At 37.5% G+C, this 251096-nt stretch overlaps 2 long non-coding RNA genes, 1 other non-coding gene and 2 pseudogenes across 3 annotated transcripts; 4 read left to right on the forward strand and 1 right to left on the reverse strand.

The window, feature by feature from the left end:
- Window positions 1–21897: 21897 nt before the first annotated feature.
- Window positions 21898–28924, forward strand: LOC100683429 (annotated as a pseudogene).
- LOC111095653 lies at window positions 27012–155706 on the reverse strand. Its single transcript, XR_005358621.1, has 3 exons — window positions 155480–155706; window positions 54168–54248; window positions 27012–27297 (listed from the first exon to the last, which is right to left on the reverse strand). It is a non-coding gene; the product is annotated as an uncharacterized LOC111095653 (long non-coding RNA).
- On the forward strand, window positions 81252–82471 carry LOC100855961 (annotated as a pseudogene).
- Window positions 140337–140475, forward strand: LOC119871725. The gene has a single exon (XR_005358709.1). It is a non-coding gene; the product is annotated as a U4 spliceosomal RNA (small nuclear RNA).
- Window positions 155707–157658: 1952 nt separating the features above from the next.
- LOC111095652 lies at window positions 157659–158881 on the forward strand. Its single transcript, XR_005358620.1, has 2 exons — window positions 157659–157844; window positions 158491–158881. It is a non-coding gene; the product is annotated as an uncharacterized LOC111095652 (long non-coding RNA).
- Window positions 158882–251096: the final 92215 nt, after the last annotated feature.

Here is a 251096-nt window from a genome sequence, read left to right on the forward strand (position 1 = left end):
CTGAGTGGCTTGTTTCCTTATTTCCTTCAGCTCTCTGCTGAAATGTTACCTTACAGGTGAAGTTGTCCTATATTACCCCATGTAAAATAGTAATTCCTACTCTCCACACTCACTGTCCTGTCTTATGTTTCTCTATGCTATTTAACACTATCAGACATATACATTTTTTGTTTGCTTATCATCTGTCTCCCCATCTTGTAATATGTACTTCATAAAGGCTGGGATCTCTGTCTATTTTGTTCATTGGTATATTCTCAGTGCTTAAAACTGTGCCTGACACACAATAGGCACTTGGTAAATACTTGTTGAATGAATGAATAAGTTAGCAGAGATATAAGAAAGCCAAAACTCTTCATAGCTCAAAAATTCCTATATATAGCTATCTTCATCTCATCTGTGGGATGATGGCAGTGGGGCCTCTTTGTGGGTCACCTTTCATACCATGGTATGAAGATATGTATAGAAGTAATTTATGAAGGTACTTCTCTAGAGATAGTCCTGGAGAAGAGAGAAATAATTAGGCAGGAGATAGCCCTGAATCTAACTCCAGTGTTTTTGCCTGTAAAGCACCTTACAAGTAAAAAAAAAAAAAAAAATATCAGTTTTATAACACTCTTAAGTTCAGATGAATTAATTACTTTGTATCATCAACAATTTGAATCATATCAATATGGCCAAACACAGTTTATTGAGAAAACCAGTAAGGTATGGAAGCTGAGTAAGATTTTAAAATTTCATGATCTTGGCATGTCATTTTTATCAATAACCAAATGATATGCCACTAAAAATCACAAAGGTTCTTACTCTGAATTTTCATTATATTCATATTGGACTCTTCTAAGACCAGCGTATGGTCTCCCCATTATTTTTATGTCCATAGGCCCACAAATCCCATTAAATAAAAAATGTCTTCATAAAAACATTCTGTCAAAAGGCTTTCTGTTAACAAAACTAAGTTTTTTATACTCCTGAAAATTTGTCGTAAAACTCAGAATTCTCTGAAGTCTGGTTAATTCACAGAACATTAGCTTGCTTTCAAGAAAGCAAATATCACAGCAAGTTCAAAGTAAAATGTTCGGGCACAAGACTATATAGCCATGTCAGAAAAGGCTTTATTTTAAAATACTTCCTTTGAGGAACATTTGTCTAGACATGTCTTCTTGCCTCATGTGAAATTAATAGCTTAAAAAGAACTCTGTGAATGGTTCCAAATGCAAACTTTAAAATTGTTGAATAACTTAATAAGGATGCATTTCATTCCTGGTTTACCAAATATGGTTTTGACAATGCTTCCAACAGTCAAGATGGTTTTTATAATGGAGACTGCTGCATTATTTAATAATAATGGCACCCTAAAAGGAGAACTGTAAATGCTCAAGACATTACCTGCACAAACCATCTATTTTAGTATTGGAAAAATAAGTTGATGAAAGTGTCCTTTGAGATTATTAATGGAGTAGTAAAAGATTCTCTAGATTAGAAAAAGTCCTAAGTCAAAGAAACAGTCTGAGCCTCTCTTCTATTAGCAAATTCAACTGTTCATCTGTGCAAGAATTGGATGAAATAGCATTGGTCTTTTTAAAGTGGATGGAGAAAGTAGATGAAGAAAATAGACTCACTGAGGCTCTACACACATTATGCGTATCTCACATACTCTTGCATATCTTGTCTTATTCAGTCTTCAAAATCAATTGTATCAAATATGGATAATTACGTGCATTTATTACTGATAAAATAATCTTATAAGAGATTCAGAGACTTGTGACCAATCTGAAATATGAACCCAGGTCTTGTGACTCCATAGCCAGTGTTCTTTCCCCTGAATCACACTATCCCATGGCTCTATCCAGTTACCTGAGGTATAAGTAGTATTCACAATCCCTTGGTCAAAAAATATCATTAGCACTATCACAGATTTTAGTACTCCACCCATAGTCCTTAAGAAACTTTTCACAGTTTATATTCTCTCTACCTATTCCAGATCCTATGGCTGTGTAACAAATTACCCCACAATTCAGTGGCAGAAGACCAACTACTTATTATGTTCATGTATTTAGTTCAGGAGTTTGAACCAGGCATAGCAGGAAGAGAATGGCCTCCGCTGATGATGTCTGGGGCATCAGCCAGAAGGGTGAGGGATGGAATCATTGAAAATCAACCTTATTCACATGTCTATGGTTGATGTTGGCTACAGGCTTAAATCTTAATTAGAGCTGTCAGCCAGACATCTCCATGTAGCCTGGGATTTCTTATTACATGGTACTTCAGTTCTAAGGGAAAGACTAGCCCAAGAGGAGTCAGAATCAGTTGGGTATAATACCTTTTTTGAAGCTAGCCTTGGAATTCACACAGTGAATACTGCTGCATTCTGTTCATTAGAAGTGAGTCATTAGGGCAAGCCCATATTTAAGAGAAGAAGAATTTGGCTCCCTTTCGTGGGAAGAGCATTGGAGACTTTGTGAAGATTTAAAAATTTTAAATTACCACACTGCTCTTTCCCCTGGCTTTGGAGTGCTTTTGCTTGCAAGAGCCTGCCCTGTGACTCTCCCCTGGAGGACTGGCCACAAGTTGAGCCACTTTGTTCTCAAGCCAGAAGTACCTGAAAGTTAACATGAGGAAAACCCTTTCCAACTAAGTGGAACATAACTCAGATTCTGATCCTATAGATTAAAAAAAAAAAGCTACCTTCTACAGAGCTTTGCTTAAAAACACTCCTTTGTTTGTTTTTCTTTAATAAATTTGTGTACACAAATTTTCATCTCATTGTCCTTTCCCTGGGAACTCAAGGGATGACTAGCAGTCTGCAAAATGATTCTGACTCAGAAAGGCAAATTCTGATGGTACCATCTTTGCTGTCCCTAGTCTGCCCTCAACATGTAATATGCAGTCGTTTATTCTAAAGGATTTTGTCAAGATTTATTAATTCATAGATTCTGACCATCACAAAATATTTGGAAATGCTTTATATTTTAAAGATATGAGCCTCTTGTGATTGTTGAGAGGTTCAACATGTATTTTTATTGAGCTTTCTTCTCTAGTTTCTTAATGACATACTCTCTTTGTAGTAGAAATTTAGATTTCTCTGGGCGATTAACTGGGCATTTTTCCCAGTAATTGTATTCACATACATTATTTATGCATCAGAGCAGACAAAAATAGATTCAATAGAATTTGCCTTGAAAGGCAATGTATACGACAATGTGGATTATAGGTACCATCACAAAGGCAGAGATATAGTCATATATAGCGAGTAAGTACTTATGGAAGAAACAGCATGAAGAAGGGAGAGAGAACAGAAGGAAAAGGGGAAGTGAAAGAGCAGGAGAGCAAATGGAAAGGAGAGACAAGGAAAGAGGGATATCAAAGGTGGCAGTATATTTTTTTAGTGTGATTTCTTTTTTTTTTTTAAGATTTTATTTATTTATTCAGAGAGACACAGAGAGAGAATGAGAGGCAGAGACACAGGCAGAGGGAGAAGCAGGCTCCATGCAGAGAGCCCGACGTGGGACTCGATCCAGGGTCTCCAGGATCATGCCCTGGGCTGCAGGCAGCGCTAAACCGCTGCGCCACCGGGGCTGCCCAGTGTGATTTCTTCATGGTAATCTCAGCACGTTTCATTAAATCTACAAATCATAAAGTGGTTCATGTGTTAAGTTTCCTACACAAGCAGGAATGAAGAAAAATTTTGTGTTAAGTTTATGCAAGATGCTAAATCTAACTGATGCTGGAATGAAAACAAAAGATCCACTAAATGTTTGTCAGATACTTGCAGAGGTCATTGGGAGGCTACTGGACATTCCAGGTTCTGGAATTGGGAGTTTGGCACACTCTGTGAGGGTTAGGGCAGTCCCAAATGACATCTGGGTTACATTTGTTTTTTTCCAACCAAAGGGATGAGAGCAAAATGCCTTGTCATCATTGGAACAACCACAGAGAAGTCTGGCATAATGGTAAACTTTTTAGTCTACTTTATGAAGATGGTTCAGTCTGGATGTCTCTCAGGATTGTTGCCTTCAATTTTTAATTTAGTGAAAATCTAGAGCAACTCATAATTTCTACTTAACGTAGCACTTGTAGCTCGATGAATGGGAAGTTAAGCAATTTAATTGTTTAAATATAGAAGAACTATTGATTTTTGGATCAATTTTATGAATAACAACTTTACTTGAATTATAGCTATTAAACTCTGCCACAGCACAACAGATGGGCTCAAGAATTTCAACTGTATACAATGTGAGATACTATTGTGAGGTTAATGAGGCAGGGCCAAATAGGTAGCCAGCTGAAAGTTCTCATGTCCACTTATGAAATCTAAATCCACCCCAAGTCCTGATGGCAGTTGCCATTCTTACTTAAATACCAATGAAGAAAATTCTGAATCTGGTAGCTGGCTGGAATTTACAGCATAGTGGCAGTGATTCCAAATTTCTTAGTTGTTTGGTACGTCTTTTGTTAAATCTGGGAGTTTGGCCCACAAAAATTATGAGGACGTAGGGACTCACATTGTGCTTCCTGTGTCTTTAGATACAGAGTTTCCTGCCATATACCTGCCTGCCCCTCCACTCTATGCTCCCACACCCCCATAAGATAAGAACTTTCATTTACCTCCACATGTGAATGAGAATTAGAGCCAGTTGCCAACCACATGATATCTGAATTTGGATGATTCTGGGTTAGCTAATGACACAATTTTCTTTGCTACAACTGGAGTCATTATCTGTTTAAATTTATGATAATTATAAGTGTCTGTCATTCTCAAGATCCACCTGTGTTCTGCACAGGCCAACTACTCAAGTTGAAGAGAGATATAATCTCTACAATCCTCTAGGAATGCAGCATTGCTTTGGATTAACTATTTTCAAACTAACTTTTTAAGATTTATTTGAGGGAGAAGAAGCAGAGGGAGAGGGAGAAGCAACTCCCCACTGAGCATGGAGCCCAGTGTGGGGCTCAATCCTAAGGCCCTGAGATCATGACCTGAGCTGAAGTCAGATGCTTAACCAACTGAGCCACTTAGATGCCCCAGGTGTTTTCTATTTTCATATATAGAAGCAGTCCTAATGGCTTACATTTGACTTTTTCTATCTTAATAACTCCATTCCATGCATGCATCAAAGAATCGCTGTGGCACCTCTATCAATGGCTGAGTAATGTTCTTCCATTATGCATTCCAAAACTTAGGAAATAACCACAAAGTGAGTCCAGGGACCCACTGGGCTCACTCACCATACAGTAGACCTGAGCCAAAATTCCCATGGGTCATCTGATAGGAACACAATGATGTTCCGGGTCTCCAGGAATAATGTCAATTTGAGTCAGTGTGGCCAGAGTGATAGGGCTGCTTCTACTGCCAAAAATAGTTTGGGGATGTCTGAATGGCTCAGTGTTTGAGCACCTGCCTTTGGCTCAGGTCTCAATCCCGGGTCCTAGGATCGAGTTCCACATCAGGCTCCCCATAGGGAGCCTACTTCTCCCTCTGCCTATGTCTCTGCCTCTCTGTATGTGTCTCTCATGAATTTAAATAAATAAAAATCTTTAAAAAATAGTTTGAAGTAATTTAGGTGTTCAGAGTCCCCAGCTTTATTAGAATCTGCCCAACTATCCCATAATAATTTTCAGAATCCCATTTCTTCCCAGTCAGCATCTTAACTCTAACAAATGAGACTCCATGAGTTTGAGAATTCAATTTGTCTTGTAATTCAGCTATACATAGGATTGGACTTTGGGTTTGGTTTTCAGAAATATCAGCCTTGCAACTATAGGAGATAGGAGTTTCTTTCAGAGTAGTCATAGAAGCAGTACCTTAAGCTGGGAACTTAAAGCCTTGCTTTCATAATTTTCTTTCCCTAAATTCTCCAGCACACTTAGAAGCAATCAATAAACTCCATCATACTTATTTTCACTAACGTTTTCTGTGCAGAAAATATTTTGTAACCCAAAGCCTTGCCTTCTCTATGGGCACATTATTACAGACATCTACAGGTAATAATTTGAGTAATTTTTTGCCACTGCATGCCATCAACTACCAGTGTTGCCTTTACCACTGGAAATAGTCACTAATGCCTTTAAATCCAACCGTATCGGAGAACTGAAAACCCCAGAATGAATTTAGGAATCTATGTTTAAGATTATGTTCTTTAGGGATCCCTGGGTGGCGCAGCAGTTTGGCGCCTGCCTTTGGCCCAGGGCGCGATCCTGGAGACCCGGGATTGAATCCCACGTCGGGCTCCCGGTGCATGGAGCCTGCTTCTCTCTCTGCCTGTGTCTCTGCCTCTCTCTCTATGTCTATAATGAATAAATAAAACCTTAAAAAAAAAAAAAAGATTATGTTCTTTAGGAACTGCTTTTCATACTAAATTCTGTAACATTCGGGGTTTAATCAGAGAAGGAGAATCACTAGGACTCTGTATGTGTTTAGGTGTGTGTGTTAAGAGAGGTAATGCAGTTACTCCAATTTTAGGTTTTCTTGAGACTTCTTCATTGATCCAAATGTTACTTAAAAGTTTGTTGTTGAATCCTCAAATATTTGGGGAGTTTATAGCTATCTTATTTTGATGTCTGGTTAATTCCACTGTGGTCTGAAAACACTTTATGTAATTTATGTTTTTTAAGATTTCTTTTATGTCCCAGAATATGGTCTATCTTGGTGAATGTTCCATGTGAGCTTAGAATATGTATTCTGTTGTTGATGGAAGGTTCTATAAATGTCAGTTAAATCCAGTTGATTGATGGTGTTCTAACAGTCAACTCTTTCCTTACTGATTTCCTTCCTTCTAAATGTATCAATCACTGAAAGAGGGTTGTTTGAGTTTCCAACTAAAATAGTTTGTCCATTTCTCCTAGAGGTCTATCAGTTTTTGCCTTGTGTATTTGTATGCTCTGTTGTTATGTACCCACAGGTTAAATATTATGTCTTCTTGGAGAATTTACTCCTTGCTTGCCTATTAGCATAAGTCGGGATTTTTGTTGTTGTTAAAAGCTGGACATGATGTACCAGGTGATAGAAACCAGTAAATATGCCTTTAGTGTGAGGTTTCATATTAATCTGCTTAGGAATTGAGTTATGTCTAATGTTTGTTCTAGCTGTAGATGCCAGAGCTTTCAGTTTCCTCTAGTGTCCTTGCTTTTGTCTCTCCTGTTACCTTTGGGTTTCCCTAAGAATCCTTTTTATGAATAAAGTCTGCTACTTGCAGCTCTTTTATCTATAATCCATTGTTATCATACTGTGCCCTGTCAATGTGGCAATTATCTGGAGGTAAAGTTCTATAATATTGTGATTAAATCTGGCTTTTTGTAGGTTTATATCCCTGGGCTTTAACCTTCACAAGGGTTTCTTGGCTTTTTCCTCTCTTTGGTGAGTCTGGAAGTGTAGAGTGGGCTTGAAATGGGCAATTGTCCTTCCTCTATGTGAAATAAAGCTATGGTAATCTTTTCTTTTGAAGAATAGGCCTTTGTTAAGTCGAACTCCCCGAACTCTCCGAGTATGTTTCAAATGGCTACTTTTCCCCTCCCACTGCCAGAAACCCTAAGAGATTTTTATTGTTTTTCACCTGAGAACTTGGTGGGATTCCTAGAGGTAAAAGCCATGAACATGAAGGTTTTCCCTTAGACTGTGCCCAGGAATTTTTCAGTCATGGGAGTACACACTCAGGAGCCAGCAGTTCATCAGACTTGCCTCTTAAATATTCCTACCAGTTTGTGACTTTAGCAATCTCTTTTCCAGGTAAACTGATCTCAGCTGTGGTCCTCTGTATTTATTTGCCTGTCACTGCAGAGGGTGTGGTTGGTAGTTTGCCCTGTGACCTCCTTCTCTAGTTGGCCCAAGGAGAGTCATAGATTTGTAGTTTGCTCAACTGTTTCTTGTTGTAACGACAGGAGTGATGACTTTTAAGCTCTTTACCTGTGGAGTATTTTGTTTAATACTTTAAGTCCAATCTTTTCAGTAGACTATGTCTCAATAGTGATCATTTTCCTGTGAAATTATTCTAGAACAGTATACTGCATTGGCAAATGGCAAATTCAATTCTTTCATTTTTATCTTTGAAAATTTTTTTCTGTTCCATTGTTTTTGTATCCTCTACCTCAAGGACACCAATTTATCTATACATGATTAGTCTCTGCTGTCTATGGCCATAGCTCCTCTTTACTTCCTTTTATAATTTTGTCTATTTTAACTACATTTTGTAATATATTCTAGAGCTCTTCATCAGCTTTAGTCTTTTTTGTGCTCATTTATTAATTGCTGCTTATAAATAATTAATTGGTTTTAATATAATTTTGCCTCCAGTTCATTCTCCAGTCTCATTTTTACCTTATTTTGTTGTCATTATTTCAATATGGGCCTTTTCTTTCAAAAATGTCATCTTTTCTTTAATTTTATTTAATTCATAAAGTTTTTTTTGATTACTGGTATCTTCAGAGTGAATTATTTTTCTGGGTTGCAAAATATTTGCTTACATTTTTATTTTTTTTAAATTTTGTTTTGTTTCTCTATATTGTTTTGGTAAAGTGGCTGCTTTTCACTTTTCCATCTCTTTTCTAAGTATGTGGATAATTTTTCCTTGCCAATTTTTTACTTTATCTGGTCTTTCTTTGTAATCTCCCTCAACTTTTGACTCAATCTATATTTGGCATTTTATTTACCTAGAGGAGGGCAGTGGTAGGGTGGAGGTGAGAGAGAAGAGCTGGAGGTGTGCCCTGATTCCATTCACACATTTTGTCTTTAATATCTTTCTTTGGAAGTTTGTTAAACATCTTTTGCCATATTTTATTCTTGTTTCTCTGGGGTGCATGTCCAGATCCATGACGATATTGGACTATTACTCCATTTTTAGAATAATTCCTTCAGTTTAGCTTTATTAAGTCTTTGGCTATCTGAAAACACCACTACTTAACTCACTATTCTCCAGCCATCTTTTGTTCCCAGCCCACAGTTGTGGTTATGTTGGGGAAATACTCAAAATTCAGAAGTTCTTCCAACAATCAATGTGATGCTTTTTAGCTACTATGGAAAAGTATCCAGTGGTTTGAGGAGTGGTATTTTCCTTTTATTCTCATCTTTTATTTTGCCAAACTTTTATTTATTATAGACAATTAGTTCTGGGTAATTCTTCCTGAGGTATTTCTCTTATGTTGCTCCTAGCCAGAAAAAACAAAATTCTGACTTTTTTAGTTATTTCAGCTTCTCATTTACCTACCTTTTAGTCCTTTCCCCTGGGCCATCAAGAGACTTTTCAGGAATTTGTCCACTCACTTTCTTCTCCGTGATACAGCTCCTGCTTGTTCTCTTCCTCTCTCTCTCTCTCTCTCAATCTCTCTCTCAATGTCTGTGTGTGAGTGTATGCGTGTGTGTATGCGTGTATGTGTGTGTGTGTGTTGTATTTGGAGAGGGAGGTAGTAGGTAGGAAAATCATTCATTCTTCTCAAAGTCTTCATTATTCAAAGATACTCTATAAAATTTAGAATTCATAGCTGCATACATTTTCTTGTTAGAGTACTATTTCTGTCTTCTTTGTTCATGTTACTTATATTCATTAATGGTTTAGAGTGGAAAATTCCATTATCCTACATTAACTCTGTTGTCTTTCTAATAAGTCATTTAATATAATTCAATATCTCGTATCGATCAAGCAACCTGGGTTTCCTAGAGGGGAACTGCTATGAAGATGAACATAATGAACATACACCTTAATGTGAGTTGTCTTCCAATGTGGGAATTTGAATAATTGGAAAAAGAGGCTCAGTAATTGAAATCTGCTCATGACTGAGGGTACTGAATGGATTTTAGTCATTACTATCAATTTCTTCCCTAAATTTCTAATTTCTTCCCTAAATTTCTAATTGATTGTGCTGAATTAATTGAGACACAAATGAGACATATGAGGTTAAATAGGGAATAAAGGGAGGACTATGTAATTCACATATCGGATAGGCACCATTCTCCTGCCATTTCCTAACCCCGTGTCCAGATAAATGAAAACTGACCTGGGTCTCTGAAATGACAGCTTACCCAAAAAGACATTTCATCTTGGAGATGAAGAATCTTTAAACTAGATGTAGTGATGCTGAATCCAGGCAAAACTATGAGATAGGTGAAGTTTGTTGTCTGAGTCTCTTAATCCTTTGTTTCCTAATCACAGGCTTCTTAAGATCCTTGTATCCTACCACTGTTCCCTTTGGCAAAACCTATCTCAAATTCTTTTTTTACTCTGAGGAATAAATAACTGGTGAGGGATCTTACCCAGAGGGTAGTTGTGTTTAATCAGGATTAAATCCTTAAGTAAAAGAGTTAGATTGTGGAATATAGGACTTTAGGAATCAGCAAGCTTATAGAAAGGATTTCTTTTCTTGAGCACCTGAAATTATATTACTTGGCTAATGTCTAATTCTGTTCTTTGCATAAGAGAACCCCCAATGTTAATTAATTTCTAGGTTTTCTATTCTGCTGAAATTGAGTGAAGCTTTTTGTGTTTATTCAGCAAATATCAGCTTACTGATATTTCTTTAACACAGTAGTGGAGAAAAAGTCAGAACTATTTTTCAACAATTTTATCATTTTATTGGTTTTGGTCTTCAGATTACCTGAGGCTTTATATACTCTCTACCACTTTTTAAGATCTTATACATTCAAATCTTTAAAATGAGACATAAAATATATCTTGGGAGTGTTTTTGTGTAAACATTTGCCAAGATGAGAGAGAATACACTGAATCCTCCATGGCTTCTGCTATGAAACCTATCTTTTCTCACAGTTCTTGAACTCTAACCTGAGACATTGGCTCAGATTTCAGCATTGCTGTAGTGTATAATTTGTTCTTGGGATAACCTCTGGCCCTGAGTGATTTCAAGTAATCTACTGACAATATTTTTACGAAAGAAGCCTCTCTGTTGTTCTCCCAGCTTCCAAGCAAATCTCTAGAATCCCTGTAACAGAAAGGGCTCAAATGTTGCCTTGATTTCAAATTTAAATTCCTTGTCACTAGGCTACACTGAATATATTTAAAATTCTCTGGTTCAAGCTAGGGAGCATTTATATATCCCTGTGCCAGCTACTATCAAGTCAAGTACTGTGAAGAAGACAAAAGAGTAGACTTCTTTCTACCTTTGACAATTGCTCATATCTCTTCATAGTCCTGTGAGCTTGACAGATCTTTTATTACAATGGGGATGGTGGTATAAACAGCAGAAGACTAAACTAAATATAAAATGTCTGATGGTCATAAGTGCAATGGAAAAAAGTGAAATAGAGAAGTGGGTTGGCTGAGAATTCTGGGGGGGGGGGATGCATTTTATTTTTATTTATTTATTTTTTAAAGATTTTATTTATTTATTCATGAGAGACACGGGGTTGGGGGGCAGAGACACAGGCAGAGGGAGAAGCAGGCCCGACATGGGACTCGATCCCTGGGTCTCCAGGATCAGGCCCTGGACTGAAGGCAGCACTAAACTGTTGAGCCACATGGACTGTGGGGGGTGGGGCGGGGGCACATTTTAATATAAGGTAGACAGAGAAGGTCTTACTGAGAAGGTGACATTTGAACAAAATGTGAAGATTTGGGACTAAGCCATGTAGATATTTGGAGGAAGAGTGTACCAGGAAGGGTAAATAGCAAGTATAAACACTGTTTAGAGGTGAAAGTGTACCCAGTTTGTTTTAGGCATGGTACAGAGTTTGGTGTTAGCAGAATGGATAAAAGAGCAGGGAGTAATAGGAAATGCTGTCAGAGAATTAAGAGAGTGGATGGGCAGATCTTGTTTGTAAGCCATTTTAAGAATTTAACTCAAAAAAAAAAAAAAAGAATTTGACTCTCTCTGGTTTGAGTGAAGGGAGGCTATTAGACATTCTGAATAGAAATCTGGCATGATCTAATTCATGTTTTTCAAACTTTCACTTTAGTTGCTACACAGAATCTAAAAAGGGTAAAAGTGGAAGCAGTGTGTCCAGCATAATATTCCAGGCAAAAGGTGGTTAAGACTCAGACTGTGGTGGTATTAAAACAGTGAGAAGTGGTAGGATTCCAGATAGATGCTGAAGGAGGGTCTTACATGTTGCTGAAGGTCTTTTTGCTGGTCAGAAAGAAGGGAGTTAGGGATATTTCCTAAATTTTTGAACTGCAACTGGTAGGAAACAAGTAACAGCTGAGATAAGGAAGACTGTAGGGGGACTAAAGATGGGAGGGAGGGGCAGAGCTCAGTGTTCAGTTAGGAGATACCTAGTAGAAACTTGAAATTCAATTCATTGAACTTAAATTAAAAAAAAATAACAAATAAAAACCTGGCAGTCTTCAGCATATAAATAGTATATAAAAGAGAAGAGATCCAAGCACTCCAGACAGCATCACCCATGCTTCTTGTTGGTTTTGTCCAATGGGAGTCACTTGCAGGAGAACATAGATGAGAAAAGCAAGGTCATGGGTTTCTGGAGGTCCCCCCACTCATGTCCGTGTCAGGCAGCCCCTCTGCTATTCTAAAAGGTTTCACCAGGCTCTGGTCACACTGCTCCTACCCTTGGTCCTCTAGGCCTAGGAATGATGAACTGAAAACTTCTTTTCACTGTTACCAGTCCTGGGTGCTTTACCACCTCTCATTGGTTGCTTTGACCCTGTCCACTCCATTTAACTCTCTTCTATTTCTGTTTCAGAATATGCAATCTGTTTTCTGCCAGGACCCTAATGATATAATGGTACCTCTAGTAAAAATAGATTAAAGTAGTAGCACTTAAACCCTGAGGTCTAATCTATTGTTAATTAGTGTTACTGATAATTACAGTTTTTATATAGTTATTAAAATTATTTTTATTATAATTTTATTTGCTATATTTTATTCTATCTTGCAACCAAATGGATTAGGAGCATATTATAAAGAAAAAAAGCAGTTTTGACATGTCCTTAGAAAAGTCATGTTACTTTTCTGAACTTCAGTTTCTAGATGAGTTAAGTAAATGTAACTACTGCCTCTGCTTCTAGAAGTCCTTAAATAATGAGTTTGTACCTCCTTCAGGGTGGTGGAATAAAGTGTTAGAGGAGAGCAAAGGCTTATTGCTTACTCTTCAATAATTCTACTGGTACCTAAAACCTAAAACTGCTAGCTAGAATTAGAAGAGATGGATAGGGACAGAGGAAGGCTGTCAGTACCTGCAAGGACAAAACGCATGTCATTTCAAGATGTGTTCAGTAATTTTTTGTTTATCAGAACAGATTCTTTTGGTAAAGCCACATGACTAAAGCAGAAAACAATCTAAAGACTTTGGAATGACAGTCTAAATATTGATGGTTACCAGCATGTTTCCTCTAGGTCTCCTTGCTGAAAGCTACATCCAGGAATGACACACAGTCACGCAGCCCTGGAGTTTGGCAGCTAAGCACCCTTGGATCTTTGGCCTTCGGCACCCAGAGTATAATTCTTAAATCTACAAACTGTCTCGTGCAGCATTTTTCCTCTCCTCCTCAAATAATATCCAATTACTGAGTGCTGTGCTGGGAGAACCTGGGGAAATGCTAGAAGGAAACACAGCTGAGAGCCACTGTGGTTTGACAACTCTCCAGCTACTTTGAAAGTATTTTGGCAAAAACAAGATTTTAAGTAAAACTGTTTCCTTTGGTAACATACCCAAAACTGCAGGTTTTACATTTTCAGTACTATGATTTGAGCCAAAAGGGGGAAAAGAAAAGAAAAAAGGGGGGGGGAGTTTTTCTAGAGGGTGGAAGATAGAATGTAAGGGAAAGAGGGAACACTTTCCATGAGATGAGAGAATGAGGGCAAAGAGGAAACATATGGAGACATATTAACATTCTCTCCTTACTTCTTTTCTCTATAGAGGAGTTTTCTCTGTCAAAACACAGTGTTCTCTTTTGCCCTCAGATGACCTGGAAAGGATTCTCTAGGGATGACCAGGCTAGGATTTGTGTTACTGCTTATTATAGGATGATGGATAGTCAATTAGGGAAGATAAAACCACGTGTGGCCATCCCACACTACAGCAGACATGGAAGGGGATGAAATGGAATGATTTTCATTTGCACCCACTAGTTGGTTTTTAGAGGATATGCTTATCTTTTCTTACTTCATTTTCTCCCTGGTCACAACCACACATGAAATCCCTCAGTATTTGAAAATACCAGGCTCTCTCCTATCTCACAGATTTTATTTTGTAAAGGCTATTTTATCTACCCAGAATGCTCTCCCCCCAACCTCCAGCACTATTTTTCAGAGAACCCCCCTTACTGTCCAGGTGATGTTAGCTTCTGGTATTCTCCTTGTGGCTGTTTACATAGTCCGCAATCATCTGTACATTCTATGAGGGCTTGTCCATAATCATATCTCCAGGCTAGCACACTGTGGAAAAAATCTTAAAGCACCAATAATCCCTAATCAACAACAGCAACAACAAAGAAAAGAACATTCAATAGCTCTCCCACACACTGTGTTTCAGTAATAGTATTTCCTAATATACTTGACAAGGTAAATTATTTATTGATTAAAAGTGGACAAATAAGATTATAGAACATCAGCCAAAAATAAATTTGGTGAAAATGTAATTAATGTAAGGAATTCTATCTGGTTAATAGGATCAATTGTTTTTCCTTTTCACTGAATGCTATGGTCTGAATGTCTATGTCCCTCCCAAATTTGTTTGTTGAAATGCTAATTTCTAAAGATGATGATGATATCAGGAGGTAGGGATTCAGGAGATGCTTAGGTCATGAGTGTGGAGCCCTCACAAATAAGATTAGTGCCTTAGAAAAGAGGTTCTAGAGAGATCGTTTGCTCCTTCCACCATGTTAGGACACAGCAAAAAGATGCCAGCTATGAACCAGGAAGAGGACCTTCACCCAACCATGCCAATACTTGATCTTGGACTTACAAGCCCCTAGAACCATGAAAAAATAAATTTCTTGTTTATAAACCACTCAGTAAGTGGTATTTTGTTATAGCAGCCCAAATAGGCTAAGACACTGAAAAAGGAGAAATGTACCCGGGTCTTTAAGAGACGTATCAAATAATTGAGAAACAAGATGAGAAACAGGAATAGAAATGGGGATGAGGAAGAGCATTTCCTTTTTAACCTAATACCAAGTTTAATCTGGAGGTCATTTCTATTAATCCTGAGTGTCATGGAACAATCAAAGTCTAAGCATCAGTGTTAGGGAGCATACATCCAGCTTGGGCCAATGAGGCAACTATCGATTTCTGTCCTGCAGTCAAAGGCCACAAATAATGTAGTGTGTGGTTGCATTTTCCTTGAAGTAGTGAAATTTTTAGTGATGATTTTTCATGAGATAGCTTTATCTAAATTCCACCTGTTCCTCATGTAAACCTTGTTCTACAAAACTCAGAATTGCTGTTTGTCAGGCAAGTATTTGTTATACATTTCAGAAAGTAAGTTAATACAGCTATCACTTTTAGGCAGCAAAAAGTATATTAAACTATTAAGTATTTGTACTTTTAAATGTGGAATAAAATATACATTAGATTTATTCAAAGAGGGCCTTGCTGACAGTTAACAAATTTAGAAAGATTTGAAATTTAGATTTCAGGACAGTCATTAATCAACCTGAGACTATATTCTGCCCCAGACACTGTATTCAGATTGACTTTTTCAATTAGCTTCACAGTGTGAGAGGCTTTTCTAAGATCCAATCACAAAGCAGCCTGGATATATAGAAACCAGCTCAGGTGATCTTGGTTTATGGCAGGGAGGGTTTCTCAACTTCAGCACCACTAAATTTGGGGGGGGGGGGGTGATAATTTATTGTGGGGGACTCTCCGGTGCATTGTTGAATGTTTAAAAACATCTCTGGCCTCTACCCATCAGATGCCAAAGGCACCCCCTTTCCCAGTTGTGACAAACAAAAACTTTTCCAGACATTGCCAAATGTTCCCTGGGGGAAAATTTGCCCCCTGTTTATAGAGTAAGCAAAGAAGCCTTCTAAGTATCCAGGATTTAGAGCCACAACCTTGTTCACCAGATGCAAACCTCAGAAAACTGTACCTAAGAATCTGATCTCTTTACTACTCTAAAAACAGATGCATGTCCACTGACTTGGTTTGTTGAAGCTCAGCAGTGGTAAATATATAATATACATATATATACTATATAAGGTTTAATTTGTGTCAGGTCTTTGTAAAGCATACATTTCCTAATTTTGGCTCCACTTGGTGCTTTGTTATTTTTGTTTATTTCATTCTAAACTTGTCAAAGGGTTTCTAGAAGGATGAGAACTTTTTACTATCACATTTTGCAGTTAAAACTGCTTTAAAGGCATTGTAATTCTTCGACATTAGAGATCTCACCATCTAGATACCTAAGGCATATATTTTTAAGGCTCAATAAAATTGAAGTCCTTTAGTCAATTATTGTTTTCAGTTGTTTCCACCCTTCCAACCCAACTGTGTGTTCAGAACATCCAAGGACAAAAGATAGTTAAATGATCATTTTCTAAGCAATTCACATTACCCAATATTTATTCATGTTTAAAATGGTTGGAAACACAATAATGCTAATCTCAAAATATAGTGATAATCCCAGAATAAATTTATTGATTTATCATGAGATATCATGAGGCTCTGTTCACTTATGAGTGTGTCAAAAATTTCTTCTTTACATTTATATATTTATCTTTGAAAGTACGTTCCACAGGCTATCAATCCTCTCATTCCTTAGGGATTCCAAACATGGCCCCATCAGACCATCTGCCAATCTTGGTCACCACAAATAATTAACCCCACCATGAAGTATTTAAAATATGTAAAGGTTAAAAGATCGTAAAAATGAGACCATATGTTCAAACATACCACGTGTGCTTTGGCAAGGAAAATGTACGTGTTAAGACAAAACTTAACAAGCCTGCCAGGGAAATAGATCAAAACCAGGACAAAAAGATTCTTTTAATATAAGCTAGGTATTTCCCTAGTGCTTACCCTGAGGTTAGAGAAGATGAGGAAACCAATATCCCTATATATCTGCCTGGCAAAGCTATCTTCCTTAATGGCTGAGAAGATAAAAGGCCTTGAACCCTGCATTTGGGGAGATGAACTGCCCTGGTCCAAATCCCGACTCCGCAACTAATTCTATCAACATCTTAATTTGGCAAAATACTTAATAACTTTGAGCCTCAATTTCCTCATCTATAAAATGGAAATGATTATCTTTTTCCTGAAATGTTTTGAGGATTAACAAGATAAACTGAAAAGTATTTAAAATTTTTCCTGTCACATAATGAAGGTTGCTGTTCTTTATTAAGAAAACAAATGTATATCCATTCTCCTCAGGATTGCTAATATTCTGGTGTCCATTCTTACTTATTTTAGATAATGGTCCAAGAAAACACTGGATATGTGAAGATGCATCCAGTTTTGGGCTGGGTGGCTCAGTTGTTAAGCATCCCAACCCTTGATTCTGGCTCAGGTCATGATTTTGGGATTGTAGGATCAAGCCTCGATGGACTCACACGCTGGGCATGGAGCCTGTTTGGGATTCTTTTTCTCCCCTGCCCCTTCCCACCTTTCTCTCTAAAAAGAAGAAAATATACGGATCAAGTTTTGCTAGGTGGCTCTACCACCAAAGCCAGATTGAGGAAGAACATATGTTGTCTTAATCTAGTAGTGCACAAGACTTTGTGTTCTGAGAGTGGGCCATCTGCACAGGTATGGGATTTATCCCACGAATGGGAAATAGCCAAAGGAGTCTTCTTGAAGATCACCAGAAAGACAGTAAAAAGTGGGGGATGTTGGATAGATTTCAACCATGCATTATACATATTCAATTAGTGACACCTGCTTATGCTGGTTGAATGAGTGGATTGTGAAACTGTCATAACCTAGGAAGAAATTACTTTTAGATAGCCAGTAGTTGGACTTATCCACGTCACACTTGCTATCCTTTAGAACTGATTATTTAATGTTGATTACACCACTATGTGTCAAATTGTTAAACTAAAAATTGTTAAAATAAAAACAATTAATTTTAATTTAATTTTAATTTTAAAATAAAAATTCACTCATTAAATAGCTAAGTAAGTGAGAATTAGTTCATATAATCCTCAAGGGGAAAAATGTAGTTTCCCATGCTTTTCGAGCCTTTTAGAACTTAAAGAAAATAATGAAATATTCCAGACATACAAAAATATATAAATAGTAATAAAGCAAACTTTTACTGAGGCTATAAGGGCTTCAGGAGTCCCAGCATTAATCTGAGGTCTGGGTTCTTACTTACTAGCTCTTCTCCTCACTTTTAGTACCCAAGCCTCTGGGTATACAAATTGTCAAATGCCTAGAGCAGCTAAACATTTGGTTATCAGTTTCCCACTCCGCTTTCTCTGTGAGTTTCAATAAGCCATAAATTTAAAGAGACATGTAAAATATTTCATTCAGCAATCTGTGTGTTTTTAGTGAGAAATTTTTTCAGGATATCTAGCCTCTTCAGTATTTTTTATCTGAATGTATTCACTATTATGAGTTTGAATTTTAAAATTTCATTTTATTTATATATTTCTGTCTGTAAGGTATGAATTATTAAGATTATTAAGATGGTGTCAAGATATGAATGACAATAAAGACAAAATTACCATGAACATAATTGGTATGCTATGAAAATTACTGTAAGGACAGTTTTCCATGGTGGAAATTTTTATACTTGAATTTCTTTTCAATAGTTCCAAAATAATAACTAAAAGAAAATCAGTCATCTTGTTACTCAGTGAATGTGAACTCTAAACCCAAACTATCCTACCCTTTCCAAACATCTTCTAGGATATTTTCCCAACTTATAAATTCCCCATTCTAGTGTAGATTGTCCTAAAAGAATGGAATGTGAGTGCTAGCAAATCCTCTTAGCTGTCTCCTCACCTAAAGTCTGTTATTAATGAGGAAATTCAATCTCTGTCTCTATCTGTGTGTGTGTGTGTGTGTGTGTGTTATCAAGTCTCAGAATCCCAACAATTTTCTTACCCTAGTGTAATGATTGTGCAGTAAACAAGTGCTGAATTGGTTATTTTAGCTACCCAGGGTTCTGATGAGCCCTGGGGTATCATCAAGTGGTAAATCTTGCATTGGTAACTATCTTCCATAAGAACTCCTCTGAGTGTGCTTCTGGCCAACTAAAGCTGATACTTTCTGCCAAATTTCTCCCTGGAGGGTCTGATCCCCACTTCTAACACCATTGGTGGTCCCATTCAGATCTGTCTTGGCCCCTCTGTGTGGGAAGAAGAAGGAAAGTGTTCCATCCAGTCTTAAGATAAGGAAACTGAGCCTCATATAGGTTAATTTTTATGAATTTAAATAATAAACAATGGAACCAAACTGACTCCAGAGCTCATAATATTTCACTATACTGCATTGCAAATATAAAAATACAGTTTTGTAAAATGCTGGCAGCCAGTAGTGCAGTAACTGATTTTAGGGATATTTTAAGTGGTTGGGGTTACGCTGGCTGCTTGTGGGAAGCCTAATTTCTTTGGAACAGGGCCTGGCACATAGTGACTGTTATATAAGTGCTTACTATTTGCCATTGCCACAAGCACAGACTCTGAGCAGCTTAGGTGTCACAAATACGTCATAACTTCCATGTGTATACTGCTATTTTCTGGATCCAGATTTAAGAAGAGGACAATTCCTTAAAGTATAAGCAATTTTAAGCCAGTAAAAGTTTCTGCAAACTGGAGTAGTGCTTCTGTGATGCTCGGTAAATCCACAATAATGTGAAGAAAGGAAACTATTTATGTAAATCCATCTGTGTAAAGCAAGATTAGATTTTTGTAGTACTCATTAACTTTGTTGTTGATCTTTTAGCCCTTAATACAAGCTTCTTTATCTCTCCATACATAAAGATACCAAGTTATGAGAAGTTTGTGAATTCGGACTAAAACCTATTGATTGATTGAATCTACGTTTGGATAACGGCTTAACAAAAGTGTCTCTCTAGAATGTCTGTTAAGAAGGAATATTCTTAGGAAAATAATAATATAAACAATGTTAAAGGAAAATTATTTAAATTATCTGAGGCAACACACATTTTTAAGTATCTTAAACTTTTCCAGTAACAACACAATGATAATATATAATCATGAGATCTGTTTCTTAAACCAGATCCACAATAATTTCTACTGGGAAATTCTTCCATTAGCCTGATGATCTTCTCACAGTTTTTACGTTATTAAGATCCCAAAGGCTACTATCTCCCAAATATTTTTTTTCAAACCAAACCTAAGAGTTTTTTTAAATAGAATTTAAATTCTCTCTCTTACTAAGCCACAGGTCAAGCCACGTTCTTAAATCCAACTTAGCTAGTAATAAAGATGACTTGTGATCAAAAAAGACGACTTGATAAAAATTTTATTTTTAATAAATAATCTGTCTTACTATCTCTACTTTTCTCTTTTTTCTGATGTAATGATTTTATAATGATCATTACATATTTTTAAATATTTTAATACCCACAATCTCAGAATGTATCATTGAAACATGTATTTTTAAAATTTTAGTTACAGCATTTATAAAAAGTTGGTAAATAAATTAATAAATATTTATTTTGATTCTGCGATGTGGTTATAAATTACTTCATATTTAGGAAATTCATGTTATTAAAGTCTTAGAAAATTAGGTGGCTATTTTTCTTGGCAGTGCTGAATTTGAATGCTTGTGAATAAATCTTTTGTACAAATCAGAATTTCAAATGTCCCTGTTTAAAACACACACACAACCCCACACACACATACATACACACACACACACACAGTATATAAGAATTTTGAGCCAAGGGAAAAGAAACTACTTGAATATCTCTGTCATTTCAAGTTTAAGTTTTTCTGGTCTTACTGTGTGATTTTTTTCTGAGAATCCAGACTTAAACATTTTCTGTATGAGGAAGTAACATGCGGTCTAAATAGCATCTGCCATTTCCTTACATGATCCCAAATTTTGGCATATGACTCAATCAGTGTCCTTTCCAGAGAAGAATGTCCTTTCCTCTATGACCATGTGAGAACAGAAACTATTGCCAGCAGCTGTGTCCCTGATTATGTAGACGATCTCCTGTCTTTAGAAGGATAGCACACATTGGCATTCATAAGGAAGACAAGGCATATGAAAGAGAGAAAAGAGAGTGACAGAGAGAGGGAGAGACAGAAACTGAGATGACTCACGTAGAGAGAGAAGGAGAGGGAAAAGGGAAAATTCAGGTGGTATCAATATGATTATCATGTATATTGCTTCAGGTCTGGTTCCTTACCTGTTTCCTGCCTTCCAAGGCCTGGTCTTTAAGCCTTTGCTTTTATCTGTAAAATACTTTGTTATCTGTCAATGTTCTCCTCTGCTCTTCAAGTGGACTATCCTTGCAGTCTAAGATTTCTAATAGAAAGAGGTATCCCAAAGTCTCTGTGGCCCTGCATTAGATAGTATGCAAGTTTGATAATATGGACAATAATTTAGACTGTACATTAAATTATAACTATTCACCAAATATATTAATGTTATAAAGAAGGAGAAAAAAATCACCTGGCAGGTATCAGGATTATAGAAACTATTATTTCAAAGATCAGTACCTGAAGGTATTATTGAATTGAAAGTGACAAATCAGGCCCAACTAGAACAGATAGATGGGGAGACCAATCCAAAGTAATCCTCTTGAAGAAATTTAGACCGTGTCAGGATGCTGAAGGAACCTCAGAATCTTCAATTGAATTCAAGTTTTATTTTACCTTCATCACCCCTAGGGTATTGTAGCATCCTTGCTACAACAAATTATAACACACTTAGTGGCTTAAAATGACACAAATTTATTATATGCAGGCCTAGAAGAAGTCTAAAATGAGTCAGCAGGGCTGTGCTCCTTCTGGAGGCTCTGGGGAAGAATCTGTTTTATTTTTCTGATTTCTAAAGGCTGCCCACATTCTTTGACTCATGGCTTCATATTATTCCAGTTATGCTTCTATCATTACATCTTCTTTCCTGACCATGACTCTTCTGTTGCCCTCTTATAAGGACCTTTATGGTTATTGGGCCCACCTGATAGTACAAGATAATCTCCCATCTTAAAACCCTAAACTTAATCACATCTGCCAAGTCCGCTTTGCCATGTAAGTTAGCATATCAGGTTCTGGGCATCTTTGGAAAGTGTAGGCATCTTTGGGAGGACATAGTTAGCTTACCATACCTGATACTACTTCTTGCAAAAGACTGCCAAACTATAGAAGTCAGTGCTACTTAGAAATCAGTGACTTGATATATTACCTCAGACTTCTCTGGAGAGGTCACTGGCCCTAAAAGGAACACTATCAATCTCAATGTGGGATTCTTGTGGGGGAAAAGTTAGGAACTGGTGTATACAATCCATTTTTTCCTATGGTTTTGGACAGATGAGCACTTGTTAGAAACCCCACAAATGCTGAGAAGATGTCAGTGGGGATTACAGAAGTTTCTCTCCAGGTAGTGGAAACAAATCCAGCTGTAGGGACCCGGTTGCTGAAAGTCCTTTGGATAGGCCATGCTGCTTACCAACAAGCTGGCCAGGGCACTTAACTAGACCTCCAAAGATCTAGAAATGTGAGACAGAGGCAGATTCCATGCTGCAGATAGCCAATATTCCCACTATTCTGAAATCCGTGCAACTAGTGCTCTGCTAACAGGACAAGTGAGCATGTTCTGTGAGTCCTGGCATGCAGAATTCTAGGGACATTTCTGGAAACCACTTGGCCCACCACTTGCAACGCATCCCATAGATTACCAATAGCAGAATCCCTTACTACCTTTAGTGTAAAGGAAAGTGGATATAGGATCACCCAATAGAAGTTGGAACCACTGAGAGCCTATTATAGGAAGGCTGAAACTATGAAGGAAATACCATTGTTGCAGAAAAATCCACTGAAGCTGTGTGTGGGACAGGGCAGCAGGAATACCATGGCTTCTCCCTTCTTCCTATCTTCTAATCTACCACCATAGCCTGACATTAGCCAAACTCAGCAGGAAGCTTGTTGCCAATGGAAGCCTGAAAAAAAGCACTGCTTGTCAGAATACTCACTCTCTTCCACCTCTCCCCAATACAGGAAGAGCAGGGAAAGGGCAAGCAAGGGATCAACACAATAACCAACTAACTTTCAGAAATATTGGGCTAAGCAAAGAACAGTTGATTTCTTAACTATAGGATTTTCTATATGCACCGTGATTTTCCATGAAAAGGATATAGTATGTGGTTGAAAATGGAACTATTTTATGCCATGTCCTGTGCATACATGGTCTTAATCTCTATTCAAGGACTAATTATCCTTTGAGAAACTCTATCTTCAGCTACACTAACCCAGGAAAGTAGGACTGATCTTGTGGAAATTGCTCTGAGTTGGCTGCAAGAGTAAATTGTTTCTTAATAGACACCATCTACTCTCTTCTTGGGGGAGGCGGTGAAGTCCAAGTATAAAAACAGATAAGAAAATCATTGTGGCTTTTTCCTCTGCTTCCTGTGGGGGCCAAATTAGAATTTACTTTTTACTAAAAATCCTTGCATCTAAGACCCTGGCACTCTGGAATTTGAAAACTCAAACTAGAAATTGAACAGTCAAGAAAAATGAACCATTTTCCAGGGCACCATTTAGGGGGAAATCTAGCTTCTTAAGGGGCCTTTGTTTTCAGCTAATACAATCCAAGATCTTTTGCCAAGACTCGTCCACCTGCCAGACATTCAGCAAGCTAGTGAAGGCCAGACATTCTCAAGTAGTAGAAGAGGTAATGAAAATAAAAGAGCATGCAAAACCTGATGTTTTTCTGCATGCTTCTCTTACCATAGACATTTAAAAAAAAAACAAAAACAAAAATAAAAAGTAATTACTGAAAGCTATCACAGCACAATTTGCTGAGTCACTGAATTAAGTTTTTTTTTTAATAGACCTGTTTATTTCTAGAGAACTGTTGATTTTTAATAGAGATGTTACTATTTGAATCCAAGTGGAGATTTTTGTCCACTTAGGCATCCAAAGCTAAGGCTGTGTCAAATCAGTTACTATATGTCAGGCACAAAGAAATTGTAAAAAGAAAGACAAAGTTTTAGGGAACTCTGAGCTTTATCAGAGCTCCTTAGTTGAAGAATTAATGTGCTGAAAATATTACAAAAGAGTTTTAAACTTGGGATCAAGAAAGATTTCATCCTGGTCCCCCATGTAATAGCTGTGTGATCTCAGCTGGTCATGATTATTTTTGATTTGAGTTCTCTCATCTGGGAATTGAAGGTGGAAATGCATATCCTATATACCTTGGGTCATCACTGAGAGACAAAATGAGATCATGTCTGGGATAATACTTCTAAATTATCAACTGCTCTTCTATAGAAGAGGATGGCCAAAGAAGGATGCATACTTTGCTCTGGACTTATGCCAGTGGCCTTAACATGCTAAGATACCTAAAAAATGAAATCAGCCTCCTTCCCTGTCCTCAGAGAAGATTTCTACAAGTAATTCATAAAATTAGTACCTCACTGGAAATGAAGTCTGATTTAAGGAACATCAGCATTGAGAAACTCCTTGGAAGACAGGGATGTTTTTTCTTTCACAATACTGTGAACAATATTCATGTGGTTTTAGAAATTACTCCAATATATCACATCTCTAAACTGAAGGTTTTTTCTTCTGATTTTCCTAGAAATTTACCTTCACCACATGTCTGCTATGAATTAATCTCTTCTGCCCAAGCCACAGTCTTGGTAGTAACCATTGCTATTCCTTCACATATCATCCTCTGAGCCCTCTGAGTACCAGCATTTCATTAAACAGATTTCTTCTGGTCTTAGAAACATGACAGTGGGTATACCATAAAGATGGAAGTTTTCAACATTTGAATCATGTAATAACATCAGAAGTAATGTTAGAAATCATCTTTTTTAATGGTTTGTGAGATTTTTATTACCACAGCCTTTTGTAAAATTAAATCTTGGATAGAGTGTCATATATAAAACAGATTTGACCAAAACTGCTTTGAATAAGGGAGAGAAAAAAGAGGGGCAAAGCTCTAACATAGTACTCAATCTCTTTGTTTCAATGCAGATGCTAAGGTTCCATTGAACCATTTGAAAATCAGTCTATATAGTCCAACCTCTCCTTCCCTCCAGAGCTTCACTCTCTTCTATAAAGCCACCAATGAGTTGTTCAACCTTTCAATATTTCCAATGATGTCCATCCTCCCAAAGAAGGCCATCCTATTTTTTGACAACTTTGCTTATTTAGAAATAGCAAGTTCATTCTTGCTAGTTTCCTTTTAAGTTCTTCTTGTTGAACCTAGAACAAAACTAGATTATACTTTATTCCATGTAGTTGAATCAATGATATTTTTCATATTTCTCTGAAAACATTTTTTTGACAAACTAGATATCCTGATCTTTTTCAACTTTCTTATAATGTAAGAATATGTGGTCCTAATTTCTCTTCAAATAACTCTCCTTTGCATTTCCTTTAGTTTGTCAATGTCAGTTTTAATTTGTGCACCCAGAACTATGAACAGTAATTCCTATCTTGATTGCAACCATCAACTCTCTAATTTTGAACATTTTAACTTCTATTCATATGGCCTGCATTTGATTTGGAGGAGACTCGTGGAGCTTAGGCAACTAAATCCCTGATATTATTCCTTAATATGCTACTGCAGAATAATATCTCCAATACCTTAAACTTGTAAAAATATTTTCATGGCTTCATTTGGTCATTTTCTTTAGCTGTGACTTATGAAGCCAACTACATGGTTCAGTTAGAAAGATTTCCTTCTTCTTATCATTTATAGGATCTGTTTTGTAGGATTTGATAAATCATCAACTGTATATTGTTCACATTTTATTCTGTCAATCACAGAGACATCATCTTAATTTTCTGTAGATCTTTATTAATATAACTTCTTTTACAAAACAGTTGGTCATTATAAATCCAAACTATGTAATCATGGCTACCCATTTATATCTGACATAAAGAACTTTTTGGCTATAGAATTTTTGAAGTTTGAAGAGGGCAGACTATAAGCCTGAAAGGATAGGAAACCTGCTAAGTTTATTATGTTCTTCTCCAATGGTCCTGACATTTCAAAAATCTACCCCCAAACTAAGGGTTTTAGATGAATTTTTTTAAGCAGCAGAAGATCAGTCTGAAATTTCATTTTCCCTAGGAATTTTTTCAACTTTGTGGGTTCCAGCCAGATACTTTGCCTTCCTTGAATGTATTTTCATGTGGTTTTATAATATTTATTCAGCATTATTTTCCATTAGTTCTCTATTTTTAATTGTTGGTAACCATTTCAGTGTGTAGCTATTACATGGTGCAGAACTGATTTATCCACATTAATGTCTGAGGAGACCATGACCCATTTTATTTGCTGCGTGGTCCACCCCAGTATTCATGGCAGGTTTTCTGAATATTTCTGATGAAGTCTTTAAGCACATGTAATTCTGAAAACACATTCCCATTTAGTAAGACTTAAACAGGATGGTAAGCCCAACATGGCAAAGGTTTCTAAAAAATTCCATAAACATTAAGCATATTTATGTCATAGCATTAAGTTTGGTCAATTTGAAACTTACTGTATTGTAGTATAAGAGGCATTTTGTTTGCTTGTGTTTACTTTCCCAGGAGTAAATGCGTTTTGGTTAACCACAATGGCAAACTTAGTCAAGACATTTATGTCAACAAATCCTACTGCTTAACAAAGTCACATTCTTAGTTTCTAGGACAGCAGACTGGATTCTAAGTAATAAGGTGTTTATAAGGCATGCTGTAAATCTGGGACTATAAACATGTCTACTTTTCTGTTAAACCTGCTGCTGTGCATGAGGTACAATAAGCTCTCTTTTCAGTTTTATGGTGGCCAGTATGTTGGCTTGCCAATCCTGATTGCTGTTGATTCTGCTGTTCCCAAAGCCTCCTGCCAAGTTCTTGACCCAAGTCACGCTCCCTGGTGATGTCATAATGCTGCTAAGAATTTACTCATTCAGTGTACCTGCAGGGATGTCCCAAGAGTCACATACCTTCTCTATTAGTCACACACTTGTTGAAGAATAACATCATGAAAAAAACAGGACCTCTTCTTCCCCTGATTTCAAAGGTATCACATTTTTAGGTCTTTCATAATGAGCCTATAGATGATATAGTAAGATGACTTTACAGAAATCATTTTTAACATGGCTTTTTCTCAAGAGTTAACAGTACTATTTTTATTGTTTTGATAAGAAGCAAGATTTTCTCTAAATCTATAAGCAAAATTTATTTCAGTTCAACACATGTTCATGAAATGCAGTGCCTGGTGTTTGAGATTTTCATCATGGTTACTGATGCCAAATATCTGTAGGAAAAGAAGAGAAACTGGTAGTAAATCTGAGTATTTAAATTACATGATGTCAAATATGTCTATTTTGAAAAATCTGATCAACTAAGTTCTTCACTTTCACCTAAATATTCTTTATATAGGTATACCTTGCATTTTGCCTTACTTTACACTTGATTTTCTCATCCAAAGTGCTCATAGAATAAAGTTCCAGAGATCCTGCTAGAACAAATATTAAAAACAAATACAAACCTTCAACAAAAAAAATCTCTTAAAATCTGCTGGTTTTGAGCTCAGTCCCAAATAGCTCTTGTGTTTGTACACTTTTTGTTTCTCAGATGAACACTACCAAGATAACATCAATGTTTTAACCAGGCATGAGCAATGACCCAAATACAAATGACTAAAAACCACCAGTTAAGTTCTCATGGACTATCAGACTTAGAGCTTATCCTCTATCTTTGATATGTCATAATATTTCCTCTCATACTTCATTTAATGAAGGAGGTTTTTTTAAAAGATTTTATTTATTTATTCATGATAGACATAGAGAGAGAGAAAGAGAGAGAGAGAGAGAGGGAGAAGCAGGCTCCATACCAGGAGCCTGATGCGGGACTCAATTCCGGGACTCCAGGATCATGCCCTGGGCCAAAGGCAGGTGCTGAACCACTGAGCCACCCAGGGATCCCCTAATGAAGGAGTTTTTACTAAAAGATTCTCTTTTGCTACCTTAAGGAAGAAAGAAATCCCATCAGTAACTAAATTCTTTGATCAAACATTTACAGGCTATTTCTGAAAAGTTCCTTAAGTTACTTTGCACAATTATACCTACATATTTAACATTCAATTTGAAAATTAACATGAATTAAGCAAAAACCATTTTATTAAAGTTTTTGAATTTTAGTAATAGACAATTTGCAAAAGAAAAAAGTTCCTGTAGATCCCACAACTTAAATTATTTTTGCCATGATGTTAATCAAATCTGTTGATTTTCTATAATAAAACCTAAATACCTCTCATGTTTCCCTGGCACCTGAGCCCATGGCGCCTACCCTACTGCCCAGGCCCCAGGGCCAGGCCTGCTAGATATGCAGTGCTGCCAGACCAGAGCTCCTTGTGGAACACTTTCTAGAGGGTTGATGAAGACAGGAGTAGGGTGATATGAACAATAAGCTTCAGCAAGCACTATCCAGTGGCACATGGACTCCATTTAATCAGTTGACTGAAAGGTCAAGCATGTCTATGTTTGAGAGAACAAGGCTGGTATGACCTTCAGCAAGTTCACTGGCATCTGGAAGTACATCACAGACTATCAGAATGTCTTCCGCACTTAATGACAGGGACAATTGTAGGATGATTGACAAGAACACTCTCAGGGTACCGGCTCTCTGACCAGTTTCATAACATCCTCATTCACAAGTTTGACAAAGACAGGGGCAGATCATTTGATGTTCATCCAGTGCTGCATCATCTTACAGAATGCAAGATCAGTGATATTGAAGTTTCTGTGGCCTGCTAAGTGCAATACTCCATGATTTCCTTACCAACATCAACAGATACATTTAGGCATTACCGTACTGATCAGGATGGCTGGATTCAAGTGTCATATGACCAGTATCTGTCCATGGTCTTCGGCATCTTATAACTCTAGCCTTTGCAAATAGCAAGTGACTTATGGAAGACTAAAAATTCCAAATCTCCCTTTAAAGAAACAGGACACAAATGCAGCTACATTTGTTCTTCCTTTAGATTTTATATAATTAATATTTGAGGACTTGACTGTACATATGTGGATAAGCATATTAAGGTCTTTGCAAATGTAACAATAGTTATAATCATTATTCACCTGCAAACATTTGATTTGAGACTGTTCAGTTGTCTCATAAAGTAAGATGCAATAATGTTTCAGGTATCCTGCATTCAAAAAATTTATCATGTGAATTTCCAGATAGCTCCAATTCTATAGTGGAAATACTCTCATTAGCCAATAGGAATTTTAAAATAACACAGAACTTGCACAGAGGCTTTTATGTATCTTATATTTTTTAAACAGGGTTTATTGTATTTGTTTAAATATACAGCATAAGCAGTAAAGCAAATGTGCTTCCTGTCCTGCCCCTCAAAAAAACTAATGTAAAAGCAAAAATAAACTCATGACATCTATAAAATTCAGTATTAGTTTAACATGTTATACGGTTGTTTTAATGATACAGAATTACTACTTGCACTGTGAATATGATAAAAATTTTTATTATCACTACACTATATGCTTCATGTAGACAGACTCATGTCTGGCTTTTCTTACCATTTTGAAAGCTTAGAAAATATTTGGGGAGAAAATGAGTTAATAATCCTTGTTAATATGGACGACCTTTAAGATACCAAGCAGAACAAAAATGTACAATATTTTTACACTGAAAACTACAAAACATTAGTGAGGGAAGTTGAGAGGAGCTAAATAAATGGAGAATATACCACGTTCATGGACAAAAAGAACCTATATATAAAGATATCACTTTATCCCAAACTAATCTATCAATTCAGTGTAAGCCATGTAAAATCCCAACAGGTACATTTTTTACAGAAATTGATGATTCTGAAATTCATAAGGAAATGCAAAGGCTTATGAGTAAACAAGGAAGTTTTTAGGAACAGTAAATTTAAAAACTGAAAGCCTTACTACCATATATTAATACTCATTAGGAACTAGACTAATTTAAAAAGTGTGGCATTATAGGAAACCTGAGAAATGGAACAGAATAGAGTCTATAACCTGAACAATAGATGTACAGCCACCTGATTTATGACAAAGGCAACACTCTACAGTGAAGTGCAGAAAGTATGGTCTTTTTAGTAAGTAGTGAGGGGTCAATTGCGTATCCATACAATAAAAAGTTTCTTGCCCCCTATTTAAACCGTATAAAAAAATCAATTCCAGATTGATTGCACACTAAATGCAAGAGGTAAAACAAATAAAGCTTTAAAGTGAAAACAAAGAGAATATCTTTGATACCTCAGAATATTCAAAGGTTGCTTAAATAGGCCATTAAAAGCACTAACCATGAAGAAATGATAATCTATAAATCTATAATAAAATAAAAACAACATAATAAAAATATAATGACCTGAGATTCCGTAATAGATTGAGTAACAAGAACCAGATTTACTCTCCCATCTGAAATAACAACAGCAACAAAAATAGACAACAAACAAAACTACCATTCTCAGAATACAATAGGTCAGGGGTAAAAAAAAGGCAGTGATATTGAGAGATGGAGAACAAATGAAGTGGACTCTATTATTGTCCTAGCTCACTCCCTTGAGAGAGTTGACAGTGTGCAGTACAAGTTGGGAGAGGGGACCAAATAGAGCCCAGCAGATTCCCTGAGTTGAAGAGACAAGGCTAAGTATCCAGGGAGACCAAGGAGGCTAGAGTTCATAGGACAGACACCAAACAGCAGACAAATAATTCTGGAGATAAGTATTTAACTGAGTACTACCTGGAATATATATTTGGAAACCACCTGAGGCCACAAAAAAAAATTAGGGTCTCTCTAATAAGAGAATATTAGAGGGAGCAGTGCCTAGCACTTACACAAGTTCAGATTAATGCCTTTTTGCACCAGCCAGACTGATAAACCTGATGATTCACAAAGGGTGGAAAATAACAAAATGGAGGTGTTTTAGTAAGAGAAAGAAATTTAAAATTGGTCTTAGACTAAATACTCCTGATAATGCCTAACTCTTAAAAAGCAAACTTAAAAGAATCAAACTGTTTCCAACTAATTTAACTGCAAAGTTTAAGAATATTTATAGGAAGAGTACCTGGGTGGCTCTATTGGTTGTGTCTGGCTCTTGATTTTGGCCAGGCCATGATCTCAGGGTTCTGGGATTGAGCCCCACATCAGGCTCTACACTCAGTGGGGAGTCTGCTTAGGGTTCATTCTGTCCTTCTCCCTTTTCCTCTGCCCTTCCTCCCTCTGCTCATGCTCTCTCTCTCTATCTCAAATAAAAATAAGTAAGTCTTTTTAAAAAGAATATTCATAGAAATACAAAAATATCTAGAAACCAAGTATGTGGAATCACAAAGCCAATTTAATTGGCATTTAATTAAAGATTACCAAGCATACAAAGAAGCAAGAAAAATACATTCCATAATGAGGACAAAAATCAATCAGCAGAAACCAACTCAGATGACACAGATACTTTAACTGTGTTCCAAATATTCAAATATTATGTAGAAACAGAGAAGATATAAAAAAATCCAAATTAGAGGTAAAAACAATGTCCGCAATGAAAACTACACTGTTTAGGATTGGCAGCAGACTAAGTATTTTAATAAAAAGATAAATGAAGAAAAATAATGGAAACTCTCTAAATGAAAACAAAAAAAAAATTTAAATTAATTTTTAAAAAGCATCAGTGGGATATGGGATGAATTCAAGCAGCCTAATATATGTATAAGTGGAGTTTACAAAGAAAGAAGAATGAGGCATGAACTATAGTTGAGTAAATAATGTCCAAAACGTTTCAAATATGATGAAAAACTATAAACTCATAAATCCAGGAAGTTCCATAAATCCTACACACAAGAAAATGAAGAAAACGTCACCAAGATATATTATGAAATTGCTTAAAACCAGTGAGAAAAAAAAACAGTAAAAAAGAAAAAATCCTTTATATATTTAGTTTTTAGATGTTTACATAGTAGATGACGTATTATGTATAGAGAAACACAGATAAGGATGACAACAGATTTCTCATCAGAAACAATGTGAAAGACAGTTGAGCTACATCTTGAAAGTACTAAAAGAAAAAAAACAACTGTCAAGCTACAAATCTATACCCAATAAAAGTGTCTTTTAAAAGAAATATTCATCACTAGCCAATCTTCAAATAATAGAAAAATAGTACTGGATAGAAATCTAGATCTATAAAAGGAATGAAGAGCCATCAGGGTAGCTACATGATAAACTACATGGTAAATATGTCAGATTTTTCTTATTATTTAAATATTTTATTAAATACAATGATAACAATTATTTGTGAGATACATATGTATAATAAATAAAGTATAGCATTAAAGTCAGGAGTAGAGAAATTAAGGTATACTATACAACAATTCTTATAATATATGTGAAGTAGTATAATACCCTTGAAAGTAGAGTGTGATTGGGAGAGGTCAAAGATGTATAATATAAAATCTAAAGCAACCACTTACATAATGAAACAAAGAGTTATAGCTAATAAACTAATGAAAGAAGTAAAATAAAATCATTAAAAAACACTCTTAAAACACGACTAATTAAAAGGCAAAGATTTTCATATTGAATTTCTTAAAAAGCAATCCTCAACTATATACTACTTACAAAAAAGTCACTTTAAATCTTTTTTTTTTAAGATTTTATTTATTTATTCATGAGAGACACACAGAGAGAGAGAGAGAGAGAGGCAGAGACACAGGCAGAGGGAGAAACAGGCTCCATGCAAAAAGCCTGATGCTGGACTCCATCCCGGGTCTCCAGGATCACACCCTGGGCTGAAGGCAGCGCTAAACTGCTGAGCCACCCAGGCTGCCCAAAAAAGTCACTTTAAAGATAAAGACACAAATAGCTAAAAGTTAAAGGGTGAAAAATAATATACCACACGAATACTAGTCAAAGAAAATCTAGAATAGCTATAATTACATTAGAGAAAGTCGATTTCAGAGCAAAGAATATTTCCAGGGAAAAGAATATTATTTCATAATATTAAAGCAGTCAAATCATTAGGAGGAATAACAATACTAAATAATGTATTTGCCTAACCAAAGAACTGCAAAATACATGCAGAAATTAACAACTCCACAAATGGAGAGTTCAATATCCTTCACCCAATAATTGATAGAATAAGTAGACAGAAAGTCAACAAGGACACAGAAGATTTTAATAATATTAACAAACAGCTTTATTTATTTTAAAAAAGATTTTATTTATTTATTCATGAGAGACACAAAGAGAGAGAGAGGCAGAGACATAGGCAGAGGGAGAAGCAGGCACCCCGTGGGGAGCCTGATGTGAGACTCAATCCCAGGCTCGGGATCATACCCTGAGCCAAAGGCAGAAACTCAATCATTGAGTTACCCAGATGCCCCAGGCAGCTTGATTTAATTGATGTTTTCAAACACTCCACTCAACAGCAGCAGAATATATATTTCTTTCAAGTCCACCCAGAACATTTACCAGATAGACCATATTCCAGGCTATAAAACAAGATCTCAGTAAATTCAGTAACAAAAGATAAAGAAATCAAAGAATAACACTAAAGAAAGCCATCAAACCATAAAGGAAGAGAGTAAGAGAAAAAGAAAGGAACAGAGAAAAACTACAAAATCAACCAGAAATCAGTTAACAAAATGGCAATAAGTACACTCCTATCAATAATTAAATGTAGGGGAGGAGCAAGATGGCGGAAGAGCAGGGTCTCCAAATCACCTGTCTCCACCAAACTACCTAGAAAACCTTCAAATTATCCTGAAAATCTATGAATTCGGCCTGAGAATTAAAGAGAGACCAGGGAATGCGACAGTGAGAAGAGTTCGCGCTTCTATCAAGGTAGGAAGACGGGGAAAAAGACATAAAGGAACAAAGGCCTCCAAGGGGGAGGGGCCCCGCGAGGAGCCGGGCCGAGGCCGGGGTTAGTGTCCCCAGGACAGGAGAGCCCCGTCCCGGAGACGCAGGAGCTGCACCGACCTTCCCGGGCGGAAAGGGGCTCGCGGGGAGTTGGAGCAGGACCCAGGAGGGCGAGGATGCCCTCGGGCTCCCGGGGACAGTAACAGCAACTGCGCACCCAGGAGAGTGCGCCGAGCTCCCTAAGGGCTGCAGCGCGCACGGCGGGACCCGGCGGGACCCGGAGCAGCTTGGGGGGCTCGGGCGGCGGCTCCGCGGAGGGGGCTGCGCGGCCCCGGGAGCAGCTCGGAGGGGCTCGGGCAGAGGAAGAGGCTCCGTGCGGAGGGGGCTGCGCGGTTCCAGGAGCAGCTCGGAGGGGCTCGGGCGGCGGCTCCGCGGAGGGGGCTGCGCGGCCCGGGAGCGCGAATCCAACAGCGCAGGCTCCGGAGCACAGGGCGCCGGGACACAGCCCAGGATCCCGCCTCCCCCGGGACAGGCAGAGACCGGGAGGGCCCAGGACAGCGAGGACGCTCCTGCCCCAGCTGAGCAGATCAGCGGCCCCGCCCGGAGCCTCCAGGCCCTGCAGACGGAGTTCCTGCCAGAGCTGAATCCAGGTTTCCAGAGCTGCCCCGCCACTGGGGCTGTTCCTCCTGCGGCCTCACGGGGTAAACAACCCCCACCGAGCCCTGCACCAGGCTGGGGCACAGCAGCTCCCCCAACTGCTAACACCTGGAAATCAGCACAACAGGCCCCTCCCCCAGAAGACCAGCTAGACTGACAACTTCCAGGAGAAGCCAAGGGACTTAAAGAACACAGAATCAGAAGATACTCCCCGGTGGTTCTTTTTTTGTTTGTTTGTTTTTGTTTTTGTTTTTGTTTTTGTTTTGTTTTGCTTTTTGATTTGTTTCCTTCCCCCACCCCCTTTTTTTTCTCCTTTCTTTTTCTTTCTCTTTTTCTTCTTCTTTTTTTTTTTTCGTTTTTTTTTTCTTTTTCTTCCCTTTTTTTTTCTCTTTCTCTTTTCTTTCCTTCTTTCTCTCCTCTCTTTTTCTCTTTTTCCCAATACAACTTGCTTTTGGCCACTCTGCACTGAGCAAAATGACTAGAAGGAAAACCTCACCTCAAAAGAAAGAATCAGAAACAGTCCTCTCTCCCACAGAGTTACAAAATCTGGATTACAATTCAATGTCAGAAAGCCAGTTCAGAAGCACTATTATACAGCTACTGGTGGCTCTAGAAAAAAGTATAAAGGACTCAAGAGACTTCATGACTGCAGAATTTAGAGCTAATCAGGCAGAAATTAAAAATCAATTGAATGAGATGCAATCGAAACTAGAAGTCCTAACGACGAGGGTTAACGAGGTGGAAGAACGAGTGAGTGACCTAGAAGACAAGTTGATAGCAAAGAGGGAAACTGAGGAAAAAAGAGACAAACAATTAAAAGACCATGAAGATAGATTAAGGGAAATAAACGACAGCCTGAGGAAGAAAAACCTACGTTTAATTGGGGTTCCCGAGGGCGCCGAAAGGGACAGAGGGCCAGAATATGTATTTGAACAAATTCTAGCTGAAAACTTTCCTAATCTGGGAAGGGAAACAGGCATTCAGATCCAGGAAATAGAGAGATCCCCCCCTAAAATCAATAAAAACCGTTCAACACCTCGACATTTAATTGTGAAGCTTGCAAATTCCAAAGATAAGGAGAAGATCCTTAAAGCAGCAAGAGACAAGAAATCCCTGACTTTTATGGGGAGGAGTATTAGGGTAACAGCAGACCTCTCCACAGAGACCTGGCAGGCCAGAAAGGGCTGGCAGGATATATTCAGGGTCCTAAATGAGAAGAACATGCAACCAAGAATACTTTATCCAGCAAGGCTCTCATTCAAAATGGAAGGAGAGATAAAGAGCTTCCAAGACAGGCAGCAACTAAAAGAATATGTGACCTCCAAACCAGCTCTGCAAGAAATTTTAAGGGGGCCTCTTAAAATTCCCCTTTAAGAAGAAGTTCAGTGGAACAGTCCACAAAAACAAAGACTGAATAGATATCATGATGACACTAAACTCATATCTCTCAATAGTAACTCTGAATGTGAACGGGCTTAATGACCCCATCAAAAGGTGCAGGGTTTCAGACTGGATAAAAAAGCAGGACCCATCTATTTGCTGTCTACAAGAGACTCATTTTAGACAGAAGGACACCTACAGCCTGAAAATAAAAGGTTGGAGAACCATTTACCATTCGAATGGTCCTCAAAAGAAAGCAGGGGTAGCCATCCTTATATCAGATAAACTAAAATTTACCCCAAAGACTGTAGTGAGAGATGAAGAGGGACACTATATCATACTTAAAGGATCTATTCAACAAGAGGACTTAACAATCCTCAATATATATGCTCCGAATGTGGGAGCTGCCAAATATATAAATCAATTATTAACCAAAGTGAAGAAATACTTAGATAATAATACACTTATACTTGGTGACTTCAATCTAGCTCTTTCTATACTCGATAGGTCTTCTAAGCAAAACATCTCCAAAGAAACGAGAGCTTTAAATGATACACTGGACCAGATGGATTTCACAGATATCTACAGAACTTTACATCCAAACTCAACTGAATACACATTCTTCTCAAGCGCACATGGAACTTTCTCCAGAATAGACCACATATTGGGTCACAAATCGGGTCTGAACCGATACCAAAAGATTGGGATTGTCCCCTGCATATTCTCGGACCATAATGCCTTGAAATTAGAACTAAATCACAACAAGAAGTTTGGAAGGACCTCAAACACATGGAGGTTAAGGACCATCCTGCTAAAAGATAAAAGGGTCAACCAGGAAATTAAGGAAGAATTAAAAAGATTCATGGAAACTAATGAGAATGAAGATACAACCGTTCAAAATCTTTGGGATGCAGCAAAAGCAGTCCTAAGGGGGAAATACATCGCAATACAAGCATCCATTCAAAAACTGGAAAGAACTCAAATACAAAAGCTAACCTTACACATAAAGGAGCTAGAGAAAAAACAGCAAATAGATCCTACACCCAAGAGAAGAAGGGAGTTAATAAAGATTCGAGCAGAACTCAACGAAATCGAGACCAGAAGAACTGTGGAACAGATCAACAGAACCAGGAGTTGGTTCTTTGAAAGAATTAATAAGATAGATAAACCATTAGCCAGCCTTATAAAAAGAAGAGAGAGAAGACTCAAATTAATAAAATCATGAATGAGAAAGGAGAGATCACTACCAACACCAAGGAAATACAAACGATTTTAAAAACATATTATGAACAGCTATACGCCAATAAATTAGGCAATCTAGAAGAAATGGACGCATTCCTGGAAAGCCACAAACTACCAAAACTGGAACAGGAAGAAATAGAAAACCTGAACAGGCCAATAACCAGGGAGGAAATTGAAGCAGTCATCAAAAACCTCCCAAGACACAAGAGTCCAGGGCCAGATGGCTTCCCAGGAGAATTTTATCAAACGTTTAAAGAAGAAATCATACCTATTCTCCTAAAGCTGTTTGGAAAGATAGAAAGAGATGGAGTACTTCCAAATTCGTTCTATGAAGCCAGCATCACCTTAATTCCAAAGCCAGACAAAGACCCCGCCCAAAAGGAGAATTACAGACCAATATCCCTGATGAACATGGATGCAAAAATTCTCAACAAGATACTGGCCAATAGGATCCAACAGTACATTAAAAAATTATTCACCATGACCAAGTAGGATTTATCCCTGGGACACAAGGCTGGTTCAACACCCGTAAAACAATCAATGTGATTCATCATATCAGCAAGAGAAAAACCAAGAACCATATGATCCTCTCATTGGATGCAGAGAAAGCATTTGACAAAATACAGCATCCATTCCTGATTAAAACTCTTCAGAGTGTAGGGATAGAGGGAACATTCCTCAGCATCTTAAAAGCCATCTATGAAAAGCCCACAGCAAATATCATTCTCAATGGGGAAGCACTGGGAGCCTTTCCCCTAAGATCAGGAACAAGACAGGGATGTCCACTCTCACCACTGCTATTCAACATAGTACTGGAAGTCCTAGCCTCAGCAATCAGACAACAAAAAGACATTAAAGGCATTCAAATTGGCAAAGAAGAAGTCAAACTCTCTCTCTTCGCCGATGACATGATACTCTACATAGAAAACCCAAAAGTCTCCACCCCAAGATTGCTAGAACTCATACAGCAATTCGGTAGCGTGGCAGGATACAAAATCAATGCCCAGAAGTCAGTGGCATTTCTATACACTAACAATGAGACTGAAGAAAGAGAAATTAAGGAGTCAATCGCATTTACAATTGCACCCAAAAGCATAAGATACCTAGGAATAAACCTCACCAAAGATGTAAAGGATCTATACCCTCAAAACTATAGAACACTTCTGAAAGAAATTGAGGAAGACACAAAGAGATGGAAAAATATTCCATGCTCATGGATTGGCAGAATTAATATTGTGAAAATGTCAATGTTACCCAGGGCAATATACACGTTTAATGCAATCCCTATCAAAATACCATGGACTTTCTACAGAGAGTTAGAACAAATTATTTTAAGATTTGTGTGGAATCAGAAAAGACCCCGAATAGCCAGGGGAATTTTAAAAAAGAAAACCATATCTGGGGGCATCACAATGCCAGATTTCAGGTTGTACTACAAAGCTGTGGTCATCAAGACAGTGTGGTACTGGCACAAAAACAGACACATAGATCAGTGGAACAGAATAGAGAATCCAGAAGTGGACCCTGAACTTTATGGGCAACTAATATTCGATAAAGGAGGAAAGACTATCCATTGGAAGAAAGACAGTCTCTTCAATAAATGGTGCTGGGAAAATTGGACATCCACATGCAGAAGAATGAAACTAGACCACTCTCTTGCACCAGACACAAAGATAAACTCAAAATGGATGAAAGATCTAAATGTGAGACAAGATTCCATCAAAATCCTAGAGAAGAACACAGGCAACACCCTTTTTGAACTCGGCCACAGTAACTTCTTGCAAGATACATCCACAAAGGCAAAAGAAACAAAAGCAAAAATGAACTATTGGGACTTCATCAAGATAAGAAGCTTTTGCACAGCAAAGGATACAGTCAACAAAACTCAAAGACAACCTACAGAATGGGAGAAGATATTTGCAAATGACATATCAGATAAAGGGCTAGTTTCCAAGATCTATAAAGAACTTATTAAACTCAACACCAAAGAAACAAACAATCCAATCATGAAATGGGCAAAAGACATGAACAGAAATCTCACAGAGGAAGACATAGACATGGCCAACATGCATATGAGAAAATGCTCTGCATCACTTGCCATCAGGGAAATACAAATCAAAACTACAATGAGATACCACCTCACACCAGTGAGAATGGGGAAAATTAACAAGGCAGGAAACAACAAATGTTGGAGAGGATGCGGAGAAAAGGGAACCCTCTTACACTGTTGGTGGGAATGTGAACTGGTGCAGCCACTCTGGAAAACTGTGTGGAGGTTCCTCAAACAGTTAAAAATATACCTGCCCTACGACCCAGCAATTGCACTGTTGGGGATTTACCCCAAAGATACAAATGCAATGAAACGCCGGGACACCTGCACCCCGATGTTTCTAGCAGCAATGGCCACTATAGCCAAACTGTGGAAGGAGCCTCGGTGTCCAACGAAAGATGAATGGATAAAGAAGATGTGGTTTATGTATACAATGGAATATTACTCAGCTATTAGAAATGACAAATACCCACCATTTGCTTCAACGTGGATGGAACTGGAGGGTATTATGCTGAGTGAAGTAAGTCAGTCGGAGAAGGACAAACATTATATGTTCTCATTCATTTGGGGAATATAAATAATAGTGAAAGGGAAAATAAGGGAAGGGAGAAGAAATGTGTGGGAAATATCAGAAAGGGAGACAGAACGTAAAGACTGCTAACTCTGGGAAACGAACTAGGGGTGGTAGAAGGGGAGGAGGGCGGGGGGTGGGAGTGAATGGGTGACGGGCACTGGGTATTATTCTGTATGTTAGTAAATTGAACACCAATTAAAAAAAAAATAAAATAAAATAAAAGCAAAAAAAAAAAAATAATTAAATGTAAATGGACTAAATACTCCAGTCACAAGACATAGGGTGACTGAATGGATAAAAAACAAGACCCATCTATATACTGCCCACAAGAGACTGACTTCAGACCTAAAGACACGTACAGGCTGAAAGTGAAGTGATGGAATAAGGTGTTCCATGCAAATGAAAGAAAAACGCTGGGATACAATACTTATGTTAGACAAAATCGACTTTAAAACAAAAAATGTATCAACTTTAAAACAAAAAAATGTATCAATAGACAAAAGACATTGCATAATGATAAAAGTATCAATCCAACAGGAGGATGTAACAATAGCAACTACCTATGCTCCCAACAGAGGAGAGCTAAATGTATAAAGCAGATAGTAACAAACTTGAAGAAATTGACAGCAATACAATAATATTAGGAGTTTAACACCTCATTTACATCAACGCACAGATCATCCAAACAGAAAATCAACAAAGAAACAATGGTTTGAACAACACATTAGACTAGATGGACCAAATAAATATATACAGAACATTCCATTCAAATACAAGAAAATACACATTCTTTTCAAGGGCACATGGAATACTATCCAGGATAGATCACATGTTAAGCCATAGAACAAGTCTCAGTAAATTTAAGATATATATAAAGCATCTTTTCTGACTGCAATGGTATGAAACTAGAAATCATTACAAGAAAAAAAATGGAAAAAATACAAATGCATAAGTCTAAACAACATTCTGCTAAGCAACCAGTAGGTCAACAAAGAAATCAAAGATCGAATAAAAAAATACATAGAAACAAGTTAAATTGAAAACACAATGATGCAAAATCTTTGAGACAGAGCAAAAGCAGTTCTAAGATAGAGTAATAACAGGCCTATCTCAAGACACAAGACAACTCAATTAAAAAATATAGCCTTCACCTAAAGGACCTAGAAAAAGAAAACAAAAAAGTCAGAAGTTAGTAGAAGGAAGGAAATAACAAATACTAGAGCAGAAGTAAATGAAATAGAGACTAAAAAAAAAACAATATAAAACATGAAGGAGGGCAGCCCCGGTGGCTCAGCGGTTTAGTGCCGCCTTCAGCCCAGGGTGTGATCCTGGAGACCCAGGATCGGATCCCACATCGGGCTCCCTGCATGGAGCCTGCGTCTCCCTCTGCCTATGTCTCTGCTTCTCTCTCCTCTCTGCATATTCTCATGAATAAATAAATAAAATTAAAAAAAAACATGAAGGAAACCAAGTGCTGGTTCTTTAAAAAAATAAAATTGATAAACCTTTTGCCAGACTCATAAGGAAAAGAGAGAGGAGTTGAAGGCAGAAATTAAGGAAGAGAAATAACAACCACAGAAATACAAGGAATTATAAGAGAATACTATGAAAAACTATATACCAACAAACTCAACCTAGAAGAAATGGATGAATTCCTAGAAACATATGATTTTCCATCTCTGAATCACAAAGAAATAGAAAACTTGAACAAAATGATTACTAGTAATAAAATTGAATTAGTAATCAAAAAAATTCCCCAACAAAAGTCCAGGACCACGTGGCTTCATGGGTAAATTCTACCAACCATTTAAAGAAGAGGTAATACCTATTCTCAAACTATTCCAAAAGATAGAAGAGGAAGAAAAACTTCCTAATTTGTTCTATGAGGCCAGCACTAGACTGAAACCAAATCAGACAAAGACCCTACAAAAAAGAAAAAGAAACACACAAACATGTGCACACACACACACACACACAGCAGAAAACTCCAGGATCACATCCCTTATGAACAGTGATATAAAACTCCTCAACAAAATATTAACAAAATGAATTCAACAATACATTTAAGGGATAATTACCACAAGTGGGATTTATTCCAGGGATGCAAGAGTGGTTCAATATTCAAAAATCAATCAATGTGATACATCACATTAACAACAAGAAGAATAAAAACCATATGATTACCTCAAAAGATACATAAAAAGCAGCATTTGACAAAATACAACATCTATTCATCATAAAACCTTTCAATAAACTAGGCTTAGAGGGAACATACAAAAAAATCTACAATTCTAAAAAACTGAAAGCATTTTCTCTAAAATCAAGAGTAAGACAAGGACTGTCCACTGTCACCACTTTTATTCAGCATAATACTGGAAGTCCTGGCTGTGGGAATCAGATAAGAGAAAAAAAGAAAGAGAAAGAGAAAGAGAAAGAAAGAGCATCCAAATTGGTAAGGAAGAAATAAAATTGTCACTATTTGCAGATGACATGATTCTATATATAGAAAACCCTGAAGACTCTACCAAAAAACTACTAGAATTAATACATGAATTTAGTAAAGTTGCAGGGTACAAAATGAATATACAGAAATGTGTTGCATTTTTATACACTAATAATAAACTAACAGAGAAATTACAATCCCACTTACAATTGCATCAAAAAGAATAAAATAACCAGGAATAAATTTAATGAAGCAAATGAAAGACCTATACCCTGTAAACCATAAGACATTAATGAAAGAAATTGAAAATGATACAAACACATGGAAAAGAGACATGTGCTCATGGTTAAAATTTCTGCATTCTCCAAAGCAATGTATAGATTCAGTTCAATCCCTCTCAAAATACCAATAGCATTTTTCACAGAACTAGAACAAATAAACCCAAAATTTGAATGGAACTACAAAAGACTGAATATCCAAACCAATCTTTTATAAAAAATTGTTTTATTTTTTTGTGAGTAATCTCTATACCTAATGTGGGGCTCAAACACCAAGATCAAGAGTTATATGCTCTTCTGAGGCAGCCAGGTACCCTGCCAAAACAATCTTTAAAAAAAAAATTATTTATTTGTTTATTTATTTATTTATTCACTTATTTATTTATTAGAGAGAGAAAGCACACATGAGGGAAGAGCAGAGAGAGGGAGAGAGAAACTTAATCAGACTCTGCACTGAGCATGGAGCCTGGCATGGGGCCTAGTCTCACAACCCGGAGATCACAACCTGAGCCAAAAACAAGAGTCAGACACTTAACCAGCTGCACAATCCAGCTGTCCCCCTGCCAAAGCAATCTGTAGAGAAAAGAACAAAGCTGGCAGTATCACAGTCTTGGATTTCAAGATATATACTACAAACTATAGTAAATCCAAACAGTATGGCTATGGCTCAGGTCTTGACCTGGGGTCCTGAGATCAAGTCCCACATCAGGCTCCCTGAAGGGAGCCTGCCTCTCCCTCTGCCTATATCATAAGGCATATAATAGCCTTAAAAAAGAATGAAATCTTGCCATTTGTGACAACATGGATGGACCTAAAGGGTATTACACCAAGTGAAATTAGCAAAATAGAGAAAGACAAATACTATGTGATTTCGCTTATATGTGGAATCTAAAAAACAAAACAAGTGAACAAACAGAAAAAAACAAACAGAAAAAAAAACAAAAAACCAGACTCTTAAATACAGAGAACAAATTGGTGGCTGCTAGGGGGAAGTAGGTGGAGGTGAAGGCATTAAAAGATACAAACTTCAAGTTATAAAATAAATAAGTCATATAGATGATGAAAAGTACAGCATAGGGAATAGAGTTGATAATATGAAAAGTAAAATAAATTCAGAAAGATTCACATCATACAAAGTATGTCCTCTAACTTCAATGGGAATAAAATAAAAATCAATTTAAAAAAGAGATATGGAAAATCCCTTAATATTTAAAACTTAAGTACTGTTCTTTGGCCCATCGGTCAAATTGAATTGATTAGAAATAAAAAACACAATTATGGAATGTTGCTAAAGTATCTATTTAGAGGAGAATTTATGGAACTTAAAATCTATAGTGGAAAGTAAGAAAGATCTCCAATCAATAACTTGAGTAATTAGAAAAAGAGCAAACTAAAATTAAAGAAAGTAAATAATAAAAATCATAGTGGAAATGAACTAAAAGAAGAACAATAGAGAATATCAATGAAACCGATAATTGATTGAGAAGTCCGATAAAATTGATGAAACTCTGACTGTCAAGAAAAAAAGAAGGCATACCAATTTGGAGAATGAGTGGTGATATCGCTACAGACCCTACAGATGTCAAAAAGATAAGAGAATATTATAAACAACTTTGTCAATGTATTGTAAAGCACAAATGAAACTATTTGTAAGTATAAACTATCAAAGCTCAATTAAAAAAATAGATAATGCAAATAAGCCCTATCCAGTAAGGAAACTGAATTTGTATTAAACTTTCCCATAAAGAAAACTCCAAGCCCCAATGACTTTCTAAAGAATTTCACCAAACTTTTATGGAATAAATATCAATTCCACACAAACTCTTCCAAAAACGTAATGAAAAGTGAATATTTCCTGAAACATCCTACAAAGCCATTGTTGCTCTAATCCGAAACCAAATAAGATGTTTTAAGATAATAACTCTTTAAACCAATCTCCCGCATGAACATAGGTGCAATTTTTAGTAAATCAAATCATGACCAAGTGGGGTTTATCTCAGGAATACAAAGTTAGTTTAGCATGTAAACATCAATTAATGTAATTTAACATATTAGGAAACTAAAAAACCCCACACTTCATCTGAATAGATGCAGTAAAAGCATTTAACAAATCAAACATCCATTCCTGATAAAAACTGTCAGAAAAGTAGGAATGGAAGGGAACTTCTTTTACATGATCAAAGGCATCTACAAAACCATTCCTGGTATCAAACTTTAATGGTAAAAGACTTATTTTTTCCCCTACGATCAGAAACAAGACATAATACACACTCTCATCCCTTGCTGTTTATCATTATAACTGGAAAATCTGAGTGCAGTAACAGAGGAAAAAGCCATCTGTATTGAAAGGAAGAAATAAAACTGCCTTTTTTCACAGATAAACAATTGTCTATGTAGAAAATCCTATGGACTCTACAGAAAAATCTGTTAAAACTAGTAGGTTAAGTTAGCAAGACCAGTATACATGATCAATACATAAAAGTCAAAAAATATATATATAAAAGTCAATTGTAGGGGATCCTTGGGTGGCTCAGCGGTTTGGTGCCTGCCTTCAGCCCAGGGCATGATCCTGGAGACCCAGGATCGAGTCCCACATCGGGCTCCCTGCATGGAGCCTGCTTCTCCCTCTGCCTGTTACTCTGCCTCGCTCTTTCTCTGTCTCTCATGAATAAATAAATAAAACCTTTTAAAAAAGAAAAGTCAATTGTAGTTCTATATACTAACAATGTACAATTTAAAGTTGAAGTAAAGGGGCACCTGGGTGGTTTAGTCAGTTAAGCGTCTACCTTTTGCTTAGATCAAAATCCCAGGGTCCTGGGAGCCTGCTTCTCCCTCTCCTTTTGCCCCTCCCTGCCCCTGCTCATGGTCTCTGTCTCTCTCTCAAAGAAATAAAATCTTTTTTTTAAAAGTTGAAATAAAAATATCATAATTGCATAGAAATATGAAATATTTAGGTTTAAATCTGACCAATATTGTGCAAGACCTGTATGCAGAAAACTGAAAAACAGTTCTGAGAGTAAGAAAACCTGACTAGAAAACCTAAATATACCTGTTCATGAATGGAAAGGTTGTTAAGATACCCATTAAGATATTGTCAAGATACCAATCTCCAAATTAGTCTATGCATTTAAAGCTATTGAGGTCAAATTCCAAGCAGATTTTTGTATAAAAGTTGATAGGCTGACTCATATGGAAAAAATTAATATGGAAATGTAAAGGATCTCTAGTGGCCAAAACAACTTTGAAAAAGAAAAAACTTGAATGTCTAACACTATCTGAGTTCAAGACTTATACTAAAGCTACAGTAATTAAGACAATACACTATCTGAGTTCAAGGCTTATACTAAAGCTACAGTAATTAAGACAATAATTAAGATTTTCTTCATTGAGATAGATAAATTGATCTAGACCAATGAAACCGAACAGAAAGTTTCATTCATATGTGGAATTTAAGAAACAAAACAAAGGATCATAAGAGAAGGGAGGTAAAAGTAAAGTAAGATGAAATCAGAGAGGGAGACATACCATAAGAGAGACTTACCTATATGAAATAAACTGAGGGTTGCTGGAGGGGAGGTGGGCTGGGGATTGAGTACCTGCGTAATGGGCATTAAAGAGGGCACATCATGGAATGAGCACCAGGTGTTATATGTAACTGATAAATTACTGATCTCTACATCTGAAACTAATGATACACTATATGTTAACTAATTGAATTTAAATAAAATAAGTTAAATTTTAAAAAATGACATGTTTGGATAACTGTTTCTTGAAACAGTGAAAGGTGTTCACAAAGGTGAAAAGGATTCATTGGAGAAAGGGCAATCTTTCTGTGTTTTCTACAAATGGTGCCAGAACAACTGAATATTCATGCACAAAATCAAACAAAAACAAAACCCTTCTATTCATATTTTGCCCATCAGCAAAAAATAGCTCCAAATAGATCATAGACCTGAATGTAAAACCTAGAACTATAAAATTTCTAAAAGAAAAACACAGGAGGAAAAATCTGAGTTATACAGGTTTCTTAGATATAGCCAAGGAGTGCTCAATTATTAGGGAGTTGTCCAAATACTTCATAAAGATTATTATTGAGAACACATTAAGTGTATTAATGTGGGCAACCCAATGGACCTCAGTTTAAGAAACACTGTTCTAAGCAGTATGTAATCCTGGGCAAGTTATTTTTCTAAGGCCAAATAATCTAGACAAATGACAAGACTGGTAACCTAGTCCATAATATCTCTCCTATCAGATGCTAAGAAGGAATGAGGTCACTTTGGTTTGCATTAATAAAACCACTTATTGACAGACATTACAGTTCACTTTTTTCAGCCCTGATATAGCCAGAACCTTGCTTTCATGTATTACAATGTTAACCCACCACCCCAACACACAGAAAAGAGTTCTTCCAAAACTTTAGCCACTGTGTTTTCTCCTAATGCAGATTCTATTAATGGTAATTAAAACCAATAAGGCAAAAAACTAAACAACTATTTAAAACCTAATCATTGAAAACACCTTACATGAACCTTCTGTATCATTTATGGACACACCTAAAGGCAGCTTCTTTCAGTTGTCAATTATTTTTAAGGCAAGTAAGATTTCTGATAACAAGTACTACATTAGGGCTGTTTGCTTCTTCATGTTGGCCTTTTCCATCACTGTGGCCTTAGTAAGGGTTGTGGCCTCTGGTGTAATATTCTTTGGACCAACACCAATATTTAGTCTTCTCCAAAAGGATATGTTGTAAAGAATCAGTATCCCCAAGTACTGCTAAAATAGGCACCCTAGCTTTGAGAGAAGTATTTTTATTTTAGCACAGATTATGGAAAACTCTGTCCTGCACTTTCTCCATCAGAAAGAGTGAAGACTATGTGGAAACACAATGAGACCAAATTAACTGCCGCATATTTTATCCAGTAACTCATGGCACACAATCGAAGTGTCTTTTTAACTAGAGAATACTAATCAAATCTCCATCTGTTCTAAGTGTTGTAAAACAGCTATAAATTCACTTAAGTGTTTTGAAAATTTGCTCTCAGGAGTTATTAGGATGTTTGCCTCCACCCTAATGCCTCTACACTGCCTGTTTTTTGTTTTGTTTTGTTTTGTTTTGTTTGTGGGTTTTTTTTTTTTTTTGCTTTATTTTGTTTTCTCTTCCCTCCATGTCAATGTTATTTGTCACTGCAGGTTGCTCAAGTTGTTCTTGATTTTTATAAAAATGCTCTTTTTGCAACCTGTATTTTTTTTTATTTCTGATATGTCCTTGGGTTAGAAATCATATTACTCAGCTTGATAAAATTCTCTATGACATTTTATCATATCAGAAGGCCTCTTCAGTAGAGATGAGGGCCTGAGTTTATGTTACTAGAAGCTACTTCAGTAGCTCATGGGTCTCTTTCCTTCTTTTCAGGTACTTGTTAACAATAGCTAGAAAGGAAAGATGACTGACAAATGACTAACTATTATAATAGAATTACTGAGAAAGCAGGATATGAAGAACTACTAGCCCCAGCAGTAGTTACTGGATAGTGTCATAAGCCTTCATGAATGTCTGAGTTGACTCGCTTTATAGCTTCTCAGTGAATACCTATGAGGTATGAGGTATATCTAAAAAGCCCGGTAGGCTTGCTGCACTCCTTTAAGTCCAACAGAATGGACAAATTTCATTTTCTTAAGTGCTATATTGCCAAGAATGCCTGTTGAATTGCAAATATCTCTGAAAGTGATGTCACATTTAGCTAATCAGCTGTCAATATCTAACTATGAATTAGTTTCTCTGATTAGGCACCATAGAAAGCCCTGACAAGACGTAAGGCTGGTAAATTCTGGGAGAGGAGAGGAGGTGGTGGTTGACAGCCAGTATGAGGATCCTGGTACCTGGAAAGAGGGAGAAATCCAAAAAGGAAAAAAAGGAAAGGAAAGCATTGTGCAACTTCACTTCACTCATGAGTTTGCTAGCGATAGCTCATGTTTTATTTATGATCCCTTTCTAAAATTATATGGAAAAAAGTCACATGCAATCCTTTTAAGTCTTATTAGAAACAAAAACTTTTTCCTCCTCAGCATTTTCCTGAGTCTTTACAGGTTTGTTAAAGTCATCTAAATATAGAGTCAAACCAAAAATACCTTAAAACATAGATTCCCTAAGGGAGCAGAGTACTATTTTGAAAGGGTGCTAAGGTAAAGCAGTTCTTCATATATTATATATGAAATATGTTTTTATACTTGCTTAAGTAAATAGAAAAAAACTTGCTTTGCAGAGACTGACTAGATATTCACCAAATCTGTTTATTCTTCCTAGGCACATGGCTCAATTACATTTACCAGACCCTTAACACTGTAGACTATATAACTATTTCTTACTCATGAATGAATATAAGTGAAAAAATTTAGAATGTAACTTTTTCATATTTGTTTTCTCTTATTCCATCTGTTGGCAGGATGATACTAAGGCAACCTAAAGAATCCAAAAATTGAAAGTAATATGACCACAGCATAGGGAGAGCAGAGTCCCACTACTGACCCTCAGTGGGTTATAAGTGAGAAATAAACCTTTGTTGGGTCAAATAATAGCATTTGTTTATTTCACGAACTAGTATTATTTAATCCTTATTCACAAAGGTGTTTAAAAAAGAGAAAACATACATTATATTTGGGTAAGATATAGGACTCCCTTTATTTCTGGATACTTGGGCCAAAATCCTGTGTGATGGGCATACTTAGTAGGCTCTAATTTCTTGACTTTCAGTATTCAGTATTCTCAGACAAAACTCCAGGGTCCCAGGGAAGAAGCTAAGATTCACACTATAAGTGAAATACATATTGTATACTGTGGGTAACACAGGAATAGCATTAGGCATAAGAATAAGGCTTCAAGTGGAGGTGCATACAACTTGAACTGTTGTCATGCTGCTTATTATGTTATCCTGGGCATGTTGTTTAGCACCCCGTGCTTTAGTTTTCTCATTTGTAAAATGGGACCATTAACAAACCTTGGATAGGGAAGGTTAACTGAATTTGTATGCCAAGTGCTTAGAATACTGCATGGCACAGAGAAAATACAATATGAATGTTTGCTACTAGTATTAATTAGCTGAATGGTCCTGAGAACTTATTTCTGAACCTTAATTTTTGTATCTGAAAAGGAAAGCTAGTAAAACCTATCTGTAATTGATAAAAGGGGAGTTAACACTATAGTACTTTGGAAGATTGTTAATTTGTGACCCTCAGTGAATTACACTTTTGGTATCTACATTCCTGATATAGTCGCTTCCATTGACTATAGGTTTGGCCACGTGACTTCCTTTGGTCAATGAGATATCAGCAGATGTGACACAAGCAAAGGCTTAAGCATTTGCATATCATGGCTTGATCTATAGATTCGATACAACCCCAATCAAAATTCAGCAAATATTTTGTGGATATCAAGTGATTCTAAAGTTTACGTGGAGAGGCAAAAGACCCAGACTACCCAGAAAACAATATTGAAGGAGAAAAACAGAGGACTGACTCCATTCAAGTTCAAGACTTACTATAAAGTTACAGCAATCAAGATAGTGTAGTATCAGTGAAAGAATAGACAAATGGATCAATGGAACATAATAGAGAGACCAGAAAAAGACCCACATAGTCAACTAACATTTGACAAAGGAACAAAGGCAATGCAATGGAACAGAAATATCTTTTCAAGTGGTGTTAGAACAACTGGACATCCACATGCCAAAAAAAAATAATCTAGACACCAATCTTACATCTTTCACAAAAATTAAATCAAAATGGACTATAGACCTAAATGTAAAAGGCGTAATTATAAAACTCCTAGAAGATAGCATAGGAAAAAACCTAGGAGACTTTGTGTATTGCAATGACTTTTTAGAAAGAATATCAAGAGTTGGATCCATGAAAGAAATAATTGATTAAAACTGGTCTTTATTAAAATTAAAAGCTTCTATCCTATGAAAGATACTATAAGAGAATGGAAAGACAAGCCACAGACTGGGAGAAAATATTTGCAAAGCAAATATCTGATGAAGGATTGGTATCCAAAATACACAAAGAACTCTTAAAGTTCAGTAAAGAAACAAACAATCCAATTTAAAAATGGGCAGAAGATCTGGACAGCTCACTAGAGAAGATATGCAGGTAACAAATAAGCATATGAAAAGATGATCAACATTACATGTCATTAGAGAATTGAAAATTAAAACAATTAGGTACCACTACACATCAAAATTAAAAACACTAACAGTATCAAATGATGGTTATGATGTGGAACAACAGGAACTCTCATTTTTGGTAGTAGAAATACAAAATGGTACAGCTACTCTGAAAGACAGTTTGTCACTTTCTTGCAAAACTAAACATACTCTTATCATGGGATCCAACAGTTGTGCTGCTTGGTATTTACCTATGTGAGTTGAAAATTTATGTCCATACAAAAACCTGTACGTGGATGTTTATAGTGGCTTCATTCATAATTGCCAAAACTTGGAAGCAATCAAGATATCCTTCAGTAGATGAATAGATAAGCAAAGTATGGTACATCCAGACAATGGAGTATCATTCAGTGCTGAAAAGAAATGAGCTATTAAGCCATGAAAAGACACTGAAGAAATTAAATAGATATTAATAAAGAAACCAACCTGAAAAGACTACAGTTGTATGATACCAACTCTATGACGTTCTGGAAAAAGTTAAACTATAGAGACAGTGAAAGGATAGTAGTTGCCAATGGTTAGCAGTGAAACTATTTTGTATGATACCATAATGGTGGTTACATGTCATTATAGATTTGTTTCCACCCATAGAATGTACAACACCAAGAGTGAACTCTAATGTACACTGTGGATATTGGGTAATAATGATATGTCAATGTAGGTTTATCAACTGCAACCAATGTAACAGTTTGGTGTAGGGTTTTGAGAGTGAAAGGTAGGGAGTATATGGAAATTTCTATTCCTTCTGCTCAATTTTGCTGTGAACCTAAAAATGCTCTAAAAATAGTCTATTAAAAAATGTGAAGGATAATTTGTATAACATCTTATATTGAGCCTCTTGTATGTGGCATGAACTGTAGCAGACAGAAAGGAGGGAAATAAATTAGAAATGCAAAATGAAATGTGCATTTACATCCTAAGTACTCATACTCTGGTTGTAAAGACAAGACATAATAAAAAATAAATCAAGTAACTAGCCCACCTGCTAGTTACTCTCCTCCCAACCCCCACAAAGACCTTTATCTGGATATGTAATCCTTGTTAGCAAAATACAACTTAGAATTTTATTCAGTAACCTACAAAACACAGAAAATTACTAAGAGGAGTGCAACAAAGAGCTCACACAACAGGTTGAAAAATCAAAAGACTGCAGATGCTAGTTTCAGGAGTAAAGTAGGACAGTATTTAATATAGTAGAAACTTGCAAATGGGTTGAGGTAGGGCAAATCCATGGTCGAATTGCAGCACATTTGCCCTGCCTAAAAGAATTCACATTCATATTAGAAGTCAAATCAGACTAAACAAAGAAGAATTTAAAATAAAAAAGCTCATGCCTCACTGCACAATTAATTATGGACTTATTTCCATAAATATAGGCTATAAGTAACTCTCAATACAAGGCATTTTGATAAACAGATCCTCCACTGCTAGAGAATTTAGAAATTCATGAATGAATTCAATACTTCAGTACATCTTGTACATAATATTTACAGCGGGTTTTTATTTAGCTGTTTCTGTATCAAGCAAAATAACAACTACAATAATGCTAATAATAGAAGACCTAAGAATTAAAAAAACAAACAAACCTCATGCTAACTCAACAAAATAAGTGTCAGATGTGATTTCTGTATTCCTCAAAGACTAGGACACCAATTAATTAAGCAATACCTTAATAACTGAACATATATTTGCTTGAGAAAGAACTTGTAGAGTCAATAAAACATAAGAACCATGACAATAAATGACTTGGGTTGAAAAATGAGTTGTTTCACAGCCAAGAGGAATCTGAGGACACATAGTGATTACATATAATAAGGCATCCTGGATGCCATCTTGGAACAGAAAAAGGACACTAAGTAAAAACTAAGGAAATCCAGTATGGACTTAAAGAATAACAATACATCAACAAGGTATAACAAATATATCTATACCTTAGCAATGTTACTTATAGGTAGAATTAGGTGCCAAATATGTGGGAGCTCTGTAAAGTCTCTTGGCAATTTTTTGGTAAATCTAAAACTGCTCTAAAAAAAGTTTTTAAAAAAATGGATTAATGACTAATATGGGGGTAAATCCAGGCATTTTGATTCCCAGGACTCCTTGCTTTTCCCACAGGCCAGAGTTTGTAATTTTTGTGTAATGGAAACCTTTGGTAGTCTGAGGAACATAGTAAGTAATGGGTTACAAAGGAAATAATGCTATTGAATATAGTAATGAAAATAAGTAAAAAAACAAATTTGTGATATAGTAATATGTGTGTTGTCATTCATATATCAAATACAAGATCTAGTGATAGGTCTCTAATCTACTATAATTGAAATGTGAGGAGTATAAATGGTAGTTCAAGATACCTACACTTACTGAAATTATGATATGAAAATATTTTTTAGTATTGGTGCAAAGTCATAAGTATTTATACTACTGTGGTTTGTTGCCTACTTTCATAATCTAAGGAAAAGTTAAATTTCAGTTAGACATGAAAAACGGCTGTGTTTTTCCCATCCATATTCATAGGCCACACACCATCTCCTGCATTCTATGCACAGTCCAACATTTAAGAATCTATGGGCTAAGAAAGAATTGCATTTGCAACTTCTCTAAAAATAATAACAATTGAGATTCTGTGAAGTGAGTAGTCTTCCCAGTCTCAGATTTATGCCTCTTTGGATGCTGAAAGAAATTTTTGGAAAAATACTATATTGCAATGACTCTCTCCTTTGCCATACACAGCCTCACCTTTGTTCATCTTAGTCTTCTCCCTGGTCTGATATCCTTGGTACCCTTTATTTAGAGATAAATCTGAATGTTCATCATTTTTTTATTCACAATATGGATCAAACATTTTCTTTAGTGTGTTTATATTTTCTTCCTGTCCTAACTCTCTGGGTAATAAGTTCCACATACTTAACTAAGTGCTTTATATAGGAGTACCTTTTTTAACTTGTCCATAATCTCTCTACACAACATTTTCTCTGTGAAATAGTGAAAAACAGCCCACATTCAAATCAAGTTTCTAAAAAACTTACTTGTATAAATACTATTAATCTGTGGTTAGTTTACACCTTATCAATCATAGATACTAATATATCCCCTGAGATGTGGCTTTCTAAATTTCTCTCTGTTGTCCCATCGCCCTCTCACCCAGTTTCTAGGAAGAGAAATCCCATGGTATCCAAGCTATGCCATCAAAAAAAATGCCCAGAAATGGCTGGTGACTAGCAGCTTGGCAGTGCCAAGTAAAATTTTGTAGGTAAACACTTGGAAGTATTCCCCTGACGGCTTTCTTCGTCTTTACACAAACTTACCTGTTGATGGTATCTGTCAGTGCCTCCTTCCCAGTAGAGCAGTGTTGGCCCCACAGATCAGAATTTCTATTTGCTGAGAATGGAGCCTGGCAAAAATTCAACCACAAGTAATCTGAAAACATTTACCTGCCTAAACCGATCTTCCTTTTGACGTGCCAGCTCAGGTGTTGCCAAGCTTGGAGACATCTCAAACAATGTGTTTTGTTTCTGGAAAACATAATTAATCTACAGTGATTAAAGTCTGACAGGATATCCTCAAGCTATCCTTTATTTTGTTTTATTAAGAGCAACTTTGCATAAGTAATTTAATATTATAAAGTCTGAAAAAGACTAAGTGAATTCAAGGGAGTTGGTTGACTCAGTTTTATTTGATTTTGACCAGATACTTCCAACTAATTACTAGTTCTTGGCAATACTGTCATGTTAAAGTGCAGATATGTGGATTTAGAAGAGCAGAGGCTATTTGATTTTATTTTTCTACTCAAGCAGAAATATGCCTGGGCTTGCTGAGCACTTAGAAAAATTTGCTGTTTAGCTGTCTCCATCCTGAAATATGAAAATAATCTATATCTCTGATTGGATTTTTTACTTTTATATGATCCAGTGCTGGGTCCTTAGTAAAAGAATGTCACATTAATAAAATCAAGCCCTCCTTAGTTCTCCTTGGCAAGCTTTATGCCATTTGACAAAAGCATCCCTCTGCATTTGCCTCCTCCTTCATGATTTCAGTCAGACTAGAGACAGCCCTTCCAGATTCCCCATACCTCTAGGGGCTATGAGGTCTCTGGCCAGCAGTCAGGTGCAGTGGCTGTGAATGTTTGGAACTGATTATTTTCTTCTTGTTTCCAAAAAGAAAAAAAAAAAAACTATTAACAAAAGCTACCTTTCTCATTTGAACTTTGCTTTTATAGCTTACAATTATCTTATAGCTGCCAGTTTTTGTCTTTTTGACCTAACCAATACAATTTTGTTGGAACTTCCATAGAGATGCCCACTTTTAAATGTGCCAGGTTAAGAACATTAAACATACCACTTCTCTAGTATCACTTTCATTTTATTAAAAGTAAATAGATAATTTAATGCCAAAAAAGATAAGGAAGGACATCAATTAAGAATACAGAATAGTTGTTTCAATAAGTTGTATAAGAAGTTTATTATCTATCCTTTTTTTGGTTTACATTGGTTTTGTTTTTGTTTTATTTTGGTTTGATTTATTTTGTGTGTGGTTTTTTTTTGTTTTTGTTTTTTGTTTTTTTTAGAGAGAATGCGCATGCATGGGCCAGCTGGGGCTGGGAGAGGAACAGAGGGAGACAGAGAGAACCTCAAACAGCCTCAGTGCTGAGCATGAAACTGACACAGGGCTTAATCTCACAACCCTGAGATCATGACTTGAGCTGAAACCAAGAGTCAGAGGCCCAACCAACTGAGCCACCCAGTTGCCAAGTTTTATTTGGTTTTTAATTTCACTGTCTAGTGTAGATCTCAGGAATTAGTGCTTTGGAGTACAATTTGGTTAGGACAAAATATCAGGAAATAGTGTAGCGGCCATAAAAACGTGTCCCCTCATAGCTTCTTCTTCAGGAGTGTGGCAGAAAAGATCAAGCTGTGGCCCTGGGGACCCATCCCCATACTCACTTCCCACTGGCCACTCCTAGGCCATGACTCATATAGCAGGCACTCTATGGCAGGCCCATTCTGTCAAGTTGCAGTATTCATCTGAGGAGTAACTTTGGCTGAAGGACTCCCCATAGGCTGGCAGAAACTTTCTTAAAACTGAGCTGTACTCTGGGACTCTTCCTACCCATCTCTCCTTTCTTCCCTTTCTCTTTCTTTCTTTCTTTCTTTCTTTCTTTCTTTCTTTCTTTCTTTCTTTCTCTCTCTCTCTCTCTCTCTCTTTCACTGGGAAGACATCAAAGTCTTCTTCTCTTATACATATTAACTCCATCTCTCACAGGTTGAATTCTGTCTAGATGACTGTTTCATAGAGGACCCAGACTAACACAAAGCCCTTTCTCATCCACTATTTCATTCACTTGTACCTACACAAACGCTGGGAGAATTCAAAGATGGTGATAGTAAATGAGAGACAATCCTCAGTCAATATCCATGTGAAAGCTAGAACTGGAAGTCAGTCATTTTGGTTCTCTAGATGGCTTTCTCTAAGTTCCTTTTTTTTTTTCTCTCTCTCTCTCTCTTAGGAGAAAAGAAAGGAAGGGACTGAGGAAGAGGGGAAGAAAGAACAAAGAAAGGAAGAAAGAACAAAGATCTTTTTCTAAGCAGAGATGCTGTCTTATGTGTCTTTGTCCAGAGCCCATAGTCAATAAATGTTTGTTGAACTCAAGATTCTCCTGTAAGAGGTGAAGCCATTCAGAAGGCATTTGCACCAGCAGATTACACACAGTGTAATCTTGCACTTTCAGATTATGGTTTGAAACCCTTCCTTGGGTTTGGTGATATGAACAGGTTTCATTCTGTCTTAGATTTTTAGGGACAATAAAGTAGTAATGTTCAATTAACAATTAACCATCAAAAAGGAAGACAACAATCAGATAATAGTCCACTCACTCACTCACACTCTCTCTCCTCTGTTTACTCTCTGCCTCTCTCTCCATGTTTCATACTTCCAAAACTTTTTATCCACAAGCCCAAAGACCCAGTGATAGGATTTCATTACTCAAGAGTGTAAGATCCTCCCACTGTATTTTGATGGAACTCATTCAAGTGTCTCTTTTTATTGGGGAATTAGATATGGAGTTGATCCCTTCAACATCTAAGGGAATCCAGTGAAATCAAACTCCATATTCTTTGGTAGATTCATAGAAATCCACATGCACTCCTGCCTACATGCATTTTTTAAATTAATTTGTCTATTTATTTATACTGCTGCTGAAACACCCATCTCTATTCTCTCTTTCCCTGAGTTCAGAAGCAAGCAGAGTGATTCAGGTATAATCATACTTTCTCTTCACTTAGTCTTTTGGTTACCATAGGAACCATTTTCATCACATTTTTTAAAAATTTATTTTCTTTTTGATTCAGAAAGCTTCTGGATTCCATTATAATGGGTCACAGAGTCAGAATTTTAGAGCTCAAGTGAATTATAGAATTATCCAGTCCAACTCTTTTATGTTATATATTAATTCATTCGGGTTTTCAAGAAATATTCAGCTTCTAGTACATAGCAGGCACTGGACTAGTTACTGAGGCAGCATTCTTTGGGGAAAAGGAAATACATAAACAAGTATTAAACAGTATAATTTGAGTGCAAAGGAAGCCCAGAAGAAGGGAGAGAATAGGGAGAGCCAACGTCGAGAAGAACACCTAGAAAGATTTAAGTAGTTGATGCTGGCTGTTTGTTCTTCCTATTCTGTGTCAGGTTCTGCTCCAACATGCTTTGTCTAAGAACTCTATGCTTCACATAACCCGGTGAGGTAGAAACTATTGTCATCTGTATTTTAGAGATGAAAAAACAGAGGCATGGAGAGGTTAAGTAACACGCCCAAGTAATATCTAAGTGAATGGCAGAGCTGGGAGTGCACCATCCAGTTCCCATCCTCTTAACTGCTGTGAATCTTGCCACTCTGACTTTACCAAATTTCCCAAGCTAAACACTAACAAGCCAGGATTGAATCAAGTTGTTCTTATTCCCAGACTAGCATAAAATTCTAACTCCTAAGACCCCAGAGTAAGTGTCTATTTTTCTTAGTGGTCTGTCAGAGGCTGATGACTCTCAAGTAACTTCTTAAAAAAAGGTAAGACATTCCTTAGAATAGCAACTTTGGGGTCCTTGTTTAGAAGTGCCCGGGCTTGGGATAGGGACTATGACAAATATGACTGAACTTCCATTAAACAAAAATGTACTGTGAGCAGAAGCCTGGTGTGTTTGGGTGAATAGTAAGTTTCTACCACATGCAAGGTATAATAATAATCAGGTTTTCAAAATACTCAGCCAGACTCCACTGGCCTCTCTAAGATAGAAATGCACAGACAGATAAAAGACTGTGTTCAGGTTTTATTTTAATCTTTGCCTCCCCATTTGTGGTCTTAGAGGCCTTAGTATTGAAAGCAAATGATATTTCTACCATCTCCTTCCCAAGACAGGAATTTGCATTTTAATTTTGGAACAGGTAGGGAAAAATCAAATGAAATACCTTATTTACTTTTTTGAGACCTTTTTTTTTTTTTCTTCTTTCCAGGAAAAAAGCCTATTGCTTACTGAGTTGTAGACTAAATACCATAAGTCCCAAGGCAGAACTGGTAATGGGAGTTGTAGAAAATGTGTTTGTTGTGCTTCACCCAGGAAGGAGGAACCCAGTTTCAAGAGGTTCCAGCATGGAATAGATTTATATAAGACCCAGTGCTCATCCCATCAAGTCCCCCCCTCAGTGCCTGTCACCCAGTCACCCCCACCCCCTGCCCACCTCCCTTTCTATCACCCCTAGTTCGTGATGGGATGAGCACTGGGTGTTATTCTATATGTTGGCAAATTGAACACCAATAAAAAATAAATTTATAAAAAAAAAAGAATGAGTAATAAAAAAAAAAAGATTTGTATAAAAGCATAGGAGTTAGTTACCTTGAACTGAACTTCAAATCAGGGAGTTTATACATAAACAGGAAATATACTTCAGTAAAGATCTGCTGAGAGTTCTACTTTGGTAAGGAAAGTTATTGAAGTGCATTTTTGTCATCTTACTAGCAATTCTGTAGCACTGCTCACCTAAGTAGGGAGGCCATACAATTTATCATCTATACCAGACACTTAAACAAAAGTGAGTGCTACTATTAATTACATCAGGGCATGTATAGACCAAGACTGAACCAGCACACTAACACAAATGATCAGCCTAATCAGGAGCAAAATGCCTTTTTCAAGCAAAAAAGCTGCAGCAACATGGTGTCTGTAGATAGAACATGATGGTAAGTAAAAAGCCATATAAGTGAAGGGTCAGTAAAAGTTTCCCACTTGGAGCCACATTGAACACAGAAATTTAGGGCTGGAAGGGTCAGGATAGTCAACTATTATTAATTGACAATTAATTCAATTAAATGAAGAAGTAAAAAAAATGAAGAAGTAAAAAAGGAATTGGAAAGACACATAGGTTTATAAAGTAGGAAAAGAATCCAAGCCTCCTGATTCAACTACATCAAGCTGCCTCTTGCATAGTTAGTGAGGCTCCACAGTCAGCTGAGTGGCTAAGGTTCCAATGGAACCACCTAATGGGGTGAGTCACTTCCCCTCTTAGCATCAATGCCTTTCCCACTCTCCCATGAAACACCCTCTACATTTTCTACCAGCTACGACAAATGTAACACTTTTAGCTCTTCTTGCTATAGAACTAGTAGATAATAACACTAGTGAGTAATAGCACCAATCATTTGAGCAGTGCCCTTAAAATTAAATAGACATGTTCTCATTAGCATATTCATTAATCATTTATCTGAAAAAACATTTATCTGAAAACCTCATTATCACCTAGCAGTAAACTGAGGTCTAAGAATAATGACACAAAGGAGGACAGGTCAGTTCTGACCGGAGGGGAAAAGGTCTTTAGGTAATCTGATACTGTAAATAAGGACAGGTGATAGAAGACATTCAACACCATGCCTGAGACAGCAGTGGTGGGCCATGTAAAAGTTCTGCATGTTGGAGAAGGGATAGCTGGAATGACTGAGAAGGACATGAAAAAAGAAGAGGATGGTTCAGAAGACAAATTTAGCAAGGCATCCACCCTAGCAAAGGGATATAGTAAAGTTTCTTGAAGGTTAATTAAGAGCATGAACTCACACATGGAGCAGGTGTGGTATGCGCAGAGCACCCAAAACTGTTTTCTCTACCTTTGATTATAAGCAGAAACTGAAGAATCAAAGACCAGGAATTAATTATCCCCTTAAAGGCAGGTTCCACTGCATGTCTCTCTCTCTAACTTTTTAGTATTTCCCCATAAGTCATGGTAAGTTGGCAGGAAGAGAGAGAAGAATTAATTCCAAATAGAATTTATTTTTTTCCTATCACTCATGAGTAGTGCATTCTGTCTTATACAGTGAGTTCAGCAACATTGGAATGGATCCCTCCTGCAAATCTAAGAGGAAAAAATAATGAAATTCTGGCATTGTTTGGAATGACAGAACAGTTCTTTCTGGGACATCAGTTTATCCCTATCTTTGCTGCATGAAACCCATGTTTAGATCACAATGGAAAAATTGAAGTAGTCATTCAGAACTTTAGTCACAGTATAATCTAGATCACCTTATTACCTATTGCATATTTGGAAGTTTATAAATGGATGAATATTTCAGTTTTCACCAAGATGTTGAATGCCATGAAAGATTGATAGCTCTGCAATAAGACCATACAATATTTCTCAAGTCCTTTACATTAGATCTTCCAGAGTACCATTTAAGAATTTTCCTCTTACTGGGCAGGGCTCAGTAAGTATTAGTCTGTTGTCTTAGTCTGAACTTAGACATACATTTTGGGTACATATGTTTGAGACTAAGAAGCATTAGTACAGTGTTTTTCACACTCTGATATTTTCTATTTATACTGTTCTCATCTATAAAATTGATCTCTTAACCTAATGTGTAAATGACCCATTGTTTGAAACATGGTGTTTTTCACACTCTGATATTTTCTATTTATACTGTTCTCATCTATAAAATTGATCTCTTAACCTAATGTGTAAATGACCCATTGTTTGAAACATGATGTTCTAGGAAGTTATGAATCAGATACCTGAGATAGGGTTTGTGTTTTAATGCTGATTTTCCGTGGACAGTCTACATATACTTTTTTGCATGTTATCTCTTGCTGCAGAGTAGGAAAACTAGAGGAGTATATAAACAATGCCAAATCTACAGTCTAGTCAATTCAGTATAAGAAGCCAAATTAATTAATTTAAAAGTGGAGAATTGGTTTCTGCCTGTATGGACTCTTCAAATCTGTCAAAACGGTCAATGCTAAAAACTTTTCTCTCCTATATATTGCTCTGGAATTAATAAAATTACTGAGAAGCCCTTCAAGTCATTTTTTAAAAAGATGCAAGAAATGAAATTGAATTAATTTTAAATTTGGGATTATTGCTGATATTTTATTTCTAATTGTTTTATTGTATTATTTTTTAAAAGACTTTATTTATTCATGAGAGACACAAAGAGAGTGGCAGAGACACAGGCAGAGGGAGAAGCAGGCTCCCTTTGGGGAGCCTGATGTGGGACTCAATCCTAGGACCCCTTCTGGGATCATGCCCTGAGCCAAAGGCAGATGCTCAACCACTGAGCCACCCAGGTATCCTTATTATTTCTAAAGAAAAAGTCACCATGTCTTTGATTCTTCTGAAGAAGTGATTTATATTCAATCCATTTGGTGACCCTGTTTCATACCTGAATTTGGGTTGTCTGTATTAAGATCATTAATAAAGAACAAGGAGTCAGGTTATTCATATATCAATTTTAGTGCCTTTCTAAGAGATTGAATTAAGTGAAAATATCCATTATTTAAGTTTTCAGTGTAAGATATATCACACATTCAGGAATGGCTCACCCAAAGAAATACATCTGTTAAGCCATTGTTCATCATAAGGCTAAGTATATGGAAACACATACTTATTCACTCACATTTTTATTGAGCACTTACTAATGGATAGATGTTAGAGCAGACACTTAGAACCAAATTAAGGCCCTAAGCACTGAAAGGATTATTTTACATCTCCCTCCCTGTGATGCACACTTTAAAAATAACTTAAAATAAAAATAATACTAAAATATACAATGTGTAGGGAAGTTTTCAATTCTTTTTTCCACACTACTATGTTGATAATCCAACATAACCACTTTGATAAGTTTTAGAAATATCAAGGCCTTTCAGATTTTTTTTCATTTTTTGATCCTTGTGTTTTTCCTATTTTTTATACATATGCTTAGTCTGCCTATTAGGTATCCAGCCAGGACACTGTAACTTCAGAGATAGAAGACCTTGTTTTTTGTCTTCAATGAAATCATAGTCCAGTGAAAATACTTACAATGCAATAGGTCTTAAATCATCATCCACTGCACAGAAAGCCTGACCAATGTAACTTTCTGTGAGAGGTGCATCTTAAATGTCTGCATGTTCTGCACCCTAATTTTGACAGCGATATTTAGCCGGTATACACCTGGTCTAAGCATCTATAGCAATACCTGGGTTTGTTCAGGTTTATTCACCTTGGAGCTCTGGTAAGTCACTAATTGGAAATTAAGATGTATAGTAGCTGTAATTTATTGTATTTAATTACACACTTAGCCATAGTGAACAATGCTTAAAATTTGCAGTTGATTTAGAGGTGCCTGGATAGCTTAGTCCATTAAGTGTCCAACTCTTGGCTTTGGCTCAGGTCATGACCTCAGGGTCCCAGGATCAAGTACCACATGGAGCCTTGCATGGAGCCCCAAGATGGGGCTCCATGCTCAGTGCAGAGTCTGCTTGAGATTCTCTGCCCTCTCCTTTGCCCTTCCCCCCATTCACACTCTCTCACTCTCACTCTCTCAAATAATAAATAAATAAATAAATAAATAAATAAATAAATAAATAAATAAATTCTTTTTAAAAAATTTATAGTTGATTTAGATTATTTGACTATAATTTTTCCTAAGGAATTGGCTTGTTACTTTTCTCCTCTGAGATACCAAAATTGTTGAGTACAAAGTCATGCCTTATTCTTCTGTTCTTGTAAGAACAGAGCCTCCGAATGTTTGGCACAAAGCAAGTGAACAATACATTGTTAGACTGATGGCAGCTAAGGAGACTTACTTCTTAGAATACACCCTGAAAACGTCTGCTGACAGGCTTCTTCCCATTTAGGGTGACCCGGCACCTCTTTTCCCTTCACTGGGCTCTTCTGCCTCCTGTATTTGTGTTTTAGATACTGCCCCTTAACCTATCATATTTCCCTGAAATAATAACATCCTGAATATACACACCAAAATTAGATCCCCATTTAGAAAACATGGATGTCAAAACATGACCTGTGTTAGTCATCCATTTCATACCTACCATTGTGCACAGTATCCATTCTAAGACAGAAAATTGTCCCTTACCCAAAAATTATAGAGACGCAGGACTCTGTCTCCATCCTGCGGAGCAGTATACTAGGAAGCAGTGTGGGATGATAGTTCCGAACACCACATCCTTAGGGTGGAGCTGAGGGAGAGTGGAGAGAGGAGTGGTAGAAATCAAGGAGGCAACTCTTTGGTAACAAGTCTCAAGTCAGGATGAGCTTGCAGTGTAAACTTACTAAGAGCCTTCTAAAGGGGATACAAGAGTGAGGTAGAGTTTAAAAGTGCTCAAAGATTGAAGATCTGGAAAGCAGGTAGGAGGTTATTTCCGTTGTATAATAGCAAAGTGGGAAAGGCCAAAACTATGGAATTTAACAGAGAGAAGACACAGAAATATTCCATTAAATTTTTTTCACAGCTTTATTGAGATTAAACTGACATATAAACTTCACATATTGAAAGTGTACAATTTGGTAAGTTTTTACTGATATATATACCTGTGGGACCATTGCCATCATCAAGATAACATATCCACCACTCCCAAAAGTTTCCTTGAGCTTTTATTTTTTTTAAATATTTTTATTTATTAATGAGAGACACACACAGAGAGAGAGAGAGAGAGAGAGAGGCAGAGACACATAGGCAGAGGGAGAAGCAGGCTCCATGCAGGGAGCCTGACATGGGACTTGATCCTGGGTCTCCAGGATCACACCCTGGGCCAAAGGCAGCGCTAAACCACTGAGCGAGCCACCCAGGCTGCCCTCCTTTGTGCTTTTAGAATCACTCCTTTCCATCTCTCCCCAGACCTCCAGGGAAACACTGATCCACTTTCTCTCATAATAATCCATTTTAAATTAGTTTTTCTATATAGTATGAAGGACAGAAATTAGTCGGTAGGTTGGTTGGTCTGTTGGCCAGTTGGTTGGACTTTGCACATGTCTATCCAACACTGTTTATTGAAAAGATTATTTTTCCCCATGAATTACCTCAACGGTTTTGTGGGACAGCCCAGGTGGCTCAGTGGTTTAGCGCCGCCTTCAGCCCAAGGCGTGATCCTGGAAACCAAGTATGGAGTCCCACATCAGGCTCCCTGCATGGAGCCTGCTTCTCCCTCTGCCTGTGTCTCTGCCTCTCTCTCTCTCTGTCTCTCATGAATAAATAAATAAAATCTTTAAAAAAAACATTTTTGCTGAGTATTAATTAGTCATATATATGTGGGTTTATTTCTGAATTCTCTATTCTATTCCATTGATCTATCTTTAAGCCAGGAATACTGTCTGAAATAACTCTAGAATTGTCATAAAATCTGATAGTGTAAAGTCCTCCAACTTTGTTCTTCTTTTCAAAGTATTATGATTATACTAAGTACTTTGTATTTCCATATAAATTTTGAAATCAGATTCTCAATTTACACAAATAAGCCTACTGGATATTTAATTGAGATTGTTTTGAACACATATGTCAGTTTGGGAATAAATAAACATAATGAGTATCAACTTTCTCAATCCATGGGCACAATGTATTTCTTCCCCACTCAGAAATCTATTATAGCTTTCAGTGTACAGACTTTACATATTTTTTGTCAAATTGATCCTTTAATGTTTTAGAAATGGTATTTTTATTTCAGTGTCTGATTGTGCATTGCTGGTACATAGAAATAAAATTGATTTTGGGTATTGACCTTTTATCAGGCAATCATGCTAAACATACTTAATAGTTTAAAATTAATTTATATAGATTCCATAGGATTTTCTACATAATCATGTCATCTGCAAATAAAGTCTTATCTCTTCCTCTCCAATTTGAATAACTTTTATTTTTGTTGCCTAATTGAATGGCTAGAAACTCCAAATCAGTGTTGAATAGAAGTGATAAGATGGACTTTCAGTCTTTCCTCCATTAAGTATGATATTAGCTGTAGATTGTTCATAGATGGACTTTGTCAGATTGAAGAGTTTCCTTTTATTGAAATAGGAATGCTGAAAATTTTTTTCAGGAATAGATATGGGATGTTATCTAATGCTTTCTCTTCACTCACTAAGAAGATCATGTGGTCTTTTATTATGGTGAATTATAGAGATTGATTTTCAAACATCAAATAAACCTTACATTTCAAGGATAAACCCCATTTGATTGTGAGAACTATCTCTTTACTGTATTATTGAATTTGACTTGCTAAATTTTGTTAAGAATTTTTGTATCTATGTTCATGAGAGATACTGGTCTGTAGTTTTCTTTTCTTATAATGTCTTTGGTTTTGCCATAAAGGTCATGATGGCTTCATAGAATAAGCTGGGAAGTGTTCCTCCTTTTTCAGTTTCCTGGAAGAGAATTGCTATCATATATTTACTAGTTGTTTGGGAGAATTTTCCAGTAAAGCCATCTGGACCTGGAGTTTTCTTTGTGGGAAAGTTTTTAATTGTAAGTTAAATTTATTTAATAGGGCTATTGAATTTATTATGTAGTTCTTCTGATTCAACCCTAGTAGTTTGTGTCTTTAAAACAACATTTTGCATTTCATCTAAGTTGTCGTATCATTGGCATTGAGTCATCCATACTAATCCCTCATTATCAGGTCCTTTGTAGGACCTGAAGTGATGTCCTCTCTCTCTCATACTTAATATTAGTAATTTGTATTCTTTCTTTTTTCTCCTGATCAATCTAGATAGAGGCTTTCCATTTTTATTAATCTTCACAAAAAACAAGCTGTGGATTTCATTTATTTTTTAATTTTATTCATTTCTGTGCTTATGTGTATTAATTCCTTTCTTCTGTTTAGTTTGAATTTAATTTGCTGTTTTTCCAGTCTTGTAAGGTGAAAGAGGTCATTGCTTTTGAGACATTTCTTCTTTTCTAATGCAGGTATTAGTGTTGTAAATTTTCCTCTAAATACTCATTTACTTCTGTAACTTTTGAGATGCTCTGTTTTCATTTTGACTCAGTTCAAAATAGCTTTCTAGTTTCACTCTTAATTTATTATTTGACCCATAGACTATTTAGAAGGATGTTAGTTTCCAATTATTAGGGAATTTTCAGACATTTTTGTATTATTAGTCTTTAATTCCATTTTGTTCGAAGAACATACCTTCTATGCTGGATTGAATCCTTTTAAATTTGTTGAGAGTAATTTTATGTCCCATAAGCTTAGTAATGTTCTGGATACACTTGAAAAGAATGTTTATTCTTTTATGGTTGGGTGGATTGTTCTACAAACGCCAGTTAGGGCAAGTGGCTTGATATTAAGTCTTCTATATCCTGACTATTGTCTGTCTATTTGGTCTGTCTACTGTGAGAGGGAGTACTTAAATTTTTCTAGAACTGTTAATTTATCTATTTCTTTTTGAGTTCTATCAGTTTTTGCTTCATGTATTTTAAAGCTCTGCTATTAACTGTATAAAGGTTTAAAACTGTTGTGTGCTCTTAATGAATTGACCACTTTTTAACAGTTTTATTGAGATGTAATTAATATATTACAAAATTCACACTATTATATTGTACAATAAAACGGTTTTTAGTAGGTTTTAGATGGTTTTGTTACCATTCCTACTGTCTAATTTCAGAGTATTTTTATCACCTCAACAATAGATCACATACGCATTAGCAATAACTCCCTACTTTCTGTCTCTATTGATTAGCCTATTTTGAACATTTTCCTATAAATGGATCATACAGAATGTGGTCTTTTTTTTCACTTAGCATAATGCTTTCCTGTTATCCATGCAATAGAATCTATCCAAACTTAATTTTTTTATACTGACAAATAATATTTCATGGATATATACTACATTTGTTTATCCATCCATCAGCTAATGAATATTTAAATTGTTCACACTTTTTGGCCTATTATTAATAATTCTGTTATAAATGTTCATGTACAAGTTTTTGTGTGAATATGTATTTTCATTTATCTTGAGAATATATTTAGAAGTAAAATTGCCAGTTAACATTTAAAGGAACTTTCAGTTGTTTTCCAGAGTATTTGCACCATTTTACAACCACCAGCAACATATGAAAATTCCACTTTTTTCATTTATTTTTTTATTTTTTATTTTTTTTAAAGATTTTATTTATTTATTCATGAGAGACACAGGGAGAGAGGCAGAGACATAGGCAGAGGGAGAAGCAGACTGAACTGAGCCGAAGGCAGACCCTCGACCACTGAGCCACCCAGGTGCCTCTGAAGATTTCTCATCAACACTTGTTATTGCTTTTCTTAAAAATTTTGGCCATCCTAGTAAGGTGAAGAGGTATCACATTGTGGTTTTGACTTGCATTTCCCTGATTACTAATAATGTTGAACATCTTTTCATGTGCACATTGACTATTTGTATATCTTTTCGGACAATATGTCTGTTCAAAACCTTTTTAATTTGATTATTAGTCTTATTGCTGAGATATAAGAGTTCTTTATTATGGATACAATTTCCTTAACAGATATATGATTTCATAATATTTATACTTCTGATGAAATCCAATTTAAATAATTTTTGTTGCTTGTACTTCTGGTGTCAGATTTAAGTAACCATTGCTTAATCCAAGGTCACAAATATTTATCTTTAGGATATCCTTTAGGATAAAGGATAGCTCTTCCATTTAGATCAATTGTCCTTTTTGAGTTAATTTTTGTTTATAGTATGGAGAGGGGTTCCAATTTATTGTTGTGCATGTGGATATCCAGTTTTCCTAGCACCAATTCTTGAAAGATTGCTTCTCTCTAGTCACTAGTCTTGGCAATATGTCTGTCTTTATGCCACAACCATACTGTCTTGATTACTGTAGCTTTATAATAAGTTTAAAACTTGGGAACTATAAGTCCTCTAACATTCTTTTTCTTCTGTAAAATTGCTTAGTTATTCTAGGACCTTTGAATTTCCATATAAATTTTAGGATCGTCATGCTAATTTCTGCAAAAAATAAAGCTGACATTTTGATAGGCATTGCATTCAATATGTAAACATATAGGACCAATTAGAAAAATATTACCATCTTAACAAAATTATGTCCTCTGATGCATGAACATGGGCTTTCTTTCCATTTGCCTAGATTTTCTTTAGTTTCAATAATATTTTGTACTTTTCAGTGTACAACTCTTGCACTTCTTTTGTTGAATTTATTTCCTAAGTACTTTAATACCATGATAAATGAAATGGTTTTATTTTTTTATTTATTTTTTTATAATTTTTTAAAATTTTTATTTATTTATGATAGTCACAGAGAGAGAGAGAGAGAGAGGCAGAGACATAGGCAGAGGGAGAAGCAGGCTCCATGCACCGGGAGCCCGATGTGGGATTCGATCCTGGGTCTCCAGAATCGCGCCCTGGGCCAAAGGCAGGCGCCAAACCGCTGCGCCACCCAGGGATCCTGAAATGGTTTTATAACTTCATTTTCAAGTTGTTCATTGCTAGTGAATAGAAATAAAACATATTTTTATTACTGATTTTGTACCTTGCAAGTTTGCTAAACTCTACTTTTAGTATTTCTTTTTATTTAAGATTATCTATATGCAATATTATGTCACCTGCACATAGAGATAGTTTTACTTCTTTCCAATGTGGGTGACTTGTATCCCCTTTTCTACACTGGTTTCCATGGCTAGAATTTCCAATGCGTTGTTAGTCACCAGCAAAGTGTCTCCAGCAAAACTCCTTATCTTTTTTCTGACCTGAGAGGAAAACATTCAGTATTTCATCAGTAAGTATGTTAACTGTAGTTTTTTTCTAGATGCCCTTTATCAGGTTGAGGAAATTTTCTTTTATTCCTAGTTTAATAAATGTTTTATAATGAAAGGAAGTTGGATTTTGTTTCTGTATCTTTTTGGGATGTTCATGTGGTTTTATACTTTATTCTATTAATATTTTGTATTACATTGATTGATTTTCAGATGTTAAATTAATCTTGCAGTCTTGGGCTCAATCCCACTTGGTCATCGCGATAATTGTTTTTATATACTGTTGGATCTGGTCTGCTAGTGTTTTGTTGAGCACTATAGCCATAAGGGATATTGACATATACTTTTACTTACTCTTAAAGTCTTTGTCTGGTTTTTCTATCAGGAAATACTGCCCTCTTATATTTGGGGGAAAGTTATGAAAGATTCATGGTAAATAAATCTTTTTTAAAGGTTTGGCAGAATTCACCAGTGAAATCATCTGGGCCTGGATTCTCTTTGTGGAAAGTTTTAAAGAATTCATTCAATCTTTCATTGTTGTAGGCCTACTAAGACTTTCTGGTTTTTCTTGAGTCAGTTTCTGTGGTTATGTATTTCTTTAAATCTCTATATATATTTTTTCATCTAGGTTATCTACATTGTTCACAAACAGTTATTCATAGCATTTTCTTATATTTGTTTTTATTTCTGTAAGGTTAGCAGTGATGACTCTTTTTTCTGGTGTTAGTAATTTAAGTCTTTCTTTTTTCGTGGCAAGTCTAGTCTAGTAATTTAAGTCTTTCTTTTTTTGTGGCAAGATTTGTCCATTTTGTTGATCTTTTCAAAGAACTAACTTTTCTTTTTATTGTTTTTTGTTGTTCTTCTATTCTGTACTTTACTTTTTAATTTTTTTAGGAATTTGCAAGGGGTTTTTTTCCCCTTTTTTCCTTCTTTTTTTAAATTTAAATTCAGTTAGCCAGCATATAGTACATCATTAGTTTCAAATGTAGTGTTCAATAATTTATCAGTTGTGTATAACACCCAATGCTTTTTCTAATCTACCTTTTTATTACCTACCTTTTTATTTGGTTTGGATTCTTTTTTTTTTTTTTTTAGGGAAAGAGGCTAAGTTATTTATTTGAGATCATTTGGTTTTTAATGAATACATTTATAGCTATAAATTACCTTCTGAGCACTGCTTTAGCCTCATATGTTTTGTTATATTTTATTTTCATTCATCTTAAAGTATTTTCTAATTTTCCATGTGAACTTTCTTTAACCCATTTGTTATCTAGTAATGTGTTGACTTCTACATTTGCAAGTTTCCCAAATTGTTTCCTTGTTATTGATTTCTAATTTAATTTCATATGTCCAGAGAACATATTTTATATGATTTCAATACTTTTAAATTTATTGACACTTGCTTTATGTCCTGACATATGGTTTGTTCTGGCAAATATTCCATGTACATTTGAGGAAAATCTATATTCTTCTGTAGTTGCATAGAACAATCTATAGATCCAGTTGGATTGTATTGTTGTTCAAGTCTTCTATCTTCTGATTGATCTTCTCCCTAATTATTCTACTATTGAAAGTGGAATATTAAAGTCTCCAACTTTTTTGTGGAATTATATACTTTTCCTTTGAATTCTTTTAGATTTTGCTTCCGGCATTTTGTGGCTCTATTGATAGGTATATATATTTATAATTATTATGTCTTCATGATTATTGACCTTTTTATCATTATTAAATGTCTTTCTTTGTCTCTAGTAACTATTTTGGTCATAAAGTCTATTTTGCTGATGTTAAGTTAGCTACTCCAGCTCTATTTTGGTCATGGTTTGCATGGTACATCTTTATCCATTCTTTTATTTCCCACATTTTTATGGCTTTGACTCTAACATGTGTTTCTTATAATATCTACATAGTTGGATATGTGTTTTTATTCACTCTGCCAATTTTTGCCTTTTGATTGGAATGTGTAGTCCATTTACATTTAATTTGATAACTGATCAGGTAGTTTTAAGTCTTTCATTTATTGTTTTCTGCATGTCTTATGGGGTTTTGTAGTTCTTCAGTTCCTCCATTACTGCCTTCTTTCGTGTCAACTGTATATTTTCTAGTGTACCATTTTAATTCCCTTATTTTCTTTATTATATTTTTGAGTTATTAGGAGTTTCCTAGAAGATTAAAGTTAGCATTTTAATTAAAAGTAATCTATTTCAGATTAATAACAAGTTAATCTCAATGATATATAAAAATTTCACTTTAATAGATCTCTGGCACCTCCCTTCTTCTCTGTGATATTATGATCAATCAAATTAAATTTATATTAGCTCATCAATACAGTTTTTTTTTAGGAGAGAGCAGCAGGGGAGGGACACAGGGAGAGGGGGAGAGAATCTTAAGCAGGCTCCCCACCGAGTGCAGAGCCTGACACGAGACTCAGTCCCACAAATCTGAGATCATGATCTAAGCCAAAATCGAGTCAGATGCTCAATCAACTAAGACATCCAGACACCTCCATCAATACATTTTTTAACTATTGCTTTATTCAGTTACATTTTTAAATCAGTGAAGAAAATATTATAAACAAAAGTATTTATATTGTTTTTTATATTTACCTATGTAGTTACCTTTATTTGTACTCTTTATTTTTTCATATGCATTTGACTCACTGTCTGATGCTGTTTCATTTAAGACTGAAAGACTAGTTGTCCTAATAGGACAGGTCTTCTAGTGATGAATACTATCAGCTTTTTATTATCAGCAAGTGTCTTAATTTCTTCTTCATTTTTTTGAAGGATAGTTTTGCTGGGTACAAAATTCTTTGTTGACTTTGTTGACTATCTTTTTCTTTTACCACTTTGAATGTTTTCCCACTGTCTTCTAGAATGCACTATTTCTGATTAGAAATCAGCTATTAATCTTATTAAAGACTGAACATAATGAGCTGTTTTGCTCTTGCTACTTTCAAGATATCTCTCTGTCTTTATCTTTTGATAGCTTTATTCTAAAGTATCAGGTGTGGATCTAGTTGATTTTACCCTAAAATTCATTAAGTTTCGTGAATGCATTAATCAATAAGGTCTTAAAATCATCCTGGTCACTGAGCATCTTCTAACATACAGAACTTAATATATTCAGAACCAAGAGGATCACCCTCTAGGGCCTCTCAGGTAAACTACATTCTCCCTCCCCTACAACTTTGTCACCACTGTCTCCAGGTCAGCCCCTTTTTCCTTCTCTTTTTTTCTTTTTGTTCCTATTTACTTTTGCTTTTTTCTCTTTTTTCTTTCTTCTTTCTTTTCTTCTTTGGGATTATTGGCCCTTTATTTTTTACTACTTTGTTTTAAAATTTGTTTTTCACTTTAGTGGTCCTTTTGTTTTATTTTTTTCTGATCTCTGTTTTCATTTTCTGGTCTCTGACCTCGTCAGAATCATCTAAGGTGAAATTTACTTAGGTCTCGGTTGATATTCTTGACTCAGCCCACTCATACAGCCCCTTTGCACTGAGCAAAATGACTCGAATGAATAACTCACCACAAAAGAAAGAATCAGAACAGTACCCTGTGCCACAGAGTTACAGAATATGGATTACAATTCAATGTCAGAAAGCCAATTCATAAGCACAATTATAAAGCTACTGGTGGCTCTGGAAAAAAAGCATAAAGGATTCAAGAGACTTCATGACTGCAGAATTTATATCTAATCAGGCCAAAATTAAAAATCAATTAAATGAAATGCAATCCAAACTAGATGTCCTAATGATGAGGGTTAATGAGGTGGAAGAAAGAGTGAGCGACATAGAAGACAAGTTGATGGCAAGGAAGGAAGCTGAGGAAAAGAGAAAAACAATTAAAAGACAATGAGGAAAGATTAAGGGAAATAAATGATAACCTCAGAAGGAAGAATCTATGTATAATTGGGTCAGAAAGCATATTTGAACAAATCAAAGCTGAGAACTTCCCTAATTTGGAGAGGAAAACAGGCATTCAGATCCAGGAGATAGTGAGGTCCCCTCCAAAATCAATAAAACCCGTTCAACACCTTGACATTTAATAGTGAAACTTGCAAATTCCAAAGAGGAAGAGAAAATCCTTAAAGCAGCAAGATACAAGAGATACTTATATGGAGAGAAATATTAGATTAACAGCACATGTCTCCACAGAGACCTGGCAGGCCAGAAAGGGCTGGCAGGATATATTCTGGGTTCTAAATGAAAAGAGCAGGCATCCAAGAATACTTTATCCAGCAAAGCTCTCATTCAGAAGAGAAGGAGAGATAAAAAGCTTCCAAGATTGGCAGAAAATGAAAGAATATGTGACCACCAAACCAGCTCTGCAAGAAATATTTAGGGGGACTCTTAAAAAAAGAGGAAGCCCAAAGAAATAATCCACAAAAACAGGGACTGAATAGGTATTATGATGACACTAAATTCATATCTTTCAATAGTTACTCTGAATGCGAATGGGCTAAATGATCCCATCAAAAGATGCAGGGTTTTGAACTGGATAAAAAGGCAAAACCCATCTATTTGCTGTCTGCAAGAGACTCGTTTTAGACCTAAGAACAACTCCAGCCTGAAAATGAAAGGTTGGAGAACCATTTACCATTCAAATGGCCCTCAAAAGAAAGCAGGGATAGCAATCCTCATATCAGATAAATTAAAGTTTATCCCAAAGACTGTAGTAAGAGATGAAGAGGGACACTATATCATACTTAAAGGGTCTATCCAACAAGAAGACCTAACAGTCATGAATATTTATGCCCCTAATGTGGGAGCTGCCAAGTATATCAATCAATTCATAACCAAAGATATGCTTAGATAATAATACACTAATAGTAGGAGACTTCAACATGGCACTTTCTACAAATGACAGATCTTCTAAGCACAACATCACCAAAGAAACAAGGGCTTTAAATGATACACTGGACCAGATGGATTTCACAGATATTTACAGAATTTTCCATCTGAATGCAACTGAATACACATTCTTCTCAAGTGCACATGGAACTTTCTCCAGAATAGACCACATACTGGGTCACAAATCAGGTCTCAACTGATACCAAAAGATTGGAATTGTCCCCTGCATATTTTCAGACCATAATGCTTTGAAATTTGAACTCAATCACAAGAAGACATTTGGAAGAAACTCAAACACGTGGAGGTTAAAGAGCATTCTACTAATAGATGAATGGGTCAAACAGGAAATTAGAGAAGAATTAAAAAGATTCATGGAAACTAATGAAATGAAGATACAACCATTCAAAATCTTTGAGATACAACAAAAGCAGGAGGGAAATACATAATACAAGCATACCTCAAAAAATTGGAAAAAAACTCAAATACATAAGCTAACCTCATGCCTAAAGGAACTGGAGAAAGAACAGCAAATAAAACCTACACCAAAGAAGAGAGATAATAAAGATTCAAGCAGAACTCAATAAAATAGAGACCATAAGAACTGTAGAACAGATCAACAAAACCAGGAGTTGGTTCTTTGAAAGGATTAATAAGATAGATAAAACATTAGTCAACCTTATTAAAAAGAAAAAAGACTTGAATTAATAAAATCATGAATGAAAGAGTAGAGACCACAACCAATACCAAGGAAATACAAATGACTTTAAAAACGTATTATGAACAGCTATACACCAATAAATTAGGCAATCTAGAAGAAATGGATGTATTTCTGGAAAACCACAAACTACCAAAACTGGAGCAGGAAGAAATAGAAAACCTGAACAGGCCAATAACCAGGGAGGAAATTGAAGCAATCATCAAAAACCTCCCAAGACACAAAAGTCCAGGGCCAGATGGCTTTTCAGGGGAATTCTATCAAACGTTTAAAGAAGAAATAATACCTATTCTACTAAAGCTGTTACAAAGGATAGAAAGGGATGGAATACTTCCAAACTCGTTTTATGAGGCCAGCATCACCTTAAGTCCAAAACCATACAAAGACCCCACCAAAAAGGAGAATTATAGACCAATATCCCTGATGAACACAGATGCAAAAATTCTCAACAAGATACTAGCCAATAGGATCCAATAGTATATTAAGATTATTCACCATGACCAAGTGGGATTTATCCCCAGGATGCAAGGCTGGTTCAATACTCGTAAAGCAATCAGTGTGATAGATCACATCAACAAGAGAAAAAACAAGAACCATATGATCCTCTCAATAGATGCAGAGAAAGCATTTGACAAAATACAGCATCCATTCCTGATCAAAACTCTTCAGAGTATAGGGATAGAGGCAACATTCCTCAGCATCTTAAAAGCCATCTACGAAAAGACCACAGCAAATATCATTCTCAATGGGGAAACACTGGGAGCCTTTCCCCTAAGATCAAGAGCACGACTGGGATGTCCACTCTCACCACTGCTATTCAACATATTACTAGAAGTCCTAACCTCAGCAATCAGGCAACAAAAAGAAATAAAAGGCATTCAGATTGGTAAAGAAGAAGTCAAACTCTCCCTCTTTGCAGATGACATGATACTGTACATAGAAAACCTAAAAGACTCCACCCCAAGATTGCTAGAAGTCCTAAAGCAATTTGGCAGTGTGGCGGAATACAAAATCAATGCCCATAAATCAGTGGCATTTCTATACACTAACAATGAGACTGAAGAAAGAGAAATTCAATCCCATTTACAATTGCACCCAAAAGCATAAGATACCTAGGAAAAAACCTAACCAAAGAGGTAAAGGATCTATTCCCTAAAAGCTACAGAATGCTTCTGAAAGAAATGGAGGAAGACACAAAGAGATGGAAAAATATTCTATGCTCATGGATTGGAAGAATTAATATTGTGAAAATGTCAATGCTACCCAGGGCAATTTACACGTTTAATGCAATCCCTATCAAAATACCATGGATTTTCTTCAAAGAGTTGGAACAAATAATCTTAAGATTTGTATGGAATCAGAAAAGACCCCAAAAAGCCAGGGGAATATTGAAAAAGAAAGCCAGAGCTGGGGGCATCACAATGCCATATTTCAAGTTGTACTGCAAAGCTGTGGTCATCAAGACAGTGTGGTCCTGGCACAAAAACAGACACATAGATCAATGGGACAGAATAGAGAACGCAGAATTGGGCCCTCAACTCTATGATTACTAATATTCGACAATGCAGGAAAGACTATCCACTGGAAAAAGGACAGTCTCTTCAATAAATGGTGCTGGGAAAATTGGACAGCCACGTGCTGTCCAATGAAACCAGACCATTCTCTTACACCATACAAAAAGATAAGCTCAAAATGGATGAAAGATCTCAATGTGAGACAAGAATCCATCAAAATCCTAGAGGAGAACACAGGCAACACCCTTTATGAACTTGGCCACAGCAACTTCTTGCAAGATACCTCTGTGAAGGCAAGGGAAACAAAAGCAAAAATGAACTATTGGGAGTTAATCAAGCTGAAAAGCTTCTTCACAGCAAAAGAAACAGTCAACAAAACTAAAAGTCAACCTACAGAATGGGAGAAGATATTTGCAAATGACATATCAGATAAAGGGCTAGTATTGAAGAGCTATAAAGAACTTATTAAACTCAACAGCAATGAGACAAAAAATCCAATCATGAAATGGGCAAAAGACATGAACAGAAATTTTACCAAAGAAGACATAGACATGGCCAACAAGCACTTGAGAAAATGTTCCGCATACTTGCCATCAGGGAAATGCAAATCAAAACCACAATGAGATCCCACCTCACACCAGTGAGAATGGTGAAAATTAACAAGACAGAAAACAACAAATGTTGGAGAGGATGTGGAGAAAAGGGGACCCTCTTGCACTGTTGGTGGGAATGTGAACTGGTACAGCCACTCTGGAAAACTGTGGAGGTTGCTCAAAGAGTTAAAAATAGAGCTACCGTATGACCCAGCAATTGCACTGCTGGGGATTTACCCCAAAGATACAGATACAGTGAAATGCCCGGACACCTGCACCCCAGTGTTTATAGCAGCAATGTCCACAATAGCCAAACTGTGGATGGAGCCTTGGTGTCCATCGAAAGATGAATGGATAAAGAACATGTGGTCTATATACACAATGGAGTATTACTCAGCCATTAGAAATGACAAATACCCACTATTTGCCTCGACGTGGATGGAACTGGAGAGTATTATGCTGAATGAAGTAAGTCAATCAGAGAAGGACAAGCATTATATGGTTTCACTCATACAGGGAATATTAAAAATAGTGAAAAGGATTATAGGGGAAAGGAGAGAAAATGAGCAGGAAAAATCAGAGAGGGTGACAAAAAATGAGATACTCCTAACTTTGGGAAAAGAAAAGAAGTAGTGTAAGGGGAGGTGGGCAGGGGTGAGGGTGACTGGGTGACAGGCACTGAGGGGGGCACTTGATGGGATGAGCACTGGGTGTTATATGTTGGCAAATTGAACTCCAATATAAAAAATATATTAAAAAAAAAGAAGAAAATCATCCTGATATTAGACTTCTGGCCTCCAGAATTATGAGAAATAAAGTTCTATTGTTTAAGCCACCCAGTTTCCAGCATCTAGTTATAGCAACCTGAAATGAATTAGACTGCGGCTTCTACACTAGTAGAAGGGAGAGCTGGTATCATTAGTTAGGAATTACAATGCTTACTTTTAGTCAACCATGTGCTGATTCAGTCCATAAAACTATATATACAAAATAGAATTTTAAGGATTCCAACCCTTTGTAATGTGCACAGAGAAGTGGGGCTTATAGTGTCTTCTCTTTCCTGTTTAGTTTCCACTTCCACCATGCCCCCTACCAATGGCTACTCAATGGTCTTGTTCCTTTAGTTTCTATTTTCAGAGCTTACCTTATTCCATGGTTCTTGCTTATTTCCTAATCATTAGAAGATTTTTAAGAGAAATCCTTCTTTAGGCCCTCTTTACTCTTTATTACGTCTGCTACCTCCTAGCCTCTGCTATTGATTATATGTGATTTGTTAGTAAGGAAATATGGTATTGCCTTGTACCCCATTGGAAAGTGGATATATAACACTCCCCAGAAAAGGGGTGAAAAATAGTGGGATATGTATGGTAAAAGGGGTGGGGGAAGCCACTCCTGCCACACCCCTTTTACAGAGTGCCATGGAGAAGTTCTGAATATCTACAGAAAGTCCCACCCAAATCTTCAGCATAATACCAATAAGCACGTGTGTGTGTATGTTTGTGTGTGTTTATGTGTGTGAAAAATGCACAAAGTCAAGGAAAGGACTATCTGAAATGAGCAGTGAAAAAAGATCCCAAAAACTCCCAGAAATCAAGTCAAGGAAAATAAAAATATAAAGTATAATATTTGATATAATCTGTACTAAGTCTAGTTTTCTTGACTCTAGCATTCACTCTGGTTATCTTTCCTTTACCAAATGGTTTGGGAAAATTTTCTCCTAAAGAATGTAGGTTATTTTTATAAATGCCCCCACTAGAAGTGTACCCACTTCTAATCTCTGTTGAGAAGAAAATATTCAAATGCCTAGGTTTTTGTTATTGTTGTTGTTAATCTTTAGGTCTGTATATTTAAAAACAAACATTTCAGCACTGGCATTGGTATCTGGTTGGTTGGTTGGTTGATTGGTTGGTTTTTCCTCAGAGCTATCTGTTCCTTTTATGTCCTGGGAGGCCATTGCCCAGTGGGGTTGCTTTTGAAATGATAAGACATACTTTGAACTTTCCAAGGACTCACATGTTAACATATGGAATTTTTTTTGGAGGACATCTTACCACCTCCTCTTTTCTTAGAACAAACAGCTCTAAATTATCTGTTACTCTGTAAAATCTTATGAACTTCAACAAATGCAAACATATTCAATTTATGGAAAGGCTCTATTCCAATATTTTCTTTTTGCATTTTTTCTTCACAAGGAATTTTTCCCCCTGACAGCTTCTAAGATGTGAGGCACATTTAGTTCCTTGCTCAAAAAACAAACAAAACAAAATCGTATTTTATTTTTAATCTTTAGTTCAGCAGCTGACCTCTAAGACTCTGGTTAATTTATTTTTAAAAGTGCTCTTAGAACAAATGACTATAAGCATGTGAAACTTCCTAAGCCTAACTGGAGCTTTTTTTTTTTTTTTTTTCCAATTCTTAAAGTTAGGATATTTTAAATTACTCTTTTTCCTTAGTCTCCAGAATCCCATTCTCTCCCTTTTTCCTGAATATGGCTTTTAACTTTCTGATAGCAACAGGCCTCATAACAAGAATCTGCTTGGTCTTTCCATAAAACTTAGAGACTAGATTCAAGACCATCTGTTTAGCAAATTTATTGCAGCAGTCCAAATCTGAAGGAAATAAAAATATCAGTTACTCTACAGATTGCTCTAAGAAGTAACCAAGAAGAAAGTTTTAAAAAGCACTTATTGTATACCTGAAACTAATATTACACTGTGTATTAACTAACTGGAATTTAAATTAAAACTTTAAAAAAATAAAAAATAAGTAAAAAGCATTTTGTAAGTACTACTCCAAAGTCTAAAATATTTTTCCCTGAACTTGAAACAAATGTATATATCCCATCCCCATTCTACAGTAAGCTCTTAAAGTACTGGGATTTTTTTCCTGCTTATCTTTGTATTTCTGCAGCAGAGAGGTGTTAGGAAATATTCATTAGAGGCTTTTGTGTGGAATTAATGCAACAGAACTCATTTTATGAACCAGTGGATCTGCCTTTGCTAAAGAATAGAAATTTTGAAGAAGATTGGAAGTTTTTTTTATGTTTATCTGAGAAAAGAGAGATGTTTCTTCTACCTGCCTAACCATTCTCATATATAACAGAAATCCAATGAAGTATGATTTGAGAGTCACCCTGACCCATAAAACATCCTTCACAGATGTCTGAAAGCCTATTTAAAATTCACTTTCCTTCATTTTGAAAAAGAACATCTGAAAAAAAACCCTGCATTTATCATATTTAGTGGTAAGAAACTAGATGCTTTCCCACTAAGATCAAGCACAAGGCAAGAATGTCCACTCTTACTACTTATATTCAGAATTATACTGAAAGCACTGCCTGGTATAAGTCAGAAAGAAAATGAAAGGCATGCATATTGGGAAGAAAGAAATAAAACTGTTTTTGTTCAGAGATGACACAACTATCTATGTAGAAAATCCCCCCCCCAAAAAAAATCCCGAATCTAATAATTATAACAAGATTACAGGATACCAGTTTAATATACAAAAGCCAATTGCCTTCTTAAATACCTGCAATGAACAATTTGGAATTTGAAATGTAAATATTATTTACATTAGCACCCCCAAAAATGAAATGCTTGGGTATAAATCTAACAAAATATGTACAAGATCTATATGAGGAAAAGCACAAAACCAATAAAAGATATCAAAGATCTAAATAAATAGATATTCCATATTCATAGATAGAAAAACTCAGTATTATTAAAATACCAGTTCTTCCTAACTTGATATGTAGATTAAATGCCATTCCAGTCAGAATCCCAGCAGGTTATTTTGTGGATATGGACTGATTCAGAAGTTAAATGGAAAGGTGAAAGATCCAGAATAGTCAACACAGTATTGAAGAGCAAAGTCAGGGGACTGATACTACCCAATTTAAAGAGTTACTGTAAAGCTATGATAATTAAGATATTGTGGTATTATCAAAAGAATAGACACAGGGAACAATGCAACAGAATAGAGACCCCAGGGGGGTACCTAGAGTCAGTTGAGCATCCAACTCTGGGTTTTGGCTCAGGTCCAGGTAGTTAGTGATTTCATGGGTTGTGGGAGGGGCCCTGGGTTGGACTCCGTGTTCAGCAGGGAGCCGGCTTGAGGATTTGCTCCCTCTGCCCTTCCCCCCACTTGCACACATGCTCTCTCTCTCTCAAATAAATAAATCTTTAAAAAAAGAGAGAGCCCAGAAATAGACCTACACAGTTAGAGCGAACTGATCTTTGACAAAAGAGCAAAGGCAATTCAGTAGCGAAAAGATAGTTGTTTCAACAATGATGTGAGAATGACTAAACATCCACATTCAAGAACAGGAATCTAGATACAGACCTTACACCCTTCTCAAAAATTAACTCAAAATGGATCATAGCCCTAAATGCAATGCAAAAAAACTACAAAACAACTAGAAGATAACACGAGAGAAAAATCTAAGTAACTTTAGATTTATCAATGACTTCATATATATATATATATACAGCACCAAAGCACCATCCATGAAAGAGAAAATTGATAAGTACAAGTTCATTAAAATTAGGTTTCTGCTCTGCAAAGACTGTGAAGAGAATGAGAAGACGAGCTATAGACTAGGAGAAAATATTTGCAAAACACATACCTGTTAAAAAAAAAGCTAGTATCCAAAATATACAAAGAACTCTTAAAACTCAACAATAAGAAAAGAGCAAACTAATTTAGAAAAATGAGCAGAATATCTGAACATAAATTTACCAGAGAAAATATACAGATGACAACTAAGCATATAGAAAGATGCTCAGCATCATATATCATTAGGGAATTGCATATTAAAACAGTGAGATACCACTACATACCAATTAGACTAACTAAAAAGCAAAATGCTGATGATACCAAGTGCTGATAAGGATATGGAGCAACAGGAACTCTCATTTGTAACAGGAATACAAAATGCTACAGCCACTTTGGAAGACAGCTTGCAGTTTTATATAAAATGAGACACAGTAGTGCTGGAGGAGATGCACGCAGCTAACATCGTCTTCTTCCTGCGACTCTTACAGCCAGTTGTCTTGGGTACAATGGCAACTCTTAAGGAAATACTGATTGCACCAATTGCAGAAGAAGAGGCAGCGATCCCAAACAATAAGATCACTGTAGTAGGTGTTGGACAAGTTGGTATGGCATGTGCCACCAGCATTCTGGGAAAGTCTCTGGCTGATGAACTTGCCCTTGTGGATGTTTTAGAAGATAAACTCAAAGGAGAAATGATGGATCTAAAGCATAGGAGCTTATTTCTTCAGACACCTAAAATTGTGGCAGATAAAGATTACTCTGTGACTGCCAATTCTATGATTGTGGTGGTGACTGCAGGAGTCCGACAGCAGGAGGGAGAGAGCTGCCTCAATCTAGTGCAAAGGAATGTTAATGTCTTCAAATTCATTATTCCTCAGATAGTCAAGTACAGTCCTAATTGTATCATAATTGTGGTTTCCAACCCAGTGGATATTCTTACATATGTTACCTGGAAACTAAGTGGACTACCCAAGCAATGTGCGATTGGAAGTGGGTGTAATCTGGATTCTGCTAGATTTCACTATTTTATGGCTGAAAAACTTGGCATTCATCCCAGCAGCTACCATGGATGAATTTGGGGAGAACATGGCGATGCAAGTGTGGCTGTGTGGAGTGGAATGAATGTGGCACGTGTTTCTCTTCAAGAACTGAATCCAGAAATAGGAACAGACAACGAGAGTGAAAATTGGAAGGAAGTGTATAAGATGGTGGTTGAAAGTGCCTATGAAGTCATCAAGTTAAAACGATATACCAACTGGGCTATTGGAGTAAGTGTGGCTGATCTCATTGAATCCATGTTGAAAAATCTCTCCAGGATTCATTCAGTGTCAACAATGGTGAAGGGCATGTATGGTATTAAGAAGAGTCTTCCTGTGTCTTCCGTGTATCCTGAAGCTCGGGGCGTTCCAGTGTGATCAACCGGAAGCTAAAGGATGATGAGGTTGCCCAGCTCAAGAAAAGTGCAGATACCTTGTGGGATATCCAGAAGGACCTAAAAGATCTGTGACATCTGGCTTCTAGGCTGTAGAAATTTAAATTCTTTTTTTTTTTTAATTTTTACTTATTTATGATAGTCACACAGAGAGAGAGAGAGAGAGAGGCAGAGACACAGGCAGAGGGAGAAGCAGGCTCCATGCACCGGGAGCCCGACGTGGGATTCAATCGTGGGATTCCAGGATCGCGCCCTGGGCCAAAGGCAGGAGCCAAACCGCTGCGCCACCCAGGGATCCCTAGGCTGTAGAAATTTAAAACCATGATGTGATTAACTGTGAGAGTCTTTAGTTTTTCATCCATATACATGGATCACAGTTTGCTTTTATCTTCCTAAATATGTGAATCTGGGCTTACAGAATCAAAGCCCATGTTTGGTTTAATGCTTGCAATATGAGTCTTGAGCAAATAAAATTAACTATTGTAGTGTGAAATAAAATAAAATGAGACACAGTCTTACCATATAACCCAGCAATCTCACTTCTTGACATTTACCCAAAGGAGTTGAAAAGTCATGTCCATGCAAAAACTTGATGTAAAAAAAAATGTTTATAGCAGATTTATTCATAGTTCCAAACATTTTGAGGTAACCAAGGCTAATGGTGAATGGATAAACAAACTGTAGTATACTTTACAATGGAATATTATTCAGTAATAAAATAAAACCACAAAAATACATGAAGGTGTTGTATATATATTGCTAAATAAAAAAATCTGAAAAGGCTACATACCGTTTGACTCCAACTATAAGATAACCAAAAAAGACAAAAATATGGATACAGTAAAAGAATCAGGTTGCCAGGGAAGAGAGGGATGAATAGGTGGAGTTCAGGAGAATTTTAGAATGGTAAAACTATTCTGTGTGATGCTGTAATATTGGATATACAACATTATACATTTGTCAAAATCCATAGAACTCTACAACTCAAAGAGTGAACCCTAAGGTAAACTATGAATTTTATTTAATAATATATCAATATTTATTCATCAGTTGTAATAAATGTACCCCTCTAATGCTAGATGTTAATACTAGGGGAAACTGGGGTGGGAGTAAGGAGAAGAGAGATATGGAACCTGCAATTTTTCTGTAAATTTAAAACAACTCTGAAAAATAAAGCCTATTACTTAAATTTTTAAAAAATTCATTTTCCTCGATAATTCAGAGGCATTTTTAAATAATCTTCACCTATAGTGTGAAATTCCTTTGGAATTGACTAATATTTGTATATGAATGGGTGGGTCACATTAATATTCTACTCAGAAGTTTCTCTCAGGGTAGAATGAAAGTTCCAGGCTCTCTGAGACTGGGGGTTTCTGAAAGGGAAAGTAGAATTCAGAAAAAAATGCTTAAGACAACTGTCACTTTCACATTCTGGTTATCACAATACCCATGTCACAATACCCTGTCTACATGGTAGAAACATTTTCTCATTCTTCTATTTGTGACTATGTCAGTGTTTGTGAGTAGGGGAATAGATAGAGAACACAGAGATTTTCATTTGGGCAAATTACTTTAACCTCTTCCTAAAATAAAGATATTAACTGTCACTTCAGATCAAAGGGTTATTATGACAATTAAATGAGGTAATGCGTTACTGAGGTCTCAATAAAATATTAGCAATTGTTATTACTGATGCTATTTCTTGCCATTGAAATACTTTCTGATGAAATGCAGATTTTAGTATGTCTAGTCTGAGAAAGCTAAATGTAGGTTGTAGGAGGTGAAGGGATAGAGATGGGAAGGATATCTGGATGAAGTAAAGAAGGAACTAACATTTTTGATGGCAGCTATAAAATCAAGCATCATACACTTTGTTATATCAAGAATCATGGCAGCCTCAGGAATTATCCCTTTTTGTAGATGGAGAAATTAGACTCAGTAGGTAATTTCTCCATGGTACCACAACTAGTTATTGTAACTGGTAATGCTGGGGTCCAACTCAGAAATTTTTTACTTATCGTGTGTGCTTCCCTGTATGGCATATGATGCCATGTGGACTGAGAGATTAGCCTCATTAGTTATTTGGGCTACTTGAGACTGCTCCAACCATGCAGTCATACTGGTTCTTCCCATGATGGGTGCTTGATAAATATCAAATTTGTTTAACATATTTTAAAACAAATGGGAAAGTGAATGAATGGATGAATTAGGAGAACTATACCAAATTGCAGAGTATTGAACATAAATCAAAAGTGATTCTATTTTATACCATGGGTGTGTTGCTCAAAAGTTCCAGAGCTTCTAGAAATATAATCATATTTTAAACAATGTAAGGAACCTCCCCAAATGAACCTGATAGTTTTGTAAAGAGAAAATTCCTTTTGAAATAGGAATGATTACCTCATTTATCAATCACTTTTGATTTCACTGGGTTGAGCTTTTTCTCAAATAGGTTTGAGTAGAAGATTGAGTAAATAGTCTAAAAGCTTCCCTTGGAGGTCACTTCATGAAATAAGCATAAGTCAGAGCTGGGTCACCAAAATCACTTGGTGTTTCTAAAGTACTTTGTTCCCACCTTACATAGGTCTACACATTGGCTCAACTAACTAGTTCTATTTTTTTTTTCTGATTAAGTCTGTTCTAGGCTACTGTTCACATCTTTCTCTTCAGTTCTCATAGAAAGATGAACATGTTACCTTGTATCTGAATCTAATTTTAACTTGTATTTTTGATTAGAGCTATTAATGAAAAGTAATCCTGCTGCTGAAAGTGTTTTAATTAAATTAGTCAGCAGGCACTTTTGAAGCCTATTATGTGCTAGATAATATATAGAGATGAAAAAAATACCTGTCCTTAATAAACTCATAGTATAATAAATAGGATTGTTAATTACCATTTAAAGATTATTTCTATCTTTAATGTTAATAATAACATCCACATTGTTCTGCAATAATATGGTAAAGCCTTTACATGTAAAATGCCATAGAGAAGTAAGGGAATATTCAATATGTGAAGGGGTTGCTGAGTGGAAATTTATATTTATTGAATATCAACTATGTACCAGGCCCTATGCCCACTAAATTCTTAAAACTGTTCAATGAAACGAGTAATTTTACCCCCATTCAACAGATGGGGAAAAATACCAGTGCCGGTAAAAGGCAAAACTGGGCATTCAAAACCTAGTCCTACTGACTCTTAGAGTTTTCCTCCCACCGATGCCACCATTTTCTGAAGACCTACCATGCCCCAAGCTCTGGAATAAGAAGTTTTATATGCCTAGATGGTTCATGTGATATGCCTGGATCTGACCAAACTTTAATGGTTCTTGGGGAAGTGACAGATGATAGCCTTACCTCAAGCACCAGTTGATATTAATGGGATGTACTTCTGGAGTTATATAGAGTTGTGTCTTGTTTTGTGTTTTACTGGAAGATAAAGTACAACTGGGGGCAGGTGCCTGAGAGAACAGAGCAAACTAGGACAATAGAGACAAAGAAGTAGCCTCCTTTCATCTGTTCATCTCTCCTCACTTCCACCTTGAGCCTGACTGGTTGGTCTTCAGCCAGAATTAAGATAGAAATGAAAGTCCATCTAAGAGTCAGGGCATAAACAGTGCTGATTTGGGGCTCAGATAACTAAATTGAATCCAGAATGGAGCATGCCCCATACTGTCTACCTGTAACCTGCAGAGAAGGAGGAAGCAATGCTCTTCCAGTGGATTGGCTTTCTAAAGCTACTGTAACAAATTACCACAAATTCAGTAGCTTAGAACAACAGAAATATATTCTCTAATTGTTCTGGAAACCTGAAGTTTGAGATTAGTATCACTGAGATGTTGGCAGAATAGCTTTTCCTCTGGAGGCTCTTAGGTAGGATGTGTTCCTTGCCTCTTCCAACTGCTGGTGGCTACTAGCATTCATTGGCTTATGTCTGCATCACTCCAGTCTTTAAGGCCAACATCTTCAAATCCCTCTCTGCCTCCATCTTCACATCACCTTCTCTTCTGTGTCAAATCTGCCTCTCTCTCCCTCTCATAAAAATGAATGTGATTGTGTTTAAGTCCCACCCTAATAATCTAAAATAATTTCCCCTCTCAATCACCTGATCATACTAATCAGGTCTGCAAAGACTGTTTTCAGATAAAGTAATGGTTGCAGGTTCCAGGATTTAGGATGTGGATATCTTTGGGGGGCCACTTTTCAGTTTACTACACTCAGGATCCCTGTCTTCCAAGGCAGTGGGTAAGAGCCTCATTCAGGGCCTACAGGGCATGGACTGTGCAGAGGATACTCAAACAATAGAAAAGGAGCAACCTGTACTGAGACCCTGGAAAACTGAATGTGACCCAAGGACACCTTGGTTGAGTAGATGGGTGATGAGTGATAACCTGAAGGAGCAGGTGTGAACTAAGAACCATGGCAATTTGGAAATTGTTCTTCATGTGGTTACATAGACTCTCACACCGTGGTAGAGGCTGAGACATTTGGATGAGCTGTAACCAGTATTTGATAGAGCAAAATACAAAAAGATGTGATCATAAAGCAGCTATATTTTCGTCAGTGCTTCCTTTCTCAGTAGCTAGATGGGCTAATAGCTAGTTGTTCTTTTGCAACATGAGAGAGCACTCAGGCATGGCCTGTAATTTTCTGATACCTTTTAAATATAAAAAATCCTCTGGTCAGTCTTAATGCAGTAATTAAATGCCCAGTCCAATTTTATACTTTACTTAAAGCTAAAGCTTCTCCCTTCCTCTGGTTTAGTGCTACTTCTAGCCAAGACACCTACAGGATGACAGGAGACATAACCTACCTCTATTTCCCAGCTTTACACTTTCCTTCTCCCCCACCCAGCCTTACCCCTTCATAGTAGTCAATTGTAGAGGTAGAGATAGCTAAAAGAAAGTTTTTACTGACTAGAAGAGATGTAATCTGACATTACTGCCCTCTGTCAAATTCCCAATACTGATTCTTTTTCTCATGGGCAGTTTTCTTCTGAGTTTCTCCAAGATTCTCCCACTAGGAACATCAAATGGCAATTCATAAAACACTGACAATCCGACTGACTGCTGGGGAGCGAACCCTTAGGCCCTAGGAACCCAGCAGTCACCACACACGGGGTCCATTGCCTCATCACTGGCTCTATTGGATAAGATCAAGTTAAGATGGCTCTAGGCCAACTCTCTCCCAAAGGATTGCAATTAGGTCCAAGGTGAGCTCCCATGTGATCTGCCTATGCAGCCCCCAAAAAGGCAGTTTACCCTGATGCATTTCCTCTTCTCTGCCACTTCAAGCTTCTAGAAGCCAGAAATTTACAGCTTTGAGACAAAAAACTCCATTGAAAAGGACTATCTTTGCAGTTACTGAGATACTTTCCCATAAAATCCTTTGTCCTCTTTTTCCTCTTCCTGTTCACTTGGTATTTGAAACCAGAAAGAATATAGCATGTAATTTTGACTTTCCAGGACTTGTACAAACTTATAGCCTTCACACAGATGATCCAGAGCATGTTAGACTGACTTCAGTGAACCCCCGAACCCCTCCATCCTCTTCCTTGATGTGAAGATTTTCCCACTGCCTCAGAGGCCATATCTTTCCAACAACCAAGCTCTTCTAATAGATGTAACAGAGGTGTAGCAAAAGGCCATCTGGGACTTTGCTCCAAATCCTCTGTCTCTGTACCCTGGTAAGATTAAACTGTCCAACCTAGAAATTCTAAATCAGATCCTACAGCTTTTACCAGTTGGCCTAAAAGGCCTCCCCCTTTCTTATTTCCTTTTCTCCTGGGTAGCACCAACACATGAGAAAAAGAAATCAAGTCTATTTAGAGGCCGCATGCTTTTTAGGGCACTCTTTTTTTGTTTTGTTTTTTAATATTTTATTTATTTATTCATGAGAGACACACAGAGGGAGGCAGAGACATAGGCAGGTTCCATGCAGGGAGCCCGATGTGGGACTTGATCCCAGGACTCCGGGATCATGCCATGAGCTGAAGGCAGATGCTCAACCGCTAAGCCACCCAGGCATCCTTATAGGACACACTTGATGCAAAAACTGTTCAATAACTTCAGAAACTCTGGTTCTTGGGCCATAAGTCTACTTTGTTGAAGAAATATGTTCTCTTTAGCCTTTGCTATTTTGCCTTTCCTAAAATACTGATTTCAACTTTAATTTAGCCTCATCACTGCAGAGGCAGATGGAAATATTCTGGCTTCTCTGCTAGAGAAAGTATTCAGGTTTCTTAGCAAAAATTAGCAGAGAAGTTATTTTTTCAAATACATATATATCTTATAAGGAAAGAAGAACTTCACTATTAAATAATATGTTAAAGCTTAATCATCTGGATAACAATATATGTCATATAATACATATTTGTTGACTATTTAGGGATCTATACAAATTTCCAAAATATGTCATTTCCCTGAAAGACAAGCAACATATGGTGGAATTTAATAGTTATATGGCTTTTATGAAAAGTAATTCATTGTTTTACAGAGGTATTTTAATGGATGATAAATGATATTTGAAGTAAAACTGAATTTCTTTAAAATGAATCCTAGATAAGGAATGAAGAAACAGCAGTTAAGAAATTCAAAAATTGAGATTCAATTTTTACTTACACTTTTAAATAACTATTTATTGAGTCATACTACACTTTTATGACAAAGTACCATTTTATAAACTCTTGATTTCTAGTCAGTACTGGTAAGGAATTATAAAACTATAAATCAAAATACTTCAAAAAGTCAAATTATATTTTAGTAAAATTAATTAAAGACTGCTATAAAATAGACTTCCGATTTTGAAAACATCCATTTATAACTGATGAGAAATATGATTGTCAGTATTAAATCTTCTTATATGTGTTCTACTTGGAGGATAATAGCCAAAATGGCTTTAAGCTAATATAAATTATAGCATGAGTTTTATTTTTAGTGACAGAAAGATACAGGTTCAAATTCTAAGCTTGCCACTTTCTAAATATAACCTTGAGCAATTAACTTGGCTTGTCTGAAGACAGCTTCCTCACCATTAAAAGGGAATAATAATAATACTCCACCAAGCATTAAATGACTTACTTCCAGTGAGAGGAAGCTAAGAAAACTAACTTTCCCAAATGAACAACTAGAAAATAGTTTTTTAAAGTATTCTGTCGGGAAGCTTAGTAGAGCCAATAAGACAGTGAATAATTAAAGAGACAAAATCTCAGAAAAGAAAGAAACCCAGGGTGGGGACCTCTTTTCCCCACCAGTGTCTGCTTGTTCTGGAAGAGGGTACCTATGAGAAAGGTAGAAGCGAGCAGAACTTTCCATTGACTCACATGAAAATAATTAGAGTTCAGAGTCTCTTTGTAGCAGGGATTCTGAAAGACAGCTCCTTAGGTATAATAGTGAATCAGAAGTAGACCAGTCCTCCCAGGAACAGAAGCCTTGCTTCAAATCATCTTAATCCAAAGGTAAAAAAAGAGAAAAAAGGAGCACACACAGGTGCAACCAAATAACAGTACAATAGAATTTAGATTCAAGTTATCCGTAATTTCATTAAGTAAAAATGGACTAATTGCTACAATTAAAAGACATAGATTGACAGAGTTGCATACAATATGTGTGTATTCTGAACATTATGAGCCAAACCTAAAATATAAGAAAACCTAAAGTCTGGAATTAAAAGTCTGAAAAACAATGTACCGGGATGCCTGGGTGGCTCAGTGGTTAAGTGTCTGCCCTGGGCTCAGGGCGTGATCCCGGGGTCCTGGGATCGAGTCCCACATCAGACTCCCTGCATGGAGCCTGCTTCTCCCTCTGCCTGTGTCTCTCTGCCTCTCTCTGTGTCTCTCATGAATAAATAAATAAAATCTTTTTTAAAAAATGTACCACTCAAATACTAAACAGTGTGGTTTTAAAATAGGCCCTTGGATTCTTTGACACTACTCCCTTCAAAGGTAAAGCCTAATTCCCTCTTCTGGAGAATAAGTTGCACTTAATGACTCACTTCTAATGAATAGAATGTGGCAGAAGTGAAAGTGTGCAATTTAGCCTAGGTCATAAAATTTGTTGTGGCTTCCTCCTTGGCCTCTCTCCCTCAGATTGCTTGCTCTGTGGGAAGCCAGCTTCGAAATCATGAGGACACTCAGGCAGCCTATTGGAGAAGTCCATGTGATGAGGAACCACAGCTTCCTGTCAACAGCCAATATGAAACCAAGGCCTGCAGTCAAAAGCCATGTGAGTGAGCCATCTTGGAAGTAGGTTGTCCCCATTCAAGCCTTCAGCCCCATTCAAGTCTCATGAAGGTGCAGCTCCACTTGATATCTTGACTGCAACCTCCTGAGACACTAAGCTGCTTCTATATCCCTGGCTCCCTTTAAACTATTAGAAGCAATAAATGTTGGTTTTTAAGCTACCAAGTTTTAGGGGTACTTTGTTAGTCAGGAATAAATAACTAATATACTAACCAAAAGAAAGCTGGTAAGAACTACATTAATATGATAAAAATATATATATACTTTAAGTCAAAAAGAAATATTTTGGAAAAGCGGTGTAATTTAACAGATAATTATAATAATACATAAATTTGTATCACCTAATAATATAGCCTAAAAATGTATAAAGCAAAAATTGATGGAATTATAAAAAATAAGAAGCAGATGCACATTCACACTGGAACATTTAAAAAATATACCTCTATGTAACTGATAGAACCAGAAGACCAAAAAAAATGATATAAAAATTTTGAACAACCCAGTTAAAAATGTATGTAATTGAATACGCAACAACTGCAAGCCACACATTCTTTTCAAATACACATGGAAAATTTTCAAAATTGCTGAACCGTAAAGCAACTCAACAAATTTCAAAAGAATGGCATCACACAAAATATACTAGATGACCACAGATCAAGGCATAATAAAAAGATAACTATAAAATTCCCATAAATTTGGAAAATACAAAATATGCTTCTGGATCCCTGGGTGGCGCAGCGGTTTGGCGCCTGCCTTTGGCCCAGGGCGCGATCCTGGAGACCCGGGATTGAATCCCACGTCGGGCTCCCGGTGCATGGAGCCTGCTTCTCCCTCTGCCTGTGTCTCTGCCTCATTCTCTCTCTCTCTGTGACTATCACAAATAAATAAAAATTAAAAAAAATATATGCTTCTAAATAACCTCTGGATCAAAGAAAAGATCACAATGGAAGTTAGAAAATATTTTGAATTTAATGATATGAAAATATTTGTTGAATTTAACTAAAGTCATACGTTAGAGGGAAATACATAGCCTTAAGTACATATATGAGGAAGAACAAAGACTGAAAAATCAGTGATCTAAGGATCCATCTCAATAAGTTAGTAAAATAATAGCAACTTAAACTCCTCAAAAATAGAAAAAACTAATGAAAAAAGCAAAAAATGAGGGACAGAAGACTAAAATATAATAGGATCAACAAAGTAAAAATTGATTCTTTGAAAAGACTAATGAAATTAATAAACTCTAGGGAAAGCTTATTAAGAAAAAAAGTCACAAATCAGTAATACCAGGATTGGAAAGGGTGATATATAACTACTGCTCCTATACATTTTTCAAATATAAGAGAATATTAAGTATAATCTTGCAGATTGGAATTCTGTGATCCATTCACAATGATGGTTATCTTCTTTAACTTGGCAAATGCCCACTGATGTCGTTGTGAAGTCAAAAGACATTTGGCTTCAGGATTTAATGCTCTATAAAAACCAGTAGTAAATAACTTTAATTTTATATCACAGTGAAACTTTATGGGATACAAACTCTATTGTTATAAAAAAAATTGACTCTCTAAGAAATTCACAAGACTCCCCAAATTCCACAGTCTTCACAGCCTCTTTCCACTTCCTGCTCAAACAGAAGAGAATGGCACATAGAACTATTCTTAGTGGAATTAGAAGTCACAGTGAATAATTTTTTACTTGCCCAATTCCTATGAAAAATAAAATATTTCAGTGATTTAATTTCTTACTGTAAACCTGGCCTGATCTTGAAGCAGTGCTTCCATACCACTATTATTGAACATACCATTAGGACTTCCTTATTTTTTGTAATTGGAATTGCATGTTAAAGGGGATAAACTAAAACCACCATGTGACCCTGGCTGCTATCTCATCTGCAATTCTACACCTGAAAGTGACTACTTAAAGAATAATGTGATTACAATGGGTAGAATGCTATTTATACCCTCAACCAGAGTTATTTTAGAAACAGGACGATAGTAAGTGAATCACATGTTTTATCTTTTAGGGAAGATATGAATTCCATGTTCTCCATTTATAAAAAGAAACAGAAAAAGAAAGAATTCTTTACCTACAAAGCTTTCTGCTGAGGAATGCCTTAGCGATATTATCATTGTGATACCATTTAATAAGTGGCTTAAGAAGACCTAATATTGCAGGCAACATTGTCAAAGACCATTATAATTATCTACAGTTGGTTCTGGGTGATTATCTGGCTTTTCGCTGTCCTTTTTCCTGGCTTTTCTTCTTTCTCTTTCCAAATCCTGCTTTGGGACCATTTAACTGCTCAGTAGCACTTCTCTAAGTGAGCTGGTAGGAAATGATGGAGATGAAATTTAGGTTTTTCTATGTATACATATATTTAATTCATGGAAGATTTTTGAAGGAGAGAGCTCAGCTGTAAAGTGAGATTTGAAGAACTCTGGGGTGTTTAACATTTCCTGTCTTTATCTCATAGCAACTATGAATGCACTGATTTGACCACCTTTATTAGACCCTCCAAGCAAATTCCATATATATAGACTTTTTCTAAGTCCTAAGTCTGTAACAAAGAATTGGTCACTGCTCCAGCCCACATTTGCTCCTCCCTGTTGTCATCTTTGATGGATTCTTCTAACTTAAGGGCATACACAGTTCAAACCGACAAATACAAGAACCAAATGCTGTGCTGTAAAACTTATTTTTTCAGTTTGATCACCTGGGTGTTTGACTTGTCTTTTGCCCTCTTTGAGAGCCTTTGTTATCTGGATTCTTGGCTGGCTTCCTCTGTCCAGTGACAAGCAGTGTATGGCTTTGCTTCTCCATAATCCTCATAATCAACACTTCCATTTATAATAACAAAGTACATTCACCAACACTCTTGTGTGGAGCACTTTACTTACTTTTCAGAAATCAGAGGAAAGGTAAACAGATTCCTGCTGGATCCCATATTCAGAGCTTATCGGTAACCCAAGGAGAGAACACACTAGGACTTTCTTTTGGAAGTGTCAACGCTTTAGACATATCAGAGCAGGATTTTATCTCTATGTCCAATCTGATATAAAAATTATCTCTTGAGCTGCACATGAGTGGCTCAGTTGGTTAAGTGTCCAATCTTGACTTTGGCTCAGATTGTGATCTCAGGACTCTCAGATCAAGCCCCACATCAGCTCCACTCTGAACAAGAAACCTGCTTAAGATTCTCTCTGTCCTTCCTCTCTCCCTAATCCTTCTATAAAAAATAATTTTAATTAAATTTTAAAAATAATATTATCTCTTGGGGGTTGGTGCTTGGGTGACTGAGTTGGTGAAGGGTCTGTTTTTGCTCAGGTCATGATCCTGGGGTACTGGGATGGAGCCCTGAGTTGGGTCCCCTGGTCAGCAGGGAGCCTGCTTCTCCCTCTGCCCTTCCATCCCTCATGCTCATTCTCTCTATCTCTCAAATAAATAAATAAAATCTCTTTAAAAATTTTAAAATTATCTCTTGGAAGGAAGATATTATTCTTCCAGATGGGTTGGAAAATGGATAGAATAAGCTTTAACTCCACACCAGACCTGATATTACTTCCCTTTTGTATCATTCTGAATTAGTGTAACCCAGCTAATGTAACTAGGGTTTCTTGATATCTCTTTTGTTGAAAACAGGAAAGAAAAGGGTGCCTGTCTGGCTGATCAGAAGAGCATGTGACTCTTGATCCTGGGGTCACAAGTTTGAATCCCACATTAGATATAGAGATTATTTAAAAAAAAAAAAAGAACTTAAAAAAAAAAGAGTATGCAAACAGGAAAAAAAAGTTTTTACAATCTTACTTGAAGCAAAATTTCAATGTGAATATTCAGCCATATGAAAGGTTCCAAATTTTCCAACTTGACATTAGACTTATAGCAGTATTTTACTCCCCGCCCCCCATCTCCTGTTATCAACAAAGCAAAGAAGAAATGGGATTCCTATCAGTATATGTTGTCATGTGTTAAATCGTCCGGATAAAAAGTGCTATGAACTGAAGTGTATCCTCTCAAAATTCAAATGTTGAATCCTTAACCCCCAGTGTGACTATATTTGGGAATCAGGCCTTTAAGGAGGAAATTAAGGTTACGTGATGTAAATGTTGGGACCCTAATCCAATATGACTAGTGCCCTTGTAAGAAGAGAGATACCAGGGATGCATGCACATAGAGGAAAGGCTATCTGAGAACACAGCAAAAAGGTGCTATCTGAAAGCCAAGGAAAGAGGCCTCAGGAAAAAACAAACATGTTAACACCTTGATCTTGGATATCCAGCCTCAAAAACAGTGAGAAAATAAATTTCTATTGTTTAAGCCACTTAGCCCATAGTGTTTTGTTATGGCATCCCTAGAAGACTAATACATCAGTCAAAAATATCTTCATGAAGAAAACTGAGGAAGTCAAGCCTGCAAACTTAAAAAAAAAAAAAGATTTTTAATTTATTCATTTGAGAAAGAGAGAGAGAGGAAAAGGGAACACAAATGGGGGGAGGGTCAGAGGGAAAGGGAGAAGCAGACTCCCTGCCCAGAAGGAAGCTCCACATGGGGCTTGATCCCAGGATCCCAAGATCATGACCTGAACTGATCCCAAGATCAAGCACTTAACTGTTTGAGCCACCCAGTGCCCCAGTCCTTCAAACTTTTGATCAAATTTATCTTTTTTGGAATCTGTGGATTTAATTGGATTGCTTTGGACAAAAATGATTTAGTCATCTTTTAAAAATAGTAATATCAAAGCACCAATTAGCACAACTTTATTCTCTCAGAGTTCAAATAAAAAATTACCTGATTAGTGGGGTAATTTTTTATGATTCAACACTATGCTAGCTATCTGGTGGAATTTGGGGCATATGATTTCAATTAGAAACATCTAAAGAAAGAAATTCACCAATATCATAACTTTGGTTGTATTATGTTGACTGTTCTATGGGCTATAGCTTTCTCCTTCTTATCCATATCTCCCAAATTTTCTTCAGTGTTCTAGTATTTCCTTTATAGTGGAAAACTAAAATATAGTGGGCTTGAAAACATTACATGTATGTATGTAATTTTTATTTACATAGTATTTTTAAGCCAATTACACTTTTCATGCTTTACATATTTTGTATATTTATATTATAGATATAGATGGAAACAGTGTGCTATAATGCTATCCCTCAGTTTATCTAGAGGGTTAGGAATAGCCACTTGGGGAAGGATTATGAAAGAAGAAAAAAATAACTGTGGCAGCAATGACATGAGAAAAAACTATGACAAAAGAGAATAGAGCATGTTTGGACAAATGTGCAGTTTGTTGTGCCACTAGTGTGGTGAGGATACATGTATTGTGTAAATTAAGGCTGGATAGACTAGAAACTGATGACTGAAAATCATAAATGCCATGTTAAGGAGTTTGAACTTTATTCAGCAACAGTGGAATACATAAATGATGGCATGGGTGGTGGTGTGAAGGCTTACTGACTGGAGCTTGGGAGACAAAAGCTATAAAATAGTCCTTGACAGAGATGCTGTAGGTCTTGAGGACAGAGGGAATAGAGAAAAGAGGATTAAAAAAAAAAATGACATTGCATACAGGGAATGGGTGGAACTTAGAAGTATGTTGGATATGATGAAGAAAGAAAATCACAAAGTCATGATGTTGAGAAGGTCCCAGTTCAAAAGATTGTAAGAGCAGTAGCTCTGTAATGCAATATAGGGAACCCAGGGGGAAGAATAGTAAGTTTTGGTTTGGATAAATGATGAATTAATGTTGATCTCTTATGGAAATGTCCAAATGCTATTTGAGAACACAGGGTAGGAGCTTAGGAGCAAACTGCAAGAAAATGGTTCTCCTTTCTAGGAATGAAAGTATAAACATATCATAAGAAAGAACCAAGGATGAGCCTTTGAGAAGCCCCTCAGTTATGGGGCTGGATGTAGAAGAAAGCAAGCAGCCATGGGGACTGAGGGATAAAAAAGCAGAAATAGTGCAGCTAGATGAAAGAAGAATATGATTATACAGAAGGTGTTGATAAAGGCTTGTCATATGCTTGCTATAGCATGAACATACTTGCTGGTTTGGCCTAACTGAATAAACAGGCTTCAATAACCAAGGAAACCATTTTACTCCCAGAATCAACAATAGGATGGTGCCTTGCTGTCTAGGATAAGATGGGGCTGGCTATTCATGCTAAGACCCTTCCTTCCTGCTTCTTGACCTGTAACTTGGCCTCCCTGTAGCTGTCTTATCTTCAACTCATAGGGAACATAGTCCAGTTAAGAGGAAACTACATCTCTCTTCACTACATCTCTCTTCTCCAGACACCTCCTCCGATTTCTATTATCTCTTATCAGCTGTAATACTATCCAAGGTTGTGATTCCAGACAGCAGAGCCTTGGACATTCTCTCTCTAAGACCAGAGGTTATCCAAACAGCCAATGGGCAAAGAGTAATACCTCACAATTAATAATAATCAAAAGCATTAACAGCTAAAATGGAGACTTCCCTGACCACTCAAGAACACAACTCTGTTGATTGATCTCACTTTAAATTTGTGACTGCTAACCTCTAATGGGCAATCCTATGACAGACGCCTTTCATTCTTTTCCCTATTCTCCTACATTACTACTAGCTAACATTTTTTTTCTTCTACTTTCAAATCTCCTACACCCCCCAACTTTCCCATAATTCTCAGAGATGACATTTGTAGAGATATTAGAAGCAATCACCATCAGCATTCCACCATCAAATACAAATTATAACTTCATTCAGCACCAAACTCTGCATTTTTTAGCTACATTGAATTTATATCATTGCTGAATCAAAATACAGTTCCTTCACCTGGATCCCAAACCCTCAATGATTTTGCTTCTGTTATTATCCCCTCTTTATTGGAACACTTCCATCAGCACAGAGACATGTTCTGATGTTTCACATTAACTTTTCAGAGTCTCAGCTCCATCAGTAAGAATTTTCTAAACACTTAGGTTCTTCCAACAACACTGTCTTTGAGTCACCCTCTTGTTCCTATTTGATTTTATTTGACACAGTACAAATGAAACCACAGTTGTGCATTTAGTCCTTGCTTTATCCAATTATTCTGTCATTAACTTATGGACAAAATGCACTTCCTAAATCTTGGCTAGCCTCTAGATAATGGTACCAATTGATGGGGAAAGACAAATAATGTCAATTCCTTATTTGTTAACAACAATTTGGAACTTAGTCACTAAAACCATCTTTATTTTAAAATGAGTGAAGCCTGGGAAAGAAGCAAAAAATTGTTGAAAGAATGAGAAAATTATACCTGAAGAATAAGGTTAAAGTACTAACCCTATTAAAAATGGGGATGTAATAAAACTGAAGAACAACTTAATGGTCTTTTAAAAGTAGGAGAATATTCAGAGGACAACAAATCTTATCAATTCCATTAATAACAAAGGCAAAAATAGGTTTTGATAAAAGCATCAGAGGCTTTGTTTATTATTTGTGATTTTTTAATAAATTTATTTTTTATTGGTGTTCAATTTGCCAACATATAGAATAACACCCAGTGCTCATCCCATCAAGTGCCCCCCCCCAGTGCCCGTCACCCAGTCACCCCCAACCCCGCCCACCTACCCTTCTACCACCCCTAGTTCGTTTCCCAGAGTTAGGAGTCTCTCATGTTCTGTCTCCCTTTCTGATATTTCCCACTCATTTTTTCTCCTTTTCCCTTTATTCCCTGTCACTATTTTTTATATTCCCCAAATGAATGAGACCATATAATGTTTGCCTTTCTCCGATTGACTTATTTAACTCAGCATAATACCCTCCAGTTCCATCCACATTGAGGCAAATGGTGGGTATTTGTCATTTCTAATGGCTGAGTATATTCCGTTGTACACATAAACCACATCTTCTTTATCCACTCATCTTTCGATGGACACTGAGGCTCCTTCCACAGTTTGGCTATTGTGGACATTGCTGCTATAAACATCAGGGCACAGGTGTCCCGGCGTTTCACTGCATCTGTATCTTTGGGGTAAATCCCCAGCAGTGCAATTGCTGAGTCGTAGGGCAGATCTATTTTTAACTCTTTGAGGAACCTCCACACAGTTTTCCAGAGTGGCTGCACCAGTTCACATTCCCACCAACAGTGCAAGAGGGTTCCCCTTTCTCCACATCCTCTCCAACATTTGTGGTTTCCTGCCTTGTTAATTTTCACCATTCTCACTGGTGTGAGGTGGGATCTCATTGTGGTTTTGATTTATATTTCCCTGATGGGAAGTGATGCAGAGCATTTTCTCACGTGCATGTTGGCCATGTCTATGTCTTCCTCTGTGAGATTTCTCATCATGTCTTTTGCCCATTTCATGATTGGATTGTTTGTTTCTTTGCTGTTGAGTTTAAGAAGTTCTTTATAGATCTTGGAAACTAGCCCTTTATCTGATACGTCATTTGCAAATATCTTCTCCCATTCTGTAGGTTGTCTTTTAGTTTTGTTGACTGTATCTTTTGCTGTGCAAAAGCTTCTTATCTTGATTCAGTCCCAATAGTTCATTTTTGCTTTTGTTTCTCTTGCCTCCGTGGATGTATCTTGCAAGATGTTACTGTGGCTGAGTTCAAAAAGGGTGTTGCCTGTGTTCTCCTCTAGGATTTTGATGGATTCTTGTCTCACATTTAGATCTTTCACCCATTTTGAGTTTATCTTTGTGTATGGTGAAAGAGAGTGGTCTAGTTTCATTCTTCTGCACCTGGATGTCCAATTTTCCCAGCACCATTTATTGATATTATTTGTGATTGAAATGCATTACGAAATAAGTTTTAGAATCACTTTTACTAGAATAGATATGTTCATGTAAAATGTAACTGCCTCATTTAGGAAGGATTCAGGAATGGCTGTTCTTGAAGTCAGTGGAAAGTAATAAATTACCTCTACAAGACTCTTTTACTGAAATGGGTCTTACTAATTCTGAAATGTTTTGTACTGCCATATCATGGTTATTTTTTCTTTAGTCAAATAAAAATTTATGTTTCCTCAAGCTATGATAAAGAGTTTCAGAAACCTGGTAACAGAAATGTAATAGAAGTACTTCCACTTTGCAAACCTTTCCGTGTTCTTTACTTTCTTAAATGAGTAAAACCTTCTGTAAATGCTGTGATATATACCACAAAGCCCTCTGGGACTTGTGTTTGTTGGTTCATTTTTTGTTTTTTGGAGTTTTTTGCCTCTTTTTTTCTGTCTCTCTTCTTTTATAAGACAATGTGGTAAACACCATCAGTATATAACTATTTTTAACATTTAGAAAACTAGGAATGTTCTTCAACACAATAACCAGCAAAGAAATTGAATCAGCAATCAAAAAACTCCCAATAAACAAAAGTCCAGAACCAGATGGAGTCACAGGTGAATTCTGCCAAACATTTAAAGAAGAGTTAATACCTATTCTTCTAAAACTATTTCAAAAAATAGAAAAGGAAGAAAAACTTCCAAATTCATTCTATGAAACAAGCATTTCCCTGTGTGCCAAAACTGGATAAGACACCACTAAAAAAGAGAAATACAGGCCAATATCCCTGATGAACATAGATGCCAAAATCCTCAACAAAATACTAGCAAACTGATACAACAATTCATTTAAAAAAAAACATTCACCATAATCAAATGGGTTTATTCCTGGGTTGCAAGGATGGTTCAGTATCCACCAATCAGTGTGATATTTCATATCAAAAAGTGAAAGGATAAGAATAATATGATCATTTCAATAAATACAGAAAAAGTATTTGATAAAGTACAACACCCATTCATGATAAAAATTCTCAACAAAGTAGGGAATATAGGGAACATAGCTCAACATAATAAAGACCATATATGATAAACACACAGCTAACATCATCCTTAATGGAGAAAAACAGAGAGCTTTTCCCCTAAGGTCAGGGAAAGACAAGGGTATCCACTATTTCCACTTTTATTCAACATATTACTGGAGGTCCTAGCCATAGCCACCAGACAATAAAAAGAAATAAAAGGCATTCAAATTGGCAATAAAGAAGTAAAACTTTCACTATTTGGAGATGATATAAAACTCTATATAGAAAACCTGAAAGACTCCACCAAGAAAACTACTAGAGCTGGGAAAGAAATTTAGAAAAGTCACAGGATACAAAATCAATGTATAGAAATCTGTTTCATTTCCATACACCAATAATAAGCAGCAAAAAAAGATATTAAGAAAATATTCCCTTTTACAATTGCATCAGAAATAAGATACCTAGGACTAAACCTAACCAAAGAGGAGAAACACCTGTACTCTGAAAACTATAAAACAATGATGAAAGAAATTGAAGACAATGCAAAAAAAAATGGGAAGACTTCCATGCTCACAGATTGGAAGGACAAATATTGTTAAAACGTCTATACTATTCAAAGCAATCTTAATGCAATCCCTATCAAAATACCAACAGCATTCTTCACAGAACTAGAACAAACAGTGCTAAAATTTGTAAGGAACCACAGATAAATGAAAATATGTTCAACATCATATGTTACCATCAGGTAGATGCAAATCAAAACTACCACACCTGTCAGAATTATTAAAATCAACAACACAGGAAACAAGTGTTGGGGAGGATGTGGAGAAAAAGAAACCCTCATGACACTGTTGGTGGGAATGTGAACTGGTGCAGCTACTGTGGAAAACAGTATAGAAGTTCCTCCATAAGTTAAGAATAGATCTACCTTATGATACAACACTCACATTACTGGGTATTTGCCCAAAGAATACAATAACACTAATTCAAAGGGATACATGCACCCCTATGTTTATTACAACATTATAACATTATTTCCAATATACTTGCTATTCTATATATATACTTACTGTATATATACTTTATATATATATATATATATATTCTATATATATACTTACTCTATATATATATATTCCACTATATATAATGGAATTTTATCTGGTCACAAAAGATAATGAAATCTTGCCATTTGCAATGACATGGATGGAACTAGAGAGTATAATACTAAACAAAATAAGTCAGGCAAAGAAAGACAAACACCATATGGTTTTACTCATATGTGGAATTTAGCAAACAAAGCAAATGATCAAAGGGGGGAAAAGGGAAAGAGACAAATCAAGAAACAGACTTTAATTATAGAGAACAGATGATTATCAGAGAGGAGGTGGGTAGAGGGATAGGTTAAATAGGTGATGGGGATTAAGGAGTGCACTTGTTGTGATGACAGCTCATCACCTGGTGTTACATGGAAGTGTTGAGTCACTATATTGTGCACCTGAAACTAATATAAAACTGTATGGTAACGCCCTAGAATAAAAAAAACAACTATGCATGTTTTCTTTATTAATTGCACAAATACCACAAAATGGTATTAAGTACTGCATAGTGTGAATCTTCAACTCATATTATATTTTACTGTATAATAGTCATGAGTGTGAAGAATACATTTGACCCCAATTAAACCTGTTCCCCATTTTTATTAGGCTCTAAAAGTCTAGGTACAATGTTCTATTTCTATAGATATGAAGGCATAGACTTACGAGGAAATTTCATGTTTCTGTCATGTTTATATTTCTATCTGTGTTTCAGTCATGTAGAGGAGTTGAACCTCTATGCTCTGATGTATGTGATGTATTTTTAAATGACAAAATATGGAAAAATTGAATACCTGTTAAAACCTACTAACCATGAGAAAGTCAGAACACACTATGAATTACAGAAGAAACTCAGTGAATCATCTGGATAATGTGGGCAAAAAAGCCACATTTACATGAAATATCCAAGTAATTCCAACTTTGGGGACTTATTTACCTAGATATGGCACTTCCAGATAGTGCCTTATAGATCCAGATAATGTCTTCAGTAGTAGAAATTTTTTCATCCTTTCGGGTGATTTTAAAAATCTTTTATAAACAATTAGCAGTCATTTGGAGTGAAATATGATAAGTAAAAACAACTTTCTAAGTTGTGTTTCACATTTCTGAGACCAAATCAAAGTGTAACCTAACAGTTAAAATATTGTCTTATCCTGGCTCATGGCTGTCCCTGGTGGTAACTGAGTGATGTCCACTCTGCTGGAATAGGGAATAAATGTTAAGGGTGAATTTGAAGGGCATTATTTTTGAGTGTTTCAGTTTTTTTGTTCTAGAATTTTTTAAGTCTTATTTCTCTTCTTTTTAGTCATATTTCTTTCTTTTTGACCAAAAAAAAAGTAGATCCGGATGTATTTTCTTAAGAATTTCTCTGGCATCTCATGATTGCTGCCAGCCTTGCATAGTATCACAAAGCCATAGTTAGATATTAGTGTTCTGTGAACAGGAAAGGGAAGTAGGAGTCTCCTGGCCTCAGCTTGCCAAGCAGCTCTCAGGTACAGTATCTTTTGTCTCTCTCTCTCTTTTCCCCCCCTTTGCATATTTGTTTTGTTTTCTAAATTCCACAAATGAGTGAAACCATATTGTATTTGTCTTTCTCTGCCTGACTTATTTTGCTTAGTATAATACTCTCTACCTTCATTCATGGTATTGCAAATAGCAAGATTTCATTCTTTTTTATGTCTGGGCAATATTCCATTGTATGTATATACCACTTCTTCTTTACCCATTCATTAGTTGATGGACACTTGGGCTATTTCCATAATTTGGCTATTGTAGATAACGCTTCTATAAACACCAGGGTGCATGTATCCTTTTGAATTAGTATTTTTGTATTCTTTGGGTAAATACCTAGTAGTACAATTGCTGGATGGTAGGGTAGTTCTAGTTTTAACTCTTTGAGGAACCTCCATACTGTTTTCCACAGTGGCTGCACCCAGCTTTTGGAACACTTTTAATGTATATCCGTCCTCACTGTCAGTACTTTCTTCCTTCTAATTTAAGCCTAATTTAAATCCTTAGGACTGTTTCCTCTTGTGAAGTGAAAATAGCAAATGGCTTTGATCATTTGGGTGAGAATTCTTCAAAGCCCAGAAAACCACTTTTTAATCATTACTAGTCTTCATTGTCCCATATTCATGTGATCTTGAGATATTTTAAATTAATCTCTAAAAATCTTCCATCTCCAGGCAAAACTGGTAGTAAACCAGCAACCCTGATGTTGGAGTGCATGTTAAAACGTTGCTCTGACTCAAAGAATTGGAATGTAATTTACAATTGAGGATAAACTCTGTGAAAACACCTCCATGATCAAGATAAAAGATGAAAAAGAAAAGTATCTTTGGGCCCTAGGGATAATTAGATCTGATGGTATCTGCTGCAACTTGCAAATGTGAACATTTTTAAGGGCAACAACAGGACTGGAATATAGCGGCCCAGTAAGAACTGCACCTGAAAATATTCCTATCCATTTGGTGCAAATCAACAGTGAAAAATAGATATTGAGTACATTTTTTTTATTTTTATTTATTTATGATAGTCACAGAGAGAGAGAGAGAGAGGCAGAGACACAGGCAGAGGGAGAAGCAGGCTCCATGCACCGGGAGCCCGACGTGGGATTCAATCCTGGGTCTCCAGGATCACGTCCTGGGCCAAAGGCAGGCACTAAACCGCTGCGCCACCCAGGGATCCTGATATTGAGTACATTTTAAAATTTATATCAAGTGCCTGCTTCTTTCTAAAGCTGATTTTTGGTTTTTATTTAATTTGTGTATTCTCTGGCTGCTACTGCTACAATGGATGCTGCTGCTTGGCATGCAAATATCAAGAATCAACTACCCAAAGTAAAGAAGAAGGAGAGAACCATGAAGCTTTACATATCTATCAGTCAATAGGGCTTGTGATAATATTTAAAAGAGAAGACTGTCTGCCAAACTAATGCATAAAAGGTGGTGATAAAGCTTTCTACTATCAGATACAATGTCATGTAAACAAAAAGTGTTGGGCACAAGAATAAAATCAGGAACATAAAAGTCTCCCAGCAATGGGGGCAATGTGTGCAGCAACTGTAGCAATGTGATAGAAGCAGGATAGTACTGCATTTGTTCATGAAGAAACAAGCCCTCTTAATGCACCTTTCTCAAAACAATTCTTTCCATCTTCTGTGACACTACCTTGTCCTAGATAGTCTGCTTACTCTTTTAATCTATAGCCAGCCCCCTAACTGAAAGCTTTCTTTAACATCACAGTCTCCTCCCTCTCCTATGATCTGTTTATATTTTCACTCCTAGAATGAACTATGGTTTAGTCTCAAGCTATCGCTCAAATTCTGGGCCTTGTATTTCTAATTGCCATCTAGAATTCTCCATAGAGACAGACATTTTAAGAGACTGTAAGGTTGAATGAATTCTGTAGTAATGAGGCAATCCTCTCATCAACTAGAAAATAGTAAACAAATATACTGGTAACAGTCTATACCTCAAGGTATATGTTCATCTATTTTTTTTTATAGATTCTAAATAGAAGTACAGTATTCTGTTTATAGAGAAATCTCAATATAAGTTTTTGACTAAATGTATTCACATGGATTAATGTGAGTAAAACTTTATCAGATTATAGGGGATAATTATTAATATTTTTACGAGCTATTTAACTGGATTGATGAGTGACAAAGAGAAAGCAGAATTCCTTGGCTCCCATGATTCTTGGGCAAGGAAACTGTGCCTTCAATTCTCTGGTATCAGTTACTGGCTAAGGGCTGTCTGAGGGACTTCTGGCTCCCTGCCTGTGTGGGCAAAGGCTCAGGAATACTCTAGTAGTCCTCCATATAAAGTTATTGGTGTGAGCTTTTGGAAACAAGAACATATAGAGGCCAGGGGAGGGTCACACAAATGGCACATAGAACACTGGTAGTATTTCCTACACCAAGAAAAAAATTAATGTCTCATAAAACATATTAATATGCCTGTCTTTTGAAAATTCCAGTAAATTTTGAAAGAAAATTGGGGGACCTGGTGGTTCAGTTGGCTAAGCAGCCAACTCTTGATCTCATCTCAGGTCATGATCTCAGGATTGCAAGACAGAGCTCTGTTGGGCTCTGTGCTGGGCATGAAGCCTGCTTAAGATTCTCTCTCTTCCTCTCCCTACTCCATCCCCCAATCCCAGTTATACACTCTTTCTCTCTAAAAATTTTTTTTGAAATAAAATAGTTTTTAGAGTGATATCATCACTGCTCAAGACTTAACTTTACCACTGCTTTTAGAGGTGCTCTAATTGGACTCCTCTCTCTAACTTCCTTAGCTGTGTGGCTTGAACGTTTCATTTGCTGACAAGGATGACATGACAATGGCATACAGAGGGGTATTTGGGGCAAACAAGGAAACAGAATCTTTTTTTTTTTTTTTTTTTAAGGAAACAGAATCTTAACAATAGAGAACAAACTGATAGTCATCAGAAGGAAGGTGAGTGGAGGAATGGCGATAAGGATTAAGAATGTGCTTGTAACAAACACAGGTGATATATCATATCTTCTTTATCCATTCATCAATTGATGAACACTTGGGCTTCTTCCATGTAATGGCTATTGTAAATAATGCTGCTGGAAACACAGAGGTGCATGTATCACTTTGAAATAGTGTTCTTGTATTTTTTGGGCAAATACCCAGTGGTGTGATTGCTGGATCATAAGGCAATTCTATCTTTTACTTTTTGAATAACTTCCATACTGTTTTCCACAGTGGTTACACCAGTTTGCATTCCCATCAGCAGTGCACATGCATTCCTTCTTGTCCACATCCTTGTCAACAGGAGACAGGATAGATTTTTATTTATGTATTTAAGATGAGAAAACTAAGACCAAAAGACATTAAGTGACTTATTGAAATCATATAGGGATTCAATGACATTGCAAGTATTTAATTCCAGATCTAATATATACTTATCTATTATCCTTAACACTGTTATTTAATGGACTGGACTTTGCATTAGAATTTGTTCATTATTTTCCCTTCTGAGTTAAAAGATGTATTACTTTTCTATGTATGTTGTAATAGATTACCACAAACTTAGTGGCCTAAAACAATACAAATTTATTACCTTACAGGCTCTGCAGGTCAGAAATCCAAACTGGGTCTCACTAGGCTAAAATTAAGGTATTAAACTAGCTCTGTTCCCTTCTTGAGGCTCTAGAGGAGAATCTGTTTTCTTATCTTGTGCAGCTTCTAGAGACTGCCCACATTCCCTGGCTTGTTGCTCCTCTTCATTTTTAAAGCCAGATAATAACAGTTGAGATTTTTCTACATCATTTCTTCTGACACTGACTTTTCTGCCTTCCTTATGCACATGTAAGATATTTTATCAGGCACCTGGGTGGCTTAGTCAGTTAAGCATCAGACTCTTGATTTCAGCTGAGGTCATGATCTCAGGGTCATGGGATTGAGCCTCACATTGGGCTCCATGCTCAGTAAGGAGTCTGCTTGGGGGTATTTCTCTCCCTCTCTCTCTGTCCCTTCCCACCTAAAATAAATAAATAAATAAGTCTTTAAAAAAAGTAGATCCCTCATTAAGTGGGTTCATCTGGATAATCCCCGATAATCTCCCTATTTTAAGGTCAGCTGATTAGGAATCTCAAATCCATCTGAAACCATAATTCCCCTTTGCCATGTAACCCAACATATATACAGGTTGTAGATATTAAGATAATATTCCATTAGAGGACATGGGAGCATTATTCTCCCTACCACTGAAGGGTACCTAAGACATTGTTTATTAAGGTAGAATTTAACCTTAAGTTAAGGATTGGCTTTTTCACTCAGATCTTAATAATATTCTGATATCTTGCAGGGTAGAAATTAGTATTCCTCTTATAAATACCAAAATGACACTTGCTATCAACTGTCTTTTTAAATAATTAAAAGTATATTTACCAACCCACTTAGTCATTATTTAATTTGTACATTCTTTAGAGTTCCATATTTTTTCCAGGATAGGATTTGACTACCTTTGAACCACACTTCATATCTCATCTCAGGGGGAAAAAGAATGGAAAAGTAATGCTGTAAACATCTTTACATCAAGTAAAGGTTATTTAAAGGGTCTATATGTATTTTTTCAGGATTCTCAACTAGAAAGAGCTTCAAGCTCTGTGTGTATATTCATATGCACAGTCATACATGGGGATACATTCACATATGGAAAACAAACTCTCCCCTCCAGAAAACAGAGGTTGCGGGGGAGGTGGGGAGGGAAGTAGAGACTTGGACTGAAGTTATAATGAGAAAAGACACTATAAAAATAACATTGTGGCTTCTGTGGGATCCCATATTTATCCTCTCAGATGCTTCCAGAGCAAACATAGTCCATTTATAAATGAAAGAATTTTGCTGTCAACCTAGAAGCTCCACCTGAGATCTGGAGAGGAAAAGCCTCACCCTCACTCTTTTAGCCTCTTACCTCATAGCCTGAGGCAAACAGCACCATCACCACCCTCTGAAAAATATAGATGTAGGCATCTACACTCACCTTTGAAGTAGAAAAGGAAAGCAGTTAGTATTTAAATCTACCCCAGAGACACAGTTTGAATATGGTCATTTTTCCAACCTCAACAATTATATCTGAAATGAGATTCAATTTGAATTAGATATCTTAGTTCTGTGTTCTCTAGTCTTAGGATGGAGTACAGAGATTCCGCCTATGTTACTCAAAAATGACCTAGGTACCACAGGAGAGATGAAAAGGGAAAGTGAGTAGTAGTTAGGAAGGAGATGTGCCTCCTCCCACCAACCACCAATCTCCTGAGAGATCAGGAATACAGTGGAAAGAGCGCGAGGTTAATCATGAGTAAGAGGTGTATTTGAATCCTTAGTTCACCATACTTAGTGTCCGACCACAAACATTCCACAAATCTTTTGGTCCTGCAATTTTTCTTCTTTAAAGATATAATAATCATTCCTACTTTCAAATAAAAAGCTCTTATGATAACTAAATGAGAATATGTTTGTAGAGATTCTAATACAGCACTTAGCCCATGGATGCTCATAAACATTTAAGTACATTTTTTACAGCTCTTCTGACAGTCCTGAACCTACTGGCCCTCAAATCTATTTATTGCCCTTCCTCTGCTCTTCCTCTGTGTATTACAGAGGGGCTCACCTCCCTGCAGACTATATCTTCCCAGGCTTCCATAGCACGTGGCTCGGTTAGACCAGCACTATGGAAAGTACTTATGGATGTTAGACGACAAGGGGTACAGGGATATCCCAAAGTACACTTTCCCTTCCCTGCCCTCTGCCTTTAGTGGTTTTCTGGCAGCAGCTGCATGTCCTTTATGGTGTGCCTTCTAGCAAACAGGACCACCATATTCCCCTCTGGTCAGGTGATCTCAGCTCTTTAGGCATACCACCTTCTTCCAGACTAGGGAGAATAAAGGCTAACTTTTGGGTTAGCTCCCTAGTGATCCCCATGTGGTTTGGTTTGGCTCTCCCTTCTCTACCACTTATATAGCTACTTCCCTGCATTAGGCCCCCCTGTTTTAGATATTCAAAGTAGTTTCTGTTTTTCTGGTAAAATCTTGGCTGAGAGAAAATTCTTTTCCTCTTTCCCGAGCAGTGACAGTAGAGGAGGCAATATAAAAGTCAGGAAACAGCCTGCTTTGGGGTTACTTTATCCCAGCAAACTCAGGGCTTGCAACCCTTATTTTGTCTTGCCCATTACCTGATCCTTTTATGTGATAATTATGATCATGATTTAATGACCTATAGAGAGGGGAAGTATCAAGAATCACCTACCACTATCTAAATGGATGGTGTGAAGAGCACCATCAAATGGAAGAGCTAGTAGTTTAGTTGTTTATCATCCTAGACATCAGTGAGCAAGTCTGTCCAACAGATAAAATAATTAATAGACAACAGGCTAGAACTGTAGTGATATGTACAAAAGATAGACAAGTTTGGGAGCATTAAATGCCTTTTGAAAGACACTTGTGGGGCCTTCTATTCACTTCATTCAGGTGTCTGCTCAAATGACACCTCAGAGAAGCCTTCCCTGACCATTTGATTCATATCAGTGCTTCCCTGACCACCTGATTTCAACCAGTGCCATCATCATCACCACTACTCTCTTTTCATTTCAAGGGATTTATGAATACATTATACATTTATTTGTTTATCATCTATTGCCTATACAAGTGAGGAAAACTTGGAAGGCTAAGGGCTTTATTTTATTCATCACTAAACATCAAGAACCTATCTAGTAGGCATTCAGAAATATGTATTTGGTGAATGAATGAATATGAGAATACTACCCAGCCTTGCGTCTGCATCTGCCTTCTTCTCCCCACTATATACTACCCACCACAGCCAAGAGTACTCATTACCTACTTCTACCAGTAAATCCCAAGCTAAACACTAGCAGGCCCTCTTTAATGCCCTAACAGAAAACATATACTGGCTTCTGAGTCTCAGGTAAAGGCCTTTACCACTTTCAAGAGCCTCATGATGCTCTTTCACCTTGTTTTGCCTTTTCAGTTCTTATTGGTTTTTTTTGCTTCCTGAGTATTTCCCTGGACCTTTTCACCTTTGCCTTGCCCATTTGTTTGCCTGGCTAGCCTCTGACTCAGTGTTTTAAATTGGCCACAAACTCATATATAGATCTTGAGTTCTTACTATTGACCTGCTACCAGCACTTACTTTTGGACCCGAGTACTTGGCTTTCCTTTCTTACATATATCCATGTTCTGTATAATGCATTTTATTTTTTTAAATATTGTATTTATTTGAGAGAGAGAGAGAGAACACAAGCAGAGGGAGTGGCAGAGGGAGAGGGAGAAGCTGGCTCCCTGCTAGGCAGGAAGCCTGATGTGGGGCTCGATCCTTGGAACCTGAGATCATGACCTGAGTTGATGGCAGACGCTTAACAAACTAAGCCACCCAGGCACCCCTATATATTTCATTCTAAAATAATGGAAGGAAAGGGAAGATAGAGCAGGGGAAAAATAGAAGATACTGAAAATAAAACACTTCTGCCTTACCATTTTTTTCTAGGGTTGGACTTTACAAGAGCACGTTAAGTTCTGATTTGTTTGAGCTGATGACTTAATGTATAATCTTGAGGAAGGTTATTTGACTTTGTGGTCTAGCTTGCCCTAACAAACCATAACAAAAAAACAAAAAGCTTAACACTAATGCTCAGCTCCACATTCCAAGAGGAGCCTTAATCCTAGACTGATAAATAATAAGTAAAATTAGCCCTGCTAATCCCTCGTTACTTCAGGCTTTGGTGATATATCCATGCTGTTGAAGTGACACTTAAATTATTTACTTAACAGTATTTTGTGCTTGGAAACAGCTTCATTAGTCTCCCCATTTTTTGTGGAACTAATATACGAGTTGGTGGAATGGAAAAGGATTTGGTTTAGGAGTTCAGAAAGCTGGATTCTGGTATCAACTCTACCACCTATTAGCTATGTATCTTTGGGCATTTCATCCCTCTCGGGCTTGATGTCCTCATCTCTAAATGAAAGGTTTGGACTTAGATAATGTCTGAAATAATTTCAAACCTTACAATCGTGTGCAACTAGAAAATAAATAAAAGCATTCATATGTATAGAGAGTTTTGCCAAAATGGCACTGAAAACGATATTTTGACTGTGGTATGGGAAAAGGAACTCTGAAATCTCAGTGCCACTGGTTTTCATAATTCTTTTTGAGTTCATTAGCTTCCATTTCTTTACCTACAAAATTAGGAGTTTGAGCAAGAATATATCTAAGTATCCTTCTTTTCAAGGTCTTATAATTCTATGTTTTTATGACTATACAAAATCTATTTCCCTAACTTACTGTGAACAAATTTTCACAGTTTTGAAAATGAACGACTATAAAATGGCACTTGAAATTTGAGTGAGAAGATATAAACTCCTCTCACCTCGATAAGAGCTTTCTGCTTAGTAAATTTTAGGAGGAGGAAAACTTATTAATTCATTATTCATAATATGGATGAATGGATAGATTGACAGGAAGGTAGGTAGGTAGATAGAGAAATAGATACATAGATACATAGATAGATAGAAAGATAGATAGAAAAAGGAGATAGTTATTTTATAATAGAGGCACCAGAAAGAGAAGGAGTAACTAACATGGATATGTGGTTTAATACGATTGTTAGTTTCAGGCCATAAGCCAGATTTTATCTTTGATGAAAGGTGATTTCAATGGACCCAATCTTTGTTTTATTTCTCACATTTTCCAAATTATACCCGTTCCGCAGAACTTGATCTACTAGAGCCAAAATAAAGTCAGTATCTCTAAGACTGTTCGAAGGGCTTTTTTTTTTTTATTAAACTGTCAATATTATCCTCATAAGAGCCTCCTTCTTAATTAACATTGAGAAGAGTTCATTTCTTAACTTTCTTGTAAAACATTGATTGAAGTTAGGTTAAAAATCACAAGTGCTTAAAACCTATGATTTGAGTTTCCACTATTTTCCAAGAAGGCAAATGGTAACTGTGACAGAAAAGGGCGGGCGGGGGGGGAGGGAGAAAGACAAGGTAGTTTCCTATTTCTTGGGGAGAAAGCATTTAAATACCACTTCCTATTTTAAAGAAAGACTGTGATGGATAATTAAAAGGAAAGTATATATAAAAGTACTTAGCACAGGACCTGGAACACGGTGTTTGACAAATGTGAGTCTTCTTCTTTCCTTTCTTCCTTCTACAAATGGATTCCTAGACAATCCTCAAGATGATTCTGAATCCTGAAAGTTCTAAATCATCCCTATTCCATAATTTACTATGCCACTCCCCTTTTAATAAAACCTAATAAACATCTCTATGCTTCACTTACCCTTAGGCTGTTCATTTTATTTCTACTAGTGTGTAAACATATAAAAGGCTCAAAACTTGCAGAGTCAAGATTCAGCATGCTTTAAGGATCCTGCCTTACAGAGGTCTATTTTTAAGTTGTGAGCTCTGAGAACACATTGTAAAAGGAAATGAGTACTGCTTGTTCAGTCTTCCTCAGTTTTGGACCTTTCCCACCTCCTTCTAGGACAGTGAAGTTCCAAAGACATGGGTGAAGATCAGCATCCTCTGTAAGGAATACCTACAAAATCTACTTTTGGGCACCCTTAATTTGGAGCACAAACTTGCAGATTTGAAAGGCTTCTGTCATCCCGCTTTGCCTTACCTATACCAAAGGTTATTGAGTTCCATTTTCTCAATCACTGATTTATCCTTACTAGTTTTTTTTAATGATAACTAAAACTGTTCAAGATTGTGCTCAGTCTATTCATATATTTGATGTGTGATAACAATGTATTATATTTGTTTAGATATATCTATCCTTTTTACCACAAAGGATTCGGTTGCCTTTTAACAATATATGATAAATTTATAAGATGGAAAATCCAACTTAAAGAAAAAGAGAGGGACACCTGGGTGGCTCAGCGGTTGAGCAGCCCCCTTTGGCTCAGAGTGTGATCCTGGAGTCCTGGGATCCAACCCCATATCTAGCTCCCTGCACGGACCGTACTTCTCCTTCTGCCTGTGTCTCTGCCTCTCTCTCTCTCTCTCTCTCTCTCTGTGTGTGTGTCTCATGAATAAATAAATAAAATCTTCAAAAAAAAAAAAGAAAGAAAAGAAAAAGGAGAATATAAATATGGTTGCTATGACTGACCCACGTACTTAATTTTAAATTCACTTGCCACTAGGGCCATAATATTTACCAGGGAGTGAGAAGTATAGCAGTGTACAGAAGAGAGATTAAAAAAAAAAAAAAAAGAAGAGAGATAAAACTTTTTAGCACTAACTTCTAAATAAAATTATACATAGGACTTTCCATAAGAGATACAGAGTCATTAATGAACTATATTCTTAATATATTTACAGCAAATTAAGTGGGGGATCAGATGGCTATTTTTTATGGTAACCTTCAATAAAATGTTCATGGCATAAAATTAAAGAACATTGAAGGATGAGTATGTGATATTGTAAAGGATTGAGACCAATTCTGAAAGTGTTTAGAATTGCAGTTGATCCAGGGGAAGAGTGTAGAAGGCTTAGAAAAGGAACAAACTGTCCCTTAGATAACTGATCCAGAACACAATTCTCACTTTTCAGCTGCTAAAAGAAGATATAAGAGATAACACTCTGACTTTAAACTAATGTAACAGTGTGTGTGAATTTACTCAAATAAAAGAAATTAAAAAAAAAAGATATTATACTCTCAGAATAAGACCTAGGAGGCTGGGCTTCAACAATGGGAGTAAATCCTTAAGCTTGGAAAATCAGACAAATAAGCACCAAGGTGTTAGGTACCTAACTTATGCTCCAGCCTGAATTAAAGATCACCAACTTCCACAGGATCTGATTGTATATGTTGTGTATATATTTAGATTAAGAATCTTCACATTAATCTGACATTACTTAGCCAAACTAAAATATGTCTTTTAATTTGAGGCATAAAGTCTCATGATCAATCTGGGTTTTCCATGTACCTTCCCAATTAAAACCTGTATGTGGGATCCCTGGGTGGTGCAGCGGTTTGGCGCCTGCCTTTGGCCCAGGGCGCGATGCTGGAGAGCCGGGGTCGAATCCCACGTCGGGCTCCCGGTGCATGGAGCCTGCTTCTCCCTCTGCCTGTGTCTCTGCCTCTCTCTCTCTCTCTCTGTGTGACTATCATAAATAAATAAAAATTAAAAAAAATTTTTTTTTAAAAACCCTGTATGTTATTTCAGCAGGAGGCTTGCCTGATCCCCTGCACTAAGGTGGACCTCCCCAGTGCATGTCCCCCTAGCCTACTACCCATTATACTTTAGTCATAATTAGTAATTTAATGTCTCTTCTCCCCTTTAGGCAGGAAAAGCACAGGAAATAAATTTATCTCTTTCACTAAGGATATTCTGTGTCTAGAATATAATGTCTGATTTACTATCAGTCTGCAAACCCCATTTGTTAAATTATTGAATGCATGCTGCTATTTTCATTGTTGCTTTATAACTTTTGTTTGTTTGTTTCATAACTGTTTGGTAAATTATCATTCCATACATTAGGAGTGAACTCATGTAGTGTGTATGTTGGATGTAATAGATATGACATTTATTCCTTAAAACCACCCTCTGAGAAAAATATTATTTTTAACAAATATTTTATTTATTTATTCATGAGAGACACAGAGAGAGAGGCAGAGACATAGGCAGAGGAAGAAGCAGGCTCCCCATAGGGAGCCTGATGCAGGACTCAATCCTAGGACCCCAGGATAATGACCTGAGCCAAAGGCAGATGCTCAACCACTTACCCAGGTGCCCTGAAAAATATGATTCTTATCTTCATTTTACTAATGAGAAAACTGAGGCACCAAGAAGGAAGGTACTTCTTAGGATCATACCATTAGGAAGTGGTAGGATTCACTCTCAGGCAGTCTGGCTCCAAATTCCACAGTCTTTACCACATAATACGGGACCTATGACCAAATCACCTTTAGGGTTTTAATAATTTCAGCCTCTCACAGAGTGCCTGCATTTTTACTGACTTTTATTCATAGCAATTATTGTTTTAATTTGCTTTTCTTTGATAAAAAGTTGAGATCGAATATTTGTTTCATTATTAGCTCATTGTGTTTCTTTAGGAAATTAGTACATGGTATCTCATTGTGGTTTTGATTTGTATTTCCCTGATGGCAAGTGATGCAGAGCATTTTCTCATGTGCATGTTGGCCATGTCTATGTCTTCCTCTGTGAGATTTCTCTTCATGTCTTTTGCCCATTTCATGATTGGATTGTTTGTTTCTTTGCTGTTGAGTTTAAGAAGTTCTTTATAGATCTTGGAAACTAGCCCTTTATCTGATACGTCATTTGCAAATATCTTCTCCCATTCTGTAGGTTGTCTTTGAGTTTTGTTGACTGTATCCTTTGCTGTGCAAAAGCTTCTTATCTTGATGAAGTCCCAATAGTTCATTTTTGCTTTTGTTTCTTTTGCCTTCGTGGATGTATCTTGCAAGAAGTTACTGTGGCCGAGTTCAAAAAGGGTGTTGCCTGTATTCTTCTCTAGGATTTTGATGGAATCTTGTCTCACCTTTAGGTCTTTCATCCATTTTGAGTTTATCTTTGTGTCTGGTGAAAGAGAGTGGTCTAGTTTCATTCTTCTGCATGTGGATGTCCAATTTTCCAGCTCCATTTATTGAAAAGACTGTCTTTCTTCCAATGGATAGTCTTTTCCTCCTTTATCACAATGAGATACCACCTCACACCAGTGAAAATGGGGAAAATTAACAAGGCAGGAAACCACAAATGTTGGAGAGGATGCGGAGAAAAGGGAACCCTCTTACACTGTTGGTGGGAATGTGACCTGGTGCAGCCACTCTGGAAAACTGTGTGGAGGTTCCTCAAAGAGTTAAAAATAGACCTGCCCTACGACCCAGCAATTGCACTGTTGGGGATTTACCCCAAAGACACAGATGCAATGAAATGCAGGGACACCTGCACCCCGATGTTTATAGTAGCAATGGCCACAATAGCCAAGCTGTGGAAGGAGCCTCGGTGTCCATTAAAAGATGAGTGGATAAAAAAGATGTGGTTTATGTATACAATGGAATATTACTCAGCTATTAGAAATGACAAATACCCACCATTTGCTTCAACGTGGATGGAACTGGAGGGTATTATGCTGAGTGAAGTAAGTCAGTCGGAGAAGGACAAACATTATATGTTCTCATTCATGTGGGGAATATAAATAATACTGAAAAGGAATATAAGGGAAGGGAGAAGAAATGTGTGGGAAATATCAGAAAGGGAGACAGAACGTAAAGACTGCTAACTCTGGGAAATGAACTAGGGGTGGTAGAAGGGGAGGAGGGCGGGGGGTGGGAGTGAATGGGTGACGGGCACTGGGGGTTATTCTGTATGTTGGTAAATTGAACACCAATAAAAAATAAATTTAAAAAAAAGGAAATTAGTACATGTATGTTTTAATTGTTGGAGATAAAGGAAAAAGAAGGACCAAGAAATAGGCCATTGTTCAGATAGAACAACTAACTAAGGAGTTGCTTTGAGGGGCTCGGAAGCATGGGGGAAGTACCAACAACAAATGTCTCTATTTTTAGGGTGGTAATTAATTTATCCTGGAAACCAGTGCTCTTCAGAGAGGAAAGAGGCACTGTGCTAATGACATCAGACTATAGGCATCAACCAGGACTATCCCAGGCAAACTGGAATATAGAGTCACCTTACCTAATTTTTGCCATAGCATCAGGCTGGTTCTAATTCTGAACCGTGGTGGCTGCTACTGGTTACCCCAAAAAGTTTTATTCAGCATATCATGTGGGCCATGTTCATTTTTCTAACATTCCAGTCATTGCACAATTATTTGTACTGTCCTCTTCAATATGTTCTCTTAGGAGACTACAACCTATTCGAATGATGCTGCAATTGTTCAAAATATTTTTGTAATTCTGTCTAGTATCACCTTCTAATCTATTTAATGGTTTTTTATTAAAAAATCAATTTAAACACATCTTATTAATCTTTTTTATTCCAGTTAGCTCCTCACCAGTAGAAACACTTAATATTTGCAGAATTCAGTGAAATGGAATTAGATTCTAAAGCTCAAAATTACCCTTAGAGGAGGAAAATTCACTACCATTGAATCTATTCAATAGGTCACTACTCAGAAAAAAAAGACTGAAAAGAAATACAGAAAAAAAGACTGAAAAGAAATATTAACCATGTTTATCTTTAGGTTTTAGAATTACAAGTAAAAATTCAGAAAACAATACACAACAAAACAAAATCAAGCTTTCAATATGAATATGTATTACTGTTGAGAATATTTTCATTTAATTTTGTTTTTACATACAATGCTTCAGGTAATTCCAAAGAAGAATTTCTCAAATATGTTACATAATATTACCATTTGGAGAATATGTGTACAACTTGCAAAAGTGATTACTTTGCACACATTTAGATGAGTACATTCTGTAATGTTTGTTTAAAAAATAATCCACTACTTTGTAATCATGTTTCTATTTTAGATATTTTCATGAATATAAGTCATGACATGGATTCTATGAGAGACAGGATTTTAAAAATAAGAGAAACAAACATTCAAGAAATAAGTAGATGACACTTAGGGTCAGGGCATGTAGCCAGCTGCCTGGGGAGTAGTCTCCACAGCTGCACTCCTCTCTAGTAGTGACACAGAGCAGCAACAGTGGTTCATCTAGAAGTTCTACCTGGTGATAAGCAATTTAGAGACTGAGACCAGCTTTATCATACAAGTTTTATGGAATGAAAGCAAAGGATAAAAGTTCCAATAATTTGCCTGCTTTGGTAGTGTAATGATGGACTGCTGAGCTTTCAGACCAGAGCATTGAGAGGACATACACAGACGACCCACATCAATACACATACATTTTTGTCAACTGTACAACCAACTAAAACAGCCATGCCCTCAACACAAACTACCCCATAAACCAAGAGCTAATTAAATACAAACAGGGTTGTTATCACTCACCAGTGGCTGGAGTGGTGTATGGTAAGGGTGTTCTGAGCAAGAGTGTCCATGTCAATAATAAGACTTTCTATGAAGAACTTTCTGAAACTTGTTGATGAGAGAATGGGAAAGGGAAGAAGGGGTGGGCACTGACTGTGGCTGGTGGCTGAGAACTCGAGGCCACCCAAAGGCAGTGGTAACATATGTTGAAGGAGGCCATTTTACCAACTCCTTTTGAGCCAGGGCCATGTTCAGAGCAGATGTTCTTATGTGACTGCTGCTTTCTCTGTGGATGAATATTGGGCTGGGCTGCGAAGGAGGTGGGGACAGTGGGAAGCCAAAACTGGTTCCCCTCTCCCTGTGGAAAGGAGAAGCGTGCTGCCCGTTGTAAAAAGAAAACATTATAAAGTGCCTGTTTATGTGCTAAAGTAATTTCTAATTACTGGAGGCTGGGAACGTGGTCTGGTGTGGTTAAAGGAGGGCACTCAGCACCAGGACAGTGACTATTCTGTTCTCTTCTCTGCCCTTAGCCTCCTCATGTGACTGGCTGCAAGTCACCTACCTCCTTTCCCCTCAGAACTCCCACCTAGATGATTTGGGTAAAACTTCCCATTCATCCAGCACTTGGCATCTGGCATTCTCAAGCCCTTTAAAAATGTAGACTAATTAATAGTATCCCTTTGAGACTGGAAATTACTATTATGAAGATGATACTTTTAGTTGACAGTGATTAGAGACACACGGAGTTTAAATGATTTCCCTCCAGGAGTTAGAATCCCTAAATGTGGGTAAGAGCTAATCTTGGGCTATCACCACTCAACCCCACACCCTGGCAGACCACACCAGGGAACTCACAGGGTGCTTTGAGGATAAATGAGTTATTTACTCAACCTTTAAGGCAACCTTTAAGCCGCACTAGTCTTGCTAAAACCCTTAGCTCCCTGGGCAGAGCTCCTTCCTGGTCATCTCCTTTCCACTGGAGGCTGTCACAAGGACAAACTGTTAAAACTAGATTGAATTATTACTCCCTCATTTTAGTTGTAAACTTTTCAAAAAATTACAACATAGTCCTTGAAAAAATAAAGTTTAAGTAATCAAAAATTACACAGAATAAAGAAAACAATACTTCTTCAACCCTTGTCCTATAGCCACCCCCAACAACCCCAATCATATTTCCCAGTGCTAAACACTGTCCGCTTTCTTCTCTGTCCTTCCAAGCAATCCTAGCATTAGTTATAATACTTAGGAGGCTGTGTAGCCTGACTGCTAGCTCCATGATTTCCTAGCTATGTAATATTGGTCAAGGTCACTCACCTCTCTTGAGCTTCAGTTTGCTCATCTGCAAAGTGGAAATAATTATAATGCCTATCTCACATGGATATTTAAAGATTAAAGAAGATTCCTCTCCATACAGTTAAATAAATGTAAACTATAGTTTTAGGAATATATGCAGTACTTTATCTTACAGAATAGGATCATTTCGGGGCACCTGGCTCACTCAGTTGGTGGAGCATGTGACTCTTGATCTTGGGGTTGTGAGTTTGAGCCCTATTTTGGGTATAGAGATTACTTTAAAATAAAGAATAGGATCATTTCAACTGATCCTATTTTGAGTTTCACAAAGTGACTTTTTCACCCAACCTTGTGCCATCACCAAAGGATTTCTCCCACATTAGTTTGTAAAGATGGGGTCATATTCAGAATAGTGACAACCTGACCCAAACATTTAGCAGTCAAGAAGAATACATTGAACAATCAGAGGAGATGTGAGGCAAAACCAGCAGGTGAATACCAGCCAAATATCAGTGATATCTAGGGAGCAACCTTATTCTGTTTAAATCATCCCTTTTGTTTCTATAGAATGTTTAGTCATTTTTAATAGTGCTTCAAACAACATGCATGTATATTTTTTATTGGTTTCTTGCTTAATTCCTATATGTCAAGGACCCTGCTATATATGGCTTCTATACTTTGAAATGATTAAGGATTACTTCAGGCACATTACATGGCCAACATTTTTTAAAGTTCCATGTGTGCTTTGAAAGGTTGCATATTCTGCAGTTGTGTATGCACATTTTTTATATAGCCATAAAGCAAGTTTCTAAAAACGTGTTGTTCAAATTTCTATTACTCCACTGAATTCTGTTGCTGCTTCTTTTTTTAAAGATTCTATTTATTTATTCGTGAGAGACACAGAGAGAGAGGCAGAGATATAGGCAGAGGGAGAAGCAGGCTCTCTGCAGGGAGCCTGATGTGGGACTCGATCCCGGATCCTGAGATCACAACCTGAACCCAAGGCAGATGCTCAACCACTGAGCCACCCAGGTGTCCCTGCTACTGCTTCTATCAATCATGGAGAGCAGTATACTAGAGATTTCCCACTATGATTGTGGATTCTTCTATTTCCACAATAGAAGCTAGACTAAATGATAATTTACAATTATCTTTACAGGTAATTCAAAGTCTACAACTGCCTCTTCATAAATTAACTGGTTTAGTTTTGTCTACATTGTAGTCCATAAACAAATTATAGTACCAATGGTTATTTTAGATGCTACATGGCTCAACTTTAAAAAAGATTCTAATAAACAGTTTACTACTTAGTGTGCATTAGAAAAAAATTAGAAAACTAGCACATCAAACTCAAAATTTTGGGATCTACTGCTTAAAATGAAATAAAACTAATTATTTAAAGTTTTTAAAAGTCAATTTAAAAAAAATTAGAATATAACGTTACCAATTACTCTAGAATATGGCAAATATCTTGAAGATAGTTTACAAAAGACTGAGGTGTGAAAGACCTTGAACTAGGTAATAAAGAAAAACCTATAAACACAACAAAAGGCACATCTTTAAATTGCTGGACTGCTCTGTATATTGCGGGCACACAGTAAATATAATGATGCCTCCTTATAAAGCAGCGGTAGAGTCTGGGACTAATGCCAGTGTTGTGGACTAATAATAGTTTTAAAGTTTTGACTTAGTTTTACCAACTTTTTTTGCAGATATGATTTCAAATATTATCTAGGTGTACTTAATTATGCTTTTTCAATGGATAATATTTACCTTGAATATATTTACATGTTAGAAATTCTTCCTTTACTTATTTAATTAATTATTTGGCTAAAAGCACCAAGTTCAGATTATCGATTTGTCCCCTTTGCTTCTGGTTGTTGGGCTATTCCACCAGCTTTTGGTGGATAACAAAAATGAAGGTGTTGGTCAAAGTTTTGGTTTTAGATCACTTGTGTATGTTGATTTGTTCTTCTTAAGGCCACTAACACAAGTAATAGAGCATTATGAAGAGTCTGATACTTTTAACTGAAAAAGCTTTTGGCTACAATTCTCTAATAATAACACTTATATCTTTATAGTCTTTAAAGTTACAAAGCACTTTCACAGACACTGATTAAATTAATCTTCACACAGGGGATCCCTGGGTGGCTCAGCGGTTTGGCGCCTGCCTTCAGCCCAGGGCGGGATCCTGGAGACCCGGGATCAAGTCCCGTGTCGGGCTCCCTGCATGGAGCCTGCTTCTCCCTCCTCCTGTGTCTCTGCCTCTCTCTCTCTCTCTCTCTCTCTCTCTCTCTCTCTCTATGTCTATCATAAATAAATAAAAAATAAATCTTTAAAAAAGTTAATCTTCACACAACCTTGTGAAGTAGGTAGAGTGTTGTAATACAGTATGTGAAGGTGCCCTGGGAGGATTGAAACTAGAGAACTATCTTCTTTTGAAGCTAGAGAACTGTCTTTTAGGACATTTAAAGCAGCCAGTGCATTTCAAGAGAAGATGGGTTTTATCTTTAGGGGAAGTCCTCCTTTTGTTCTGGGAGGCGTTGTTGTCAAGCAGATATAAGGCAATACCTCATAGGCAATTCTTTGGAAAACCTGGTAGATTGAAATGTTAAGAACTTGGTTTCATAGTGTAAAATGAGTCTATTAACATGACTGTAACATCAAGGATTTGGACAATTTTTAAAATTTGTTTTCAGATCCCTTTTGCTAAAAAATATTATTTGTTCTTGGGAAATGTGTCTGTATCCTTGCATAAGTACTGACTGGCTCATAGAAAAGGGGCAATTGGCTGATGGTGAAGAAGAACAAGCAAGGTTGACATCTTTCACATCACCTAAATGATAGATTAAGAAACGCATCAAACATGAATGTGGAATACACTAGCTAAGTCAGTGATTTCTCAAACCTGGTGTCATGAAGGGCTTTAACACCCTAGGCTTCAGCCTTTGGTACATATACTGTGAACTATTGTGGTTGCCATGTCCATAATAAGTGGCCCAGGCCACATTTTGGAGGTAGGGGGTTAGCATTTCCCTGAAGGGAATGACCTTCCTATCATGATGCATCCTAGGAAAGAAAACAGAGCCTGTGATGATGCTTCTCCAACATGCCCACTGATCACGACTGAACTGGCTTCACATTTCAAGGAAAGCTTGACAGGAGTTATACAAGTAATCAGTGTGAGTGTGGGGACTTTTGGAATCATAAGCAAAGGTAAATTCACCATGAAACAAAAGAAGCTAATTATCAGGGTTTTTCCGTGTTGGGAGGGCCCTATCAATGTGTATGCGTGGTTACCTGTTTTTAAACATGCAAAGTAAAATATTTTTTGTATCATTTTTCTTACAGAAAATCCCAAAATTATGTCAATTTCATTCCCTACAGAATCTGAGTCTGTCCCAATTCTTAGGTAATCTGTGTTGAACTTTTGTTATTTCCAAGACTTTAGGAAAGTTCTGGTAAATATTTCAGCCCTTAGTGCCACCTTCGGCTCAGGGAGTGATCCTGGAGACCCGGGATTGAGTCCCACGTCAGGCTTCCTACATGAAGCCTGCTTTTCCCTCTGCCTATGTCTGTGCCTCTGTGTGTGTGTGTGTCTCTCATGAATACATAATAAAATCTTAAGTAAGTAAGTAAATAAATAAATAAATAAATAAATAAATAAATAAATAAATAAATAAATATTTCAGCCTGTCTTGGCAATTCTTTGGAGGAATTAAAGGGTACTGAGTCTATACTTGGGATGAAATTGCTAATGTTGTGGCAATATCCTGGAGAAGCCAGTTATGAGGTACAGTAGTTGACCAGCAAGCAGCAAGTAGACAGTGGGGATTGACTGTGGGCCAGTGCAAGAGTGTGCCTGGACCAGACATGCTTACCACCACTCTCACATATAATAGAGGGGAAGAAGCCTGGAAAGAAAACTTAATCCCACTATTTATGTACATAGGAGCTATTGGAGTTATATTCATTTTAGAGAGTAAGAAACTAAAGAGAACAGAAATGAAGCAAATAAGACTGAGATAATTTGTAGAATTAATCGGAATGGAGCCTAAGTCTTCTGATTTCATGGTCAGTTTCTACCATGCTGAAAGGAGTACCTTGAGGTTCAGAGGTTCCCATGTAGGAACTGAGCAAAAATAAAAAAGCATTAAGCGAATTTTAGTTGCTATTGTAGTGAGTTCTCACTTGTTTGTAGGAACAATTTGATGACATCCAGGATTCTTGTTTGAGCAAGAGTTTCAAAGTTCTGCTACTGTGTATCCACTGTCTGAATCCATTTTTAAGGAATTCAAAAGCAGGCAAAACTAATCCGAGGTGATAGCAATCAGAAAGTGGTTGAGGAGTGGGCCAGGGGCATTGATGGGAAAGATGGAAGAAGGGAACTTTCTTGTTCTATATAGATCTTATTACACTCATCAAACCTTATAAAACTGAATATGTAATAACTGTGTATATCATTGTATATTAATAAAACCTCAATGAATATATAAAATAAGACTAACCAAAACAGCCATAAAATTAAAAATTGAATTAAAACTCTTATTCTGCAGAGGCATGAGTAAAGATTCTCAGGACTCAGGGAAGTAAGATCTCTATTCTTCCTGTTGCAAGGGAAAATGTTTCCCCACATTACTGCGTGTCACGTATCTGTCTCCTTTTTATCTCTCACTGTCACTGGAGAACAATGCCATTGGCAGACACAGTATAGTTATCAGACAAACAATAATATTATTACTGGAAAAATTGGCAAGTTGTTTTCTGCAAAATCCTTTCCCAATCATAGAGTTGCATTTCCTTTCCTCCTATTCTCTGATACTTCAATCTCTCTGCTGCATTTTTTAAAAAATAAACTCTAGCATGGTTCTTAATTCTAAGTGCTGTGTATTTCTGTTTTTCAGTGCTCTAGCTAAATAGGATTAATTCCAGGAAGTACAGATTTGTTTTTTTTTTTTTTAACTCTCTTTTTTTGAAAAGTTTTCCACTATTCGGAGTCTGTTTTTTAAATAAATGCATGTATTTTTCTTTTTTTAATAATAAATTTATTTTTTATTGATGTTCAATTTGCCAACATACAGAATAACACCCAGTGCTCATCCCGTCAAGTGCCCCCCTCAGTGCCCGCCACCCAGTCACTCCCAGCCCCCGCCCTCCTCCCCTTCCACCACCCCTAGTTCGTTTCCCAGAGTTAGGAGTCTTTATGTTCTGTCTCCCTTTCTGATATATCCCACACATTTCTTCTCCCTTCCCTTATATTCCCTTTCACCATTATTTATATTCCCCAAATGAATGAGAACATATAATGTTTGTCCTCCGATTGACTTATTTCACTCAGCATAATACCCTCCAGTTCCATCCACGTTGAAGCAAATGGTGGGTACTTGTCGTTTCTAATGGCTGAGGAATATTCCATTGTATACATAAACCACATCTTCTTTATCCATTCATCTTTTGATGGACACCGAGGCTCCTTCCACAGCTTGGCTATTGTGGCCATTGCTGCTATAAACATTGGGGTGCAGGTGTCCCGGCATTTCATTGCATCTGTATCTTTGGGGTAAATCCCCAGCAGTGCAATTGCTGGGTCGTAGGGCAGGTCTATTTTTAACTCTTTGAGGAACCTCCACACAGTTTTCCAGAGTGGCTGCACCAGTTCACATTCCCACCAACAGTGTAAGAGGGTTCCCTTTTCTCCGCATCCTCTCCAACATTTGTGATTTCCTGCCTTGTTAATTTTCCCCATTCTCACTGGTGTGAGGTGGGATCTCATTGTGGTTTTTTTTTTTTTTTCTTTTTTTTTTTTTTTTAATTTTTATTTATTTCATTGTGGTTTTGATTTGTATTTCCCTGATGGCAAGTTTTGCAGAGCATTTTCTCATGTGCATGTTGGCCATGTCTATGTCTTCCTCTGTGAGATTTCTCTTCATGTCTTTTGCCCATTTCATGATTGGATTGTTTGTTTCTTTGCTGTTGAGTTTAAGAAGTTCTTTATAGATCTTGGAAACTAGCCCTTTATCTGATACGTCATTTGCAAATATCTTCTCCCATTCTGTAGGTTGTCTTTTAGTTTTGTTGACTGTATCCTTTGCTGTGCAAAAGCTTCTTATCTTGATGAAGTCCCAATAGTTCATTTTTGCTTTTGTTTCTTTTGCCTTCGTGGATGTATCTTGTAAGAAGTTACTGTGGCTGAGTTCAAAAAGGGTGTTGCCTGTGTTCTCCTCTAGGATTTTGATGGAATCTTGTCTCACATTTAGATCTTTCATCCATTTTGAGTTTATCTTTGTGTCTGGTGAAAGAGAGTGGTCTAGTTTCATTCTTCTGCATGTGGATGTCCAATTTTCCCAGCACCATTTATTGAAGAGACTTTCTTCCAATGGATAGTCTTTCCTCCTTTATCGAATATTAGTTGACCATAAAGTTCAGGGTCCACTTCTGGGTTCTCTATTCTGTTCCACTGATCTATGTGTCTGTTTTTGTGCCAGTACCACACTGTCTTGATGACCACAGCTTTGTAGTACAACCTGAAATCTGGCATTGTGATGCCCCCAGTTATGGTTTTCTTTTTTAAAATTCCCCTGGCTATTTTCTGTTTATAAAGGAAATATACCCCTTTGGGATAAATGAATTTAATCCAAGATAAGCACTATTGAGTTTTATTTTTTAATATTTTATTTGTTTATTCATGAGAGACACAGAGAGGGGCAGAGACATAGGCAGAGAGAGAAGCAGGCTACCCACAGGGAGCCCGATGTGGGGACTCAATCCTGTGACTCCAGGAACACACCCTGGGCCATCTGAAGGCAGGCGCTCAATCGCGGAGCCACCCAAGCATCCCCACTATTGAAATTGAAACGTGCTTTTCTTCTGTTCTGTTCTATAGTTGATATCATGCTGCATACTCAAGTTTTCTTCACCCTTTTTAACATAATATTATAATATAAGAATTTTTTGACACTATTAGAACCACTTTCTAATGCAGGCTATGCCTGATAATTATTGCTCCTTTATTTTCGAATTGGTCAAACTATTCTACCAACTTTCAGTTGATAATCATTTTCCTGTTACATCCATTAATAAAGCAGTGTTTGTCAACAGCTTTTTTTTCAAGTTCTATGTTAATCAAAATTGGGTAACATTTGTTCAAAATAATAGGCAGATTATGAGTAACCTGAGGGCAAGGATAATATTTTCTCCATCTTTGAATTCTCCACAGTGCCAACATATAGTAGGAATTAAATAGGCATTCGTAGATTGAATGAATGATGATCATTTGATGATATTTTCAGGATGGGGCACCTGGGTGGCTCAATTGGTTAATCATCAGACTCTTGATTTCAGCTCAGGTCATGATCTCAAGATTGTAAGATCAAGCTCTGAGTCAGGCTCTGTGCTGGAAGTAGCCTGCTTAAGAGCCTCTCTCTCTCTCTCTCTCTCTCTCTCTCTCTCTCCCTCTTCCCTTTCTCTGGCATTTTTTTCTTTGTCTCTCTCAAAAATAATAATAAAGACAATAATAACAACAACAGCAATAATAATATTTCCAGGAATCAAGACCTGAGCAGTAGGCGGATAACCTCAGTACTTATTACTTGTCTTCTAGAAGTAGAATGTACTGTACTGAGGAATCTCGAGCAAAAATAGAATAACTTTTAAACTAGTTCTCTGCTGTTCTGGATCCATAAGCCACCTTTTAACACCAGCATGAACTGTGCACTGGCACTGCTTAACAAACTTTGCTTAAAGATTTTACATGTTCTAGCCATAAGTTTTCTAGTTTTTTAAATCAGTTATCCCTGAATATAATTTGGAATGCATGACTTGTAATGTTCCTTTGTATTTTACCAGGTGGTTATTAATTCATTATCACAGAAGCCTTTTAGAACAGGAATTCAAGATATTTTAGAGTTTCTTTATTCATGCAATTACTAAATCTTAGAACATTTAGAGCCAGAGAAGCCTGAGTGATCATCTATATCAAAGTCTCTTTTTAAAGAAGAAGAAGGCAACCAATTGATTTACCAAGGTGTTTTAGCTAACCAAAGCAGCATTTTGACTTCCATTTTTAACAATGTACTGCCTCAAGTAGATCTGTTCTATGGTTCATTAAGAGTAACATGTTAAGAAAATATATTTCCACTTTTGACAAAATTACTAAGAAGATCAGGATAATGTGTATATATGTAATATATCTAGACTTAAACAAAATACTTGACAAAGTATTTTATCTTCGTGCTTTTATAAAACCAATATAAACTGGATGCTGGAACAATTTTTTTTTAGAGATTTGTTTTATTTCTTGACTTTGCAAGAAATAATACAGATACATAAATATGTGTAAAGCATAAAGATACAGCTTAATGGGTTATTATAAAATAGAGGTATGTGTAACTACCAACCAGATCAAGAAATAAAACATTATCAATTCGAAATTAAGGATATTATGAAAAATGGCCAGGTTTTTTTCATGCATCCTCATGTAACTATATATCCATTTCTGTTGAAGTCACACACACATTATAACCCAGCAGTTCTGCTCCTATAATCATAATGTGTGTGCATCTTCATCTTTAGTAGATAATGCTAATTTTCCAAATTAGTTTTATCAATTTGTTCTCACTAGTTATATATGAGATTTTCCATGAGCAGTTTTTCCATTTCTGGTTAGTATTTTTTGCATCCTATTTAAGAAATCTCTCCTTACTATTTCTAAAATCTTTATTGTTTTGCTTATCACCTAATTTGGATTTTGTGTATGATATGTTACAGGATCAAATTTCTCTCTTTTCCATATGAACATTCAGTTGTCTCAGCAACAATAGTGAAGGCTGTGCTTTCCTCAGTGCTCTACAATGCCAACTTTTGCATGAGTTAAGTCTCTTTATATGGGTCTCTTCTGTAAGCCTTCTGTTCAAATAGATCTTCTGATCTATTTATCTCTTCAGACAATAACACACTGACAGGTTCTAGGGCTTTATAATACAGCTTCATAAATTGTAAGACAAGTCTTTCCTTACTGATTTATTCTCCAAAAGTTCATTGGTTTCCTTGTTATGAGGGAGTAAGGGAAAAGAGAAGGAGAGGGAGAGAGGCAAAGAAGGAAAGAAGAAAAGGGAAGGAGGAGGGAGGGAGAAGCTAAAGAAAAGAAGAGAGAGGGAATTTCCATAATCAGGAATGCTTTAAACAGGTTTATGATATGAAAGTGGACATTGTTGGTTTATGTAGCACTACTTCTGAAATCTTGAGTTTAGTATTTCCCAATTTTAGAATCTAAAAAATTCATCTCAACCCAATATTATCTGTTAAACATCTACTATGTATCCAACATTGTAGTAGGTATTGTGAAGGGTTCGGAATCAAAATGAAAATATTCAGAGCTCGTTTATTATTTTTATTTTTAAGCTTTGAACTATGAGGATTAAGAAGAGTACTGAATTTCAGATTTTACTATAATTTCTCCACAAAAGAGACAACTAAATTCCTTCTAAATACCTTAAGCCTAACAGAAGTTAACCCTTAATACAATCAAGAAATTAAAAAAAAAAACTGAGCAAAAATAAAAACAAAAAACATATCCCAACAAACCATTTAAAAGATCTAGGGGATATAAGAGTCATGTACATTGTCTGATGCTGAAAATGGATCACCACTGGGTGTCAAAGCTGAAGCATTAGACCAATCATACAACTTCTTTTTTTTTTTAATTTTTATTTATTTATGATAGTCACACAGAGAGAGAGAGAGGGGCAGAGACACAGGCAGAGGGAGAAGCAGGCTCCATGCACCGGGAGCCCGACGTGGGATTCGATTCCAGGCCTCCAGGATCGCGCCCTGGGCCAAAGGCAGGCGCCAAACCGCTGCGCCACCCAGGGATCCCAATCATACAACTTCTGGTAGATATTTCAGTCATTCTTAGGATTGATTTTAATAGGCATAATTGTCTATACTTTGTCTTTTAAAATCTTTAGAAAATTTTTCTTCAAAATAAATATATCTCAGAATATCAATGTAGAAAGCACATAGAAGTAAAGCTCCTCTAATTAACAGGTAAGACCTCCTCTCCAACCTGCCCCACCCTCTCTCTGCCACAACCTATAGCTGAGTTATCTCCAGGGCACCCTTGGGATCCATGCATTCCCAAAACAACTTACTAAAAATGAATATTCTGCATCAGTAATGACTATCTAAACTACTAAAATAAAAACTAATCTTGATTCAGAAAATTGGGTTGGTTTCTTCTTTTTTACTTCTAATCTGGTGCTGAGGACACTACACAGCTCCTAGTTCTTTAGTAGAACTAGAAACTATCCAAAGGAAAGTCTCTAAGGAAGTCAAGAAGGTCCACTTGGGAAGGCTTTTGTCTCTCTATTTCTTACTCTAATGAACATTTGTAGTCAATTACCCTACATCCCTGGTTAAAGTAGTCTATAGAACCATATCATATAGTATAGAACCCTGTATCATTATGTAACTCATGTTACAAGGCAGACAGGAACTGAATTTTAGATTGTCTTTCTTTCAGCACAGAATAGAAAATTTGTGACCCTATCCCCCTGATTTCAGAGCTAATGATTTGATAGGGCTTAACTAAACCTCAGGTAGCATAAAGATCTTCACAGGGAGGCATTTCCTCCTATATTCAGGAGAATACATAAACTTGCATCCAAGCAAGAAGCCTGTTGGATAAGTTCTCCAAAGGGAAAGTAATCTTATTCTGATTTCCCTCATCTTCCAATTTAAGGTAGGGCCTTTACTATTCCCTGGACCTTTTCCTAAACTAGTGTGGTGGTGAAACTGAGAAAGCATTAACAAATATGTGTAGGAACGGCAAAAAGAAGTGAAGAAAAATAGAGAAAGATATTGCAACAAGGAAAAGGGCAAAGAATCAAGCAAACATGCTCACCCTTGGACATGTAGTGACTTCTCTTTTCTATGCGGTGCCTCATTCTCCCTGCCTCCAGGTGGTGGCACTGGTGCTCTTTCTGCCTTACCCTGTAGGACAACATTCAGCTTGTCTCCCTAAAATAGGAGGAACTCTAGGAGGTAAGGAAATGAAGAACACTTGGCTGCTTATTATTGGGTCTATTGAAACAAAGCTTCTTGAAGGACCATTCCTTTGCAATGCATTGCCTTAACAAGGATGTAATAATCTGTGAGCAAGAGAAGAAAAAAATGAAAGGAATTGGAACTATAAATGGAATGTAGCCTATGGATGGAGCATTCAGGGACAGAGGTGGAAGAGCTGCTCTAAATTTTTAAGGCCGTCTTAAAGATGGTTGGATTAAATCATTTATATCCTAAATTATGCATATTGTAGTCACAAACATAGATCAGTTTCTGTCATTCTCAAATCTATATAAACCTCCCCATACCATTACTGTACTTGGTATTCAACTTTGTAGATGGGAAGAAATAAACCATAAAGGTATCTTCTGACTTGAGCAAGGTCACATAGCAAGTTGGTGATAAAGTTCTCAGGAGTTCTGTACTACGTGAGCAAAGACACTAGATGATAAAGACACAGCTGCACAACTATGCTAGATTCTCACTTGTAAGTTTTCCTGGTTAAGATAAGATATTCTCTAACTATAGCATAGGTACTTTTGGACATATCCCTTGCAAATAAGCATTTTTATTTTTCTATGTTTCTAAAACAGAAGACTCAAACATAACAATGAATCTAAATTACAAAGAGACTATCTTGGGCTTTCAATGGTCCTGGAAAAATGATCACTAGTCTTATCTATCAAGCAAACATAATATACATCATGGCCTACACATAAAATAAATAGCATTTTTGAATACATCTATTTGGGGATTCCTCAGTAAAGCTACAGAGAAAAGATTTTAAATGAGCACTGTAGTAAAACACACAGAAACATTGGTCATGGAGACACATTGGTTTCTACCTCTTCCCTGGTCTCTATCAGACTATATGATTTGTGTAATCTTAATCTTTCTATACCTCCAATTCCATTCTCTGTAAAACAAATGACTGCAATCAGATTAATCTAACCATCATGATTCTGAAACCCTGTTTGTGAGTAAATGTTCCTCCACCTGAGATTGCTTCTAGCCAGAATTGCTTCTTCAAAATAATTTATCCTAAAACTATAATCTATATGAAAAGACACCCCAACTGGGTTAGATGTACCTGTCCACCTTTGACTTTCTCTGATTTTTCTTCACAGTATTGCAAGACCACTGCAACACACTGCAACAGTGTATAAACCTAATCTTTGGCCAGGAGTGTCCATGGAGTTAGTATATTTCATAGTGTACTTCTTTAAATTACTCATCATTTCCATGGCTACCTAGAATTCTGTGGTCAAATCTCAGTTTTTGCAGACAAAGAGAAAACAGAGTTAGAAGGGTCTAGGAACGAATGTCAGTTCCAGGAATGTATGTCATGCAAATCCTGCCACTCAACTCAGGTAAGAATGACCAGAACTCGCAAGGCAGACTGAAGGTGCATGTTTCACTGATAGCAAAAGATGTTTTTTGGTTGTTGTGTGTGGTTTTGTTTTGTTGTTGTTGTTGTTTTGCCAAATATTCGTTAGTCTTGGGCAGTATATTGCTAAGTCAACACAAGCTCTACTTTGTATGTGGTGTGTTCTCTTTTCAGGAAAAATTTTTTGCATCTGTAAAGGATTTGAATTGATCACTAAACAGTATTTCTCCTAAGGGAGCATACATATCTCAGAGTCCTATCCTGGGTAATTGACACCATCCTGTTCATAGTGACATAATACATTTCCCTTCTGTTACATAGCTTTGTGCTCTCAGGAACCATGAGGTCGCTGATTAGTGTTGGTTAAGGTTCATCCTGCCTATGTTTTTTTTAATTATTATTTAATGAGAAGATAGGCAGACAAAAGATACTCTGTTCTGACTTCCAGAAGTCCATATTTAGCCAAAGGATTTGATCCAAATATGGTTGGATACTGATATATCTGAAAAACAGACCAATCACATGAGCACAAGTGATTTCAGATTTGTTAATGACTACCTGTTAAGAGTTTTGTGGCATCTTCTCTCTTACAGACACTATAATAAAAAGGATATTTGACAGAATCTAAAAATGCACCTATAAAGTAAAACTAAAGGGATATGTAAATTGTTATTGCTTGGATAATGGGTTCATTCCAGGTTTCTCAGAACTCATACTAACACTGTCCACAGTTAACTTCCCTTTTGGCCCCTTTTTCCTATTTTGCAAAACAAGCCATTTTCCTTTAAAATGAAAAGTTATGTCTAAAAAAGATGTTGCTACAGCCAGTGTCAGAGAAATTACCACCTGTACTCTCTTCTAAGATTTTTATGGTTTCAGATCTCACATTTAGGTCCTTAATCCATTTTGAATTTATTTTTATGTAAGGTCTAAGAAAGTGGTCCAGTTTCATTCTGTTGCATATAGCTGTCCAGTTTTCCTAGCACTATTTGTTGAAGAGACTGTCATTTTCCCATTGCATATTCTTGCCTCCTTTGTCCAAGATTAATTGACCATATAATTCTGGCTTTACTTCTGGGCTTTCTATTTTGTTCCATTGATCTATGTGTTTATTTTCAGCTAAATTAAAACTCAAGAAAAAACAAGTGTTGACAAGGATGTGGAGAAAAAGGAACCCTTGTGCACTGTTGGTGGGAATGCAAACTGGTACAGCCACTGTGGAAGACAATATGGAGGTTCCTCAAAAAATTAAAAAATAGAACTACCCTATCATCCTGTAATCATACTACTGGGTATTTACCCAAAGAATACAAAAACACTAATTCAAAAGGATATATAAACCCCTGTGTTTATTGAAGCATTATTTACTGTAGCCAAACTGTGGAAGCAGCCCAAGCGTCCATGGATTGATGAATGGATAAAGATGTGGTATACCTATACACAATGGAATATTATTCAACTATAAAAAGGAATGAAATCTTGCCATTTGCAACAATATGAATGGACCTAGAGAATATAATGCTAAGCCAAATGAACCAATGAGAGAAAGACAAATGCCATATGATTTCACTCATATGTGGAATTTAAGAAACAAAACAAATGAGCAAAGGGGAAAAAAGAGACAAACCAAGGAACATACTCTTAACTATAGAGAACAAACAGATGGTTACCAGAGGGGAGGTGAGTTGAGTGGTTGGGTGAAACAGGTGAAGGGGATTAGGAACACACTTGATGAGCATGGAGTATGGAACTGTTGGATCACTATATTGTACACCTAAAACCAATACAGTACAGTATATTACACCAGAATTTAAATTAAATTAGATTCTCTGTCCATACAAAAGTATGAATTTCTATTCCATTAATAATACCAAATTATTAATGTCTCGACAGAGATAAAGTGTTTAGAGCATTTAAAAATGACATAGGATCCTGGGGTGCCTGGGTGGCTTAGTTGGTTAAACATCTGCCTTTGACTCAGGTCATGATCTCAGAGTCCTAGGATCAAGTTCCACATGGAGCTCCCTGCTTAGCAGAGTCTACTTCTCCCTCTTCCACTTCCCCCTACTTATGCACTCTCTCTAAAATAAATAAAAAAAATATTTTTTAAATGACATAGGATCATATTTTTACATCATAATTCAGATGTATTGTCATGCCTTCTATTTTGTCCATAAAATTTTTATAGGATCCAGTGTATCAACATGTTGGAATCACCTGAGGAGTTCAAAAAGCTACTGATGCCTGGGCTGCCTCCTAGACCAATTAAGCCAGAACTTCTAGGAGGTGGGACACAGGCAACTCTAGGTATCAAAGGCCTCCCTGGGTGATTCAAAGGCTGCTGAAGTTGTAAGCCACTGAGCTACAGTTCTCTTAATACCAAAGTGTAAATGGGGATCAGCCTACATGTTCTTTCCTTTACCAGAAATTTGCAATAAAAACTAAATTTCCAAATAAAAAAATTCATTTTAATTTAAAAGATCAGTTAACTATAAAAAATAAAATAAAGTGAAAAGTTATGGAAGGAATGTTTACAGGCCTTCAATAATTTACATTCCCTGCAACCCTAATAGAAGTCTTGATGGCTTATGGCAGGAAAGCAGGGTAACTTTAAGCTCACCTAGGCTCTTCTAACCTCTATTTTTTTTTTATTTATTTATTTATGATAGTCACAGAGAGAGAGAGAGAGGCAGAGACACAGGCAGAGGGAAAAGCAGGCTCCATGCACCGGGAGCCCGACGTGGGATTCGATCCCGTGTCTCCAGGATCGCGCCCCGGGCCAAAGGCAGGCGCCAAACCGCTGCGCCACCCAGGGATCCCTCTTCTAACCTCTAAATCGTAGTCAGGATTTGTTGGGTTTATGAGGTTTTAGACAAGTAAACAATGTGCAGTTTAACTCTTTTCTGCTCTCAACCTTCCCAAAACCTTGCTCTTTTTGAGGTTCTGCTTTGGTTAAATGGTTAAGTCATGTGGGTGAACTCCCACTTTGCATTGGAACACCAGAATGCTGATTTTTCAGACTCTATCCTCTTTCAATGCTCTGAGAAAGCATGTACTGATTTGCCAGACCAGGGCTTTTCAAATTTTTACAAGTTGCAGTTCTCTTTGCATAGACATAATCTTCCAAGGGCACCCAGTAGGCAAAGCAGGTAAACATCTGTTGAAATGCAGATAGAGAGCTCAGAGCTCCACTTGACCTAGCTTCACTTTTCCCCATCACCTCACAGTTGCCCATAAACCAGACTCTTGGAACTCTCAGGGTGGGCAGAACTCAGCTTGAAAACTATTATCCTACTCAAAAGTATTTCCTTCCTTCCTCTGGACTCCTATTTCATTCACTGTTCCCCTTATTGATTGATTGATTGATTGATTGATTGATTGATTGATTCATGCATGCATGCATGCATGCATACATTCATTCATTCATTTAGCAAATATTTATTGAGTATTAGCTGTGAATATCTGGCACTTAATTATGTATGGCCTGATATAATGCTTATCTAACTATATTGGAATTCTCAGTCTAAATGTCTACTTCCTCGTAGACTGTGGGTTCTTCCTTGGGTGCTCTGATCCTACACAGAAGTTGGAACATAATATATGCTTGATTTTCCCATAAATCCACAGGTCTCTGCTCAAATGGCACATAATTAAAGAGGTCTTTGCTGACCATCCAACCTAAAATCATACCTATTTCACCCTGTCTCCCTCTATATCCCAAAGCTACTTTTTCCTCATAGCACTTGTAACCACGTGATAAATTATATGTTATATATAATGTGTATATATAGATATATACACACATAAAGGGGGCCTATATTCTGGAGGGATGTGTGTATATATATATATATAATTCTAGAATAGTGCTAGGCATTTAAATTGATACTCATTAAACATTTGTTGAAGTGGTAGATGAATAATAGAGCAAATATGGGTATATACTGTTAGCATTAAAAAGATATTCATATTAAAATATATGTGTGACTCACTGAAATGGCACCTTGTTGTTGTTCTTGTTCTTGAACCTGGCTATATTATTTAATTATTTAGCCTGCTTCAAATTTGCCCAGTCTACCTCCATACTTCCCAATGATGGTAATGTGTCTGAAGAACCATAATTTCAGTGCTGGAGGAACTTACTGGTTCTATATTTTTATTTTTCCTATAAATTGAAATTCATCTGTATCCTGGTTTCTTTCTCTCTCTCTCTCTCTCTCTCTTTTTTTTTGCAAATGTATTTTTTATTTTCTTTTTTTTTCAATTTTATTAAATTTTTCCTTTTAATTCCAGCATAGCTAACATAAGATGTTATATTAGTTCTGAGTGTACAATACAGTGATTCAACAATTCTACACATTACTCAGTGCTCATCATGATAAGTGTACTCTTAATTCCCCTCACCTATGTCACCCTTCCCTCCACCCACCTGCCCCTGTAACCATCTTTTTGTTCTCTATAATTAAGTCTGTTCCTTGATTTGTTTCTGACTCTCTGTTTTCTTATTTGTTTCATAAATTCTAAATATGAGTAAATTCATATGGTATTTGTCTTTGACTAACTTATTTCACTTAGCATTATACTCTCTAGCTCTATCCATGTTGTTGCAATTGGCAAGATTTCATTCTTTTTTGTAATTGGATAATTCCATTATATATACACCTCATTTCTTTATCCATTCATCAATACATGGACACTTGGGCTGCTTCCATAATTTGGCTGCTATAAGTAATGCTGCAAAAAACAAGGGGTGCATATATCCTTTTAATTTAGTGTTTTGTATTCTTTGGGTAAATATCCAGTAGTAGGAATTACTGGATCATATGGTAACTCTATTTTTAATTTTTTGAGGAACTTTCATTTTGTCTACCCCAGTGGCTGCACCAGTTTACATTCCCACCAACAGTACACAAGGGTTCCTTTTTTTCCACATCCTCACCAACACTTGTTTTTTATTTTGATTTCTCCACATCCTCACAAACATGTATTTCCTTTATTTTTGCCATTATAAGAGATGTAAGGTGATATCTCATGGTTTTGATTTTCATTTCCCTGATGAGGAGTGATGAGCATCTTTTCATGCATCTGCTGGCCATCTGGATGTCTTTTTTGGAGAAATGTCTATTCATATCTTCTGGCCATTTTTCAGTTGGATCATTTGGCTTTTTGTGTGTTGAGTTATATAAGTTCTTTATTTATTTAGGATACTAACCCTTTATCAGTTATGTCATTTGTAAATTTCTCTCTTTCAGTAGGTTCCCTTTTAGTTTTTTTTTTTTTAATGTTTCCTTTGCTGTACAGAATCTTTTTATTTTAATGTATTCTCACTAGTTTATTTTTGCTTTTGTTTCCCTTGCCTCAGGAGACATATCTAGAAAATGATGCTACAGTTGATGTCAGAGATATTACTGCCTGTGCTTTCTTCTAGGATTTTTATGGTGTCCGGTCTCACATTTAGGTCTGCGATCCATTTTGAGCTTACTATTGTGTATAATGTGAGGAAGTGGTCCAGTTTCATTCTTTTACATGTAGCTATACAGTTTTCCCAACACCATTTGCTGAAGAGATGTTCTTTTTCTCATTATTCTTATCTACTTTGTCAAAGATTAATTGACAATGTAACTATGGGTTTGCTTTTGGGCTTTCTAATCTGTTCCATTGATCTGTGTATCTGTTTTTATGCCAGTACAGTGCTGTTTTGATTACTACAGCTTTGTAGTAGATCTTGAAATCTGGAATTGTAATGCATCCAGTTTTGTTCTTTTTCAAGATTGCTTTGTGTATTTAAGGTTTTTTTGTGGTTCCATTCAAATTTTAGGGTTATTTGTTCTATTTCTTTGAAAAATGCTATTGGTATTTTGATAGGGATTGCATTAAATCTGTAGATTGCTTGGGAGGTATGGACATTTTAATATTTATTCTTACAATACATGAGCATGGAATAACTTTCCATTTGTGTCATCTTCAATTTCTTTCAGTGTTTTATGTTATTCAGCCAAGCTTAAGTTCATCCCTAGGTATTTTATTATTTTTGGTGCAATTGTAAATGGGATTATTTTCTTAATTTCTCTTTGTGCTGCTTCATTATTACTGTATAGAAATGCAATGGATTTCTGTATATTGATTGTGTGTCCTGCAACCTTACTAAATTCATTTATTAGTTCTAGCAGTTTCTTGGCAGAGTCTTTAGTGATAGTTTTACTTCTTCTTACCAATTTGGATGTCTTTTATTTCTTTTTCTTTTCTGATTGCTATAGCTGGGACTTCTAATAATATGGTGAATAATAGTAGTGAGAGTGGACGTCCTTGTCTTGTTCTTGATCTTAGAGGAAAAGCTCTTTTTCACCATTGAGTGTGATATTAGTTATTCATTTTTCACATATGGTCTTTATTATTTTGAAGTATGTTTCCTCTAAACCTACCTTGTTGAGAGTTTTTATCATGAATGGATGTAGTACTTTGTCAAATGTTTTTCTGCATGTATTGAGTGATCATATGATTTTTTCTTTCCTCTTCTATCTTGAGGTATCATGTTGATTAATTTGTAAATATTGAAGCACTCTTGCATCCCAGGAATAAGTCCCCACTTAATTGTGGTGAATTATTTTTTAATGTATTGTTGGATTCAGTTTGCTAATATTTTGTTTAGGATTTTTGCATCTCTGTCCATTAGGGATATTGGCCTATTCTCTTTTTTGTGGTATCTTTATCTGGTTTTAATATCAGGATAAAATTGGCCTCACAGAATAAATTTGGAAGCTTTTCTTTCTCTTCTATTTTTGGAATAGTTTGAGATAATAGGTATTAACTCTTCTTTAAATATTTAGTAGATTTTGCCTGTGAAGCCATCTGGCCTTGGACTTTTGATTGTTTGGAGATTTTTTTATTCAATTTCATTGCTGGTAATGGGTCTGTTCAAATTTTCTATTTCTTCCTGATTCAGTTTTGGGAGGTTATACATTTCTAGGAGTTTATGGATTTCTTCCACCTGTCCAATTTGTCGGCATATAATTTTTCCATAGCATTCTCTTATAATTCTTTGTATTTCTGGGTGTTAGTTATTATTTCTCCTCTTTTCACTTTTAAGTTTGTTTACTCGAGTCTTCTTTTTTTATGAGTCTGGCTAAAATTTATGTTTTGTTGATCTTTAAAGGAAACAACTCTTGATTTCTTTGATCTATTCTATTGCTTTTAAGTTTTTATTCATTTTTTTCTGCTCTAATGTTTATTAGTTCTCTCTTTCCATGTGTTTTGGGTTTTGGTTCTTTTAAACTCCTTTAGGTGTAAGGTTAGGCTGTTTATTTGAGATTTTTCTTGCTTCTTGAGGTAGGCTTGTATTGCTATAAACTTCTCTTAGAACAGATTTTGCTGCATCCCAAAGATTTTAGACCACCGTGTTTTCTATTTTATTTGTTTCCATGTGTTTTTATTTCCTCTTTGATTTTAGTTGACCCATTCATTGTTTAGTAGCGTGTTATTTAACCTTATGTATTTGTGGTCTTTCCCAATTTTTTCTTGTAGTTGATTTCTAGTTTCATAGTGTTGTAGTTGGAAAAGATGCATACTATGACCTCAGTCTTTCTGAACTTGTTGAGACTTCTTTGTGGCCTAACATGTGATCTATCCTGGAAAATGTTCCCTGTGCATTTGAAAAGAATGTGTATTCTGCTGTTTTAAGATGGAATATTCTAAATATATTGGTTAGGTCCATCTAGTCCAATGAACCATTCAAGGCCTTGTTGATTCTCTTTTTTGGATGATCTGTCCATTGATGTAAGTAGGGTGTTAAAGTCCCCTGCTATTACTGTATTACTCTTGAATACAAGAGTATTTATGTTTGCTAATTTGGGTACTCCCATGTTGGGTACATAAATATTTATAATTGGTATATCTTCTTGTTGGATTGCCCCCTTTATTATTATACAGTGTCCTTCTCCGTATCTTGTTACAGTCTTAGTTTTCTTTTTTAAGATTTTATTTATTTATTCATGAGAGACACAGAGTAGAGAGAGGCAGAGATATAGGCAGAGAGAGAAGCAGGCTCCATGCAGGGAGCCCGGTGTGGGACTTGATCCTGGAACTCCAGGATCACCACCTGAGCCAAAGGCAGATACTCAACTTCTGAGCCACCCAGGCATCCCTACAGTCTTACTTTTAAAGTCTATCTTTTTCAGTATAAGTATTGCTACTCTGGCTTTCATTTGATGTCCATTCGCATGAAAAATGCTTCTCTAACCCTCACTTTCAATCTGCATGTGTCTTTAGGTCTAAAATGAGTCTCTTGCAGGCGACCTATATATGAGTCTTGTTTTTTTATCTACTCTGTCATCCTGTGTCTTTTGAGTGGAGTGTTTAGTCCATTTATATTTAAAGTAATTTTTTAGTGTTTTTAGGACATGACCTTGCCTCCCAGTTCCTTGGGAATTTGTTTTGTTTTGTTTAAGTAGTCTCTACACCCAAAGTGGGGCTTAAACTCATGACTCCAAGATCTAGAGTTGGATGATCTATTGACTGGGCCAACCAGGCACTACAGAATAATTAATGATGTGTATTTACTGCCATTTTGTTATTTGTTTTATGGTTGTTTTTGTAGTTTTTCTCCATTCCTTTCTTCCATTGCCAGCTTTGCGTGGTGGCAGTATTGTAGCCAATGAGGTTTATCCAAGGCACAATTATTGCTAATTAAAAACTTTCTTCCATTGCTCTCTTTCATGGTTTGCTGACTTTCTTTAGTGATATATTTGGATTCCTTTCTCTTTATTTTTTGCATATCTTTTACTCATTTTTGATTTGTGGTTACCATTTGGTTTGTATATAATATCTTTTATATATAGCAGTCTTGTATTAAGCTGATGGTTGCTTAAGTTAGAACCCATTGTTTACTCCTCTCCTCCCCCCATTTTAGGTATATGGTGTCTTACTTCACACCCATTTGTTTTGTGAGTCCCTTGACTGATTTTTACAGATATATTTATTTTTACTGCTTTTGTGCTTCCTACTTTCCCTACTATTGCATAGTTTTTCTTTCTACTCAGAGAGTTCCCTTTCACATTTCTTAGAGAATTTAATGGTTTTGAATTCCCTTAATTTTTATTTAGGAAACTCTTTACCTCTCCTTTATTTTACTTTATTTTTTTTAAGATTTATTTCTTTATTCATGAGAGGCACAGAGACAAAGAGACAGAGACATAGGAGGAGGGAGAAGCAGGCTCCTCACAGGGAGCCTGAGGTGGGACTCCATCCTAGATCCTAGGATCAGGCCCTGAGCCAAAGGCAGACACTCAACTGCTGAGCCACCCAGGAATCCTTTTACCTCTCCTTCTATTCTGAATAATAATAGTCTTGCTGGTTAGAATATTCTTGGATGCAGATTTTTTTTTCCTTTGAGCACTTGAATACATCATGACACTCCCTTTTGGCCTGCAGTTTCTGCTGAAAAATCATCTGATGGCCTTAAGTGGTTCCCTTGTATGTAACTGTTTTCTCTATCTCTCTCTCTTTCTCTCTCTGTCTCTCTCTCTGCTTTTAAAATTATCTCTTTATTACTACTTTTTGCCATCTTTTTATTTTATTTTTTTCACTTTCATTTTATTTTTATTTTTTTAATAATAAATTTGTTTTTTATTGGTGTTCAATTTGCCAACATACAGAATAACACCCAGTGTTCATCCCGTCAAGTGCCCCCCTCAGTGTCCGTCACCCATTCACCCCCACCCCCCACCCTCCTCCCCTTCCACCACCCCTAATTCGTTTCCCAGAGTTAGGAGTCTTTATGTTCTGTCTCCCTTTCTGACATTTCCTACCCATTTCTTCTCCCTTCCCTTCTATTCCCTTTCACTATTATTTATATTCCCCAAATGAATGAGAACATATAATGTTTGTCCTTACTTTTTGCCATCTTAATTACTATTTCTTGGTGTGGACCTCCTTGGGTTTATTTTGTTGGGGGAATCTCTGCCTCCTGGATCTGGATTTCTATTTCCTTCCCTAAATTTAAGAAGTTTGCAGTTATTATTTCTTCAAATAAATTTTCTGCTCCTGGGGCACCTGGGTGGCTCAGTCAGTTAAGTGTCTGCCTTCAGTTCAGTTCATGATCTCAAGGTCCTAAGATTTGGGCCCCACGCTCTGTTCCCTACTTGGGGAGGGGCCTGCTTCTCCCTCTCCCTCTGCCTACTGCTCCCCCTGCTTGTGTACTCTCTCTCACTCTGTCAAGTAAATTTTTAAAAAAATATTTTAAAAAATTCTGTTCTCTTTTCTTTCTTTTTTTTTTTTAAGATTTTATTTATTTATTCATGATAGACACAGAGAGAGAGGCAGAGACACAGGCAGAGGGAGAAGTTTTTTTTAAATCTCATTGCTAAGGGTCTAACTGATGTCTTCCATTCTTTTCTCAAGTCCAGTGAGTATTTTTATGACCATTACTTTAAATTCTCTATCAGGCATACTACTTATCACCATTTCACTTAGGTCTCTTGCTGTGGTATTGTCCTGTTCTTTCATTTGTGACATATTTTTCTGTCTTTTCAGTTTGTCTAACTCTTTGTTTTTGTTTCTCTATGTTAGGAAGGACAGCTATATCTCCTGCACTTGAAAATAATGCGCTTCCCCAGAAGAGATCCTATAGTACCCTGCTGTGCAGTCCCCTGTTCACTAGAACCTGGCACTTTGGGGGTATCTCCTATTTGTGATGCCTACACCCTGCTGTTGTATCTGGCTGCCTTTTCCTTCAGTCCAGCCATCTGCAGTGGCTCTCTTTGCCTGCTGTGGGCAGTGTTTGATCCTTACAGTGTTGGTGAGCCAGACTGAGGACACCTTGGACTTGAATGGAGTCAGACCAGGAATTTGCCAGAGATGTAGTAGCACCAAACTGCAGGGCACTTTCACTGTATTGTCCCCTGAAAAGCTTTCAGTGGTAGGCAGGGCCTGCAGTCAGACCAGTTGTCCACCTCCAGCCCACTGCTGGGGCCTCCATCGGACTTGTGTTTGTGTTTATCTTTCCCACTCTCCAGATGCTGGCCACTATAGGGGTTGCTTGCACACTGCCAGGCCTGTGACACTGCCTTGTATGGGTTCTGGCCAAGACAGTTCTGAAGAGGGCAGATCCACCCAAGCACAAAAGTGAGGCAGGTGCAACAATGCTAGCAAGCTTTGCCTGTCTCCTTTCCTCTATGGGAGGGCCCTGCAGCACCTGGACTGAGGCAGGCTGTCTGGAGAGGTAGATTGGCAAAAGCACAACATGGGGGTGTGGGGCAGCAATGCTCACTAGTTAGATAGCAAGTCCTGGAGGTGTCAGTATGTTTATCCTGGGCAGCAGGGCAGGGAAATGGCACCTGCCAGTTCCTTTGCTCCCAGAGGAGTTCCCCAGGGATTTCTGTCCTTTTGGGACATGCTCTGATATTAGTAAATAACTCTTCCTCCCATATGCCCCAGGCACTTTTCAGACTGTTGCTTCTATGGCTGTATCTCCACAGGCTGTTGTGTTCTCTCTTTAGGGACAGAAACTCCGTTTCCTCTAGCCTACCAGCTTTCCCAGAGCTGAGCCGCTGATTTCTTTACAATTCCAGGTTTTAAATCCCACTAGTTGTAAGAACTCATGAAATTCAACCCCTCTGGTTTTCAAAGCCAACTGTTACAGGAATTCATCTTCCCTGTGTGGGATCCCCAGTGTGGGCATTTGTTGCTCTCCCTCTCTGTTTCCATCGTGTCCCTCCCTCCTGTAGACAGTCCCTCAAGTTCATTTAGTTTCCAACCACTTCTCTGCCCTCCTTTCCTCTTTGTGGCCTCTTTATATTCAGTTGTGGAGTTTATTCTGCCAATCTTCATGTTGTTTTCTGGGTTGTAAACACTGATGAAAGTGTCATCTAGTTGTATCCGTGGGACAAGGTGAGCTTAGGGTCTTCCTACTCTGCCATCTTCCCCAGAAGTCCTCTGGGAATGGCACCTTCTTGAGAGCAAATCTATGGCTTATGTTTCTTTTAATCCTGTACTTTTCTCTATTTCCTTCTGTGCCCATAACAGTATTTTGTGTGTGGCAGATGGGCCATACATTTAGTTGACTGATTAAGGAAAGGAAGGAAGAGAAAATGGTGCTATATTAATTTGCTAGGGTTGCCATAACAAAGCACAGACTGAGTGGCTTGAATAGCTGAAATTTATTTTCTCACTATTCTAGTGGCTAGAAGTCCAAGATCAAGGTACCTTTTCTTCTAGGCCTCTCTCCTTGGCTTATAGATGTCTTTTTTACTGTATCTTCGCATTCTCTTTCCTATATAACTATGTTCAAATTTCCTTTTCTTAGAAGGACAACAGTTGTATTATGTTAGGGCCCACCCTATTAACCCCATTTTAACTTAATCATTTCTTGAATCCCACTTTGAAGTACTGGGGTTTAAGGCTTCAATACATGAATTTTTAGAGGATACAGTTCAGCTTATCTCAGATGCTCTGCAGTAGAGTGCCTATAAGCTCCCTGTAACCCACCTTTGTGGCACACAGCTAATCATGTTCTGCCTTTGTTCATCCTCTTTGTTCAAGAGGATCATGTGGATGCTCACACCCTTTTCTTCCCTAACATCTTGTCTGTTGCCTATAATATAAAGCCAATGATCTTTAGCCCAATATTCAAAACTTCCAATCTAAACTTACTTCCTCCTCTCCACTACATAAACTCTCTCTTGCAGCCAAATTCAGGCTAGGAGCTCTCCTAGTAAATTAAGTTCATTCCCACTCTTGTGCCTTTGTTAAGAAAATCTTTGCACCTGAAATGCTCTCTTTCCCTCCTCATCTACTTAAATTCTGCTCCTTCCACAGCCATCTAGAACCTTCCTCTTCATGAAGCCTTCCAGGCCACCATGAGCCCTTCCTCTTTCTGTGCCCTCATAGCACTTGACTACTCAGTGCAGTCCATGGACCAGCATCTTCTAGGAGCTGTTTAGAAATGCAAAAGCTCAAGCTGCACTCAGACTACCAATGAGAAGCTGTGTTTTATCAAGAAAACCAAGGGAACTGTATGCACATTTACGTTTGAGAGATCCTGCTGTCTGCCAGCTGGCTGATCCCCCTTTGACTCTTCCACTCTGCTTTAGTAGCTTTGCTTGCTTTATTGCATTGAATTGTTTGATTTTCAAATGGATTACACCTTATGTAAATATTTTTATAGTTCTACAGCTCTTTCAAAGCAAATTTAGAGTCAATTAACAAATATAGAGATGCCTGAGTGGCTCAGTGGCTTAGCCCAGGGTGTGATCCTGGAGTTCCAGATGGAGTCCCACATCGGGCTCCCTACATAGAGCCTGCTTCTCCCTCTGCCTGTGTCTCTGCTTCTCTCTATATATGTCTCTCATAAATAAATAGATAAATAAATAAATAAATAAATAAATAAATAAATAAATAAATAAATAAAATCTTTTTTAAAAAAATTAACAAATATAATTTGAACATCTATGTACTGGGAAATAAACCTTAGAACTTAAAATCTGGCACAAACTTTCTCCTGCTAGAAAACACAGAAGAGGACTCATCACATAGCATTCAAAGCTATCACCTCAATACAGGAGGCAGAGAGCCACTTTCACCCTCTAGACCATTAGCAGAGATACCTGGACCAGACTAAGGAAAATTCAGTCAAACCTAAGAGTTTGGAGGTATGAATGCATAAGGGCCCAGTCCCTAGCAAAGCTTTGACAAGTAGCACATTGAGCAGCTGTGTTCTGTGGCCTCTGTCTTCCAGATCCATCTTCTCTGAAGTCATGGGAGTTGTGCCTTTCAGAGAAAAGAACACAGACTGACAAAGGAAGACTAATATCCTTTAATGCCTGAGATGAAGCATGAGAAGCTTGGTCATTTGAAAAATACCAAAGACATTCTTGAGGTAATTTAAGCATGAGGAAAAATGATAATGAAACAGTATGGCTTAGGTAGCAATGTTCATGATTAACTTCCCTTTATGTGTGTGTGCTTGTGTTTATGTGTTCATGTGTGTATCCATTTTTGTACCTTTGGATGTGGAAATAATTTCAAACATTTAGAAAAGCTGTAAGAATGTCACCTACTGTTAATATATTGCTCCCATTTATCAATTATAGACTTCTCTCTCTCACTTCCTTATTCTTTCTCCCTCTCTGTCTGTATTTATATATATTCACACACATATATAAAATTAATTTTTGAACCATTTGAGAGTCCTACATCAAGCCACTTTACCTCTATATATTTCAGGGTGTATTTTTAAGAGTATGAACATTCTCTTATAAAACCACAGTTACTGTAACATTAAGCTTCCTAATTTCTCTTGGCTTTGTTTCACCATTAAGATGACCACTTCCTACTTGATTAATATTTTTGGTGTTGCTCTCACATTTTGATTGATAAGCAATTTTCAGTGTAATTTACAGTTGTGAAAACACTTCACTATTACACCAGGTTTTTCCTACAAGCTCTTGGCTCTGCTGTGTTCACCTTCTCCCCTTTATCAGACCACCTCTAATAATTGGACTACAATAATATAGAACGTAAGGCGGTCACTAAAAATTTTTTACTTCATTTGCCCAGTTAGTGTTTGATCTGAAATCCATCCCATTATCATTAGAGAAAAATTGGATAATATATCTGAGGAAAAACTCAAGCCATTTTTATTATGGGCTGTATCAGGCTTTTGGCTATGGTTTTCGATTATTGTCTCTTAAGAAACAGAGATAAAAGACAGAACAAAGAATGGCAGGAGTTACACTCTGAAATGTGCAGGGAACTGGATTGATTTCATAAATTAAAAGGCAAAAACTCATCTTTTCAAATTATTAAAATAGCACTTCTCATTCTATATATTATTTTTAAAAATGTAGTTCAGCTGAGCCATAATATGCCCTTCCAAAAGATAAAATGTCTTAATATTCAGAAAGACCATATTGTGCATTTGACCTGTATAGCAGCTCTTTATAAAGATTGGTCTGAAGGGAACTACATGGAGTCCCTTAAGTCCTACTTTCATATTGTATGCCCCACTGGCATCAGTAAACATAAGTGATTTTTACTCTTTTTAATGTGTGTGTATATATCCCTGTGATTCACAAAACAGGTTCTACAAAACAAGTTTTATAAATATATCAAAACTATATTCTGATTGTATTCTCATGCATCTATGGTGACCTAGAACCAGTGAATAATTTGTTCAAACACCCAATTAGCATGTAATGCCTAAATTTACATAAAAGTTAATGGAGTCTCAAATACTCCATTAACTCTCGTTGAATATTTACCACCATTCCCCATTAGGCTGCCTATAAAATGATTTCTACTAAATTAAATTAGGCTTATAAAGCTATAATTAAGTTATTAATGTGTTTTTTCAAGACTTAATCTTTGAACTTGTTTTATCTTATATCTCTGCTTGCTTCCTTGGTGATTATATCTCGTCTCATAACTAAATATAATCTGTATCTCCTGTCTCACTAGTCCCTCCTCTCTCTCTTGAATTCCTGAGCCATATATACAACTGTCCATTGACTCTTCCTGTCTAGTAGGTATCTCCCAAACCTCCAACGCTTGCAGTCTTCCCATCTCAATAAATGAAAACCTTTTTCTCCAGTACCATAGACTAAAATCCTTTGTGCCACCATGGACCCCATTATTTTTCTCACATTCTTCACCAGATCCATCAGAAAATCCTGCCATCTTCACCTTCAAAATATATTCCAAATTTGACCACTTCTTACCACATCACTGATAACACTCTGGACAAGCCACTATCATCTCTCACCTGGATTACTGCAAAAATTACCTTACTTACCTCACTAGTCTTTTCTGGTACCACCACCCTCAATCTTTTCTCCAGAAAGAAGCCAAAGCAATCTCTTCAATACCCAAATCAGGGCTTCCTGTTCAGACCATGATAAAGCAGCTGGTATTGAACCTATCCAACTATAAAACTGGATAAAATATATATATATAATAAGATATTGGACCGAAATCAACACAATGCTACAAACTTTAAGAGGAGGGACTTACATGAGGTGATTTCTACCTTTTCTTTGACACTTTTCAAAGAGTAGCAGTTTGGTGGGCTGAAGAAACCAAAGTGAGAGTTCAGGAATGCTAAAGTGGCTGGGATTTAAGAGAGGGCCTTGTCAGGGTACCAGAAATAAAGGAATCACAGAGAAGGAACCCCCAAGAGATGCATGGAAATTCTGGGACTTTAACTGAATGTTGAGCTACATGTGAGGGACTTTAACTGAGTGTTGAACTACATGTGTGCAAGGAAAGATTCCACGGGGCCTATTGGAGAACAGCTTCTAGGATGCTGAAAGTTGGAGAAAAATTTCCAAAGCCACAGTGTTTGGGAGAAGGTAGATATCTTGTTTAGCTAGAGAAGACAGGTTTTGATGAATACTCTATGTTGACATCACAAAAAGATTATGAGCTATAAGAAATACATTTTAAATTTTCTAGATTAATCACTAAAAGAACAATATCACAAAATATGGACAACTTGATTCTAAAAATTATAAGGACATGCAAAGAACCAAGAATAAGACAACTTTAAAGAAAGATAAAGTTGGAAAATTTACATTATCATATTTTAAGATTTCTTTCAAATCTACAAAAATTAAGAGAATATGGTACTAGTGAAAGCTTAGATAAATAGAGCAATGTTAGACTCTAGAAATAAACTCGTATATATTACCACATGATATACAGCAAAGGCACCATTATAATCTAGTGTGGGAGGAATAATATGTTTAATAAATAGTATTAGAACATTAAGGTATCAAAAAAAAAGAACATTAAGGTATCAAAACGGGGACAATATGTATATTCCCAGCCTCAAATCATATATAGAAATTCATTCAAGATAGACCATCAATTTAACTATAACAGATAAACCAAGTTTCTAGAAGAAAACATAGGCTTTTGCTTCTGTATGAGGCAAAGATTTCCTTAGTGGGACACATAAAGCAGTAACTATTTTTTAAAATGATAAATTGGATTTCATTAAAATAAAGAACTTCTGTTCATTAAAATGAATCATCAGGGAGGTAAACAGCAGGCTCCAAACTAGAAAACTATATTTCAACACATGTAGCTAAAAAATATTTTGGATATAAAATATATCAAGAGCTATAAATCAGTAAGAAAAAAACATTAAAACGGACAGAACTTGAACAGCTACTTCATTTCTAGATGGTCAAAAAGTATGTGCTTTTGAGCATCTAAAAGTGCTCAATATTGGGGCACCTGGTTGGCTCAGTGGTTGAGCATCTGCCTTTGGCTCAGGTCATGATCCCAGGGTCCTGGGATCTAGTCCTGCATCAGGCTCCCCGTAGAGACCCTGCTTCTCCCTCTGGCTATGTCTCTGCCTCTCTCTGTGTCTCTCATGAATAAATTTTTTAAAATCTTTTAAAAATGCTCAATATTATTACCTATCAGGAAAATGCAAGCTAAGACCACTTTGTGGTACCATTACACACCTACCAGAATGTCTTTTAAAAAGATTGACAGTATCAAGCATTGGCAAGGATGTCTAGTAACTGGAACTCTCTCTCATATATTGTCGATAGAATGTATCTCATAGAATGTATTTGTTCAACCACTTAGCAAAAAATTTTGGCCATATGTATTAAAGCCAAACATATGCCCACCCTATGACTCAGCATGTCTGTTCATACCCAAGATAAACTAGTGCATGTATTCACCAAAAAATATATATATAAATGTTCATAACATCTTTATTCCTAATAGCCAAAGCCCCAAAGCAACCCAAATGCCCATCAGTAGGAGAATGGATAAATGATAGTATATTCATCCATACAATGGAATAGTACACCACAATGAAAGAGAGAAAACCACTGATATGTGCAATAACATGAATGAATCTCAAAATATAAAGTTGAGCACAAAAATCCTGATAAAAAATATATTGCATAGTTCCCCTTAAATGTGGTTCAAAGGACAAACAAAACTAATCAGTGGTATTAGAAGACAGAAGATTGATTACCTCATTGAGGAAGTGGAACATGGACTGAAAGTAGCAAGGAATCTTTTCAGTTCATGGCAATCTTCCATATCTTAATCCAGGTGTTGGCTGCATGGGTGGATACATATGTAAATTTTTACTGAGCTACCCACTTAAGGTTTGTGCATTTGTGTTTAAGTCTACCAATGTGTAAGTTACATCTCAATTTTTTTACTACTTTAGAGGGAGAAAAAAAGTCCAATCATGTCACTTCTCTGTTTAAACCTTCCGATGGCTGGCTTCCCATCTCACCCTTCAGAAAATCCCAAATCCTTTCTGTTTAACATAGCCTGCCTACACAATCTACCTCCCCACCAGTTCCCATAATGCTCCATCCTGCTATTTCTGAAATATATCAGGTGTTCTTCTGGTCTCAGGGTCATTGCTCTTCCCTCAAAGGCTCTTTGTATACTCATTGCTATTAACATAGCATGATTTTATGGAGTATTTATTATTGGTCTCCTACACCTGACTGTAAGCTCAATGAGGGCAGACATTTTTGTCAGTTTTATCCATCATCATATCCTTAGCATCTAGGAGAGTCTGACATATGATAGGTGCTCAATAAATATTTTGCAATGAATGAATGAATAAACCATCATCATAACATTTTCACTAAATATTGGACACCTTTTGTGCACGCTTCATATTCTCTCACCCAGTCTCTTATTCCAACCATCCTATAGCATCCAATTCCATACAGACTTTGTCCAGATTGTCCTATCTTTAATGTGATAGTGACTCATCTTGGACCATGTGAGGCATCTTTCACTTCTTGCATTCAGGCTTTCTCTAATGCCAAAGTGTAGGAGTCTACTTCCTACATGAGAACAACCCAAAAGAGTGGGACAGCTAATTCCATTGAAAAGATCCTTGATCACTGGGGAGAAAAGCTAATGGATAAATTCATCCTCCTTTAATCTTCTAAGGCAAAGGTAAGCATTTTTTTTTTTTTTGGTAAGGGGCCAGATAGAAAATAATTTAGGTTTACAAGCCATACAGTCTCTTTCACAACTACTTGACTCTGCCATCATAACCTGAATACACCATAGGAAATAAATAAATGAATGATGTAGCTGTGTTCTAATAAAACTTTATTTACATAAATAGCTGCCCAGGCAGATTTTGCCCCAGAGGCCATCATTAGCCAACTCTTACTTAAGGCAACAGTATGAGAAACATTTCAAAAGGCTCATCATAAGTTCCCAACAGGATCAAGTACCTATACTGCTTTTCCTACAATGGTTTTCAAATCAATAATGCATCCCTGTTTTGGCTTTTCCTACTTCCCTGTTTCACTTTCCATCTTTCTTCAGAACCACTTCCCAAATAAATTACCTACATGCAAGCCTTAGTTTCATGTTGTTTTCAGAGGAACCCAGGCTATACCATGGTTCTTAAAAAGCATGATTGTATTGGTTTTTTTTAAGATTTTATTTATTTATTCATGAGATACACACAGAGGGAGGCAGAGACATAGGCAGAAGGAGAAGCAGGCTCCACACAGGGAGCCCGATGAGGGACCTGATCCCAGGACCCCAGGATCACACCCTGGGCCAAAAGCAGATGCTAAACCACTGAGCCACCCAGGCATCTCACATGACTACCTTCTTACCATAGGTCAAATACCGTTTGGTTCCTGATAGTAAGTACAAACAGTCCTTAATCTCATAATAGGCTATTTTACTGGAAAATATACCATAAGTAAAAATTATATGAACCAAACTGATTTTTCTAAGAAACAGTGTAACTAGTTCTTTGGGTTCAAGGACCAGATGCCATTTTTCCTGAAAGCATTTTTAAGCAAACGTTATAGCCGTGGCCAAAATAGTAAACAAAATATAAAACATTTAATATAACAACTTAGATTATCAAACTGTACAAAATTCTCTTATTTTTGTGATTCCTCCCTCAATTTTATTTAACGTATTAGAAGAATACCTAATGTGATGAAACTCTGACAGATATTCATGAGGAAATGTCAAACCATTTTTAATGGCAGTTGAAATTTGATCCAGGAATGTTAGGATTCCTGCTTTTGTGCTTTTCTTTTTTTTTTTTCAAGTTTTTTATGTGGCAACACAGGCTTAAGAATCAGTTGTTCATGAGAGACTCCTAACTCTGGGAAACGAACAAGGGGTAGTGGAAGGGGAGGTGAGTGGGGGGATGGGGTGACTGGATGATGGACACTGATGGGGGCACTTAATGGGATGAACACTGGCTGTTATACTATATGTTGGCAAATTGAACTCCAAAAATATATATACAAAAAAAGAATTAGTTGTTAAACGTTTGTTCCAGTGTTTTAAATTTTTTCCTCAAAATTATCTGTCTACTTATCATAACCCTTGACAAGTGGTAATATGCTTATATCTGCCAGATAAAGAGCTGAAAATATGAAATTCACTAGCTCAGATCACTGTAATAAATAGAGAACTATGACATAAATTCCCAATGTGGCAGCCTGCTGTTGCAAGCTAATGTTAAAAACACTGGCACTTGAAATCTATACATTTGTTAACTGTAGGTAGCCATTCCACAAGATTTGATGTTGTCTACAAAGAGATTTTACAGAGTATTGATGGTATTACTTCTGGAAGAAGAGCCAAAAAGCAAGGTCTTCTGGTAGAGAATAACTGCATAGGTTCATTTCCACTTACATGGGGAATTGAGTCCTTTCCTCAAGTTAAGATGCCAGGTTCAATTTCTGCCTCCTCTATTTCCTATTTCTACTTCACCTTGCTAAACCTCAGGGTTGTTTTGTTTTTTTTTTTTTAATCTGAAAGGCAAGAATAAAAATAGCACCAATCTCAAAGAGTGTTGTGAGGATTAAATAATGATTTATGAACAGAATTCTACATAGTTCCTAGCACACAACAAATACTTATTAGTAAATCTTGACTGCCACCGCTGTCATCATCATCATCACCATTTCTTTCAAAAGAGTATTTAAACTTTATCTTTTGTGGACCATTTAACACCTTTTCTTTTCTTCCATAAGTTTTGCATCCCAAAATTAGAGCAATGTTCCTCAATCCCTTTTAACTCCATTTATATAAGCATAAAACTGCATGCAGTACACTCCACATTCTGATAGGCTACCATAAATCATTGGAAACCTTAAGTAATGCATTCTTTCTTTTTAATTTTTATTTGGCTTTGGTTTATGCAGCTGAAATTATGAAATTATGTTCCCGTTGCCCCATTCCATATTGTATTCCCCATAGCCCTTGCTTCTGGTTTCCTGTCCTCAAGGAGTCCAGTCAGGGTAACAAACAAACAAACCAGTAACCTCGACATAGCTTTTAGAATTTTTCTAGTGGATGTAGTAGAAGAATAAAGGAGAATGCAATCAGGTCAACTTGAAATGGAGAGCAGATGGATGCCCTTCTCTTCTGCCCTCTAAATGCCTTTAACTCCTTATTAAAACATTTTCACTGGTCCATCCTCCCACTTACTTGAAAATTTTCTTTAATTATCATCACTACCCCTGCCCACATCCTCCACCATTATGCCTCCCCATTAAAATTCCCATTAGCTCAAAATATGATGTCAATGATATCTTAAGAGTGAAGAATAGATCAAACTAGTTCACACTAAAAGGAATAAATGACTCCTGCCTCAGTGCACTAGCTCATTCTATTTTCAGCTCTTTATATTGAAATTCCTTCCCCCTTAGTTTGGAAATAAAAGTATAAAGAGAGAATATCAAGAAATGCCAGTGTCGTCCTCCTCCTAGGAGATCTACATGGAAATCTTGAACTAGTTATCCCTAAGGGCTACATTCCCAAAGGTGGAATTTCAGTATGACTGGCTCATGTGTATGTGTGTTTAGAGTGGTGGGGGAAGTGGGGAGGTTTGCCTGGATGTGAACAATTGCCCCTTACATAGCTCTTTGGAAAGTATGAATTTTTTGCATATTAAGTGGTCTTAGAGTAGGCCCTATCTATGAAGAGAAAATTTCAAATGATACATGTATTGCTGAGGCATATAAATGGTTCTTTGCAAATGTATAACTATCCTTTTTACAGTAGGTAGCTTATGTAAGAGAGAGACATAATTTAAAATGAAATGTAGGAGTATGGAGTGATTATTAAGTTTCAAGGTAGATTCTTATGCTGTTGGCATATTTGAGAAATAAAGCTTAATCCAAGATGATTTGAGATGAATCAGAGGGTAAAGAACACTACACAAATACTTCTGCTGTCTAAAGCTAAATTGCTTTTGGGCATTCCTCCATCTGTAAAGAGGCAGGAGACAAGATTAATGTTTGTTTGACATTCTAGCCATTAGGTACAAAGTTTAGTCTTCAGTGAGGAAAGGGAATCACTTGTAGTTTCAAAAAAAATGGGAGACAAAAAGCCTTCAGCTAAGGAAGGAAAAGTTTAGACTAGATATTAGGAAAAAGAATGTTCTTATGAACAAGAGCCACAGAGTATTAGAGTAGGTTCCCAAAAGAGGTCAAAGGAGCTCCTGTGCAATAAAGAATGGTTTTATTAAGATGTTATTGGAATATAATAAATGGCTTGAAAAATGCCAGTGGAGGCATTCTGATTCTATAGCTGGACCACTCAGTTGCAAGCTATGTTCAAAGCCATAGGGAAAAACAATAAAGAAGAATAATACTCTACTAATGAAGACAGTAGAGACTCAAGAGTCTCCTTTATACTGATATCCGAAAGGCCTTTCAGAAATACACTCAGATAAGCATGTCACATCAGAGAGGGAAGACTCAAAGGTGAGCATGAAGCTCAGAACTTCAGAGACTCAAATCCCTAAAATCTGGGAGCAGAACAATATTTTATAAACACTTCATAGAAGGCAAGAAGTCAGGCATTCTTGTATATACATAATAGGTCAGCTTTTCCAGTGATAGGAAAATCTTCAAGAAAGACATCAAAAATTTACCATCCAAAAGTGATACACTGTGCTCCTGTTTCCAGATCCTGTAATCATATGTCTCATTAAAGTCAACAGAACTGCAGTCATTAAGAACTGCACTTCTAAAAACCCAAACATAAAATATGAAACTGGGATCTCCTCACCCCAAACCAAAAAACTTAGTTTAAGGGTTTGAGCTTAAAATTTGAGCATAAAAACTTCCTACACGTTGGTCAATTGGTTCTAAAATGAAATTTACATTGTCAGCCACTTGTACTGACAGCTCCAAACCAGAAAACTTAGCTTAAGGATTTGAGCTTAAAATTTGAGCACAAGAACTTCCTACACGTTGGTCAATTGGTTCTAAATTGAAATTTTCATTGTCAGCCAGTTGTATTGACACACCTACTAATTAGATATATTCTTTACTAAGTCAACTTATTATTTTTAATACAGCTTTATAGCTTTTCAGGGCCACAAAATGTGAGGATATATGATATCTGTCTGAAATATCTGTCACTTTGTTGGGCAAAGTGGGCAGAGATGATTTGGCCCATCTGACTGGCTAAGTTCATGATACTTCATCCCTTACCTCTATATTTCTACCCCATTCTCATTCAAAGAAAGTGAATATCCTTGAGAGGAAAAAAAAATCCTGGAATTTTAATAAATTCCAATGTTCCAGTTAGTATGGCTATATAAGAAATTATCCTAAAATTTAGTGGCTTAACATAATAATAATAATTTCTTCTCACAGTTTTTATAGATCAGAAATTCAGAATATGCTGTTAAGCTATTCCGGCTCAGGGTCTCTTGTGAGGTTGCAGTCATTTGAAGGCTTGACTAGGGCTAGTAGATACATTCAAGGTAGCTCACATAGTTTGCTGGCAAGTTGGTACTGGCCTTTGCCTGGGGCCTCAGTTCCTCTCCATGTGAACATCTTCATAGGGCTGCTTGAGTATCTTCATGGCATTGGAAGCTGGCTTTCATCACCATAACAGGTGATACAAGAGAGCAAAGCTGAAGCTGCCTGCAATGCCTTTTATGACCTAGCACAATTGCTGTGGGCCCCTAAGATGGACCTGAGATAATGAATAGGTGAAATAAATGTATAATAACTGAGTAAATCTTTCAAAACCATTACTTTCATATTGAGGACATCTTATATACCAGGTAATTTCCTAAAATATTGCTCATATTTAATTTTCACAACTACATAGAGCATTTTGGGGTTTTCCCATTTATCAGATGAGAAAAACTAAAGTTCAGAATCATGAAATTACCTACTTGCTGAGATGTAGTTCAGAGTTAGAACCTGAACCCAGATCCTAAGCCTCTTCCCTTCATATATGTTGCTTCTTAAAGCCTGGAAAGGAGAAGAAGGCACAGTTATCATCTAAAGAGTATCCTTAAATATCAAAGGCAACAAATGCAGTGTAAAGACTACTTCCCCAGTCATTTACCTTGTGAGTTCTTAGAGTAAATACTATTTAGTCCAGTCAAGTTTGATTGTCTACTCATATCAATAGTGTTAAAGATAACATTCCTAAATAATGTATTGGTTATATTTTTTGAATATATAAATATATTTTTTTTAAAAATGTAAGCCATTGGGGCACCTGGGTGGCTCAGTCAGTTAAGTGCCTGCCTTTGGCTCAGGTCATGATCTCAGGGTTCTGAGATTGAGCCCCGCATTGGGCTCTCTGCTCAGCAGACAGTCTGCTTCTCCTTCTACCCCTTCCCCCTACCCCTTACTTGTGCTTGCACACTCCCCCTCTCTCTCCCTCCCTCTCTGACTCTCTCTCTCTCAAATAAATAAATAAATAAATAAATAAATAAATAAATAATCAATTAAATCCTTTTTAAAATGTAAGCTATTAAAATATACAATAGCATTCTCATCCAATGTGATCAGTTAGGATAGTTGGTTAATTAAAAATCAACTTAGTACAGATACTCATTTAACATTATATTTACTTACCTAAAACATTTATTTTAACTAAAGTATAATGAATGTTTATTTACAAATCTTTTCATGTATGTTGAAAGCCTTTTTTAAAGTAGGAGTTGTTACATACTAGTAATGAACAATCCAAAAAGGAAATTAACAGTAAAGCTGAAAAAATAAAAACAAAAAGGAAACTAAGAAAAAAAATCCAGTTACTATAACATCAAAAAAGAATAAAATATTTAGGAATAAATGTAACTAGGAAGATGCAAGATTTGCACACTGAAAACTATAAAGAAATTTAAAATTTACATAAATAGAAAAATACTTCATGTTCATGGACTGGAAGACTTATTGCTAAGATGGCAATACTCACCAAAGCAATTTGAAGATTAAACACAACCTCATAAAAATCCCAATGGCTTTTTTTTTCTCAGAAATGGGAAAGTTGATCCTAAAATTTATATGCAATTGTCAGGGACTCTCAGTAGCCAAAAACATCTTTAAAAACATTAACAAAGTTGGAAGACTCACACTTAAAAAAAAAAAAAGATTTTATTTATTTATTCATGAGAGACACACACACAGAGAGAGAGAGAGAGACAGGCAGAGACACAGGCAGAGGGAGAAGCAGGCTCCATGCGGGGAGCCTGATGTGGGACTCCAGGATCAGGCTCTCGGCCAAAGGTAGCGCTAAACTGCTGAGCTACCCAGGCTGCCTGGAAGACTCACACTTTCCAATTTCAAAACTAACTACAAAGCTACAGTAAACAGGGTAGTACTAGCATACAGCTAGCTAGATCCATAAAGCATTGGAATAGAATTTTGAGTCCAGAAAAAAACTTAAACCTCTATAGTCATTTGATTTTCAGTAAGAGTGCCAAGACTGCTCAATGGAGGGAAGAATATTCTCTTCAACAAATGGTGCTGAGGCAACTGGATATCTGCGTGCCAAAGGAATGAAGCTGAACCCATACCTCAAACCATATGCAAACATTGTTAAGGACTGAATGTGTCCTCACAAAATCCACATGTTGATGATCTAACCCCAGTGTGATGGTATTTGGTGATGGAGTCTTTGGGAGGTAAATTAAGTTTGGATGAGGTCATAAGGGTGGGGCCTTCATGATGGCATTAGCGCCTTTATAAGAAGAGATACCCAAGAACTCCCTCTTACTGTCTCTGCCATATGGCAGCTGGTGGTCACACTTAGGATACAATGAGAATGCAACTATCTGCAAGTCAGAAAAAAGGAACTACAGCTTGATCTTGGACTTCCTAGCCTCCAGAATTGTGAGAAATTTCTAAAGTCATTTATTCTATAGTACTTTCTACAGAAGAACTAATAGGATCAGGTTTAGAGATTTAGAGACAAATTTCACTAAAGTAGTATGGAATTACTTTCTATGATTCAGATATAGAAAGACATATTTTGTAGCTGGAGAGAAGCAAAGGGATGGTTTGATGAGTCAACTTACCCAGGCTCAGTAGAGAACACTTGGTGCTTAATAGACTTCAGGGAGTTTTCTGAGTTATTTGGAAAGAGAGATTTTCTGTGATTTATGAAGAGAAGATCTAAGATGTCCTTTAGTGGCCTCAGCAGTTTCAACTTCAGAGATACTGCATCCAGGGGCCACAGTCCTCTCAGGATTTTAACCAGCCAAAACTATTGAAATTTCCTAGGTATTCTTTCCCTCAGTTGGGAATTAGCAAGACTCTTTCTCCCTTATTGGAAAAGAGAAATAAATACTCTGTGGTATTCTCAAAGGGAAAGCTATATGGCAAAAGGGGGGTTTGGAATAGGATGATCACTTGACATTCAAAGCTTTCTGCTAAGAATTTGTAACTATGTGCATATTGCATCTACCAGGCCCAAATATCTGCTGGTGTAATATACTTAATATTTTATTGTGAATTATTTATCTTCTCCCACTTCTAGGAACATGAAGCAAAGCAAAACTTTATGTGCCTCCACCCCCTTTCAATCATTGACTGGAGAGATATCAAGGCTGAACTTTGAAATACATTCAATCTAGATTCATGCAAGTTTTATAATTGTCATGGCCTGAGAGATCATCCTTTCTCCTTTTATAAATGAGAAAACTGAAAACTAAAATGTTGAGGATCACACAACATAATAGTTCTAACGGAACTTGAACTGGAACCTAATTTTCTTGCTTTTCCACTACTATAGTTTTTTTTCCTCCCAATTTTTGTATTATTTTAAAAGTGAGAAGAAACATCACCAAATTTCAAATTCAAGATCCATGGATGAGCTTAAAAGGTCCATGAACTTCCAGAAATTTTAAGTAAAATGTTGTATATGTGCATTTTTCTGAAAAAATTTATCAAAGGGCTTCCATAATCCCCAAAAAGGTTAAAAAATGCTGCAATATACTTATGTTGTAGGGGGAAATGATCTTGTATCAACAAATGATCATTTTTCTTTTCTCTTCCCTTCACTTCTTTTGATGTAAATTTTTACTTAAATTATTTTTCTTCATAGGAGTCCAAGAATCAAAATATAAATTGGACTATATACTTGGCCACATTTAGCGTCCAAAATTCAGACAACTTTTAATAGTTTGGGGAAAATATTTCTATGCTCATATAAAACACAGGGAGGGGGTACCTGGGTGGCTCAGTTGGTTAAGCATCTGCACTCAGCTCAAATCATGATTCCAGGTTCCTAGGATCATTGGGCTCTCTGCCTCTCTGCTCAGTAGGATACCTGTTTCTCCTTCTCCCTGTCACTTCCCCTGCTTGTGCTCTCTCTTTATATCAAATAAATTTTTTTTAAAAAGTTAGAAACACACATAAAGAGGGTATCATAGACCTCAGGGGAAAATAGGAAATAATATTACTTTCTTGATCCCATCATATAGGGCTTTTGTATTAACAGTGATTCTAGTCTATGAGAAGCAGATGTTATTTAACTTGTTCATTAATGTCCAAGCTGTAAGTGACTACTAAACAGCCAGAAGTTTATCACTTCATACGCAGAAGGAGAAATTTTTTAGCCATCTTCTCAAGTAAGAGAGACCCCCTAAATTATATTCAAGAAGAAGTGTGGTCTTATGCAAAAACCACTAGCATTGGATTTGAAAACCTGGTCCAACCTCAGCTCTGCCACTTACTGGCTATATAACTTTAGACTTGTTACTTAAAATTTCTAAGTTCCCATTTTCTCACCAGTAAATAAGTATAAAAGTACTTTTTGGGTTGCTGATGCATGGTGTTATTTTGATGATCAACGTGCCTGTTATAGTTTGGATTGTATGCCTCAAAATTTATGTTGAAACATTATTCCTACTACTTCAAAATGAGACTATCTTTAGAAATAGAGTCTTTAAAAAGGTTATTAAGTTAAAATGAGGTGATTAGGGTGAGCCCTGATCCAATCTGACTGGTATTCATAAGAAGAGGAAACTTGAACATTGTGCAAAACATTGTGCAAAAACTACCAGAAATACATGCACATAGGGGAAAGACTAAATGGGGACACAGTAAGAAGGCAACTATCTGTATAAGCCAAAGAGAGAAAGTAGGAAAAACCAAACCTGGCAATACCTTGATCTTGGACTCCCAAGAACTGTGAGAAAATTAATTTCTCAATACAATGCCAAAGCCCTCTATTAAAATTATTAGTTACTAGAGATGTATAAGAAATTTCTTTTGAGAGTAGGGCAGATTTTATCTACATTTGGAAAATGGTTTCAAGCTTTTGAGATCACTCTTTTTCCCTCTCAATTGATTCTTTCCAACTTCCAGAAAGTAATTTGTTTCTAACCTTCTAAAGCCTGAAACCCAGTTAAATATCAAAATTGAAAGATATTTTTTAATCACTCTAAGTCTTTATTTTACAGAAGGGAAAGGAGTCTCAAATTCACACAAATAGCCATTTCTGTAAAGAGAGAACAGGAGGATAACCAAATACCTTTGTCATAGAGATATTGTGAAGAAAAACTTGGGTAATGCCCTAGAGCATTTAGCACACTGCCTAGTAGCAAGTGCTTAATATAATATAGCTCCTTATCATTGAGAAAGGCCAAGTACATTGGTCTAGTCTGGATCACATTGCTAAACTAATTGTTGGTAATTCCAGATTTCCAGGGCCTTTGGGTACTGAAACTCTTAGATTTCCCCCAAATCCAAGCCCAGTAAATTTTTTCTGATAGTGACAAACTTGATCTGATTTAGAGTAAATTTGTTAGGACCCTGATGAGTTCTTCAATGGGAATTTGTCAATGAAAATCAAAAAAAAAAAAAAAACTTAAAAAACTGAAGGAGCAGACCTGCTCATAAATCTTTCACTGGTCTTTGGATTCAGTCAAAGCCACACTAAGCTACAAGTTAACAATCCACCCCAGGCCCTTTTCCCCTGGAATAAAAGTGGATACACAAAAGGCAGTCCAGTGAAGGCTAGCTGGCCCACAAGCTTATTTGATGGGACCATCACCAAGGGTAACAATCAATAGCCTGAATTTGAAGTGAACCAGTTCTCCCAGGCCATCATCCTCCAAACTCTGATCTTTAAAAAAACAAAAAAAAAAAGTTCTGGGTTTACCTCTGACCCTTGTCCTTGGCTATCTACATGGATTCTCTATAGCTGTGCTGAATTATTCCTTTCTTTTTTATCTTTACTTTCTCAGCATTTCCTTTGCTAAATAACAGGCAGATGTCCAGACTCAAAACATTTCCCAATTTTTGGCTTGGATTTCAGTGGAATACTCTTTTATATGAAGTTTTGAAGGCTATAGAAAGATTGTATTGGGGACAGTTACCTGCCAGCTATTAACCATTGCTTCTGGTCTGACCTGAATTCACAGAGGGCATGGTCACCCGACAACTTAATCAATGAGCCTCTTTGGCTTTAGAGTGGCAGGGGCCAAGAGCTCCATCAAAGAAGCCTATGTGCTTTCAGCAACTCAGAAGATTCCAGTTGTTTTCAGCAGGCCTGAGAGGTTAAAATAAACAAATATGAAAATGCCAGATTGCCCTCTCATTTCTTCTCATACCTGCTGCCAACCAGGGCCAGTGCTGGACAGGCTGCCCCCAAAGAGACTGTGGTGGTGCCTATGAGGCCAAGACATGTGACCAGAGCTGTCACTGCACTAAGTGCCTGCCTTTCTCTCCTCACCCCACTCTCCATTTCTAAAAATGCATGAAATACCCATTTCTGTATAATTACCAAGTGCATAAAAGGCCCTCCAATCCCTCTCTCCTGGCACAGATTTCACCCCGTCGAGTTGGCAACCTTTGACTACATAGACACTTTCAGCAGTGTTTGAACACAAAGCTTTGTGCAAAAAAAAAAAAAAAAACTCAGCGATTGTGTTTGCAACTACAATTGATTAGGATTTTCCTGTCCCATAGCAGTGCAGCCTAGGACGTGAGTGAGATCTCCATGATGGCATTACAGAGCAAGTACACATCCTCTCTGTATGCCCTCGGCCTTTACACCTTCACAGTTCTTTTTTAAAAGCTCATAAACATGTTTGGCTGCCAGACAGCTCACAAAAAAAGGCCGCTCACTGACTGATTGTTCAAGCTGAGGGTCCTACATTTAAGGCAGCTTCTGCCTAGCAGTTTCAGTTGTATAGACATTCTGAATTAGAATGGAACTGAAAGAATTTTTAACTGTTTACTGGTTAAGGTGTTAAATGCTATCATTCAGTCTTTTAACTCAATTCAAGAGCACTGTGTGTCCCTCTTGTCTATGGTAAGAAGAAAAATTGTATAAAATATTTGCAAGTGTCTGTCTGCCTTGTGCATTGATATTGAATTTGTTATGCATATGAACTGGGTTTCTTATGTGAATGCACACATACATACCCATGAAAGTAGGAGGCAGTTAAAGCAGAATTTCCCCATAATTTAAGAAAAATATTGCAATTCAGTCTCTGCTGGTAATCCTCTCAAAAGTCATCAGTGATTTCCTAATTGCCAAATCCAGTGGCCACATCTCAATCCTCATTCTCCTCGATGTTCTGGTATCATTTGATACCATTGATCATTGCTCGTCTTTCTTGAAACTCTTTTTTGCAAGGGCATTCAAAACCCTGCATCACCATGATTCTTTCTGATCTCTCTGACCACTCTTTCCCAGGTCCTCATTCTCTTTTGCTCACAAAACAGCAGAATTCCCCCCACCCCCATAGTCATGTCCTCATCTGTCTTCTCTTCTTTTTCTAGTCTCTCTTGAGGAACTCTATTCCCTCCCAAGGCTGTAAATGTTGCCCTGATATGAATGATTCCCAAGTATATATCTCTGGCCCTGCCTCTGCTCTCAAATCTTATTACTTTCTCACCTCAACCTATATATCATGCTGGTATCTTAAACTCAGCAGCTGCAAAATAGAATTTGTGTATATCCACCCAACTGTCCTAATCCTAGATTCCTTCTCCTGCTCTTGCATTCATTCCCTATTTGATTTGGGTCACCAGCATCTGTGTGACCACCCAAGCTTAAAACCCCAGAATCATCCTTGATTCTCTCTCCCATTCTCCCTTCATAAAGAACAGTTAATGAATCTATCTGGTGCCTTAAATTTCTTGTGTAATTTTTTTCTTCTCCATTCACTCTGCAACTACACTGATCAAGCTTTTATTTTCACCAAGAGTATTACTAGACTCTCAGAATTTTATGGCTCTCTTCCAATTATCTTCCATTTCATCCTGTGCATTACACTGAGATTATCTCACAACACAGTATTTATTATATTACTCCTCACCCCCAAAATCAATGGCCCCACTGCCAATACAATAAAGTCTGAAACTCTTTATCCTCAAATTAAGATCACTCCAGGATCTGGCCACTGGCCATCCTATATTCAGCCAAATGGAATTTCCAATATTTCCTATAAATATTTTCCATTAGCATTTATGTCTTTGTTCATGCTGTTTCAACTGTCTGAAATACCTCATTCATCTTTCTCTACCAGTTTGTGCTGTCTTCTGCAATTCAATCCAACTTAATTCCATAAATATTTATTGAGTGCTGAATATGGTAATGGAACTCACTGCTCTCTAACCTGATGTCAGTAAACATCCTCATTCATTTTTGAGAGTTCTCATTCTTTGACTGTATACACTGCCCATAGACAGAGGACAGCCACTGTAGATAAATTCTCTCCTTCACTTAATACACAATGAGCATCTACTTTAAGCACCATGCTAGATCCTAGGCATACAGTGGTAAATAAACCCAATATTTTCTTGTGCTCATAGGACTTAAAATATTTGTCCTTAAACAGATAGTCTGTTTTTCCATCAAAGTCCTATAGGCAGAAACTGAGTATGATTATTGAAAGGCAGTTATTATTCAGTAGATGCTTAATTTTTGCAATTTACAACAAATATTCCTGGTGACTCTCAGGTGGAAGTGATAGTTGTCCCAGCCTTCTCCACTTCCTTTCAAAACCTCTCTCTTACTCCTAGCAGCTGGGTCTTAAAGAACCAGAGTTCCTAATCCTCAGGACAAGAATAGGTAAGGCCAACTTCTTGAGTATCACACATGCAATCACACAGGGACCTGTGCTTAGATGGGCCCTGTCCTTGGTTTAATGCTCTGTTGTTGTCATCTTGAAATTCTCAATAATTTTTTAACAAAGAACCCCACCAATTACGTAATCTGTTCTGAAAACGGAGTTGGGGATAGCAGCCACTATAACTTTAATGTCAACACCATCAGTTTGCCAATAGGCTCCTCTTCAGTATGTCTTTACTCCTGCTCAAATGCAGAAAATAGCAGGGACATAGTTTGAAAGATATCTTTATATTTGAAATTATTTATACTCTGTTGTGCCTAACAGTGCTATGTATTAAGATCCAATAGAAATAACAATGGCTCTAAAATAATAATGCTATGTTTGTTCACCTAACCTATGACATCTTTAGGTTCATTATGGCAATGGTTCTTAAGGGGTGAGACCCCATCAGCAGCATGAGAATCACCTGGGAATTTCTTAGAAATGCAAATGATTGGACCCCACCCCAAACTTACTGAATCAGACATTCTAAAGGCAGGATCCTGTTACCTGTGTTTTAACAAGTCCTCTCGATGATTCTGATATATGCTGAAAATTGGCAACCACAAGGTTGTGGCACTGACAGCCTGTTGAGAACACAGTCTGTCTCCTACTGTTTCTCAGTCAGGTGGGGATTATTTATTATAGACCTGCTGAAGGACAACTGGGAGATATTTTAGCTTAGAAAACTTTGTTTTAGGGGCACCTGGATGGCTCAGTTGGTGGGACATCTGACTCTTGGTTTCAGCTCAGGTCATGATCTCATGGGTCTTGGGATTGAGCCCCCAGTCTGGCTCCACACTCAGAGGGCATTCCGCTTGAAGATTCTCTCCCTTTGCCCCTCCCCCCCCCCAGCCATGCACATGCTCTCTTTCAAAATAAATAGATAAATATTTTTTTAAAAGAAATAAATAAAAGAAAACCTTTGGTTTAATGAGTTTGTATGAATAGAGGGGAAACAGCAAAACATTTTTCTTTTGGCAACAGATTTGTTTATCCTGCTCCTTTAAAGTCAGAACCAATAATATAGAACGGTTTGACTTGACATCTGAGTGAAAAAGAGAAGACTTCTTTTAATTGTTCTCTCAAACAGACACATTTTGGAGACAACACCATAGAGTTTTATTGCTGAAGATTGATCTTAGATCATAAGATCCCACTGTCACATTTTACAAATGAGAAAATTAGGGCCCAGAGAAATGAACTAACTTTCCAGAGATCACTCAGTTTTCATTTAGGCATTCACTAAAAGAAAAAGGTTTATGAAGGTAAAAGTCAGAATCTTTTGCTGATCATTTGATACCCTTCATGCCTGGACACTTAGAGAAGCAGCCACCCTATCCAGAATCTCTATGAATTGCATTGCCATTGAGCATTCATTTCCATTCTGTTGCTTTTAGATAGTTTGATTTCAGAACACATACTATTTTTAAGAGACAGCCTTCATGTTCTCTACTTTTTTTATAAATTTATTTTTTATTGGTGTTCAATTTGCCAACATACAGAATAGAATAACACCCAGTGCTCATCCGTCAAGTGCCCCCCTCAGTGCCCGTCACCCATTCACCCCCACCCCCTGCCCACCTACCCTTCCACCACCCCTAGTTCGTTTCCCAGAGTTAGGAGTCTTTCATGTTCTGTCTCCCTTTCTGATATTTTCCACTCATTTTTTTCTCCTTTCTCCTTTATTCTCTTTCACTATTTTTTATATTCCCCAAATGAATGAGACCATATAATGTTTGTCCTTCTCTGATTGGCTTATTTCACTCAGCATAATACCCTCCAGTTCCATCCACATCGCATGTTCTCTACTTTTGAATGCTCAGTTTTTCCTTTGAAGTTTGCCATCTCACCTAAGGAAGACAAGGCAGTAGCCAGGCTATGTAGTTGTCTTACTCTCACCCTTTGGGAGGAAGGTGAGCTCTGCTTGTAGGTGGCCATGCTCAGCTCCAAGCTGCTTTTCTCCACACCTGGTTCTCGTTTGTAACACCGAAAGCATTTCATGCTTATTAAGCATCATCTGGTCCCAATTTTTAAACCACAAGTTTGGCTTGGTTTGTTTTTAATAAGCGGTTACAACAGAGTCCACCTTTTCAGTGTGATGATGTCTCTTAAACCCAGCTATTGGCATCTTGGAAATTTAGATTAATATGGTTGTTATAGGAGGTTAAAAACATGAAAGACACAAATCCTGAAATTTTACTTTATCCCGCCTAGATATGATGCAGATTTATTTTCAACACATATATTTGAAGGAAAGATGATCAAGTTTAAAGAGAATTGTGTAATGGTATTTATTTATGCATGGTAGTCCACATCTCCATTTTTCTTCCCCAATTTTGAATTTTAAGAATTCCTAGGTTTTATGCAGAAGTACTTTGGTGAGATAAAGTCAATAGAATTCTTCATCATTGCTCAATTTCTAAGTATTTTGCAATTAGTATCAGTTTTTTGACAGTCAGTGCTTCTTTATATAGTACTTTGTCACTGCACTGCCAACATAAGAAAGCAGTTACAACATTCATCTTCTTTTAAGAAGAGCTAGGAGTCTGTTTTTTCCAAGCTAAATATGATCATAAGATTTTTAAAAGGATATATAATTGATAGTTAAACATTAACAGAGTTTTCCAGATTTCTTTATAATGTATTTTTAAGTGCCCATTGCCTGGTATTAAACATTAATAACCATTCAGGTACTGAGCAGGGAATTTTTAAATCTAGCATGCAAAATTGCTTGATGTTAAAAAAAATTTGCTTGATGTTGGGTTAGTGTCATAGGCTTACACCAGCATAGTGCAAGTTTGAAGCTATCTCAATTCTCTTCCCTTAAATCAGAAGTCTCACTGGATTGATGGGAATGTTTCCTTCTTTCTTCTAAAATAAGTGTAATGGATATTTTCAATTTCTACCTCAGGAGAAACAGTCTTCATACGAATTACCAATAACCAAGTCTAAATCATCTTCCTGTGTGATTTTAAATATTTAGTCCTCTCCACTACTATTTCCAAAAACCTCTAAAACATGTTTCACAAATCTGTTTTACCATAGCCTTTACTCTACATTATTTGGATTTAATTGTCCAGTATCATCAGCTCTAAGCTATAACAGATGAAGTTCTTTTCTGTCTCTTCACCACTGTATCCTCAATGCCTAGAACAGTGTCTGACCTATGATAGATACTATATTAATCTCTTGGGTATTTTTTTTAACTTTCTTTTTTTTAAGATTTATTTATTTATTTATTCATGAGAAACATGAGAGAGAGAGAGAGAGAGAGAGAGAGAGAGAGAGAGGCAGAAACACAGGCAGAGGGAGAAGCAGGCTCCATGCAAGGAGCCTGATGTGGGACTTGATCCCGGGTCTCCAGGATCACACCGTGGGCTGCAGGCGGCGCTAAACCGCTGCGCCACCCGGGGCTGCCCTCTCTTGGGTAATTGACTGAAGAGAGACTGAATGAATGAATGCATTGGCCATATATTGTTTTATTCTCAAAATTCAAAATTTAGCTTTTACATGAGCATTAGAGAAAAGTAGGTAAATCACAGGAATAGTAATCTAAATTTCCATATTATTCCTAGGGACTGTCTCTAAATTAATATTACTATTCAGTAATGATATATCAATTGAATATAGTAATTGGATTAGAGGGTCCAATATCATTGCAGTAACTCCTACAACTAGGAGACCTTTTTTCATTCAGTGTTTATGAATTGCTATATGATATTTTGCCCACAGCTGATCTCTTAACATATTTTCTCATGAGATAAGTAAAAATTGTATTTTCCCCTCCCAATGAGTTGTGCAAATCAGTGAAGGGATGTAAGAACTATAAAAATGTTTAATAGCACCTTCCATTTTTGTTCCCTTTAGAAGTCTGAAGTCATAACTAAAAGAAATCACAAAAGAAATTACTTTTTTACATCCGTTCATATTTTCGTAATTCAAATTTCTGGATTAACAAATCAAAAAGACCAAAGAACGATTATTGCTATCAATGATCATCCTTTGTGGTGGACTTTTTTTTTTTAAGATTTTATTTATTTATTCATGAGAGACAGGCAGAGGGAGAAGCAGGCACCAAGCAAGGAGCTGGATGCCGGCCTCGATCCTGAGTGTCCAGGATCATGCCCTGGGCTGAAGGTGGCACTAAACCTCTGAGCTACCAAGACTGCCCTGTGGTAGACTCTTCTATGAGTGCTGTCAAAATTACCCTACAGTATAAGGTTAAACTCTTGACTCTTAGAATAAAATGTTTCTGCTACTATCTCCTTACATCTTCAGCCATTGGCATTCAAGGCATTTCTTATTTCTGGTGAATATAAATATTTTCAAAACTACTTTTTCTATCAATAGTTACCATAACTCTGAGGGTGATTTTATTCCCAATGAGAAGTGGAATTGCCTCTCTTTGGGAAAGATTCAGATTCTAGATGTTAGCTCTTCTAAATTCTGCTATCTTCTACATATACTATATCTTTCAGGAAAATCCTAATCTTTATGAATCTCACATGTCAATGGCCCAAATAAAAGCAATATTGAGTCAGCCCACAATACACAAGGATCTTTATTTAACCTAGAAAGAATCAGAATTTTAACAAAGCACTAAGAAGATATTTTACAATATTTTCTCAAATAATATGATGGCTTCCTATATTCCAACTTGCAAACTCAACTTTTTTTTTAACTGACCCTTCTTGCTGTCTTACATTCTTTTTTTTTTACATTTCTTTTGTTTATATTCTTTATTCTGTCCTTTCCCAGCACATAAACAGAATGCTTAATTTTTTCTTTATTTATGTATTTACTTAAGTTTTTATTTAAATTCTAGTTAGTTAAGGGGCACCTGGGTAGCTCAATCTATTGAGCATCCAACTCTTGCTTTTGGCTTGGGTCATGATCTTGAGCTCATGGAATTAAGCCCCAAGTCAGGCTCCATGTTCAGTGGGGAGTCGGCTTGGGACTCTCCCTCTGCCCCTCCCCCCACTCACACTTGCTCACTCTCTCTCTAAAATAAATAAATAATCTTTAAAAAATAAATGAATTCTACTTAGTTAGCATACAATGTAATATTACTTTCAGATGTACAATATAGTGATTCAACATTTCCATACCACACCCAGTGCTCATCACAGCAAGTACATTCCTTATTCCCCATCACATTTTATCCATCCCCCCCACATTTTATCCATCCCCCCCACAAACCCCTCTGGTAGTCATCAGTTTGTTCTCTACAGTTAAGAGTCTGTTTCTTGGTTTGTCTCTGTCTTTTTTCACTTTGTTCATTTGTTTTGTGTCTTAAATTCCACATATGACTGAAGTCATGTGGTACTTTTCTTTCTCTGACCTATTTCACTTAACATAATACTCTCAAGCTCCAGGCATGTCATTGCAAATGGCAAGACTTCATTCTTTTGTATGGCTGGGTAATAGTCCTTTATTTATATATATATATATATATATATATATATATATATATATATATATACACACACACACACACTGACTGAAGAGTAATTGAAGAGTCAATTTATATAAATATATAATATATATACATTTTATATATTATATAATATATATTATATATTAATTATTAATATATTAATTAATATATATTAATTAATTATTAATATATTATATATTATATATTACAATATATAAAATATCACATAACAATTCATATATATATATATATATATATATATACACACACACATTTTACATACACACACACACAACCTCTTCGCCCATTCATCAGTTGATGGACATTTGGACTGCTTCCATAGTTTGGCTCCTGTAGATAATGCTGGTATAAACAGGGTACCATGTTTATACCAATGCTGGTATAAATCAGGGTACAGGCATCCCTTTGAATTATCATTTTTGTATTCTTTGGGAATACACCTAGTAGTGCAATTGCTGGATCATAGGATATTTCTATATTTAACTTCTTGAGGAATCTCCACACTGTTTTCCAAAGTACCTGCATCAGTTTGCATTCCTACCAAGAGTGCACAAGAGTTCCCCTTTCACCATATCCTCACTAGCACTTTTGTTTCCTGTATTGTTGATTTTAGCCATTCTGATAGATGTGAGATGATATCTCATTGTAATTTTGATTTGTATTTCCCTGGTGATGAGTGATTCTGAGCATCTTTTCATGTGTCTGTTGGCCATCTGGATGTCTTCTTTGGGAAAATGTCTAGTTATGTCTTATGCCTATTTTTAAATTGGATTATTTGCTTTTTGTGTGTTGAGTTTGACAAGTTCTTTATAGATTTTGGATACTAACCCTTTATCAGATTATGTCATTTGCAAATATCTTCTTCCATTCCATAGGTTGCCTTTTAGTTTTGTTGATTGTTTCCTCTGCTGTGCAGAAGTTTTTTATTTTGATGTCCCAATTTCTGCTTTTGTTTCCCTTACCTTTGGAGACATATCTAAACAAGAAGTTATGGAGGGGTTAAGATGGCGGAGGACTAGGGGACCCTAATTTCATCTGGTCCCTGGAACTTAGCTAGATGGTTATCAAATCATTCTGAACACCTGTGAAATTAGCTGGAGATCTGAGAAAAGAATTGCTGCAATTCTACAAATAGAAAAGTGAACACTTTTTGCAAGGTAGAAGGTGCAAAGACATGAACTCTAGGCAATATATAGAAGATAAACCACAGGGGGAAAGAGCCTCCATAAGCCAGCTATGGGAAAGTGTTATGAGAAGCAGAGCACAACACCGGAACTTTTAGAAGTCTACCTGAAAGGTATTCAAATGATGAAGTGGGACAGAATCCCAGGTGGGACAGCATGATTTCAGGATCTCTAGGGTCACAAAAAGAATGGGGATGCCTGGAGTGTTGCAAAGTTCCCACGCATCAGAGTGGGAAAGCCAGCTGCAAACAGCAAGTCGACGCACCACCTTTCTGCACAGTGTTGCGATAAACTTCGAACCTCTACAGGGTCAGGCAACCACTCTTCATGTATGGGTCCAGCAAAAGACAGAAGCGTGCCAAGACCTCCCTCCCTCCCCCCGGGAGGAACAGTATGGGCCTGAGCCATAGGAGTCCATTAAGTTTGGAGACTCGAAATGGGGTCACATGCCTGAGTTAAAAAATCTCAGTCAGGGGATCCCTGGGTGGCGCAGCGGTTTAGCGCCTACCTTTGGTCCGGGGCGCGATCCTGGAGTCCTGGGATCGAATCCCACGTCGGGCTCCCGGTGCGTGGAGCCTGCTTCTCCCTCTGCCTGTGTCTCTGCCTCTCTCCCTCTCTCTCTGTGACTATCATTAATAAATAAATAAATAAATAAATAAATAAATAAATAAATAAATAAAGCAAGCAAGCAAGCCCAGTCACGGGCTGTGTGAACACAGAGTTCCAATGTAAACCAGGGAGACAGGAGAGATTTACTGCTTATCTGTGAGGGCTCACTGGGGGGGAGGGGGGGGATGAACTTTTAGCTCCTACGCTAGAGATTGGGGCAGCACCATTTTCGTCCCCATCCCACCCCCATTGGTGCTGAAAGCCTTCAGGGAGCTAAACAGTGACACATAGTGAAATCCGGAGTGTCATACACTGAACTGGTCTCCTGGAAAGGGGAACACAATTCTGCCCTGGCAAGGACATCTGAGAATCAGCACAACAGGCCCCTCCTCCACAAGACCAGCAGGAACTTCAACTAATCCTGAGTTTACCAATCACAAAGAGCTACAAAACTTCAGCTCTTGGGGAAAACAGTATATAGCATTTGTAGTTTTTTCTTATTATTCCTTAGTCTTTCCGTTTTATATCTTTTTCCTTTTCAGCTCTTTTCTTTTTTTATCAATTCTTTTTAAAGTCATTTTTAATTTTCATTTTTACATTTACATTATATATTTTTTCATTTTTGGTTTTCATTGTATTTCAGTTTTACTTTTTTATATTTATGCTTTACTTTCTTTCCTATTTTGGGATCTAGTTTCCTCTAACAAATAGGCCAAAATGCACCCAGGATTTGGTTTATTGCTGTGTTCTTTTCTATTTCTTATTTGATTTCTCTCTCTCTCTCTCTCTCTCTCTCTCTTTTTTGTTTGGTTTCTGTTTTCTTCTGATTTGTTTAACATGTATTTTTTTCTGGTGTTATTGTTGCTATTTTTGTATTTTCTCTCTCTTTCACCTATTCTTTTCTGGACATAATGACAAAATGGAAAAACTCACCTCAGAAGAAAGAACAGGAGGCAGCACTCATTGTCAGGGATTTAATCAATATGGATATAAGATATTGAACTAGAATTCAAAAGAAAGATTATAGGGATGCCTGGGTGGCTCAGCAGTTGGGCGTCTGCCTTCCACTCAGGGCGTGATCCTGGGATCCAGGATCCAGTCCCACATCGGGCTCCCTATGAGGAGCCTGCTTCTCCTTCTGCCTATGTCTCTGCCCACCCCACCCCCCTCTCTCTCTCTATCTGTCTCTCATGAATAAATAAATAAATATTTTTTAAAAAAATGAAAGAAAGATTATAAACATATTAGCTGGTCTTGAAAAAAGCATTGAAGGCATTAGAGACTCTCCTACTGGAGAAATAAAAGATCTAAAATCTAATCAGTCTGAAATCATGAAGGCTATTACTGAGATACAATAAAAAAAAATGGAGGCACTGGGACACCTGGGTATCTCAGTGGTTGAGCATCTGCCACAGCTCAGGTCATGATCCTGGAGTCCCGGGATTGAGTCCTGCATTGGGCTCCCTGCAAGGAGCCTGCTTCTCCCTCTGCCTATATCTCTGCCTCTCTCAAAATGTGTGTGTCTCATGAATAAAAAAATCTTTTTTGAAAAAAATGGAAGCACTAACTACTACGATAAATGAGGCAGAAGAGAGTCAGTGATAAAGAAGACAAAATAATGAAAAATAAGGAAGCTGAGAAAAAGAGAGATAAACAAAGATCACAAAGGGAGGATTTAAGAGACCAGTGATACCATAAAGCAAAACAATATTAGAATAATTGGGGTCCCAGAGGAAGAGAAAAGAGAAAAAGAGAGGCAAAAAGTTATTTGAACAATTTAGAGCTGAGAACCTAATCTGGGGAAGGAAACAAGCATTTAAGTCCAGGAAACACAGAGAACACCCCTCAAATTATTAAAAAAAAAAATCAACATCTCAATATATGATAGTGAAGTTTGCAAATTTGAAAGATAAAGAGAAAATCCTAAAAGCAGCTTAAGACAAGACATCCTTAACCTACAAGGGTAGAAACATTAGGCTGGCAGCAAAGCTGTCCATGGAAATCCGGCAGGCTGTAAAGGACTGGCATGATATATTCAGGATGCTAAATGAGAAAAATGTGAGCCAAGAATACTTTATCCAGCAATGCTGTCATTCAAAATGAGAGGAGAGATAAAGAGCTCCCAGGACAGACAGAAACCAAAAGAATTTGTGATAATCAGCCCTGCAAGAAATATTGAAGGGGATCCATTGAGGAAAGAGAGAGCCCAAAGTAACAAAAGCCAAAAGGAGCAGAGACAATCTACAGAAACAGTGAGTTTACAAGTAATGCAATGGCACTAAAGTCATACCTTTCAGTAATTACTCTGAATGTAAATGACCTAAATACTCCAATCAAAAGACATAGGGTATCACATTGGATAACAAAGCAAGACCCATCCATTTGCTGTCTACAAGAGACTCATTTAGACCCAAGGACACCTCAAGATTGACAGTGAGGGGATAGAGAACCATTTATCATGCTAATGGACATCAAAAGAAAGCTGAGCAAGTAATCCCTTTATCAGACAAACTAGATTTTAAGCCAAAGGCTGAAATAAGAGATGAAGACACTATTTCATAATAACAAGGTCTATCCAACAAGAAGATCTAACAAGTGTAAATATCCCCCTAAAGTAGGAGCAACCAATTATATGAACCAATTAATAACAAAATTAAAGACACACATTGATAATAATATAGTAATAGTAGGGGACTTTAATGCCCCACTTATAGCAATGGACATACCATGTAAGAAAAAGATTTAAAGAATTAGTACCTTTTCTTCTGAAGCTATTTCAAAAAATAGAAATGGGAAGAAAACTTCCAAACTCCTTCTGTGAGGCCAGCATTACCTTGATCCTAAAACCAGACAAAGACCTCACCAAAAATGAGTGTTAAAGACCAATATCCCTGATGAATATGGATGCAAAAATTCTCATCAATATACTAGCTAATAGGATCTCACAATACATTAAAAAGATAACTCATCACAACCAAGTGGGATTTATACCTGGTATGCAAGAGTGGTTTAACATCTCCAAATAAATCAATGTAATACACCACACTGATTAAAGAAAGGACAAGAACAGTATGATCCTCTCAATAGATGCAGCAAAAGCATTCAACAAAATATAACATCCTTTCTTCATTAAAACTCTCTGCAGTGTAGAGATAGAGGGAACATACCTAAATATAAAAGCCATATGCAAAAAAAAAAAAAAACCCACAGTGAATATCCTCCTCAATGGTGAAAAACTGGGAGCTTTTCCCCTAAGGTCAGGAACACGACAGGGATGTCCACACTCACTACTATTGTTCAACAAAGTACTAGAAGTCCTTATCTCAGCAATCAGACAATAAAAAGAAATAAAAGGCATCCAAATCAGCAAGGAAGAAGTCAAATTTTCACTATTTTCAGATGACATGATATTCTATGTTGAAAACCCAGAAGATTCCACCTCAAAATTGATAGAACTCATATAGCAATTCAGCAAAGTGACAGTATATAAAATCAATGAACAGAAATCAGTTTCAGTTCTGTACATTAACAGTGAGACAGAAGAAATAGAAATTAAGGAATCAATCCCATTTATAATTGTACCAAAACCTATAAGATACCTGGAAATAAAATAAACCTAACCAAAGAGGTAAAGGATCTGTACTCTGAAAACTATAGAACACTTATGAAAGAAGTTGAAGAAGACACAAAGAGATGGAAAAACATTCCAAGCTCATGGATTGGAAGAATAAATATTGAAAAAAAAAAAGAATAAATATTGTGAAAATGTTTATGCTACCTTGAGCAATCTCCACATTCAGTGCAATCCCTATCAAAATACCATCAATACTTTTCATAGAACACGAACAACCAATCCTAAAATTTTTATGGAACCAGAAAAGATCCTGAATAGCCAAAGGTATGTTGAAAAAGAAAACCAGAGCTGGTGGCATCACAACTCCAGACGTCAAGCTATATTACAAGGGTATAATCATTAAGGCAGTATGGTACTGGCACAAAAACAGACACACAGAAAAGAGAAGAATAGAGAACCCAGAAATTGACCTTCAACTCTATAGCCAACTAATCTTCCACAAAGCAGGAAAGAATATCCAATGAAGACAGTCTCAACACATGGTGTTGGGAAAATTGGACAGTCACATGCAGAAGAATGAAATTGGACCATTATCTTACACCATACACAATAATAAACTCAAAATGGATGAAAGATCTAAATGTGAGACAGGAATACATCAAAATCCTAGAGAAGAGCACAGGTAGCAACCTCTTTGTCCTTGGCCTCAGCAATTCCTTGCTGGACACATCTTCAAAGGCAGGGAAACAAAGGCAAAAACAAACTGTTGAGATTTCATCAAGATAAAAAGCTTCTGAATAGCAAAGAAAAGTTGATTTTGTATCCTGTGACTTTACTAAAATTGTTAATTAGTTCTGGCTTGTTTTGGGATGGAGTCTTTAGAGTTTTCTATTTAGAGTATTATGTCATCTGTGAAGAGTTAAAGTTCTACTTCTTCCTTGCTGATTTAGATGCCTTTTATTTCTTTTTATTGTATGATTGCTGTGGCCAAGACTTCAAGTACTATTTAAGTAACAATGATAGAGTGGACTTCCCTGTCTTGTTCCTGACAATATAGGAAAAGCTCTTAGTTCTTCCCCATTGAGGATTATATGAGCTCTGGGTTTTTCATATATGGCCTTTATTATGTGGAGGTATTTCCCTCTAAACCCACTTTGTTGAAGGCTTTTATCATTAATGGATATTCTACTATGTCAAATACTTTTTTCTGCATTTGTTGAAATGACCATATAGTTCTTATTATGTCTTTTATTAATGTAGTGTATCAGACTGATTTCTGAATACTGAACCACTCTTGCATCGAATAAAAATGGGAATAAATCCCATTTGATCATGGTGAATTATTTTTTTAATGTATTTTTAGATTCAGTTTGCTAGTAACAATTGAGAATTTTTGCACCCATGTTCATTGGGGATATTGGCCTGTGTTTCTCTTTTTTAGTAGAGTCTTTATCTGGTTTTGGTATCAGGGTAATTCTGGCCTCATCGAATGAGTCTGGAAGTTTTCCTTTCTTTTCTGTTTTTTGGAACAGTTTGAGAAGAATAGCTTTAACTCTTCTTTAAATGTTTGGTAGAATTTGCCTATGAAGCCATTTAGCTTGACTTTTGTTGAGTTTTTTTTTTATCACTTATTCAATTTCTTGGCTGGTTATTAGTCTGTTCAAGTTTTCTATTTCTCCCTTTTTCAGTTTTGGTAGTTTATATGTGTCTAGGAATTTTTCCATTTCTTCCATGTTGTCCAGTTTGTTGGCATATAGTTTTTCATAATATTCTCTTATAACGGTTTCTATTTCTGTGATGTTTGCTGTGATTTCTCCTGTCTCCTTTGTGATTTTGTTGTTTTGGTTCCTTTTCATTTTCTTTTTGAGAAGTCTGGCTAAAGGTTTATCAATGTTATTAATTTTTCAAAGAACTAGCTCCTGGTTTCATTGATCTGTTTTATTATTTTTGAATGAATAAGTGAATGAATGAATGAATCTGTTCTATTATTTTTGAATGAATGAATGAATGACCCATTCATTATTTGGTAGCATGTTGTTTAACCTCTATGTGTTTGTGGTCATTCCGATTTTTTTCTTGTGGTTAACTTCTAATTTCATGGCATTGTGGTCAGAAAAGTTGCATGGTGTGATTTCAACCTTTTTGTATTTGTTCATGCCTATTTTGTGACCTAAAATGTGATCTATTCTGGAAATATTCCACGTGCACTTGAAAAGAATGTATTTTGCTGTTTTAGAATGAAGTATCTGTTAAGTCCATCTGGTCCAGCGTGTTCAAATCCATTGTTTCTTTGTTGATTTTCTGCTTGGATTATCTGTGCATTGCTGTAAGTGGGATGTAAAAGTCCCCTACTATTATTGTGTTATTACCAATTTGTTCCTTTATGTTTGTTACTAATTGTTTTATATATTTGGGTGCTCCCATGTTGAGTGCATAAATATTTACAATTGTTATGTCTTCTTTTAAGATTGTCCCATTTATGATTATATAATACCTTTCTGTCTTTTTACAGCCTATGTTTTAAAGTCTAGTTTATCCAATATAAATATTGCTACTTCAGCTTTCTTTTGACATGCATTTGCACGATAAATATTTCTTCATCCCCTCACTTTCAATCTGTAGGTGTCTTTAGGTATCAAATGAGTCTTTTGTAGGCAGCATATAGATGGGTCTTCTTTTTTCATCCATCCTGACACCTTATGTCTTTTGATTGGAGAATTTAGTCCATTTACATTCAAAGTAATTATTAGTAGGTGTGTATTTGTTGCCATTTTATTATTTATTTTGTCATTGTTTCTGGAGATTCTCTCTGACCCTCTCTCACCTTTGTCACATTTATTCTCTCCTTTGCATTTAAAGAGTTCCCTTTAATAATTTTGCAGGACTACTTTAGTGCTCATAACTCTTTTAGTTTTTCTTAGGAAACTCTTTATCTCTCCTTCTATTCTGAATGATAGCCTTCCTGGATAGAGTATTCTTTGCTGCAGATTTTTCCCATTTAACACTTTAAATATACCATGCCACTTCCTTCTGGCTTGCCAAAATTATGTTGAGAAATCTCCAGTTAGCCTTATGAGTTTTCCCTTGTACATTAAGGACTTCTTTTGTCTTGCTGCTTTTTTTTTTTTGAAGATTATTTATTTATTTATTCATGAGAAACACACAGAGAGAAAGAGAGAGAGAGAGAGGCAGAGATATAGGCAGAGGGAAAAGCAGGCTCCTTGCAGGGAGCCAGATGTGAGATTCGATCCCAGGACCTGGGATCATGCCCTGAGACATCCAGGTGTCCCAGTCTTGCTGCTTTTAAGATTGTTTTTTATCACTATACTCTGCAAATTTAATTACAGTATGTCATGATGTTGGCCTGTTTTTGTTGATTTTGATGGGAGTTCTCTGTGCCTCCTGGATCTGGATGTCTGTTCTTTTCCCAGATTAAGGAAAGTAGTAGTATTATTACTACTCAAAATAAATTTTTGCCCAATTTTTCCCTCCTCTACTGGGACTCCCATAATATGAATTTTATTACATTTGATGGAGTCACTGAGTTCCTTGGACTCTATTCTCATGTTCCATAATTCTTTCCCTCTTTTGTTCAGCTCCATTATTTTCCATTATTTTGTGTTTTATATCACTCATTCATTGCTCTGCTTCTTCCAGCCTGCTGTTAATTGCATCAGGCTTGTTTCCAATCTCATTTGTTCCATTCCTCATTTCTAATTAATTATTTTTTAATACTTTTATCTCTGTGATAAGCATCTCCCTGGTGTCTTCTATTCTTTTCTCGAGCCCAGTGGGTAGCCTTCTGATTGTTGATTTCAGTTCTTCATCACCCATATAACTTATATCTGTTTCACTTAGATCTCTGGCTATAACCTTATCTAATTCTTTCATTTGGGATAAATGCCTCTATATTAGAATTTTGTCTAAGTCTCTGATTTTTTCTCTATGTTAGAAAACACAGTTATGTCTCCTGCTCCTGAAAATAATAGCCTTATGAAGAAGTCATGTAGTTTCTAGAGCCTAGGGCTTCAGGAAGTATCTCTGATGTGTGCTGCATGTGTGATGCTGTTGTCTTATGGCTTCTCTATTCTTCAGGCCAATCACCTGCAGAGGTTCTCCTTGCCTGCTGTGGACAGTGTTTAGTCCCTGGCCTGAACATGATGAGTTTTAATGTGCTCTGGTCTGCTTGTGAAATGAGATCTGACACCAATTCCACCAGAACTGAGGCCCTGCAGAATTCTGTTTGGGACACATGGTGTGGACAGGCATTTGTGCTGGTCTTCTGAGGGAGAAACCCACTGCTCTGGGACTGAAATACCCCCTCGACTGAGAAGGACAGACCCACTAGAGCACAGAGGGGTGGAGCTTGGTATAAGCAAGTTAGGCAGCAGTGTCCACAGTGAGCTGCTTCCCACAGGTGGCTCTGTGTTTATGCTGAGGGTCAGAAATGGGAAATGACACCAGACACGTTGTTTCCATAGAGGCTTCTTCATGAATGCTGCCTTCGGGGGTACACTCTGAGAAGAGTGAATAATTTCCCCATGGTGTGCCCTAGGAATTTTTCATATCACTATATCTATGCTGTCTGCCCCCAGGTTTTTGCCTGCCTTCTCTCCAGGAGCAATACAGTGCCCTCCATGTTCTATCCCTGCCAAGCCTGCTGACCTTTAAAACTCTAGGCTTGAAACCTCGCTGGTTGCAAGAACTCACAAAATCCAGTCTCTCTCATTTTCCAAGCCAGTGGCTTTGAGGAAACATTCTCCCTGTGCATTCTTCTCTGTGCACCTCTCTCTCTCTCACCTTTCTCTGAGGCCGTGGCTTTCTCCCCTCTGCAGCACCTATGATCCATTTCTCCCCTAAACCACATCTCCGCACTGCCTACCTTCTCAGTGTGGCCTCTCTCTTCAGTTGTGGAGTTTGCTCTGTCAGTCTTCAGGTTGATTTCTAGGGTATTTAATTAGAATGATTTGATAGTTATCCAGTTGTTTTTGAGGGTCCTTCAACTCCACCTCCATCTTCCTTTCCTGTATCTTACATTCCTTTTTTCTTGGCCTTTTAACTTTTTCCAGTATTATTGAGAAATAATGGACATATATCACCATATAAGTTTAAGGCACTTAGCACAATAGTTCAATTTACATATATTATGAAATGATTATCATAATAGATTCAGCTAACATAATGTACCTATATCCTCATATAGGTACAACAAGCAGAGAAGAAGAAAAAAATAAAAATGTTTCTCCTTGTGATGAGAACTCTTAATAATTTTCCTATATATCATACAACAGTGTTAACAATAGTTATCATGTATAGTTATCATGTGTCATTACATCCTTAGTGTTATTTATCTTATAACCGGAAGTTTGTACCTAATGACCACCTTTCTCAATTCTCCTTCTCCCCACCCTCTGCCTCTGATAATTACAATTTTACCTAGTTTGGTTTTTTTGTTGTTGTTTTCTGTTTTACAATTCCACATATAAGTGAGGCCATATAGTACTTGTCTTTCTTTGTCTGACTATTACACTTAGCATAATGCCTTCAAAGTTTATCCATGTTGTTGCAAATGATTCTGTTTCCTCATTTTTTAGGGCTGAATAATAATTCAGTTTATTTTTGTACCACAATTTCTTTAAAAAATTTTTTTTGTATATTTTTTATTGGAGTTTGATTTGCCAACATGTAGCATAATATCCAGTGCTCATCCTGTCAAGTTCCCCCTCACTGCCTGTCGCCCAGTCACCCCATCCCCCCACTCACCTTCCTTTCTACTACCACTTGTTCATTTCCAGAGTTAGGAGTATCTCATGTTTTGTCACCTTCTCTGATGTTTCCCACTCATTTTCTCTCCTGTCTCCTTTATTCACCTTCACCATTTTTTATATTCCCCAAATGAATGAGACCATATAATGTTTGTCCTTCTCTGATTGACTTACTTCATTCAGCATAATACCCTCCAGTTCCATCCACATTGCAGCAAATACTGGGTATTCCTCATTTCTAATGGCTGAGTAATACTCCATTGTATACATAGACCACATCTTCTTTAACCATTCACCTTTTGAAGGATAACGAGGCTCCTTCCACAGTTTGGCTATTGTGGACATTGCTGCTAGAAACATTGGGGTGCAGGTGTCTCCGCTTTTCACTGTATCTGTATCTTTGGGGTAAATCCCCAGCAGTGCAATTGATTGCTGGGTCATAGAGTAGCTCTTTTTTTAACCCTTTGAGGAACCTCCACAGTTTCCAGAGTGGCTATACCTGTTCACATTCCCACCAACAGTGCAAGAGGATTCCCCTTTCACCACATCCTCTCCAACATTTGTGGTTTCCTGCCTTGTTAATTTTCCCCATTCTCACTGGCGTGAGGTGGGATCTCATTGTGGTTTTGATTTGTATTTCCCTGATGGCAAGTGATGTGGAGCATTTTCTCATGTGCTTGTTGGCCACGTCTATGTCTTCTTTGGTGAAATTTCTGTTCATGTCTTTTGCCCATTTCATGATTGGATTGTGTGTCTCATTGCTGTTGAGTTTAAAAAGTTCTTTATAGATCTTCAATACTAGCCTTTATCTGATATGTCATTTGCATTCTGTAGGTTGTCTTTCAGTTTTGTTAACTGTTTCCTTTGCTGTGCAGAGCTTTTTATCTTGATTAAGTCCCAATAGTTCATTTTTACTTTTGTTGCTCTTGCCTTCATGGATGTATCTTGCAAGAAGTTACTGTGGCCAAGTTCAAAAAGGGTGTTGCCTGTGTTCTCCTCTAGGATTTTGATGGATTCTTGTCTCACATTTAGATCTTTCATCCATTTTGAGTTTATCTTTTTGTATGGTGTAAGAGAATGGTCTGGTTTCATTCGTCTGCACGTGGCTGTCCAATTTTCCCAGCACCATTTATTGAAGATACTGTCCTTTTTCCAGTGGATAGTCTTTCCTGCTTTGTTGAATATTAGTTGACCTAGAGTTGAGGGCACATTTCTGGGTTCTCTATTCTGTTCCATTGATCTATGTGTATGTTTTTGTGCCAGGACCACACTGTCTTGATGATCACAGCTTTGTAGTACAACTTGAAATACGGCATCGTGATGCCCCTAGCTCTGGCTTTCTTTTTCAATATTCCCCTGGCTATTCGGGGTCTTTTCTGATTCCACACAAATCTTAAGATTATTTGTTCCAACTCTCTGAAGAAAGTCCATGGTATTTTGTTAGGGATTGCATTATTTGTGTAAATTGCCCCAGGTAGCATTGACATTTTCACAATGTTCATTCTAACAATTCATGAGCATGGATTATTTTTCCATCTCTTTGTGTCTTTCTCAATTTCTTTCAGAAGTGTTCTGTATTTTTTAGGGTAGAGATCCTTTACCTCTTTGGTTAGGTATATTCCTAGGTATCTTATGCTTTTGGGTGCAATTGTAAATGGGATTGACTCCTTAATTTCTCTTTCTTCAGTATCAGTGTTAGTGTATAGAAATGCCACTGATTTCTGGGTATTGATTTTGTATCTGCCACACTGCCGAATTGCTGTAGGAGTTCTAGCAATCTTGGGGTGGAGTCTTTTGGGTTTTCTATGTAGAGTATCATGTCATCTGCAAAGAGGGAGAGTTTGACTTCTTCTTTGCCAATTTGAATGCCTTTTATTTCTTTTTGCTCTGTGATTGCTGAGGCTAGGACTTCTAGTACTATGTTGAATAGCAGTGGTGAGAGTGGACATCCTGTCTTGAACCTGATCTTAGGGGAAAGGCTCCCAGTGTTTCCCCATTGAGAATGATATTTGCTGTGGGCTTTTCATAGATGGCGTTTAAGATGCTGAGGAATGTTCCCTCTATCCCTACACTCTGAAGAGTTTTGGTCAGGCATGGATGCTGTATTTTGTCAAATGCTTTCTCTGCGTCTATTGAGAGGGCCCTATGGTTCTTGTTTTTTCTCTTGTTGATGTGATCTATCATGGTGTTTGCTTTACAAGTATTGAACTTGCCTTGCATCCTGGAGATATATCCCACTTGGTCATGGTGAATAATCTTCTTACTGTACTGTTGGATCCTATTGGCTAGTATCTTGTTGAGAACTTTTGCATCTGTGTTCATCAGGGATATTGGTCTATAATTCTCCTTTTTGGTGGGGTCTTTGTCTGGTTTTGGAATTAAGGTGATGCTGGTCTCATTAAATGAGTTTGGAAGTATTCCATCCCTTTCTATATTGTGGAACAGCTTTAGTAGAATAGGTATTGTTTCTTCTTTAAACATTTGATAATATTCCCCTGGGAAGCCATCTGGCCCTGGACTTTTGTGTCTTGAGAGGTTTTTAATGACTGCTTCAATTTCCTCCCTGGTTATTGGCCTGTTCAGGTTTTCTATTTCTTCCTGTTCCAGTTTTGGTAGTTTGTGGTTTTACAGAAATGCGTCCATTTCTTCTAAATTGCCTAATTTATTGGCATATAGCTGCCCGTAATATGTTTTTAAAGTCGTTTGTATTTCCTTGGTATTGGTTGTGGTCTCTACTCTTTCATTCATGATTTTATTAATTTGAGTCTTTCTTTTTAATAAGTTTGGCTAGTGGTTTATCTATCTTATTAATTCTTTCAAAGAACCAACTCCCAGTTTTGTTTATCTGTTCTACAGTTCTTCTGGTCTCTATTTCATTGAGTTCTACTTAAATCTTTATTAACTCTCTTCTTCTGCTTGGTGTAAGTTTTATTTGCTCTTCTTTCTCCAGTTCCTTTAGGTGTGAGGTTAGTTTGTGTACTTGGTTTTTTTCCAGTTTTTTGAGGGATGCTTGTATTGCAATGTATTTCAACCTTAGGACTGCTTTTGCTGTATCCCAAAGATTTTGAATGGTATATTCTTCATTTTCATTAGTTTCCATGAATCTTTTTAATTCTTTTCTAATTTCCGGGTTGACCCATCCATCTTTTAGCAGGATGCTCTTTAACCTCCACGTGTTTGAGTTTCTTCCAAATGTCTTCTTGTGATTGAGTTCAAGTTTCAAAGCCTTATGGTCTGAAAATATGCAGGGGACAATCCCTATCTTTTGGTATCAGTTGAGTACTGATTTGTGACCCAGTATGTGATCTATTCTGTAGAAAGTTCCATGTGCACTTGAGGAGAATGTGTATTCAGTTATGTTTGGATGTAAAGTTCTGTAAATATCTGTGAAATCCATCTGGTCCAGTGTATCATTTAAAGCTGTTGTTTCTTTGAAGATGTTGTGCTTAGAATATCTGTCACTCACGGAAAGTGCCATGTTGAAGTCTCTTACTATTAGTGTATTATTATCTAAGTATATCTTTGGTTATTAATTGATTGATATACTTGGCAGCTCCCACATTAGGAGCAAAAATATTCATGATTGTTAGGTCTTCTTGTTGGATATATCTTTTAAGTATGATGTAGTGTCCCTCTTCATCTCTTACTACAATCTTTGGCGTAAACTTTAATTTATCTGATATGAGGATTACTATCCCTGCTTTCTTTTGAGGACCTTTTGAATGGTAAATTGTTCTCCAACCTTTCATTTTGAGGCTGGAGGTGTACTTAGGTCTAAAATGAGTCTCTTGCAGACAGCAAACAGATGGGTCTTGCTTTTTTATCCAGTCTGAAACCCTGGATCTTTTGATGGGATCATTTAGCCCATTCACATTCAGAGTTACTATTGAAAGATATGAATTTAGTGTCATAAACCTATTCAGTCCCTGTTTTTGTGGATTATTTCTTTGGGCTTCCTCTTTCTTTTACAAAGTCCCCCTAAATATTTCTTGCAGAGCTGGTTTGGTGGTCACATATTCTTTCAGTTTCTGCCTATCTTGGAAGCTCTTTATCTCTCCTATTCTGTATGAGAGCCTGCTGGATAGAGTATTCTTGGCTGCAGGTTCTTCTCATTTAGGACCCTGAATATATCCTGCCAGCCCTTTCTGGCCTGTGAGGTCTCTGTGGAGATCTGCTGTTAATCTAATATTTCTCCCCATATAAGTTAGGGATCTCTTGTCTCTTACTGCTTTAAGGATTTTCTCTTTATCTTTGGAATTTGCAAGTTCCACTATTAAATGTCGAGGTGTTGACTGGTTTTTATTGATTTTAGGGGGGACATCTCTATCTCCTGGATCTGAATGCCTGTTTCCCTCCCCAAATTAGGGAAGTTCTCACCTATGATTTGTTCAAATATGCTCTGGCCCTCTGTCACTCTTGGCGCCCTCGGGAACCCCAATTATATATAGATTTTTCCTTCTGAGGCTGTCATTTATTTCCCTTAACCTTTCCTCATGGTCTTTTCATTGTTTTTCTCTTTTTTCGCACCTTCCTTCCTTGCCATCAACTTGTCTTCTATGTTACTCACTCTTTCTTCTACCTCATTAACCCTCATCGTTAGGACCTCCAGTTTGGATTGCATCTCATTTAATTGATTTTTAATTTCAGCCTGATTAGATCTAAATTCTGTGGTCATGAAGTCTCTTGAATCCTTTATGCTTCTTTGCAGAGCCACCAGTAGCTTTATAATTGTGCTTCTGAATTGGCTTTCTGACATCATATTGTTATCCAAATTCTGTAACTCTGTGGTGGAGAGTACTGTTTCTGATTCTTTCTTTTGTCATGAGTTCTTCTTTCTAGTCATTTTGCTCAGTGCAGTGTGGCTGTATGAGCAGACTGCATCAAGGATATCAATTACAACCTACACAGATTTCACCCTAGATGATTCTGCTGAGGTCAGAGACCAGAAATTGAAAACAAAGATCAGAATGAAATAAAACAAAAGGACCATTAAAATGAAAAAAAATTAAAACAAAGTATTAAAAAATAAAAGGCCAGGAATCCTAAAGAAGAAGAGAAAAAAAGAAAAGAAAAATAAAAGAAGAAAAAAAGGGGGCAGACTGGCAGATGGTGGTGGTGAAGAAGTTGTAGTGGAGGGAGAATGTAGTCTACCTGAGGGGTTCTAGAGGGTGATTCTCTTGTTTCTGAGTATATTAAGTTCTGTATATTAGAAGATGCTCCGTCCCAAATTTATATAAACCAGAAATACTTGTAGAGGGCCCCAACATTGACCACCAAACATAAATGAGATAAAAGAGGGGGGCAGAATGGGAATGAGGAATCTCACAGAATGAACCTGCACAGTATACCACTTGGTTCTGGGTTGCATCCTGGTCATGTTTTAGAAGGTATTAATTTCCACCATTGTAGAACAAAATGAGGCAGAGAAAATAAAAAAAAAAAAACACAAAACAAAAAAACCCCATATCTTGTATATCTCCCAAAATTAAGTTGAGTATGTTGAAGGGAGTCTAGAAGTGGAAAATATACTAGGACCTATAATTGTAGAAATATGAAAGGCAAAAAGGAAGAATGTTAAAAATGAAGAAGTAGTAAAATATTGTAGTTAAGGTGGGAAAACAGAAAAAAGTTGGAAACTTCCAGTCTGATAAAAAAAAAAAACTAGTTGTACTGGAAAAATGGAAAAAGGAAGGGAAAAAAAAAGGAGGGATATCCTCTGGTTCTATATACTGTAAATCCCTCAACTTCCCTGGAGCTTTCTAGTGCTGCTCAGTCAAGAACTTGCTCTTCACCTGTCCTTCCAGCTAGTCTTCTGGGGGAGGGGCTGCGGTGCTGATTCTGCCAGGTGCACGGCTCAGTGGGAGCTGTTTATCCTGTGAGGCCCCTGTTCCCTGGCGGCCCCACTGCATCCCAGGCACAGGGTGACACCAGGAGAAACAACCACACTGGCGGCGGCCAGCTCTCCAGCCCTGGAGTCAGCTTCCCCAGTAAGCATCCAGTCCGCACTGGCCTGGATGCTCCGGGGACAGGGGCGCTGATCCACACAACTTGGGGGCACCCCAGCAGGAGGGTCCTCGCGTCCTGGGCCTTCCCCGCCTCCCCCAGGGGCGCCCCAGCAGGAGGGTCCTCGCGGTCCTGGGCCCTCCCCGCCTGTCCCCCAGGGAGCGCAGGATCCGGACTGTGTCCCCCGGCGCCCAGGGATCTGGGCCTGCGCCCCTGGAATCCCGCTCCCGGGAGCCCCCAAGGCAGCAGGGTGCAGCCCCTTCCCCCAGAGCCGCCACCTGAGCTGCTCCCAGGCCCTGCCAGGAGCTCCCACCCTTTACCGAACTCGGCCCCCCTCACCCCACCCCCCCGCGCCCCTACTCTGTTAGTGACCCTGGGGACCTGGAGGCCCCGCCGCCCCCTTGCAATCCTGCCTGAGCTCCCTGCTGGGCGCCTTTCCGTTGGGAAGGATTGGGGCGGATTGTTAAAGTCCCCGTGTCTCCGGGGGTCGGGGCTCTCCTGTCCCCGAGGCTCCCGCCGCCCCCGCTTAGCCCCTCTCCTCACCGGGCCCCTCCCCCACTGGATTCTGTTTTTTTGTTTGTTTGTTTTTTTCCACCTTCCTACCTTGTTAGAGGCACAAACCCTTCTCACTGTAGCGCCCCGGCTGTTCTTTCTTTACGTCTCAGGTCGAATTAGTAGGTTTTCAGGATGATTTGAAAGTTATCTAGGTAAGTTGGTGGGGCCAGGTGACTTGGGGACCCTACTCCTCCACCATCCAGTCCTGCCCCTTGTACCACGACTCCTTGATCCATTCATTCATCCATGGACATTTAAGTCATTTTCATATCTTGGCAGTTGTAAGTGATGCTGCTATGTACATAGAGGTGCAGATATCTTTTCAAGTTAGTGTTTTTTGTTTCTTTTGGAAATAGTCCCAGAAGTAGAATTGCTGGATCATACAATAGTTTTATTTTTTAGTTTTTGAGGATCCTCCATACTGTTTTCTATTTGGCTGTATCAATTTCCAATCCCACCAATAGTGCACAACGATTCCCTTTTCTCCACATCCACATGAGCATTTATTGTCTCTTGTCTTTTATATGATGGCAGTTCTGACAGATGTGAGGTGATCTCGTTGTGGTTTTAATTTGAATTTACCTGATGACTAGTGATGTTGAGAATTTTGTCATAAACCTTTTGCATGTCATGTTTGAAGAAATGTCCATTCAGCTCCTTTGCCCATTTTTTAATTGAGTTATTTGGGGTTTTTGCTATTGAGTTATAGGAGTCCTTTATATATTGTGGATATTGACCCCATTTAAGATATATAGTTTGCAGATATTTTTTTCCCATTCAACAGGTTGTCTTCACTTTGTTGATAGTTGCTTTTGCTGTGCAGAAGCTTCTTAGTTTGATGTAGTCCCACTGTTTTTTTTTATTTTGTTGCTTGTGCTTTGGATGTCATATATTGCTAAGACCCATGCCAAGGGGCTTTGTTCTTATGTTTTCTTCTAGGAATTTCATGATATCAGGCCTTACAGTTGAGTCTTCAATCTATTTTGAGTTAACTTTTGTTAAGTGGTGTAAGTTATGATCCAGTTTTACTCTTTTACAAGTAAATATCCAACTATCCCAATGCCATTTATTGAATAGACTATTTTTCTCCATTGAGTAGTCTTAGCTCCCTTGTCAAATACTAGCTGACCATATATCCATGGGTTTCCTTTGGGCTTTCAGTCCTGTTCCATGGTCTATTTGTCTGTTTTTAGGCCAGTACCATACTGCTTTGATGACCATAGCTTTATAATATAGTTTGAAATCAGGACATATGATGCCTCTTGCTTTGTTCTTCTTTCTCAGAATTTGTCTATTCAGGGTCTTTTGTGTTCCACACAGATTTTAAGAGTGTTTTTTCTACTTCTGTAAAAATGCCATTGGAATTAAACTGAATCTATAGATGGCTTTTGGTAGTATCGACATTTTAACAATATTACTTCTTCCTTTCCAATTCTGATACCTTTTATTTCTCTTTTGCCTGATTTCTCTAGCTAAGACTTTCAATACTATGTCAAATAGGAGTGAGGAGAGTGGGCATTCTTGTCTTCTTCCTGACCTTAGAGGAAAAGCTTTCAACCTTTCACCCTGAGTATGGTGTTAGCTGTGGGCTTGTCATTTATTGTGCTGAGATATGTTCCTTCTATGTATAGTTTGTTAAGAGTTTTTATCATGAATAGATGTAGAATTTTGTCAAATGTTTTTTCTTAATTCAGATGATCACACAATTTTTTTTCTTTCATTCTATGATATATCACATTGATTGATTTGTGTATGTTGAACCATCCTTACATTCCCCAGGATAAATCTCCCTTGCTCATGTGTATGATCCTTAGAATGTACTGCTAAATACAGTTTGCTAGTATCTTACTGAGAATTTTTTCACCTATATTCATCAGATATATTGCCTCATAAATTTTTTTAGGATGTCCTTTCTGGTTTTAGCATCAGAGCAATGCTGGCCTTGTAAAATGAGTTTGGGAATGTTCCCTCCTCTTTGATATTTTTGGAAGAAGTTGAAAAGGATTGGTGTTAATTATTCTTAAATGTTCGGTAAAATTCACTAGTTAAACCATCTGGTCCCAGCTTTTTATCATCAGGAAGTTTTTGGTTACTAATTCACACTCCTTACTAGTAATTGGTCTCTTCAGATTTTCTGTTTCTTCCTGATTCAGTCTTGGTAATATCTATGTTTCCAAGAATTTTTCCCTTTCTTCTAGATTGTCCAGTTTGTTGGCATATAGTTTTACATAGTAGCCTCTCATGATCCTTTGAATTTCTGTGATATTAGTTGTAATGTTTCTTTTTTCATTTACAATTTTGTTGATTTGGGTCCTATCTTTTTTAAAAAAAATATTTTATTTATTTATTTATTTATTTGATGGAGAGAGAGAGCACAAGTATGCAGAGAGGCAGGCAGAAGGAGAGGGAGAAGCAGACTCTCTGCTGAGAGAGAGCCTGATGTGAGGCTTGATCCCAGGACCCTGGGATCATGACCTGAGATGAAGGCAGATGCTTCACTGACTGAGCCACCCAGGAACCCCTGGGTCCTATATTTTTTCACTTGGTTAGCCTAGGTAAGGGTTTGCCAATTTTGTTGATCTTTTCAAAGAACCAACTCTTAGTTTGTTAATATTTTCTATTATTTTGCTGTCCTCTATTTCATTTATTCGTGTTTTAATCTTTATTATTTTCTTTCTTCTGCTAACCTTAGGTTCAGTTTGTTCTTCTCTTTCTACTCTCTTGAAGTGTAGAGTTATGTTGTTTATTTGGGATCTTTTTTTGCTTTTTAAGGTCAGTGTTTATTACTATGAATTTCCCTCTTAGAATTGCCTTTGTTGTATCCCACAAGTTCTGGTATGTTGTGTTTTCATTTTCATTTATCTGAAGAAACTTTATTTCCCAAAGCACCTAGGTGTCTCTGTCAGTTAAGAGTCTTCCTTCGGCTCAGGTCAGGATACCAGGGTCCTGGGATGGAGCCCCACATCAGACTTCCTGCTCAGCGGGGAGCCTGCTTCTCCCTCTCCCTCTGTTCTCTTTCTCCCTCTCTCTTTCTCTCTAATAAATAAATAAATAAAATCTTTTTAAAAAAGAAACTATATTTCCCTTTTAGTTTCTTTTTTGATCTATTGGTTGTTTAAGAGAGTGTTAATTTCCATATGTTCATACATTTTTCAGTTTTCCTCTTGTTGATTTCTAATTTCATGCCATTGTGGTCAGAGAAATGCTTCGTATGATTTCATCCTCTTATATTTGCTAAGACTTGTTTTGCAGCCTACCATATGGTCTACCCTAGAAAACTTTCCATGTGTTCTTAAGAAGAATGTATTTCCTGCTATTGTGGGATAGAATGTTCTATGTATGTCTGTTAGGTCCATTTGATCTATAGTGGTGTTCAGATTCACTATTTCCATATTAATGATCTATTCATTTTTGAAGTGAGGTATTAAAGTCCTCAAAAAATATTATATTACAGCTTATTTCTCCTTTTAGCTCTGTTAGTTTTGTTTTATATACTTGGGTGCTCTGATGTTAAGTGCATTAATATTTATAATTGTTTTTCTTTCTTTATGTATTAATCACCTTATCATTTTATAATGACCTTCTTTGTCCCCTTTTGCCATTTTTAGTTTAAAGTCCAATGTAAGTAGAATTACCCTGGCTTTCTGAGATTACCATTTGCTTGAAATGTTTTGGATTTTTTTTCCATCCTTAACTTTCAGTCTATGTATGTCATTCAGGCTAAAGTGAATCTCTTTTAAACAGCATATTGTCAGATCATCTTTTTTAATCCATTTGGACATTCTGTGTCTTTTAATTGGAGAATTTAATCTGTTTGTATTAATTATTGATAGGTAAGGGCTTACATTTGCTATTTTGTTAATCATCTTCTGCCATCTTGTTGATTCACTGTTTCTTGTTTCTTATTCTGATATCTTTTTTGTGTGTTTTGACGTCTCTTGATGTCAGCATACTTTAACTTCTTTATCATATTCTTTTGTCTCATTACTACATGATATTCCCTTGGGGTTACCATTAGGCTTACATAAAATATCTTAAACTTATTATACCTTATTTTAAATTTATAACAATTTAATTTTAACAGAATTCATAAATTTTACACTTTTACTTCTCTTCTCCCTCACATCTTAGGTTATTGCTGTTACATTTTACATGTTTTTTTTAACATGTTTTTTATATGGTTTTAATTAACAGATTATTGTAGTTATGGTGATTTTTACTACATATATTCTTTTTTAACTTTTAAACTAAAGTTGTAAGTGAATGTATATTCTGCTATAGCTGGGTAACACTCCTATACTGGAGAATCTAACTATGACTATAGATTTAGCATTTCTAGGGAGATTTATGCTACTGTTTTATGTTTCTGTGATCTTAATTAGCATTATTTTACTTCTACTCAAAATGTTCTCTTTGACACTTCATTAAAGGTAGATCTGGTGGATCTACCTGGTAGTTTCTGAAGGACAACTTCACCAGGTATAGAATTCTTGGTCGACAGTTATTTTTTTTCAGTATTTTGAATATGTCATCTCATTCTCTTCTAGCCTAAAATATTTCTGGTAAGAAATCCACCTATAGTGTTATGGAGTGGGGGGTGGTCTTGAATGTAACTTTTTTCTCTTGCTACTCTCAAATTTCTTTTCTTGGTCTTTGACTTTTAACAATTTAATTATAATTTGCCTTGGTGTAGCTGTATTCAAGTTCAACCTATTTGGGGTCTTTTGGGCCTCATGGATCTGGATGTCCATTTTTCTCTTCAGGTTCAGGAAGTCTGCAGCCATTATTACATTTTTTCCCCATTATTACTTTAAAGATAATTTCTGTCACTTTTTTTTCCTGGAATTCCCATAATGTAAATATTGTTTCTTTTCATTATCTTCTACAATTGCCATTGGCTTTCTTCACTCTTTCATTCCTTTTTTTTTTTTTTTTTTTCTCCTCTGAATGGGTAATTTCCAATGACCATTTCTCCAGGTTGCTGGTGATTCTTTCTTCTGCATGGTCACTGACTTTTGAAACCCTCTATTGAATTCTTCAGTTAGGTTATTATATTTTTCTGCTCTAGGATTTCTGAGCTTTTTGTTCCCTTGATGGTTGCTATTTCCTTGTCAATCTTCTCATTTTGTTATGCAAATTGCTTTCCTAATTTCATTTTGTTGTCTGGCTGTGCTTTCTTGTAGTTTACTAAACTTCCTTAAAAGGATTATTCTGGGAAAAAAAGAGATTATTCTGAATTCTTTATCTAATAGTTTGTAGATCTCCATTTCTTTGGGATACATTATTGCCGCTTTACTAGATTCCTTTGGTGGTGTCATATTTTACCTTATTTTTCATCATCCTTGATTCCTTACATTGGTATCTGCACATGTGAGTAATTGGATGACTCCTCCAAAAGTTACAGGTTTCCTTTGGCAGAGACTCTTCTTTAGCAGTCAGCTCAGTTGGGTTTCTGGGTATGTCTGCTGATAAGGTCCTTGGGCAGGTGAAACCTACTATTATGGTCTATTTTTGGAGGAAGCAACTGTTTGAACTCAGAGGACAGGAATGGGGGGTGTGCCTCTGGCTCAGAACAGTTGGATAGGGCTGTTGGCTTGGTTCCCTACTCAAGTGAGGCCGTGAAATAGGTTCCATGGTTGTCTGGATTCTCTAGTCAGACTTACTAGACAACTGAGACTAAGTACTATATTCAGTAATAGATAGAACTATGAATTAGTAGCTTCACTAACCTGGCAGGCAACAGAATGGGATCCAGGGCCTATATAGCTTGCTGTTTGGGGACCTGAATCAGGCCAGAGTGTGCACTGAATTTCCTGAGTCAAGTGAGGCCATTGGTTTTGCTATGCAGACGAGTTAGTCATATGCTGTACCCTCTGTTCAAGTGCCATTGTATGTAAGGCTGTTGAATGGGCTACACAGCTTCCCACATGCTCTAGTTAGTTTTTCTGGTTAAACAGGTTGAAGGCAATATTCAGCGATGAATGGGGCAATGAATTAGGTTCCCTCCCCAGGTACAGAAAGAGAAGCAGCTCTAAAGCCAGTAAACCTCTTTGTTGTCTTAACTCAAGCCAGCTCATATTTTAAGCTCCATGACTGAACAGAGCCACCAGCTTTGCTTTGCAAACAGAGCTTTGGCTCTGCCTGCCTTTCTTTAGGTTCAAGCACCTCTGGGCTGCACCACTTCCAGAAGTTGAGACTAGCCCTACTCTCTTGTCAAATTGGGCCAGAAGACACTCCCTACAGTGAGTGGAGCTATGTTTCAGCCCCCTTGCCTGAAAGGGAGGTGAAGGGACTGTTCCAGACTATTTTAAATTTCCCAAATAGTCTCTCCAGTTGGGAGAGACCAAGAGCTTCCCTCCGCCTTGACTATGAATTTATTCCCCTGTCTCTACATAGTATGGGTACCCTCCACACTCAGTATTGGCTTTGCTCTGGGGGCAACCACTTCTCCTCTCCTGACACTTAGCTGGAGAGCCACTGGGCTGCATAGCTTCCAGGAGTTGTTGCCAGTACTTCTTGTCAGGTGGGGCAAGAAGAGTCTCCACAGTGGATGAGGCTGTGTCAGCTCCCTTGCCTAAGCAGGAAAGGTCAGAGCTGCTCCAGACTATGCTCAATTTCCCAGACCATCTTTCTGGTTGAGATGGGGACAAGTGCTTCCCTCAGCCTTAGCTATGAACTAATCCACTTGCCTGTGTGTGGCATGAGAACCCTCCACACCCCATATTGGCTTTGTTTTGGGGGCAATCACCTTTGCCCTTCTACTCAGCTGCAGCACCACTGGGCTACACAGCTTCCAATTGTGAGCCCTTCTGGTCAGATGTGGCTGGAAAACATTCTCCACAGTGGATGAGACTGTGTTTCTACTCCTTGCCTGGGTGTAGGCAAACTGGGCTCTGGGGCCAGCAAAGCTCCACATTTGAGGATTTGAATCAGGCACATCCGTACCCTGCCAAGTTCCCTGATTATAATTTATCCCCAACTGCTGCAGGTGAGCAAAACTGCTGGTTAGGTTTATTACTTGGGCACTGCACATATTAATTTGCTCTACCAAGATCTGTATGCTAGTTGCAAGTCCTTTCCCCTTCTCTATCACAGTTACATTCCCAGTGGTTGGACCCCACAGATTTTCCTGCAATCTTCATGGTGTGAGATCAGAATAGGGACTCCCACAAAATGGCCCCAATGCTGGGAGAGGGGGAGCGATTGTCCTCCACCACCCCAGATTCTTTTCCCACTGGAGGACCCAGAGTCTCAGAGGAGACTTCTCCTCTTACCAGTCTGTCTTGGTCTTTATGGTGCAGGGGAGTACTTCCATCTTAATTCTTTGTTCTAGTATTCTCTTAGTGGTGTCTTGTTCTTGAATAGTTGTTAATCTGTTCTTGTGAGGAACAGCCAATTTCACCATCTCAGTGACATCACTCCGTGTCTGTCCTTTTTATAAGCATACAGTGATTGTCCACATATTGTCTCATCTGACCACAATAAAGTTCTGTAAATTATAAAAACAACATACAATAATGGTTAGGGGCACAGGCTTTACAGGAAAGCTGAGGGTAATCCCTCTGACTAGTGTGAACTTAAGCAAATTTTTTAACATTTTTGAGCTCAGTTTTCTCATTATAAACAAGTAAGAATGGTATTGCTTATCCCATGTAACACCAACAGAGTTAGACAAGGGAAAGTGATTGGTAACAGGGACTGCATCTGCTGATGCTGAGATTTAGTTGTACCTTACCTACATGTGAATTTGGTCAATATATACACTGGCTTCAAGCAGTGTGGCTTTTTTACTCAAATATATATTTTGGAATTCTAGGTATACTGGTAACAAAGAGATTGGTCTTTTAAAGTGCCATAAAATATTTCTTTGTATAAATGCTCCACAGTGGGGTTTTTTGTGTTTATTTTTTTGCTTTCACCTTTAATTTTGGCTGTTTCCCTAAGCATGGCCATTTAGGTTGCTGCCAATATTTTTGCTATTCTGAAAATAATGCAATGAACTTTTTTTTTTCATTTATTTATGATAGTCACACAGAGAGAGAGAGAGAGGCAGAGACACAGGCAGAGGGAGAAGCAGGCTCCATGCACCGGGAGCCCGACGTGGGATTCGATCCCGGGTCTCCAGGATCGCACCCTGGGCCAAAGGCAGGCGCTAAACCGCTGCGCCACCCAGGGATCCCCAACTTTTTATACATATTCCCTTGCACATTTGTCCTAGCATTTACTAGGGTAGATGACAACAAGTAAATTTCTGAGATGTAAGGTATGCACATTTTTAGTTTCAGTAAATAATACCAAATTATTTTCAGAAAGACTCTCCAAAAATTAACTTCACCTCATCTTTGACAATGTGTCAGATACCATAAAATTATCAAAAGTTCTTACACTGAGCATTCAACAGACCAGAAATAGAAGGAAGGTACCTCAACATAATAAAAGCCATTTCTGAAAAGCCCACAGCTAATATCATACTCAACAGTGAAAGACTAAAACTTTTCCTCTAAAAAAGCAAGGCAAGGATTTTTCCATTCAACATGGTGTTGCAAGCCCTATTCAGAGCTATGAGGCAGAAAAAGAAATAAAGGGAAGAAGTAAAATTATCTCTGTTCACAGATGATATGATGTTATGTAGAAAACCCTAAATAATCCTGGAAAAAAAAAACTAAAAATTTCACACACACATAAAAAAAAACTGATAAGCAAATTCAGCAAAGTTTCAGGATACAAAGTCAATACACAAAAAAATAATTTCACTTCTATACACTAACAATGAATAATCTGAAAAGGAAATCGAGAAAATAATTCCATTATGATAGCATCAAAAAGAATAAAATATTTAGAAATAAATGTAATCAAGCTGGTGAAAGACTTTTATACCCTGAAAAGTATAAAACATTGCTGAAAAAAATTAAAGAACATACAAATAAGTGGAAAGACATCTTGTGTTCACAGATTGGAAAATTTTGTAATTTTAAGATGTTCATACCACCCAAAGCAATTCACAGAGTCAATGCAATATCTATCCAAATCCCAATGACACTTTGCGCAGAAATGGAAAAATTCATCCTAAAATCCATATGGAGTATCAAGGGACCTGGGATAGTAAAAAAAAATTGACAAAGAAAAACAAAGTGGGAAGACTTATATTTCTAATTTCAAAGCACATAACAAAACTACAGTAATAAAAGCAGTGTGGTACTGGCATAAAAATAGACCAATAGAGTAGAATATAGAGCCCAGAAATAAACTCTCTCCTATAGTTAAATAATCTTGGACCAAAGTGCCAAGAGCACTTGATGAGGAAAGGACAATGTCTTCAACAAATGGTTTTAGGAACATTGAAAATCCATATGCAAAAGGATGAAATTGGATCCTTATCTTTTTATTTTTATTTTTTAAGTTTCAGAGATAGAATTTAGTGATTCATCATTTGTATATGACACTCAGTGCTCATTACATCAAGTTGCCCATTGCCCAATTATCGCTCCCCACAGTCTCCCCTACAGCAACCCTCAGTTTGTTTCCTAGAGTTCAGCATCTCTCATGGTTTGCCTCCCTCTTAATTTTCATCTTATTTTTCATTCCCTTCCCCTATGCTCGTCTGTTTTATTTCTTAAATTCCACATATGAGGAAAATCATATGGTATTTGTCTTTCTTTGATGGCTTACTTCATTTAGCATAACACCCTCTAGTTCCATCCATGTCATTGCAAATGGCAAGATTTCATTCTTTTTGATGGCAGAAGGACAGTCTCTTCAACAAATGAACCCTATCTTAAACCATATATAAAAATTAACTCAAAGCAGTAAAGACCTAAACATAAGACCTAAGTTATAAAATTTGTATAAAAAAATGTAGGGGAAGATCCTCATGACACTGGACATAGCAATGATTTCTTAAATATAATAACAAAAGCACATGCAACAAAAGCAAAAATAGACAAATGGGACTACATCAACTTAAAAACATTATGCAGGGCAACCCTGGTGGCGCAGCGGTTTGGCACCTCCTGCAGCCTGGGGTGTGATCCTGGACACCCGGGATCGAGTCCCACATTGGGCGCCCTGCGTGGAGCCTGCTTCTCCCTCTGCCTATGTCTCTGCCTCTCTCTGTGTCTATGAATAAATAAATAAAATCTTAAAAAAAAATAAAATAAAATGGAAGAGTGGACTTTCACTTTAAAAAAAACCTTAATGCATCAAAGGACACAATCAGCAGAGTGAAAAAAGCAACTTACAAAAGGGAAGAAAATAATTACAAATCGTATGCCACATAAAGAATAAATATACAGACTACATAACTAACTCCTACAACTCAACAACGAAAGATCAAATCACCAGTTTGAAAATGGCAATATGATTCCATTTCTATGAAGCACTTACAGTAGGTCAAAATCCTAGAGAATAAAAAAATAGAATGGTAGTTTCCAAGAAGTAGAGGAGGAAAGAATGTAGAGTTATGGTTTAATGGATATAGAGTTTCAGATTTTCAAAATGAAAAGGGTTTTGAATATGGAAGGTGGTGATGGTGCCACACAGTATGAATGTACTTTTCACTGTTGAACTATACATTTAAAATGGTAAACTCTATATTATGTGTATTTCAACAAAATGAAAGGAGGGTTAGGGAAAGGACTTGAACAGACATTTTTAGTTATACAGATGACATTATAAGCATGTGATAAGATCGAAAAGTTATTCAATATCACTAATCATCAGAGAACTGCAAACAAAACCACAATGAGATATTGACTCACATCCATAGAATGGTTATTACTTTATAAAACAAGAAAAAAAAACAGAAAATAACAAGATTTGATTAGGATGTGGAGAAACTGGAATGCTGTGTATCTTTGGTCAGAATGTAAAATGGTTCAGCTACTATGGAAACAGCATGGAATTTCCTCAAAAATTTAAAAATAGAACTACCAGATGATCTGGCCATCTTACTTCTGGGTATATAACCAAAAGAGTTGAAAGCAGGGTCTTGAAGAGATAGTTGCACACTTATTCATAGCAGCACTGTTCACTGTAGCCAAGAGGCAGAAGCAACCCAAGTGTCCATCAACAGATTACAGAGAAACAAAATGTGAATACAGTGGAATATTACCCAGCTTCAAGGACAATGAGCTTCAAGGACAGCATAGTAAGTAAAATAATTCAGTCACAAACAAAAAACAAAAAACAAAAAACTATCATTTAATAGATGAAGCAAAAAAAAAGTAATGATAATGAAATATAGTTTTTAGATTGTTACCAATCTGATAAAAAAGCTTTCTTGTTGCTTTTCTAGTGAAGCTAAGTATCTTTTTACATGTTTATTGACCATTTGTAGCTCTTCTCTGTATTTCCTGCCCACAATCTTTGCCCATTTTTTTCTACTTGTTTTTTTTCTTATTGACCTATAAACATTTTTTAATATGTTCTAGAAGTTAATTCTTTATCTGTTAAATGTGTGGCAGATTTTTTTCTCCCAATTTTTCTCTTGCCTTTTGACTTTGCCTATATGAATTTCCTTTCTTTTTTTTATTGTGGGGAAAAAAAACACATAACATAGAACTTATCATTTTAACCACTTTTATGTGTGTGGTTTAGTGGTAGTAAATATATTCACTTTGTTGAGCAACTATCAACACTATATCCCCACAACTCTTTTGATCTTGTAAAACTGAAAGTCTGTCTATTTAACAGTAAGTACCATTTTCCCCTCATCGCAGCTCTAGTAATCACCATTATACTTTCGGTCTTTATGGTTTTGACTACACAAAGTACCTCACACAATATTTGACTTTTACTTTTTGTGACTGGCTTATTTCATTTAGCATAATGTCCTCAAGTTTCACACATGTTGTAACATGTCAGAATTTTATTCTTTTTTAAGGTTGAATAATATTCCATTTTATATATGTGCCACATTTTGCTTATCCATTCATCTACTGATGGCATTTGGATTGCTTCTATATTTTAGCTGTTGTGAATATATTTTGAATGAGTATACAGGTATCTCTTTGAGACCCTACTTCCAATATACGCAGAAGTGGAATTACTGGATCAGATGTAATTCTATTTTTAATATTTTGAGGAATCATCATACTGTTTTTCATAGCAGCCGAAAATTTCAACCATTTTACATTTCCACCGGCAGTGTGCAAGGTAAGGTTCCAATTTCTCCACATTCTCATCAACTTGTTTTCTGTTTTTTTAGATAATAGTCATACTAATGGATGTGACATAGTATATCACTATAGGTTTGATTTCCATTTCTCTAATGATTAGTGATGCTGAATATCTTTCTATGTGTTTATTTGCCATTCATTGATCTTTTTTGGAGAAATGTTAAGCCACAATGACCCAGGCCAGCTGCTCACCGAATTCACAGGACTTCCCCCATTCTGTCACTGCTGGCAATGTTAAGCCCCAAGGACAGAATCTAAAGCCACATTGAGCACATATACATTCAACAGACATATGGGGATTTTTGTCTTGATAAATCTGAAATACCAATTTGCAGACTAAGGCTGAAAATCTCTAAAATTCTTAAAGCCACACATTGCCAGTAAGGTGATTAGGGTGACAATACAAGCTCTTGGTATTGTCTTTCCCCATGAAGTTAATAAGACTCGTTATCTTAAGTGATATCTTCTTACTGAACAGGGAAGCAGGAATGAAGTGTTTTGGGATTTTTTTTTTTTTTTTTTGGGTGGGGGGAATGTCTATTCAAGTCCCATTGCCCATTTTTGAAATGAGTTATTTGGGTTTTTTGCTGTTGAGTTTTAAGAATTCTCTATATGTTTTGGATATTTTCTCCCAGTCTTTCTGTGGTCTTTTGACTTTCTTATCATATTTTCTTCTAGCTTATTTTGTGTCTTGTTTAAGAAAATCTTTTCTAAAAAAAAAAAAAAAAGAAAAGAAAATCTTTTCTACACCTAGGAAAAAATATATTCTCTTGTATTTTCTCCTTGTGATGTCAGATTTTTTTTTTGTATTTACATCTTTAATGGATCTGGAATTTATTTTTATGAATTATATAGTTGGAGATCTAATTTATTTTTTCCAAATGTATATCCCAGTCTCCAAAAATCAGCTAATAACTAGCTTTTCCTTTCTTTACCAATTTGAAATGCCATGTTGATTATATCATAAATTCTTACAGATTTTTTTAAAGTATAGTTTATATACAATGTTATATTAGTTCCAAGTGTACAACCTAGTGATTTGACAGTTCTATACATTGCTCATTGGTCACCAGAATAAGTGTAGTCACCATCTATCAGCATACATTATTACAGTATTATTGACTATATTCCCTATGCTGTACTTTTCATCTCCATAACTTCTTAATCCCTTTTACCTGTTTCACCTATGCCCCCCCCACAGCCACCTCCCCTCTGGCAACCACCAGTTTGTTCTTTGTATTTATGAGTCTGTTTCTATTTTTGTTTGTTTGTTTTGTTTTTTAGATTCCACATATAAGTAAAATCACGTGGTATTTGTCTTTCTCTGTCTGACTTATTTCACTTAACATAATGTCCTCTAGGTCCATCCATGTTGTCATAAATGGCAAGATATCATTCTTTTTATGGCTGAGTAGTATTCCATTGTATATGTATGTAAATGTGTTACGTGAATGTACATATATGTATATGTATACATATCTTCATTATCCATTCATCTATTGATGGATACTTAGGTTGCTTCCATATCTTGGCTATTGTAAATAATATTGCAATAAACATAAGGGTGCACATATCTTTTCAAATTAATGTTTTCACTTTCCTTGGGTAAATACCCAATAGTGGAATTACTAAGATCACAGTGGTTGCACCAATTTACCTTTCCAGCAATAGTACACAAGGGTTCCCTTTTCTCCACATCCCACAAATGTTTTTGAATTATTTCTGAATTTCCTAATAGTTCCATTAATATAGGTGTCCTTGTTTGGTACAATATCACATAGTTTTATTAAGTCTTTATAATATATTTTCCTAAGCATTAGAGAAAAAAATCATAATTTTTAGAATCAGTTTTTCAAGTAGCATAAAAATTTTTAAGGGGATTTTGGCTTGGATCCCATTGATTTATTTTTTTAATTTGAGAAAAATTGATACCTTTAAGGTATTATAAATCATCAAAAACATGACATATTAGTTTTTTATTTCAGTTCTTCTTTTATGTCTTTCAATAAAGTTTGGTAATTCTTTCCGTAAGATTCTGCAAACTTATTTTTAGACTTATTCCTCAGCAATTTAAAGTTGTTGCTGTTAAATGAGATTGTTCTATTATTTTCTAGTTGATTGTTGCTGGTCCATGTTGTTTTTTATATGTTTAACTTGATTTCTGACAAACTCACTATATTCCCTTATTAATTCTGTTTGTTAATTATCTTGGGTTTTCTAGATTGAGAATAATATCAAACGTCTCATAAGACTGTAATCAAGGTGTCAGTCAGCCAGGCTGCATTCTCATCTGGAGACTTTTTTTTTTAATAATAAATTGATTTTTATTGGTGTTCAATTTGCCAACATACAGAATAACACCCAGTGCTCATCCCGTCAAGTGCCCCCCTCAGTGTCCGTCACCCATTCACCCCCACCCCCCACTCTCCTCCCCTTCCACCAGACCTAATTCGTTTCCCAGAGTTAGAAGTCTTTATGTTCTGTCTCCCTTTCTGACATTTCCTACCCATTTCTTCTCCCTTCCCTTCTATTCCCTTTCACTATTATTTATATTCCCAAAATGAATGAGAACATATAATGTTTGTCCTTCTCCGATTGACTTATTTCACTCAGCATAATACCCTCCAGTTCCATCCACGTTGAAGCAAATGGTGGGTATTTGTCATTTCTAATGGCTGAGTAATATTCCATTGTATACATAACTGGAGAAGAATCTGCATCTAATCTCACTCAAGTTGGCAGAACTCATTTCCTCATGGTTGTGGAACTGGGGGCTTGGCTTCTCACTGGGCTGTCAGGTAAAGGGCCCTCCACTGATGGAGGCTGCCTCTGGTTCCTATAGGCTATCCACAAGTCCTTGCCAAGTGGAGCTTTCCAACATGTTCACTCACTTCATTAGGTCAGCAGCAAGGATGTCTAAAGAGAGTCTACTAGTAAGACAGAGTCCTATATAATGTAATATAATTATAGGAGTAGCATCCACTCACTTTTGTCAGACTTTGTTAGAAAGAAATCACAGTTTCTGCCACACTCAAGGAAAGGGAATTACACAAATGCATAATCACCAAACATCAGGGATATTAGAATGACCTTAGACTCTCTCTGCTATAGCCTATATACGACATCAAGTTATTAGAATATGTTAAGATTCCCTTGGGATTACCTTCACCTCTTTCTTGTATAGGATCCCTATTCCCTGCATCACATTCTTCCTCTTAGTTATACCCACATTTTAGTAAAACATACTCCCTTTTAGCTTCCTGACAAGGTGATAAGTAGTCAATTTTTTTAATCCTTGAATGTCTGAAAAAGTTTAAGGGATATTGTGCAAGACACTATGTTAGCAAAAATTCTGGACTTGAGTCAGAAACCTTATTCTCTGGTATTATATTCACTATCTCTATGATCTTGGGAAAATCACAGAATTCTCTGAGCCTCAAATTCTCTTTCTAAAATGGATAATAATCCAAACTGTGCCTGCTTAGAGGATACACAGGAAGAGGCTTTGTATGGTGAAAGTTCTGTACAAATAGCCAATTGTTAAACCACTGATAGCTTGAAATCACCCATGGTGGGAATATTTACACCGTGGAAATTGACAAATACTACAAGGAGCTTTTATTTTCCTTTTTTAGGAGAGCCTATTTGTGAGCACACCATTTACTTACAAATGGAAGTGATTATTACAGCTGTGTTTATTGTTGTGCCTCCTTTATGTTATCATGGCCTAATGTACAGCTCAATTGTAGCATTGATCACAATGTAACATTATTATATAATAGGTCATGAATTCTTTGGGACATAAGACTGTGTCTTGTTTTGAAAACCCGTCTCCTTGCACCCTACTTTTTCCAGTACCTAGCACATTGACTGGCCCCTAGTTGATATATAATTCCATATTTGTTGAATGAGTGGCAAAAATATGTATGTGTAGGAGTTGAAAAAAAACAAGCATAGATAAAGGAGAAATGAAAGGGTTAGGAAAAGTATAACACATGAAATACTTTTTGAGAAGAATTCCCCAAATAGCTGCCCTTAATTGAGAGTTTTCTATGAGTAAGCATCATTCTAGGTGCTGTATAGAAATATTTTATATAATACTCTTGACAACTTATGAAAGAAGTATTATTATCCCCATATCACAGATGAGAAAAAAATGTCAGGAGTTAAGCAATGTGCCCTCCATGATGCAGGCTGGGGTTCAAATCTGATAAATGCTTATGTTACTTACACAGCATATTCCTACACTATGAAGTAGCAAACCACAATATTTATGAGCCTATACATTTTTAAAAACTAGAGCAAAATATCTCCATTTAAATTAAGAGGGAGAGCTGAGTACTATAGCAAACTCAAGAGCACAAACTCCATCTAAAGGGGATAGCTTTATTGAAGCTAAAACTTAAATTTTTTCGTGAAAGACTGAGAATCTAGGATTTTGTTTCTTGACTCAAATGTTGGTAACTAGTTCTATATAAAAATTTAAGGGATCCCTGAGTGGCTCAGTGATTTAGCACCTGCCTTTGGCCCAGGGTGTGATTCTGGAGTCCCAGGATCAAGTCCTGCATCAGGTTCCCTCATGGAGCCTGCTTCTCCCTCTGCCTGTGTCTCTGCCTCTCTGTGTGCGTGTCTCTCATGAATAAATAAATAAAATCTTTTTTAAAAATTAAAAAGACTTGAGATAAAACATCTCTGAATAGGCTATCTATTTAGTTTAATATATATTCCATCCCCCCACATAAGTTTTGAACAGCCAGGGGGCAGCATGAGAGTATAAAGTGTCATTGAGGATGAAATGGATGAACTGAAAGGCAAGTCTAGTCCACTTGACAGTTTTGCCCAGAGTGCAGACACAGAGGGCAGGGAGGTCCAGCTATCATGTTGCAGAACAAGAGCCCACAGAGACTGGAGGAGGATGAGGTAAGGCCCCACTGTTGGTGCACATTCCAACTTCTCCAGGCATCCCCAGGGAGGGCACATTCCTCATGGTCAAGTAGCAGAGCTGTTGATTTAAAAGATTCTTAGAATATTCTATTCGATATCCTAGTGGAGTTTTTCTTTGCCTGGAAACAATATATCTAGGCCATGCCTTGAACTGTGGGACATCCATAAGCGTGTGTAGGAAGATTGTCATGACTGTAGACCCCTAAGCAGTTTCCTGGGGCCTGGAAGGTCCCTTCAGATTCCTCATCCTTTGATCTCTTTTTCCCTTCTCGGGGAAGAGTGCTGGTCACACCAAGTCTCAAGTCAGTTCTCCATTCTTTCCTATAAATTTTTAATTCTGGAGAAATTGGAAGATTGACTGTTGTCATATAGTGAATCTAAAGTTTTTCAAAGAAGTTTTAAAACAGTTGCCAAGTTAGTTACAATTACTTCTAGGGGTGCCTGGGTGGCTCATTCATTTAAGTGTCCAACTCTTGGTTTTGGCTCAGGTCATGATCTCAGGGTCCTGAGATTGAGCCCCACATTGGACTCCATGCTCAGCACAGAGTCTACTTGAGATTCCTTCCCTCTCCCTTTTCCTCCCCCTCTACCTCTTACCCTGCTCACATGCATGTGCTCTCTCTCTCTCTCTCTCTCTTTCAAATAAGTAAATAAAACTTAAAATTACTCCTAGAAAATCTAAGTAGCTAACCAATAAGCTTTATCCTTTCTTGAATGCAACTGGCTTTCTGAGATTATTTTAAATTTAGACAGGATGAGATGAAGAGGACTGCAAAGAAGTTTGCACAGGTCCAGGTATAAGAAAAGATCCATGTGACTGAGAAATTTGACTGCAAGTTGTGAGTTGGGCCTGGATGTGATTCACTGTTTTTCTCAAGGGGGCACCAGGTACTAATGCCCACCCAGACAGGCTGCTGGCATGTGATTTTAAAAAAACTTCTCTGGTATTTTTGATATCCTCTCCCCGCACGACCCCCACCAAAGCCCAACTGAGAATCCCTATGGTAAAAGAAAAGAGAAATGAAGAAGACATCCTGAGAAAGCAAGGCTGCAGATTGGCCAAGCTGGACAGAAAACAAAGAGTGAAGTCACTCCTTCCTAGGGAAGACAGTGAAAAGGTCCTTACTGTTTACTGCAACCTCACTGTGACTCCGTTGCCTTCTAACATTCCCCTGGGGAGATAATAAATAGATATAGTGCTTTACAGAGCAATGCTACTATTGTTCCCCTGCTGCACAAGGCTACTCAGAAATGATGCCCTGGGGCTGTAACCCTAATTTCTTTTTCACATTCACAAGCAACCCAATTCTGCTTGCAGATAAAGACTACAGAGATATTGTGCTATTTTCTCAATGAAAAAGAAGAATTGAGGCTATGCTAAACTCCACTGCAGAACAGAACACAGTATAATACATTCCATTATGCATTTATTCCCTCCACTGTGGGCATGTAAGAATAGTCCCAACACGCACACACTCTTCTCCTCCCTTGGTGCTCCTACCATGCACCCTCTCCCATCTCACTTTCCTGTGCCAGTGCATTCCAGACCATAACCAGCCACTCCACTGCCGTTGTTGCCTCTGTGCACACTCCCACCCTGCTGGTCTGCAGCACCACTGATGCTCTTATTTTGGGATTCCTCTACTCTCAGTTTTCTCTACATTCCTTCATTTAATCCTTCATTTAATCCATTTTACAGATGAAGAAAATAAGGCAGAGATGTTAAGGAGTAATTCGTCCAAAATTATAGTATGTCCAAAATGCAAGTCCAAGTCACGGTGGACTCCAAAACATTGCTCTTTCTATCAGCTTGCACAGGACTATCCACTTGCTCAGCCTCCGCCTTTATTTTACACCACTCCAGCCCACTCTCATCATGCACGCTCTTTTGAACATTCAATCACACTTTCCCTTAACCCCTTTCTCTTTGCTTCTTCTTGCTTCACTTCCTAATAAAAATTCCTGTCTTGTTTTTTTCATTCATTCTTACTTGACTTGTTCTATATGTGAAAAAGTAGTACTAGACAGGTACCTATTAAAGAAAACTAAAATTGTGCCTTTACAACTAAAAATAAATGTAGTAAACAACAGCACTATTCAAAGACTGAGAGATACTCAAAATTCTTCCAGAATTTCTACGGAAATGTGCATCCACTTTCTCCTTTTTCTCAGACAAAATATTTTTAACTTAACCATCAGCAGTAAATTATATTATTTTCAGTTTGGTGTAGTTTTTACACCAAAATTGCAATATTTCAGGTCAAAGAGAACTTTGCGGGCTGACTTGGGAACCCAACCACCAAACATACTATGGTAACTTAAGAAAAGGAATTTTTAAAACCCCATCTTAGTTGGTAATAGTTTGTTTAGTTTTAGAAATGTATATTATGGAAAAGTATATGTATAACGTCTCCAGTCAAAGTCTGTGCAAGCTCCTATTTAAGTCAGGACAGCAGCCTTCCTTTTCCCATAATCGTACACACCAAAGGATTGTTGCTTGTTTTTTTCCACAAGGGTAATTATCTAAATGTGTTTATCCTCTTATTCCTTTCAGCTGCCTGCCTGTTTGATCAATGAATGCGTAGTCCATGCTCCTTCCCCCAGTTTCCTGCTCTTCCTCATTATTTCAGCCCCATGGTGTCACTGATGAGCTTGCCTGCACAGCATGAATGTGAGGGTATACGATGTCATAGATAATTGAGAGATGAGATAAGATCCAGGATTTCATTTCTGACACCCTGCCTCATATTCTTTAGTTTGTTGTCAGGAAGACACGCTTTGGTGTCCCTAGGAAGTACATTTTGTCACACATATATTTTTTTATAAAGCTTTCATTTATTTATGAATTCAACATCTATCAAAAATGACCCTTGCTCAAAAATGAAATCCTGGTCTAGGATTTATGAGAATGGTATCCAGTTATGTTTCAGGACCATTTATGTGACCTTGGGCAATAAAATAATCCTATAATCCTCTCTGTGAATACAACACAGTTGCTTTCCTCAAAGAACTTGGCACCGTGGACTTGTATTTGTTTCAGCCTCTGCCCTCATAAAGCAGCTTATACTTTTGTGAGAAGACCAGATACATATACATAAAACAAAATGAGTCAATACAAACTATATTCAAACTCTAAAATTTGTCATTTACCTCAAAATGCTATCAAAAGTCAGTAAATGGATGTCCCTATGGATTAATATATGCAATGACTTAATGGAGGAAGAGAGCTTTAAGGTGAGTCTAAACACATGGATAGGTGTATTAGTCTGCTAGGACTGCCATAACAAAACACCAACTACTAAGTAGCCTAACAATAAGAGTTTATTTCTCACAGATCTGAAAACTGAAATTCTAAGATCAAGGCCATGGCCAATTTAGTTCCTGGTGAGAAGTCTCTTCCTGACTTCTACATGGCTGCCTTCTCAATGTGTGTTTATAGGACTTTCCTCAGTGCATGAGTAAGAATAGAGAAATAGAGTGAGCTCTCTGTTGTCTCTTCTTACAAAGGACTAATCCTATGGGATCAGGGTCTCACCTTTAGGACCTCATTTAATTATTAATTACTATTAATTATTAATTACTGACAGACAGTGGAGTGCCTGGGTGGTTCAATTGGTTAAGTGTCAAGCTCTTGATTTCTTTTCAGGTCATGATCTGAGGGTTGTGAGATCAAGCCCCGCATCAGGATTTGCACTGGGCGTAGAACCTGCATGGGAGTCTCTCTCCCTCTACCTCTGCCCCTCCCCCAATCTTTCTCTCAAAAAAAATTTACTTAATTACTTCCTTCAAGGCCCTGTCTCCAAATATGGCCACACAGGGTATTAGGGCTTCAGCATATGAACCTCGCAGGGAACACAAGCATTCAGTCCGTAACTGTAGGATATATGACCAAAAAGTGTGTGAGAAAGTGGTTTGGACCAAGGACAACATGAGAGAAGATGAGGACATAGAAAATGTATATATGAGGTCTGTGTGTGTGTGCACATGCGTGCACATGCATGCGCACACACATGAGAGAACATTAAGTATCTCTTAACAAATACTTATTGAGTGCCTGCTCTGGACCAGGCAGTGTTCCTGGCACATAGCCTGCCCTCATGGAGTTACTTCTAGCAGGCAGAGAAACACACAAACATAATAAGTCAATTGTTTTAGTAAATGTTATCAAATGTGTAAAAGTGATGAGTACTATGGAAATAAGAAAGTAGAGCAGAAGATGAGGGTCAGAGGTACAAATGGTAAAGGGGAGAGGTTGAGAAGTTTCATGAGGGTAGTCCACATAGGCCTCACTGGTAAGAGAACTGAACAAAGACTTGAGGGAGTTAGTGAAATGGATAAGTTGGGGAAAGCATTCCAGATAGAAGAAGATAAAACAAAGGCCTAAAGGCAGAAAATTCTTGACATTCAGCAAAGAATGAAGATGCCACTGTGGCCAGAGGGAAGTGAGTAAGGGCAAGAGCTGTAGGAAAGGTCAAAGTGGGCCTTGAAGACCACTGTAAGGATTTTGACGGTTACTGTGTATGAATTGGAAGCCAATGCAGGGTTTGAACAAAAGAGTGACAAGACTCGACTTTTTAAAGGCTCACTCTAACTGATGTGTGTAGAGTTAGGAGCTGGGAGGCTGGGAGGTGTTCATTGCAATAAACCAGACAAGATATAATAGTGGTTCAGATCAAGGGGATAGCAGGGGAAGTGAGAGATGTGCTCTGATTCTGGACATATGTTGACAGCAGAGCCAAGAGAATTTACTAACAGACTGAAAGAATGAGAGTAGTCAAGAATGATTTTGAGTATTATATTTCTATATTATACCAAATCATTTCACTACAGTTAGAGCGTTTCTACCTTCTCTGCCCCACGCTATTCTGTTACTTTGCAGGAGAAATATGTGGGACTCAGAGAATCTCACTGAGTTATCCAGCCTTTACATTAAAAGATTTAGAACCAAATCTTTTTTGTTCATAATACAGAGTATAACTTTATTTTATGTTGATTTAGAGCAACCTGTATTGTTAAATACAGACATTCCTTTATCACTGAAAAATTACTGTTTAGCTCCCCCTATTTCCCTTTTTAGTTGATTTTTCTCCCAAACCAACATCTCACATGCTATATATTTTACTTACATATCTTGTTTATTGTCTGTCTCCTCCACTAGAATATAAGCAGCAGTTTTTCTCAGTTTATTCATTTCTGTATCTCTGCTCCCTAGAATAGTGACTGGTACATGACAGGGTTTCAGTAAATATGTATGAAGTGAACACAAGCATGAATGTTTGGAAGAAAGAAAGAGAGAAGGAAGGGAGGCAGAAGGGGGGGGAGGGGGGAAGGAGATTAAATGATGAAACTGAAACTGCTTTGTGAGCACACATTCCACAATGCCCTTCGCTAAGGGACACAGGAAAATCAAACTCTCTGGCTTTTTAGGTCTCATAGCCACACACATATCCACAAACAAAATAATAAAATGGAATTTTAAAGTAATAAAATATAAATCAAAATCAAATGAAAGAATTGTTAGTTTTTAAAAACTAAATGCAACTGTTGTGAATTCCCTTCCCAAAAATGACATTGAGTCTGGACACATTTTCTTTACTCCAGAAGATTTGAAATCCTGCCAGTTTCCACTAGATGGAAGATGAAAGCTATGGCAGGAGTTACAGAAGGTATGATATACATTTTCTTTTTATGACTATTGACCAAATAAATCAAGTGGTACCATTCTCCCAAATAATGCTGAACTGTACAGCAGCACTTGGGGCTCATAATTCTGAAGCCACTCACAGAAGGAAACATGCTACATGCTTATGTATGAACTGAAGAACTAAAATTTCAGGGCACAAGGTCACGATTCAGAAAGTTAGCCTTTCCAAACCCCAGTCCCCATGAATCAAAATGCAGTATAGCCAGCAGGCATGGGACTGATTTCCTGCTACTGAATCAGTAGCACTGTCTGCTGCAACTTTTCTTAGATTTGGATTGTATGAAGACCTACTCTTGAAAACACTAAATGGATATTTTCAATTAAACCATATGTAATATCGGTATTTCAGTTTAAAGTTAACAAATCATGTCCACACATCTTACCCGTCCAGTGGGCTAGGTGGAGCTCCCTTCCCCAGGTAAGAGGCAAATCAGTTAAAGTCTCGAGTCCGTGTAGTCTCTGTGCCAAGTATCTTGTTTGTCACTCCAAACTCATTCTCTTCCTTTCTTCACTCTCTCCCTCTTCTTTATCCTCTGTGCCTGCGAAGCCACTGGACCACAGCAAGGGCCCCCTGGGCTTCTGGCTTCTCACTAGGCTTGGCCAATGACAAACCTTCTCACTAGCAGGAGAGAGGAGGGCAATGGAGAATAAGCCCTAGGCCTTTATTTCCCCAATTCCCTTCTTACCAGGCCTTCATTTTGTAAGTAGTCCCCTTATTAAATTCTTCTCAAATCACCAGGTTTGAGTGTGCCCTCTGTTTGGTGCTAGAACCCAACAATGCACAGGCTTAATAAGTACGGAGAAAAATAAGACTTGTACCCAAATATGTTAACTCCAAGTCCAGGCTTAGAGAATTAAATAGGCTTCTCCTATCTAATTGTCAAGGCTATCAGTATGATGAATCCTTCTTTTTTTTTTTTTTAATTTACTTATTCATTCATGAGAGACACACACACAGAGAGAGAGAGAAAGGCAGAGACACAGGCAGAGGGAGAAGTAGGCTCCATGCAGGGAGCCCGACATGGGATTCGATCCCAGGACTCCAGGATCACGACCTGGGCTGAAGGTGGTGCCAAACCTCTGAGCCACCCAGGTTGCCCTATGATGAATCCTTCTAGAGGAAACCTGATTGACTGCTTCATTCTTTTTTTTAACAACACCAAATGCTTCTCTCACTTTGAATTTCATTTATTCAACCTGCCCACCAGCATTTGTTGAAAGCATACTCTGTGCCAGACACCTTGCTGTGTGCTAGAATTACAAAAATGAACAAGGCATCTCTGTCCTCAACTTTCTCAGATCAAATGAAGGTAGGTGTCACACATTGAGATCACTGGAAGCCAATTCTGAGGTCGAGAACAGCATGCAGAAAATTAATATGGGAGTTCAACACCCATAGAAAGGCAAGAATGAAGCAGGATTAGGCACAAGGAGAAGTTGAGCTGTGATGCATTATCAGTGGAAGTCGCAGCTGACCCTACAGAGAGTCCTGAAATTCTAGTGAGCTTCAGACTTGAACCCACCTAGGTGTAAGGGCCAAGCCTTTAACCTCTATGTTGGGTAGTCACTGGATGCTGACCACCCCAGAAAAGGGACCTAACTTGGCTTAGGTCTTTTCAACAAAGGCAATCCCCATAGGAAACTGACATTTGAGGGCTGTCTCCAGTGGCACTTCTAGCATCTGCGGGAATATGTTCTTCTTTCCAGAAGAAGGATTGGTACCTCTTGTGTTAGAGAAAGGAGAAGAGACAAATAATTACACAAAAATGTCATTAGGTCAGGCATGGAGTATTATGGAGACCCAAAAAAGGAACTTAATCCAGTCTTGGAGGTCTTGAAGAAACTTCTTGAACAAGTTAAGTTGATGCTTAACTTGAATCCTAATGGGTAAAGAAAAAAATAGGCAAACAAAGGAGATGCAGTATGGCAAAGCCTGAATGTGGCATGGTATGTACAGAAGAAGGGGGTTGTCAGTTTGTAAAGTTTGAGGCTGGAAAGGCAAGAAATTAAGCTGGGAAAGTAAGCAAGACCATATGAGGAAGGCTTTGAAAGCTGTATCAAGGGACTAGGGCTTTAGCCTAGAGGCCAAGGGGAGAAGACCCTTCTCCCGAATATTCCTTCCTTTAGGGGTTTGCAGTGAAGGCCCCGAGAGGGCCCTGGTTAAGGTGGGCTTCCCGTTCTCCTCAGCCTGGTCCATGTTGATGCTATGATCACATGCAACCCTTCCCCTCTGCTTAGCTCCTTCTTCTCTACCTTGAAGGATGTCCTCACTGAGAAGTAGCTGCTCAACAGAGGGCTGTTCACTGAATATCCCATCTCCAGAGGCGGATCTAGTTTCAGCCCCAGGGAGTGGATTCAGGATGAGGCACAAATAGAGGCTACTGGAGGCTTGGAAGAATTGATTGATCTAAAGAAACCACTATTCCATTCTGTTCAATGTCATGGTTGTAACTCAATGCCACCTAAGATGCCAGCAAGGAAAGGATTCCTGATTCTCATGCTTTTGTTTTTCTACAACACTAGCCACACCCAGCAAGTTATACTCTTGCCTCTATGATGCAAAACTGGAGAAAGACAATTTAGCCTTCTTCTGAGCAAGCAGGATGTTAGGCTCCTACAGTAACAACTGTCAAACACAAAAAGATCTCTGGGTAAACCAGGTATGCAAGCACAGTCCTGTGTTACGACAGATTCAATCACAGCAATGAAGGAGACAGCTGAACATGTTCATGCCTGACGTGAATTTCATTCTTTGAGAAACGTTCCTGTCATGTCAGGTTGGCCTGTGAAAGAACATTACTCTGGACAACCATGTCATCTCAGGAGTCTATTTAGACAACAGTTTAGAAATATTAACGACAGTTGCTGATGGCCTTTGATTCTGGTAAACAGACTTGATTTCAGTTGAACTGTATGGAATTTGTCAAACCATGATTTCTTTTTCCCCAAGTTAGAAAAAGGCTCCAAGTTCAGTGTGTTTGATTTAGACTATTAAAGTGTTAAATATAACATGCTGTGAAGATGAGACCGCACACCTGGGTCCTTCCATTTTCCTGAGACATGCCCTTGGGCTCTCCTCACTGACCACAGAAATTTAAAGATAAAATTCCATGCAGAACATTTTGCTCTCTTTTAGAGAGTAAAATGAGAACACCAGGGGGAAAGGAAAGCAGCTTTCACCAGGGAGGAGCCCTGTGAGGGTCAGAGTTGAGAACAACCTCAATTTGTCTGAGCTGTTACTATAGATTTAAAATATATAGCCATGCAGTGTTTTTGGCTGATTTCCCAGGGGCATATATGCTCCAAATTCCAAGCTCATCTATCAAGAGCTGTGTTTAATGTTGCTTAAGATACTGTGGGTGTTGCTAATATAGTCTTCCCTTCAGGGAGCATTTTTCCCTTGAAAGTTTTCATCATGGCTTGTTTGAGGCAAAGGCCTTAAAAACACATCAAGTGTTTTGCTCTGGGTATCACCACACCCTGACTGCTCCTCCTTATTCTATACCTCATAGCACATAGAAATGAGTCTTTTCATTCATTCTTCCATTTGCTAAGCCTTTAAGGATTGCATTTGTTCCAAATACTAAGCTTGGAGGACTTAGGTAAGTGGGAGAGATCAACAAGTCAACACAAAACCATAATCCAAGGTGATTATTGCTAAGAGATTTAGAACAAAGTGCTTTTGGAATATTTTTCAACAGTCTTGTCCTCAACTAAATTATGGGCTCATCACCATGATTTTGCCTTCTTAGACTCTTCACTATGCCCCAAATGTAAATATTTCTCATGTAGATTGGATCTTTCTAGAAGAGCATTGTTCTCTATTTTTCCTAACGGATGGGCCTAGAAAGTCTGTTTTATACAAAGCCATTAATTCTTTATTCTGTTATAGCTCTACTATAGCCCAAGGTTACTGGGAGATTTTTGACCCTCTTCTCCAAGGTACCATGCCATTCCCAATAATAGCTAAGAAGCACTTGGGCTTTTGTGCCATGAAATTCATTCAAGAGGCCTTCTTTTTTGAAGGATTTTATGCAAAATATTGAAGATGTGAATTCAGTCACTGGCCTCTCAAGCACAGAGTTCTTTCAAAACAGGAAGGAGCAGCAGCTAAATGTTCTTTCAGTTAAATCATCTAAAAGCATAAACACAGGAATTCCACTTCCTTATCAATTTATTTATCTCCAGTGCCTCTGATGGCTAAAAGAAGTGATCTCACATTGTTGATTTGGTTGGATAACTATTTTACTTGAGCTCTCTTGCAACAAGGCATTATTTGGAATATGTTAGAGGGGAGAAAATGTAATGCCAGCTCTTTAGAACAATTATGGAGAAACTGCCAATGGAGCTGGCATTTCTTTATAAACAGTTGGCTTCAAATGGTCCAGAGATTAATGGACTGGAAGCAGGAATGACCTCATCAGCTTTCACCTTGACGTCACAGAAACTACTATTACTTGCTCTTCTCTCCTTCAAACAAAGGGACTCAAAGCTCTTGGTGAGTCCATATCCCTATTCCCATCACCACAAGCCATCATGCATTTAAATGTCAATGCCTCTCTAAAGGGACCTCAGCCCTACTGAACCAGGAAAAGGGAGAGCAAACAGATGCTTATCTGCAGGACCAGAGGAACAAACTGCTCTCTGGTCTGAACCTGAGTCTGCAGCTGAGCCAGGCACCACGAGGATACTGTCTGGCTGGAGGCCATGGTGCGGCCCTCTGTGGAGGCCCGGCAGCCTGAAAGAGTTCATTCACTCCACATGGGTGAGCAATTTCCTCCCAAGTGGCTACTCACCAATGGCAGACCCAATTACAGACAAGATTGATGAGTCTTCCTTGAGTGCTGAATCTACCTTAGTTCTTTTTTCTTACTCTGAACAAAAATCTTCACACACAAGAACTGAAAACCTGGGACAATTCTCATCGCAAATAATGGGATTATTTCTTTAAATGGAGGGAAAAAGGAAACAAAGAGGAAAGTCACAAGAAATATTACAGAAAGTAACTCAGGAAGCACTGCCTTCCACACCTCCCTCCTACACACACACACACACACACACACACACACACAGCCCAGAAGGGCAATAATTCTCAGGGCCAAGAGTTGAAGACTTTTTCTTACCAGTGTGGGAAAAACCATTCACCCTGTTCAAGAGAATGACATGGGCTGTCTGCATTCTCTCCCTTCCTGGCTTCATTCCTGAAGCCTGGGTCTGAGGCTAAGGGGAAGAGTTTGTTTGCCTTTGTCCCATTTTATCTAGAATAGCTTCTTGCTAGAACTGGACTGGAACCCCAAGCCTCCTAAAATTTCACCTACTAGCATTTTCTCCCAGAGCAAGCTACATAACTTACAGGGCCCTGTGCAAATATATACACAAATATGAGATCCTTGTCCACAAAAGCAAGAAAAAAAGTTTTTCTATTGTGATCTTTCAGCTGGTCAAGATAAGGGGTTTTTTATTCGCTATTTAATGTGCAACAGGGAACTTCCAGGTGAGCTCACAGGTGTCTGGGGCCTTGCCCCACAGTTTAGGGTGCATATAATTGACCCCGACCCTCTTTCTATCCACTTCCATGCCCCCACCAGGGTTTGAAGACAGCGGCAGTAACTGGGCACTCTCAGGGAGTGGGAGGCAGAGAACCCATCCAACAGAGGTGGTGGGAAACAGGAGCACAGGTAAATCAAGGCTCCAAACCCCCCTGTGCCTGCTTCATTGTCCCTTTGTAGCTCATTTACAGAGCACAAGTTTGAAGATAAAAGTATCTAGAACTTCATAATGACAACCACAGAGCATTAAACCCCAAGCAAGAAACCCTATCTGAGCTACGGACCCTATGCAACTGCACTGGTTGCCCTGTGGGTGCCAGCCCTGTTTTCTTCTAATACTGCAAATATGCATATGAAGGTAAAAAATTATAAGTTTCTTCAAACATATAGATTTAAATAAACAGGAAACACATACACATGCATTTACATGTGTGTGACCAGCTCTTCCCTTTATTGTTTTCTTAAGCTAGTTGCTCAGATGCAGGATTACCGAGACAAAAATATAGACATTGTTGCGACTCTTGATGCCTGTTGACAGACTACTTTGCTGAAGGATGTGGTGACTTCCACTACCATCAACAGACCTCAGCAGAACAAGTTGAATACATCCATTTAGGCACTGGAGGATAAATGTCTCAGTACAGTTTTGTTCATTTTTGTATAGAAAAGTCAATCTAATTTTATTTTCATTTACATTAAAATATTATTTTATGTACTTTAAGTCTGAAATATTTTGAAAGCTTTGAAAACCATCAAAATTTTTAAAAACTAAAGCATGCTCTTTAGGGATGTCATGCAACAGACAGTATTGTAAAGTATCACCTTTCATGTTGATCTTAATGGGCAAGTTTGTGTCTAGCAGAAAAGGAGAGGAGAAGAGAAAAAGAAAAGAAAAGAAAAGATAAGAAAAGGGAAAATTAACCCTCAGTGAGAAAGTGTTTTACCTTAAAGTCATGTCATATGTGGCAGTTGGATTTATCTCTTGTCATTGCAATAGGACAAACAAACACATCTAGTCCCATAGCAGACGTTATCAGTACTCATCTGAAGTCCTTTACCACTTGCTGCTTTTACTGTGGTTACTTTTATGTATGTTTTATTCCCCATTCTTCCATTCTCAAACAAATCATAAACCCCACAAATTTGATGCAGTTCTGCATGATCCCACAACACTTAGCACATTGATAAGTACAGAGTCCTCACAAGACTTTCTAAAAGCATCATGCTGAGGTCCGTTGTTCCTCGTGTGTAGCTATTACTAGATTTATGAGTTCTAGGTAGAATCATATGGTAACCATGAACTAAAAGATAAAGAGTCAAATCCAAAAACATTTATTGTATATATGCCTACATATATGTGTAGGTATAGGTATGCAGACACACACATACAAGAAAATGACTTAGGTAAACCTGCAATACCTGCACTATTCAGAGCATACAATAGTTGCATTTTCCCTAAATTATTTCCTAATTAATATCAAAATTCAAGACATTTAAGATGTAATGGAAAAATAGTTTCCAACTGACAATAAAACTATATATATATAAGTTTACAATGCATTATACATTAAAAGTCTACAAATACTATAATGAAACTAACAAAAAAATGAAGTTAAATATATCACCAAATATTTTTAAATTGAATACTACCCTTTTTCTTAAACCAGAGTTGAAACCAATAATAGTAAATATAGGCAACTTAGGGATCCCTGGGTGGCGCAGCGGTTTGGCGCCTGCCTTTGGCCCAGGGCGCGATCCTGGAGACCCGGGATCGAATCCCACATCGGGCTCCCGGTGCATGGAGCCTGCTTCTCCCTCTGCCTGTGTCTCTGCCTCTCTCTCTCTCTGTGACTATCATAAATAAAAAAAATTAAAAATATATTTAAAAAAAATAGTAAATATAGGCAACTTAATACAAAACACACTACAAATGGAAACAAATATTTTTAAAGTAGATTCATCAGACAATGCAGTTACTAAATATAAGCATCCTGGCCAGTAAGAAACTCTACATATAGCTATAGATCTAGGCATAGACAGATATAAATATATATTATGAATAATTCAAAGTACTATCATCACTGCATTCTCAGGGAAGGGAGACACTATATAGAATACTAACATAAAAACAAAGTCTAGTGAGCATTCATCATGTGAAAGGTATTCTGGGTTACTTTATGTAATTCTCACAACAATCCTAAGGAAATAGACACTGTTATCTGCTGTTTTGCAGAGGAGAGAACCGAGACTCAGTACACTCGTAAGCAGCAAACAATCCAGTGTTAGCTTCTACGTTTGTCCCCTCCCATAGTGTTATTAATGGATTCATTATCCTTAAAGCTTGGACCAGACCACCAGCTGCTCCTTGCTTAGGAAGTCAGTTTGTAGGGTTACCAGATTTAGCAAATTAAAAATATAGGATATCCAGTTAAAATTGAACTTCAGACAAATAATACATTTTTTAGTGTAAATATGTCCCAATACTGCATGTAACATACTTATATTTTAAAATGTTTCATTGTTTATCTGTAATTCAAATTTATCTGGAGATGCCCAGTTCCTCTGAGTGACTATCACATTTTCTTAAATGACAGCAAAGTGGCTTTTTGAAAAAGATAGAATAAATCCAGGTTAAAGTTGGCATCAGAGACAAAGGCAAATCCTGTCTCCATAGATAAAATCTCCACTTCATAGCAACAAAAGTGAAAATCTCTCTTAAACTTGCAGATTGGGCCAAATAGCTCCATCGAACCCTTCCTCTCATAAGCCATGTAAATCTTAATCAATATTTACAGAATAAGGGCCTTTTGACCTTTATACTTCTCACCTTGTAAATAATGATAACATTTCACTGGGTTGTTTTGAAGGTCAAGTGAGGTATTATATGTAAACATTTACTGTAAATGCTGCTTGAGGATTTGTGTTTTTGGACATATAAAATTAAGATGTCATTTTTTTCCAAGAACTAAGAATAAATGTTGTTAATCCAAGCCACTTTCAGTACACATATAAACCAGGAAGCTTAATATTTAAACAGATTAAGATAAAGACTAACATACTTGAAACTGTATTTTTTTAAAAAAAGAAAGATTTAAATTTTGAAATCAGCTATAAAAAATCACTTAGTGTCTGTTCAAGCAGCCATAAACAAGTAAAACTAATCTTTTTCATTCCTTATTTTCATTATTATTTGGTGTCAACTATTTTTAAATGATACAATATCAAAAGCAAGTCATAATATTAAAAGTTATCCTTTTTTCTCCTTTTAGCTGAAAAGTGACCAAGACATAGTTACATAGAACAAAGATTTAATAAAATCTGCTAGTAACCGGGATCCCTGGATGGCTCAGTGGTTTAGTGCCCACCTTCAGCCCAGGGTGTGGTCCTGGAGTCCTAGGATCGAGTCCCGGGATCGAGCCCCGCATCGGGCTCCCTGCGTGGAGCCTGCTTCTTTCTCTGCCTGTCTCTGCCTCTCTGTGTATCTCTCATGAAAAAATAATTTTTTAAAAAAAATCTTTAAAAAACCCTGCTAGTAACCAAAAGTAATATGGGAAGAAGAAAAATAAATGCTACGTACATAAAGGATAATAATGAAATAATGATTTTTGAGGTAAGTTTTAATTTACCAACATTTTTCAGATATTTGCTCAAGTACTTGCTTTTTTAGAAAAGTCTTGATTTTTTGTTTTTTTTGTTTTTTTTAGAAATCTCCTTAAATGAGAATTTCAACTCTTTTCTTTACAAAGGGAAACATTTTTCTTTAAGAAAAGAAAACACCTCTGAGGAAATATTAATTGAAGTCTCAAATATTCAAGTTGGATTGATTAGCTGAAGCAATTGGTTCCCCAAAATTCCTTTGTAAACTGACAACTGTCAGTCTGACCAGGGTCAGAATACTTGAAATACAACTCTACTACTAGAAACTCCTGAAAGAATTTGAAGAAACTTTAGGGAATTTGAAGGAAAATGATGAAGTTATAGAGCAGAGAGAAAAAGCTGAAGCTGGTAAAAAATAAGTGTAATCTTGTGGCTTCATACAGCAGGCAGCTGAGGAGATGGGGTTGTAAGAAAAAGGATATAGACCATGCAAGGCAGGAAAATCTGAATTCTTGTCCTGTGTCCACTACTAATTTGCTGTGACATTGGGCAAATCATTCAATCCCTCCAAGCCTCTGTCTTCCCATTTTCAAAACAGAGACAGTAATACATCACAGGGATATTGTGAGGAGAAAATGAGGTAATGTGGCAAAAAATGCACTTTTTTAAAGTTAATAAGTGGTTGTTATAAACAATATTCTTACAGTATTTATAAAGGAGTAGAAGCTAAAAGCTAGATGCTCAGGAAAGAGGAGACTCAATGAAGGAAGATACCTTAGGCAGAATTCAAGAAGTTTATACAGTAGAGTTCATTTGGGTACAGGAAGAAAAAACTGGGGTTGGAAAGGTAGATACAGAGTCCAGAAGATGAATTAGAGTTCCAGAAATTCTGATGCTAATTGGTACATAGACCTGGAAATTATTGTAAAGATTTCTGTTGTCTGTACACTCATAACTAAAGTCATTATACATATAAGTGGTTCTTACAAAATCTCTTCACACAGTAACAACTTCATTTGTTCTGTGCCTGAGTCTACTGAGTGGAGACAACCCAGGATATGAGCAGTGACTCAGGAAAGTGTAAAAGAAAGGTTGTGGCTTTGGAGGAGAAATCTGTGATTGGATGTGATGGAGGAAAGTTTCTCAACTGTCAACCAAACCAGATAGTTGCATTCTACTTGGATGATTTCATGTTTTGCAATGATTCCAAATTAGAAACAGTTGGCAGACAGTCAAATCAAATCACATTATGAGTTCAGTCTCATCTGTTCCCTCTGCTGCCCTACAAGTAGGAATGAGGAATGATGAATGAGCGACCAGGTACCATATCCCCCCAAATTCCAGGGATGTATAAAAGTGATTTCTTGAGGTTACTTGACTTAGGGTTAAAGGGACCCATGGGGGTTATACCCGCCATGCCAAAAATGTTCTCCAGAAATGTGCTTCTATTGGCCTTGTCAATCTCCTCATTAATTCATAGCCTTCTCAAAAATAGAACTTTTTATATGAGCTAATAATGGCAGATTTGAATTACTTACTTTGCAAATCCTACATAAACAGTCTGATAACCTCACTCTAGAATGTAGGTGTTGACACCTATTGTTTTATGCTTGATTTTATGGGCCTCTGGCAAAATACACATTAATAAAATTCTTAATTAACATCCCATTTCATTATTATATTGGTGGAAATATCTAAAGGAATATGCACAAAACTATATACAATGATTTTCAGGAAATGGAAATGATCACAAGGGACTTTAACTTTCTACATGATACAATTCTAAGATCTAAGACATAAGATAAAATTTGGATGTCTACTTACTTTTGTGATAAGGAAAACAGGCATTGATATGAATGTCCCCAAGATCCTAAGCTAAGGTATTCAAAAGGAATGCTGAATTAATTATGAATCTCTCCTTGGGAAGAGAGCAGACTCCAGCTTTAAGGCATGAAGTTTCAAAGGTGACATCAGCTCCCTGCCCTCTCTCCATACAGACCTTGGCTTTGTCTTCCTCTTAGTTGGCTTCATTCCCAGGCAGACTCTTTCCATGTGGAAGCAAATGTGCCTCCAAAAGTTCCAAGTTCACCTGATTTCTTGGTCTTCACAAAGCCACAGATAGGGAATCTCTCCCTCATAGAGTTTACAGTGATCTCTCCTACTCCAGAGACTCTCAGTAGCCCTAGTAGAACCTCTGAACCAATCACTCTGTCCAGAAAGTGGAGCATTTTGAATGGCGAGCCTGGGTTAAGTGGCTTAGCCACTTAGTGGCTCACCAAGCAACAGGTGAGATAAGATCCAGTTGGTTGTCAGCCCCATCTAAAATATATGTAAAAGGGAAGAGAATGCTCCCTAAAGTCATATAAGGCCAGACCAAAAAAATAAATAAGGAGAAGGAAAGAAGGATAGAGGAAGAGGGAGGGAGTGAGGAAGGGAGGAAATTAGAAAATTACTTAGTACCTCAGAGAGGCCACATAGGGAACATTTATTGACTGCCAACTGCATGCATAATACCAAAGATCCTTGGAAATCTAGGATTTAACATTGAAAGTTTTAACTATAAGGGACTTCAAAGATCCAGGATAAGATGGCATATAATAAATTCTTTGGTAATAATGTTTCCTACAAAGGTGGATCCCAAACTATATTGTGCATCAGAAGCACTTAGAAGACTTAACTAAAACACAAATTGTCACCCCAGTAAGTCTAGGGTAGGGCCCAAGAATGTACATTTTTAGGAAGTTCCCAAGTAACGCTAATATTGTGAGGCTTATACTCTGAGAACCACTGCCCTACATCAGAGGATTTCATAAAGACAAAGGAGATAATATAGGTAAGGTGGCTTCTGCTAATTTGAATCTGTGGTTCAGCAAGAGTGCTAACGTTATTTAATGAACAAGTTCAAGTCAACTTCTGCAACTCAACTAGTGATGTCCTTGACTTTAAGAAAACCATAAAACCAATGTATGCTTCAGAATTATCAAAGTTTTTTTGTGCAAAGTGTAACCAAGGGTCCTCCCTAGAGAACGGTGCAATTCAATGTCAGATGCTAGTTCTCTGACTAAAGCTAAAGCCTGAAGTAAATGTCCCATCCTTACCTTTCCCCCACTGCTGCCTCATCCTATGAAAAATAATGCAAGGCATGGTCAAGTCAAGGACACCATCCGAAAGAAGCCAGCAAAACAGGCAATAAAGACACTGAGAGCTTTAAACTCAAGATGCTTTCATCTCCAAAACAGCATGTTCTTTCTCTTTGGTTCATCTAGTGTTTCTGACGGAAGTCAAATTCTTCTCTGGCTTCCAAGAAAGATTTATGACCAAAAAAAGAACAGATTTTACCTGGCAGCGGGTGCGTACAAGGTTTGTTCTCTTTCATAGCAGGCCCAATTGCTCTTTATTTTGCAGATGCTAATATTAGACTCAGTTAATCATTGCACATTCCTTTTATTAGGTGAGGAGCTACATTCTTGAAACCACTCTCAAGAAAACAATCCTCCACTTCCAGACCACCCTGAGTTGTAGACTTGGGGTTTCGGCAGCGGTAACACTGCTGGGTCATGTGGCAGACGTCTGGGCAGCCCAGAGACATCTGTTCTTCAGCCTCAACCCTTTGCAAGTGGTTCAGGAACTTCCTTTTTTCTTGTTCACTTGGCCCAAAGTTGTTCCTTCTACAAACATCCAGAAGGTGTTAGTACCACCAGAGTATCAGACTTTATTGCCGCTTTCCCGATGGGCAAATTGGCCTGTAATGAAGGCAAGCCTACTAGAATAGGATGTATTCAATCTACTTTATTTGAAAACGTAATTCAGACAAGTTAGATCCATCTGAGTTTTATACAAAATCTGAAATAGTTAGACCATATTAGTTCTGTTAGTTCTCAGTGAATATGTCTTGATTCTAAGAGTCATTTCTAAGTTGATAATTCACAAATTAGTAGCCAATTTGCCATAGAAATATTGTGGTTAGTTTCTGAGCCAATCCCCAGATTTCTCCTGAAAAATCCCCATTTTTCTCCTGAAGCATAGTACTGCTCTAATAGTACAATGAGATCTCATTACCACTTTCAACAATCTGCTTTTGAAACTAAAACCTCCCAAGTTCCCACTGAGGATGTTAGGGAGTTATGCTGAGACTCTCATTCATTCCCTTCTGTTCCAGCCAGAGTATTCTGGATCTCAGAAAGCAGAAAGGGGATCTTGGGGGGAGATGAGGTGATGGCAGCAACAGAAGTCTAGGCCTTCAGTGACCATCAGCAAGCAGCGGTGGGTGTCCACAGTTTACAAGGCGGTCCCAGTCCTTGCTAAGTGACAGTGATGGTAGAAACGGGGAGTAAGGAAACAGGAGGAGGAAAAGGTGGCCCCTCACAGAAGCAGTGATGCCTGCAGGGAGATAAGCTTCTGGCTTGGCCTTCGGTTCACAAGAAGAAAATACTTGTCTTGAATTAAGAAGTGGTCCATTTGATGATCACAGTGGAACACACCACACACATGGACACACACGCGCACACACACACACACACACACACGCGAAAAACACATGTTGCCAACAAGATCCTTAGGGGAATTGTTTCACCAAAGAAAATAAAATGATGTATAATTGGCACATTAATTTGAAATATAAATTCTTCCAATATACTCAAAAAACATTTATTCCCTTAAAGCTTTTAGCACCTACGTCTCCACCCCCAGATTCCATTATCAGACCTCACTCAGAGACTATTTATTGGGTACCTATTCTGTGCCAAGACCAACCTCATGTATCTACTGTCAGTTTGCACACCCTACAAAGCCTTTGCTCTGCATCAGCAATAAACTCACTTGCCCAGTTCTTTCCCACATACTGCCTCTGGGCTCCCTCTTTCTCTTCTCCTTTGTTCTTTCTCTTCTCTAAAATTCATTCAACCTGACTGGCCCTCCTAGGAGACCTTGTGGGTGCAGCTTATTCCAGAACCCCACTCCTGGTCGTATCCCAAGCCCAGACAGAAAAGATTCCACCTCTTCTCCCAGGATGAGGACAAAGACACCAGTCCTGGCTACAGCGAGACTGAAACAGGATAAATGAGGCCTCCCTCTATTTCTGTCTTCCTTCTGTTTTCTAGGCTCTAAAAGCACTTGTTTCTTTTTCCTTTTTTCTTTTCCCTCATTCCATTTTCCCCATTATATCCTTTCATTTTTCTTCTCTTTCATCCTTCTTTTCAACCTTTATCTGTGAAACTCTTGCATTCTGCTAAGTGGTATAGAGAATCAGGGGAGAATCAAGTATACACATGCTCAGCTCACACAGAGGAGAAATGCATATATCAGGCTGCAAATAATGAAAACAGGAATCGAGAAGTACATCCCAAAAAAACTCTTCTTGGAAAAAACTCTTTACAGGCATTCATAGAAGGCTCCAGCCTCTTAGACTTCATTTACATTTCATAGCTTTTACTGAATTTTCTTCAACTGTCTCTCCAAACATACTTCTCTGGTCCATAAACCATTTCCAGTGAAACTTGGATCATACTGGATATAATTCCTGTAACTTTGCAAGAATGTAAGACAGACCATTCATTTCTAAGCAAAGCTCTCTATTTTAAAAGGTCATGTTTGCCATTTCTCAGTCAGCATTGTTAAGAGTGCCATCCTCCTCCATTCTGATAATCATGGTGGTCTGTATTTTCCTAATACAGTGCGTACTTGGGACCCTGCATGCCATTTTAATTTCATTGCTTCCTTATAGACATTTATTTATTAAATTATGAATAAGTCTGTTCAAATTCTGTGGGGCCAAATGTGAGAGAAATACTAATAGCATTGGATATTCCCAGCCTCCCCCAAACTATCATTCCTTTTAAGTAAAAAATTTTTCATCCTAAAATTAGATAACATATAAGGCTTGGAGGTGACTTCTTTCAGCACATTGCAGTTTCCTTGGGGATGATATAATATGGAGAGCATCCAGGCTATGTTGTAAAGCTTGTGAAATATTAGAACATTAAGGTAACCACTTACTCCTGTGTGTCTGAGTATTCCGAAAAGTCAGAGGAATTTCTCACTGATCCACTCCTTCCTGGAGTTTTACTTTTAAAATGATCATGATGTAATTAGGCAGCCTGATCCATAAAAGCCACCTAAAGCAAGGAACTTCACCTGCAGGAGAGGTATTAGCTCTGCACTCCCTCTTCCTGGAACATGGTGAACACACAAAGGCAAACTCCTCTTTAAGCCACCTGGGAAAAACAGAATCTCTCTCCTGGGAGTCTAGCCAAGGAAGAGAACATTTTGTTAATCATTACTCATTATCAATTTGGCCAAAGAATTGTAGGTTTATTTTTTTGCATCTGGGTGGCACAGACCCTGGGCAAACTTTATCATATAAATAACTAGTTTACAATTCTGGGTGGTTTCCCTGGGGCAAAAACTCTCCCACTTGTCCTTCTGAATTTCCAGTGGGATCTATTTCACCTTAATTGACATTTTCAGTCATCCTTTTGGTAAAATGGAATCCTCCATGCAGCTCTTCAGAGCACAGGAAGATTTTCTGGGGGGAAAAATGTTTGTACAGACTATCATTTTCATGTACAGTTATCCTAAAATGGAATAATCATTAAAAACACTTTTGTGCCTTCTTCTGCCTCATTATCTGGTGTTGTAAACTCAAGGATAGAGATGGCCTTTGGGAATAGGGGAATGTTTTTCAATACTGGTAATGGATCTAGCTTTTCTTCCTCAAGATTAGTTATTCAGTGACCTTATTTGATTTAAACAAGCCATGTCGGTTCTTTTGCTTTCAACAAAAAGAAAAGTCCAATAGGAAATCCACATTTACTCTTATGGATAGCAGATATGCATTATTAATGACTCTAATCCTCAAAGGCACACTTAACAATCATTAAGTTTTCATCTCTTATAATGCTCCCTTGGGGATATCTCAGGCAAAAAACTATTTGCTTAGATATGCAAGAGATTGTTAGGCCTTTCATTTTGTTTCTTTCCCTCAGCAAACTTGGAAAAACTGAGACTTTCACTCCTCTGATATGAGACATAAAAAAGTAAATTAAAATATTCTGCTTAGAACCTACCACCACGCAAGATGGACTAACCAAGATTGTTCCCTAGTCTAAGAAAAGCCAACTCGTTTGGGCAAAATCAAATTGTACTTTTCTGGGGCCCCTGGGTGGCTCAGTGGTTGAGCATCTGCCTTTGGCTCAGGTTGTGATCCTGGGGTCCTGGGATCAAGTCCCGCATCAGGCTCTCTGCAGGGAGCCTACTTCTCCCTCTGCTATGTCTCTGCCTCTCTCTCCATGTCTCTCGTGAATAAATAAATAAAATTTTAAATAAATAAATAACATTTTGTGAAACATCAGTTATTCGTACCACATGCTATGAACTCTGATATTTTCATCTATTTTAACCTATTCAATTCTATTTCATTCTTTTTAAAATACTAGCTGTAACTCACAAAATTGGTTTCCCAATCCATGATATACAGTGTGAAAAAAACTTCTGGGGGACAACTGGGTGGCTCAATGGTTGAGCATCTGCCTTTGGCTCAGGTCATGATCCCGGGTCCTGGGATCGAGTCCCACATCGGGCTCCCTACAGGGAGCCTGCTTCTCCCTCTGCCTATGTCTCTGCCTCTCTTTCTGTCTCTCTCATGAATAAATAAATAAAATCTTAAAAAAAAAAAGACTCTTGGGAACAAGAGGGAAAGAAGTTAATTTTATCATAAATCCTCTAAATCTTCCCACTTCTATTGAAGATACTTAAATTTCCCATTGAGGATGACATTGCTTTGGCTAACTCTGTTATTAAAATGTAAATGAACCCTGAATGGGTAAGAAATTAAACTTGTTCTATCATTTACACCTTTATGAGACTGAAAATATTGCATGATGTCACATCACAACAGAGAAAAAAGGTCAGCTTAAATAAGGGAGGGGGTGGCAGTGGAAGGAATGCTCTGAGGAAGGACTGAGTGAAGGGCTTCTAAGGAGGCTAGGGCACCTTGGGATCCTAGATCTTTGCTCTTTCCCTGTGTGAAGGTGGAGACTTTTTTTAAATAACATTTTTTAAACATTTATTAGTGTCACTTATGGTAAAAAAAAAAAAAAAAGTTACAGATGTGCATGACCCAGTTGTTAAATAGAACATTTCCAAGATGAACACATACCCTAGCTTTTTTACTCACTTTCTAAGATAGCCAGTTCCTCTTTCTCCCCCCCTAAAGCCTCCTCAGCATGCCTCGAGTTCCCTGGCTGTCCCTCTCCAGTTCAGCACATATAACAGGGCAGGAATAAGAAATGCAATGCAGAAATGGAAGGAAAAGAACCCACCACCATAGGGCCTGCAGTGGGGCTTCCATCAGGCAAGGGAACAACCCAGAAGCAGGAGGCCCCACCTAGCCCCACCTCTTCCCGTTCCCTATACTCTTTCTGCCCCTGGAAATGTCCTTCCCATTCCTCTCCACCTTGCTCACCTTTTCCAATAAGAAGTTTCTAACTGTGCTAGCCCTGCTCTGAGCCCCAGGAGTACTTTCTGCCAATACCACTCCTCCGTCCTTTCAGAGCAACTTGTGCATCAGAGCACCACACACAGGGCATCATCACTGTTTGGTTGGCTGCCTCAATTATTAGTTTATCAGTTCCTTGAAGGACCTATGATCCTCTCTAATACCCAAGACAATGACCATGCCCCTCACTCATTCATATCTTTAATTCATTTAACAAATACTAACATAGTGCCAGGGCACCTGGGTGGCTCAGCGGTTGAGCATCTGCCCTCGCTCAGGTTGTGATCCCGGGGTCCTGGGATCGCGTCCTGCATCAGGCTCCCCACAGGAGCCTGCTTCTCCCTCTGCTTATGTCTCTGCCTCTCTCTGTGTGTCTCTCACGAATAAATAAATAAAATCTTTAAAAAAAAATACTAGTTTAGTGCCAATACAGTGAACCAGATGTAAGTAGTGTGGGGATGAGCTGTTCTCACAGAGTATGTTGTCTATTTGTCAGTGTTGTCTACTTGTTAATGAATAAATATTTGCTGAGTGAATGAAGAGATGGAAGAGTAAATGAATGAACCCCATACTGCCATATATTGTTACCTCACCACTTCATCATGTACACCCATCCATCCCAGGACAGCTTTAATTGTGAGGAAGTCCTTATATTGAATCACTGTGTTGCCCTGAAGCTTCTATGTATTAGTCCATAAAGAATAGGAGCAGCTGACAACAGCTGCTATGTCTCTTGGCTTTCTCCTCTCCAACCTAAACATCCTCAGTGCTTTCAGGAGTCCTTAGGATAGCTGCATCAGCAATAACCATGGAATGATTTGAGTTGCCTCACCCGTCTACTTGCTTTCCTAGAAACACCTTCCATGTGGTCTGTAATCTCCTATAAATATGACCACCATGACAAAACCCCAGCCTCCAGGTGTGCTAACTATTGCTGCACCCCAAACTCCACATCTACAGACCCAACCTCCTGCTATATCAGCTTCTCTGAAAAACACATTCTCTCACTGACTTAATATTAATGTTGGCTGCACACTTACACTTGGACTGTATGGGGTTATTTATCCAGAAACTCCCTTTACTTCTTGAAAATTTGGAATGGCCCTCCTCTTTCCCCCTCCCCATAAGCACATTTAAATGGCTATTTTGAAAGCTTCCCTTTCCTACATGATTATGTTCCCTGGCTACAGAGGAGCCCTTTCCTGGTGTCCTATCAGAATTCTTCAACAGAATTTTCTGAGCCTCTTTCAAGTATAGTAGCAAAAGTCAGAAGAGGTAAGATTCACAAGCATTTAAGGGTCATAATGCTGCCTAGCATGGAAAGATGGCCTGTACTGAGAGAGAATAAAACCCAAAGGAGAATGCCACCCAAAGAGAGGCCAAGACTAGAATGGAGAGCACCAGGGCTTTTGTATCCCTTGCCCCATTTATCCCTAAAACCCAGCAGCAATATTCCTTCCCTCCGTCTGGTTGTTCTTGGATTCTGAGAGCCAATAAATTCTCTTTTTTGCCCCTTTGCCTAATTCCAGTTGAGTTTCTGTAAGTTGCAACCAAAAAATTCCTGACTAATACAACCCCTAATTTTTTCTTCCTGAGTGTTGCCGTGCTGTTCCTAAACCAAATATTCGCATCCTGTACTCACATGTTTTTCAACTCAAAGGCAGGATCTTACATTTACTGCTGTGGAACATCATCTTGTTTTATTTGATTCATAATTCTAGTGTAGCTGGTCACAAATTTGTACACACTACTGTCAGTTGTGCTAAGAAAAAGTGGCTTTTGTAAACTTTGGGTAACAGAGCTAGTCACCCTCATAAGACCCTGCTGAGTGGCAAGAAAAAAATAAATTTTCCGGTAACAGTGTCTCAAAAAAGACTCTTAAGCCTGAAGAAATTGACTTGATTCTTTTGAGTAAATTTTCAGTCCTTTGGAACACTTCAGCCCCTCTTCTCCAAGATGTTGACTGGCTAGAGGAAAGAATCATGAGATTTCACGATGATGGAAATGGGACCTCAAATCCGAGTGTCTTCCTCTGGTCCTTCTCCCTGGTCTGTACAGTGGAACAATTTGTCTGGTCTCATCCCAGAGATGTTGATGACCTCACCTAAGCATTTGGGTCCTCATACTGGCATCCGCAACTAAGTGGTGGCCCTGATCATTTCACTCTTGTCACAAACTTAGTATGCTGTTATCAAATAGAAACTAAATCCAGACTTACTAAGGAAATATTTTATTCAGAAGGATTGTTGCAAAAGGGAAAAGAGCAATAGGAGTAGGGACTATCATTATAGGAAGGACGTCTTGAGTATAATGTCTGCCTGGAAACATCTAAAGAATTCAGCAAATAGAGATTTTCTTTTATAGAGAAGAGTAAACAAGGCTAAAAACTGGTTGTGAGCAAGTGGGATGATAGGGTGGTATGATGGAATAGTAGACGAGAGAATATTTCATCCTGAGGCCAGCCTATTCGTAGGAGAGCTGAAGGTGGACCAAAGGATAAAGAGAGTCCTAACTAACTAAAGTTCAGTTAGAGGACACCTGGATGGTTCAGTCAGTTAAGTGTCTAACTCTTGATCTCAGCTAGGTCTTGATCTCAGAGTCATGAGTTCAAGGCTCTGAACTGGGCATGGAGCCTACTTAAATTAAAAAAAAAAAAAAAGCCAACTTAAAAAAAGAAAATGAATAAATGAAGTTCAATTAAAAAGTTTTTTTTTTTTTCTGGTTAGTCAATAGACACAAGCAGTTCATCTAATCATTTATGAGCCAAAATGGGAATTTGGAGGGTGTGTGTATGGCCTTGTTGTAAATAAACCAGGCACTGTGGGAGAATCTTATCTAGGTCACATGGTGGGGGGCGGAGGGTGATGGTTCTTTGGAGTGAACCCTTTCCTAGATCACAAAAGGATGAGGGTTTTTTCCCCCAGGATAACAGAGCTCAGGTAAGAGCTCAGGTAAGAGCCCAACATTGTCATTATGAACCTTGGTTTCCACTCCAAGTCCTCTCAAGCATTTCCATGTGCCCTCGCCAGGGCATGTGAGAATTTCTGGGCTCTGCGAGTGACACAAATGGATCACAGGAATCTGGAAGTGGTGCCTTAGGTCCATCTGTCTGTCAGTGATACACCGTACTGAAAGCTATGGATGCCCAGCCCATTGTGAGACCAAGTCCAGAAGTTTACAGGTTACCACAGGCTATACCTATGGAAACTGACCAATTATTCCAATATTACTGGGTTTCCATAAACATATCTGGATACTTCTGCACCCTTGAATTTTGGAGGCCTTGAAAAAGGACCCTAAGGGCCCTAGCATTAGACCTCCATATCCTACTCTGTCTCCTTTCTCCTTCCCACAGCTCTCTGAGATTGCAAGGGGTGACTTTTCCTTCTGTCCTTAGTGGCTTCTGTGACATCATACCTAAGTCCCCTCTGTCCTCAATGATCAAAACTGTTACTCAGAGCTAAAGAAGTTTAGAAAAATCTATTCTCCCCTACCAAAGCCTGTCTTTCAAAATATTGTCAGTCTGTGAATGCAAAGCTTCCATTTTGGAATTTAAAGTTCAGCATTATCTTTGTCCTTTCATTCTTGCTGCAAAAATCTTAATTTTTACAAGGTAAATTGGTGCCCCTGGCTGTCTAGAAGGTCACACACAAGGAAATTAAATATGAAGATCATTTTGTATAAATAAAAAATATTATCCCCATTACATTAGCATGGAAATAAAAATGGAACCTAATTGTGTCATCCAACTTATTTGTTACTACTGATGTCATTCACCCATAAATTTGGAAAATTCATCTTCTGTATCTTCGTCATTGGTAAAAAGGATACAATTATTAAACAAGGTAGAGGATCTTGGAGACACACCTCTAGAAATATATTTGCAAATTGACCATGATCCACAGTGAAAATACTGCTTGCTTTGAATTCATTCTGATGTTAGGCCAAGTAAATCATTTGTTTAAGGTTGTAGTGTGCAGACCCTAAAGTGATCCTCAGAGATCCTCATCTTCTGGTATTCATGTTTTTCTATCATCTCTTTGCCTTGAATCTGGGCACTACTTGTCAGTTACTTCTAACCAATAGAATATGACAATGGTGATGCAATGTCTCTCCTTGATTATGTTAAGTTATATAAGACACAATCTTGTTAGAGATTTTCTCTCTTGCTGGCTTTGAAGAAGGAAATGGGCATGTTGGTAGGGCGCCATGTCAAGAAGGTAAGATAGCCTCTAGGAGCTAAGGACACATAGTTATGGTATAATAGATAATAGATGTGTATTGTTTTAAGAAATTGTTTGTGGCAACTTGTCACATAGCATAGAAAACTAATATAGAGTCATATCATGAGGGAAAAAACTGTTCAGATATGTGCTTTGGTTCTGATCCTTGCTTCAGATTATATTGCCTCTTTAAGCAGGTGGCTAAATCAGTACTCAGAAGAACTAAGATCTAAGACAAATCCCACTAAAGCATGGCAAGCAATTCCCTTCCCTTCTCTGTGCCTCATTTTTCTCATCCGTAAAATAAGAGCATCATAATGAGTGAACTTTAAGGGACCTTTAAACTCAAAAATGTTATGTCCTATCATCCAAAAAGAAAAAGATAGCCTTGAAATGCATTTGAAGTGAGGTGAAACAGAAAGGAATGAAATTTGGAAATATTGGAACAGAAATGAGCAACTATTGAAAACTAAAAGGAAATTCAGCTCTGAATAAAAAATTTTTTAAAGCCCATGTACTGATAGCCTCATAGGAGTCAATGAAATGAAATAACCCAGACCAGTCACAGATGTGATGTTAGCACATCTAACCAAGTGAGCAATGGGGCTGTTAGTACTTCTCAGATTGGTTTTATGGACTTCATTCTGGAGACTTATATTGTTTAAAAAAAAAATTCTAGCTCAGATCTTTTCCAGTGAAAGAAAAGAGAACTTACCCTCAGCCCAGCTCTGAGAAACTTAATATGGAAATCCTCTTCATGTTCTCCACTCCTAATAACAGACATTGCTCAGTTATTAGACCGCTGTCATGACTTCTGGTTAGTCGGAAGAGCAGAGCCAATGTTCTTAGAAGTAAACCAGAGTAACAAACTCATGTGAAATAGTTTTGTGGGTCTCCATTTTCTAATACTACATAAAGAAAGGCTTTGAATAGTGCTGGATTCTGGGAAGAACCACGGTGAGTATTTTCTAAGATTTCAAAGTCAATGGGGGATATAACTGAGAACATAAATTCTAAAACCATCATAAGCTGAATGTTGGAAAAAGAGAAGCAAGTGTTCTTTTCAGTATGAAGAAAAAAAAACCCTGCTCATTAGAGTCTTAGAATGAATCTACTCTTATAAGTCTAATCCATGAATAAACTAAGAAATAGAACTTTGCTGAAAAATTCCTCACGGATTTACAAGTTGCTATAAGTCCCCAGGGAGTGGGGTTTGGGCTATAAAGTTGCCTGAGGTACACAGGTCTGTACAGTGTAGTAAGAATTTGGAAACTGACATCTCTCCACAACAAAGACACTACTGATACCAGAAACCAGACCTATCTGGCTTTCTGTCCCCTGTGTTAAATAGTACTTAGTGTGGGTTTAAGAGTAACTTAATGGTTGCTGGCTTTAAAAAGAGGGAATTTTTGAGGGACTATACGATATGTGAAAGCAGAAGGGCCTATCCAGATTTCTTTAAAACCTGGGACATGGAAGTCATTTAATTAATTTATCTTAAATTGATCATTATGAATGGTGTAATAATACTTCAAATTCTTAATTACTTAAGAATATATAGGTAAGACCTGAAAACAAGTGCAAGTACACTTTTCTTTTTCTTGTCAAATGAAATAACAATGTAAAGAGCCTAGCAAACAGAAGCTATCAATAAATTTAGGTCTCATTTAATCTTTCATTCTATGCTTTATCCAATTTCCCTATAATAATAGACCAATTTTGTGCCAACTCTTAAATTTTGTAATGAACTCAGCTGAATGTTAAGTGTGTTGTTTTGAGTAGACAGTAGTTAAAAACAGTCATGAAACTGTACTATAGTAAGACTGAGCTAATAATATTGACTATCTTGAAGATTATACCAGTCTCTGATGCTGAATTCATTTTTGAAGTCTGCTTTGGCCAAATGTAACATTCCTTTCTTCCTCAACTGAGGAAGGATCCAACTTGGTAACACTACAGGAAATAGGAAAATGATCAACTTTGGGGACATAAGAGTGATGGTTAAAGTAAGGATTATTTTATGCTCTGTTTTGATCATTAGATTGAATCAGAAATCTGGAAGTTGGTGATTAGTAATGATCTTACCACCTTAAACAGACAGCTGGATGCTTACTGGGTAAAAGGCTTCAGGAAAATGTCCCATAACCCTTAGATCTCTCCAGGATGTGATTTTTATTTACTTTTGTGTTCAATCAGAATTTCTAGTTCACATTCAAGCATTCAGTATAAAAAATTAACAATTCACTCAGTATTTTTAATTACCTACCGGACCATTCTCTTACACCATACACAAAGATAAACTCAAAATGGATGAAAGATCTAAATTTGAGACAAGAATCCATCCAAATCCTAGAGGAGAACACAGGCAACACCCTTTTTGAACTTGGCCACAGTAACTTCTTGCAAGATACATCTATGAAGGCAAGGGAAACAAAGCAAAAAGAATTATTGGGACTTAATCAAGATGAAAAGCTTCTGCACAGCAAAGGAAACAGTCAACAAAACTCAAAGACAACCTACAGAATGGGAGAAGATATTTGCAAGTGACATATCAGATAAAGGGCTAGTATTGAAGATCGATAAAGAACTTATTAAACTCAACAGCAATGAGACACACAATCCAATCATGAAATGGGCAAAAGACATGAACAGAAATTTCACCAAAGAAGACATAGACGTGGCCAACAAGCACATGAGAAAATGCTCCACATCACTTGCCATCAGGGAAATACAAGTCAAAACCACAATGAGATCCCACCTCACACCAGTGAGAATGGGGAACATTAACAAGACAGGAAACCACAAATGTTGGAGAGGATGTGGAGAAAGGGGAACCCTCTTGCACTGTTGGTGGGAATGTGAACTGGTACAGCCACTCTGGAAAACTGTGTGGAGTTTCCTCAAAGAGTTAAAAATAGAGCTACCCTACCACCCAGCAATTGCACTGCTGGGGATTTACCCCAAAGATACAAATGCAGTGAAAAGCCGAGACACCTGCATCCCAATGTTTCTAGCAGCAATGTCCACAATAGCCAAACTGGAAGGAGCCTTGGTGTCCATCAAAAGATGAATGGATAAAGAAGATGTGGTCTATGTATACAATGGAATATTCCTCAGCCATTAGAAACGACAAATACCCACCATTTGCTCCAACGTGGATAGAACTGGAGGGTATTATGGTGAGTGAAGTAAGTCAATTGGAGAAGAACAGTCATTATATGGTTTCATTCATTCAGGGAATATAAAAAAATAGTGAAGGTGATTAAAGGGGAAAGGAGAGAAAATTAGTGGGAAAAATCAGAGAGGGTGACAAAACATGAGAGACTCCTAACTCTGGGAAATGAACAAGAGGTAGTGGAAAGGGAGGTGGGCAGGGGGATGGGGTGACTGGGTGACGGGCACTGAGGGGGACACTTGACGGAATGAACACTGGGTCTTATACTATATGTTGGCAAATCGAACTCTAATAAATTTACATATAAAAAATTACCTACTAAATACTCATTTCACCAAAGAATGTATTGGGGTCCTATTATATTCGCAACACCTTGCCAATTAGGTTGAGCAACTTGGGAAGAAAGATAAAAACATAAATAAGATGCAATTTCTGGCCTTTAAGGAAAGAAATGAGACATAGTCACAGACAACCACAATACAATGTAGGATGTGCCCTAACAGGAATACAGATAATATGTAATATGAGTCCAAAGGCAGGATTATTTGAGATTGGCAGGATTCAAAGAAAGATTCAACAATATTTATCATTGATGCCACAATATAGAGCAATCATAATTATCCTAGAATCAAAGATCTCAGAAGTAGGAGAATTCTGAGAAATAATCAAGTCCGGCCTTAGCCCCATGGGTTCTTAGGTAGAAATTCATAGACTAAGATATTCAGACCTTGCATATCCTTCTCTGTCTTCTTTGGAGACTTATCCTCTTCTATCCTGGCATTAAATATTGAAGTGCCTCAAGGATTCATCCCAAGCCCATCCATCCATATGTAGGACTTCAATAGCTATATATATTAATGACTCCTAAATTTATCCCTCCAAACAGGATTTCATTTCTAAGTTCCATATATTTCACTATCTACTTGGCATCTTCACTAGGAAAACTTAAAGGCAGATTACAGTCAGCACGTCTGAGATATATCTCATGATCTTCCCCCTCAAATCTGGTCCTCTTCTGTACTTACCCCATGCAATGATCCTTAAACCCATATGACACCACATTCAACACTAAAACTGGACCATCTTTTTGCAATTAATACCTGACTATGTTATATTTTTGCTAAAACCTTTTAGCAACTTCCCATTGTTCATTTGTTAAAACCCTACACATGGCTTCATAGTTTTGGATGCTTTGGGTTGCAAATAACAGAGAGCCCTCACTCACCTATCTTAAATAATAATTATGTCACTTAACAGTAAGTCTTAAAATAGTGGCTCCAGGTGGATCATCAACATCATCAGAGACCCGGTTTCTTTCCAATCTTTCTTCTCTGCCACTGAATTTTTTTTTAAGATTTCTGGTTTATGCTCACCATAGTCTTGATCATGAAAAAAATTTCCTTTCCTTACCAGTCCCTTACACACTTTACTGTGTCCTTTAATTATGATGAGGGTAATTTTGCAAGGTATTTTCAAGTATGAGTAAATAGGGTTCATAGGATCTGTTGCCTCAACAGTGTGCCTGGTTTTAGAACCACCACCTTGGTCACATGACCAAAAATATCATGGTTCCATACCAACTTATTTGTAATAAGCACCAATAGCCAATGAGTTTCAAGGGCAGAAGCATTCAGTTGTATTGGACTGAAATGTTTAATGGTATTTGGTCAAGCACAGTTTGGCACACTGTGTTGCCCTCAGTCTACCTCCCAGTGAGATGAAATATTCAATTGTGAGTCATAAATTCTCTCCTTGCCATGTACTTTGCTGTGCTGAATGTGGGGAGGGCTGTACCTCAAGAGATAATAAGGAAATGAAAGGTAATATAATAGGTATGATTTTTTATTTTAGAGCCATGCTTTAGAGGAGAGGCACACCAGGCAGAAAGATACCATGAGATCCCTCCTTGGGAATGGCTTGATGCTCTTAGGAGTGCAGGCTGCCAAGCTGAGTATACCAGGTTTTGATCCAATATCAACTTCAAATAAAATGTGATGAACAAGAAAGTCATTTACAATGAAAATATGTTGCTTGTGGTCATTACTTAGAAGTAGCCAAGGTGACCTTTGTGACCTCCAGTAGAAGCCAACTGCCCCAGTTTGAAGAGAGACCAAGACTTAGAATTAAAAGGGATTGGAGTTCTAGCCTAGTTCAAACGTATAAAAGACATGACACAATGACCTTAGCATGAGCTCACAGGAGAAAAGCAGAAGCCAAGATGAAGTGGTCTTTCCATCATTAGGAAAACACACAGAAGTCTTGTAAGGAGAGCACTGTAAAGTTTATGTAACAAAACCAGGTGGAATTTGGTGGTGAACATTAATTGAGTGATAATTTTGGATGGAAAACAAACATGAATGTTCTGGATGTTTTCCACTCTTGATCAGAAAACTTAATTTGTTGCAGTTTCTTTGAATTTTGAAGATCATTTGAATCCTCATCTGCTACTGAAAGTTTAACTGAGCTACCAGAAGTTAGCTTATCAGATATTTTCAAAACATACATAATTCCAGTGATTTTATGAAGAAGTATAAGAAAGACATTGCCAACCTCACTCTATCAAAAATAGCTACTATCAAAAAAAAAAAACAGAAAATAATAAGTATTAGCAAGGATGTGGAGAAACTGGACCGTTGTGAACTGTTGGCAGGAATGTAAAATGCAGCTGCTATGGAAAACAGTATGGAGGTTCCTCAAAAAATTAAAAATAGGACTACCACATGATCCAGAAATCTGACTTCTGGGTAAATACCCAGAAGAATTTAAATTAGGGTCTCAAAGAGATATTTGCATACCCATGTTTATAGCAGCACTATTAACAATAGCCAAGACATGGAAGCAACCCAAATGTCCACTGACAGATGAATATAAAAACAAAATGTGAATACATACACAGATTATTATTAGGCCTTAAAAAGGAAGGAAGTCTTGCCACATGGTACAACATGGATGAACCTTGAGGTCACTATGCTAAGTGAAATAAGCGAGTCACAAAAAGACAAATATTATATAATTCCACTTATACGAGGTATCTAGTCATCAGATTCACAGAAATAGAAGAATTGGGGTTACCAGGGAAAGGAGGAGTTGTTGTTTAATGGGTATAGAGTTTTAGATTTGCAGGATAGAAAAGTTCTGAAGATCTGTTTCACAACACTGTGAATATACCTAACGTTACTGGGCTTAAAAATGGCTAAGATGGGGCAGCCCGGGTGGCTCAGTGGTTTAGCACCGCCTTCAGCCCAGAGCGTGATCCTGGAGACCCCGGATGGAGTCCCATGTCAGGCTCCCTGTATGGAGCCTGCTTCTCCCTCCCCTTCTCCCTCGTCTCTGCCCGCCTCCCTCTGTTCCTCTCATGAATAAATAAATAAAATCTTTTAAAAAAAATGGCTAAGATGGTAAATTTTATGTTATGTACTTTTTACCACAATAAGGGACCACAAATTCTCTTGTTGGCAATGAACTTCAGTAAAGTTCTGGTGAGAGACTTCTTCACAGACAACAGGAAGATGGATGGGAGAAAGGATACAAAGTTTTAAGGGGTCTGGACTTGTTTGTCCTTCCCAGTAACTTGGGAAGTATTGAGTGTAAATGAAGATAGAGCTGAGATAATAATCTCAGAATACAAAAGGGATTCAAGAGGTTTATGCAAGACCTCCTTTCTGCTAACTTCAGGTCTCCCCAATTCTAGATGTCTTGATAGATCCATATCGTTTGAGGCCACACACCCAATTTCTGTCTCCTCCTTAGAACCTGTACTACCTGAACTGTCAAGGCAGTATCTTCATATGATTTGCCCCATCCATCCTGGGAATAGGCTAAAAGAAAGTATTTATATCCTGGGAGCTAAAACAGTGGACTGGGAATCGGGTGAGTGAGCTAAGGGTGGATATACATGCATAGTTATTTAGTTTGGAGCAAGGCATTGATTCAAAACATTCAGGCAATGAGAAATCACAGGGTAACAAAGAACTAAACACAAGGCTAGCCAGTGGGTCAGAGCCTAAGAAGCAGAGACCAGCAGTCCAGACCATAGGCATGAATAGGAGCCTCCATTCCCCAGGTGGTTAAGTATAACTAACGGAGGTTTAGGGACTCAGTCAGGTGGTCCAGGCAGCACACCCAGGAATCCTGCAGCAAATGTAACTGATGCCCTGTCAGAAAGCTCTTCTCAGGAGAAATGCAAACCATTCCACACAAACTCATCTCACCTCAAAGACCTTGATTGAGGACTTCACCAATGCTTGACCCTCCCAACTAAGAGTAAGAAAAGGCACCCACTGTTTCTAGTTTTCCATTACCTTTCATCGGATTGCAAAGACTTTATTTCTACCAGTATGGAAGATATGATTACCTGGGAAACAGCCCACTACAGAATAGTGGAAACAGTGAAAGAGAGAGAGAGAAAGAGAGAATCAAACACTCCTCTAAAAAAAAAAAAAAAAAATCAAGGGAAAGTTCCAGGGCCCCCAATGCAGAAGGAACTGAATGAACTTCAGAGCAGTAAGGGCATGAGCCTAAGTGCCACTGTCCTTGGCATGAAGGGGAGGTCATTTTACAGAACCGAGGACTTGGGTTTTAATAGCCATGCTGGGATAGAGAATGAATGTTTTGGAGAAATGTGCCATGACTAGGTGTCTCTCTTTGGTGACCTGTGGTGGAATACAAGCCTTCTTGTCAGAACCAGTCCCCAAATCTTTCTTCCCATTGACTGGTCCTGAAGATGAACATAATGAACTTTCTTCAGTGCTTCTTCTGTATGTACTTATCTCTATCAGAAAGCAGAGGACATTGAAGCTTCTTAAGTACAATAACAAACCCTGGAGACCCTCAGAGTCTTCTAGCTTGGGCACCATTTAGGCATCCATGGGCTTTTAGTTTCTCATCTTCTCACCCTGGTTCACAAGGTTTAGGGATACATCTTCCTTCCTGCCCCATTACAAGGCTCCTAGATTTTAGAATCTATAGCCCAGAGGATCCTGAGCCCAGACCCTACAGTTAAGCCTAGAATGTTCTTTCAGAAAAATTCAACAATTATTCCTTCTAGAAGAAGGAAGCTTCCATGTTTTTTGTTTAGTTAAGTTTCCTTTTTTTTTTTCATCATTAAGTCCCCAACAGCTAGCAAAACGTTTATTGAAAAGGGGCGCCTGGGTGGCTCAGTCGATTAAATATCTTACTCTTGATTTTGGCTCAGATTATGATCTCAGGGTCGGGATCAAGCCCCATGTTGGGCCTCACACTGAGCACAGAACGTGCTTGAGATCCTCTCTCCCTCTCTTTCCGGCTCTTCCCCCCACCCCCCCCCCCCGCCCACTCCCTCCCTTCTTATTCCACCCCTCACATTCACGAGCACACACACATTCTCTATTAAAAAAATTTTATTGAATGACCAATGAAATATCGCAGCCCTTTATACATCACGTAATCAGTCTTTCAGCATAGAAGGGAGTCTTTTGTGGATTGCGATCTCCGTTGTTACTTAGAACATTAACAGACTGGGTGATGTCTTCCCCTGCACAGCAAGGGAAATCCCACACTCAGGGGATGGCTTTTTCCTCCCCTATTGACCAGTCTCCCAGCCTTTCTCTGCTTCATAGCCTTTCTCACTTTCTTTTTTCTCCTCGTTCTGGCTTCCTCCTGCTTTGCAAACTTCAAGTCAAATAGCTAAGTTGAATTTTGTATGAGCTTAGTTTTTTTTAATCTATTGAAGTATAATTAACTTACAAGGTTATATTTGTTTCAGGGGCACTGAAACTACTACTTCAATTCTATACATTACTCAACATAGTGCTTCAACAATTCTATACTTTACTGGTGCTGTGATAATTCTAGACACTACTCAGTGCTCACCATGATAACTGTAGTCACCATCTGTCACCCTATAACATTATTAAAATATTACTGACTACATTCCCTATGCTATGCTTTTCATCTCTATGACTTATTTATTTTATAACTGGAAGTTTGTACCTCTTGATATTCTTCATCTGTTCTGTCCAGCCCTCTAACCATCTCCCCTCTGACAACCACCTCACCTGCCTACCTGTTTTTAAAGCCAAATAAGATGTCTTTCCTTTAACAAGTTTCGCCAGTGACAGCTTTGGTCATGGCCACCTCAAGCCTGAAACCAGCACCTAGGTGAAGAATTGGAGGTCTCAGGAAGTGGTACCAAACTGTCAGGTCAGGAAACCAGTAGACATCAAGAGAGAAAAAAGGAGCGCACAGTTACAGTAGAAACAGAACTCCTTATCAGGGATGTTCATTCTCCTCAGACAAGGAATTTTGTGCTTTCCTGAGAAGGTAAGTATGAGAAGATCGTTAGCCCTGAGATGACACTGAAATGTACCCAGATGGCTGTATGCTCACTGGGAGACCCCCATTGGCATTGCTGGCTATAAATTATGGTCATTCCTAAGAGGTAACAAGAGAGGTCCTGTCAGCTGTGCAATTACTTTGTTTTGGCAGGACACTTTGGAGTCAAGAAAACATTGGCTGGAGTTCAAGGCCAAGATTTTGGATCAGCTGCCACCATAATTTTTCAGAAATGTGATGACCATACCTCAAGAAATAGTTTCCTAAGTAGGCTGCAGGAATGTCTCCTGTACATGTTTGAAAGGGATTTAAGGAATGAAGCTCTTGGGGACCTATCAGTACCGTTGAGTTACCATGGGCTTCCCAAGCAAAGGGTGAGAAGTCCGGATTGCATCAGGAGTCTTCTTCGCCAAATGCAGTGAAGCAATTAGAGACTGACTTTAATTGAGGTACAGCATGCCTGGACTTTGTATCTTCTACATGACATATGAACAAGGCAATATAAAATCTGTCAAGGTTACCCAGATCTCCCTTTGTCATTGAGGGTTCTGTGTTAGGGGTTCCTGGGTGGCTTAGTCAGTTAATCATCTGCCTTCAGCTAAGGTCATGGTCCCAGGGTCCTGGGATCGAACCCTGCATCCGGGAGCCTGCTTCTCCCTCTCCCTCTCCCTGCTACTCCCCTTGTTTGTGCTCTCTCTCTCTTCTCTCTCTCTCTGTCAAATAAATAAATAAAATCTTTTTTAAAACAAAGTTCTGTGTTAAGCTAAACAGCATAAGCTTCCTCCACCTCTCAGTATTCTGCTTGAATGCAACAATAGTGAAGAGGAGAATCACGTGAACATCTAAATGATTCCCAACTTTCCAGAAGGCCAGTAGATGTACTCAGTATCTATTTCCTGCTTATTCACAGTCCTTCATTATATATCAGAAAGCATCACTCATACTTAAAATTTTCAAGGGATCATTGTAATTTGAATACCTAGGTCTAAGGTTTGACATGGAGAATATTCCCTGCCCATTTTTACTTAGAATAACATTGCATCTAAACAAATACTTAATTAACAGTATATATTGTGGTTGTCAAGGGAAATATTTATAATGTGTCTGACTTCCTATGACAGAAAATAAAATAAAATTTGAGGGGTGGGAGGTTGGGTATGAAATTTAAAGTCAAATATTGAGTCAGAAATACCATCACAGTCTACAGCCATATCACCCTGAATGTGCCCAATCTCGTCTAATCTCGGAAGCTAAGCAGGGTCGGGCCTGATTAGTCCTTGAATGGGAGAAATACCATCACAGAAATATAGATATGGTGCTTACAGAGCAACTGAACATGCTTGGCCAGTGAGAGTAGAAAAAGAAAACACTGATCCTTAGAGTGCAGTAGCTGGGCCATGCAAATAACATCCTGAAACAATGAGGCAAGCATTAATTTATTAACTGTTATTACATTCATTTTATCAATTTTATGGAAAAAAAAACTAAGTATATTAAAAACACTGTTCTATAAGTGATTTAAAAAATAGCAGTGGGTCTGAGAGTTTGTATTTAGGAGGCTGAAATTATACTCATTACTCTTGAGGAAGCCTGTAATATTTCTCTGCTGTACTATGAGCATGCTTAGATTGGTTCTATATTATAAATGTAGTATTGAAAATGCCACAAGACATGGTATTATGCAAATGCATGGACTGATGTCTTACTTGGAAGACCTACTATTTTCTATATTTTTAATCATGTTTCTAACTTTACCATGTGTGCCATGTATGGATATGTGGTATGTGGGGGTGAGAGCTGTAAATGTTGGAGGAGATGGATGTTCTAAAAGATTCAGCAAAAGAAAAGCTTCCAATTATCAGATTCCTAAAGGGCTCTTCCTTCCAGCACCTCCCCTTCCCATTCTCCAACTTCCACTGCTTATACAAACCTTACTAAAATACCAAGGATTTCTTATAAAACAATTTGGGACTATTAGCTATGGCCAATAGCATTTTTTGTTTTTAAGGATTTCTGTCACCAGAATCAAATCTTTGATCTCTTGGGATGCCTTCAGGGCAAAACTTTCTCTGGAGCCATTATTAAGCTGGGAAGTTTATCGTAATACTCAAGGTTCTTTTTAGAGTCTGAGGTGTCCTTCATTCTCTAGTGTAAAAAGAACACTAGGTAGGCTTTTGAAGCCCTGGGCTTTAGTGCTGGGTTTACTGTTTATCAACTGAGACTTTGAACAGATCATTTAACTTCTCAGAATATCAATTTATTTTTCTGAGAAAGAGAAACGTCACTGATGGGTTGTGTTCTGGGTTCACCTAGTAAGAAGAAGAGAATGGTAGACAGTTGGTATGTTGGGAGGCATAGGTCTCTGGAGAGAAAGTGCCATGATTTGTAGCATTTGTTGATGTCCATGGTGTAAATACTCATAACATGGCCAATGTCAAGCTACCAACTTGATTTCACTGGATGTGGAACTAAGAAGAGATATACAGTAGTGCATGATTATTTTGCATTTCCTTATAGGTATCTTACAGATAAAGTAGATGAAAATAACCTCAAATGCATGGATAATAGTAAAATGTAGTGAAATAACTTGAAAGTAATGTTTTGAGTATTTATTACCTTTGTTTTTATTTATTTTTATTTATTTTTAATTTTTATTTATTTATGATAGTCACACACACACACACAGAGAGAAAGAGGCAGAGACATAGGCAGAGGGAGAAGCAGGCTCCATGAACCGGGAGCCCGACGTGGGATTCGATCCCGGGTCTCCAGGATCGCGCCCTGGGCCAAAGGCAGGCGCCAAACCGCTGCGCCACCCAGGGATCCCCTACCTTTGTTTTTAATAAAATTTATTTAGGGGTACCTGAGTGGCTCAGTTGGCTGAGTGTCTGACTCTTGGTTTCGGGTCAGGTCATGATCTCAGGGTTGTGAGATTGAGCCTTGCATCGGGCTCTGTGCTCAGCTCAGAGGCTGAGAGATTCTTTCTCTCCCTCACCCTCCCTCTCTACTCCTCCTGGCTCCTTCTACTAGGCTCTCTCTCAAATAAATAAATGAAATCTAAAAAAAAATAAATAATAATAAAATAAAATGTATTTAATTATAAGCTTATATAACTTAGCTTTTAAGAATGTTGTTAATCAGCTCAGAAAGTTTCTGAAATTTTAAAAAATTGTTCTCACAATCCAGTACAAAGAACTCTAACATACCACTAGTGGGTTGATTTTTTTTTTTAATATGACAAACGAACCAGAGAATAATAGATAATTAATTCTTAAATAAAATCTGAGAAAGCCTTTGGGACAATGCTTATTACTTCAATGAGAAGATATAGGATCTTGGATGGGTAGAAATTAAGAATAAAATGCAAAAAAGCATCCACACTGATATGCAGGATTTTGGCATCAGTAGCTTTTGTTTTTTTCTCTTAAGTCAAAGCAGCTATAAAAAGCTTAAAGTAAGAAAAAAATGTTTCAGTGTCATTATCTGCAAGTATACAACAAGTAAGGAAGACGAATGCCATGTGATTTCACTCATGTGGAATCTAAAAAACAAAATAAATGAATAAACAAAAAACATTATCAGACCTGTAAATACAGAGAACAAACTGATGGTTGCCACGGTGGTGGGGTGCAGGGTGGACAAAATGAGTGAAGGGGATGGGGGGAGAAAGCTTCCAGCTACTAGAAGGAGTAAGTAAGGAATAAAAGGCACAGCATAGGGAATCTAGTCAGTGACACTGTGATAGGGTTGTGACACAGTGACTATACTTAGGCTGGGCATAGCAAAAGGGACAGAGATGTGGGATCGCTCTGCTGTACGCCTAAAACTAATGGAACATTGTATGTCAACTGTACTCAAATTTTTTAAGGAAAAAAATTTAAGCAGCTAGAAAAGGCTTAATCAAGTAAGAAAAAAATGTTTTAATGTGATCGTTTGTGAGTGTGTTGTCACATTGTTATCACTATCGTGGTTATAATCTGATTAAGTGGTGCTCTGTTTCACCACAGGAGCTGCTTGTAAATGTATCTAAATGTTCAACCCTGGAGGCTGGTTCTAAGAAACAGGAAAATCTTTGAAGGAAAGAGCAGGGGTCTGAGATGTTTGTTTTGCCAACAGTTTTGGTTTTAAGATGATCCATGAATCACTCAACTAGGGAGAATGTGAGAGATCTCTCAAGGAGAACAAGGATAAACTATTAGGAATCTGGGCTGGGCAGAGGTCTCATGTGGCCTTTAAAAGAATCAGCCAACAAGGATTTACTGAACAGATGGGTATCTCTAAGCCACCGAGAGACAACAAGGGGGAAGGCTGGCCCAGAAGACAGGATCTCTTCTCATGTCACCGTGAATAAACAAGCAGACATTATGTAATCCTATCGCCACAACAGACTAATAATGTCTCTAGACTGATGGATTTCATGAATTTCAACTATCACCAAAGTTTAATTCTGTCAAGTAAAGACCTAAAAGGAAAACAAAAACAAAAATAAAAACAAATACACTATTATCATTACCATTTAATGACAGAAAAAGTATTCTCACAGCTCAGACACAAAATCACAGCTGTAATCTCAGGAAAAAAAAAAAAAAGCCAAACCATTACATATTAAATCAATTCGTGTTTATGAACACTTCCCTATTGTTGTCCTTATTCTCCTTACTAAAGCACGAACTGGTAACATTCCCCGGGTTGGCAACCGGCCTGCAAATAGTACGTGGGAACGTCTGAGCCGAGGTCTTAAATTCTGGAAGGGCACCACCTTTTCCTTATCGCCCCGGCTGGTATCTGACAGGGCGGTGAGCAACGGAATTAAAGGCAGGAGAGGCTCCTGGCATTGCTGCAGCGGCCGCTACCACCTCTCAGGCCTGGCTCTGTCATTTCCTGGCTGGGGGACCAGGGCAAAGTGTCGAAGCACTCTGTCTCGGAGGTGGTGGTGGCGGTGCCAGCTGCACAGGCCTGCGGCAGGGACTGCGTGAGGGAGTTCAGCCCTGGAGGGTCCTGTTAGAGAGAGTCTAACACAAGGTCACGTACGACAAAGACCCCAGGACCACATTTATGGGCCAGTCTTCACCCCAAAAGCCTGAGAACCTAAGGCGCTAAGGCTACCTTGTGAAAAGAGTAATAACCCCCATTTGTTGAGCTGCTACTGCATTTCAGGAACCACTTGAACCCTTCAAAGTAGTTTTAATCCTCCTGCTTGTATGAAGGATGAAACTGAGGTTAACAAAGGCCTGTGGTTTGCTGAGACCCCACACCTTAAAAAAAAAAAAAAAAAAAAAAAAAGATTTAAACAGGCCATTTAAGAATATCTCAGTTTTTAAAAAATTTCACAAAGCAGACACACTATAGAGTATCAGTGTTACAAAAACTATATGGATGGGGCACCTGAGTGGCTCAGGTCATGATCTTTGGGTCCTGGAATGGAGCCTCAGGTCCAGATCCCTCCTCAGAGGGGAGAAAGAGCATCTCTCTCTCTCTCTCTCTCTCTCTCTCTCTCTCTCTCTCTCTCTCCCTTCTCTCTCAAATAAACAATCTTAAAAAAAAACTATTTGGGTAATAATTCCCCTAATACAGGAAATATTTTCTTTTAGAATACTTAGTACTTGACCAAGAAGCTAAAAGGAGAGAAAGATGTGAGTATATTCTTTGAAGGCCAACAGCATGGACCTTATGACGTTAAGAGGATAAGTAAAGTGGCCGCAGAAGAGAGAGTACAAAGCTCCACATGATTGTTCAAAACAGACAGGGTTTGCAAGCCCCAGAACCTATTGTGAATTGGTGGAGAAAATTGGACATAAAAACATCAAGGAGTATAGGGCTTCTGGGGAATTGGAGAGTACTGGCCCCACTGGAGGCATTAAAATTCCTTTTTTCTTTCTCTAAACACTAGCTGGCCCAACAGAACGCATCTGCAGACCATGCATTCATAGCCCCTGAGACAATAAATGCCACAAAATAAGGGAGAGCTCATCCGAAGCCAGGGTGGACAGGGAAGTCTATGGAGGAACCGGGATGTGAACTGCAGATAAAGGATGGACCCGACTAGAAAGCAAAGGGTTTTCCAAGCAGGAGGACCAGAGGGAATAGAAAGTTGCAATCAGGAAAGTGTGGGGAATATTTAGCACGTGACAAGCAAACCAGTTTAAGTAAGTCCCATTCAGCACAACGTGATTGAACCAAGGACTAGGGACTAATGAGGCAGTAAAGCAAGACTCGGGGCACAGGGCTGTGAACACCAGGCACAGGGTATGGAATCCGACCTGGAGGAACGGGAGCCATTAGAGGTTACTGAGCAAGAGAGTGATGCCATCAAAGCAATGTCTTAAGAAGACTGACACAGCAGTAGTGAGAAGAATGAGGAGAAGAGGGGAGCCCGAGGTAGGCGGCTGCTCCCCACTGCGCTGGGGCTCAGGTAATAAAGGACTTGTTCGGTGGCAGGGAAGATGGATGAGGAGAGATGGATGGGAACATGACTGGACAGGGAAGGTGATGCAAAGGAAGCGAGCTCTACTTGGACTGAAAATGACTATTCTACTGGACTAAGTGGTTTGGCCTAGTCATTGTCTGGAAAAGCAGCCGGACTTCAAACCCCAGCTCTGCCACTTGGTAGGTGGGAGGCCTTGGGCAAGTTGCTTAACCTCCATGCCTCTGTTTATACACTTTCAAGGTGACCATGGCCCTATTCAGCTTGGCATATGGATAACCATATAATGCTTCAGAAGTCTGGAGTGCGGTGAGCTCTCAATAGCCAGCACACACTCTTGCTCACTCTTCACTTCCCTTCTGAATACAGTGCTGAGAATGGTCATGAGGGGTATACAATTAAGACACCAGGTGACAAGTTCCATTTAGATACAATCTTTGGTTGGGTTTTTGCCTGAAAGCATAAAATACCTTTGGCACCACCCAAGACGCTCCTGCTGGAGGAGCACAGATCTTTCATGCATGGCTGGTTCTTTTCAAGCACTCGGTGGACGGTAGCCAGCACTGGCCACCACACTAAGAGGTGAAGAGGGGGTGACACAGCCTGGAATGTGGCCTCCCAGACCTGCCTTACCTGACTCTCATTCTGAACTATCAGAGGCCCTCTTGAAAAAACAGTGTTGTCTCTCTCCTGGTCTCTGGTGTCCCGGGGCCTGAGAGGTGCCCCTGTATACACTGAACTTCAGGACTTTGATGCCATCATATCCCACCGGCCTGTCTGATGCCTGGTCTCCCTTGACTCATTGGAGTAGCAGTGGAATAAGAACCCCTTTTGTCTGCACTAAGCAACCCCCCACCCACCCACTAATAGCCTTATGAGGTGCCACTGTTGCATTTAGGACAAAATCCCAGCATTCCTGGGAGACACCTGGATTGAGCACAGCCACTGGTAAGAAAGATGTTCTTTAGGACCTATGAAGGTCCTTTATGTTGGGAGGGGAGGAGGCATTGCTCTGACCAATCACTACTGCTAGCCCGGTTGCCCCGCAGTAATGAGGTCAGGGAGTGGTTCTTAGGGCCGTGTCGGCCAGGACAAGAAAGCAGGTGCGCAGCAGTGCTGACCAGGCCTGCAGTGGGACCTCCACCCAAGGAGAAAACAGATCTGAATGAAACTGCTCAGACCCCCTGAGGGCTTCAGAGGCGATGTGGTCATCACTGTCCCACTCTTGGCCCTTGTCTGGACCCTTCAGGAGGGGCCAATGTACAGAAAAGGGACCTCTTCCTCCTCGTTGCCTCTCATCTCTCCTACAAGAGGGCAGGGCTACTTGTCATCAAGTCAAATTATCTTGAAGGTCATCAAAAATGATCAACTGGGCTTTGTCTCCTTATCCAAGGAAACAGGAGAGTATAATAATCAACCTAGTGAATGCTTCACTATGTGCCAGGCAGGATTCTAAGTCTGAAGTCCTCACATCAGCCTAGTGAGCTTAGGACTACAGTAACCTCCACTTCCGCACAGGTTTATGACCCAGCTCCAAGGATGTCCTCATCTCTGAAATGGCAATGGTAGAGCTTCAACAGCTAATGATAGAGAGGGATGCACAAAACCTGAAAAATTATTTTTCTTAGTTCTAGTTTGGTGCCAATAGATGGTTTATTAAATGACTATTTTTTTACACAGTCCTTGATACCTCTCCTAATAGTTGTCAATATGTCAACTCCAGAAGCCCATGATTTAGAGTTAGGGAAGGGCCCGAATCAGTGGAGCTCTCTAGGGCTCCTCCAGGGAACATAGTTCCCACTAGCCACAGTGATGAGGCATCTTTGGCCTGTTGTGAATGTTGCATATGAATGAGGAAGTTCAGAGAGAGATGAGGAGGTAAGATGTGGGATGGAAAGAATCAAGGAGGCTGTGGTCCCTAAGGTGATATGAGAAAGTAGTAGGAATACCCTGTACATTATGGACTGAATGTTTGTGTCCCACTAATTGATCTTTACTTAAACTCAAATCCATATGTTGAAGTCCAAACCCTCCAGTGTGGTTCTATGTGGAAATGGGGCCACTAAGGAAGTAATTAAGTTAAATGAGGTCACAAGGGCGGGGCCCTGATCTAATAGGATTAGTGTCCTCATAAGAAGAGACACAAGAGCCCCTCCTCCTCTACTTGTCTATCTCTATCTTGTGATGAGAAAAATAACTTTTGTTTTCTGTTGTTGCCTAGGCATTTTACAGTATGGTAACCTTACATCCACAGACATTTAGACAAGGACTTTAGGAATCCTGCCATAAGTTCCTGCTTTGTTTTTCACAGGGCACTCTATAAAATAACCACTTGGGAGTTAAGCCTGTGAAAAGTTAGTGACTTCTGACCCTACTGCCTTATAAATAACAGGTGCTTGCTATCTTGACGTCTATCTCATGCTGACTCATGACCTGGGTCAGAGGATTGCCTTCCTCCCACCCTACACCTTCATTGCATTTCCTGCCCCACACATACACACCTGTTTCTGGGACTTGTAAGTAATATATCTTGTGACTTGACTTCCTTTGTGTAAGTATATTGAAATTGTGCCTTCAATCCAAAGAACCCCAGGGTTTTTACTTCCCCACAGTGGCAACTCCAATGCCAAGGGAGCTACCTGCCAACATGTGTGGGTGCCTTGTGTTTCTCATTCATAAGATCGTACTCTGCCTGTTGTTAATTCAGTACACTAGCCCCATCTTTCCAACACATACCTCTATCTCTGTCTCTGTCTCTCTCTGCACAAGCATGCACCCAGGAAAGGACAAGTGAGGGTATAGCAAGAAGGCAGCCTTCTATAAGCCAAGAGGAAAGCTCTCACTAGGAGCCAAACTGGCAGGCATATTGATCTTGGACTTCTAGCCTGTGAGAAAACTTTCCAAAACTGTGAGAAATTAATTTCTGTTGGTTAAGACCCCCAGTCTGTGGCATTCGGGTATGGCCGCCCAGATGGGCTGAGACAGCCTGTGTTTCCTGAAGGTTTCCTGACCCCACCCTTCATTCCTGGCAGGCCCTCCCTGACCCCTCTCCCAACCCCCACTCCCACCTCCAGCTGGGAATCACATCCTACTCAGTCTTCGCAAACCGGGGCACCCAGTGTGAATGGCATTTGTGGTGCTATCCAGGAACTTCACTGGCAGTGGTAGCCACAGCAGGACCAGGGAAACATCACTTGGACCATGAGAATCACTGTTTCTCCAGCTTAAAACAAACTGTAAGTAACTTCCCAGATAATGAAGCAGCTT

This window comes from Canis lupus, chromosome 4, assembly GCF_011100685.1.
Source record: "Canis lupus familiaris isolate Mischka breed German Shepherd chromosome 4, alternate assembly UU_Cfam_GSD_1.0, whole genome shotgun sequence".
Lineage (NCBI taxonomy): Eukaryota > Metazoa > Chordata > Mammalia > Carnivora > Canidae > Canis > Canis lupus.